Source organism: Enoplosus armatus, chromosome 8 (genome assembly GCF_043641665.1).
Source record: "Enoplosus armatus isolate fEnoArm2 chromosome 8, fEnoArm2.hap1, whole genome shotgun sequence".
NCBI classification, from domain to species: Eukaryota; Metazoa; Chordata; class Actinopteri; order Centrarchiformes; family Enoplosidae; genus Enoplosus; species Enoplosus armatus.
In genome coordinates this window covers 21,041,509-21,288,842 of record NC_092187.1, presented here as the reverse complement: position 1 = coordinate 21,288,842, position 247,334 = coordinate 21,041,509, and the positions used below count along the sequence as shown (strand labels likewise).

At 40.7% G+C, this 247,334-nt stretch overlaps 21 protein-coding genes across 25 annotated transcripts; 11 read left to right on the top strand and 10 right to left on the bottom strand.

Annotated features, from left to right (window-relative positions):
- Positions 1 to 25,825: 25,825 nt before the first annotated feature.
- Positions 25,826 to 29,330, bottom strand: csrnp2 (cysteine-serine-rich nuclear protein 2). Its single transcript, XM_070911064.1, has 4 exons — positions 29,141 to 29,330; positions 28,776 to 29,038; positions 27,807 to 28,103; positions 25,826 to 26,791 (listed from the first exon to the last, which is right to left on the bottom strand). Exons 1-4 carry the CDS (start codon positions 29,328 to 29,330, stop codon positions 25,826 to 25,828), a joined length of 1,716 nt encoding a protein of 571 aa, XP_070767165.1.
- Positions 29,331 to 32,216: 2,886 nt separating this feature from the next.
- tfcp2 (transcription factor CP2) lies at positions 32,217 to 41,056 on the bottom strand. The gene is made up of 16 exons (XM_070910035.1): positions 40,901 to 41,056; positions 40,354 to 40,557; positions 39,116 to 39,267; positions 38,863 to 38,939; positions 38,639 to 38,744; positions 38,267 to 38,373; positions 37,811 to 37,963; positions 37,584 to 37,694; positions 36,867 to 36,955; positions 36,682 to 36,730; positions 36,132 to 36,225; positions 35,061 to 35,151; positions 34,835 to 34,941; positions 33,785 to 33,927; positions 33,610 to 33,661; positions 32,217 to 33,481 (listed from the first exon to the last, which is right to left on the bottom strand). The coding sequence occupies exons 2-16, from the start codon at positions 40,473 to 40,475 to the stop codon at positions 33,444 to 33,446; spliced, it is 1,491 nt and encodes a 496-aa protein (XP_070766136.1). The 5' UTR covers positions 40,476 to 40,557; positions 40,901 to 41,056; the 3' UTR covers positions 32,217 to 33,443.
- Positions 41,057 to 43,531: 2,475 nt separating this feature from the next.
- Positions 43,532 to 49,430, bottom strand: pou6f1 (POU class 6 homeobox 1). Its single transcript, XM_070911065.1, is given in 12 exon segments — positions 43,532 to 43,877; positions 44,568 to 44,736; positions 44,820 to 44,955; positions 45,137 to 45,367; positions 46,078 to 46,206; positions 46,324 to 46,568; positions 47,007 to 47,232; positions 47,902 to 48,038; positions 48,187 to 48,376; positions 48,758 to 48,793; positions 48,796 to 48,804; positions 49,377 to 49,430. Coding segments are annotated over 12 exon segments (1,908 nt in total).
- A 2,225-nt stretch (positions 49,431 to 51,655) lies between these two features.
- dazap2 (DAZ associated protein 2) lies at positions 51,656 to 57,152 on the top strand. The gene is made up of 4 exons (XM_070910161.1): positions 51,656 to 51,783; positions 53,305 to 53,423; positions 53,524 to 53,772; positions 53,920 to 57,152. Exons 1-4 carry the CDS (start codon positions 51,771 to 51,773, stop codon positions 54,046 to 54,048), a joined length of 510 nt encoding a protein of 169 aa, XP_070766262.1. The 5' UTR covers positions 51,656 to 51,770; the 3' UTR covers positions 54,049 to 57,152.
- Positions 57,153 to 57,517: 365 nt separating this feature from the next.
- Positions 57,518 to 60,776, bottom strand: LOC139288757 (small cell adhesion glycoprotein-like). The gene is made up of 6 exons (XM_070910160.1): positions 60,595 to 60,776; positions 60,218 to 60,244; positions 58,894 to 58,953; positions 58,688 to 58,747; positions 58,484 to 58,531; positions 57,518 to 58,399 (listed from the first exon to the last, which is right to left on the bottom strand). The coding sequence occupies exons 2-6, from the start codon at positions 60,222 to 60,224 to the stop codon at positions 58,227 to 58,229; spliced, it is 348 nt and encodes a 115-aa protein (XP_070766261.1). The 5' UTR covers positions 60,225 to 60,244; positions 60,595 to 60,776; the 3' UTR covers positions 57,518 to 58,226.
- Positions 60,777 to 63,481: 2,705 nt separating this feature from the next.
- Positions 63,482 to 66,329, bottom strand: bin2a (bridging integrator 2a). The gene is made up of 11 exons (XM_070911101.1): positions 66,246 to 66,329; positions 66,077 to 66,157; positions 65,777 to 65,831; positions 65,595 to 65,689; positions 65,346 to 65,441; positions 65,089 to 65,196; positions 64,884 to 64,969; positions 64,720 to 64,795; positions 64,537 to 64,619; positions 63,653 to 64,247; positions 63,482 to 63,535 (listed from the first exon to the last, which is right to left on the bottom strand). The coding sequence occupies exons 1-11, from the start codon at positions 66,327 to 66,329 to the stop codon at positions 63,482 to 63,484; spliced, it is 1,413 nt and encodes a 470-aa protein (XP_070767202.1).
- Positions 66,330 to 67,946: 1,617 nt separating this feature from the next.
- On the top strand, positions 67,947 to 70,874 carry LOC139289521 (uncharacterized). Its single transcript, XM_070911137.1, has 5 exons — positions 67,947 to 68,145; positions 69,469 to 69,574; positions 69,794 to 69,900; positions 70,131 to 70,303; positions 70,401 to 70,874. The coding sequence occupies exons 1-5, from the start codon at positions 67,989 to 67,991 to the stop codon at positions 70,677 to 70,679; spliced, it is 822 nt and encodes a 273-aa protein (XP_070767238.1). The 5' UTR covers positions 67,947 to 67,988; the 3' UTR covers positions 70,680 to 70,874.
- Positions 70,875 to 72,523: 1,649 nt separating this feature from the next.
- Positions 72,524 to 79,305, bottom strand: racgap1 (Rac GTPase activating protein 1). The gene is made up of 16 exons (XM_070910648.1): positions 79,221 to 79,305; positions 78,927 to 79,129; positions 78,665 to 78,807; positions 78,113 to 78,182; positions 77,949 to 78,002; positions 77,764 to 77,841; positions 77,453 to 77,570; positions 76,789 to 76,931; positions 76,399 to 76,563; positions 76,179 to 76,274; positions 75,140 to 75,338; positions 74,610 to 74,715; positions 74,105 to 74,237; positions 73,167 to 73,293; positions 72,963 to 73,062; positions 72,524 to 72,669 (listed from the first exon to the last, which is right to left on the bottom strand). Exons 1-16 carry the CDS (start codon positions 79,303 to 79,305, stop codon positions 72,594 to 72,596), a joined length of 1,896 nt encoding a protein of 631 aa, XP_070766749.1. The 3' UTR covers positions 72,524 to 72,593.
- A 2,215-nt stretch (positions 79,306 to 81,520) lies between these two features.
- On the top strand, positions 81,521 to 102,431 carry LOC139288665 (inactive dipeptidyl peptidase 10). The gene is made up of 25 exons (XM_070910031.1): positions 81,521 to 81,559; positions 86,937 to 87,051; positions 87,965 to 88,060; positions 88,250 to 88,344; positions 89,455 to 89,526; positions 93,372 to 93,424; positions 94,039 to 94,120; positions 94,579 to 94,699; positions 94,851 to 95,005; positions 95,654 to 95,751; positions 95,928 to 96,051; positions 96,451 to 96,492; positions 96,579 to 96,683; positions 97,360 to 97,451; positions 98,290 to 98,337; positions 99,640 to 99,758; positions 99,853 to 99,900; positions 100,170 to 100,268; positions 100,717 to 100,783; positions 100,933 to 101,127; positions 101,227 to 101,281; positions 101,384 to 101,483; positions 101,595 to 101,653; positions 102,051 to 102,123; positions 102,214 to 102,431. Exons 1-25 carry the CDS (start codon positions 81,521 to 81,523, stop codon positions 102,429 to 102,431), a joined length of 2,370 nt encoding a protein of 789 aa, XP_070766132.1.
- A 2,040-nt stretch (positions 102,432 to 104,471) lies between these two features.
- On the top strand, positions 104,472 to 115,943 carry cs (citrate synthase). Its single transcript, XM_070909896.1, has 11 exons — positions 104,472 to 104,605; positions 107,910 to 107,960; positions 108,230 to 108,337; positions 109,152 to 109,217; positions 109,562 to 109,693; positions 110,468 to 110,656; positions 110,853 to 111,052; positions 111,885 to 112,014; positions 113,000 to 113,101; positions 113,494 to 113,703; positions 113,802 to 115,943. Exons 1-11 carry the CDS (start codon positions 104,555 to 104,557, stop codon positions 113,970 to 113,972), a joined length of 1,410 nt encoding a protein of 469 aa, XP_070765997.1. The 5' UTR covers positions 104,472 to 104,554; the 3' UTR covers positions 113,973 to 115,943.
- A 2,558-nt stretch (positions 115,944 to 118,501) lies between these two features.
- coq10a (coenzyme Q10A) lies at positions 118,502 to 122,702 on the bottom strand. Of its 2 annotated transcripts, XM_070909898.1 has the most exons (6): positions 122,523 to 122,702; positions 122,413 to 122,430; positions 121,086 to 121,257; positions 120,799 to 120,991; positions 120,447 to 120,548; positions 118,502 to 119,305 (listed from the first exon to the last, which is right to left on the bottom strand). In XM_070909898.1, the coding sequence occupies exons 1-6, from the start codon at positions 122,614 to 122,616 to the stop codon at positions 119,138 to 119,140; spliced, it is 747 nt and encodes a 248-aa protein (XP_070765999.1). In that variant the 5' UTR covers positions 122,617 to 122,702; the 3' UTR covers positions 118,502 to 119,137. The 2 variants fall into 2 exon arrangements, with proteins under 2 accessions (XP_070765999.1, XP_070765998.1); XM_070909897.1 differs by lacking the exon at positions 122,413 to 122,430 and having other exon boundaries at positions 121,086 to 121,235; positions 122,480 to 122,702.
- A 1,393-nt stretch (positions 122,703 to 124,095) lies between these two features.
- Positions 124,096 to 134,565, top strand: ankrd52a (ankyrin repeat domain 52a). Of its 2 annotated transcripts, XM_070909776.1 has the most exons (28): positions 124,096 to 124,169; positions 124,759 to 124,842; positions 124,966 to 125,044; positions 125,230 to 125,300; positions 125,509 to 125,709; positions 125,807 to 125,894; positions 126,161 to 126,303; positions 126,513 to 126,725; positions 127,339 to 127,417; positions 127,520 to 127,634; positions 127,816 to 127,898; positions 128,016 to 128,133; positions 128,234 to 128,302; positions 128,424 to 128,564; positions 128,970 to 129,032; positions 129,209 to 129,320; positions 129,682 to 129,753; positions 129,845 to 130,046; positions 130,206 to 130,293; positions 130,430 to 130,547; positions 131,152 to 131,371; positions 131,464 to 131,551; positions 131,681 to 131,764; positions 132,002 to 132,147; positions 132,321 to 132,403; positions 132,578 to 132,660; positions 132,790 to 132,881; positions 133,913 to 134,565. In XM_070909776.1, the coding sequence occupies exons 1-28, from the start codon at positions 124,143 to 124,145 to the stop codon at positions 134,182 to 134,184; spliced, it is 3,234 nt and encodes a 1,077-aa protein (XP_070765877.1). In that variant the 5' UTR covers positions 124,096 to 124,142; the 3' UTR covers positions 134,185 to 134,565. The 2 variants fall into 2 exon arrangements, with proteins under 2 accessions (XP_070765877.1, XP_070765876.1); XM_070909775.1 differs by lacking the exon at positions 129,682 to 129,753 and having other exon boundaries at positions 127,816 to 128,133.
- Positions 134,566 to 144,845: 10,280 nt separating this feature from the next.
- On the top strand, positions 144,846 to 148,715 carry rnf41 (ring finger protein 41). Its single transcript, XM_070910940.1, has 7 exons — positions 144,846 to 144,941; positions 145,839 to 145,944; positions 146,038 to 146,153; positions 146,244 to 146,515; positions 146,736 to 146,871; positions 147,866 to 147,969; positions 148,068 to 148,715. The coding sequence occupies exons 3-7, from the start codon at positions 146,064 to 146,066 to the stop codon at positions 148,420 to 148,422; spliced, it is 957 nt and encodes a 318-aa protein (XP_070767041.1). The 5' UTR covers positions 144,846 to 144,941; positions 145,839 to 145,944; positions 146,038 to 146,063; the 3' UTR covers positions 148,423 to 148,715.
- Positions 148,716 to 151,698: 2,983 nt separating this feature from the next.
- On the top strand, positions 151,699 to 168,577 carry dgkaa (diacylglycerol kinase, alpha a). Of its 3 annotated transcripts, none has more exons than XM_070911222.1 (24): positions 151,699 to 151,804; positions 158,668 to 158,771; positions 159,129 to 159,205; positions 160,387 to 160,516; positions 160,717 to 160,791; positions 160,884 to 160,933; positions 161,099 to 161,173; positions 161,454 to 161,570; positions 162,650 to 162,767; positions 162,956 to 163,044; positions 163,159 to 163,278; positions 163,553 to 163,651; positions 163,854 to 163,940; positions 164,103 to 164,176; positions 164,258 to 164,332; positions 164,503 to 164,588; positions 164,698 to 164,787; positions 164,944 to 165,104; positions 165,195 to 165,259; positions 165,644 to 165,734; positions 165,855 to 166,041; positions 167,082 to 167,199; positions 167,403 to 167,463; positions 167,612 to 168,577. In XM_070911222.1, the coding sequence occupies exons 2-24, from the start codon at positions 158,696 to 158,698 to the stop codon at positions 167,690 to 167,692; spliced, it is 2,202 nt and encodes a 733-aa protein (XP_070767323.1). In that variant the 5' UTR covers positions 151,699 to 151,804; positions 158,668 to 158,695; the 3' UTR covers positions 167,693 to 168,577. The 3 variants fall into 3 exon arrangements, with proteins under 3 accessions (XP_070767323.1, XP_070767324.1, XP_070767325.1); XM_070911223.1 differs by having other exon boundaries at positions 151,709 to 151,804; positions 158,672 to 158,771; XM_070911224.1 differs by lacking the exons at positions 151,699 to 151,804; positions 158,668 to 158,771; positions 159,129 to 159,205; positions 160,387 to 160,516 and having other exon boundaries at positions 163,553 to 163,695; positions 163,904 to 163,940.
- A 1,339-nt stretch (positions 168,578 to 169,916) lies between these two features.
- tamalin (trafficking regulator and scaffold protein tamalin) lies at positions 169,917 to 179,992 on the top strand. Its single transcript, XM_070910516.1, has 8 exons — positions 169,917 to 170,208; positions 172,337 to 172,389; positions 172,869 to 172,923; positions 174,961 to 175,063; positions 176,229 to 176,322; positions 177,628 to 177,694; positions 178,633 to 178,699; positions 179,049 to 179,992. The coding sequence occupies exons 1-8, from the start codon at positions 170,011 to 170,013 to the stop codon at positions 179,522 to 179,524; spliced, it is 1,113 nt and encodes a 370-aa protein (XP_070766617.1). The 5' UTR covers positions 169,917 to 170,010; the 3' UTR covers positions 179,525 to 179,992.
- Positions 179,993 to 197,946: 17,954 nt separating this feature from the next.
- Positions 197,947 to 202,667, top strand: nr4a1 (nuclear receptor subfamily 4, group A, member 1). The gene is made up of 7 exons (XM_070910327.1): positions 197,947 to 198,033; positions 198,887 to 199,685; positions 199,825 to 199,954; positions 200,045 to 200,208; positions 200,307 to 200,509; positions 200,647 to 200,825; positions 201,429 to 202,667. The coding sequence occupies exons 2-7, from the start codon at positions 198,897 to 198,899 to the stop codon at positions 201,683 to 201,685; spliced, it is 1,722 nt and encodes a 573-aa protein (XP_070766428.1). The 5' UTR covers positions 197,947 to 198,033; positions 198,887 to 198,896; the 3' UTR covers positions 201,686 to 202,667.
- A 6,913-nt stretch (positions 202,668 to 209,580) lies between these two features.
- gtsf1 (gametocyte specific factor 1) lies at positions 209,581 to 211,297 on the bottom strand. The gene is made up of 6 exons (XM_070911104.1): positions 211,210 to 211,297; positions 210,999 to 211,105; positions 210,234 to 210,360; positions 210,063 to 210,140; positions 209,744 to 209,801; positions 209,581 to 209,659 (listed from the first exon to the last, which is right to left on the bottom strand). Exons 1-6 carry the CDS (start codon positions 211,295 to 211,297, stop codon positions 209,581 to 209,583), a joined length of 537 nt encoding a protein of 178 aa, XP_070767205.1.
- A 1,246-nt stretch (positions 211,298 to 212,543) lies between these two features.
- On the top strand, positions 212,544 to 218,928 carry letmd1 (LETM1 domain containing 1). The gene is made up of 9 exons (XM_070910315.1): positions 212,544 to 212,659; positions 213,030 to 213,184; positions 213,663 to 213,778; positions 214,684 to 214,766; positions 214,995 to 215,181; positions 216,166 to 216,267; positions 216,367 to 216,519; positions 216,594 to 216,690; positions 217,474 to 218,928. The coding sequence occupies exons 1-9, from the start codon at positions 212,544 to 212,546 to the stop codon at positions 217,548 to 217,550; spliced, it is 1,086 nt and encodes a 361-aa protein (XP_070766416.1). The 3' UTR covers positions 217,551 to 218,928.
- Positions 218,929 to 218,970: 42 nt separating this feature from the next.
- cd63 (CD63 molecule) lies at positions 218,971 to 227,112 on the bottom strand. Its single transcript, XM_070910316.1, has 8 exons — positions 227,020 to 227,112; positions 226,142 to 226,227; positions 221,780 to 221,968; positions 221,566 to 221,640; positions 221,375 to 221,473; positions 220,997 to 221,140; positions 219,692 to 219,775; positions 218,971 to 219,387 (listed from the first exon to the last, which is right to left on the bottom strand). The coding sequence occupies exons 2-8, from the start codon at positions 226,205 to 226,207 to the stop codon at positions 219,322 to 219,324; spliced, it is 723 nt and encodes a 240-aa protein (XP_070766417.1). The 5' UTR covers positions 226,208 to 226,227; positions 227,020 to 227,112; the 3' UTR covers positions 218,971 to 219,321.
- A 4,166-nt stretch (positions 227,113 to 231,278) lies between these two features.
- Positions 231,279 to 236,408, top strand: nemp1 (nuclear envelope integral membrane protein 1). Its single transcript, XM_070910903.1, has 9 exons — positions 231,279 to 231,387; positions 232,347 to 232,468; positions 232,801 to 233,017; positions 233,103 to 233,175; positions 233,260 to 233,353; positions 233,456 to 233,570; positions 233,925 to 234,150; positions 234,498 to 234,674; positions 235,839 to 236,408. The coding sequence occupies exons 1-9, from the start codon at positions 231,279 to 231,281 to the stop codon at positions 235,993 to 235,995; spliced, it is 1,290 nt and encodes a 429-aa protein (XP_070767004.1). The 3' UTR covers positions 235,996 to 236,408.
- A 2,579-nt stretch (positions 236,409 to 238,987) lies between these two features.
- On the bottom strand, positions 238,988 to 243,403 carry ormdl2 (ORMDL sphingolipid biosynthesis regulator 2). Its single transcript, XM_070910321.1, has 4 exons — positions 243,318 to 243,403; positions 241,833 to 242,006; positions 240,423 to 240,574; positions 238,988 to 239,549 (listed from the first exon to the last, which is right to left on the bottom strand). Exons 2-4 carry the CDS (start codon positions 242,004 to 242,006, stop codon positions 239,414 to 239,416), a joined length of 462 nt encoding a protein of 153 aa, XP_070766422.1. The 5' UTR covers positions 243,318 to 243,403; the 3' UTR covers positions 238,988 to 239,413.
- Positions 243,404 to 247,334: the final 3,931 nt, after the last annotated feature.

Below are 247,334 nucleotides of genomic sequence, written 5' to 3'. Positions count from 1 at the left end.
TAACCAAAAGAACAATGGGCAAAAAATCCTCCTTTCGATTTTATCTCACGGTTATCTTGAGCTTTTGAGGCTGAAGTTGGTGTCAGAGAAGGCAGCCTGGTGGGTGATAGGGGGGGTCAATGAAACTTCACATTTCCAGCTAATATATGATCGGCTATTTAAATTCCTCTGCAGTCCATGACATGATAATCCTGTGGATCTTTATCTCTTGAGGTTTTCACTGATAAGTCAGGAATTCAAACTGTTCTGAAGCACTGTTTATTTCCCCCTTGTGAGCATTATTAGCCGTAACCCCAACTTTTTCAATAACAATAGTTCTGTATTCATAGTTTTGATATTTTGCACCACCTTTTTTCTTTGCTAAAACCGGGGACATAAACTGCCACTCCTTCACTGGTCAAAACAAACGTCCCAAATGTACAACTCTCATAATAAAACACAGATATATTTGCACAACTTGCATACTAATTATACCTTTTTCACACACCCTTGCAGCTCAATGTGTGACCCATATGTATTTCTACCTAATTACAGTGTTGATCTGATTTGGGCATAAGATGTCCTCTGGTGCTCTTGGTGGGGGGGTGTGGGAAGATTTTGTATTCCTGCCTCTGAGTCACACGAGACCGAGGAAAGTGGTTAGGCTGCGAAAAGCAGCTACTCACTGAAATGAGACCTTTAATAAACCCATCCTGGCCGGCTGGAATTAGTGACTGTTGGTTTAGCTGATTCACTTAAAGCCTCTGGGATTGAACACAGGGGCCAAATTTGGCTGTGTGGCAGTAGCAACATGAACCCTCTGTCAAGTGTCGCTCGTATTTATAACTGGTCTGAAGCGTCCCGACACTGACTGTAGACTGATGGGAGTAATCCAGAGTGTCTGGGGTTGGGCCAGTCCACAGCTGTTGGGGGGCACTTGTTGGTTCAAAGCCCTAATCCTGGAGGGGTCTCATTCTCTCACTCTGTTTTTAGTGTCCACAGGATGAGATTGCAGATGAAGGAGGGCCAGAGTTCAAGACGTGGTTGACAGAAAGACAGATTATATGTAGCCATCGAAATTATTTGGAGTCCAAACTTTCCCTCTGAAGTCACGGTTTGGTTTTCAGAGATCTCATCATTAGGAAAACTCTGATATGAGAACATGTTTGTGCCTCTGCCACAAACATACCGATGGATTAAAATGATTGGTATGTTAACTCATGCCACTTTGATTTGTGTTTCTGGATATTTTCTGAAAGTCTGAAGCCGTTGGAGGACGTCATAGTCATCACACAGTCCCATGACCTCATGTCTGAGGTTGGTCAGAGAGGACAGGCAAATACTTTGGAAATAGATTATAATGGTATCAGCTCTTGGTCACTGTCCTCTCTAGTGTCGACGACATATATTTCTTTCAAGTGTTTTGTCCCCTCTTTCTCCGGTAGCAACTCACCCAACAAGCCAGTGTATACAAGTGTGTTCCATTAAGCATATTTTGTGTGTGAAGCCAGAGCTCTTGAGTTCTGCTTTCGGTGATGTGTAATTGGGTCTGGCTAACTGAACACTATTTTCCATCTCGCTCCAACTGTGATTTCCGTTGAAAAAGGGGGTGTGGTTTTTATTCCAATGCCTCTGCTTTGACATCATCACTTGGCGCTATGGCAACAGATCTGAAGTGCAGCAAAACACTTAAAAGAACATTTCACAGGACTCTACACAGCTGGCCAACTTTTTTAAATATAGACCTGACACATTGGCACTTCTGCAACGCCAAGCATATATATATATATATGTACAAGCGCATGCACACACATACATTGACCCTCTTCCTCCCCGGTAACTGAGCATGTGTTTTCCGATCTAGTGGGACAAAGTATTAATAGCAGTACCAGAAGGCCACTTAGTGCCATTATCTTCACACAGTTATATCAAGATATGAAGGTGTTCTCATGCAACTGTTTCTCATTTGCTTCACACATTACTGCTCTTTATGAGGCAGTTAAACAGAGTTGGCTGCATGAAGGGAAGCATCACTATCACCTGTCTGCCGTCTCCAATACTCTTTAAAGGAACAGTTCAACATTTTGGGAAATATCCTTGTTCGCTTTCTTGCAGAAAGTTAGATGAGAGGATCAATACTACTCTCATATGTGTCTATTAACTATGAAGCTTGAGCAAGGCGATGTTAGCTTAGCTTAGCATCCATAAAGCTTATGTCTTGTTTGTTTAATCCCTACAAAAACCGATTTTAGGAGAATTATGTGCCAGACTATTTCTTAATTAGTGAGCTTTAAAGGTGCTGATGGGCAGATTATCACAATATCACTGTAGTTATGTGTGTAAAATGGAAGAAAAAAGAATTGAAGCCTAAACATAGGCTTCGGTTTGCAATCATGTATAGCACAAGTGAAAAGCAGGCCAACATGCGGCCTGTGTAGACAGCTGTATTGATTAGAATAAAAGTGTATGTGTTCCCTTGACTAAGAAACGCCTCTTGTGCAGACAAGAGAATAAACTCATTTCCCAAAATGTCATACTCAAATTCAGCAAACAATTACTACATCTATCTGTCGCTCACCAGCCTCCACCCCACCTTTATTTCTCTTTGTAAAACAAAACAGTGAGCTGATGCTGATGGGCTCCATGGGGGCAGGGTGGGGAGACACCCTGATGGCTGCCATTAGGCAACTGTTAGCGTTTTAAGTCACAGTGTAAACATCATTTTACCACATGGGAAGAGACATCACATAAAGGCCACAACAGGCAACTTGATAGTTTGTGCACACACAAGTCAACAGTCACAACAGTCAGGAGGATCTAACTTCTGTTTGTTCCTTTAAGCAGTCTGCCAATTCCTCTCGGATGTATTGGATTTGTGATTCATTTCGCTGTGGATAAAAAGTCTTGTTGAGCAAGGAAATTGAAGGTAATGATGGAAAATGTGGTTTGTGAACAGAGGGCTATACTGTGTTGGAATACGGAGGTCAGCTCTCAATCATATGTCTTTGAGAAGAATGGGCTACTGTGGCTTAGATTCAAACCTACTCTTGATCTAAACGGTAAGCCTGAAACCTGTCTTGAAATGCCTCTCAAACACACAGAGCGATCGTTCCTTCCTCCTCCTCCTCCTCCTCCTCCTCCTTCCCCTCTCTCCGTCTCCTTAACTGTAGAACAGTGATACACATCTTACAGGCAGGAAATTCCTCCAATGTAAAAGCCTGCCTGGGCTTCCTGTTTCAGCGAGTTCCTACTCTTTGCTTCTTCATTACACTCACACACAAACACACACCATACATACACGCACACTCGATTTCTATCCACTTTGCTGTCCCTCAGCTCTGTAACATTCCCCATGTACAAGGAGGAAGGGCGTTGAGGTGTTGCTGATTGCTCCAGCCAGTCTGAGACATTGCACACTGGATGACAGATTTGTCATGAAGGGGTGGAAGTCCTGAGCTGGCCCGTGTTGCTGAGTGGACTGTCCATTGTTTTCAACACAAGCTCTTAGCAACGTAGTGGCTGAGTGAATCATATGATTGTTTTAGACGAGAAATCATCCCTCAGGCTCCTTACAAGGCAAAGTTCACCCGCCCTTCTGCATTATGGTTTCCTCTTGTGAGCTTTCACTGTCAATCCAGACAAATTGAGACAACGTGTGTGGGAAGCAAGATGATCCAAACAGTGTCCATTGTTTAGTTGCCTTGTTAAAACACCCACAAAACGCCCGAAAATGAGCAGTTGTGTTTTTATGTACATCTGCTAATCAGTCCAAGGGAGCAGAGTAGTAAAGCAGCAGCAGCATGCAAGCTGCTGGGGGGGAAAAACTCCACTACCAGCTCCAGCAGCCTCGTTCTACACTCCATAACACACACAAGTGTCCCCAAACAGCAACTCTGACCCCCCTGCATTTACAGCCAGCACTGCACTTCATGCAGTGTTTAGTCTCTGCCCTACCTCACTGAACTTGTTTGCTTGAAAACACAACTCTTTAAGAGGCGGCATAAAATGCTTGACATCATTTAATGGGAGGTCACTGAGGTGGAGTGGCCGGGGTGACAAACCAAGACAAGATGCAAGCACTCGGCTACAAAAAAAAATTTAGTTAGGCTTATGAGAAAATTCCTGTAATACCAGAATCAACAGTGAAACGTAGAACTGGTATCACTCTGAGCTATATCCCAGCAGGCAATTTTTGCAGGTCATCATAATGAAAGAACAACAAATAAAGCGCAGAGGGTATGATTCCAAAACCAGGTCAAAACTCTTTGACTGTGGAAACTTGTGAACAGGAATGTTTGAGCTGAAAGATGACATTGAACAAGACATGTGGGCACAGCCAGTCGTCCCGTTTTGCATTCAGGTCCCGTGTTCAGGGTGTCATGTTTTATTTGGATGGCCTATTTGTCTCTCAGAGTAATGGTGTGCCCCCTGACCCCCTCTTGTGTTTTGCTATTGGGGCGGGCGTGCTGATGGGGCTCGGAGTGAAGGAATGCGGCTGTAAAAAGTGTGTATCAGGGGGTACAGCAGGAGAGGGCAGTGAATCAGTGTGATCGCTGGAGAGCCTCAGGGTATTGTTTCACACGCAAATATACACACACACACACGTATAACCATTCACACATTCCCTCCAATTTGCTGCCGTTGCTTTCCCACACCCACTCGCTTGGCCAAACATGTTTGACACAATGCATATGGAAACAGTCGCACCAGGCTTCCCATGACAAAAACAAACTGCACTTAAAGGGAAAATAGATAAGTATAGATACAGTTTCTACTTATATTCATAGACATAAACACAAACATTTTCTTTTATTTTTTTATTTTTACAGCCTTGTGTTATTGTTGCAAAAACAGCGTGGCAGAGAATCAACCACTGCCGCTTTAAGCACATACAAATTTGTATTAGACGTATGATTGAAGAGGGCACGCCATCCTTAAAAAGGCCGCTGTGAGAAATCTCACAGTAGTGAATGGTTGAAGGCACCAGTAGACACAACACCATCACAGAGACTTTCAGCACTTCATCAGCTGAATGGCAACATGTACTTCCTCCACTGACGGAGACTTTCTAGATGAGATTGATGGAGAAACAATGACGGCTGACAAAGCAGAAACAAAGGCTTCCCATAAGGTCTCCTCTACGTGTTTGCAATAAGACAGGTGAACAATAGAGCAAGAAGGGGGAGTTTACATATGCTATCATCATTATGGGTGTAACACATTACTATAGTTTCCTGAATGTTTCTGGTTAATATGTTCAAGTTGTCTCTTCCTTCCTTCCTGTGGTGGAAGTTCAGTATTTTTTTTCTCACAGTCATGCAGTGCAGGATTATTCAACACAGCCTGCCAAATGCTTGTATACCTTGATTCATATAGCAACAAGACCAAGAGTCTGCGGCCATTAGCAGCTCTGTGAGACTGCACTGAGGCGCAGCGGTGCTTTGAGCCAAATGTTGACATCAGCATGTTAGCATGCTCTCAAAGGCTAACGCTAACATGCTGATGTTCAGCAGGCATAATGTTAACCACGTTCACCATCTTAGTTTAGAGTGTTCATTTTGACCTGATGATAGTGCTATATGGAGAGTGAAGCCAAAGTTATTACAATTTATCCTCATGGTGGCACTAGAGGAAAGGTTAGGGGACCACCGAAGTCATTAGGATTCATCATCTGGGGACCATAAACATCTGTACAAAATGTCATGGCACTCCATTCAATAGTTGTTGAGATGTTTCACTAAAATCGACTCGCTGGTGGCGCAAGAGAGAAACCTTTAACATGTTGTGTTGACTCACACTTTAAATATCACTATTATTCCCACTCTATCTCTCATCTGACTACTTCCTGATGTATTGTGTGTTATGTCCTGTCCAGACTGTGCTTAGCAAAGGCTGATGAACAATATAGTGGGTTTCGAACGATGTGGAGGTCTCAAAAGAATGTACCATACTTCAGCTGTGTCACCTTCTGTAAACATTAAAAACAATGTTTGGGACGGTGAGTCACAATGCCCATTAAAATGTTACACCCACCCCCCCCCCCCCGACTCTCTTTAATCTGCCCTGCTCCTCCTTATAAGTCAATGTTGATGTTAATGCTGTCCAGACCACCGAGGTGTCTCGCACACTTGCACAGCCTTATATAGAAGCCATCAGAGGGTTATGATGAGTGCATTAGCGGTATCAGCCGGTGTGGACCAACATGCAGAGGGTATTCTGTCATCTTGCTAATGTACAAGTCATAGCCAGGTCAAAGCCTGTGGTGGTCTGCTGCAGTTGTTTAGTAATAACTCATATACTCCCCATACAAGATTGAGGGTCTCTCCCTGTGCAGGCACGGGATGAGGCGTTCTGGGGAATGATTGGCATGGTAATATCAGTATTTTGGTGGGGGGTCGAGATTGACGAAGGCATGAGAGAGGACTTGGCACGTAGCATGTCCTCTGTCTGGATAGGGTTACATCCCAAACAAACCAAAGCATGCGCAGAAGCAAACAGCGCGGAGGGGAAGTGAAGTGTCTTCCCTAATGAAACGGTGCGAGGTCGACAGTACTATTATGGTTCAAATGCAGGTTTTTTCCTCCTCTTGAAATCTGACACATCACAGGTTCATGTGTTAAATATCCACCAAATCTCCGCCTGTTCTCTGAATGTAGTTGTGAATTGATATCATATGAGCCTTTAAATATATAAGCAGGTGTTGTAAGTAGCAGATAATTGCATGACATGAACATGTAGTTTGAAATTCAAACAATAACCAATAGGGGGAAAAAAATCGAGGCTGGTATTTTTATTGCCGCTGCATCTAGCTCTGGGACATCTCCATGGAAAATCTTTTTAGTAGGCCTTTTTGCTTTTGGGACAGTCGTTAATACTGAAGCTGTTACAGCTTGTACAACTACTCTCCAGTCTGTAAGGAATCCATAATTCAAACAGCCTGCTCTGTACTAAAAATAGCTTTTCCATCTTGCCTTTTAGCTCAGAAAAGGTAGGTTTATCCAAACCCACATCCCAGGCACAAGGCAGGGTGTTTCTCACCTCTGCATAACCCTAATTTGTGGATATCACATTGATTGGGCGATCTTGGCGTGTTTTATCGGGGGAGCACATGCTGCGTTATTAGGAGAGTGCCATGTTGCCACAGCCATGTAACTGAGGTCAAACAATCCCAGTCTTCCTGCGTTTGTGTTGAGGAATGTTGTGTTTTGGTGGTGCTGATGAATCGCCTCCTCTTCAAAGGAAAACAGACTAATTTCACAACTTCTTTAACGTCACAAGCTGTTGAGCTTAATGTGTTTCCATTTGTGAATGCTCTGTCTGAGGCCATAATAATGCTGCATTCTTTCTGTCATTGGAAAAACATGACAATCACACCCACTTCACTTTAATCTGACATTTACGTAAGACTGCTGTAATTGCATTAAATGCATTGACAAAATGTATTTTCCTGACCACACATAACAGGCATAACGGGTAATGTAATATAACACAGCTTAGGGCTTAGGGTAGGACCACCTACACACTGGAGCAGCGGTGGTGTCTTCCCTGTGAGGAAAATGACAAAATAAACATCTTTAACAACAGAGCTTGACCTCTTATTTCACTAAAAACTAATTTTCAATAGTGGAACACCCAGGTGGAAAACAACAGGAAAACATTATCTTTCCAGTAGCTTCCTATAAAACTACCACAGGAGATGGAAGGTTTGTGTCAGATATATATAACCAAGCAAAAAAGACTGATAAGCCAAAAAAGCATCTAGATTCTTATTTTACCCGAGGTTTCCACAGCATTTTTCATAAAGGAAAACTAATGAGTACAGGTCCAAAAACATTCCCCACTTCTGATTTAAATACATTAAGGACAGACTTGGGAATACTTTTTTGGACATTTGTGGGCAGTGAAAGCAAGTGAACGCACCGTTGACATATCTTCGCCTTATAAATTGATACAGCGAACTAGTTAGCAAACAGTTTAACAGTGTTGGAGAGCAACATTATCATTCACTGAGAGAGTTTCTGGCCACCTGATGAATGCAGGTCCAATTATTCACTCTCTTATATCTCAGTTTTTGGTCTCTACCAACTCATGAAGGAAATATCTGCCTATGTATCTGCTAAATGCTCCACTGTGTTCACCAGCTACTGTGTACAGTGAAAACGAGGGGAGCTGCTGATTCGGGTGATAATTATCTGTCAGTTCATGACTATGAGCGATGCCTTCACATTGTTTTCACATTGTCATTATAGACATATAGATTATAGCTGCTTTAAAGTTCAGTGACTGAAGCCTCTCTTCTGTCAAGTATACTCTATAATTAAAAATAAATCATAATTGTCTGTATTTAATGTTAGATAAACACTTTTGGCTGACTTTCTGGCAGTTATAATCAATTTTCAAATTAAGTAAATAAATAAAGGATTCAAACGTTTTTTCATAGTGATAGAGAAATCTGTTTGACACAATTTGATTTTCAGGCGAAAAGATGACAACAAATTAGATATTTGTGTTGAATTGTTGAATTGACACAATAAAGCATTAATGAGCAGCTCAGTCAGATCTAGGTCTGCATTCGGCTCTCCATGTTTTTATTCAAAGCATCGTCTACATGAAAGTAAAATACGTAAAATAAAATATTACCATTTTGTTTTCAGTTTCTAAGATTCATTCAGGAAGTGACAGCACTGTTCTGAAAGCTGAGTCATCTCCACCACCTGGAGACTAAATGTCTCACTCCAAGGAGGAATTGACCATTCATGGTAATACCTAATCTGCTGAGCATAAACACCAACACCTAATGTTTGTGCTAAAAAGCTGATTCATTCTCCCTAATGAATTCCCTTGGGAGAGACTGTGCTGCTGCTGCTGCCTTGTGACTCAAACCCTCGTCCAACCATGATTCTAAATAAGGCAGTGAACTTCTCAGTAGTGTTTATCTGTGAGTTCCCCACTCACTAGTACTCACTGTCCCTGCTTATGACCTGACATACAGCACAAGCAGGCAGAAAAAGACTCAAGTGGAGCCTCTGTTCTTACTCGCCGGATGGCTCACACATGACCAGCATGGAGCCTCTCCAGGCAAATAGAGGGAGATTAATAGAAAATGTGATGCGAAGGCAAGCTTTATATAAAACTGAGAGGAGAGGAGAGGAGAGGAGAGGAGAGGAGAGGAGAGGCAACTGTAAGGAGGTCTGGTGATCTTGAGAAAACATCTGATTCACAAAAGGATGATGATGAATCATATGATCTGAAGTCCCAATGTCCCAAATTACACATGTACTCCAATTCTTCCCCCTCTTTTCCCATTTCAGACATAGTTTGTAAAGAAAGAAAAAAAATAACACTATTACACCATACTCATACTTTTCACATTTTCTCTGTCCATGTTTATCTTCTAACTGGCTCCATTTCAGTGAACTGTCAGCGAGTTCAGAGTTGAAGCTGGGTGGTTGTCAGTGCGTGTGCATGTGGTTGTAGTTAGGTACTTTATCCGTTAAGCCAAAAAAAGATGTCAAGCAGCACAGTATTTTCTCACATATACAGCAGGCTCAGTTTTAAAGAATTATCTCAGTTAAGTGCTATGCTGGCTTCCCCCTTATCAGTCAGTAGTACTCATCTTTAGAGTGGATGGAGAAATTTCAGATACAAATAGGGAGTTAACGCTGCCGTATCAGGCAGCCTCTGAGGGCAAATAAAGGCTAAAAGTTTGTTATCTACCCGATTCTTTCTTTCTTTCTTTCTTTCTTTCTTTGCCTACTTGACTTCTCCCTCCCTCCCCACCTCCTCTCCTCCGTCACTCCTCCAGTGGTTCCCTCTGGAGCTGTGCAGTGAAAGCCTCACTCCTCATGCTCCATGTGTCTGGTTTCTATTAGTGATTTGGAACAGGCCTCTGCGTGCGTTCTGCCTAGGTACAGGAGCTGTTAAGGCAGAAATTTCCCTTTTTACAACACAGCCCCCATCCCTCAGTCTGTCCCTCTCGCTTTGACTCACACACATATGCACATACGGGATATATAATGTATAAATCCACAGCTGCCCCCCCCCCCCCTCCCCCTGCAACCAGGGGACATGGACAACCCGGAACATTTGAGTAAACTTGTGTGCGTTAATACATTGGTTTCCATGGGTAACAAGGAGGGGTTGAGTCCCTGAGGAGCTGCTGTCATGGGCGCGTCCACTTTTTTGGACGGACCCACCTCAGCTCGTCAGGATCTGGCCGAACCACAGCCACTGAGGAATTGGGTTGGAAGAAATACCTTGTTGTCTTGTAATACCCCATGTGATGTGAACGATAATGACCTCTGCCTGGGTGGAAGGCCAGAGGAAGGGGGAAAAAATAGTACTGGTATGATGGGAGGATCAGAGAAAATGTTGGATGATAAGTAAGTGGCGAGAAAAAATGATCATCTGGATTCAGAAATAATTACATGGATCTTGTGAGAATCGAAGCCGCTGGTGTGGATCCAGAAACAAAAAGTGATTTCAAGGACCATATCACTGGCCTTGCATATTCAACATTGCTGCTGACCATTTTTAAAGCATACCATAAGTTCTTAGACTGATATGCTTTTTTATTGGCAGCTTCTGTACAGTATGAATGAGACTTACAATCTGTTTTTGGATAGACATTTAATCACAGTTGAATTTGTTGACAAAAAATATGATATTTGTTGGAAGAAACTGCTTTGAAAAGTCTTCTTTTTTGGCTGCTCTGACATCCACATTTGAGAATCAGCTGCTGAAAACCATTGTACATGTTATATTGGGAAACTAAGCACCAGAGAAAGTTAGGTTTTTAAGAGTTCTGTCTTTGTTGGCTGATGCATATATACTGTACAAGAATGAACTGAAGTCAATCTAAAAATGAATGACATGCTTTGGAAAAGCACAGAAGGTAAAGCATAAGTAGTTTGTAGTTAAAGGATAGGTTCCCATTTGATTACTTAATACATAACTAGTTAATACCGTAATTTTTGTTTTTGTTTCAAATATCAAACGGGTGTCTTCCAAATTTACAGTGTTTTTAGGACAAAATGTTTGTGTTTCCCTGGACATTGCTTCCTTGTTGAGCCATGGTGGTGGATAGTAACAAAAAGAGGGAATTTCATACTAAAAAAGGTTGTAACTGTGGAAGATATTCACTTGATTTTCACTGCTGAAGCCAGCAGTCTGGATTAGACAAATCAAGTGAATATCACGATGAATATGACACAAAAACACCACATATATTGATTTTAGAGGGGTACAATTTAGTATTGCACTTCCATAAAGTTGGGAAATTTGCAAGAAACAGATTTAAATAAAAAATGTTCAACATCAATACAGCTGAAGCTGAACTGTCCTGACATTTAGTCTGTAAACGAAGTCAAGCTCCAAAAATCTGGATCCTAAGCCTCCCATAATCCACCTTGATAGCATCTCTCGTTACACCCTCTCTGCTTGGTAAACACCCACGTCTTTCAAAGTCTATGTCCACAGTTTGTAATGCAGGTTTTCCGTTGAAAATGTGATGGCTCCTAGCCCAAGTTGAGATAACCCCCATGACATCATCTGGGTTATTTTTATCATTTTGACTTTAGAAAGCTTCTCAGAGGACACTATACAGCTGTTTTCATAGGCTGAATAGTAAACTGATCTTCATGTGTAAAACCGGTGCCCCTTTAACCAACATATGCTCAAATCCCCTCATTTTCTGGTGCAAGACATTCATAAGAAGTTAAGAATCTTTCTTTTCATAACACCACTCTTCCTGAACCAGTGATCAGTGCCCTGTCATGCTAACAAGGAGGCAGAGCTTTGATTTTCTTAGGTTGCTCAGATTCGACTTCACCCTGTATGTTCCCGTGCCTGCTGCTATAATTGCTTCCATGTCTCTCAGTTGTGGTGCAGGCCATGCTGATGATGTTAGTGAGAGGTGGAGAGAGGAGGATTTTTGGATGAGAACAGCAGAGACCAGCTGGGTGGGGTCATTTACTGGCTGTGGAGGGCCCATTCTCTCAGCTGAGAGTCCTGCACGTAGATGACACAGCTATGGAGACCTCTCTGTGTACGCTGTATGAGTAAGGCTTTCCTTTGCTCATAACCTGCTATTTCCATAGCAGTCATGTCGGGCGTCCTTACGCCTTGAACCGCAACCTCCTACAGCCAATTAAAGCCACCACACGCTTAGTAAAAGAGGAGCGAGGTAAATTCAGCGCATGTAAACCTCTTACAGCTTGTTGAATTGTGAAAGGCCCTCAGATATGAAATGGAGATATATTAATTTGAAACACATTGAAAATAATTTATAAAGAATTATGCTTCAAGTTCAAGAGATTCTTTTTGATCCGTGGCTCTGCTGGAAATCGTCAGAAGCTTCTCAAGATATGATTTTTTTTTTTTTCATTTGTCAACACATGTCAGTCTGATAAACTCCCAGACAGACAGTCAAAGCCAGATATTTTTGGGCAAACAGAAAGCACTCAATGTCCAGACTATATCCAGGTGTTTGGATCCTCCACACCCCGGCAGCAGGTGAGGAGGCTGAATTCCACAGGTGCCATCTGGTTCCTCTCACCTCGCTCTGCCAGGTGTTCCCATCTCTCTGAAGATACCTTTTGATAAGAGCACATCTGAGGTGATACCAGGACAAACATGTGTGTCTCTCTTGAGCAAAAAAGACAAAATGTGCTGACAACTGAAATGATTAACCTCTTTCTCACCCCACATCACAGAAAACTCAAGCGAGACAAGCTGTAACAGTAACTTCATGAAGAACAACAGCCAATTGTTCCACACTCCTGGGATCTGGAGGGTCTTTATTCAGCACATTACCACTGATCTGAGGGTGGCCTGCTGATATTTACCACATAAAAAGTGTAACACTCAGATCATCTGTTGATAACACAATTGAATGCATTGTTAAATGGGGTTTGGTCATAAGACCAAAGGAAATGTTATAGTACAAAGATGCAGAACTTCGTCTGTGCTGTCAATCTGTGACTGCGCTCCTACTCACTTCCACTGTCTCCAAGAGACGTCTGTTCATTGGGGAGACGCTGCTGAGTCACACACTTCAGTGATGCAACACAAACAACGTATGGTGTTACAGGGAGTTACGTGCTGTAACAATGTCTTGACCGAAGGCAGTGACCAGTGTCACCAGTGTGAGGTTTCTGACTCTTTCTGTGGTTTCCTTTCACACATACTTAACAAGAGTGAATAACATAACAACTATAAAACGTTCTCATTTGTTTGTTCATTGAAACATGTTAGAGAAAACTAAACGTCTGTCTCAAAGGAAAATGTTCTCCTTGGTGAAACACGGGAGAGCCACAGAACATCTGTGACCTGACTGTGAGAAAAGGGAAAGCATCTCATCAGACTAGTTGGAGGAATAATTTGACATATTGGGAAATATGCATATTCACTTCCTTTCCAAGATTTGATGAGATAACCAGCAGCTGGTTAGCTTAGCTTAGCACAAAGACTGGATCCAGGGGGGAAACAGCTAGCCTGGCTACGGCTCCATCAACCAGCACCTCTGAACAAATGAGATATCGCGTTACTGACTGAGGTTTAGTTGTATTGTGATGTTTTGTAAACTGAAGCCAGGCACCTAGACTGGTTCCAGTCTTGATGCTAAGCTAAGCTAGTTTTTGCTCCATACTTAATGACAGACATGAGAATGTTATCGATCTTCTCATCAAATCCAAACAAGAATGGCAATATGCCCATTTCCCCCAAAAACGTTGAAAATGTGAAAACTATTCCTTTATAACTGTGAGGGGAAGGTGAAAGGAAAAGTTCCCTATTTCACAAAGAACATTTAATGTGTTTTATGATGCAACATCATTGCAAAATATTTCAGTTCAGTTGAGCACTGCTCAGTGTATGACATTATATTTGCGCCTCAATGAGCACAAGATGGAACATTTTGAGCACAAGCACTCAATTAATTTACATGATTGAAGCAAACAAAAAGTATTCTTCCTTAATAAATGTATTTCCGTGTTATTATTGCTATTGTCAAAATAAGCCCACAGTGTTAATTGCTCACTTTTACTCATTTGCCTCTGAACACTTGCTAAAAAGAGTTAAAAGCAACGTGTTAAAACACCATATCTGTGGTTTGAACACAAACAGCAAAGCAAAGCTAAAATTCAGGGTGTGTTTCTTCCTGTGTTTCCTGTGTGAGAAGAAGTCCCTTCAAGGTGATATCTTTCTCACATCGTGTTTAGACCATGGTGACTAATTTTTGGGTCACTCATCGAGGTAAATACGGAAGCTTTTTGGTGTCATTTGGCTGGTAACTGCAACAACACGCTGAGCATCATATATTTAAATTAATAATTTTTGTTCAAAGCAACAACTTTATTAAAGCAGACGGGTATTAGATTATCCTGCCATAGTTACTCAAAACACATCTGAAGGCAAAAAGAGAAAGTGCAGTGGTTAATGTGAGTCTCTGATTTTATTTTCCTTTTGAGGGATAAAAGAGACTTAGACAGATTTAATGTGCTGTACTAAAGGTTATGTAAGCAATAAGGCTTATCTTAAGAGTACTACTGTAAAAACACAAACTAAGATATGATTCTTCTTTCCCACAGGTCTTCTTTACATTTACATATACTGCTGAAGAAATGAAGAGTCAAAGCATCCCAAAATGACAAACACAGAGACTAATCTAAAGGAACAGCTCAACATTTTGGGATCTATGCCTCATTTTCTTGCCAAGAGTTAGATGCGAAGACCGATACCAATCTCATGTCTGCACGCTAAATATGAAGCTATTAGAAGCCAGTTAGCTTAGCTTAGCATAAAGGATGGAAACAAGTGGAAACAGCTAGCCTGGCTCTGTCCATTTAAGGTAACAGAATCTGCCTACGGATCAAACAAACACGATAAAACGCGTTAATTTGTGAGCTTTTTGTTACCTTCTGAGAGGGTCAGGCTAACCCTTTCTCCCTGGTTCCAGTCTTTCTGACAATCTATGCTAACCGGGTTCTGGCGGTAGCTTCATATAGCTCCATAGCTACAAATTATTATTCCTTTAAAAAATACGGTTTACAATGAACATGCACACTGTTTGATGACTCAACTATCCAGATGAAAGACACATATTTTATGACTTCCCTCGAATCCAACTCAAAGTTTCCTCGCTCGAACTTTCTGTGGAGAAAGACTGTGGAACATTTTTCTCACTGCTGCTGTTAAAGAAACGATCTCTACCATGATCCTGTGGACTTCCTCCCTCTGCAGCTCAATTTTCCCGCATCCGTCTCTACATGCAAGAGCGCCCATGCTGGGTTAAGGCACCGGGCACCCTCATTAGCACAGCATGGAGCTTTAACTTCCCTTACTCTCTAATAGGGACACACCCTGCACCGACAGTGATTTAAAGCCAAGCATTAACAGCAAGGGTTCGTAAACCTTCCACATTCATATATCACCTGTCACAATCCTGCACTCATCATTCTCCTCCCTCCTGCTTCCCCTCCCTCTCCATTCTTCCTTTATCCCTCTCTTTTATGTGAACTAATTCATTATTTTCTCATCTTCCCCAACTTTTCTTCCATACCCGATTTGCGAGGCATAAATTTAGGATCACACAGACAGAGGGAAATTGGAGGATTGCTCGGACTGATTCTAAACATGAAGAGAAAAGTATACATCACTACATAAATAGAAGACCGTGCCTAACAAGAGTCCTCCATGATGACAAAGAAAGAAAGAAAACATTAAGGTAATGAATGAGGAGCAGCTGTTAGTTCAAACCCAACAGCAGTACTTCTCTGACTCACTGGCTTTTACCCCGTAATCAGAAACAAAAAAAGATCCAGGGGGAGAAAACAGACCTCAGGTGATTCGACAAAGGGTGCGTTGATTCACCTGCCAGCTGCTGGTGAGGGGGTCTGGCAGTTCAGGAGGGGCGGCTGTGATTAGTAGAAGGCTGGGAGATGACCTCCCCTCCCTGGGTGAGTGGCCACACTCTGCAGGAGTCTAATGAAGGGGCCTGAATGCAAAGAAAGGCCTGCAGGGTCAGAGTCTGATGTCGGTGAGAAACTACAGAACCCTCTAATCTAGTGACACCCAACACAGGGTGCAGAGAACTGTACGTGTGTGTGTGTGTGTGTGTGTGTGTGTGTGTGTGTGTGTGTGTGTGTGCGTAAATGTATGATTTTGCTGAAGTGCTCTTTAAAGGGTCGCTTCACCAAAGAAACACATTCTCTCACTTATCTGCAGTGACATCTAGGCATGTTCAGGTCTTCTGTCTCAGACGTTTGCCTCCAGCTCAATACAATAGATACAACATTCATTCATTTTAACAGCAGCGTGTCTTTTAAGAAACAGAATACCCATTACTGGATAATCTGCAGGACATACTGTTAAAAGAACAGTATTATAGTAATATTTAAAAAATATATATATATATATTTAACCTTTATTTAAACAGGTAATCTCTTTGAGACACGGGGTCTCATTCTCAAGAGACGTCTGGTCAACAATACAACACAAAGACAGACAGGACATTCAATAAAGAGACAGAAATGAAACACAGTGCACAAGTGCCACGTTTTGTAAGAGTTAGGTAATAAAATCGATACCACTCTCATCTGTAGGCTAAATATGAAGCTAGAGCCAGCAGGAGGTTAGCTTAGATTATCACAAAGACTGGGAGCAGGAGGAAAGTACGTTTCCCAAAAAGTTATTTTCTTTCAGTTTTTATAGGGACTATTTCTTTGGTAGATAGCAGTTCCGATGTAAGTAAGTAACGGTGACACTGTTTCTGGAGAAACTATGAACACCAAAAATGTGTATTCTAATCGCCTCTGTTGCGTTGAGGTGGAGGCATCTCAGAGACTCATATCTCAAAACCTGGACAAATAAAACCAAAATGACTGTTGGCAAAACAATCTCACTTCAAGGTCCTCCTTTTGATCATGTCACATGATCTTCATCAGCAGATGGAGTTTGCTCAGTCAATCTGTCTGCATGGGTTTATGCACAGAGGTGCGGGAGTAAACATAGTTTTTCATAATTAGGGTAAACCGACCCTTTAAAGCGCAGTTTGGTTTAATTCATAAGCCAATCTAACCAGTTAGAGAGGAAAAGAGCTTCAATAGTGGAACAGTTGGGAAAAAACATTTCAGCCAAGGATATGAAATATGGGGATTACCCATCACTCACTGGGATATATGCCATGGCATCTGCCCAGAAAAAGAGTTAGCATAAAATAAGTGTATCCATTCACATATCCAAAACATCCCAGTCTGTAGTCTGTACAAGTCCTCCAACACCAAATAAACACAGGCAAAGATCTAATTTTAGTGTTTCATCAGGCCAGGAAGAGGAGACTAATTGCATCTAATTGAAGCCATTGTGAACGTACCAAGCAGTGACTTTTCAGTGCTACGACCTCCAGGAAAAAGTGGTGGCCTGTGGGAAACAGCACCAGAGGGTGAAATGAGGCGGAACAAGACATTTTCTAATCATTAACCATCTAGCTGCTCTCCAGTTCGCGTTACTTCACCAAGAATTTATGGCAGTTTGAACGCCTCATCTCTCTCTCTCTCTCTCTCTCTCCCCCCTGGAGCTTAATCTCACGGAGGACGTTTTGGGTTTCTATTGAAATATATTATCAGCTCCCAGGATGCTGTCTGACACGGGGGTGGAGTAAATCTGTACCAAGATCACAGCAGGAGTCCTCTGATGTTTTTCAGGAACGCCTCGTCACTCTCTGTTAACTCTTAAGAACCCAGACAAATGAAGATCCCCATTAACCAGATTTCTTTGTGAAATCCCCTTGAAGGGTCGGTGAGAAAGCCATCACATCTCACGGAAGTGCTGAACCATAACATTTTCTCTGGGAGCAGCTGGAAGTGTCTGGTTATTAAAGGAAGAAGACGGAGATCAAATTGACATTGAGCAGTGTTTGACCTTCTTGCGGCTGCATAAGCTCCCCTCTTTACCAGTTTACCAGACACTGCATGCGAGAACTGATATCTTTTAAATCCTGCAGACACAATAAACAGAATAAGCCATCTATTCTGTTGGCTTTGTTTTGCACCTGGTTTGCTTTTTAGTGATTTATCTGAAACATGAACTTTAAAAAATGACCCAGAAGGAAGGAAGAACAGAGTAAAGAGAAACCAAATCAGCATTCCAGAGCATGAACTGAGCTTAACCTTGCGCTCATTTGGTTGAATTGATCTGTTATGTGTTACTGATTGTGTTACTGACATCAGCAGATATTTAAAAAGCCAAACTCCGAATGACCTCACATTACTTTGTTGGGTCCACAAGTTGCTCAGTGTCCAGACGAGCAGCTTATTCTTGGAGAAAGGCCTCGGATACTTTCATTCTCTCCGAGGGGATCCTCTTTCCACTAATACTCTACAGAGAGGCTATAAATAATCTTCTGAAGTCATCCCTGATGCGTAATTAATTTTCAGCAGTAGTTCCCCGGTGATGAAGCGCTGCAGTGTTATGACAAGCCCCTCCATCAAGCCCATCACCTGTTGGACTCACGCTACGCTTGTTTTCCCAGCAGTAACCCGAGACCAGGCCCTGATTCCCAGCACACAAAGGCACCAATGAGACAGCAGGTAAAAAATAGCATTTGTGTATACAAAATTATCTCACATTTAGGACAGGGGAAATATATTTTATGTATTTTATAACAGCAGTTAGGATCTAATATGTGATCTTAGAATTTCTAGTACTTGTGAATTTGGACCCACTTCAAAATTGAAGCACAGATGGAACTTTTTCCTCAAAAACCTGATCTTTCCATGTGGCAACACGCTACAAAAAAAGCTAGTGTGTAACAAGGATAAACTGTGATCGTAAAGGGTTAACAAAACATCAGTGATGAAAGTTTATATTTTATCTCATTACTTTAGTCACTCCAATCACTGCTTTTACAAGGAAGATTCCTTATCAGCTTCAAACTAAACTGCACCAGTAACCTTAAGCGGCACGTTTCCTGAAGTCCACTCCACCCTTTCAGATTATTCCACAAATGGAAAGCGCCCTCCGCCCTTCAACATCCCTTCCCTAAACACACACACACACACTTCTGCTTCTGCATACATGTTTCCACGACACCCAGCGCACTGTATGGAAACTGTTACCCACAGAGACGACAGGGCAAAGCATTGTTTTTACAGGTAGACCAGCGAACCCCTTTGTTACAGGAAATGAGGTCATTTGGATAAAACAATCAATATAGGCTACAAGAGCGCTACTGAAAACTGAACTACTATAAATGTCAGCACAGCCTGGCTCCTGCTGGGAATGACTACCACTGCCAGTTTTGTGCAAGCAGGAGAGAAACACAAAAAGTACTGTAGGAATATGGTATTAATTAAGGTTGAGGAGTAACTTGCCTGCCGTGATGGGGGTTAGACGTTTGCCACAAGCAGGGACTTTTGCATGATTCACTTAATTGTCCATTAGGGAATAGGGCACATGGACAGGAAGTGAATCTACATCCTTTCCCAGATTTGCAAAAACACATATCCCTCTTATTCCCACCACTTCTACAACACAAAGTCTGACCTCCACAAACATGTGATTGATCATATGAGCCCGAGGCGACAGCAGCATCAGGATCAAGACACAGGTTAAACACTTTGATTTCCTTCTTTCTTTCTTCTTTACTCTCAGGCTTTGATGCTGTTTCGAAAGATGGAAAAACAAGATTAAGGCTGTATATTCACACCAAATCAGGCATTGTTACTAGTTGTTTTTCTAGAAAAGCGAAAACTTTGAACTGTACCAAATGTCACGGCAATTCAACTAAAGGTTATTGAGACATTTCAGTCTTGACCAGAACAGTGGACCAACTGCCCGACATTGCCATCCCTAGAGCCTGTGGTTTGGGGAGTGAGAGCATGAACTGCATTGTCATGTAATATTGCAACAACATTATTTTAATGACATAATATCACCACACCAGAGGGATATCATCATTCATCCATCACTCCCTGAACCTTGGCACCTTTTGTCCCGTTAACGTCATCCACTGTAACTATTCTGTTGCCCGAGACCTTTAAAAAAAGAAGAGACGTAATCATGAAGAAAAAATCAAACAAGTAAAGACAGTCAACAGCATATATTACTCACCATTTTCACCAAATTTAGTTTGTACAGACTGTCTACTTGTTTGCATGAATCAAAACTATCCTCAAAGCTTTAAGGGTCAGGCCAGAGATGCAGATTTCTCTTTCTCCAGATACCTCTGACATGAAGTCACCTCTTTTCTCTCCACGGGAAAGATAGAAAACATTCACATGAGGTTACCCACTGGTTGTTGTTAAGAGACTATGTAAGTATATAGATATTCAAGCTTCCACCTAGAGGAAAGCTGGGCACTCAGCCAGTTGCTTAGCTAATGGGATGGTTTTTATTACAGGACTGAAAGGAAGCAAGAACATGTAACATAAAAAGAAACCCACAAGGAAACATGAACAGAAACAACATGCTGTTTTTTTTCAGCATCTTCCATAGTATATGATGTTTTAGAGTTGTTGTTAGGGAACTTGGATCTAGGGATGACGGACATGTCCTTGGGGACCAGCAGGAAAAGCGAAACACACCGTATTTCACACAGCTGTGGACACACAGCTGTTTTTCTGGTTCTGCTGGGAGTCACTCGGCTGCGCTGCCATGCTTTGCTGCCGTTCAGTTTCTTGCTTGTTCAGCTTGTTCTGCCAGTGCCATCTTATGCCTGCGGCTTGGTGACATAATATAAATCTTCTGGTTTCGCCTTCAGTGTGTTTTTGCTGCAAATCTGGGCTGCATTCAATGCTACAGAGTCAACTGTCATAAACGAATCATATGCAACCTTTTGTTCTGTTAAACATACACAAAACAAGATTGTAGTGGTGTTAATGAGGATTTATTGCCTTTTGTCCTCTAGTAATACCTTAATGAGATCAGTTTTCATTGGAAATAGTTTTCTATGTTATATTTTCTATGATGCTTTCTGTTATTTCTTCCTTATTCTTTGCATCCAGTAAGAGGTTTTGTTTTTGTCTGGATATTCCTTGCATCAATGCATTGAAGAGCTCAGCATTTACTTTGCACAAACAACGGCTGCTATACACTCAGTTTATTCAGTACAGCTAGAACTAGCGCAGTCAAATACAACAGCCCTGCAATAAAGCATACCTCCATGAAGGTTGTACTGTGAAGGCTGTAGTTTGTGGTGTCAGTTGATTATTTTTCTCTTGCTTTTTACTTGTGAAATACTGAATTATTTCACCTTTTTGGGCCTAAAAATCTCTCCAATGAAACAATCTGAGATTGGCACCAAATACATAGACAAGCTTTGAGAGATATATTGCCATTTCACTGATGGGCTCAAAGAGAAAGTTTGAGCGGCTACAGCTTTGTGTTGACTTTTGCTGCCATCATTGTTTCCTTCTTCCTGCTTTCCGGACGATATTTGGATCCTCTTTCCTGAGCACACAGAATGAACTTTGTGTCGGAGGGTCTGGATTTCCCTCCTCAGTTCAGCCAGCATGCGAAGAGCAGGGCAGACTAGTGAAAATACCAGGAGCCAGTTTTATGAATAGTGCCATTTAAAAGGGATTGGTTTCGGTGAGGGCCTAATGATGCCATAGCGCTGGCGTCACAGAGTGAGAGGGAAAGAGGGAGCATTCTTTCCACGCGCTGGAGCAGCACTTTCAGACTGGTAGACTGGAGTGAGGTGGTGTGGCAACTTTCCATTACACATACGTCACTGCTAATGCCCAGTTGCTCTCCATGGCTCTGTCCAGTCACAACAGTAAAATTAAAGCCCAGATAAAGCTGGTGATTTTGCACATCTGTCAACACACTCTGAGATGACTGTGGGAGCCATTCTCTCTTCTGATTATGATGTTTTTTTAATGTCCTCTTGAAATCTTTCCACAGGCTGGTGATGGGCTCCATCATCAGCCCTGAAACTATCAGGCCCGGCTGAGTCCTTCCAGCCATTGCAGAGGTAAAACAATAGAAAGCCAGAGGCCGGAAAGGTTAAACAGATGAGGCATAGTTCTCAGAGCTGTGGACCGCTGCCACAATTGTTCCAGGGGTTCCAGAGGTAATTTGTTTCTGCATGTTTGTGGTGTATGTTTGCGTGTGTGTGGGCCCATGCCTCTCAGACTGTTGGCTAACTGAATAATGGCACACATACAAACACAAACACACGGTGACTGGCACAGAAGAGTAGGGGAATTTTAATCAGGTAACTTCAAGTGAAGAGACACACGCTTAAAGGGGTACACCAGTGATTTAGTATTCACTTTCAAAGTCAGGAAACTCGCAAGAGACACATTAAAAACATTAAAAAGACTATCGCCGAAGCAGCAGAGACTGAGAAGCTCCAAAAACATGGATCCGACACTTCCCATAATGTAAGTCAACAGCATCTTTCATTCCTGATAAATGCCTCCCTGCCTGATAAATGCCCACGTCTTTAAAACTCCATACATCACAGTTTGTAATGGAGCCACAGAAAACATTATACAGCTGTTTTCACAGGCTGAATAGGACTCCTCAAGTAAAGCAAGTAAACTGAATTTCATGTGTAAAATAGATAATAGCAATGTTAAAGGAATTCTAACAATCTCTGACGTGACTGTTATTTGTACCAGGGTTATCACTTTTTGGTTTGCAAGGCCAGTTGAGGGGAAGTAAATGTCAGAGCAGCGAGTCTGCATCCTGCAGCCCAGAGCAGAGACCTCAGAGCTGTGTGGGTTACCCTGGCAAAAAGCCCCAAATGAGAAGCCACTTCTGGCTCAGGCCAATGGGGAATAGAGGGGAGACATTGTGTCACTTAACCCAGCTAGCGACTTCCTGCTATTGAGGAGAAAATAGTGCAAATATTTTGGCTTCCACAATCAGCTGTTGTACCCAGTGAAAAGTGAGAGGCCTTATATGAACTGTAAGATAACATAAGCGATTCTGCCACTGATCATTCTGAGGGAACAAAGCAAGGTCATGTAAAAGTTTGCATCACATAGGTAAAAGAAACCACTCTACAGACGACATATAACTAGCTGTTAATATCTCCAGTGGTGCTATAATTCTGTGGTATGGATAAGATGTAGAGCCTCAGATTTCAGAGTAACAACTGCAGTGAGTGAACCATACGTGTGACACAGACTGAGTTTATGCTGCCATCTGATGGCCAATGATTGTACTGCACCCAGCAGACTGTGTCCTGACCTCCAGTGTCTGAATGAGGACAAAGGATTCACATTTTCTCCTTTAAGAGTGACTAGATTTCACAGATTCTCAGGTCAGCCACATCAGTTTGCAGTGAATTACTGTGATGACAGAACAAACAGATAAACATGAACTAAAATGATTCTTTAATCATTATTTTGTAAATTAGAAACAATGAAGTATCTGAAGCATAATTGCCTTAGAAATCATTTCTCCTCAAACTGTTATCAGTTAGCTTCAAAGCTTCCCCTGTACCGAGAACCGCTTTTGTGAATGAATGATACATATCATATCCATATGTTGCCAAATCAAGGTCATGGCTAAAGGTCATCAATGGCAGCATAACCTGTCATTTTTGAAATCATGTGAAATAACACGTATTACCTACTAAAAAAATAACACAACACACATAACACTTAATCCTTTTTAAAATGTGTTTTATTGTTTTTATTTTTGTATAAAAAACCTTTTTGTCCACTTTAGGCGACAGTTAGCATGAGAGTAGTTCTCACAGCTTTCAGGTGAAGTCTTTTTCAACAATCACACACACCCCTTTCACACAGAGAAACACACACAATCACATAGTGTAGTGGAGTTGATTTGATGCAGTGGTCCCAAACCTAAGTCTATTAGTAGAAAGCCAAAGACAAAAGCTCAACAATAGGCAGCTTGTAATCATCATCACTTCAAAAGATGGTGCTATGTCAAGGCAAGTCACGCGAACACAAAGGGCCACAATAAATCTACAGCCTCACAATAACTACAGGAGACTGCTTTGTTAAAATCTGATGGATGAAAGCGTCATTTAATTAGGTTTGGAGCCACTGCCTTGGTGCAACTCTTAAGCAGATTTATATTAAGACAATAAAAAAAAAGGCAAAGAAATACATCAGACATCTCATACACAGCAGCACATCCTGTGTTACCCAAAAGCAACAGCTGTAATTTTAGGCAACAAAACAAAGGACTGATTTTGTGTAAGAAGAGTCGGCACACTTACGCAGATCAGTATTAATCAGACACAGCTTAAAAAAGACATTTAAAGACTGGAAATGTTATACGATTGCATTTACATACTCTATGACAAAACACTTCATTCCAGAATCGGCACATGAATGATTTGCAGTGCATTAGCTATTGCGTTCCTTACGAGAGGCTCTCCGACACTTTTACATCATCAGTAAGACGTAACAGAGACACATCTCCTTGAAATCATATTTCTCATGATAGTTGGGAGAAAAATCAGTGAATTGTAAATCTGTAACATCAGCACCTTTCAGGAATAAAATATGTATCCTCACTAATATGCCCCCCCACCCCCACCCTTTTTCATAATACAGTACATACACAGATGCACACACAACTTTCTTCCTCACATAGACACAAATGTAAAATAGGCCTACACACACACACACACACACATCCATACTGTACAGATTGAACATAAAATATACAAATTCAGGTTGTTGTCAATCTGTTTCATAAATTAGTAACATCATTTTATATAACTACTTTCAATCTCATTTTCTTTGACTCATTAAATGCTATTTTTCTTCACATGAAATTTGACTGGATTCAGATTCATCTCTTCCTTAAAGTGTAACTCATTAAAAGAGGGAGATGACTGGGAAGATCTATTCTGAGAACATGACGTGACCGACTACATGGTATTACAGTGTAGCAGTTATGAAAGAAATAACATTTCCTTTCACTCGAAAAAACAACAAAGACTGCGAGGACTTCAAAACCAACTGTATCTAATCCACAAAAGACACATTACTCAAAAGAAATAATAAGTAATATCATAGGCATCGTAACTACAGGTAAACTAGGTTTTTGTTGACAAATCGACTGCATTTGCACGAGCAGCCCAAGGTGAGCAAGAGCAACAACTAAGGCCAGTGCTAGTCTGCTGCTCAGCGTTGGTTTACCTTCATAACAGCAGAGCCCCAACACTCGCTGCCCTCAGTTCACAATGTGCGTACAGATCAAAAAAAGCAGCAACCTCGGCTCCGTCTTGCACTTTGCAAATGCATATACAGTACACAAAAACAAGTATTTCCAGGATTATTAGGTCTATTTTCAGCGGAGGATACTATCAGAGGCCTTCATTTGGCTTGACTACAGCACGTTTGCTGTAATGGAAAGTGAGCCGGTAAGTATCTAAATACACCAGCTTCTTGCACACTGCAAAACAATTTGTGTTTAGTGTTGATAGCTTAATACATCACCAAACAAAAGGCTTATGTCAGCATTCACACATTGTGTTTTCTGTTTGCTGCGTTGGAAATTAACAAAGCACTACTTGCTGTACTCTCTCATCGACAAATGACTCCTACACACAAGTGTTTTTATGTTTTTCCATTAAGGCCGCATTCATCACCCCCAACAGAATTACATACAATGTTGCCTTGTAACTGCATCCATATTACTTCTGGGGAGTGATCTGTATGTGCTTTCAGCACTCCCCCCCCCTTCCTCATGTATTGTAATACTCAAGCTCCTTCTCCACATAATTCGATGACAGTCACTACAAGAGATTGCAACCTGTAATCATTCTTGATGATAGCAGTGATAAATGTGAAATGTGTAATTTTTCTCATCTTAGATGAAGCTATTGTGCAAAATATCTGCAGAGAAGCCAGAACTAAACTTCAGGAGGCGGTGGGTCGACTTCTCCCTCCAAGCAGGACGCACGTTGGCAGTGCCCCTCGGGGACGCTCTGCTGGGGACTCGAGGGCGTCTCCTTCACTACGTCCACGCGCTCCTCTGAGCTCAGAATCACATTGGTCAAAGACTTGCCCAAACTCTGCCTGCGGGTGATCTCTTCACGCTTATCATCCTTCGACTCCTCTCCTCCTTCTTGTTTCCTCTCCACACACCCTCCTCCTCCTGAAACTTGTTCTCTCACCAAGCGCTCCTCCTGTTCAGCCTCCTCCGCTCTGGACATGGTCTCAAAGGCTCCAGGCTCTATGGGACTGAGCTGATAGTAGAGCAGAGAACTGGAGTCTTTGAGGAGGTCAGAGGGGCTCTCCTCCTGGTTGTCAGTGATGCACAGCACCGTGGCCCCCGTGGGGAACGGCCCCTGCAGGAGGACCTGCTCCACACCTGGCACCTCTGCCTGCTCGGGTAGCTCCCCTCCCAAGGCACTGGGCATGAGGCAGAGAGGCTGCTCTGTTAGACCTCCGGCGTCCATCTCCTGTTGCACCGCTTCCCCTTCTGCCTCCTCCCTCTCCCTCCTCTCCTGCTCCTCTGCGCTCTGCAGATGCAACACAGCTGTCTCGTTCTCTCGCTCCAGGATGTCCTGCTCTGCCAGGAGATCCTGGACCTCCACCACTGTCTGCACCTCGCTCTCCTCCAGCTCGGAGTCCAGGCCAGCGACTGACGATAGGTCCGGAGAAGTGGGGCAGGTGGAGGAGGGGGAGGACAACTGGTCAGATTCGGCATACTGGTCCCCGGTCCCTTGTATCAGCATCCTCCTCTTCTCCAGGTCCAGCTTCATGATGGTGTGCAGGTAGTGAGTTCTGACACGTAGAGGGTTGAACTCGATGCGGCCCGCACCGTTGCCGCAGCCATCCCTAGAGCAGCCACATGGGAAAGACATTCGATCCACCTGGAGATGAAAGCAGAGGTAATCTCAACAGGAAAGGGTAGAGAAAACACTTTCAGAATTCACTGACTCATTTACATGAGTATTAAGCTGTGAGTTATATAAGCATTGTTGTGCAAAAGACAAAGACAGATGACCCAGTACATGTCGGAAAAAATAATGTCTACCAAGAGAATATCTGATTACTGTGTAATAAGTCAAGTAGAGATGGAGCAGCACTTCCTCCTATAGGAATATAAGTTGATCACTCCAATTTCTAACCTCTAATAAACTGAAATAGTCATAATTGTCAAAACCACTGGACACATGCACAGAGGGTCTTTTAGGTTGTTCTCTTCCAAGATTTTCTTGGTCCCCATTCAGATACTGGATTTCAACAAATGGAAGACAAAGACAGTGACCATTTTCAAGTGCCAGCAAGCAGAATAAAACAGCAGGAGTGCTGCAGGAACATCATTTATCTAAGCAATCATAATTTATGCAATAAGGATAGTCTCGCTGGAATCACTGCGCATGTTTATTTCATGGATACACAATGCTGGCTTAGATACTGAATTGAACTGTGGTTGACAGTAAAATCAAATCACTCCACAGTCCAAAAAATATTTGCTTAAAATGAAATGAAAAGGTCTTTTTCACAGCAGACATTTTGATTCGTCATAGTAGGGAAAGCTGATAACATTAACGATGGCTCCGTTCTGTTCAAGTGTCCCAGTAAGCCATGACAGTGTGACTGTGTGCCAGCAAGCACAATACCAGTACACCGAAACTGAAGCAGCTAAATGGAATTCGGCCATCATTAATTGTATTATTTACACCTGTTTTTTTTCCTACTGTGACACGTCAAAAGATTTTCCCCAAAAAGGCCTATGGGAAAATAAATTGCAAAATTTATTCAAATATGGCAAACAGCACACATTTTACTGAGCAGTGAAGACTGACTCATTCGAGTCTCAGCAAACTGCACAGTGGCTCTCTTCTTTCTGCACAAGCACACAGAGAAGCCAACAACCCTCACCTGGCACTTGATACCAGCCTGGCTGCAGCCGCAGTGGCGGGGGTCGCAGTACAAGCGGCAGTCGCAGCCACATTCCTCCCGCGAGAGGCGGATGGCTCTGAGCTCAGCTTTCTCACGCGCATCTATGCGGGCGATGCCAGATGCTCGCAGGAGGGCTCGACGGCGCTTGGTGGGCAGCGGCTGAAGGAAGAAACAGTCGTCCACCTCCACCCCATCCACGTCCAGGTCCTCATCTGATACATCCTCCAGAGTCAGCAGGTCTGCCTGAGCGCACGCCACCGTGCCGTTCCTCGTCAGCTGTGGACGACAGTTAGTGTAGAACTGTGAGCTGTCGACAATAAGGGGGGGGGCATTTGTGATATTAGTTCTTGGGGTGGGGTTGAGACTGATTCCCTATTAAAACTCAAGTGCATAATAATTAACCTAAAGACTGATACTTCAAAAACAGCTTTATCTGTAACTGACATATTATTAACGCATGTATTTTACATTATATAATAATAATAATTTTCTTGACTTTTTACTGATGAATATTGGAGTCTTACCTCTTTGGGGCTCAAACAATTATTTAAATAAAACCACTTTTATGGAGGTTTTATAGGGGAAATCTCTCTTTGGTGGATGTGGGAACAACTCGTGAAGTGGCCCCAACTACACGCAGTTTCACAAGCCAAAAAGTACAATATTTCCCCTTTGGAAAGTAGATGTATAAAGTAGCATAACATGAAAATAATCAAGTACAAGTACCTCAAAATTGTACTTATGTACAGTATCTGAGTAAATGTACTTTGCACTTTGTAAATTTTACCTTTCACCATCTTTTATTTATTCTACATGTCAAGTCAAATCAATCAAGGGTGCATAACATTTTTTATACCCAAAACAAGGCACCTTGGAACACAAGGTGATATGCTTCAGCTCATCCCTTCGTGATCAGTCCCACGCTCTCAGATAAAAAGTCAACCCTACCTTCATCTTGCGGGCATTGAGCTTCTCTTGGCGCAGGTGCTGGCGTAAAGTGTGCCGGTGGCTCGTCTCCTGTTCGCGGGCGAACTCGCCCAGCGTGTAGTGTCTGATGGAGGAGTGGTGACGTGCCATGCCCAGGGAGCTGCCCCCTTGGCTGGGCACGCTGGTGAATCCCTGCCGCCGGGGGAAGTAATACACTGTCACCACGTCGAAACGTACCCGCTTCCCCCCCGGTGACGGCTTGTGCTGTCGGAGGATGGAGGTGGCTGGAGTGGGACAAAGGGGAGAGATTTGGGATGCGATGTTATACGTGAGTTATTAAGTACTTTTGCTTATTAACTGTTTGAGTGGGGTTTAGAGTGTATTGCCTTTAACGTGTGTCTCCTGTTGTTCCTTACGGGTAAATGCAGTGCTGGAGGGGGGGTTGAGGCTGTCACAGCTGTCAGCGCTGTCACTGCTGGAGATGTCATCGTCGGAGTCTTTGGGTGTAGAGAATGGAGAGCTGTTGTCCACCTCTTCATATCTTCGTTTGAGGCTGAGGGACGAACTTGCCTCCATGGAAACTCGGTGTCTGGGGGGCACAAAGGAGCACACGTCGAGCCACGGACAACACACAGAGTGGATAATGTGTGTGGCACTGTGCAATATTTGTTTCCTAATCAAACACCCTAGAGACAAAACGTTCTTGTTGCCACTCAGAAACTGAACTGGGTCATTTGTATCAAACTGTTCCTGTGTCAGTTCTCAACAGCGACACAGAAACAAAAAGGTGACATCAGCTGTTTGCAACTGTCTCCTTTCATCTGTATTCTAGCTCCATCATTTCCTCTCTCTGTGCACCCCCGCCCACCCCCCCCCCCCATCTCACATGAAATCCTACTTTGAAATCATCAAGTCTAGAAACGTCACCATGGCAACTAGGCAAGCACGGTTTAATGTGAACAGCCTTGAAGCAAATGATCTCTGTGGCTTCTCACTCTTTTATTATCTTAATTCTGCTACAAACAGAGCTGGGGGGGGGCGGGGGGGCGGTCGATACGAGTAAATCTGAAAGCTAAAGGTGATCAATCAAATCAGCAGGAGGGGTCAAACAAGGTGAATGAAAGCAGCTGAATATACGTCTTATGATATATTATGTTACGCCCTATAGGGCCCTATATGTGGTCAAACTGCATCTCACAAAGTTTTATATTTTCAAGACACAATCCAAATAAATGAATACTCATGATGATATCACACAAAGACAGTGTGTCCATGTACAAAACTGTACCTTAAGCTTATCATATCAGTATTCCCTATGAATAAGGTACTTCCAAAGGTAATCAATAGTTTACTATGCATCTGTACGAGGCAGATTTGTAACTGGGCCTGGGTTAACATGTCACATGCTACTGACAGCAACATGCTGTTTCTTTGTCCCAAAATAGGACAGCTTCAAATGAGCCATTATGAAAGTTCTCAAAGGGAAAATCCAGCCTTAAATAGGACTAATATGTAACATTTCTATGATGATTGCACAGCGTAGCTTGTCCTTAAGCTAAATCGAGAGATGATGTCATGTAGAGACAAATCCTGGAGCTGCTCTGTCGATATTGAATAATGAAACAACTGCTGCAGCTGTGGTGATTTTACTGCGATGTGACGACACTTTCTGTCAAAAAAAGTCCTAAAAATTGGATGTAATATCTCAAACATAACTGATGAGCCCAGAGTGTGAAACTAATCAGTTTATGTCTTGATGCTGCAGCTGTCTGTGCAGCACACAAATTCAGTCCTAATGTGGATTTTCGCTTTATGTTCCCCTTTGGCATGAGGTTTTAACCCAATTTAACTTAATTTAATCCTGATGAAGCCGTGACTAACAAGTGCAGGTCTTACTTGTCCAGTAAAGATGCTAGACTAGGTTATCGCATCAATGTGAACTGGACTTTCCACCTGGGACTCCATTATAAATAGGGCAAATAGAGCAGAGGCTGAAATGTTGATAGTCGGCTCATTTCCCTTATGAAAACCAGACTCACCCTCCTGTTCCTTTAAGGACTTAGTTGGACTGTGGCAGGCTACAGTGTGCTTACAGACCATTGTGACTTCATGGTATTTACCTTTAGGGACATGCAGTGTTGGTGATGTATTTGTTTAACTGTGCACATGCATGCAACTGACCAGACTGTGTGTTGGGGGAGGTTGGATATGATCAGACTGACAGGCAAAGACTCCACCGCCCTGTCTCTCCAGTATACCAGCTCTCCCCATTTTTTTACACACATACACACACATACAAATGGCAAACCGCCCGGTTAATGAAATACTAAACCCTCTTACCTGGAGCAGAAACAGGGACCCTTATTCCAACCAACTCGTAGGTCGTTTCCCTTTGCCAATGTGAGCTGCACATCAATCTTTCAACGCCCTATGAGATGCTTTTTTTGGGCCAAAACCGGTATCCCTGAACCGAGTATCCAGACTGCAACCGTGGAGCAATGGTAACCCGGAGTGATCTGGCTGAAAGCTTGCGTGACTGTCAATTTGCAACACCCGATATCTGACTATATGAAGCTACTTAGGCTCCATGCTCATTGTTCTGCACACTGAGAGATCACGAAGGAAGCAGGAGCTGACTGTTGGACCTGCGGGTTTTGGTTAAATGTTGCATGCCTATCTATTTAAAGGACAGACCGCAGAAAAGGAGGGACGTCATATGATTAGCTGCGATTTATTCGCCAACATTTTCGGTGCAACATGAATAATGTAAACAGCAGAAATGTCTTATCTCCCTGATGTGAGCCTTGAAATGCCTGCGATGGAGAAATCCGCTGACATCTGTGTTGGTTTATCCTTTTCCTCACCGGGGCGGGTTCAGTCGGCGGTGCTTAGTCCGCCGTCTTCTCGCTTTAACGCGGTTCGGCTTCTTGTTTCCGGATCGGTGTCAAAATGCTGCAGATGTCCCAACGAGAAGACGCCTTTTCTCCCCGTTTCGCCCCGGCCCCGTTTGTTACAATGTAACAATGGAGGAAGAAATTCTTCCCTGTAGCCGTATATATACTTATTGTGACATCACCGGCGTGTCCTGCACCGGAGCATGCTGGGAAATGAAGTGATTTTTTTTTTTTTTTTGCTTCTTTGTTCACTTATGTGCAGAATCAGACGTGCAAAAATGTAGACAGCATCATGACACGGATGATATTTTAACATGAACTTGCATCTTGACTCCGTGTGATTTACGGTATGTGACAGTATCATTGTCAAAGCTAGTTTCCATGGCAACAAAACGACTGTGCATGTCTGTAGTAAGCCTCCACATCTGTCCAGCAAAGATGGGAAAGCTGTGCATTTAGTGTTGTGAATAAAATCATTTGGAGCTTAAGAACATTTAGGATATCTTTAAGAAAAAAAAGAAACACTTCCTTTATTTTTGATTATAAAGAAGACAGACAACAGATGGCAGCCAGTACATGGGTAAGTATTTTTAATAATGCTGATGAGATGGCAAAGATGGATATCTAAAATGTCAAGCTATCAGTTTCATGTAAGCAGTACAATGGACTGAACACAAACTAATCATATCTTTTCACATGCAGCTCTGGTGTGCCCAACAGCCCATTACATGTAATAGTATTTGGAAGTGGTAACATCCAAAAACAATGATGAAGAGAGTATGTTAAAAAGATTATTTAAAAAAAAAAAAACTGCCAAAGTAACACACAATTCCTCCTGAAAACATTTTAAAATAATCTATTTACAAATAATGCTGGAAAATGACCAAAAAGAAACACAATGAAAAGCAAAATAAGCTGACAGGGAAAGGCAGAACATGGACCAGGGACAGTTTGCTGGTGTTGCCGCTGTGATCACGAACATAGACAGTGTTTCATCATTCAAGACTCATAAGTAACAACCACGAGTGCCAGTATGCGCTCTACACTAACTATAAAAAGGACCAAACATTGCTTGGGAGTCTGGAAAAAGTTAAAAGTAACAGTTCAAACCAGCGAGACCAAGACTGACATTGTTAGCTTTCGAAGGAAATACAGATGTTTTGGAGAGCAGCTGGATTCCAACACTTTCCCTTAATGTCCTGATTGCTGATTTAGATGCCTCTTGTGGTTCTTTGATGTGACTGCGTGATTGTGTTTGCTATACCATGTGCCTTGCAGACTGGCTTAAGTGGATCCCGGTAAGGCAACCTAGCATGAAGACGAGAAATCATGCTGCATTGCAGGCCGAAAGTCAAGTAATGTCAGAGTGACTGTCCCCCTTTTTTGTTGCTTGGATTTTTTTCCTCCTTTTTTGAGGAGACAACGAGCTGTTTCTGAAGCAGAGAGCCTTGGAACACCAGATGCTCAGCTAACAAATAAACGGCGATAGCGGCTGTAGTGCCACTAACCTCATCCATGAGACATAAGCGACAGAGTTAAAAGCAACCATTTAAGGGAGACAATGGCGGGGTAAGAAGGAGATTGTTACCTCACGGTGGTAACAGTCACTCCCTCAAAAGTAAGACAGTAAGGTAAAGTGTGGAGAGGCCCGGGTGCTTCAGTCCCATATTCCTCCTAGCAGCCTCAAGAGGTTTCTTGGGGCATCTCCACATATTCCAGGAACAGCGAGGAGCTCTAGAGGGGCTGACTGGATCGGGTCTAAAGAAGACAGCAACGCTATTCTCTTGCCCAGTATTCACTTCAAGATGATGTGGTAGCCGTCATTAGTGTCATCTGGTAAAACAGGGGAAGCAGGGGAGGGTGTTATAAATAAACCTGCAATGATGAAGTTCGTCAAGGCTCTAATGTTAAATATAGAAACAGATAAATCACCATCATCTATTAGTGCCACACTCAAATACCTTTCATTGTGTCCAAAACAAAACATACTTCATCCTGGAAGTTCTGAATCATCTGTTAAAAAGAGAGTAAGTGTTTAATGCAGGAGGGAAACAAGCTAAAGCAACTAGTTCCATCATCTGCGACTGTGATTTGAAAGTGTAGCCTTGGTAAAGGCAGAGAGCAGGTGGATCTTACCTCATCACTGACCAGTACATGGATGCCAGTTGGACCTTGTTTAAAGATCTGATTTATCTGTCTGGGTGAGATGTTGAAGAGCTGAGCGATCTTCTCTGTCAGCTCAGCAGATGTGAGCTCCTCCAGGTAAATGGCATGATATACTGCAGGGGGAAAAAAACTGGTATAAACACACATTTTTCACCTGCCATTTCTTTACAGTAACATATAACTTAACGTGTAAGTATATGCTAGGATTACAATATGGTTTTAGGGAGCTTTTAACTATTGTCAATACTGTACGCCTGTATTTTGTGTATTCAAATTTACTTTGTTTAAAAATACAACACAAGCCAGAGTCCTCTTGTGCACAGCAGGGAACACATTTAACTTTAAAAGCTAAACCAACAGCAACTTGTTTGACATAAATTCAAGAACAGGGTAGAAGGCCTGAGCAGCAGCAGCAGAACAAAAAGAATAGTGCCAAGAGATTAGACACTTAAACTCAAAGAAATTGTTTGACATTTTGGAAAATATACTTATTCATTTCTTGCCAAGAGAAAGACGAGAAGATTGATACCATTGTCATGCCTGTACGGTAAATGTGAAGCTACAGCCAGCAGTTGTTTAGCTTAGCATAAAGGCTGGAAAAGGGGGGAAACAGTTAGCCTGTCTCTCTCAGAAGGTAACAAAACGTGACCACCAGCACCTCAGTGTTCACTAATTGACACGTTATATCTTGTTTGTTTAACTCGTACAAAAACGCCAAGTTGCAGTTTTGAAGGAGGTTGCTGAACTATTCCTGAGCCAGGTGCAGTCAGCCGCAGTGACTTCCTGGATTCTCTGCCGGTTACCTGGCAACCTCAGAGTGACAACAGGACTACAGGAATCATCATTACAATTTAAAGTTTACCGTACAGACATGAGAATGGTATCAATGTTTGATATCACGATGTGATGTGCCTGGCAATGCCTCCTCGCTGCTCAACTCTCAGGCATGCTGTCCTGAATTCAGTTTCATTTATGCATTCTGCTATAACAAACATTCATGGATCACCAACACGCACTGACCAAAGAAGGTGTTGGCGGCAGGATCTCCGTTTTCATGTTTCGGTTGCTGTTCCCGTGCCTGCTGAGACTCCTGGCAAACGTATATGGTCAGCCTCGGTCGTACCACCCTGTAAACAGCAGCCACAGAGAGGAAAACCACAAAATGTGCATCAGTGGATGAAGTGTCTCTTGATACATTAGGTAAATGACATATTGTGTGATGGGATTCACTCAAAAGAAGACTTACCGTCCCTTCAGTGCATTGAAGAGTCTTATACCATCAGCTGGCCCACAGATCTGAATAACATCCTCCCTTGTCAGCTTCAACAGGTCTCCCCCTGGGACGCAAAAACAAGACCTTGCTTAAAAGCGTGAAACCCTTCACTCTACATGTGAACCTGAATTATACAACAAGAAGCTTGTTTTAAAGGGTCCAACATGTACAGCAAAATTCTAAACATTAAGCTGTCAGTTGTCACTTATCCTGTCACAAGGGGGGCCACCATACAGGACCGGCTACAGACCACAGTCCTAGGGGCTGGCAGGGATTCAGTGTCTCGCTAGGGGAAACTTAACCAGAGTGGAAGCTTTGTGCGATGCAGGGTTGAAGAGAATAAGAGCCTTTTTTGTATTTTTTCTCACCCTGCATACTCTAAATAATGCCAGTTATCTAATCATCATTCACCATTATCTAAGTAATGGTAAAGCATTTGGCTGGATATTTGTCTATTCATCCAAGCAGTCAGAGTGAAAATCTAAAAGGGGGGGGGGTGCAGGTCTTATTATTAATGTAATTGTACAACACTTCTATTGCCCATAGAAAGAGGGGAAAAATTATTTTTATGGACTGATCTGACATGAGAAGAATACCCAAAGTAACTTAACATTGACTCTGTTTTGTTAAACAGATGATAATTAAGTGATATTTTCACAGTGCTCTGCACAGAAAGGGCATTTCATTTCAATCTGCATGTTTTACCTCGTGCTGCTGAGGCCTTTTCTGACGGTACTGAATTCAGTCCTGTGCCGTGTTGAAAGTGATACAGAAATGTTTCTAGGTCCAATTGCTGCTGTGATTTTAATGTAAAAGTGACTCAGGCGCCGATTCAAACATGAGACCCACGTGAAATTGCCATCACATTTACATAACAAGGTCTAGAAGGGGCTTATTTCCACTCACATTACTGGCTCTTCACTCTAACATGTTACAAATGACCAGAGATGTGAACAAGGGCTTCAGTCGAGCCGTTTTGTGACACTATACAAAAATGAATGGGTGTTTAATTTGCAACAATTCTCTATTCAAGAGCCACTTTACCTGAGAAGTTGGTGAAGAGCCGACAGAAGGGCGAGAAGCGGTTTCTTAAAAGCCACTGTTGTGCATCTTGCGGAGTTGCTGTGGGTAACAAATTCTGAGAAGAAAAAAACCCCAGAATGAAACACTTAGTTGCAACAATCTGGAAGAGTAGCTCAGAGCTCATAGACACATGTGAAATTACTTGGCTTTTTTTTTTTTTTTTTTTTTTTTTTTACAGCTACCCCATGCCATGACAAGTATACTATAAATATCGACAAGAAACCTGTAAACACACAAAGAAAATTGGCCAATTTGACTGCGACTGCCTTCTGTGACTTCAAAATTAATTAGGCAAAAACAAACAATAAAAAAAAAAAAGTCTATGTCTGGTTTATTTATTAAATGCGTTTCACATCTTGAGACAAGTTAGGGTTATTTTTGTTTATTTTATGTTTTCAAAGTGCCGTAGAAAACCTACTGGAAGGCAGATTTGCATTAGTGAATATTAATATGCAGTGGTTCAGTGAGGCAGGACGTAACCAGGAAGTGAATCCAGAAAGCTTGTACTTACATCTGCTACCGGAACAACGGGCTCAGGCTGGTGGTTTGGTGATCCATTTCTAAAAAGGATGAAAAATTGACCACGTCAGAATGACTGAAATCCACATTAAGAAGAACATCCTGTGTGTTCCTCACTAACCAGAACCACACAGCATTAATCATGAAGTATTGGCAGAAATCGTGAAACACTCATACCCTTCCAAAACTGGGAAGCTGTTGTGTGTGCTGTTGAAGCCAGGAGACGGGGAGTTGTTGACGTACGTGACCTCAGGCCAGGGACAACACTGCAAAAGACCAAAGCTTTTGTTATTGTGGCATCTAAATAACCTCTGCTGCCACCAGTTATCAGCTGCAGCTTTTACATTTAATTTATCCACAGTTTGTGTGTCATCCACAATTTAATTTCCTATAGATTAGACGATAAAGCAAAAATCAATCAGCAACTAATTTCATAATCGACTAATTGTTGTTGTTTCTCAAGCAAACACACCAAACATTGTCTGGCTACAGCTTCTCAATGTGAGAATTTGCTGTGAATCTGTTGATATTTAGACTGTTGGTCAGACAAAACAAGGAACTTGCAGAAGTCTGTCACCTTGGATTCTGGGAAATTGTGATGAGCTTTTTTTCCCACTATTTTTTGACATTTCACAAAAATAAGTGACAGACTAATCGAAAATGAAAATAATCGTGAGTTGCAGCTCTAGCTGGAAAGGATGTAAACATTTTAAGGTTGACCCACAGCCCACTACACAATTGGTTTTGTTCTTTTCCAGGCCATATATGGAAATAAGAGTATATTCTTCACTTCATTGACCTTTTTCTTTTGGTAAAATAAAGTTGCGTTTCATTTCGATGACCTAGTCATTTAACTAGTCATTCATCCCTTAAACATGTTATTAATATGCTAACCTCTGTCAGGATTGTGGTTTCATAGGATGGCTGATACTTTTCCTTTTCCTGCGGTGCCCTCTTCTCCATCTTTTCCCTGTCCGTCTTCTGCTTTCTGTCCGCACCTTTAGGCTGAAACAGGTCATGTGGGAGTCATTTAGGTGGTGGTTATAAATACTAATAATGTTTGCAATGTAGTACATCAACGTTTCTTCTTGTATTTTTGACCTTTTTCTCATTCCCCTCACCTTGAAAACTTTGACCTGGCAAGAGGCAGAGTGGAGGTGTTCTGTGTACTCCTCATTCTCATTCTCTTTAAACGTGTCGATCTGGATGCGGAAAGGCACGCCCTTTTCTCCTCCATGCTTGCGCATGGTGAATTCTGTGCTGATGCAGTGTACCTAAAAAAGAAAAAACAACAACTTAAATCTATACGGCAATGATGACATAACATAACACTCAACTCAATCAATTCAAATCAATAAATAAACAGATCATGGCAAAACTGTTGTATTAGTACTTACTGCCTGCACAATGGCATTCAGTTTATTTGCCATTTTGACAAACAGAATAGATGAGTACACTAAATGTTAACAAGCTTAGCTCCATGATGCCAACGCACTCAAAATTCCCTCCAATTACTGCTGATTCTTTAAATGAATGAAAGTAATTCAGGAAAACAACAGTGTTGTCCATCATGCTACCTGGATAAAAACTGAGGTTCTTTTTGATGGGTCCCAAAGGAACTCCACAGTGTTAAGCTGAGTAGGGTTAGCCCTGGGGTCGATTATGCCGACGGACATGGGGATATCTGCAATGGATCAATGTAAAACAGGCTGTTATCAAAAGAGTTCTTAATACACACCGTGTCCATAATATCACCACTGTCATCTAAACCTTGTACATACAGTTCAGGTTAACAGTCAATATCCTTGAATATATTGAAAACTATTGGATGGTTAATATACATACAACGCTGCACAGCAACATTCTTTCCACACACAAATCCAATACATGAGAATCAGAACCTTCTGGAGCCATCAAAGTAGACCAGCCATTTTTCATTCAGTGCTCACCCAGGTCGAGGATGCGATCTCCAGGTCTGTTCCAGCGCCAGCCTTCCAGCTGCTGGTGCTCTGTGTACTGAAGTCGTCGGTCATGAAACACCACACGGATGATGCTCTGTAAATCAGAGAAATTGCTATTGAAGCAAACACATTTATTCTGGTTTGCCCCGGCAGACACTCACCTGTGCAAATATATTGTAATGCATGTGTGAACCGGCATGTCAGAATCTTACCTTCACCATTTTATCAGTGATTTCCGGAAGTTCCCCTATTTTCCGATTGTCAAGCATTCTAATTTCATAGGACTGGCCTGCAATGACGAGACCGCAGAGTGAATAAAAAATATCACTTCCTACAAGGCTGTATCAAAAACATACCCCCACAGATCATATTGTAATATATTTCCATATTGGTTTTCCCCCCGCCCCTATTTTCTACTATCATTCAATTTGAAAAGTACACTGTGGCTGGGATCCTGATGCTGACCTTGGTTGAGGTAGGTGAGTGTTTCGTCGTGCAGTTTAACAGCTGGCGAGGTAGCTGCACACAGAACATACTGAAAGGGAAGGATCTTGTTGTCTGTGTCTGGAGGCAGGTTGGACTCCTCCTGCTTGAAAATGGGGAGGGCAAGTACATCGCTGGAGAACATAGATAAAAGAACAACGCTGTTAGTGGTCTGCCTAAGCCTGATTACCTCACAGTGAGACATAACCATTATGTCATTTTCCGAAAACAAGTCTACAGAAAATGTACCTTGATATTTAATTATTAGTACTGATTACTTTCAACCTCATGATAAAATGAATGCTGAGTGAAATGGACAGTCTAACACGACCTGCCATCACCAGACAACAGTGAATTTGCTTTGCAGTTCATTAATTATAATGGAGGCAACTAGGGCAACACTACTAAATACCAAGGTATCCAGTTAGGCTCTAATTGCTCCCCTCAACAGAAGAATTTCAGGAACAAACGGGCACTTTGCAGCTTGTACAATATCATTTAACCAGCCAGAAAACCACACAAAAGAGAGGAATCTTTCTCCAGCAAGTGCTTGATTCAGCAGAACCTAAATGGATTTCACACAAATTCCATTGTGAAAAACTGAGTACAAGCATCATAAATATCTATTTGGACTTCACACTCTTGAACACAGATATTATATGTGTGCAGATACATTTACTCTATTGTATCAGGGATATGTTGCATAGAGATAGGATAAGTCTAATGCCCTAATCAAATTACATCATCAAGCAGACTACTGATTGGCAATTCATCTGCATGTGCTGATTAATTTGCCCTTCTGCTATCTCTCAGTGCAGGACTTCACATATTCATGTACAGATTCAAAGTGTGAAGAGATGTCTCAAACTGCACACTGATGTGGACACAAAGCCTAGCTGAGAGAAAATGTGAAACTCTGCACATTAATAAAATGGATTGGATTAGACAGAACAGTCTGATCACTTACCATAAAAAGACACTAAATGTTTTCATATAGAATCCCAAGACTATTCCACATACAACAGCTTACACTCCAAAAACATGTTCTGCAAATGCCTTTGAGAAAAGATTTTGAAAACAACTGTGTGGAAATAAGAAATCTGAGAAATAAACTGCAAAGCATGTTCAACAGTCAAGTTCAACAGTCATATTAAAAAAAAAGTCACAAATCAGATTACATATTTTGGTATATATCCATGTGTAGCAAACTCATACAGTACCTCATGCTATATGCCCCAGCACCAAGCTCCTGGCCAATGCCCGAGAGACTGGCATCAAAGTCCTGGACCAGTCCGGACTCAATCACTTCGTCCGTGAGAGGCAACTTCAGAGCCCACGCCATGGTGACGATGTGAAGATCTTACGGAGAGCAGTTCCGGTTAAAACTTAAACCAAGTTTTACCTGTTTCCCACAACTTTCCAATCTTTAGTGGAGAAAGTGAAATAAGAAGTTTAGTATCATCGAATGTGGCTCCAACTTTAAGATCGTGGAAGTAAGGCATGTAGATGTTTTATTGAGGGACATACCCTCATAAACAAGACAACAGGATCAAATTAGCAATTTCTGTAATTGTCAATAACAGGTTATCATTCCGAACAATGCTGAGCTTCTGAGGTTAACGGTAGTCTATACACACGTTTTATGCATGCGTGTATTACTGATGCACTGTTAAGATGAAAAGAACTTGTGTTAAGCCATATTATTTCTAGTCATTACTCTTTTTATTTAGTTGGATAACGTGATCCAATTGAAAATACAAATCATACCTTTAAGTGAAAGTGTAGCTACTTGCTTGCACTGCGACAGTGTCATGCCATCATGTCGGGCTCCTTCGCCCCAGCACTAAAATAAACATGTCGAGCTAACCACTACAAGCTACATAGCCTGCCAGCTAACTTAGCAAGTAGGATGCTAGCCCTTTTTTGCCTCTGTTAATGGGGATTCACGGACATGTATTATTCCTGGTAGACATATCTATACACAGAAAGACGTCACAACTAACTCAGACTCCTGAATATATTTAAAATAATATATTGCTTTCGTTTGTTTATCTAGCTTCGTCAGGAAAAGGAGCCACCGTAATTTCCGTTTTGTCCTCTTCTTCGTGTTGTAATTTAACAGTACTAGCAAAGCACGTTGGGGCTCATTACCGCCACCCATCGCTTTTGGCCGAAAAGACATGAGGTTGAGGAGGGAGTTCACTGCTTTTAAAAGTGATATTTTACTGGTAAAAAGAGCCAATGTTTTCAATCTCTCTTTTTATGGAGCTCATTGGTCACTATCAACTACAGCCCATGCAACGTATGTAAATATATCAACACACAACAAGAAGGAAGTGATTCATAAAGACAGGGTTTATTTGATTTATCTGACAGAAAAGGACAAAAAGCATCCAACCTTTGTTTTTTCCTTGTCCTGCAAAGACCTGAACTTTTTATGTGCTTTGCAGAGTCAAATGACTAATAGCTGATATCTTATAATTATAATTTAGCTCTTCTTTTCTCTATTGATAACTTAGTACATTAAACAATATGATATATTGTCTTCCCATATCCTACATGAGGGTAAAACAAATGTTAAAGCAAGACCTTTGCAATATGAATTATTTTTGTGGTTAGGTATACAGTTATTCAAAAGGCAAATATGAGGTGGACCATAAAATGCACCATATAATTCACAAAATAATGTAATTAATGCATATTAGAGTTTATATCTAATCTGCAGTATTTTACATTTCATCTGCATAAAAAGGACATTAATCTTAATAGATGTTGCATGTCAAGTTGATGATTGCAATTTTGCCAGTACTGCTACATTTTGCAAAGCTTCTTGCTGTTCAAGAACATTATAATGCAGAAATTAAATGATCTCATACACATAACTGAAACCTTGCACTGCACATGAACCATTTGCCCTTTTACTTTCCCTGCTGTCACTAAAGTGCACAGAATTCTTAAAGAATTGGCAAAGATAAAGAAAACCGCCATAGTATTGTTTCTACAGAAGATAACTTCATACTGCACATGCACTCTTCCAACTCGTTCCGATTGAAAGTCATAACATATTAGACCACAAAACCCCTTCCTTGGCTGAACATTTAAATACATATTTTTTAATTCAATAAATCAATTTGATTGATATTAGGCTTAGTAAGAGTATCAAAAAAATCTGGCACTAGCGTTTCTAGGCAATGTGAGACTATTTCAAATTGACTTCATAATAGGCCAATTAAGCTCCTATTTTGCAAATATACTTTACCTAACTTGATTTACCTAACCTAAAATGCAGGAGAAGCATTGTCAAGCCATTAAGGGAACGGTCACAACAGTGAATAGAAAGGAAACACAAAATACTCTCAGAGTATTATAAGCACATTAAACAAAGTGTAAAAACAGGACAGACTGTGGTGAATTCACACATATATCACCCACACATACAGTACGTGTATTTGCACGATCAGTAACTCATAAATGAAACAAACGTTATAAAAAAAATCTAAAATAAATGTACAGTTGTGGCATAGCAGGCAACAGCCGAACTTTATTTTGATAAGAAACTGTTGTCCGTGGAACATCAGAAATGACTCTCTATGGACACCCAACAGTGTGACACATTTCACACAACTGAATAAAATTATCAAAGCCAAACAAGAGCAAATTACTACAGATGTTAAGCTCATCTTTGTGATTATCAACAAGAAATATCAAAATGATGATTGTCACAAAAATTGTTGCAGAGTCAGAGTCCATAGATAGCAAAGTCATTTTGGTGTTCCTTAGACAGCTAACTCTGATAAAAAATAAGGTTATAAGCACTGTTAGCTTACACTTTTAGTCTACATAATCTTATGTCTGTCAGAATTTTATTTATGTTTGCAAAGCTTCTCATGCAGTACAAATACTGCGTGAATATAAAATTAATGAGCAGATAGCATTTTGAAAACATCCATGGTGGCAAAAACATGTTATTCAAATATCAGCCATTGTGCCAAAGTGACAATTATGTGACTAAAATCAATGTGACTCAATGCACTGCCACTCAATATAATTCAGAGGGATATCTTATAAAACCACTTGTATAAAAGTTCATCAAATGTTTTTAAATATGACATGTTGTTATCACTGTACATGATAAAAGGACCATGCAGTTTGACTTAGTTCCCACCACACAGAAGTAGTGTACACACATACAGCCTTAAAATACAGTAACAACTCATTTTAGTACTCTTTCATAACATTTGAATTATGTGAAATTTCCTTCATTTTCTCAAAAAGCTCATATTCTTTCAACCTTAATGGAGTTTCGCTTGTATTTACAACACAATCTACAACTGTGCTGCTGTCTTAAATGTTCAGCTTCCCAAAGAAACAAAAGATCAGTGGCGAACCCTCCCAAAACTACTGAACCTGGAAGACGTTGATCTTGCTCGTGTTTTTTAGCGTCTGTCGCCGGTTGCAGAACCAAACTCGCACAACCTCTCGGTCATAGTTTAGCTCTCTTGCAATTTCTGTAATCTCTTGGCCTGTTGGCAATGCATTCTTCTCAAAGTAGGAGTTGAGAACTTCTATTGCCTGTGGTGTGAAACTAGTACGTCGCTTGCGTTTTTTGGATGGTTCACCACCAACAAACTCCATCAGATTCTGTTGGCCTTTCTGGTTCCAGTGCTCGGCTTCAGCCAGCCACTTCTCCAACACCGGCTTCAGCTTCTGAGCACTCTTTGGGGTAATATCCAGCTTTTCAAACCTGCGGTACAAAAGAAAGTTCAGTCTGAACTATTTCATGAGAACACACTGTATCTCAATTTCATCCCTATGAATTCACATAGACCCAATTTGCAGGAAAGTAACTTTTTAACTATTTTGGGTGCTAGTCCACCGCTTTAAACAACCTATTGACAATGTCTCATTATTTTACTTTTATTATTATTAACTCTATTTAAGGATGACTCCATTGCTGTTTATATTAAAATGCCACTTTAAGATCATGAACCATTTGGACAATTCTTAAAATTATACTCACAGACATCTGTAGAATGTAAGCAACGGAAATGTTTTTGAATGCTATCGTTTAGTTGCCTAAACACATTCGCATTGATAAATCAATTACAGGCTTTTAGAGATGTCACACACATGTCACTGTGATACACTCACTCCACTAAGCATGACTCTAACATAATGAGAGTAGATGAGTAGATGTCTGCATGGATGCCTTAACTACATGAATGTTTTAATAGTATTAGAATTGTAATTTGTGTGCATGCAAATTAGGCCAGTGTATGCACATATCAAATGTGCTGTATACGCCCTGTTATGGATGAATCACTGATGCTTTATAAAGAGAAATAAACATGGAGGTTTGTTTGTTGTTTTTTTACAATGCATTGCTGAAGAAAGCTTCCATATGCAAGGCAACGTGAACAGAGGAGTCATTTACCTGCAGATGGCAGACTGGCTGTAGGCCGGACCCTCAGTCGCAGTTAGAGCCTGCCCTACTTGCGTCTGCGTAAGCCCCAAGGACAGCCGTCGGATCTTGAAATTCTTGGCAAACTCTCGAATTTCCTCCAGATTAATGCCTTCCTCGCTGCTGACTACCTGCTGGGGTTCTACAATTGTGAAGAATCTGGTTAAAAATATCTACCTACTTAAAATGGATCTATGTTTGGATAGGAGAAGCAGGTGTACATACTGCTGACAAGCTGGCCCACTTTTGCTATGTCTCCACAGGTGATGGGTAATGTGGAGGAGAGATTGGTGGCGGTCTTCAGCACAGAGGGCTGCGGGGCGATGACAACTGGTGACTGATTGACAGTTGTTACCGAAGCCTGGGAGGGAACACATGAAAAATATTCTTAGAAAGTGAAGTGAGCAAAGTGAATCATATTTCAGTACCTTCAGGAATTGTTAATGATCTGCCAATGAACTAGTCTATTCAAAGATCAAAAGGTAATTTTCAAGTGTAAATGCAGAAATTACTTAGTCCTTTCCAAGATTTTTGTGGTCTACCTGTGTGTTAGGTTTGGTAAGAGTTGGAGGAGCCGCAGCTTTGGGCAGAACTGCAGCAGAAGTTGCAACAGCTGCAGGTCCATTCCCTACTGTGGCAATGATCTGGCCCTGGGTGTTGAGAAGCAGCTGTGGGACAGTCTGGACGTGGAGACCCTGGAGAGGGAGAGTGGGTGTCGCAGCCCCTCCAGCCAGCGAGGCTGGGTTAAACAACAGCGGGAGGGTTCCTATGACCTGTAAATATTGTTTGAATTGAAGAGAAATACATACGAATAATTGATAGTAACCCTCTGTGATAGTTTCAGCAACCTGTCACGGCAATGTTTTTGTTTCTGGGAAATAAGTATGTCCTATTAGCAGTTCACTTGGAATAAAATCATGTCTTTCAAGATTAAACACTGTAATACAAACTCCAATGCGCTGAAACAATGGTGAGATTGAGTAATGGAACTGTTTCAGAGGACAAATCAGTTTTCACAGAAATTGTCTTATGCTCCACTGACTTGAAATAGCACTGCTAATTGATGTTAACTGAAGGCTGAACTTTTATTCCCACACAACACAAAAACATTTTGATTGTCCTTGGAGAGGGTGTGATTACCAATCAATATGCATCAATATCAGAATGTTAATGTATTGTGTCAGGGAGCACACTGTCTGCAAATTACTTCTTCTAAGACCTTTCTCATTTTGATATGATGTCTGTTATGTCTTCTAGTGAGTCAAAGTCTAGACTTTATTTTGGCTAATGATACACTACTGCAAAGACAAAGATAATGTTATTTTCTTCTAACAGATCCTCATATTTAAGGTATCTTTCCTTTAGCTGGAAGTACAAAGTAGACGGAGCGAGTGGGGGCTGCACAAGGCGGAGATCATAAGTTAAACACAATCTCACAAATATAATATTATATAATATTTGTTGCAGTATTTATGGTACCCACCTGTCCCTGGGCATTTGTGATGATCTGGCTGGTGATGCCAGCCATGTTGGACATGGCACTGGTGATGATGGGGGTGGAGGTGAGGGAACTGAGGAACTGTGGCTGAGCTCCCAAGGAAGCAGCATTGATCTGAGCAGAAAATCACAACAAGTGTAAACAGCATTGGAAATGAAATCGCGTGACTCACATGATATGAAGAGTACTGAAAGTATGAACAGGCATAAATACTTGAAGCAGCATTCTTACAATGGCAGGATTGATGGAGAGTCCTGCAGTCTGGAGTGCTGCTACAGATATGTTGGACTGAGAGACAGTAGTGGTGGCCGAGGTCGCCTGGGCTGCCGCCACCTGAGCAGCGGTAACCTGTGCATTGGTCACATGTGTTGGCTGAGACGTCACCTGCACGGGCTGTATGGAAGCTGCTTGAGGCTGGAACATCGTCTGTGCATTTGTCTGCAGTTGGGGTTGGACCGAGTTCAGGACTGTCGCAGCTGAGCACAAATTCAAGAGTATGCAACCTGTTAGTGTTCTGTAATGAAGTTATTCATTGCGAGAAAACAGACATTTTAACAAGACTCAGAGTCTACAGCCACAGTAGCAGCACTGTGAGGCTGTACTTAGGCACAGCGGTGCTTTGAGCTAAGGGTTATGCTGTTGAAAATTTCATCACAATCTATCAAATAGTTGTTGAGATATTTCAGTGTGGACCAAAGTGGTGGACTGACCAACCGTCTGACTTTGCCATTCCTAGGACTGGTAGCGTTGCTAATTTAAAAAAGCTAGGTTATTGTCAATGTTAAAAAAATTGTGTTTCTATGGCAATTTTGAAGTCAGGTGTCAACTGTGATCTAACCAAAATAAATCTGGACAAAATCTGGATATGAAAAGCTAAATGGGGAGCACATATACACAGACAGTTTGTGTTTTACCTTGGAGGCCAGCAAAGGGTAGTTTGAGGAGGTTTCCGGCCGCATTAGCGGCTGTGAACCCAGGGAGAGTAGCTACATTGGTGGTAGGCAAGGTGAGAACAGCCAGACCACCCTGGCCACCGATGGAGCCCGCCATACTGAGGGGGATGAGCAGGGGCTGCCCCAGGGACCCTGTCTGGGCCATCATACCAGTCATCAGAGTGGCCAAACTTTCCTGGGTCAGCACCTGATGTAGTATAATAAAAGATTTTCTTTCCATTAACATTTGTGACTGGGATGAACAAAGTGATGTTTTTTCAGATAACATGTTTACTACATTTATCTGTTTCACATGGGCAATTCTACTGAACTCAATGCATTTGTACTCAAATACTCCATATTTCTTCACTCCACTATTAAGTTGTTTTTTGTTGTTTTTTTACCATATTGGGTATTTTGGGATATTTTTTGTTGTTGCAGTATTATGGTCTGAAGTTTCTCCAATTTCTGGAAATGTTGTGCCAACAATTTCTACAGCCTCAGGCTATGTATTCAGGTGTTTGGGATATAATTTGCTCCATTTTTCACATTCATAATGCACAAGAGACAATTGCCTCAGTCAGCGACTAGAGTAAATCACGTACAGTAGCCTGTGGGTGACAATAGTGACATTAATCCCTCTGACGCATGAATATTGGACAAGAAATTATATGGGAACAGGGTGAAATGCAAATAGGGTTCTTCTAAATCCTCATTTTCTGCACTTTCAAGGCCAATGCACCCCAAGCTCGTTAATTTCTGTCCCTGGTTTTAAGTCAAGAAAAATCAATGAGACAACCAAACGACTGACTACAACAGTCTTTCTCTGCTGAATGTGGACAGTATAGTCATTGTGTCAAAATGTAAACAATCATACCTGTGGACATCCTTGTACAGTGATGGGCATGGCGGCCTGGGCCTGCGGCAGGGACAAACTGACGGGAACAGCAGGAGTCAGCGTTTGGACAGCAGAGGCCGAAGCCTCTACAGACACCACCTGCTGCTCACCCAACACTGCAGGAGCACAGCCAGGGTTGGTTCTTACTGACATTTGAAGTGGTTTTCACAGCTGTTATTAACATCTCAGTACAACTGTGTCATGTACGTATGAATACTAAGTCATTTGCTATCAATCATAATCTAGAGTATGACCATGATTTACCTATTCCCCCGGTGCTCTGGGGCACATTGGGGCCATCCTGTGTGCTGCCAGCTTCAAGCTGCTCTGCAGGCCGAGCCACTCCCTCCTCAGCTTTGCCTTCACACTTCCCATCAGGTACGGATGATGGCAGAGACGCATCAACTTCTACCTCTAGCACACGAATAGTCTCATGGCCAGACATCACAATGACCTGCGCAGTGAAGGAGTAAAAGCCGAGATGACTCAATGCAATAGGAAGTGCAGACTCTATTCCGCTTTTTAGGGTCTATTATTTCATAGTAGATAAATGAGTTATAATTGTGTTATTAGTTTGTGAAACACTCAAGTAAATTTAATAGACCAAAAGCCTCACTTCATCTAGCACCTGAAGGGTCACAAAAAAGCCAATAACTGAGTTTAGTATTTCTCCACTTTATCAATTCCCCTTTAACTACATGTAGTAAATCTGATTTTGACTTAACCGATGACTCGTGGTATGCAATAGTGTAAGACTTAGAGGAGAGGCAGCGAGACCTGGGCTGGAGGACAAGGTGCAGAGAGACAATGCAGGAAGAGAGAGGAGGATGCATACCTGGTTGTCTTTGCCTGGGAATTTCAAAGTGCAGGAGATTTAAATGGCTGAAAAAAGACTTCTGCTGTCAGACAGTGAATGGCTAAGGAGAACAGAGAAGCCAAGCACGTTAGGACACAATGACACAAAATAAAACAACACCAAAATAAAATTAAGAAAAGAGACACAAATGAAAAGAGCATGAGTACACCAAAACAATGATAAGATCATCAGCCAACAAGCAGCTCAAGCAATGCTTTCTTCAAGCCCCCCTCTGTACATCTCTGAAGAGCATTGTTTATGTTTGCTGACTATGTTTACACAGAGTTACTAGAGAGAGGAAAATCATGATTAATTATTAAGCATGGCAGTTTAAAGGCCAGTAACCCTAACAAGCATAGAGCAGCAGGTATTATTAGGTGACAGCACACGAAAGTGGATCCAGATCTTGATGAACTTCTGCGTGGAAGTCAATCATTCCATTATGATATGGTATGTAGGCACATGGAGGGTGACAGGAGCAAACAGCAGCAAAGAACTTGAAGACAACATAAGTTATGGGGGTTTGGCTAAGCTCAGTGTGGTTATAGTGGGAGGAGAAAAGCCCCTCACTGGGCTTTAACAGACAGGTGAGTGTTACCTGCTCATTGACAGTAAGTGGGGCATCTTTGGCAGGGAGATCCCGAGAGTTCATGGCTCGCTGCACCACCACCGTCTCTGTCTTCCTGGCATTCTGGGTAAACAAACATTGATTAAACAAACTCTGAAAGATTCCTCTGATTGATTTAGTGCCTGACTACTTAATCCACTTGCGTTGTTCAGCCTTTTCAGCAATAACAATATGAATTGAGTGTCATGATGGTGGCCCCCTTTAGCCCATAGTATCCGCACTTTAGGGGCAAATGCTAGTTAAACAGACCCACATGCAGAGGGCTGTTTTTTATTCATGGCTATTTCTGTCATTGCAGGACCACACTATTTGGAGAGGCCTATAAACAGGCCACACTGTGTTGCACTAAAGCTGCAGAAAACGTGATGAAACACGCCGATCGTGAACATGAAGTGGTTACAAATTCATCACAGATCCCAAAAAGATTCAAGATGGTGCATTTCCTACTGCTATGCCCCGTTAGAAATGAGGATCTGTCAAAACTTCAGCGGGTGTTGATGGGCTCCCCACCCCCATCCTGGCCAATAAAAGTCTCGCCGCGTCGGCCACTTTTGAAGACAAGCACTAACCACCAAGTACAGGCGACAGAAATCATCTCGACCCGTGCCTAGAGACCGAATATTATGTATTTCCCTCTCTTTATCATAAATATATAAATTATGCTAATTACGAACATTGCATATTAACCAAAACTCATTTCCTCTCGCCATTTCGCTGCTATGCGCGAAGAGCAGGCTAGAATAGACTCCGGTTATTATATTCAACTTACCGCGTAAATGCAGCTTATTTTCTGTAATCCCCCGCTCTTATAAAGGTCCTTGTCACAGTTTGTTTCAGTCACACATAATTAAAAATTCATCTCAGCTCCCAGACAGGCGCTGTGACTGCACACAAAAGAGGTATTTGCATTGATAAGGAGGGTTGCAATGTTAGGATCTCCTCCCTCTTAATATTTAATGACGATGCCCTTTCTGCAACAGTTCAGACAATCAAAAATCCTTCAGGGGTCTCACAAAATCCTATTTGAGCTGTAAAGTCAGACAAAATTGCCACAAAATTGGCCTTTTGCACTACGTCATGAACATAATTTATGCAAGAAAAAATCTTGCATTGAAAAATGTCTGCCTCGTCTTGAGAGGTGCCATGGTTCTCTTAAAGGGGACGTACCTCGAATAACAGCTGAGCAGAGTGAAGCACCGACACAGTGAAATAGTAAAAAAACAAACTGCTGCTACACGAACAGTTGCCTAATACTGCTCTTTGTTTAACTTATAGTATTTTTGAAAGACAAACAAGCTGCTTACTTATGGATTAGTACACGTTCCCCAAAGTTTGCTATATTTGTGTGTACTATGGAGAGGGCATCCTTTGGTTTTTATAGGCTGTTTTTGTTCATTGAAAGCTGAATAAAACAGCCCTATTCACGGACCCCTTTGGGCAGGACTTCCTTCTGCCCAGCTAACAATTTTACCGTGTGACCGTGTACCTGCTGTGTTTTTGTGTGTGTTTTGTTAAGTTGGTTAAGTGGAAATTAATGTATTTCTGACTGGATCGAAACATTACTACACATATTAGAAAATCTGATTCATATTAATTTATCATGGCCATTATTTATAAATGTGCAAATAAATGACCGTACAGCTTTACTATTTTGAAAACTGTAGATATTTGTAAGCCGAAAAATATATAGCCCCCATTGTTAAAAAAAATATTTGTTGTATGTAAGTCTGAATCCCGACATAATGAATGAATGAATCAAATACTATCCATGTTACACGAACACGTATTGTATATCTCAGAGTAAATAGTAATAGTCAACTTTTGAGTTCAGGGATGGTGATCACCATTGTTAATGTTATTATTAACACTTTTCCTTCTATGACAAGTCAAAATGTCTGCTGTGACAAAGGCCTGTTGTGAAATATTTACGGTGAGCAAGACATCTGTCTATCTGGCTGTAGGTCTAGCTAGTTTGCTAGCTAGCTAACTATCCAGCTATGTTTTTTGGATTTCAGCTTGTATTCTGCCAGTGAACACAGCCTTGTCTCGTCCCGTGTATATTTAACTGTTACTTTTCATGAACATGTCCTGGACTATGCTGTCTTTTGAAGAAGTCAACAGTTCACCTTCATTCACTCTTGAACTCCCCTCCGTTTCTACCTATAGGGGGCGCGCGCACGCAAAACAGAGAGTGCGTCGAACCACAGATAGAGAACGACTGACGTCACCACTTCCACAACAACAAGAAGCTGAAAAACAAGGAAGTGAATGATTGTGAAGCCGTAACCTGTTATAAGGCCGTGAAAAGATACGCAGAGCTCCGTTTAATCTGATATTCCTCAGTCTCCGGATCAGTCCAGAACAATGAACAACAAAGGTATTTCTCCAGACCTTTTTTAGGTAATTAGTCAGCTGTTCGTTTTACGACGCTGACATTATAACTAGAGATGAAGAGCTGTCGTTATGGCTATCTGTAGCGGACTTCACGTTTAGCTACGTACATGACAATAAGCGGACGTTTTCTGGATAGCAGTGTAGCACACACGTTAAGCTTTTGCATCTAGTTTATTATCAAATAACTATAGCTGTTAATAAAGAACGTCTAAATTTACTGCCATCGTATATCAACATACCATTTGTGGCCAGGTCACATATTTTTACCGTTAGCTAGCATCGCTCAATACAGGCAGATTTTAAAGGTAAAACGGACATGGTGTTACTGTTCTGGTTTACATGCATGGGCATCTAAATCTGTATAAATAATTTGAACAATAGTCAATTTATATTGTTACTTCGGACGTACAATATATGTATGAGTATATTTATATGTACGTAATGTGTCTTGTTTTATCTATTTTCTCACACGCACATGCACCGTCTTTGAACATACTCAGATCTTTTGTTGCTACCAGGTTTTGATGCTACCAGGTTTTGATGCAGCCATACTCTTAGGATGCAACGTTAAGGCTGCAACTAGCGATTATTTTCATTATCGATTAAACTACCGATTATTTTCTCGACAAAATTACTCGGTCTCGCGAATGTCAGCAAATAGCACAAAATGCCCATCACAAGTTCCCGGAGGCCGTGGCGATGTCTTTTAGTCTTGTTTTGTCCGGCGAGAATACAAAGAAAACCCGAAAATATTCACATTTGCTGGAACCTGAGCATTTTTGCTTTAATAAATACTTAAATGATTAATCTATTGTCAAAATTCATTTTCTGTTGATTGGTTGATTGATAATTGACTAATTGTTTCAACTCTATTCATGTGTTGTATGTTTGTCTTGATGCTTTTATGGGTTTTTTTCTGACATTTTTAAATTTTTAAACCCTGGTCCTAAAAAAAAAAAAAAAAAAAAAAAAAAAAATCCTAGAATTTCAACTGGATTTTTTGATAGTTGGAATGAACTTAAACTTAAAATTGTTTACAGTTTTGTCATGTCATTATAGGAATTATTGGCCTTGAAAGAAAATTTCTCAAGGTCCTTTTTATCGTCGTAAATAAAATAATTTTACCTGTGGTCTCTCTTCATCGTGGGGCACTGGAATTGACACTACCTTTCACCCTACATGCAATACTGTATGGGCTAAATTTCTCTGCTGTCCATATTTTAATATTAATATTCTCCTATACTAATTTTAATATATTACAGCTGAAAATGTGGTATTTTTGCTGTATCCTGACAGTTAACATCTTTGTCTTGTCCTCTGTCACATGTTTTGATGTGCCTTTTGATAAACGCTTCTAAATTCTTGTTGTTTACTGCTGAAATGTTGACATCATTTCACAACACTGTGCAGTTACAGTCACTCACTCAGCCTGGGAGATTTCTGTGTCAATCACTGTTAAAACTAAGGGATGGCTATTTGCTTAAGGTAAAATGTTGTTTTTCAGGTTCATATCCACAGCAGGCTGTGTACCCTCAGCAGAGCACTGCACCTGTATACCCTCCTGCTATGCAAATGTCTCCTCAGGCACCTCCTTACACAGACACACCACCTGCATATTCTGAGGTAACTATTGCATTAATATGTCATATGATGATACAATCAATACTCACAGTGAACAGATCTTAACAGTTTTAAACCTGTCTTTTCATCTCTGTGTCTGCAGATATACCAGCCCAGATATGTGCTTCCACCTCAGGTGCCTGGTCAGGTGCCTCAGATGTCCTCTCCCTACCCTGGTACTCAGGTGTTTATGCCCATGCAGCCACACATGCCTGTTGGGCCAGTGGGCCAGAATGTGCCCATGGCTTACTATCACATGGGAGCTGTGTACCCCGCTGGTTCAACAATGATGGTGGAGGGCGGCTATGATGCTGGTGCTCGCTTCACAGCAGGCAGTGGTGTTTCCATCCCAGTGAGTATCCACCTAGTTCAATGATTTAAAAGGAGGCAGAATTGTCGCAGTTAGGATTTTGTTGAGATGCAGTGTCCTCTCAGAATATACCAAATCCAAAGTTGATCGGCTCCACCAATGTTTGTGCTCGTTTCTCCCCTTCTCCAGCCCCCACCTCCTGGACACCCCCCCAACGCAGCTCAGCTGGCTGCCATGCAGGGTGCCAATGTTGTAATGACACAGCGCAAGAATAACTTCTTCCTGGGTGGATCCAATGGAGGTTATACCATCTGGTAACAGCAACTCCTCAACTCCTCCTCCATGCCTAAACCGCATCCCCGTCCCAAATGATGCCCCAGTTCTTTCCCATCCCATACGCCTCCCCTCTTCAGGCTGCTTGGCCATGCCACAATACTGATATCACCTAACGGAATGTAATATTTTAGAGCCCTCGTGAAAGGTACAGTACTCCACTTCTGACCTAGAGATCAAATGATGAATGCCACTGCCTGGAGAGGACGAATGCAAATTTTTAATGTCGTAGAATTCATTCCATAATTCTTCATTGGGTCAAACCTCTTTGGTCATTCCAGATTGGACCTCTTTCAGGCATCTGTATTTGTTCAAGAGACCTGGTCTTTGATCGAATGGATCACAAATTACATTGAGATGTTCTTGTATACCTGTAAAGCTACGTAAATGAAATGTTTAAATATCAGACCCGTATTATATAGTTTAGCTGCTTTATGGTGAAAGTGAAATGCAGTTACAAAGTTGCAGTGAAAGCGCAAAAAAAAAAAATTAATCCCCACTTGTCTTTTTTGAAAACTTTTAGTGTAGTTAAATTAATAGATGTGTAATAGTTCCATGTAAATACCAGTATGATGATCATGAGAAATTACATCTCAACTATACAAAAAAAAAGAATAAGCATCTTGAATGCTTTTAGCTAGCATTGTCTTGTCCTTTGCACAGTATCCAAAACACCACGGCAAATTTGTTGCACAGTGAACTGTCTTATCTGTCAGATGGTTACATTTAAAATCACTTGTAAATTGATTAAATTAAAGCAAATAATTCAACAAAAGATTTCATGCAATATCCAAAGTGGTTTACTGTACCTTGTTGGGCAACTTGTAGATGAACATAGTCAAGTGCCAAAGAGCACTGGGGATAGCCCTAATTTAAAGCAAATTAACTTCAGTAAACTTAAAGGAAAGAAATTTAAAGTAAATCCAAATAGTAAGTTGAACGGGAAGGGGTGGTTGGTGTAACATTTTAGCTTTTTTGTCTCCTGTTTCTATTCCACAGTCGGATACCCAGTGTTTATACACTAAATGTTTTATTGTACTGATTTCAAGAACTACCCTCCATTGTTTCTCTTTGTCTTTTCACACAGTATAATTTGGTATCATCAAGTATTTATTCACCCTGGAATAATGTCACCTTTGTGATAGAATTAGTTTCTAGTCAACATTTTCAAAGGTTTAGGAGGATGTTTTGGTGTTTCTTTTTTTTCCCCATCATTACTTTTCCACAATTAAGTGATTTACATGAGTAGTTAGTCTAATACATTTTTTTAGTATAACCAATGAGCTGGTTGTACCAAAGATTTGGTCTACAATACACTTATGTTTGGTTGTGACTTGAATTTGAAAACGTCACAATTTAAAAGCAAACATCATCGAATAAGCCGTTTGTTGGTACCTCGACCTTCAGTCTGGCATGACTGCAATTGTTAATGTGTTAATGTCACTTTATGTGGGTTAATTGCATCTTTAAGTCGTTGCATACTTTTGCACCTTTGCTATGTAAAAATTTGATTAAATACTTTTTATCTGAGATGCACTGCTAAGCAAATCTGAGTGGTTGCAGACAAGGGGCTACTCTGTTTTTTGAAATTCTGTTTTCATGACTTTTTAAAGAAAGCTGTGAGATTTTGGAGCATTTTTAAATTCATCAAGTCTGGTCCATTTGAAAGTAATGTCAAGGTGTGTCGTGTTGTTCAGTAGCCTGAAAGTGTATGCAAACTTTTGCAATGAGGCTATATCACTGTCAGCATAATTGTTCATTTCCAAGACATTTTTTGTGCTGCTAATTAAACTTCTTTAGAATCTTTACATGTAGACGTTATTTACATGTTATCTTGCAAACGTAAATGAGGTATCTGAAACTAGGTAAGTCAGTACGGATACCATAAACGTATATTTGTAGATGTTCTTCATTTTGGTGTCTGGTAGCGTCCAATGTGTCCCTGGGTATCCGACATACCATATCAAGTTTTAACAGCTGTGGCCACCAGAAAACATGCTGTCGCTGTCTACCAACATTTAGGGATTTCAGTGTTATTGAAGGCAGAAAGACCAGCTGTCTGGAAACGTGCTCCACTCATCGGATGAACTTCCTCTCAGCAGCTCATACACGAAGTTACTACAGCAGACTTGACTGACGTGTCACTCGTGTTTTTAAAATGGCTCAATATTAGTTTATTCTCACCCGCGCTGTTGTTTCACAGCTTCATTGGGGGGGAAAGGCCACAGCTATTAAAACTTTTAAACTATGATTGAAACAAATGTTTTCCTTGTTTCCATCTTTGCTCTGATTGTTTGTAAAGCAGCATAATGGTGGCTTTGTCCCAGCAATATGAAGTACTGTAAACTACAGCTGACCAGTAGATGCTATGCCAACCACAGCCAGCAAATGGATTACCCTTTGTTGAAGGATTATGGACATTTATAGTTCAGGGATTCTCTTTACAATATTTTGTAAAAATAGATGTATGTACTAAAGTGATGTGATAGACTTTGGTACACATTCTATCTTTTAAGATTACTAAAGGAGATGAGTGTCAAAGATGGAATACTTTGGAAAAAAAAGAACTTAGGTGCACTTAACTTTTTTATACTAAACTTAAAATTTAAAATGTAAGTTTAGAATAAAGGTTATTTTGGAAATTTGAAATGCTGCATGTTTGTTTAATTTTATTCACATATACGATGTATTGGAACAGGGCAGGTATTTATTTCAAGATTGTGATCTATCATCTTTGGTTGTTAAGTTGTGATTATATAGCTTAAATGTTGTCTTTTCCTGGCCAGACTGCATCACAGGTAATTGATAGTTTTATCAACTTGTTTGTTTGAGTGGATGCTTCTACATGCTTGGCCTTCATACCAATATCACTAAAGATTTTTTTGTCAGACGTACCTTAGTTTAGTATACATACTGTATGAAAGAACCAATAGTCACAATCAAAATATTGTCACTTTGATATAAAAGGTATTGAGTCAAATATGGATCTGTATTTTTGTCTAAATCACCTCAGTCTTACCTAGCCACGTCCATCGCCTTTCAATCCAACAGCCCACAATAAATCACCTTGATGGCGCTTATCAAATTCAGTTTTTGTTGACACTTGATTCACTTCTTTGGTAATTGCTTGCAGTCGTGGTTTGTTGTCTTGTGTTGAAATGCATTATATTGAGAGGTGTGTAATATTTTATCAGCTAATTGACTCCATCAACAAAAACTGAACATAAGCTCCACAGTAGTGGGATTTTGAGCTGGACTGTTGTATGGGATCATATTGGGAGTAGCTATGTGTATCTAAAACTCAGTGTAATGTGCAGTATGTTCTCTAACACACTTCAATTCTTTGGGCATTGATCATCGATTCAAAGTCAGATTGTGGGCAGCAATGCTGATGAATATGACTGGAATGCATTTTCAAAATACATTAAACATCACTGTAAACTGTCACACTGTATAATGACACTAGTCCAAAAACAAGTTTTATTGCCTTCCATATTTATCTCAAATAGGGAAGTCGTCAGTAACCATGTCTGGCAAGGACTTAAAACAACACAAAACCAGGTACAACAAAATCAAATGCAACAAATAATGTTTAGCTGTCCTTTTTAAAAGGATGCCATTGTTTTTGACTAGCTTATAAAAAAACTGCATAGAAAAACTATCATTTTAAAAGCAAATCAATATAAAAGTGACTGCCCCCAATAGCCCCAGAACACGTCTAGTACAAGTTTGTTTGGGGAATAATACAGTATTGTCTGAATGAAACAACATATTGCAAATGCTACAGAGAAACTGAAATATGGCTGATAAATAATATGGCTGACAAGCTAATCTTACATTTTGATTGTTACTGAGTGTTTACTGATCGTGTAACTGAGACATTTTAAAGTCCAACCACCTGTTTCATGGCTAGCTCTGCTAATCTGACCACACCTGTTGTCTGTCACCTGCTGCTTGTCCATTACTATAACAATCTTATCTTTGGTATTGCTTGTGCGACTCTTTCATAACAAAATCCTAAACAAGGTTTTTCTCTGCCCCGTGTGCAGCAAATAGCAGCCTTCCCTCAAAACAGACACAAAAAAAAACAGTTCTTCTCAGTCTTCCACAGACCCTTTTTTCCTTCGTAAGTCACACTCACTCCCTCTAAGCTTTCACCACGTTCATATGAAGTATTCCTTCTTTTCGCTCACAGCCTGGTTACTGTACTCCTCATCAGGGTCCTCTCCTGGAGCCAGCTCCCCTGTCGTCCTGTAGTCTCCTTTGTTGTGGCAGAGATACCGGTAAAGCAGGAAGCCCAAACCAGCTACCGTCAGCAGGATGAGAGCAATAACCACTGGAAAAATAAGGCGAAATATCTTTTGTTTTGAGACATCATTACTTCATAATGAAGTGAGAAGGATAAAGTGCAAACAGTTACCTGCAATAACTGCAGAGTCTGGACCTGTGGGGGCTGCTGTTGTCACCACTGAGGGAAAGAAATTAAAAACAAGTAGACTGTTTTTTAAACTACTGGTGACTGACAACAGGCGAGGTAGAAAGGTCATGAGATTGTTCCGACTGTACAGGATACAGGAAGTAAACGTTGCTGTGCCAGTAATAGAAAAGAAAGTGTAGGAGTTACCCTGAATCATGGTGGTGTCTGCTTGTGTGGGAAGAGATGTTAAAGGCCCCATATCTGATGCTGAACAAAACACAAGCATGACATGTGTTGATAGAGCAGCACAAACTGTAAGGTTATCATATCAGGATACTTCTTGGCTGCAACTTAGCTTTTGAAGCCAAGTGAGTAAGTTCAGAACAGATCAAACACACACACAGTGTACTCACCCTCTGTCACAGTTGTGTTCGTATATGTGGAGAGTGTTGTCGAAGGCACCATGTCTGAATCTGGAAGATAAAAAAGCGTGTACAAAAATGTCACAGTGCTCTATCTCCAGCACACAGTCTGCTAAAAGCGACTTGTGTAACTACATAGCTGCCAGCTGAGGCGGGAATATGAAGTGTTGGGACACACACACGTAATCTGATTATTAAGGGCTGGGACTGAAACAAAACCTATCAACCTCTTTATTCCTGAATCCTCTGTGATGCAACCACTTAATCCGAGAACACCCCAGTGGTAGAAGAAGTACTGAGATGTTTTACTTGAGTAAACACAAATACCGCGCTATAAAACACTCCATTACAAGTAAAAGTCCTGAGTATTAAAGTATTATTAGCAATAGAGCTGCACAGCTGATCAACAGAACATTAATCACAAAAAAAACATTCTTTGGTTCAAGGCTCTCAAATGTGAGAATTTCCAGCTTTTCTTACTATAAATTCAATATTTTGGGGGTTTGGGGACTGTTGGTCCCACAAAACAAGACATTTGATGGATATTGTAATGGACATTTTTCACTGTTTTATAGACCAAATGATTAATTAAGAAAATAATCTGCAGATGTAATCGATAATGACTAATCTTTAGATGTAGCCCTGATCAGCAAGATGTACTTTAAAGTAGCAAAAGTAAAACTACTCATTAGGCGGCATAATGAGTAGAGTGTTATATTATATCATTGATTATGATCACTGACGCATATATTGTTGTATCTGGTGGAGGTGGGGCTAGTTTTAACTACTTTAGTTACAACTGTTTTGTACGTAAAATCTAGTAACTAGTTACTATAGCTTCAAATAAATGTAGTCCAGGGCTACATGTAATGATTATTTTCTCAATTAGTTGATTAATCTGCAGATTATTTTCTCAATTTGTCATTTGGTCTCTAAAACGTCCAAAAAAAACAAACAAACAGTGAAAAATGCCCATATCAAAAGTTGGGGTCAACAAATGTTCAAAATGTGAGACAAAGAAAAGCAAATTTTCACATTTGAGAGACTTGAACCAATCAAATAATCCATTATATAAAATAGTTGCCCATTAATTTAATTTCGATCAACTAATCTTTGCAGCTCTAATGTAGTCAAATGGAAGTTTAGAGCAGCATGAAATGAAGTACTACAGATACATATCACTTCTCACCACTGTAACACACAGCACACACTTTCCTTTCATTTAAAAATGACCTACAAGAATCAAATGCATCACAGCAGTGCCAACCATAGAAAGAAAGACGAGGCTACATGTAGGCACTTAAGGTGGACTTACTATTCATGGTTACTGTTGATTGGCTACCTGTGAGAAACACACAAAAACAAACAAACACACACACCTCGCTGTTATTTCCGCAATATCAAGTGAGCCATCAATGTTGGACATGAATAATTAAACTTAACCGGTCAACACATTTCCCACCATTGTTACCGACACACTTCATTACTCGGCTGACTTTCTTTGTCTTCTAAGTAAACTGGTCAGACTAACCCTGTTAAGGAAAACGCAACTTCTTCTTCTTCGTCGTCGTCGTCGTCCTCATTAAGTTAGCTAGCTTGTCACAAAGTCACTACGAAACTACGCCTGAGCTACATTTTACACACAACAATGAACAATCAGACATTCATCACATCTGTTGAGTGAGAGCTTACCTGGGCGCAGCGGAGCGTGACACAAACACAGCTGTGCTAATCAACTTCTCCCCGAGCTAGCTAACTGCTAAAGGTGGAGAAAACGAACGCACGCTGCTGACTAAAAGTTTGAAATTGAAGCTGTGTGCGAGGCTGTTCAGGCGTGTGAAACGGCGTCTGTGAAATACAGTAAGTAGCTATACTTTTTCTCCCTGCACTCGTGAGTCACGCAGCGCACGCTCTCGATTTCCGCCCCTCCTTTTCCTCCCCCATCTGCCTGTCTGCATGTCAAAGATCGTCTATCGACGAGACGCATCACTCCGACGTTACAAATGTGTAACAGAGCAGAGAAGTGCATTTGATCATTTCTTATTTTGACTGTCCATACAACAGTAAGGACACACATTATTTTTTATTGTTTTAATACAATACAAAAATATCACTTACACGCATACAAAGAAAAAAAACATAAAAAGATCTGGATTGACTGTCCCTGACTTTCTATTCCTGTGGCATATAACTTAGTCCAGTCTCTTATCTTGTTGTTGACACATAAACATTGTCCTTTTTACCCATTTCTCTTGACATCGCACCTCTTGAGCTCTTACCCTGAGTCAACTGTTCCATATCATATATTTCATCCACAATTTTCAGCCAAATTAATTACTTATCAAAAAAGAAGAACTAATTGCCAAAGCCCAAATAGCTTGTTTTATCCAACCAACAATCCGAAATCCTAAAGATCTTTTGTTTAATATCATAGAAGACTGAGAAATCCAGCAAATATTCACATTTAAGAAGCTGAAACCACTGCATTTTAGATTAAAAAAAATTGACTTAAAATAATTAAGCAATTATCAAAATAGTTGCCAATTAATTCAACTAATCATTTGGCTCACTTGGATTTTGTGAGAGGAAAAAAGTATATGTCTTGATAAGCACAATTTCAAAAAATGATCATGTTGTATTCAAATTGAACTGAATGATTTAGTGTTGCACATACATGGTAGTAGAGATACTATGGTAAACTTTTATTTAATATTTAGCAGAGACAGTGCACTACCTTTTCTATTTGGATTCAGCCACAACAAGCTAATACCTCCATTATTCTGAGGGTAGTCTGCAGAAGCCTTCTCTGTAGTGTTGATTTACACAACAAAGTTATGCACAACTATCCATAAATTAGAAAAATACCCCAATAAGATGATGCATGGATATATATTGATATTGTCCAGTCATAACACAACGCGGCTCTCCTTCCTTTGTGTTTTTGTAAACAACAAAAACATATTTTAAAGTCCACCCACTCTCTGTCACACAAGTATGTTGCCTCTCAAGTTGACGGTGTGACAGCTGCAGCTGAGTTCATGTCAGAGGGGAATAATCATCCAAATCACTTGACAGTTAAAATAAAGGGTTCATCACATTCAAATTTGCTTAAACCAGCTAAATTTGCTTGAAGAAAAATCTAAAATCTAAAAAGAAGTGGTTTCTGTCATCATCCTTGTTGTTAACAATTCAAGAAGTGAGAGACATTGTGGTCAATTAACCACAGCAAATATCTGGAAGCTCACATTTAATGTCTTCCTTTTATGAAACACATTTTCTGTCATTGACCTAATCTGGTAAAGACTGGCCTCTCATAGACTATTCCCAACATTTTAGCTCTGAAATACAACTTGTGTTTTGTTTTTTGGGGGAATTTGGTCTAAATAAACTTTGTTTTTAAATGTTTTTAATGAATGACTCTCAAAGCAGAAAGCCATATCTCACAGCTTTTGTTGGGTTCTTGGTGAAGTTAGCTGAGAAATCCAGGCAGAGTGAGAGCTCGTTGTTGTTTGTCCCTATCATTTTAAACCATTGGCAGAGAAGCAACCACAGCTATTGACACAATATTTTAAATTAAAGGCATTTTTATTATTTATCTTTCTGTGTGGAGTTTGCATGCTCTCCCCAACAATTTTGGGTGATTCTAGATCCATGTAGGTGTGAATAACTTGTCTGTCTATATGTGTCAACCCTGTGATTGACTGTCGACATGTCAGTTAGGGATTTATTGTGTACATATTTCATAATCATGTATCTACCAAATAATTAGAATAAGACAAATTAACGTGATACAAAAAAAGATAATTGTTCAGAATTACACAATGATTTATCTTCACAGTGCACACATGATTGACAGATTGCACTTTTGTGAGTCAAAAAGATCAAACATACTTACATTTAATTCAAACTAAAATGGAAAATTAAGTTCAAAAAATGAATCCCAGCTGAATCCCTGCCAACAAAGCTGTTTTAAAAAGTAAAAATAATTGAAATGTCGTTTTAGTTCAGTCTTTTGGTCAATGGCAACATGAGAGTGAAACTGAGACCACAGCACAGTACATCTGCATACATACTGCACCTTTCTGACAATGTAAACCTATTAGTGCATTTATGTTTGCTAACATTGGACACATAAAATAACTACTCTGATTTTAAAATGTACCTGTTTTGCGTAGAATATAATGGAATCTGTGAGAAGTCTGGTCCAAAAATGACAAAATCACCCTGTATCTCTACTTTTAAAAGGATAGTTAAGCTGTCACAAAAATACAACAGATGAAGCTTTACCCAAACTGTAAACTGTATGTACAACAGATTTCAATAAAAGATATATAAGAAAACTAACAGCAACAAGTCAATGCACAGTACATCATTCATGACACCACAGTTGGACACTTCAGTGCGGCTGTCTCCACATTTTTTCTCTTGTGCAGCTGTTGACTTCAATCTCGTCTGTGCCTCTCTGTTCAACACAGGGCAGACAGGGAGTTATGAACAGCTCAGTCAAATACAGACACAAGATAGAAGACAGACTGTGTGCATGAAAAACATACAAACCTTGATTTAAAATCTGAATACTTTAAACCTCTGTGGTTTTTGAGTCCACTGATGCCTGTTTTTCTGCCGCGACATCCTAGATGGGACATAAAGAAAAGCAATGGTAAAACAGGTCATGACAGAAAACAATAGTATTTACATAGAGGAGGTCTGCGTCACCACTCCTCAGCTGTGTGCTAATCAAATGACAAACCTTGTGAGGAATGTTCAGGTCCTTAGTGTCAGAGTTAAACCCAGAAACGTCACCATTCTTCAGTCCATTTGGTTTAGGAGTGTCGAGGTCTTCCAGGCTGCCTTCTTCAATGTGCAGCGGGCCGCAGTCTGCTGCAGACAGCTGGAGCTCCAAGCTCTCTGAATCACAGGAGTTGTTCAGTTCAGAGCTGCTCTCACTCGGTGAAGCTTTCTCACCGTCTCCCTTAGTATCAGACTCTGCAGGAGGCTTAGGCTCGGACTCCTCTTCCTTCATGTCCTTCTCCTCTTCCACCTGATTGCTGTCTTCTCCCGACTTCAGCTCGTTTCCAGACGTCCCGGCTGCAGGGTCGTCCTGACTGTGGCTCGATCCTGCATCCAGGTCCCTGGACTCGGAGGTGGGGCTCTCCAGAAGAGGTGGTTGCGGGGAGACTGCAAGGGTGCTGCTCTCTCTGGACGAAGTGCTGTGGCGAGGTTTGTCTGGGGACCTGAAACTAAACCTCTGGCCAGGTTTGGGACTATAGCTCTTGTGAAACTCAGAAAAGCTGGCTTTCCAGGCCTTAGGGGACATCAGAGTTCGTCTCCTCAGGGAGCCATACCTGAAATATATAAGAGTGACATCAGACTAAAATCAAGGAAATGTTTGAATATTTTGCTCCAAACCCCAAATAGACTCAACTTATTAAAATGATTAATCCAAAGAGAAAAGTTCATTGGAAATACTGGGGGATGTACAGAATCCAAGGAATCGCCAGAGAAGAAAATATAACAAATAATATAGTAAATATTTGGACGCACAGTGCATCTGTTTGACCACATTTCCATTTTGTGAACTGGTCCTTTGAATAGCTGACCATTAAAACAAAATGTCTAAAAAGAAAAACTTACCGTTGTATTCCCTTCACAGCAAACACTTTGTCTGGATGCTGAGCTTGCAGCTCCTTTATCACATTGTGCAGATCAAGGTTGAGCTAAACAAGGAGAGGGCAGGTCAAAACTATTTTATAACAGTGAATATTGTGTGCCAACCGACTTTAGATGCTCGGCAGCTCAACACAGAGCAAAACCTACCGTGCTCATTTCCTTATGGAAGATGTCTCGTAAATTTGACACCGCTGAGAAGACTGAAACGTAGCATCCAATACGGCTAAAAGGGGGAAAATATTAAAAAGATAATGTAAAAACACGTGTACACCCTCAGATATCATATAATAATACAAAATATTCTATCAGACCTCTCATAGAGCACAGGCAGCTCTTCTTTTAACTCCGTGTTGATGCCTTCATAGACAAATTTGGCAGCATTCATCTCTTCTTCCGCCTGCAGAGTGAAACATTGAATTTATGTTAAAGAATGTTTTTCAACAAATAAAGGTTGAAATACACTGTAAAAAACAAAACAAAAAAACAGGGAGAGATATGAACATCATTATGAATCACCTTGTTTATCTTGACATCATCCCTCTTCTTAGCAGTCTGCAGTGCCTCCAGGTGGTGGAGGGAAGAGTCGTAGTCAACCAGTTTTCTTCCCCTCTTGGCTATTTTCTCCTACAGATTGAAGAAGATCCAGATATATTATGTGTGTGTGTATGTGTGTGTGTGTGTGTTTGTTGGTTTTCGTGTCTTTGCTTTGAGGCCTTTTGTCTGTCTGTGTATTCTCCTCTGTTTGCTTGCATACTTGCTTCCTCTCGTCTTACCCTGACATCCGGGAATTGGCTCACATAGGACTCCATGGTGCGTACGGCCTGGTCTAATAGCTTCACCTCGTAGTCATTCCACAGGAGGTCCTCCCCCTTATTAAAAGGCGCAGCATAAATATTGCATTAATTATGTATAACGCGAGGGAGAAAGGAGGGGTTTCGGTCCCCTGGCGATTGTGTGAATCTTGCTGCTTTTGTACTTGCTGCAGCTCTGGGTTTTGTACCATCACTGATGATCATACTGACCTCTACAATGGCTCCTAAATCTTCCTCTCCATCCCAGTCAGTCTCATAAGCGTCAAACAGAGACTGGGAAAGGCGTCTTGAAGCTTCACGCATGTCTGTAAAAAGCAGAATCGTCTATATGAGGCCTGCAGAGGACGCAAATCTACAGGTCTGCAGCATCTACGAGCAAAAAGCATTATCACCTCTAACTGCATTAATGTAGTTCCTCAGGTCCTTGTACATCCGGCTCCCATCAGTCTGCAGACAGACAAGAGGTTTGCATTATTGTCAGTCTTTAGATTTACTTTACTTTTATGGCCAATAAATCATCCCAGTGTTTACAAACAAAGCAAAACATGGTGAGACAGCAGTGGGAATTTATTTGTTTTGAACTGAAAGTAATTGTTTTTCAGTTATTCAAACATTTACATTTACTTTACTGTCCAAAATAAACACAAAAATTCCATACTTCTTATTTTGCCATCGAGCAGAAGAAGGATTACCTGCTGGTCATTGAACTGTTGGAGAGAATGTTCAAATCGGTCGTCTCTGCTCTCCACCGTCTTTCCCAGCCTTTGCAGGACCTGCAGAAACAACACATATCTCAAAGCAACTAAATGGCAGTTAAGTTCTTTCACTTGTTATGGGAAACAAAAACTTGCAGACTGTTACCTTTTCTTTGCCTCTGCTCAGCTGCCTTTGGACTTTTTTAGCAAAGTCACCAGAGCTGCCTTTTGGACTCGTGCTCTCGGCCATATTATGTCTGTGTTTATTCCTGATGATGAAGGGAAACAGAGATGAAGAATGCATTACTTAACAGCGCCCTTTAACATCGGAAGAATTTATAGAACAAGTACAGTTTTTCTTTTTATGGAAGTAATTTCAACATTTGGATTATAGCTAATTATTCTAACAACATTAAGATTAGTCACCCTCTCCAACGTCTAGAGCTCTCTATAGTGACTTCTGCATATAAACAACAAAACCTCTAGATCAGTTTTTGGCTTTAAAATTGCACATTGCTTTACACACCCAGATTAGATGTCAATTATTAGTAGTATTACTTTGATTATACTATAATAGTACAAGTAGTAGTAACGTAACTAACACTACATTAAATTGCCTTATTTTAGTCATATCACTACGTTAGTGCAATACATATATAGTCACACACTTTAGTGCAACACATACATACATATACATTGTTATTGTATATATTTTTACCTCATTTCACTTAAATACTGTAAATGTGTATATTTTGTATTTTCATTTCATTTTTCATTTCACCTCATTTCACTTAAATACTGTAAATGTGTATATTTGTATTTTGTATTTCTTATTTTTATATTTTGTACAAACTTTTAGTTCTAAATTATGCTACTTTCTACTATTGAATGGGAGCACCGGTACTGTACAATTTCCCCCCGGGGATCAATAAAGTATTTCTGATTCTGATTCTGATTCTGATACGACTATTGTACTTTTATATCATATATTATTGTATTATTTTCTATTTCTAATAAAGATATTTCATAGTATTGTATTATTATTGTATGTGTATATTACTTTTACTGCACATATATTGTATATAACACTATAGACATAATGTATATGTATTGTACTACTACTGGATTTAGCAATGTCCAAATTATTGTGTATAATGTATATAGCTTTTTAATGTTAATATCTCTACTTTCCTTAACTTATCATTTTATTTTTGTTTATTTCATTCAAATAGTTCTTCATCTGTTTTCTTACCTCTCAGTCGTTCTCTGTGCTGCTGTAACATGCTACTCTTGTGAGTTTTTATAAGAGTATTTAAATGTACAGCTGTGAATACTTCCTCCACTACTGAGTAGAAGTATAAAGTAGTAGTAAATTAAAATACTCAAGTAAAGTACAAGAAGCACCACTCGAGTAAACACACTTTTACATATAATAAATAAAAAACATATACAAACATATCATATTTAATGTATATTATACTATATGTATTACTATGCTCATACTATACTTTATTACATTGTATATTCTATGCTATATGCTGGATAATTTTAGATATTTTACATTTACATAATGTACTACATCATCTTTATACAAACAAACTATTGGAGTACAATTACTTATCATATTATATATTATCCTGGTATACGTTGTTAGAACCAAACTACTATGTCACTATCTTTATTTTTGTTTTCTTATTTTTTTATTACAATTTTTCTATATTATTATCTTACATCCCACCTCTGCCTCTCACAGTGACCCATGGACTCTCCCTGCGCCAACTTAATCTGATCCTCTGATAACTACAATACCCAGAGTGCTCTGCGGTCAAGCACCTCCCAGTAGCAGAATGGCCGCGGCGAACTTTAACCAGAGTGTTTATATTTCTTTTGGTGTCGGAGGAGTGGCCCTATGACAGACCGTCAGATTCCCGTTCTGCTCGCCGACCTGCAGGACGTGATCATGGGGAGCACTCTGGTCAAATGTGCCGCCACCGACCTGGGCATCCAGTGGGCCGGCTGGGCCCTGGCCGCAGCCTTCAGGACCGAGAAGTTTTATGATTTGGCAGGTATTGTGGAGGGGGGGCTGGGGAAACATTTCCCTTCCTGGGTGTTGATTTGCGGCCATGTGAGGACCCGTTTCACAGCCTGACTTGTTATTCAGCACAAGTCATTACTGCAAAACTGGACTCGACAGAAAAGCGAATTAAGCGATTAAACAGAAAAACTACTTGAGCAGAAGTCAGCTGTGGGCTTCATTAATGTAATTTAGGTTGTTTTTTGGGGGGGGTGTTGCGCTGCACTCGGATGTTGAACTGTCACTATTATAAAACGCGTGTTATCTAAAACAGATTTGTTGTGAAACAGCAGGAGACCTCCTCCTTCATTTTAAGACGCGGCACATTGATCCAATCCGCTTAACATCATGGTCCTGTGGCAGCAGGGGCGTACAGAGGGATCCTGGGACCCTCTTTTTAAACCAGAGAGGGGCCCTCTTCTGTGGGCCCCAAGCAAGAATTGACACAGCGAGACTGCCCACTTGTGATTTGTCTCACTTTGCGTTTGTAAAATCTGGTTAAAAAAAAACAAAAAACTGCCTGAACTACATTTAAAACAGCAGTAAAAGTTTAGTAATGTCATTTTAACAACATTAATCAAATAGGAATTCCTCAATGTTCTGATTCAATTCTTAATTTATTAGTGTTCTCTAGAGCTGAAACAATTAGACGGTAGGCGGTCAATAATTGAGTATATTTTATGTCATTGATAAATGAGCTAACATTCCCTAGTTCCAGCTGTTCTTGTCTTATGTGATAGTGAACTGCATATCTTTTGGGGGGGGTTTGTGCTTTTGGCAAGCAAAGGGAAGGTGTCACCCTGGAACCATTCATTTATCAGATTGGCAGATTAACCGATAATGAAAGTAATCACCAGTATAAACTTTAGTTGCAGCTGTTGTATCGTCACATTTTACCCAATTCGATTTTTAATGAGGTGATTGACAAGTTCTGTGCATAAAAAGTGAAGTATACGACCAATGACGAAGTAAGAGACTGAAGTCAGGCTGTCAGGTGCCTGTAGGCTCAAATACAGTTATCAAATCATTTGTTACATGTGGAACAGTGCAGCTTACCTGTCGACACCTACGACTTGATTTCTTTGTAATTTCACAAGTGAATCACCTTGACACGTCTCTTTTTACTCGTCCTCTTCTGGTTCTCCCCTTTCGCGCTGTGCTCCTGGATATTTTACCCTTGAACTTTGGAACCAATTGTCTGCAGTATCCTGGGTAAAAGATTTATTGAACACGCCTTACTCTGCAACAAGTAGAGCCATTCGCCATGCCCACGGCCCAACTCTCTCTCTCTCTCTCTCTTTCCCCCCACCCCCAGGATCTGGCACATTTATACTGCTTGCCCACCTGAGTCGTATCTGGGGAGGAGCCAGTCACGTCCGTCAGAAGGTGCAGACTGGGTTGGTGACAGCATGGGGACTCAGGTAAGTAAGCCATCGATATACACCCAGTGACACCCCTGCACAGTTGAATAAATGCAGAGCATATCCTCTTGCATTTAAAACCCCGCAGAGTTTTGTGTAAGCTATGGAGGGTCCTTGGCGAGGTCAGAGGAGGAACTAATGAATGTGGAACCTTAAAGTCAGGTTAATGAATAATGCCTTGGTTAATATGAATGGACGTTAACCGTGTCCTTTCTGCAGGCTGGGAACATTCCTCTTCATGCGGATCTTGAAGGACGGTCATGATCGCAGGTTCAACAATGTCAGAGACAGCCCAGGGACTTTCTTTGTATATTGGACTATTCAAGGTACTTGGAAGTACTTGGAAATGCCTTCCTCTCATTGCTATAGTCCTTGACCAACTCAGCGCCCAACTGAAGGGAGGGTTGCTTTGTATAAATCACTGTCTAGTTGAATGTTTTGGCTCTTTATAGATGCATTTATTCTACGTAGGCGCTCTTACAGTATTAAATGCATTTAGATCATGGAAGTATTAAAGCTGGTTGAAGATGATTCATTTTCCCCCGGTTTCTCTCAGCCATGTGGGTATTTATGACCCTCCTACCCACCCTCATGCTGAACACTGAGAAGCGAGATGTGCCTCTGGGAACGAGGGACTATATTGGCTGGACTGTATGGGGCCTTGGCTTCATGACTGAGGCGATTGCTGACCAGCAGAAATGGCTTTTCAAGCGTGACCCAGATAATGCTGTAAGTTAACAGACCTCGGGTTGTGCAACCCTAAACTGCATTACTGCCTCATTCGACTGCAACAATTGTATTGTCCAATTTGCTTTTGTGCCTCCAGGGGAAGTTCATCCAGAGTGGACTGTGGGCCTACAGCAGACACCCAAACTATTTCGGAGAGATCCTGCAGTGGTCGGGTCTCTGGCTCTCGGCCTCATCAGTGATGCAGGGATCCCAGTACCTGAGTGTGGCGTCCCCTCTCTTCGTCTGGTTCCTGCTGCGTTACGTCAGCGGCATCCCCATCCTGGAGAAGCAGGCCATGAAGAAGTGGGGATCTGACCTATCCTTCCAGGACTACATCAAGAACACTCCTCTCCTCTGGCCATGGCCTAAATTTTGATGTTACATACTTTGTTTGAACATTATCTCAACTATTGTACCAATAATTACCTCACACAAAAGGTTTTTCTGTAAAATAAATTCCAGTTTATCATTCCTAGTCTTTACATAATAGCCTTCTGTTTAAGATCTCTTTGTGGCAAGTCGTGATTGAGAGGTAAAGAAGTGCATTGTAGTCAAGACAATAAAGCTACCCTTTGAGCGAAGGAGGCCATCAATGTCAAACTGGAGGCACCACGAAAGCTGCCAGTGCGTCATCAGAATCTGTAATTTTCTGAAACCAACAATCTGATATTTACACCCATTTCACTCAGTGACGGAAGGGAAGTCAGGGTTTAAACGTCTTTTTTCATCTGGTTACACGAAGAGAGCAACACTACAAATGCATTTAAGGAGAGATGCCCCCCCTCCCCTCTGTTACTACCAGCTTTTCACCCCACTTCCAGTGTTGACTGCTCAGAGCAGTTATTAACACTTCAGTTTTGCTCTCCAATGGTCAGGCGACACGTTACCCTTACAACGCTGCCCTAACAACCCTTCCCAGGCAGTTTAAGTCCCATTCACACCTTTACTCGTGCAACACATTTCATGACAGCGAGGTGCGCTGGTGACCCACATGTGACCTCAACCACTCTCAAGGTGTTAACTAACCTACAGAGGTTAAATGCAGAGGACTCCCCACATCAGCCAGAACTGAAGCCTCTTCAAGAATCTAAAGTGTAGTTGCCTTTGACTTCTTATATAAAAATGACTACAACAGGACATTTAAATGTATCAACCTGGATCGCAAAATCTTCTTTTACACCCTCCATTTCAGGTTAAGGTTCAGAAAGCTAGGAAACAGCACTGACCATTTAACAGAAGGCACACGAGACATTTTTTTTGTAAATGTTAGAAATGTATTTTATAAGTTACATGAATTTTAAAGCGTGTATTTGTGTACAAAATTTGTGCTATAGTATAGTTAATCACATAATGCCACAGTAAATGAACTGGCTAATCTTACAAAGTAATTGCCTTTTGCATGGGATTGCTTAAGCAGCCTCCCACAGTACAAACATTACACAGAGCAATAAACATTAGAGGAGCAAAAGGATCTGACAGAGATCACGGCCTGTCACATAAACCAGTGAACAATGTTCCTGATGATCACTGGCAGTGCAGGATATACTGGAAGACACAATGGCAGTGACGATTTCTAAATTTTGTCCCCTTTTTTTTTCAAGAGAGTAATGCCAATCACCAATAACATCCCACCTGGTCAAGATGAAAGATGATGACCGAGGAAGATTGTGCCGATGAGAAAGGTCTGCCTTGAGGTCCGAGAACTACTGTTTGTAGTTACAGCAAGAAAAGGACGGGCCATGTGCGACCTTTACAGCACAATTAACTGGTGGATGAAGACAATTAAAACTTAAAACTCAAACATAAACAAACTAAAAAATGTTACTAGCAGTCACACACTCAAATACAACCTAGAATGAAATGCCTAAGAATCAGTTTTTCAACTTCTGAGTGACACATGAGCTGAAAAACTTAGAAGCAGGTCACAATAAAACATATACAGTACATATTTTCACCTATGCGCACATCTTTCAAAAAGAGTAATATGCAGTACATTCTCATGTGTTACGAGGTGAAATGAGAATGTCTTGTTAAACATTTAGCAAAAGCATCAGCTCTAAAGACACACGGGTGTGCATAGATGGGAAAACCTATTTTGTAAAAAATAATAATAATCCTTTCACACGTAAAATCAGCAAATTCTTACCATTGTGAAATATTAGAACGATTATAAGTAAGACGATTTATAGCTATTATCAAAACAGTACCACGTTATGTGTTATGCATGAATACAAAAATGTATTGGTTGTTATTGCAGTATCAATGCAGGGTTAAGTGTAGCTGCTTTGGATTATTTGAGGAGTGGAGACGCAAAGAATTTTCCTTGGCGAGAAAATCCGACTGCTGATTTGCTCTTGCTCCCAAATCTGCAACAAAGAGTGCACATAATGACATTTAATGGAATTAGGAGTCAGAGTCAATAAAGCAGAGTCAATGAAGGATAATGAGATATTGTACAGTAGATTAACTTCTATGAAAGACGTTCAAAGGAGTCAGCTTTTCTCTAAAGCTGAAAAAAGAAAAACATGCTCTGTAGCTTTCCTGAACATTTGAATCAGCAGTACACAACAGTCATTCTGGAGGCCATTAATCATGAGATTATTGATTGGAAAACAATGTCAAAGCAGGGCAGTAGAGGGGACTGGGCATGTGTGTTTACCTGGGTGTCAGAGTGGACTTCATGCGCTGAGACAAGGAGCTGGAGGAGGGGGTTTTATTTAGCTGGTGCTCTGGAGTGGTCAGAGGTCCCAGCATGCTCACTGCAACGGCACAAACATTACAATGAAACGTCAACCGGCAAACAGCTGTGCTCAGACTCACACAAGCGCTGCAGAGCGACACACAAAGCTTAGCCAGCTCGTACTTCTCTCAGGGGTGGCATAGCAGTTTGCATTCTCAATGATCAGGTGATCCAAGTTCGGCTGCTCGTTTTCTGCCATCACAAACTGGCCCCAGTAACCCACCGGCAGAGCCAACAGACGCTCCACGACCTGAACAGAAAGTAAAAATGTAAAAGATAGCGAGTTATTTCAGCGAGTTGCCTCATTCTCTTCCAACAGTGGCAGGCTGTTATGTATATGCCAGAGGGGAACTACAAAAAAAAGTCTATGGCATTGTGATGGTGTTCTGAAGTGTTGTATTATATAGTATATAGCTTTTTGGTGATTTCTATATGTAGTGGCATGTCAGTCTCTGGATTACAAAATTAAAATTGCTGTAATGATGATTATTCATCACAATAATTCGTTTTTTTTAATGTAAAACAATCCTTTAATACTTTCTTAAAAACATTAAAATCTCATCTAGACTTTTAGACCATTTTTGATGCTCATTTTTGCTTATGGTTGGCATTTTTACAGCAGTAGCCATTCAATATATTTACATTCTGTAATTACCTCTCTATAGTAGTTTTCTGGATTCAAACTGCCTCATTACACACGAACGATTCACAGGAACCAAAACACGCATGCACTCCACCGTTATGGCTTTTTAATCTTATCTCGTTAATATCTGCCTCACTGTTTACATTACATAGTTAGTTCACATTAAAAGCATTCAACTGGCAAAACACGGGCTTTTATTGTGAAGCAGACACGGGAAACAGGACATGGTAGTTTTAAATAGTGTAGGGTGTAATGGAACAAGGAGGAGCAGCCACGGTGAGCTGTTAGAGGAAGAGCTGCAGGCGATAAGCTGCACCTACAACTTCTCAGACCTTTTATTTTCTATGTAGGGAAATGATGTGACTTATTACTGAAGAAACATGATATACAATAGACAAGATGGATCATTCAGGCCTACCTTAGGCTGCCGCTTGGTATCCTGCAGGATTGTCATAGGGTCAGGGTTGGGAACTGCATGACCCACAATGGTTGGACCAAACACTCGAGCCAAGTTACTGATGTTCATCTTAGTATCCAAACTGTCAGCAACTCTGAAAGATTTGATTAGATTCAATTATGTCTCTTTGATGTATATGAAATACAATACACACCACTTAAAGTGCGTTTTAGGTTATATAAACTGAAGTTCTTCAGGAAATGAGATACAGTTGAGGTGTTTATTAAATTCTTAGCATATTTTTGCCTTCAGCCATTTAACCCAATTCAACTTACATGATACAACAAATTAAAAAAAGTTAGAGAGACTTGAGACTTCTGTGAATATCAAATCCCAACACTGAATTTGTAGCAGGAATATGCAAGGCATCAAAGCAGAGTGAATGCTTTTTCAATCAGCAGCATTGGGAGATGCATTAACAGGTATATATTAGAATTATAGTATTAGGAAGAGAGTAGCTGCTAACCTCTGAAGGTGAAGGACTAAGAAAGCCAGTGTGTCTCTGTTGGGCTGTGGCAGGTCACTGATGGTTTGGTACATCAGAGCTATGCTGTTGTCGTCGTCTGAAACCTCTGAGGGAGAAGAAAGAAAAACAATTTTGTCAGCAGAGACCAAGAAATAGGAGGTTGCATTGATGTATTAACAACTTGAGAGAAAATGCATCTGACTCCAGTTACATAAATACTACAAGGGCTAACATAGTGAAAGATCAATCTCTTTTTTGTTCCAGGCAACTTCCCGCCTGAGGTTTCCGTCACTGCTCAGAACAAATTGCAAAAACAAAGTAGAGCTCACTCATGAAACTTGCATTTAATGGGTAAATGTCTGCTGTCCATTACAAAGATACACACATTTTCAGCCATTTCAATATCTACTATAAATTGCTTTTATTTAGTGTGCCATTACGTTTTTTCTATGGAGCCCTCTGTATCAGAAACTGCTGCCAAAAACACAAGCATCTTTTTTTAAACACCAGTCTCACACACACACACACACCAGCTGCGTCCATGAAAGGACGGTTGAGGCGGAAGGTGAGAAGAGGTTCCTTGAGGTTCCTCAGGAAGTCCTTGAGGAGGCCAGTGATGGCATTGACATCATCCACCTTGCTGAGCACAGGGACAGTTTTGCTGCGGAGAAACTTCTCCTTCAGCTCCTTCACTGTGCGTTCAGCACCGGACAGACGGTACAGTCCAGCCTGAGAGGGAGGAAATACAATTAGCCACCATTTACAGTTGAATTTGCTTCAGTGAACAGAAGTAACTGTGCCCAGCCATTGGTAGCCAAGAAATGGTTCCAGCACAAAACTTGTACACGTAAAACCACAACTTTTGTTTGTGTACAAATTAAACTAACAAGATACGAGTAAATTACTGAGCTGTAGTGGTACTGGTAGGTGTAATTTTGAACAGAGCCAGGCTAGCTGGTTCCCCCTGCTTCCAGTCTTTATGCTAAGCTAAGCTAATTGTCTCCTGGCTCTAGCTTTGTACTTGGCGCACAAAAGGTGAGTGGTATTAATCTTTTTTTCTCTATCTGGGCAGTTAATCAAATATGCATTATTTTATGTGTTTCTTAATATCAAACCATTCTTTAAAGTCTGACCTTTCCCACTATCCGAGTAGAAGACATTTTCTTTGCAAACAGCTGACATAACATTGTCAGGTCTAGGGCCATGAAGATAAAAGGAACCATTTACAAGAGCGACAGAAGAAGTGGCACATTTGTTTCAGATGGAAAAATGCCAACAGTTCAAGGCCATCTCAAAACAAATGCCATACAAGGCAAGTGAGAAAGTAAGGCAGGCGCAAAACAAAACAACAGAAGGAAGAGACAGCAGCAGTCATACAGAAATCAAAAAGATCTGGAGCCCTTCCACAGTCCAATTACAGATTTAATCTCCCAGGAACAGATTGTAAAATATTAGTTACAGCTCTCTTTCTCAGTTTAAGGGAAAGACATTAAAGATGACTACTGGTGTGCGAGGTGTTATTGTCTTTCACATTTCTCCATATTATTAAGACAAGAAAACACCACTCACCTCATGCAGGCCTCTTTGCTCGATCTCACTGATACAGTGGACTACGAGTGAAGGAATCATGGGCGATGAGTCGGGGACGTAGTCGGCAAGCACACCCTGGAAACACATGAGAAACGGGGTGGATTGTAAACACTGTAATAACATTTTAGAGTGGAAACAAACTTGTGCGTGTACCTGCACATCGAGGGAGAAATCAGTTTCGAAAATGTTTCTAACACACCTCCCCGATTTTGACCGGTGTAGCACCCAGGTTGGGGATGCATGGCAGAGGGCAGCGATCGCGACACTCGGGGTGTGAGACCACCCTGCAGTCACGACACTTCAGTGAAATCTTGCCAAACTTGATCCTCTTGCCACATGGAACGCATGATTCAGGCTTAATGACCTATAAAAAAGACATTCAACAGGATTTAGGAGGCTGGTAAAGATTGTTATGTAGATGTTCAGCCAAACCACAAAATTACACTTTATTTTGGCAAATAAACTGAAGTACATCTTAATGAAAAGATATTTAAAATAACCAGTATTGCCCTTACATCTAAAAAGAAAATGTGCTTTTCTTGTCAGATTAATTCGCTCTGCATTTCTCTCACGCAAATGGCATTCTTACAGTTTTGGAGACAAACTCGTGAAGACGGACACCCCCCTGGCTCTGCGGAGTGCTGGGCTGTGCTTTTATCTCTCCCCCAGGGTTGCCAGGCAGCTTGAAGACATCTTCAGACTTGACAGATTCAGAGTCCCATTCCATGGCAGCTGAACGGGAGATAGAAAATGAATGCCAATGCGTTGAATCACTGCTGCCGCATATTCAGACTCAAGACATCCATACAAAGAAGATATTTTTGTAAATAATATACAGATGAGCGGTCTCCCTCAATCAAAGTATGTTTTGATTTTATTTTGGCTGTATCACAACAGAGAAAAGAGTTATTATCTTGATAACAGAGTTACTGCAGATTGATTTGGTAGGTGATGATTTAACATGAGCTTAGATTTGTCAGTTCTTCATGCTTAAAATGTATTATGTTGCCTTTCCTTCAAAATAAAAGCATGCTTTTTAAAGACTTCTAGAGCAGAGTGATGACAACATTCTCACTCCAATTTTCACAGCAAAAAAAGTACAATATAAAATTGTATCCAACAAGAAGAAAAGAAACTAATCACTAAATCAAGGTTTAACTTGTGTTTGAAGAACCAAGTTAGCTGGCTGAGAATTAACATAATTTAAACATAATATTAGCCTGGCTTAGGCTGCATCATAACAAAAATCTTACCAGTCTTTCTCCTGCTGCGAGTCCAGTAAGGAACACTCTCGATGGTAGAAACTGCCTCCACAGGTCCTCCATCCGCAGGGACAGTAACTGTGGTCTTTGTCACAAGAGTCTCATTACCCTGTCACAAACAAATAAAAAAAAACAGTCAGAATAACCACATACAACCAAACTATGTCAGGGTCCAATAGTGAGTTTTAAGCAAACCATCAGCTTCTGGTTGCCATATTTTAATTGTTTAGATTTGAAGAGATCACGCGTAATAATACCACATATTTCAGCAATGAAAAAGGAGATAACGATAAAATCCCTACCCTGCCTGAGGTTCTGCCTGTTGATCGAGACCGTTTGGAGGCAACTGGAGGACCATCAACATGATTTCTCGAGGAGCGCTGAAATCAAGACAACAGACAAGACATCTTGACCTCCAGTGAATGTGAAGCCATTCTTCCCAAAACAAATGTTTAAAAGAGAAAAGGTACACACGTGCTTAACATACCCTTTTTTCTCGTTTCTTGAGTCGCACTGTCCTCACATTAGAGGAGTCCCAATCCTGTCAAAGATCCAACACATCAGAATCAGATTTCAAAAAGTAAAGGAGACAATTTTATTGTATATAATGTTAATTTAACTCTATACAATACTGAAAAGAGAAGTACTTACAAGGGAGTCATCTGTTTTGTCATAGCTGATATCCGACAAGATGGAGGCGGACTCATCTATAGTCATCAGTCTATCAGGAGCAAAAGAAAATATGTGTTAAGCCAGTCACCAGTATTTACCACATACATTTACACTTGCCTTCATCCAAAGCAAATTGTTTTATTTGTCATTTTATCCTAAAACTTTAAATGGAAATGCATTTGAAAGTTCAGAATGGTTTGAAAGTGTGTTGGAATGGTGCATTCATGTGATAAATAGATGGAGATGGGAATTGACAGGGAAAATGAGTTCCCCAGTTTAAAGTTAGCTTGTGAATTCAATTCTGGATTGCATCCAAGTCTAAAGAGTAAATGTTCCTGCATGCAAATAAACCCCCCCACAAGGTAAACCACCAGGAACACTGTACTGTACAATATATAGCTCCAACAACAGCTACTGTAGCAGACGCAGCACTGATATGGCAAGTTTCAAAAATCTAATCTCAGCATGCATGGCCAAAGACAGGAACTATATACTATACTATATATATTGCTGTATGCATGAGTTTATTACCTTCGGCTGGTATTCAGGCTGGCTGCTGCTTGGCAGTTCGAGTTCAGGAAGGCCAGAGCTGAGCGCTGCTCTGCACTCAGCTTGATGCTGTTCGTGGATCCCTCACTGGTCAGGAGGTCCCGGATCAACTGAATTTGACGGTCCTGTATTACAGAAATGCAAGCACAGCACAAATGAAAAACTCCTTGAAACATTTCAAATAACAAAGTAGACTAAAGCAACACATATCAACAAACAATGGTCTGTATTTGATCCAACATACCAACTTCTCGCAATCAGCCTCAGCCTTTTGTCTGCGCCGGATCTCTACATCTACTTGGTTGCGGGCATGTTTCAGTTTGACCTCCAAGGATCCCCTCTCCGTCTCTGTTTTGGTGAGCGTCTCTTTGCAAGATCCCAGTTCATGCTGACTCCTCAGCCATTTGCGACGGCAGTCTTCAAAGTTTTGTGCCATCTGGATGAAGTCTGGGAAAGAAGATGCACAGTAGTAATGTGGCAGGCATCGGTCTTAAATGATAGGAAGTAAAGATATAACCAAGAATCGTAGACTACTCACTGGGTTCAATGTTCTCATTGAGAAGGTCAACTTGGGTCCTCAGCTTATCATATAAGCTCTGGAGGCTCAGCACAGCCGTCTCCATGATGTTCTATAACTGAAGCGCCTTGAAAGAGATACATTAACTACATTTAATTATAGGACAAACATAGTTATGGATCCATATATTTTGGGCTAGTGTATGGCTGCTTTTCAGCGTAGGTAATTAAGACATCTGGAAAAAGTTAAGTGGGAATGTAAATCATCCTCAAACCTAATGATAACGGAAAGAGACAGCTTTTAATTCGTATAATAACTAGGGTGGTGGTTCTATATAGATTGGGCTGGTGTTTGGCTGCTTGTCCATGCAAGTTAGCTAGTTAAATTAAGACATCTGGAAAACGATGAGCGGAAATCCTCATATCCTCAAACTTAAAGGCAATGAAAACAATGCATCAAAATATCCATTGCTATAGCCCCGTTGTAACCACAGGTTATGTTATTGTTTTAGCTAACTAACATAGCTACATCTCCAGGGAATTTCGTTACACACACTTAAGTTAAGCTAACTCAGTTGAAATAACACGGCGGTTATTACACGTTACATTCTGCTTTAACGTTAGCTGCCATATTAGCAAATATTAGCTACCAACAGTTACCTACCGTTCCGGTACAGGAGAATAGTTGGACAGCAAAACCCTTTCGGCGATGTTTAGCGCACTGCTTCTTTCCTTTTCTTTTTTTTTTAGCGACCAGCTTGCTGTACCTTTGTCCTCATCCTTCAGCAGCTACAGCTTCAATGAGCGCGTTGCATTTCAAATTTCGCCGCTAGCCAATGAGTGAAGAACACTGCGCCGGTGTCACGCCTGATTGAAGAAAATGACTTCCGAGTGCTTATTTTCAAAATAAAACCACCGTAACGGTCACTCGTTGCAGCAGTGCTACCACAAAGGCACAAACTGACCCAAACGAGTACAAAAAATGTCCGTTTGAATATCATTTTAATTTTAAGATAATGTTATTTATAACATAAAGTTATCAGCCAAAAATTAAAGAAACAAACAAATAGATAATCAAAAAGCAGGAATCAAGGAGAAGAAAAACGTTATACTTCCGGTCACAGCTTTCAAAATTGAGTCCACACTAGCGAAGAAACGTTTTCTTGTAGTGTGATGTGGAAAAATAACGGCCACACTCTTGTTTAATTGCCACCATATAGCCAGTGGTGGAAGTTGCAATACCACAGTGTAGAAATACTTTATTACAAGTGACAAGTGGCAGTTTTCTGGAAACATACTTGTGGAGAATGGCCCATTTCTGAATTATAATGTATAATCTGGGATTGTAATTATTTTTAATTACTTTATACACTGCTAGCGTGTGAATTTCCCCCTTTATCTTATATAATGATAGTGTTTTTGACTTTGAAAAAGACACTGACCCCAGTGATCCTCTTTTGAAGAATTTCCTTCATAATTCATAATAATCTTTCATCAATCTTTCAACACTTACTGTGCCCATCTGCGGGTATAATATACTTATAATTTGACATGTGCAGGGCGATATATGGCGTGTTAAAATGTCTCCAGCATCTCTTTGAAGGTTCTTAAGAAATAAAGGCACTGCAGATGACTGATGAGTTTATTATTATTATATTAATGACTAGACTTAGACTTAGACTAGACTTAGACTTTATTAATCCCACAGTTTGGGATGCAGAAACACACAGCAGACAAGCACTGTGTCACTAAGAATTAGAAGTATTTTTTTAAAAAGAAAAACAATATACAAATAATAAATACAGATATAAAAAATATGGGGGACAAAAATAAATATATACACGGAAAATATAAAGTATGTACAAATTGTGCAGATTTATGTGCAGTTAAACAGCAGTAATGGAGTTAAATATTGTTTATCAGTATTCAGTCATAACACGTACACGTATAACAAGCACTTACAGATACAATTTGCTGTTAATCTGTCACTAAATATTTTGTTTATTAAAAATTACTCCATTTTGACTGTCTGTAAGAATGCTGAAACAGCTGAAATCGCCTAGTATAGCTATACACCCAACCTCCTGTCATGATTAATTTCTGAGCCAATCAATAGCCTTAACAGATTGGAAATAGGCGAATGAGTGAGCGAGCAGAGAGAGAGCGACAGAGAGAGAGAGAGAGAGAGAGAGAGAGACCACCAGCCCAGTGAGGACAAACTTGCAAGAAGCAGAGCATGCAGAAAAAGCTCCGCAAGACAACAGTGTAGCTGCTCGGCGGGTTTTGAGACTACAGAGGCAGCAGAGCTTGTTGAGGATTACAATGATTGCCACAACTCAACAAAACATGACCACGGAGCTGGTATGTGTGTTTGTATTATTGTTGTCTACTTCAGAGCAGTGTGTGTGTGTGTGTGTGTGTGTGTGTGTGTGTGTGTGTGTGTGTGCGCGCGTGCGTGCGTGCATGTGTGTCTGGTCTGTGAGTGGACATGCTGTGATGTGCAGTGGGGAATTCCTCATGCATGCAAACAATACGATGACTATCGATCAGTGGTTTGGCCATTTCGCCCATTCAGACTTTCCCGTCAATATTCATATCTCCGGGACAGGCACTCTGTGCACTGCGGTGCAGGCTGGTGTGGGAACTCGACGTCCAGTGCCTCTCATTCTTATTGTCTTCCTGTCCCATGCAGACTTTTACAGCGTGATATCTTCTGTCTGATATTCAAATATAAAAAAAAATGTCCCCGCAGACTGTCCCCTCCAGCCTGGACCTGCACAGTGACAAACGGGCTCAAACCCACAGCCTGCACTGTGTGATTGATTATCCCTCTGCTGTGTAGGTGTTTGTCAATGAACATTGACTATGAACCAATATGCTGTGTTTTTTCTCACACTACTAACACTCCTGACTGGTGATGACACATTCTAAATTTAGTAAAATATCCTTAATGCTCCATAAATGAGTATTTAATGCCGCTCTCCCATTCAATATCACTGTTTTCTGGTTTATTTAAAAGACAGTCCATCTCTTTGTATGTGTCAGAGGCAACTTGTGAGCAAACAGTCAATTTCAGAGATTACACATATTATACACTAAGTGGATTTTACACAAGATGCTTATGCTTTTAGCGGCTTAAAGTGTACAGAATTCTGGTCTAGTTGTCAATGGTCTATTGTAATATAACTGATGGTGATAAATGCTTCCATCAGATCAGTCCTCACACTGGTTTTACACTTTGATTTTAATGGTATTTGCATGACTGATATCTAAGCCTAGCTACTATGCATGGCTTCCTCCTTTGAATAAAACTTTCTTGAGCTGAATCAGTTATTGTCCAGATGTTTTACTCTGGTGTTTCTGTTTCTCCACAGTGCTGTGCAACAATTTAAACCCTTGCCGGGTCAACCAATTAACATATCTCATCAAACAGTCACCCTTCTTGGGAAAGAGTTTCAATCATGAGATCATTAGTGCACAGCTGTCCCTGGTGGAGAAAGTGTTTGAGAGCCTATAGAGGAGCAGTTAAATTATTGGTAAAATTATGTCTTACTGATGTGCGATATGAGCATAGCAATGTTTGACATTAACCTTTAGTTCTTTCACTCACATGATGATGTGATAAAATCTTGGTGGAAGCTGTCTGGCTGTGATAATCCTGCAGCATTATTGTCTCCTTAAGAGGGCCACACAACGCTGCAGGGTTTATAGACAATCTATTACCGGCAAATGACGCAACATGTCATGCCACAGTCTTCAATCAATATGCTTTACACAGAAAATAAATTAATGTGGCAAACCTGGGTTACAGTTTGTCATGTCTGTCTCTGTTGGTGAGAAGATGCATTGGTTTAGGGGTTCCTATTTGTGTGTCATGATATTAGACATGCCATGATACAGTAGGAGCAAAGAGAATTGCAGAGTCGACATAAAGGACTTGTGATACCGCTCTTTGTCATTTCCAAATAAAACACCAATATCATAATTCAATGCCAGAAAAAAACATAATGCTTTGGTTCTGGTTCAGTTAATCCCTGGCATTAAGGAGGAAAATGAATAAGTGATTTAATTAATTTTTTCAAAGGCAATATTGTTTCAGTATTCATCCTCATCACTGGTGTTGAGATGATATGACACAGTGAATTCTTATGCCGTGAGCATACTATAAGCGTATTACTTTCTGTGAAAAATGACTGTAACTCTATATCATGCCACCCGCAGCTCTCCCACGTGTGTTTTACTGATGCTGCTTGTTTCCTGAGGCTGGAACTCGGTCACTGTGAGTGGCCGGACATGCTGAGGAAAAGCTCCCTCACACAGGATGCTTTTGTACAGTACTTTTCGTATGCGTGATGGGGAGCATGAAAAGAATGAGACAGTAGGGTAGCCTTGCAGCAGTGGAGGCTAAAGCGGCAGGTCTTTCATTTCACAAAGGCTTGTGCTGCATTGCCTCGAGGGCAAAAAAAATCTGCCCAGTTAGTTAGTCCCATATGGTGTCTATACCACCTACCCACCTACTGCTTTTTCTTTTTTAAGATAAGAAACACAAAGGGAGAGATGGTGGCGCAGTGAGCACAGAAAATGTGATGAAATATAGCCTAGATATGAATCAATATTGAGCTGTAGTATCTCATTACTACAGCTGGTTGGTTACCATTTATTCCAGCCACACTAAATATACAGCCTGCTCTAATGATGACCTTCACTTTAAATGAGGCAGTGAGAGATATTGACAAGGTAATACATACATGGTTACTTACTAATCTATAGCTTTCCCTTGTGAGCAATTACAGTGAATCATTAGAATCAGGAGCATATAGGATATTTTGAAGGCTGTGTGTGTCTGCCAATAGATATCCCCCTTTTTATGGTGGTGGTTATTTCTTTGATGCCTCTGCCAATGTCATGTGTGTAATAAACATCATTTCCTGATGCTAAAGGGGAGTTTAGGGGTATGCAAATCCAGAACCAAAATCCCCAAACAGCCTGCATTGGTTCCCTCATTCCTCTGCATGTGATTTATTGTCGGATTCTCCATGCCTCAAAGACACACAAGATGGAGTTAAGGAGGTCTCCTGAGCCTAATTTATAAATTCTTTCCCTGCCTGCATTCTGCGCAACCTAGTTGTGTTGCATGCTGTGCAGATTGAGTAATTGTGTTTAGTGTGGCTTGCTTTTTTAGTGTGCGAACTCAATCAATACAGTTGGAATTGTTTGATTTTGTGTACAGTGCTCTGAGGAAAAGCAGCCAGTTAGATGGAATCTGTTTATGTGCAGTTTAATAAACAGTTCCAGTCCAATATATGATTTTCACATTGAAATGGTAGAAAGGTCAGTACAGGTCTTGGTGTTCCACGTGGAGGTGTCATACTTTGCAAGAAACAGTGCTTAACAGACCTAAACGTCTTCTTTATGGCTGTATTCCCTCTATTAATTGTTTCCCTCTGGACCTTGTACAGCTGTACACCTTATTGATTCTTTCATTTGGATGAGTGAAAATCCCCGAGCTCTGCTCAGAGGCGTAAGAGCTCTCTCTTCTTTAATGCAGTACTGCACGGTTTGCCAAAAAAAAAATCCTCTCAAGGGGATTCCTTCAGGAGAGTTATCCATAAACATAAAGACCTTTGATTTGCATTCTCACTACCTTTGTCGTTTGACTGACACCTCATCTAGGCTTCTACTCCAACTCCTGTGGGAGGTCTATGTGTGTTTTGGATCTGGCTCAGCAGAAAACCTGCTCTGAGATGTATTCGCTTGTCCGTCAGGGTGCTGAGATAAGCCTGGTCCGTCGTACAGCGCAGCTCGTCATCTGTGCCAGCAGTTTGTGCTGCATTAGATTCCCTCATGCATTGTGACCGCAAGTCGGCACCGGCAGCTTCGCCGATGCTCACTCTGGGGATTCTGCTCAGCGCATCTGTACCTCATTTGCAAGTGTGACAAAACTCCTCATTCGCCCCAAATGTGGGATTCTCTCGGTCTGTCTTAACAACAACGCAACCTTAATTGGAAGTATGGTCCAATGTCCGGGCTCCGGGGAATGACAGGAGCTGTGCATCCCATTAGGAGGATGTTTCAGCTCTCACATTGCACACAGTAATTAGTGGGAGGACTTGGAAATGAATACACTGTATGATGGAATCAGCCAAGTGGAGGAATTTAATTTAAAATGTCCCTTTCTACTATGAGATACTGGAACCATGATGTAATTCTTCATAATATGTTTTATGATATGTAACCACAATACTTAACCATTGTTATTCATGAATTGCAATGTTATACAACACATATCCAGTTTGTTATGTTAATGACTCAAACAGAGAGTGCTGAAGATGCGGTATGATTCAATATTGACTGTGTACTCCCAAAGCCTTTATAGACTGCTGTAGGTTTCTTTATCTGTTAGAAGTGTAATAGTGGTTCGCTGAGATATTGTGTGCAGAGAGGGCAGGAGAATGAGATAAAACAGAGTGTTAGAAAGGCCAGTAGATACACAGCCTTGGACATCAATCTCCCAGCTCTGGCCCGCACTGAGAGTTCAAACATCACTTAAAAGTTGTCCCTGCAGGTGCAACTGGTAGCGCTTTTAATTTGAACATGTTATGATACTGCAGCCAAGGATATCTATTAAAGATGAGACCTTGGCAGGAGTTCTGCGCTGGCAACCATTGGAAATAGAGCAGACCTTGTGTGTCTTCTATTCATCTCGAGGTATAAAGTAAACCTGCTTCCTTACAATAAAAAAAAAATGTGTATCAAGGATGTTTTTTCCCAACGAGAAACCCCCTCGCAGAGCGCAGACTCGTGGACAGCTGGTGTCACCCAGGGAGCACTGGGGAGCAGCAATCTGTTGACCGGTGACCCATGTAGATGCCCTCCTTCCGCTGCCCGCCTACCCAAGGCCTGGAGGAAGGTGATCGGGACAGGCGAGGCTGTGAGGGTTTAGCCAAAGGAGTGGGCCATAATGCCATAATGAAGGCAGAATTTTATAGCCGCTGTGTGATTGAACTCTCTCACTCCAGCAGCCATGTGGCTCCAGCAGCACCAGCCACTCATTATGAGGGAGTGGAGCGCAGCATGGGAACAGCACACAATTGTGTTTAATTGTGACTGATACTGATGCCGGCTCATTCCATCAGTTCCCCCTGATCGCATACAGAGGATATACAAGGACTTGAGCCTTAACGTGCAGTTTTGCTCTCTTCGTAACTGAAGCTTTGTCTATAAGTCATTGTATAGTTATACAGTCCCATCTACTCCTTATTTTCATTGCCTCGTTAACAACTTCATCCAGAGCTGTTTAATAGATCCTGATCCCCCAATGCAGATGGAGCAGTAACATTTTTTCTGTAAAAGCACACTGTGAATTTAGGCACCACACACTTCACGATAACTCCACCCATCCCCCTCTGTTTTAGCAAACCACATGGCCCATCAGTCACGTAACAGGTGAAATGAGGCGTTGGTAAAGAAAAATGATGGTGGAGCCAAAATTGCTGCTGCAATTAAAGTCTGTTTTCTCATATGCAACAATTTTATGCAATTCTCATATGGAAAATTAGTGTAATTCAGCGAGGTGTCTGTGATGCTAGAGACTGGTCTCAATTCCCCTGAGGCTCACTGTACTAATATGCCTGTCGGGGAGACATTTCTGTGCGACCGTGGAAATGAAGCAGCACTAATGTCCTCCACATCGGCAGTGCACGCATTCGTCACCGTGTTTGTGTGTGTGTTCTTTCAGGACCTGGGGAGTTCAGATGGTCCTCCGCGGAACTGGAAGGGTATAGGAATTGCCATGGTGGTGATCGTGGCTGTTATGTCTCTGGTCATTCTCTCTGTCATCCTCCTCACGCCTGGTAAGAGGAGCTGCTTGGATGATTAAAAGCAGCAAAGTGGAGAAGACTTGTAATGTGGAGAATTGAAGGAAGAGTTCGGCTTTTTGGGAAATACGCTTATTCACTTTCTGGTGGAGAGTTAGATGAGAAGATTGATACCACTTTTATGTCTGTAGGATATATATGAACCCACAGCCAGCAGCTGGTTAGCTTAGCATAGCACAAAGAGTGGAAACAGGGGGAAACAGCTAGCCTGGCTCTGTCCAAAGGTAACAAAAAAATCCTTCTACCAACTCTAAAAGCTTTCTAATTAACATGTTACATTTGTACAAAAACCGCAGTGTAAAAACGACAAATCACCATTTTATGGAGAGTTATAATCTCTCCGTGACTATTTCTTGGCTCTGAGCAGTTGCCTGGCAACCAAGAGAGATTTCAAGAAGTTACTGCTCCCAGCCAGGAAATAGTCTCTTGAGACATTAAAACCGTGAATTGTCGTTCTTACAGAAGTTTTTGTGTGGATTAAAAAAACAAGATGTTGATTACTGAACTTTAGAGTGTGCTGGTAGGTGGATTTTGTTATCATTGGATAGAGCCAGGCTAGCTGTTTCCCTCTGTTTCCACTCTTTATGCTAAGCTAAGCTAACCAACTGCTGGCTGTAGCCTTATATTCAATGAACCGATATGAGGTATCCATCTTGTCATCCAACTCTCTGGCAGACAGGGAATAAGCGTATTTCCCAAAATTTCAAACTTTTGCTTTAAAGGGAGGCATAATGTGGGGAAATGTTTCAAATATATGAGCAGTAACAATAAATCGAAGACTGAAGCAGAAATAATAATAATAAGCCAGGTTCAAACATGCTCAAGCTCTGCTTTTCTGTAAACACTGCATACTTTTTGATGAACTAATTAACCCTCTTTGCTTCTGAAGATGAATCTCACTTGTTACTCCGTTCCCATCTCACTATGGAGGATCTGGAGAGTGAAGAGTTCAAAGTTCATGACCCCTGTGTGGCATGGTTGAACGGTAAGGATCCCTGTTCCGACTGACGAATTACCCCTGAAGTGCCCATGACAGCTTAAAGCCACTTAAATTATCTCACCTCAAACTGAGCCACTGGTTTGCAGACCAAGCAACCGTCTCTGCCTCTGTGGATTTAAGTCGCCACTCTAATAACACAGGACCCTCTTCCCTGAACTGTCTTAACCCTGTTAGAAAACGAAGTGGCTCTCCGCACCAGAGAAGGACACGTCCTGTCGTTCAGCCTCAACAGCAACCTTACTGCGACTCTGCTGGACAACAGCTCCCTGGTGAGTAACAGCAACTCAACTTATAAGGACAGAGGACAGATTTCAGTATTGATGGACTTATATCCACAGACAGCTCGACAGATTGATCAATAGAAAGGGAATGCTTCCCGATCGAGAGAGAGGGAAGCTGAAGAGTCCCACTGTTCCACATCCCACAGCTGCGACAAAAAAAGATTTGGCGGAGTGACAGTATCAGATCATTTCCCCCCAACCTTGCTGCTCTGTGAGCCCTCAACATGCCTTCAAAGAGAATTTTCTAAGCAAGGGCATCTTTTTGAACACCGCCTCTGCACGACACTGACAGACTTATATGGGTCATCGCCGAGGAGCTTAAAGCAGGGTTGTGTTGTCAGGTTGAGAACGAGTCTCTCCTCTGTGATATGGTTTGGTATCTCTGCTGCTGTTGCTAATTCCAGAAAAAGACATTTTCTTGCATGAATGCCAAGACGCACATGGGGTTTCCCTGAATATATGAATTGCAGAGACAATTTTAGCTATATATAGTGTCAAACTCTGAGATTAAAATTCACAGTAAGTCAAACTTTTTTTATGATGCACTTTTCATAACCAGGGTTAGAAAGTGTTTCACAGTTACAAAAAAAGATGATAAGCATCTGTAGAGATATTTAAAGAAAGAATTGTTAAATAATAGGGTAAGTGAGTGCCAGATGAATGACTATGTTGCTTCGTGTCCACTGGATGTGCAAATAGGCAACTGTTTGCGCAACTTCAGAGGTGATGATATGTCAATGTTGTGTTCACAACGTATTTCCACTGCCCACAAATGGCCAAAAAATTAATTATTGCAGGTTTAAGACAGTTATGTAACATAGCCTGGTTATACAAATACACAAAGCTGCAGATCATCAGCATAGAAATGATAAGAGATGCAGCCAAACTGACGGATAATGTGCCCTAAAGGCAGCGTGTAAAGGGAGAATAAGCCAGGTCCCAGAATTGACCCTTGAGGAATTCCACATGTCAGATTACACTGTTAGTTAGCAATGGATGCAAAGAGGTTATGAAGAAAAACATTCAAGTGCTATACCCCAACCCACTTTCTCCACAGGTTGCTGATGATATGTTGTCTATGATATGTTTCCCCTACAGGACCTGACCACTACTAAGTTCCAAGTGTCTGCAGACAAGAGGTTTGTCCTCTTGGCATATAACATTCGACCGGTGAGTTTTTTTCTAAATGCCAAGTTGACTCAGATTTATTCCACAAAGCTTTTTACCCCCAGAAAACATACAGGGTCATAAATTATCCTCCAATATCAAAGACAAGCTGTTACCGCTCACACACCTCCACATGTCTGACAGGCCACTAGTGGCTGCGAAACAACGGTGACATGCATCCTAATCAGAGCTCCAAAGAAACAACAGAGACAAGGAGCGAGAACATGAAGGAGGAGGTTCAGGAGACGGAGTGTGTGTGCTGATTCTGCTACTGCAGCAGTCTTTAGCTCTATAACACCGCCCGCCAAATGACTGGAATAACATATGGGGAGTTGAATATTTAAACTGGCTGGTGGTGGAAGGTGCAGGGGGGTTAGAGTGAGTGATCAGTGTGAAGTGGATAGCGGGGGGAGGGGAGGGGGAGATCAAGCAGATGAAGCGGTAAAGTTGGAGCTGCAGTAATGAAATCGCCCTGCTAGTTCGCTGGGGAATTATAATGAGAAGCTGAGGGGAATCACAATCGCAGGTGGTTTCGTATAAGTGTTGGAGTAGACACAAAACAAAGATCTTTTGCTCCCTTTACTTTAACACCACATAGCTCAGTTCCTCCACCCCCCACCAGCCGTCTCACTCTGTACATACCCGCACCATTAATAAATAGTTGAGTCTCTCCTCAAAGGGCAGGCAAGTTGTCTAATATGCAAGTAATCTGAGAGGGAAGAAAACAGAATTAGGAGGAAATAAAAGCCCTCAGCACATTTTCCCCACGTTTTTATTAAAAAATCTGAATACAGACTTTGCTGTTCTCATTTGTTTAGTTTCCTTCAGAGATCTGCTTTTGCTCTAGTCACTGCGTATCATATCTTCTGTGTGTGTGTGTGTGTGTGTGTGTGTGGGGGGGGGGGGGGGGGGTGAATGAGCCTGTTGCTGTGTTACAGTATTCGTCGCAAACACAGTGCATCCACTGCAACTGAATTATTGAGCTGTTAACATACATTCAATCAGTTTTCAGATATCTCTGCAGAGAGAGGGCTCAGATCTTTGCCCGATATGTGGGTTGCTTTGGTTGGTTTATGTCATGTCATTAGCATACTTCCTTTGATGTCAGCGGGAATTGTCTATTCTCATTTGCACGCTCAGTGTGTATTCACACTCGAAGAAATCAAAGACAAAGAGCGTGCCACCTGGAATCATTTGTATACCTAGAAATGGATATGTGCGTGTGAGCATGGTTGGTGTTTTGTGTGCATGGGGGCCATTCCTCCATTCTCCCCTTCCTTCTTGCGCCCTCCTTCTCTCTCTCCGGCTTCATCGTCCTCACTCTCACTCACTTTCTTCTGTCTATCTCTGGGGGGATTTGTGCTGACTGAAGCAGTTTGCGCCAGGCACCAGCTTTGCTGTTTGGAAGAGGAGCGGCACGCTGCTGAGAGTGGCACAGAACGAGAGAGAAAAACAGAGACAGCAGTGGGGAAAGCCACTTGCGATAGAGGGTGGGGGGGAAAGAAAAATGGGTTATGCACCATTTGCCCTTAGATACACTGCCCAGTTGAAATCGATCAGAATGGTTATCAAAGAATGACAAAGATGCTAAAAGGAGAGAGCTGCAGTGGAAAGAAATGGATGAGCAGGCTGTGGGTAAAGTTAAAAGGCTTCTCTGGATTTCGTATTAGCTCTGGAGGCTTTAGGGAGGGTTTTGTGCCTGGTGGGTGAAAATAAATGGATTTTGATAAGAGGGTATACAAGGAAGTGAGTTAGGGATTTGGCACATAGGAACAAGAGAAAGCAGATTTCCTACAGGAAAATGTCTTTCCTCAAAGCCTGTGTGAGTTTTACAGGTTTGTGTGCGAGAGGAGCAAAGGAGAAAGAGGAGACCTACATATTTTTTGAAAGAGTGATGGCTTAGAGGAGATGGAGGTTTCTGGGATTGATGAGCAGAGGCAAACGGACAAGAACCTGCCAAGAGAGCGCAGTTTAGGGACAAACAAAATGTCATGTGAGTCGTGTCTGCACTCTGCAGCAAACGCTGATGGGTGCTAGTATCAAAGGCAGCGCAGAGTGGGGCTGCTGAGAAATGCTTGTGAGGTAATATTGAGGAATATCTCTGTATTGTGTGTCTTGCGGTGTACCATAGATCACAATATCTGTGCTCACGCAAAGGGTGCTGTAATCTCTATACGTTTCCTTTGTCATGTTATCCCACGCTATCTTTTGAGTGTTTAATCTGTGCGTTGTGCCCCAACCCCCCTTTTGGCGACATGGATAGGGGAGGGAATGGGGAGTAAAGGGGGGGGCGATCTTGAGGATTTATGACATGTTACTGGCAGCCACATTAGAATTCACTCTGCCTCTCCAAGACGGATGCTCTCACTCTCTCTGTCTGTTTATCACGCAAACACACAATAACGTACAGTCTCTGCCACCAGCTCCATGATGTTGAATCATGACCACAATCTCTGGGTTCCTTAACAAATCACAGACAGCTGATTGAACATGGTGCTCACGGCAATGCTGCCCCCTTTGGTCTTGAGGAGTGACACTTCCTCTAACTCGAAATCGGACCTTGTTGTGTGCCGAGTACCAGTCAACTCTGGCTGTCAGCCAGTGCCTCTGCCCTCTCTGCATCCTTTCCTCCCTTATTGTTTTTGTTTCTCTCTCTCTATCTCCCTCCCTCCCTTTTTCCTTCAGTGTTTCCTTCAGTGTTCAATCCTTCCCCTTCCTGTTCTCGCAGTTATTTTCTGTTGTAACATGGCTCTTTTCCTGTACACCCTGTTGCCCCACATGCTTAGACTTTACACCGCAATCCGATTTCAGTTTCATTTAGATAGCCTTGGAATTTATTTCCCCGCCTTTATCCCTGCGGCTTTACCCTTTGCGTCACCGCCACTCCATCCATGCATTTTCTAACAACAGACAAACAACACAGGGGAGAAATCCAATTTCACTGTTAAGTGTGCTGTATAGAGGATGTGACATTTAATTTCTTTAGGGACTGGTTTTCCTGGAGGCACAGGCCTTCAGAGGTCAGTGGGCAAATAGCCTGCTTCCAACTCTTTGCTTGACAAAAAAAAAAGAAAGAATGGTACAAATCAATATATTACCTAGAATTCATCAGGTAATGCTGTGATCAATTGCAGTTAACACACATGCACGCATTCATTGATTCTGGTCCCTTAGTCTTCTTCAGCATGTTAATTTAATTCATCATCGAGCTGCTGATGCTTGTGTCGGGGGTTGCAACAGAGTTACCAGCCACAATAGATCTCAATGGGAAGGATATTAACTGTAATGATGCTATTTAATAAGAATGTCTGTCTGAGTTTCTGTACTTTCCTCTCACATGCCTTTTATGTTGCTTGTTCTGCTCTGGTCTTAAAGGTCCCCAAATTTCTGTTATTCAGATGTGATCACAATAATAATGTAATATGGATGAAATGGCTGTCAGTGGTTTAATGAAGTATAATAATGGTTTACTAAATGCAGTGTATAGTAATAAGCTGTGCTTGGCTCAGTAACAATCAAAGCAATATTAAAATACTGTCTGTTGAAAATGACCACACATACAAATACTTACAGTATGAGACACTGCTGCCCTTCTCAAGAAAGCAATAAGCCACTTTTTGTGGTGCTTTGCAGTGATTTCAGAAGGAATTAGAGAATGCAAACACAGCTTTATGTTGCTTATTGCTTTATTGTAAGGTTGGTTTCAGCAGTGTCCTTCACAGCCTTTGTTTCATTTGCATTTAACTTTCTTTATACATGTGTATGAGCATGTTTGAGCACTAAAATATATCTGTGTTGTCATTTAAGTGCGGCACACCTGTGTGCATGATATCCTCTACCTCTTTCAGGTGTACTCTCAGTCCTTCACAGCCTCCTATGCTATCTACACTGTGGCTAATGGGTAGGTGGAATCATGAATGCTAATGCATGGGCTGCACTGGGCATGAGTGTTACCAATGCAAGCAGACCTGCGGATTGAAAAGCGCCCCCCCCCCAGAGTGTGTCTCATCGAATCAGAACCTCATGTTCCTGCCAGACATGCATTCATTCGTCGGTGTTCTTTCCAGGTTCCATTTCCCAACGTAAGGTTCGTACTGTACTTCAGATTTCACTGCCTGAGATTCATATTTCGCATTATATCAGTGGAAAAACTCTGTATTAGCTGTGGATGATTCCTGGAAATTCTGAGGAATTCTTCTGAAAAGGGTTTCAGGAGGACCTGCAGTATTGATCATTGCCTGAGTGTGCCTTGGAGTGAAATGTTTGCCTGTCCTGACGAGGAAAATAAGCGCGGCTAGAAATATGGAAAAAGAAAATGTTGCACTCTTGCATGAACCAACCCCGTTCGCTGTTTAGTTTTCCCTCTCTGCATCTTGCTCTTTTTGTCCTCACAGTACAGTATCTCTCTCAAGCAAAGCTCAAGGCCAGGGCATGGATGGACCTCAGAGGGTTTTAAACAGGACACTCATCCCTAATGGTGGAGGGCTTATGTCTGAGTTTTTGTGTGTGTTCCAGGGATCTGCTGGAGCTTAACCCTCCGGAGACGGAGAAGGCAGTGCTACAATATGCTTCCTGGGGGCCGCAGGGGAACCAGCTGGTAAGCCCGGCGCTCTCTCATTTACCTGATCAACGTGTTGTCTTTGTCATCTGCATCAACTATACCTGCCAATGTTATAAGAAGATTTTCTAAACCTTTACAAACATTCTGTGTATGAATGGAGCCTCCATTTGACATATTTTTCATAATTTTTGTCATTATGAGATGAACTCCCTTTTAGAGGTTATTGCAGTGACTGTGTTGCTATCATGGGGTTGTTTTACACTCATAATATAATTAATCTACCTTCCCTGTAATGTAATTGGCTTTTGCTGCTATGTCGTTGCTCATCTGCAGCCTATTAACTGGCAAGTAAAGATGTATTGGTTCTCACTTGTGTGTGTGCTGGCCGATGATTAATTCACTCTTGGACAGCGTCCGATTCAGGCAGCCAGTGATGAAGCCTGTACTGTCTTTGATAATGGATTAACACTGTCCGTCTGTGCTGCTCATGCCAGGCGTATGTGTTTGACGGAGATATCTACTACAAGCCGAGTGTGACCAACAAACCCTTGCGTCTCACAACCACTGATCAGGAGCTGAATGTGGTGAACGGGCTCTCTGATTGGACTTACGAAGGTGGGACGTATTCCAGAAATTCACCAGAAATGTTTCACACTGAGACCATAGAGTGAAAAAATCTGCTAAACCAAGTTGACAGTAATAATCATGAATGGCAGGTGTATGCTTTAAGTTTGACAGTTACAACCTACACAATCTTTTAAAACAGAGGAAGTGCTCTTGACATATGTTGCCCACTGGTGGTCTATGGACGGGGCCCGGCTGGCGTACCTCACCATCAACAACTCGGCCACACCTGTGATGGAAATACCTCACTTCTTGGGTGGTCTCTACCCGTCCAATGTTCTCTTCCCCTACCCCAAGGTAAAAATAGATGAAAACAAGAGTAAAATCTACAGCCACACGCTAGACTCTAGATACTCTGTGAGGCTGTTCTTAACCACAGTGGTCCTCTGAGCTGAATGCTAATGTCAATGCTAACATTCTACTGTTTAGCAGGTGTAATGTTTATCATTTCCGCTATTAGTTTATTAGTTTAGCTTAGTGTGTTAGCATGCTAACATTTGTTAAGTAACACTAAACATAAAGCGGTAGGGATCACCAAAGTTATTGCAGTTCATCCTGAGGGGAACACAAATGTCTGTACCAAATGTCATGGCAATCCATCCAATAGTTGTTGAGACATTCCCCTCAAACCTACAAGTCAACCTCATGGTGGTACTGGATGAAAAGTCAGGGGATCTCCAAAGTCACCAGGATTCATCCTTTGGGCCCCATGAATGTCTGTTCTAAATCTTGTGCCATTCCATGTAGCAGATGTTGAGATATTTCACTCTATGAGTGAAATCTTTGACCTGCTAGTGGAGCTAGGGGTAAAGTCTCTAGGCACCATGAATATCTGTACCAAAATGGACCAAAGTGGTGGATTGACCCTGCCACAGCATGGCTAAAAAGATTTGCCAAAGCTTACACATTTTATCTTTTTTTTTTTTTTTTTTCTTGTGCTCACAGGCTGGCTCAAGTATCCCATCAGTCAGTCTGTTTGTGGTGAATCTGTATGGTCCAGCTCACACTCTGGAGATGATGCCTCCTGACTCTCTCAGGGCCAGGTAGTACATCTTTGTGAATGTAAAATCAGAATAAACCTTGAGACACCACCTGTCAGAACTGATTAAAGATGTCCAAATTCTCTCTGCCTTTCACTGCTTCTTTTTCTCTCTCTCCGTTCCTTGGCGCCACTTTCCAATTCTTTCCCCGTGTATCATTTTCTGCATCGCCTCTTCAGAGACAGCTACGTCTCCATGGTGACTTGGATCAGCAGCACCCGCCTCGCGGTTCGTTGGCTGAATCGTGCCCAGAACCAATCAGTGCTCTGCGTGTGCGAGGCCACCACAGGAGCATGTTCAGAGGTGAGTGGTCGTCAGTCGTTCCACATTAGTAATCCAAATGGCACCCGCTGCAATATACAGCTTTAATAGAATTTTTGCTTCTTTTACACTGTGTTGGGAGTTACGATTGATTTCCTTAAGCTCAAATATCTACTGGCTGGATTAATATTGAAGGTCATTTGCTGCATGAGAAGAATTTTCAGTGATGTATTGCAGGATTTTATTGCTTATTCCCTTTCTGTAAATCCTCACAGATTTCATGGCTAATGTTTTATTATTGCTATGTTTGATAATGAAGAAAACATAATAAGCTTTATTTATTCTATGCTACTTAAATCAGCTTTAGATGTTGATGTTGTAAGCGCCGTGTAAATGGCGTGACTAATCCATGTTCTATATTGTGTGATTTGAAATCAATAGAAACACAAAATGGCCATGGACATAATGCAAAACCGACGTCAGGTATGTATTGCTCATGTTTCATAAAGTCTGTTTGCACCTGTTTATCACTTCTGTCTTTCTTTTGACTCAATACTTGTCTTCAACAGGACGTGCCGTTGTTTTCAGCAGATGGCTCTGTGTTTTATACAATCATGCCAGCAAAACAGGGCGCTCGTGGAGAGTTTCACCACATCACCGGCCTCTCAGCCCAGGTCAGTTTGAGGGCAGTGAACTCCCTCGTGTCATCCTTGAATCATTCCTGACAAAACTGGTCATTAACGTTTCAACAGGGGTCATGTTAAACAGTGTGATTACAGATCTCAGCAGCACAGACCCTAAAGTCTGGTTTGCTTACAGTGTCCTGCTCCTCTTCTCTTATTATTGAAGCAATTTGTTTGCATTTCTTTTCTTCATGGTTACTTAAACAGCACTTTCATCTTAGGAGCCATTTCACTCATTAAGACTTTAATGGTGGTTTGCTCTTTACATTATTAAAGGAATGCATTTCAGTTAATTTCAGTTTAACAACTTATTCATCCTCACCGGGGCAATTATAAAAATAGTTAATGATGCTTTTTTTTTATTGAAACATATTCTATACAGAGGGGAATAACAAAATGCTTCTCTTTTCTCAATTCTCATTAAAGAATTAAGCGAATTTGGCAATAAAATGTGCTTTGTAGTTGCTCTCCTGTGTCTCTTTGACTTCAGTCCCAACGTCAAAATAAACAATAATTACAAAAAGTACTGTTTCTGAACTCGTGTGGTTTAACTTTATGAGCCTATCTTTACGTTTTTCTGTCTTTCTGTATGGCTGTACCTATTTTTATTCTGTGTATCTGCCTGCCTCTACACTCCTCTTCGTCTCTGTTTCTCTGTGTAACGCAGCCTGCCATCCCCTCCGTCCCTCCTCGCTTCTTGACATCAGGGAGCTGGGACGTCTCCGTGCTCTGTGCCCTGGACGAGAAGGCAGGAAAAATGTATGTGTGAGCCAGAGTGCGTGGGGCCGGGTTGAATCACCCTTCAGCGCCTTAAACAGCTCACAGCTCCTTACTATGAATGCACAAGTGACAGGGAGGAGTAGAGTAGAATAGTGGCCATCATTAAACTGATCATCTCTTACTGTAAGCTTAGAGCAAATTCTAGACGTGCCGGCTACTGAAGAGCATTCGCTAGGTCAGACTCTGGGAGAATGGTACACATAAGACGGCTTATTAAAAAGGAACTAAAAGGGCCATTTCAACATGAAGCACTGATCTCGGTTAACAGGCAAAAGGAAATGACTATGCTTGTGGCAATGCATTTCCATTGATGAGGACAAAGGATTACTTACACTTGACCAGAGTAGATTATTGCTTAAATCTGTCTTTATCCTGCCGGGGGAAGAAAACCCCTCATGAAGTGATTGACTGAGGTTTGAGCATCACAGAGAATCAAGGAAAGTCAATTGTTGATCTAGCCAGTTGTTTGCAGTTCCAATGCCCACGGGGTTGATACTGCTGTTTGCCTCCAAACAAGTCATTCTGTCTCACAACACTCTACTTACATTCATATAGAAGTGGATAGTCAACATATGATACTTTGATGTGCATCCATTCCTCTAATGTTTTAAATCACCATCACTAATGGTGCTTTACAAATTAAATGTGATGTGATAAACTGATTTTATTATTGCTGAGGTATGCAAACCTGTGTATTCTTGTCGTGAATAATTGAGATCCTGAGTAATTATGATGAAGGGAAGATACCCAAAGGTGATCCACAGTTCCTGAATAGTGCTGAGTAACTTGTCTGTGGTTCATTTTTCCTCATCATCAGCTATTTCCTGAGCGCAGAGGAGTCCAGACAGAGCAGGCACCTGTACAGGTAAGCATGCTCCCCTGTGAAGCACGGCCTAACCTTGACCAAATACAGATTCTCTTTGCTACAAACAGATATAATATTGAAATTATCCCTTAGATACAATGTCTTGTGGACTAAAACAGACTCTAGATTCGTTTTTGAGAGCTGCCTTTTCATTCAGTCCAACTTAAATCCCCAGATTTTTACGTATGTGTTATTGCTAGCATGTAGCTATGCTAGCATGTCTTGTTCTAACTTAAAACAAGACAAATAATCTACAGTCAAGGCACAGTGGTGCTTTGAGTTCAATGCTAGCATGCTAACATACTCACAATGACAATGCCAACATGCTTATGTTTAACATTTACCATGTTCACCATCTTAGTCTAGCATGTTAGCATGCTAACATTTGCTTATTTGTAGCTAAGTACAGCAGAGTGATGGGAATGTTCTTCATTTTGCAGGTAAACCAACATAAACCAAAGTATAGGACAAATGAACTGTTACTGCAATTCATCCGGAGGGGGACATGAATATCTGAATCAAATTTCATAGCAATCCATCCCATAGCTGGCGAGACATTTCACTTAAAACCAAAAATGCAAACCTCATGGTGGCGCTAGATGAGAAGTTGGTCGATCACCAAAGTCAGTTGGATTTATCATCTGGGGACCATAAATGTCTATAGAAAATGGCCAATGAAATCCAATAGTTGTTGAGATAATTCAGTCTTGACCAAAGTGGTGGATTGACTGACGGGCTGACGGACCTAACGACCCACTGACATCGCCAGAGACACGCCGCTTGTGTGCCTAAAAAAGCAATCTGAAGAGTAACTGCAAACTAATGTGTTTATATGTGGATTTTTATTGTTGTGTGCTGTAGATGCACCAGATTAGCAGCTGAACTGACACATTTATAACAGAAAAAAACCCACTCAATGGACAAGGACCCTCTGTGCCACAAAACCTCGTAGGTTTTATATATTTTTATTAGCTTACATAGCTTTGGGCTACAGATGATAGCACAATATTATAGAGGAGGGATAATAGCTTCTTTAAACTTGGTCTGTGATTAATCCAGTATGAAATTTGTAAGCAGTTGAGTGGAGTCAGGCATTTAGGGACTTGACACCGCCTAACAGAGCAATCTGTATAACGGCTTTTATGTCTAGCCTTATTGAACCCCATTTGTTTCTGAAAAGTCAACTGCCTGAATAGTTTGTCTCAGGAATTCAATTGACCCTCTCCTGGAGCAAATCAAACTGTTTTAGACTGTCCTATTCTTCTAAAGTGTGGTCAATAACCCTCCTCTCTTATTTCAAAGTGTGGACCTGGATGGAGTGTTTCAGCGCCGCTGCATCTCCTGTAACCTCATAGATGGATGTCGCTTCTTTAAAGCTGCATTCAGCCCCAATCAAACCCACTTCATCCTCTACTGCTTAGGTAAATCACACACACACACTTGCAAGGAATATGAAAGCTTCAAGTTGCTCAGACTGTTGGTTTTATAATGTTGACTTTTTGAAAAATTCCCCAGGCCCAGGAATTCCTAAAGTGACAGTTCACAGTACAAAGGACCCCTCCAGTGAGTGTTACGTCTGCTTGTCTGACTAATGGTATAATCACACACAAACAAAAACACACAGAGGCTGTCTGCAGTTCCCTGTGACAGCCTGCAGAGGGCAGGATATATTCAAGCACACCAGAATGTGGGTTAATTCATTGCATGCTTGTGAACACTGCCCTCTGTCTGTGGCTCTCAGTTGGAGCTGTTTCCTCTGGGATAATTGAGGATTTGGCTCACAACCTGAAGGGCTACTGTTTAGGATTAAAAATCTGTTTTAACTCCTGTAGGATACGTTGTCTTAGAGGATAACAGCCCTCTATCTGAAGCTCTGGAGGACAAGAGGCTCCCTGAGACCCTGTTCAGGACACTCCCAGCAGACAACCACGGTACAAGTAGTAAAAAAACCATTGGCTATATTTTATGCTTTGACATTTAGGATATCGGATATATATAGGATATATTACAGTCACAAGGCAGTATTCTTCTAAAGCAGTCAGACTATATTAAGCAGAGAGAGTGTATCTCAGCCTGGAAGGGACAGATATAGTTAAGTACCAACCAAAGCAGTCATTTCTTCTATTTGGTGCTTAGGTCATTAGTGTGAATCAATACCTGCCCTCAAGGACCAGCGCCAAGTGGAGTGTGGTTGTGCAAGTTTGTTCATGTTTTGTTCAGATTACGGATTAACTATTTTTTTTAAAGATCTTTTAAAGATGTGCTGTAGAGGTTCAAATGTATTTCAGGCAGAGGCTCTAAATGTAGTTTAGTTTGTAGTGTAATCCTAACTTGTCTATGGAGAGGTGACCTTGTTCCTTCCCTGTTTGCTTTTCTTAGATCTACACCTGAAACTATCTCTACCTCAGGGTTACGAGGCCAACCTGCACCCTCTCCTCATCATTGTGTAAGTGTCACTGAACAACCACGCTGAACGACAGCTAAGGGCTTTTTAATGTCACCTGTTTTGCAACCTATGATCCCTAGCATTTTTTCACTCTTCCACGCCTAACAGCTGTCTCCATACTAGCTGGTCCTGTATGTCTTGTTGCTCAGGGATGGTGTTCCTGGCAGTCAGTCGGTGACAGAGGAATTTGCCCTCGACTGGCCTCAGGTCCTCTCCGGCACGCACAATGTGGCCTTGGCCTGGGTGGACGGCAGGAGCGGGGTTGGCCGTGGACAGAAGACCACCGCTGTGGATCCACGCAAGCTTGGCTCACTTAGAGTCAAAGATTATCTGGGAGTTGTCGAGTCAGTACAGTTATGCAACAACATAAGGCTAAATAACTGACATGTGAGAACAATGCCTGTGAATTGGTAAACTAACAGGATTTTGGGATATTTCCTCAGGTTGTTGATGCAACTGCCTTACATTGATGATCGTCGGATGATCCTCTATGGCAAGGTTACAGCATTTTTTTAATGTGGGAACTCAATACTCCTGTGGAAGCCATCAAAGCTATCACATGCTTTGTTTGTTTTACCACTTTTCTGTGTCTCCGTACAGGCATTTGGTGGTTATTTAACTCTCAAGATGTTAGCTGCAACAGATAAGCTCTTCCAATGCACGGCCGTTGTGGCGCCAATAACTGACTTCAGGCTTTATAGTGAGTTGAGATCATGCCATTAACTATTCAAACACTGAGGCCTTGGAAATAGTGATTAAACAGAGACACAGTTCATGTGTTAGAGTACAAGTTATTCAACTTTTTCCTCAGGTGCTGCATTTTCAGAGAGGTATCTAGGCCTTCCAGCAAAGGAGGAGCACGCTTACTCGGTGAGGCTCTAAAGCTAATGCACTGAACTCAACTATTCAAGTGTACAAGTTAACTATGATAATGGTTGTGGATATATACTCAGTTGCAAGTTTATTAACCAACACTAATGCAGTCCAATACAACAGTCTGTCTTGACAGTAATTTTGGCAGTTTTAGTTTGTGGTGCAATTGTATTGAGGTTTTTTTTAAATATTTTATCCACCTCATTCACGTCAATGAGGGCAGACTAAATTACAGAAACACCTCTCAGTATGGTGCATAACTTTCCAGCCTCAAAGATGAGAATAAAGTAATTTTATGAAGGTGGAATTTATTTCAGGGCTGTTGTGTTGGGCTGCATTAGCTGGGTAGGTGTACCTACTACAGCACTCATATTGTGGTGGTATATCTTTTCAGACTGCCTCATTGCTGGAGGAGGTTAACAAGCTGAAAGATGAGAACTTCCTCATTCTACATGGAACTGCAGATGGTGAGATTTTGTTCAAGTTTTGTACTTCATTCTTGCATGAATTTTTTTCACCCCTAATTTCAATATATGTGTGTGTGTGTTTGGCCAAAGCGAGGGTACACTTCCAGCACAGCGCTGAGCTCCTGAGCCGACTGGTGAAGGTGGATGCCAACTACTCACTGCAGCTGTACCCAGACGAGGGCCACATCCTCAGAGAGCCGCGCAGCGTCCAGCACTTCCAGCGGACAGTGGTGAACTACCTCCAAACCTGCTTGAAGAACAGCGTACTCCTAGATCCCATAGAGGATGAAGAGGAAGAAGATGACTGAGCCCAGAGCTCCTTTCTTTCATCTGGAAGGACTCTCTTAGGACTGTACGCCATCTTATGCATTACCTTGGGTCGGATTACCAGGCACAAGAGCACAGGAGTGGGGACCAAGCACATCAGATCACCTCCTACAACATCTGGAAAGATTTATGTACTGAATACCTTGTTGCACACAAATATTTCTGCTGTTATACTGTATGTTTGAGGCATTGTTTGTTTACAAAATTCACTTGAGACGATGTGGACTAGAAGGCTACTGATTCTGCCAAAAGTTTACAAAGATTTTAAAACATGCATGTCATAATGGCTGCATGATGTGGATTAGTTTACATTGCATTTTCTGTGTTTTGCAGGTCTAAATCTCACCCATCAGGGTTAAAAGTGCAAAATCTGCCAACAGCCAGGAACACACTAGAAGACTTAAAAAATCTTTATTGATGCTATGAGAAGACTCAGTCTTACACATTTAATGACGGCATTAAATGCCTGAATTTCACCAAACAGATTTCTGAATTTAACAGCTCACACTACGGGATACTACGGATTCAGATTAATGGAGATTCCAGTCATACAAAATCAAACCACTATCTATGATACAAGAGATTTGAATCCTAAACTCTAAGATAACATGTAAACTGGCCCAAATGGCCTGGGCAGACTGTCCACGATCTTTAAGATGTCATTGTGAAATCTGAGTGAATTTTAGGTCTTTTGTACAGCGTGTTCCTGGCTTAAATAAAGTTAAATGAAGCTTATCGATCATTCTAAATGTGCCAAATACATTTTGTGGACTTTATCCACTGGTTTTATTAGCATCACTTGCGATTTCACAAGCTCTGATTCAAGAATGATTATAAGAGCGTCTATGTAGGTCTGTCTATGTAAGTCTGTCTGTACTGTATTTGGAAGTACAGTATGTTTCTTTTTTTTGATACATCTTGGCATTTTAATCATTTCTTGTGTATTGCAGAATTACATGATTTCTTTGGACAAACTGTTTAGCCATTATATTATAGTCCACAAAGGTAGTGGACAGTGGGCTTGACCACCAAACTATCAATCAAACCATACTGGTAAACTGCATGCAGTTGGTTTGAAAAATGAATGCCCTTGACTCTAGACAGCCGGCTAGTCCTTTTTTCCAGCAATCCTTGACAATAAAGTTTGGACTTCTTGTTTTACAGCAAAAATCTACTTTGGTTCCTTCACTAATCATCATGGCTGTAGTCCAACAGAGCCATTTGGAGGAATAATTATGATTATGGAAGAAAAATTGCTAATCATGTGCTAACACATATAAATGCTGACTTTGATCTCTGCAAAAGTGCCGCTTTGGCATTCACAGCAAATATTATCTGCTATTACAGCTCTAAAGCTCTAAGCAGGTGAGTATTGAGTAACATATGCTGATACTGAATGGCAAAAATATCACACTACATGTATAAATGATATATAGATGCAGCTTAGGATCACCTGTAAAGAATTGAAGGTATAACACTATTTTTCTATCAGAGATGAAGCTAAAATTCAATTAATGTAATGCAATTTTCATTTTAATGTTCCTCATTGATCTTGATACCACCGTTTGATATTGTGGAGACTTTCATGGGTAAGCCTCAGAGTCCATTGTACTGGAGCCATATGTAAGATGCCCTTTAAGTGCACCTGTGCAGAGGGAACACTTGTACTTAAACCTGATAAATGAAGATTAGTGTAGAGGAGAATCCTTATTAGATTATCCAGACAAGGGTCGTTGGAACGGGTGCTTCATCAACTGTAATCAGCATCACAGTAGTTTTGCTTCAATTGAATAGAAAAGTTTAGATACTTTAGATAGTAAGCTTGTTCTTGAACAGACCCTGATCTCCAGCCTACGCCACAGGCAGAGGGAGGGCCTCTATCCAATCAGCGTACACCCAATGGCCTTCTAGCCAATCAGATCCATATACGCTATTGTTCCGACCCAGCCCATCGTCCAATCAACAATGCTGCTACTTGCGGGCCTGAATCCCTCTTCAACCTTCTGCTTTCTGGAGGGGCACCTTCAACCAGCTCCGCGGTGCACTGGCAGCGGCTTCCTTAGTTGTAAAGAACAAGTGGAAATAACACTTTTATACAGACACAATGTCCTTTCTAACTGTCAGCAGGCTAGCACCTAAACTCCTCAATTCAAAGGTAAGAGGACTTGAACCGGCCTCGATGCCACTTTATAAGTCAAAGTTGTGGACGTTGCCTTGGAAGCTAACAGAAGGTTAGCCGGCTAACGACGTACCCACAAGCTAGTTAATGTAAGCTAGCTTAGCCTTGTCAACCACATTGTGAAATGCTGTTGACCAAGAGCGTGGCTACAAATCGCTAAAATGGTGTAAAGGGGTTTAAGAGTACGCATTATGTCTTGCTGTTTTATACATGGATGTTAAAACATTTGACTTGTACTGTTTGTGAACTTGTGTCTCGTTAGCTAACGTTAGCACAGGAACCGTTGCTCTCTATGCTGGCCTGGTATTGCCACCGCCTGGACAGGTTTTTTTTAACCAGCAGTGACTAGACCGTGTTAACTTGGTGTCATGGTACGACTTCTTCTGTCCTATTTCTTTGTTATTAATGACTATTAATCAATTCTCACCGGTCACAGGCACTGATTGCTTTTAAAATCAGCTTTAACTTTGTGTTTCTTCACTACCCCCGTTGACCTTCACGTTAAGATTTCAACAAATTGTCTAATGTCACATCATTTAATGAGGTCCTCAAAAGATGTTGTATGTTCTCCAAAATTTTAAAGTTACATAAGTCTGGATTTTAGGGTGGATTCAGACATCTAACATCAGCTTAAAATATGTAATATTAGTTGTCAGATCGTACCATGTAGTGTGTGATTATGAAATGGGAATTGCTTTAATAGTTAACTGAGTATTTCATAATTATGCCGCCTGAGGGCTTAGTATGCTTTGGCCAGCCTGCTGAAACACTGCCAGTGATGAAGTAAGTTGCCTTCCATGCTGACTGTAACCTTCCAGTGACTGTAACCTACTGTCTTACTCCACTGACCTCTCAGCCGAGACTACTTACACTTACTGACCCTCATATCAACTTCTGTCATCCACTCCTGAGGAATTTCTAGTAACTTACTAGATGTTCCTCCTCTCAAACAAGTAATCAGTGACTAAGTGGTGTCCTTCCTTGAACTCTGTACAGACTAGGGGGCATCGTGCCCCTGTTATCAGTCTTGTAATTAGAATTATGTAGAGATAACCTGTGTCACACTCACCCTTTCTCTCTTATCAGGTGTAGTCTTTGCTCAGGAGAGTTAGTAGTAAGCTGCTTTTTGTAGTTTCATATCATTCTTTGACCATAAAACCTTTTGTCTCTGAACTATGACTGAAAATCATGTGATTCACAGGGTTGAGAGCAAGGACAGTAAACATGTGGTGTGGTCTCCTAATAGCTTCTTTCTTCAGATAAGAAGAGAAAGTTGACATTCAGGTATCTCTAGATTTTTATGTGGTCAAAACTTGCTTCATAAAAAGTGCAGTAGTTTTCTGAGGTTTTAATGATTGATTTTAAAACAATTGCATAGTTTCTTACATGTAGCAGTTAAGGGGTCAGTAATGGACACAAAACATGTGCGTTTGCTATCAGCAAAGTTTCTTCCTCAAGCCAGGTTATGTTTAGTTTTGTTAACCGAAGAGAAAGTTTTAATGTGTGTGTGTGTGTGTGTGTGTGTTTAGTCACATCCTCTGGTTTGACTCATATACCCTTAAGTGTAGTGTTGTTGCTCTAACTTTTCTCCCTGGCAGGGAGTGACTGGGAGAAACTGGCGCTCTATATTTAAGACCCTGAGCTGTTACATAATCTCTCTCAGCTGTGTAGAGTGTGTGTGGTGACATGAGATCCTACCTTTTGTTTCGGTGAACCTTGTCAGTCCTTTATACACTCTCACCAGTTGTGGTTACGGGGAAGGGATCCCATTGGAACAGAGCCAGCTGTCCCCCAGACTCCGCACTCTCCCATTGATAATTCTAATAAGCTGACAGGGGAGTCCTGTTTCAGTGGTGAGCAGAACAGACTCAACTTCTCACTACTGTCACTGAGCTTCCAACAAGATTACTAGCCTCCAAACACTTTCATAACCAGGGGCCATCCCCTAGTCTTGTCCCAATTCCAGCAACAGTCCAAGGCTTAAGAACCCAAACACCATTAATTATAGAGAAATGTTTGGTTCCTCAGTGTGATTTATTTTCTTCTTTTTCACATAGCATAAATACCTGCTAACCTTTTACAAATGCCAAACTAACTAGCTAATTAGCTTTAAAAAATGCACTTCATTTACCTTTAGTCTATGTTTTTTGGTGTGTCACATTGCACCATGTTAATACTAGGTGTGTCCATTACAAGGCCCTCTAATTACAATACGTAAGTGTGTCCTTTGATGTCCTGAAGTGAAGGAGTTGAGCAGCAGACAACATTTCACACTATCAAATTTTTCATCAACTAGCATGAAATTTGCAATAAATTGTGGCTGGTTAGGCAAAGAGTTCAATCTGAAACAATAAGGTGTATAAAGTGTATTTATAGCTGTGTCCTGCAATGGCAAGTATTCCTGTTTGTGATTGTTTGACACCAGTGTCAGAATTCGGGAAAACTGGAGACCATGTGAACGCATAAATCAATTGTACATATTGACATTGTAGACTGGTGATTGTGTGGTGTTTTGTTTTATTGGCCCACACTGTGCTTTTTGATAGAAGTGTGGCAATGATTGTATGACTAGAACATCTTCACCTCATTGGCAATGGGTTTCAAGTTTGTGAATAGATTTCTTTGGCAGGGTAATCCTCCATGCATCAGGTGAGGAATGTCTAGGAATAGTCCTCACCAGTAGATACTTGTTGCAGCTGTTTGTGGTGATCTGCATAGCCACCTCATCTCAGTTTATTTCAACACTTGGTATATTTTGTTGAGAGGATGCCCAGAGGAACTGAGGCTATGCAGAGGGCAGAAATTAACTGCTTGTTAATGTAAGGAAGGATGGATTGATAATTTAGATCCTTGAGTAATTGCTGGCTTAAACGCAAATCATGTACTGCGGGGTAAACTGTCACAGCTCAATGTGACATGGTGAGAAAGAACCTGTGGGCTAATTATAATGGTGTTTTGGTCTTTACATGTTTCTCAGTTTCTGCCTACTCATAAACTACCTAAGGATGACTGATATAAAGTCTGTCTTGGTTTACTCAGTTCATAGATGTTGTTACCTGGGAACAACAGTTTGCCGTGTATGATGTGGTCCAAAGCCGTCATTTCATTTGCAATCTAATAGGAAATCTGTTACTGTCCAAAATATTTTGACCTTGTGTTGTCTCAGTTCATATGTAAGGAGCTTTAGTAACCTATAAATGCTGCTGTGCCCTTTCATTTTTTTATTGGGGTTCGTGGTTGTGCTACTACTCAAAACCTTGTTTCTTTGTCTATTCTGCAGAATGCCACCTACTTCCTTGTGGCTGCCAGAAATGCCAGCGCATCAACAACAGTAAGTGCACTCGATCGTCTGCTTGTTTCAAATTTTCCCACATTGTTATTCTGTAGTTAGTGATAATCTGTGTGCAGCATTTGGAAAAGGCACTGGTTTTAGTTTTGTGTTCTCTTAAGTAATAATAGAACATGCTGACCTTTGAGGAGCTACAGATTTAATTCCTGAAATGTTTACAGAAAATCTGTTTAATTAACCCCAGTTCAAATTGAAAGAATGTGTTATTTTAATAATGGGCATGACTGATTTTAAATGCTGTGTTTTTACAGAATCTGAAGGATGTTCTGGCAGACCTCATCCCTAAAGAACAGACCAGGATCAAGAACTTTAAACAACAGCATGGCAAAACCAACATAGGACAAGTTACTGTTGATATGGTGAGTGACTCTTGAGGTGTTGGACAAAATAAACAGGATGTGTCAAGGAGTCAGAATAAAATGAGAACCACACAGCACAATAGTCATTTTGGAAAGAGCATGTCGGCCATCGACCGTGACGTAGATTAGACGTGGCATATTGGCTTCACCTAATCCGTCTAGGCCTGCCCAGCCTTATTTACTGTGTCAGGTATCACTGTTAGGTCATCTCCCTCAGAGGTCACTATATGAAGGTGCACTGCCTCCTGCCAACAGAAGCATTTTGAGTTGACTCACTCAAAACTCTACTGTACACTCACCAACTCACACTACTCCCATATATATATATATATATATATATATATATATATATATATAATCTCACACACACACACACACATACCAGTGCAACAACCTCTTCAGTTTATCACTCACTGCACCTCTGACCGCTGGCAAGTTGCCATGTGGATTTTAGAAGACATTTTTGGGTCCTGATTTGGGTTTGTTTCACTTTCAACAAGTAAGCGTTCAGCTGTGGTCGGTCTATGTTATGTTAATCCATTTATTATTAGTATTCCAGTGCATTTTCTTATTCCATTGCCTGGTATTACATACTTAAAGTTAAATAGAACTCAGGTTATTTCTTCCTGTCTCTGTAAAAGACTTTTGCCATTGATAACCAAAATAGGCAATTGAGCTTCAAAGCGGTCAGTAGATTTCAGGTTTAAAGGTCCAGTGTTACATAATGGTTGTTACTGCAAACACACAACCGTAGTGTTACAAGACAGTTTTCAATATGTGATGTATTTCTGTATGCTTGTGTTTTCATCCACAGGTCTATGGAGGTATGAGGGGAATGAAGGGTCTGGTGTATGAGACCTCTGTGTTGGATCCTGATGAGGTCAGTATGTCTCAAAAGTGGCACAAAGTATTAAGATTCTTACAGTGGTTTTATAATTTGAACACCCATGGCCTTTTGGAGATGAGCCTGCCTCATAGGCACTTACCTTGATTGCTTTCTTACTGAAGCTGAGAGCTTTCAGTGGCAGAGTGCCATTGTTGTAATATATCTTGTTAGCAGGTCACCACATGGAATGAGATATTGAATTATCCAAATTCATTGGTAGAGCTACAGCTTATGTTGGCAGCTCGCCAACACTCACTTGATGGTGCATATCAGGATAACTTGAGTATGTACAGTATATTCACTTTTGCGTCCCTTCCTCTCTCTCCATTGATACACAGGGAATCCGTTTCCGGGGCTACAGCATTCCTGAGTGTCAGAAGCTGCTGCCTAAAGCTCCAGGAGGTGAGGAGCCGCTGCCTGAGGGCCTCTTCTGGCTGCTGGTCACAGGACAGGTGCCCACCGAGGAGCAGGTGAGTGGGGGAGGAGCGCTGGAGCTGCAAAGATTATTGTACAATAGAGCTATAATGAGGGAAGGCTGCGCAGCTGTTCATTCTCTCCTTCCATCTGTCTGTGCTGGGATCTCTGACACTGCTTGTCAGAATTATACAGAATGTCCCCACACTGTTTCAGCGTTTTCAAAGTTAAATATTCCTGCAGAATAATAAATGTAGATGAAGGTTGCCTCTGATCAGTTCAAAGAGGAATATGTGAGTCATAACATGATTACTGTTGCCTTGTTATGAACGTGGGAATTTGGATCACAAGATGTGTGGCAGCAGAAGTATTACATATGACTTGTAAAGTATATATGACTCCAGAAAACCATCTTGTATAACCTAGAGATTGTTTTATAACTGGGAAACAAGTCGCAGTCTGTACCTTAAATAGGCATTTTATTGCTGCCTACGATCTCCTTGAAGAATGATATGAGGACAACCTGACCAGTCCACACTGAAAGAATAGCTTTCACCTCTTTACCCTTTGTTCTTTGATGTTATGAATTTTAATGCACCTGCTATTGACTCAAAGAAGTCAACTATGGATAAGTTAGATTGATCTTTTTCCTCCCTAACAAAAAACTTTGTGGCTGTACATAGTATTTGGTAGGAAAGTAAACCTACAACTTAATCTGTGTACATGTTTCTATAGCACGCGTTGTCAACAACTTGTCACCTGCTGTAGAAAGAGCAGAAAAATGAATATTTCAGGTCACCCACTTATATTTTGTGCTCCTGTTCCTCCAGGTGAGCTGGGTGTCCAAAGAGTGGGCGAAGAGAGCAGCACTTCCCTCTCACGTTGTCACCATGTTGGATAACTTCCCCACAAACCTACACCCCATGTCTCAGTTCAGTGCTGCCATCACAGCACTGAACAGCGAGAGCAGCTTTGCACGGGCCTACTCTGAGGGCGTCCACAAGTCCAAGTACTGGGAGGTGAGTTTACATCGACACAAACCTATCTCATCCTAAACCAGACTGGTGGTTCGGCACTAGGGTGGACATTCATGGTCCTAAGATGATGAATCCATTTTACAATCCAACAGTGTTGGTTTCTGTTGTGTAAAGAGCATTACGGCCTCACAGAGGTTTCATGTACTCATTCCAAATCATTTTACATTGGTTCTCTTAGTTTGTCTATGAAGACTCCATGGACTTGATTGCCAAGCTGCCCTGCATTGCTGCCAAGATCTACCGCAACCTGTATCGCGAAGGCAGCAGCATCGGCGCCATCGACTCCAACCTGGACTGGTCCCACAACTTCACCAACATGCTGGGCTACAGCGATGCCCAGTTCACTGAGCTTATGAGGCTCTACCTCACCATCCACAGGTGCAACTTGAAACCTTCCTATCAGATTATAAACTAGCTTTGATTTTTGAAATGGATTTCTCAGCGTTTTCTGTGGATTTATGCTCAGTTTCTGTTTCTAGTCACGCTTTGATCAGTCATGCAATTTTAATGTAAATTAAATGTCGAGCTTGAAGCAAAACTCTGATGAAGTGTTAAAATAATTGGATACCACTTCAAACTGTGGATCTTTTTCTGTGCCCAAGGACTTATTCATGGATTTTCACATAAAAAGGAATCTTAAGGTATAACATGTTGAAATGAGAACACGTATTTGTAGCATGTTCCTAAGATATCAAACAGCATATAATATCCAGAATTCAACGAGGAATCAAGGGTATGATGAAAACATTTTATCTAAAATGATTATATATTGTGCTTGCATAGCACTTGATTCTAAAATAATGTGACTCAAAGAACCCTCCTGTTGCTGAAGTCTTTCATCTCTAGAGACATCTGGATTTAGACCATTAAACATTTAATGTGAGATTGCTCTCTGTACATTATTAATTCAAGGCACCTTACATGAAGGTAAGTTGGTCTTGATTCTTTAGCTATGTATGGGCATGTCAGTCAAAGTTCACAGGAACATCCTCACTAATGCAGTCGTGTGTGGTGCAACTTCTGCTGTTTACTCCTGCAATTCTCAATTGGCTGCTGCCCATAAACAGACCTATAGTTTGTTTAGGCATCAAACCAAGCAGAACGGGCAAAGGCACAAGATAATTTCAGACAATTTTAATTTCAGGCTGCTTTAGTAACATGAGATAACATGTTTTGATTTGCAATTTTTTTTTTTTTTGCAATGTTACAGTGACCATGAAGGAGGCAATGTCAGTGCTCACACCAGCCACTTGGTGGGTAGTGCCCTGTCTGACCCCTACCTGTCCTTCAGCGCTGCTATGAATGGTCTGGCTGGTCCTCTGCATGGCCTGGCCAATCAGGTTTGTACCAAGCAAATCATTATTTTCACATGGAAGTTGCCCACTTCAAGGGTTGGTGTAAGGCAGTGTTCATTTCTCATCCCTCGAGAAGTCTCCTAATAGGCCTTTTTTCAGAAAAAGAAGACATTTTGGCAGGGTCCTGGTATTGTGCATACTGGCTCACTGTCACACTGCCATGGCTAACTGGGACACTTGAAAAGAATGGAGCCATCGTTGATGTTATTAGTTCCACCTGTGCTTTTTATTACTGTGGCAAGTCACAATGTCTGCTGTGAAAAAGGCCTATTGGAATAATTTCACGTCGACTCTTTTCACACGTGACTGTTCAGGATTGGGTTTTTAATCCTCCCTGCTGTGGCACATGTCAGCGCGGCAGGTGAACAGCTCTGAGGAAGAAAATAATGAAGAAGAGTTTTCAGTTCTCAGACAGGCTGCCTCAGTGTTGAATTGTAAAACTTATTTTGGAGTTGAATGACCGTTCATCTCCACAGCTTGTTTGCCAGAGCTTGGGCGAAGCTCAGTGCTTCAGTAAGCCCAGGAGTTGTCAAAGTCCCCTGTACTGCCTTGAATACATTTTGCCATCAATTTTATCATTAGCTAATTGCTATAGTATGATTCAGCTGCCTATTTTAGACAGTCTGACAGCCTCTCCAGTTAATAAGCTTTCCTTTAATTCCTAGCTTGCTCACATAGTGATGGTTTTGACATATTGCCAGAGTTTTATAGTAAAACGACTTGGGGATTTTCTTTCAAACATGATGCCAACATTACAAATTCTAGGCAAGAGCGCGTGTATGAACCTGTTCACTAGTTTCTATACTTCCCTGCTGTAGTATTTTTACCGTAAGGCAGCACAAGTTTAGATAATATCAAGGAAAGTTGTCATAATCGTGCACTTTGTGTTATTGAGAATGAATGATAATTGTGTCTAACAATAGTTTAGAAATTCAGTTATAACTCGTGTATTTTCTTCTGCATCTGACAGGAGGTGCTGGTGTGGCTGACGGCCCTGCAGAAGGAGTTGGGCGGAGAGGTGTCTGATGAGAGGATGAGGGATTACATCTGGAACACACTTAAGTCTGGAAGGGTAAAGACAATTGTAGTCATCATTATAAAGTAATTTTGCTCTCACATGTACTAATTTCAAGATAAAGGGATGTCAGGGGTCGTATCTGACACACTGCCATTGTTTTTTTAAAGGATGGCCTTACTCCTCAATTTAGAAAGAATTTTCCAAAAACAAAGGCGGTTGGGCCTAGTCACAAGGGCTCTTTGCCTTTTGACAGCCTGAGACTGCACTATTTAAAACCCAAAACAAATTTTACAGACTTATATCTGTTCTTTCTAACTTGACATAGCTATTGTGTTTTCTTTTTTAGTCAACATTTAATAACTCTTGCACAAAGATTGCAGTAGGAGGAGTAGCAACATCTTGGCACAGTCCAAAAGTTGAGGAAAATGTGTCCTCTCTCTTCGTAGGTTGTGCCAGGCTATGGCCATGCTGTCCTGAGGAAGACTGACCCACGTTACACCTGCCAGCGTGAGTTTGCCCTGAAGCACCTGCCCAACGACCCCATGTTCAAGATGGTTGCCCAGCTTTACAAGATTGTGCCCAATGTGCTCCTGGAGCAGGGTAAGGCCAAGAACCCCTGGCCCAATGTGGACGCCCACAGTGGAGTGCTGCTGCAGGTAAGACACACATGGTGGCAGTTAATCAGACATTTGTCATCCTATGGTAGCAAATACATCTCCTGACATGTCTCTCTTCCCTCTGTCTCTGTCTGCAGTACTACGGCATGACTGAGATGAATTACTACACTGTGCTGTTCGGTGTGTCCCGAGCCCTTGGCGTTCTGGCTCAGCTGGTGTGGAGTAGAGCCCTGGGCTTCCCATTGGAGCGCCCCAAGTCCATGAGCACAGATGGACTGATGACACTGGTGGGAGCCAAGTCAGGCTGAACAACCACCTGAAAGGAGCTGGGGGTTAGTGTGAAGGGTGGGAGGAGGTGGTAATATCAAAAGGCAGACATAAGTTGACCCCCTGTCATTTCCAACCCCAGGGATTCAATGGGATTCAAAGAGACAGTACACTTTTAATGTCATTTCACAAAAGAAGGGCCTTTTAAATCATCACACCATTAGTGTTTAAGTGTGTTTAGTTAACCACTGACAAGTTTTCCCATCACGTCTCCATATTTGGAACACGAGAGGTGAAAACCTCAGACACGCATACATGTAACCCATAGTAGGCTCAAACTATGTACCATTAGAAGTCCGCTAGCATCGCTAAGATTTTCCCCTGTGCAGTGCTTGCGTGTTTGTCATTGGGCACTGGGTCTGAACTATGAATAGGCAGTGGCATTCAAAGGGAATTGTGGGAGTGAATTACACTTCCTCTCTATGTGTTTAAAGATCTAAAGTTAAATTGTAATCTGAATTCAACCTTTGCTGCTTTTGGCTACTGCAGTGATTTGTTTTTTAGAGGACATCTCCAAGCAAAAGACCTTTCCCCCCCAATTAAGATTCTCAACTTAGTTTCTTCTATGCAATGTTCCCAGATGTCATCCCACCCAGTCTATCCATGCGTTTCACTCCCATTTATGAACACTCCAGTGTAGAAAAGAGGTCCTCACAAGTACAGTTAACAAGCTGTTTGAGATATATATTCAAAAACATTCAAATCAGTTAAAAGATACTGCCCCTTTAAATCTTTGGTCTCCCCTTTTCCCCCAACTTGTAGTTTTTTGTTATTTTTTTTCGTTTTAATGACCTGTATCCCCTCTATGATCAAAATAACCATCATGTCTATATAGAAATTTATTTTCCTCTGCTCTTTTTCATTAAAAATGCTTTCCTTGTTTTTAATGGGTCTCTCTGCTCAAAGGGTCTTCTGAATGGTAGATAATCAAGAATAATGTACAGTAACAGTAATAATAAAGATAAAAGGCAAAGGGTGTTGTAATTGGCAGCCTGTTGTTAATCCTTAAGAGCAAGCTTGAATAAAAAGTGGGATAGGGGGGCTTTGTATTTGTTGAGGTCCCGTCTTATTTGAGTGTATGTTTGTTACTTTATCCCCACAGGAGAGCGCTTTAAACATCAACTACTCCAAAATGAGCACTTGCTTGATTGGATTTGCTAATTTGTAGCAGTAGAACCCCCCCCCCCCCCCCCCCCAGGTTGATTGTGTCCCTTTTGACAGAGTTTTTTTGGTGTTGAATATGTATAAAACTATAATCTTTGGGTTCTCATTTTGTGGTTTTATTTATACTTTGTGTACATAGGTATATATATGTATAGCTTGAATGTATGAGCTCTGTGCGATCACTTGCTTGTAATAACCACAATGATTACCATAGTTTACCAACATTGTAGTAGTGTTCAGTCTCACTGGTCACTGTAAAATTAAGACAACGAACAAAAAGAAAAAAAACGCAGCTATCTTGTATATACATGATTTCTTGCCTAGCTCTGTGGGCTTAGCCGGTGCTGTTTTTCAGGTGTTTCACTTGAATGTTTCAAGCTTGCTCTTAAGTTCTGGGTTTGTCAACACTCCATTTTTGTGTAGTTAAAGCTCTTGCATCTTCTTTTTCAAAACTGCTTTTGCCGTGTTAGTCAGTAGGTCACTCAGATGTTTGAATCTCTCCGCTCTGCTACCAGCTGCTATCTTCCTTCCGGCTTTGTCAGGCGTGTTTGTATTTTATTGTAGTGCTCTTCCATGTGGTGGGTTGTTCAAGAGTCGTGGTTATTTTGATCGTAGAGGAGCATAAAGGGTTGTACATGGTAACTGGGAGAATTCACTGCAGGTGGATTCATCAGAGAAACACTTGGGGGATGGGGATGGATGGGTCAAATGGGCAAGAAAAGCTTGGAGAGGGAATACTGGAAAACCTAACAAAAAAAGAAAAATAATAAAGGTTTTTATTAACACTTTCTTGGTCTCTTTTTTGTTAATGGTATAGAAAAGTGCCTGTAAAACAAAGCAGGTCATCTGCTCTCACTGTAAGGATCTAATTCAACTTACTGAATTGGTATTTCTAAATGATGAAAGCTGAATACACAACAACTGAAGAGCGAGGTCAGTGTCATGTCTGCCCGGATGATGGATTATTTCTTCCTGTCATGTCTGTAATGTGAGAACAACAGAACAAACTAGAAGAACACTTCAGCTGTCTCATTCCATACACCTCGAGTCACTTTTGTTACGACGTTCAACATCAAACAATTTAATTGGAAACATGTTTTTGAATGTGATACACAGTGACACCATCAGAATTTCAGGTGACACCATTATCACTCCAGGCTCCTGTTGCTGTCCTTAAATGTGTCATTATCCAGTTGTCTTCATCTGTGGCAAGATCAGTTTGATGAGGCCTGACTTATGTAATAAATTCAATTGACATGATCAAGAAAGAAGATCCAAATCCATCTCTCTCCTATGTTATTAATAACTGGCCCACATACCATCACCCCACTCTGGTTACTTGCTGGCCAGCTGCCTTCTGGAGAGCTGCGTCCACCCTCCGTCACTGTCCCCATACTGACTCTGTCCCCTCGGGATTTTCGGCGGCAAAGCTTCATCTAAATGTATTTGACGATAACCTTAAATGATGCAATTGAGAAAAAAAAAAGCTTTGCATCAAATCACTGAAAATGTACAGAAAGGAATCAGATTATTCTGAGCAATTTGCAAATGACTTAAAAACTGCACACAAAGAAATAAATTCCACCTGCTTTTTTATTTAAATAAAGCTCTGAAATACACCCACAGTATTTACAAAGATACATTTTAGCTTGCAACACAAAAAGTGATTGGACTGCAAAATGATGTCAATATATTCTATTGTAGCAACTCTTATAGTCTCCATCCTTAAATACATACTGGGCTACCACTATTAGACCAAGCCTCGTTCATACGTGATCATATAATACTCTTTAGATATTTCTTGGGTTTATATTGCCGTCTCTGTAAATCAAAAACACTGAAAAACTATTTTAAGTATTGGCACCTACAATAATAAAACTTGGCATGAAATTAAATCTGTAAGCTGAAAATAAAACATCTCAAGCAAAAAAAACAAATTTGGGGTGGAGGTGCATGATGCAACATTACTAACAATGTGAACAACATGCCTGATTAGAAATCCAAAATGGTATAAAATAGAAGACAAACTATTTTATTGCCTATTAAAATATATATTAAGGATATGACACTTGAAAATGGCATTTAACAACCTTTAAATAAGTAACAGTGACTTTTTAATTAACATTCTTCATGCATTGGTGATTAACTAACCCTTCATTTCCAATCACCTTACCAACAGAGAAAATAAACCACATCAACTTTGAAGCCAAAATCCAGCTTTAAAAATACTTTTGTTTTATTGGAGTATGAGACTTGGGAGCATGTGGACATAATGAACTGCCTATTTTGAGGAGGGTCACATGCTAGTGACTTCTTCCACTGAACTTTGGCAACCTGAACACATCAGTCACCTCTAAAAATGGCAAATACAATTGCTTAACTTTATGAACCCTTTAACATGGAATAAAGCCACAGGCTACTCCGATATGAAATATAAATCACAGCTAAATGTAGGCATGCTCTAACATACAACACATAAACACTTGAAAATGTTGTAACTATATTTGCCTTTTTGTTACTTACATTCATGCATCATAATGTATATAAATAAAAGCTAAAACATCCAGAAAAATAAGCATGAAACCCAAAGACAATGATAAATGATTGATAATGTTTTATTCTACAGCCCACCAGCATATTTATACTCATAATGTACATGAAAGAGGAGTGCCATTCTCCTGATGACCTCCAGAAGACGGACCATAAATAACAAAAAGCGTAGGAAAACTCAATCAATTGGATTACCATAACTGTGACCTAATCGGATGACTATAAATACAATTCCCATGATTTAAAGCAGATCATTTATCAGAAATGCCATCTTTAATTTGTAATCTTTGACTTTTAGTCAAATAAAATCAAACCATATATTTATGAAATATAAAGTTGTAGTTATCCTATATAATCCCATTTACAGTATTTCACAGTACTCTCCAGCCTGTTCATGGATTGATTCAGGCGCTCTTGTTTATGCAAAGTTAGATTCCCCCACCTCTGTTAATCGTGTGATAGTTAATAGTGCTGGGCTGTAAAATAAGGCATTATTACAAGTTGGCAGGCCAAGTCCCAAAAACACAATTCGCACAGCACAACAGCAGCCAAGTTAAAGCTAAATTTCCCAAACCTCAAAGTCAATCGAGGGCACAGCTAACTAATGATGAAATGACCTTTTTCCCCTTTGCAAAATGTTGCAGTTCAATGATACTGTCACAACACAAACACGCTCTCAACATCGCAAACATGGCACATTTTATTTGAACTCAAATAAAACAGAAAAAAGTGCATATAACCACTGATGGATAAATTAAAAAGGGTGAAATTAATTATTGTTTTCCACCAAGTTCACTACTATATGTCAAACAATATATTAAAACTTCAATTTGAAATAAATGGTAAAAGTAAAGGCAAAGAATGTGTTTTCTTAATACAGTATAATCAGCTGATCCAAGTGCTAACAACTAGAAACACTTTGACTTGATAACAAGTCAGTGTGGCAAGTAACTTTGAGGTCACAGTGAACTATAAGACCCCAGTTGAGAGCAAAGGTTTGTGCCTTTCATAAAAAAAAAAAAAAGGTGTTTTGTTCAGTGTCACTGTGCAGTTTGTTTAAAATAATGGTCGACTCTCTACCATTGGTAACATGATGTTGCAATGATTTACTGTTTTGTTTATGTACAGCTTGTAACTGCCATGGAGCAAGAGCAATGGTGGGTTTCTCCTGCTAAACAAAGATCCTTTAGTGGAGGTAGACAGAAAGTGGACAGACATAACACAAGGAGGAGGAGATAAGCAAGACTTTGTTGAGGCAGGAATTCCAACACAATGCTTACAAGAGTTGGATGTCTAACATCTTCAGGAGCCATGATGTCTATGTAGCGCTTGAAGTGGTGGGAGACTAAGCATCATCATGCAGGTTCGTGTGGATAAAGGGAATAAAGGTTGGTATGGTTTAAGGCCAGATGAGGATATACAGCTGCTGAGATCACGTCTGATGCACCTCGTGAAACATCAGCTCTCGTGGGATACGAGTCTCTGGGCCGTAGAGCTTACAGGCTCGCCGCTCAAACGCAGCGACATTCTGCTTTACAACCTCATCGAAGAACATGGTGGCTAACTGGGAGTGCAGCAAAGAGCGGAACTCAAAGGATATCTGTTAAAAGGCACAAAAATAATAATCTCTTTAGTATATGAGAGAAGGTGAGTCATAAAATGTGGCAACAATAGAAGGTGGATACAATTGTTTGAATAGGAACAGTTCGACACTTTCTTGTTAAGGGTTAGATGAGAAGATTGATATCACTCATGTTTGTGAGATGAATATGAAGCTACACCTAGCAGACAGTTAGCTTAGCTTAGCTTAGAGTGGAGTGGAAACAGTTAGCCTGAAGGTAACAAAGGTTATGTATGGAACTATTTCTTGTCTAGGTGCAGTGACTTCCTGGTGTGTTGTCGATATGGAGCGGAGACTCCAGGAAGTCACTGCTAGTCCCACACATAAACACCTGTAAAACTTTGTAAAACACTCTGTAAAACACTTTGTTTTTTGTATGGATAAAACAAACCAGATATAGCCTGTTAACTAGCCTAATTTCGTCAGAGCCAGGCTAGCTGTTTCCCCCTGCTTCCAGACTTGACAGTGGTATTGAGCTTCTCTCAAAACTCTCTGCAAAAAAGCAAATAAGCGTCCCTAGCACGTTCGAAATTGTCTCACAGAAAAGTTCAGGGAAGCGGCTGTGTGCTGCTCTTTAACAAAGGGGAGACTGTCAAACCACCTCTTAGAGTTCAACCTTGAAGTCTTTTCTCTTGTAAAACTGAAAAATACTGTTTGAAAGCACTTCCGACAAAGCATACATCTCACCCTTGTGTTGCTTGTCGAGGTTTGTTTTCGAGTGTGAAATGGGCTCCTAGTTGCCCCTTGTACCAGTGGGTCTGTTTCGCGATTTGGCCTCAGGGGCAGTAGAGGGGCTTACTTGGACAAGTGACACAAAGGCTGTATTTGTCAGTTTCACAAGAACAAAAAAAGACTTCAAGGCTACAGACTAACTGGTTGGTTTGGCAAATGTATGTCCAGTTAACCGCCCCACCTCCATTAAAGAGCTGCGCACAGTCGCTTCCCTGAGCTTTTCAATGGGACCTTCCAGGAATGTCTCATCCATTGTTGCGTGGGGCTACGTCTTCCCCAAAATGTTGAACTATTCCACAAGGTAAATACATAAAATGCATCAATAGGGACAGAGGGTCTGTTACACAGTTGATAAATCACCACAGGAAGCAAACTGCAGGTTACTTACAGAAAAGTCTACCGTGCAGGTGCGAGGGTAACCAGGAATGCCAGGACTAAAGCGCCATATTGTCTCCAGGTGATTGAACAGCTTTCCATCTGTACACACTGCCTAAAATCACCCAAAGAGAAACTCAGTGATTAGAACAGGGAATTTTGAGCAATGGGTGCTTGTTGACATCATAAACATTATTCGCTTCAACTAAAATTTATGTTGGTGTCTCAGTAGGCTTTCAGGTAGTTGCTGACATTTAAACTGCAGCAAAATCTGATGCAATTTTCGTCCATAGATGTTAAATCAAAAAGATCAGATATATTTAATTCACAGGACTGACAGACTCAGTGAAGCTACTGGCACTTACTTTGACTAGATGAGGCCGGACACTAGTGATCATAGATGTGTATCTCTCCACCACTGGAGGGAATCCCACTTCAAGTTGGGCTTTGGAGTGGCCTGCTCTTTTCATGATGGTCTGGGACTTCTTACACCAGGGCACAAAGTTCTTGTACTCGTCAACATTGGCCACCACATCATACATTTCCTGCATAGAAAACCTATGACAGCAAGCATTACAAGGTTAACCTACTATTTACTTTTTAAAAAACCCTTAAGACATAAAGCTATTACTAGCTTCTACTGGAAAATTACCCAAGTATCCTACGCTCGGAGTACTCCTTCCTTTTGTTGGTGAGACTGATGAAGTTTCTGCTTTGAGGAACGGTGGTCATTGTGTCCCAGTCTTGAAGGCAAAGCACTCTGGGAGTTCTCGTCATCAAAATGCCACATGATGACAAGTGTCTAAAAGGTGAGAGAAAATATCCTGTAAGCCCCATTCTGGAAAGAGTGCAAACTGCCACAGGTACAAACAAAAAAGGCCCACTACATTCCAGTTTCTAGGTATTAAAGTCAACGAGTACACAAAGAACACTGAACCAGGAGGTAATGGAAGGTCTCTATGTTGTGAGTGTTCTAGTATTTTCTGAGTTGGGCCTCTCTTTGCGAATAGCAAAAAAAACATGTAATGTAATACCCACTCACACTTGTTACACCACTTAGCAATGTGTTTTCCGGTAGGTAACCTGTAGAATCTGGGCAGACGCATCACCACTTACTGGGGATAGGAATGGCCGATATTGCTTTAAAACAATATCACAATATTGCAGGGTAGCTTTAAATATTTATGACAATGTGATAAAATCACAAAAAATGCTGCCATAGACAAAGTCTGTTTTGTTGTTTGGACTTCCTCGCGTGATTTCTGGCTCTATCTTTACACTCAACTTGATGAAATATGGTGAAAATGTGTTGTGTTGTCCCCTTTGCTTACATATTACCATGGTCACCTGCCCTTTTATATCCAAAACTCTTCCACACTTACTTATTGGGAGCCTTTCAGCAATGGTTGTTGCTGCTGTGTGTACAGACACTGCATGCTTGCCAATATGATATGGCACACCCCTAACTATGGATGATACAATACATCAATATACTGTCTATAACAGCTGATATAAGCTTTAACAAACATTTCAGTGTTGGTCCAACATGAATTAGTTATTTCTTATGACAACATCTTTGGCATTTTTTGTTTTTAGTAGGACCATGTCAGTTTTACATCTGTCAAATTACGACAAAACTGTTGGTCTTTTTATTTAGGAAAAACTATAAACCATCTGTAAATAGCCATGTCCGAAAAGCATCTGTATTTGGAGTCTTTCAAAGGCATTGCCACAATCAGCCAATATCGGTGAGAACCGGGTATTGGCAACTGGCTTTAGTAAGAGATATTGGTCCATCCCTGAGGTGTAGGTGTCTGCTACTTGAATCTGTCTTCATTATGAACAATCAAGTGTAGTCTGTGACACTAGCCACCAAGGTATCAAATTCACAAAGCTCCTACGGGAGAATCGCCACACTCATGAGATAAGAAAAACATAAATATAACTACCCTGATAAAGTTAGCTGGTAACCTTCCCACTGTATACTGAAGGACTTGCTGCGTGTCATTACAATAATAGACTACAGTGTCTCAATGACAGCCTTACCTGATGTTTTGTCGCAGGCATCCTCTTGGCACCGCTGTGCGACACGAGCGAGGGGAGCCCACAGCGGCAATCTGGAAGAAGTCACTAAATGTCCGTACACCCATGGGTAACCGCCGGGCACTGGCCGTGGCTGCCATCAAACCAGCCACTTAGTTCAAGGAAGGGAGATCCTGGGTCTGAGAGGCTGAGCCCGGGTCTGGTACAAGACCGTGGCAGTGGGATTCAAGGCTCCAGTCCAAATACCCTGCTTCCGTGCGGGTATATATTAATTCACACGTAGTATTAGCTAACTATGAATTCTAAGATAACTAGCATTCGCTCTCTAGTTGGCTACCTTCACTTCAAAGACGTCTCCTGCAGCTTTTAGTACTGTCCGCGTAACTAACGTTAGTGACGTTAGTCAACTGCTAACGTTAGCTAGGGTTAGCTAGCAAGGTTTCATAACGACCCCGACCAAACGCGACGTACAGCCGCGTTCCTCTATTTTTCAGCAATACTCACATCACTCCACGTCTCGAGAACCAAGCTTTCAACAAAGTTAAATTATTTAAGCAAAATTTGGTTTTAAGTTACGTTATTGTCAAATACCGCACAGCTGCGGACGACCTTCTTCTGCTAAAAAAACGCCGGTGAGACAAACTGCTCCTTTCTTCGGGCCGTTGGTCTTCGGTTTAGCCAAACGGCTCTTTGGGGAAATGCTGCCCCCCATTGTGTTGGAGGTTAACGGCTGTAAAATAATGTTTTTTTTTTTATTTCTATTTTATTATTTCATTTTGAAAACAAAACAAAATCATCATTATATTTATTTATTGCAAAATGTTCCGTTTTAACATTAACAAGTATGACTTGTAGGCCTAACGTTACATACAAAAGATGACTCATCATTGTTATGTCTCTCCGTATGTATTTTCAAGCAATATTTTAAAAATGCGTGTGTTCATGTTACCTGTTCACCGTTTAATCATGATCTGGAAAAGGATGCCTTAATTTGTGTCACCACTTCATTGGCGTAATTTACACGTCATCAATGGCTATTGTGGTCAGTGATGACAACTGATCCATCTCCATGACAACGGAGCAAAGTCCATCTGCTGATGAAAACCATGACAGCTAATACATAGACCTTAAGGCTACAACAGCCTTGTACGAATAAATGTATAGGAAAATATTTTAACTTTGTTATTTGGCAGCCTATGACGACTCATCCTCGTAGTGTAACGTTACGTTATACAACAGTACGTTTGTAGCCACCGCTGTACTTTATAGTCTATGTTCCTAAATTCTGCTCAATAACAACTAGTTTACATAACTTTTATTAAACCCTAAACGTTTAATTTGACCACGCAGGGGAGGAGTGACATTCATGTTGTCACCTCCACTCGGAATAAATGCAGAATGCTTTACAGTTTTCTTCCACACGATGGCGCCATTTCACCCGAGGAGGCGAAAACAGACCGCCACGCCTGTAGGCGGACCCGCACAGTCGTAGCCTGTATCGTCAGACCAGACATAGGATACAGACAACAACAGTGACAGATCAAGACCGCATTTCTGTTTGCAACCAGCTATGGGTGTAGTCTGAAAAGTGGATACAGTAGCGCACCGCAATATACCTCTAAGTTTTATCCTCATGAAGGAGCTCCGTCCTGGTTGAGTTTGGGAGATGGGAGTACACAACATTGCAGACCAGGTAGGCTGAAAGAAAGCGCTCCGTGTTTGTGCTGTGGCGCAGTCTATTTGCTGGGAAATACCTGCTCTTGTGCGCAACATACTACGTCTTATTTGCGAAACGACTTGTTTTCATTTTTAGGTTAATGGAGGTGCATGTTTACTTAGTGGATATCGTAATCATGCTGATGTGATCCGCTGTGATTAGCGATGCTCTGCATTCAGGCGTTAACATACGTTGTTGCCGCTCTTGTCGAGGCCCTATTCTGGGTCGAAGCCAGCTCTGTAGCAGACTTAGCGAGCTACAGCCGTTTGGCTAGCTGACGTAAGTAGCGAGACAAGGGCCTGTAGGCCTCAGCCAGGGCTCAGTGTATTTGCTGGAAGGGAACAAGAATTGCATTAGGGTACTTAACGCCACAGTAAACGCACTAAATACTACATTAAACATCATAATAGCATGATATTTAACCATTTGACGGACTAGTTCACTGCTGTAAATAAAATTTGACTTGTTCAGAGAAATCATAGTGTGGTGGATCAACGTTTATGTAATTTTATGCAACGTTATCGTAGTGATAACTCGGCAGGTAACGTTAATTTCTGTACTGCAGCCTCCTCTGGTCCAGGCCATCTTCAATCGTAATGCTGAAGAAGTTCAACTATTATTGCACAATAAGGAGGATGTCAATGCACTGGTATGTATTTTATACATAAAGTCACAATGCAAAACGGGTCCATGTCATGAACGACTAATATCCGGTAAACATGAAATTTAAACGTCATATTCCCCTCTGATTGATCACATGTTTGTCCCACAGGACCAAGAGCGCCGTACGCCACTTCATGCTGCTGCCTGTGTGGGGGACGTCCATATAATGGACCTCCTCATTGAATCAGGTGAGTGAGCTGAATGCATCACTGATCCTTGGCTGTGTTCAGGGTTTGGTATCTTGTGTGTTAGTGAAATGTGGTGCATACTTTATCCTTAGCCATTGTCAGTTCACTGTGCAGCTGTATTCACCTCCAACATCCTTGTGACCTCTTTAAAAAAATGTTTGATGTTTTTTCTTTCTGTCTGCCAGGTGCCACTGTAAATGCTAAAGACCATGTATGGTTGACCCCGTTGCACAGGGCGGCTGCTTCCAGGAATGAAGTAAGCAATAAACTAATTTCCTTTTCCCATTTCAAATTATCTCTCAGTCAGATGACTTCATTCTCTAATTCTATTATGTGTTCACCCACAGTGATTATAGAACTCATTTAGATTTATGCACCCAAATATTGTGCTGACTGAAGGAAGCGCAGCAAACTGCAGCTATGATATATGCCTTAAGCTCTTGTGATTGCTTCCTTGTCCCCAGAGGGCAGTGGGTCTGCTGCTGAGGCGCGGAGCAGAGGCAAACGCAAGAGACAAGTTCTGGCAGACGCCGCTGCATGTGGCTGCTGCCAACCGTGCCACGCGCTGTGCAGAGACCCTGCTGACCCAGCTGAGCAACCTGAACATGGCAGATCGAACTGGCAGAACTGCCCTGCACCACGCAGCTCAGAGTGGGTTCCAGGAGGTGAGACTTGAGATATTATCTTCCTTTTTTAGGATTTTTCTTAAATTATGAGAACCTAAGAGTGGTTATAAATACGCTTTATGTATTTGTCTTACAGATGGTGAAGCTGCTGCTGAACAAAGGGGCCAACCTGAGTGCCATCGATAAGAAGGAGAGGCAGCCTATCCATTGTGCTGCTTACTTGGGTAAGCAAGTTTCACTGTCTGGCCAGTGCTGCACAGCACAACTTTTCATTGTCAAATCACAGTGAAAGCACCTATGGCAAGTTTTACTCAACTGAGGAGCAATAACATGGCCAAGTCCTTGCGTCACAATCTGGGGGTAAAAGACACCACATTCACTGAATGACTGACTCAATGTCTCATCATTGCTTTGAATGTGTCAAATTAAATATAATTCATGTTAGAGATAATACAGAAATGTTTTCTCCTTTTCTGTGTGTTTCCCATAGGGCATGCAGAGATTGTGAAGTTGCTGGTGTCCCGCAGTGCAGACAAGAGCTGCAAGGATAAGCAGGGCTACACACCGCTCCATGCCGCTGCTGCAAGTGGTCACATCGAAATTGTAAAGTACCTACTGAGGATGGGGACAGAGGTGAGTGATTTTACATTAAATAATTTTTTTCAGGTATTGATTTGTTTGAGTTTAGCCAAATTAAGCTGCCTTGTCTGGTTTATTAGATGTCACAGCATATAGCCATTAGTCTTTTAACATCTGACACTTATTTTAAGATTTCAAGGAATCCTTCCTTTCAGGCTCTAGGCTCAGTCTGATCTTGTGTCACATTTGTGTATTACTGTCAGATTGATGAGCCCAATGGCTTTGGAAACACTCCGCTCCATGTGGCTTGCTACACGGGGCAAGAGGCTGTGGCTACCGAGCTGGTGAACCATGGAGCTAATGTTAACCAGCCCAACAAGTGCGGCTACACCCCTCTGCACCTGGCCGCCGTCTCCACCAACGGCGCCCTCTGTCTGGAGTTGCTGGTCAACAATGGGGCAGATGTCAACCAGCAGGTATGAAATGTGCTGAAGTGTCTCAAATGGAACTATGCAATTTACACGACTACACCTTATTTGTTCCTGTTATTAGTAATCATGTAATTTGGTGTTTATTATATTTTCAGTTCCCTTAATAGTACAGATGTGGGAGTGCAATAAGTTTTGTTTTTGTTTGGTTATTATCATTTAGACGTAGTTAAGTTTTAAATTATTACACCAGATTTCAAACTGGAGATACAAAGAAAATCATGTTGAGAAGAAAATGTCCTAATAAATCTAAGGATTCATATGTCATTGATCATTCCTCTATTTGTAGCTTATGAGACCTTAAAGAGTATGCTGTTGCCCAATTTCAATTACACTGTCACAGAAAAAACATTGGTCTGACTATGATAGACAGTGTAGTGTCTTTTTAGTTAAAATGTTAATTAATTTTTATTAATTTGAATTAATAGCTGGCAGAGCTAACTACTTGTTAGCTGCTGCTACCTTCAGAAACACTGCACAGAAATTGTAAAAACATGCATACTTGGCTTTAATTGTTGTCATTAATCAGTGAATTGTGATTCTGAAGAACTTAGAAGACAAAATAATACGATTTTTATATTCTGTTTTTTACCCTCCACAGAGCAAAGAAGGGAAGAGCCCCCTGCACATGGCAGCCATTCATGGACGCTTCACACGCTCTCAGATCCTCATCCAAAATGGTAACGATGACCGTGTTATCTGTGGGAAAATGTTAGCACAGGCTTCTCTCTCCTCTTAATGGGTTTCTTTGATTCACTTCCTCTTCCCTACTTGTCTACTAGGTGGGGAAATTGACTGTGTGGATAAGTATGGCAATACTCCTCTCCACGTTGCTGCTAAGTACGGCCATGAACTGCTGATCAGCACTCTGATGACCAACGGAGCAGACACAGCCAGGTATCTGAAAAGCCTTAAGTGGTATTACTGAGTATAATCGTGCATGTGTTGTAAAAACAGTGAAGCGCAGCCTGTAATACAAAGAAGCACTGATGTATATGTGTCATGCTATCAGACAGTTGGGTTTTAAACGGGGTTACATTTTTAACATTGAGTATTTGTGTATTTTTGGCATTTTCAGACGTGGGATCCATGGAATGTTCCCCTTGCACTTAGCTGTGCTGTACGGGTTTTCAGACTGTTGTCGCAAGTTACTCTCCTCAGGTTTGTCTTTGTTAATAAATAAATGTGTGCACCCTGATTCACTAAATCTTCTGTATCCATGTTTACATACACTTGGACGTAGCTGTTACCGCCAGCTGTTTGTTCGTTACCCTGCAGGTCAGCTGTATAGTATAGTTTCATCTATGAGTAAGGAGCACGTACTATCTGCTGGGTTTGACATAAACACCCCTGACAACTTTGGGAGGACCTGTCTACACGCTGCTGCCTCTGGAGGGTAAGATGCAGGATCTGCTTTGTCACTGGAATATTAAATTGACTTAAAATGTTCTGTAACTCGAACTTAATTTACATCCCATGATCATCTTTCTTTACAGAAATGTTGAATGTCTGAACTTACTCTTAAGTAGCGGTACCGACTTGAATAAGAGGGACATAATGGGAAGGTGAGTTTACCCTCATTTTTACTTCAAATTTTAACGGTGATTGAAGAGGCATTATCTGGATACCTAAAACATGCAGCTATTCTGAGTGACCGTATTCTCTCTCCTTGCATCCTGCCTATAGGACACCGTTGCACTATGCGGCTGCTAATGGGAGGTACCAGTGCACTGTGACCCTGGTGAGCGCTGGCGCTGAGGTCAACGAGCCTGACCAGACAGGCTGTACTCCCCTGCACTACTCTGCTGCCTCCCAAGCCTTCAGCAGGTTGGGAAACTGGTCTCTCTCATTCTGTGTTCTCTCTGAAACACTAGAAGCGGCACAAGCCACCAAATTCTGTTAAAGTCTGGATGGAAGTCAGTTGTTGTTACAGAACAGCGATTGACTGGTAAAGCTGTTAAATTGGCAGGTGGATTATGAAACACTTGGTGAACATTGTTGACCTTATCTGTCTCAGCTTTTTGAGTTTTCGCTTGTTTCTCATAGGTATTCAGTTCAAGCTGTTAACAGTTTATTTTTATGTAAATATACTGGGTTCATAGTCAAATGGCATTCACTTCTGAGCAACAACAATTCATAGATAGCAGTGTAACTATCTAAACAACACACCTTCTGCACGTTATACTGACCTCAAGAAAGTTCATGGAATTGAAGCATTTCTTGTTTTTTCAGAGTTGATCGTCATTTTTCTGGGAACCATCAGAATGATGAGGATGAGGCGAAGGAGTCTTACTTGTGAGTTTCTTTCCCTTGTCTTTTCTCTTCCGCATATGACCATGACTAATGTGATTCAAAGTCACTGTAATAAAACCGAGTTTGTTTGTGGAAAACGTTTGTGCCGAAATGTCCCTGAGTTAAATGCTGCTTTTCTTTATCACCTCTCTACATTTTGTGCCGTCTTTTAACAACAGCTGCTTGGAACATCTTTTGGACAATGGTGCTGATCCATCGATGGTCAACTCAAAGGGTTACAGTGCTGTTCACTATGCAGCTTACCATGGCAACAAACAGAATCTGGAGTTGGTGAGTTTTTCCCATTTTCCCATTTTATCCAAGTTATCAGTCATATGTCACAAATATCACACGTTACACACACTCATACACATATTCCACTCAAGCAAATGTCACAAATCTGGTCCATGGTAGATTACACTCACTTAGGTCAACACATTTATTAATTCTGTGCTTTATTTATTCAGTTTGTGTTTCCAGAAGTAATTAAATGTTGTTTAGCCAAAAGGATTAGTTGATAGGGTCGTTTTTGTAGGCTGTGCATGATGAAAAAATGTTCAGGTATAGATTTTGATTGACATTAATATGTCCAGCATGTTGTGTTTTTACTTCTTTCGTCAGTAAATTAAATCCACCATTGTTTATTTTTTAGCTCCTGGAGATGTCCTTTAATGCACTAGGAGACATAGAGAGCAGTATTCCAGTCAGTCCTCTGCATCTTGCTGTAAGTCTCACATTTAGCCAACTCTCTGGGTCACCAGCCTCTTAATGTTGACTAAATGCAAAGTTGTGACTGCCCTTCTCTGCTCCCTCAGGCTGATAAGGGTCACTGGCAGGCGCTGCGTGTGCTGACGGAGACTGCAGCCTATGTGGATATGCAGGATGCTGCGGGCCGTTCTGTGCTCTACTTGGCTGCCCAGAAAGGCTACGCCCGCTGCGTGGAGGTGCTGTTGGCTCAGGGGGCCTCCTGCCTCCTCAATGACAACCGCCTCATGTGGACTCCAATTCATGTCGCAGGTATACTGCTCACTGCTGGAAGATTTCATGGCATAGCATTGTTTCTTATGGTTACCACCCGGAACAGAGTTAATCTTACGTTATGTTATGTTATGAATATATATATATATTTTTTATATATTTTTAAAATTCTCCCTCTTGTACTTTGTTTCACACCAGCTGCCAATGGTCACTCGGACTGCCTGCGCATGATGATTGATTATGGGGAGGAGGGGGATCTCACCAACGTTGCAGACAAATTTGGCCAGTGAGTTGTTTGATTGAAAAGCGTGGCTTCAGTTTGTATATTCAGCTTTCAGAAACAGTTTAATGTCTAAAGCTGATTTGATCAATGAGCTCACAGTTCAAAAACACATCTTTGTTGTCACTGCTGTCCCCTTCAGGACCCCTCTGATGCTAGCTGTTCTGGGAGGTCACACTGACTGTGTCCACTTCCTGTTGGAGAGGGGTGCCTTGCCAGATGCCAAGGACAAAAGGGACAGCACGGCTTTGCACAGAGGGGTAGGTCAAAAACACTGCATGTGGCTACATACTTTATTAGAGCATCAGCTACTCCACAAATACGTACAAGACTAATTGGTGAGTTTAAGTGTTGGTTAATATAGTAGATGTCAACATTGACTACACAAATAACAATTACAATAGACAACTTAAGTGTACAGTAGTTTAGATAATATACTTAAACAGGGGACTTGTTTTAAAATCTGCCTGATAAAGTTGAGCTGCTTCCAGCAAAGGAGTAAAATATTAACTGAAAGGAATGATGTTTAAGCTTCTTTTTTAAAGCCCTTTTAGCACCATCCGTTAAGGAGTCTCAAGGGTCAAAGCAAGAGCGCCCAGGCATAGTAGATGGCCAGTTTCCCGGATAGGTATTTAGTTTAGTCATTTTCAAATGAGATACAATAACACTCTTAATCTCAGAATAAGAAATTCCTGTCCAGGAAAGTATCCTGGATCTAAATAATGCTGCTGTGATCCTGAAGGAGGAAAATGATTTCTATCTTTTAAAGTAAAGAAGTTATGGTCGTTATTTTTCTCACTGTGTTAAGTTGTTGTTTTTATCAGTGGAGATTGTGTCATCGCCCCTTACTGGTCTTTTGTTCAGGCGGTGTTGGGTCATGATGACTCGGTGACAGCCCTGCTGGAGCACAAAGCTTCTGCACTGTGTCGGGACGCCCAGGGTAGGACACCGCTGCACTACGCTGCATCCAGAGGCCACACAGAGATCCTGGCCAGTCTGGTGCAGGCCACTATGGCAACAGACCCACAAGATAAACTGCTGGACAACAAACAATACACCCCATTACACTGGGCTGCTTACAAAGGTTTGCTCAGTTTGATCGACTGGAAATCCCTGAACCTGCAATCAATCACTGTAACGTGTGTTGTCTGTAATGCTGAGTGTGTTTGTTCTCAGGGCATGAAGACTGTTTGGAGGTTTTACTTGAATTTAAAACATTTATCCATGAAGAGGGAAACCCTTTCACCCCCCTGCACTGTGCTCTGTGAGTATTAAGTTGGCATATGCTCTTGTGTCTTACTGTGTACTTCTGTATATTTCTTTAACTAAAAGAAAAACACAACCTGTAGGTTTAGATGAAATTATTTCATTAACTCTGCTGTCTTGCCTGTAGGATGAATGGCCACAGCGGTGCTGCAGAGAGGCTGCTGGAATCTGCTGGGGTCCACATGATTAACACCAGAGATGCCAAAGGAAGGTGAGCGGGACAAAAGACTTAACTAGTTTATTTGGGAACAGCTGAGATTCAGAGAGAAAGCATGTAACGTAGATCCTTAAGAAATTGCATTGTTAAGCTAATATCAAAGTTATTGGTGTTACCTAAACCTATTATTTCTTCTGGCTTATCAAATAATCGGTCTGCCTGCCACGGTCCCTGAAGCTGTAACACTGATCATACAGTAATTGGTTGGGCCGCCTGTGTCTGTGCCCGTAGGACCCCACTGCATGCTGCTGCATTTGCTGAGGATGTCGCGGGACTTCAGCTGGTGCTTCGCCACGGTGCAGAGATCAATACAGTGGACAAAAGCGGACGCTCTGCTCTGATGGTAGCTGCTGACAAGGGACACAGCGGCACCGTGGGTAAGTCTTTTACCTGTTATTCTTGTGGGATTCTTAAGATAGAGTTGTTTTCTTGAGAACAAATAGCTGTTAGTCACAGTCCAGGCTTGAACAGGTCTGTTGTGCATCTCCTCTGACTATAATTGTCAGATCAGGAAAGTAAGTAAATGTCTTTGCATCTTGGTGTCATCCAGCCATCCTCCTTCACCGGGCCAAGGCTGACCTCACACTACTGGATGAGAACAGGAACACTGCCCTGCACCTGGCCTGCAGCAAGGTACGCATCACAATTATTCACAAGATCCTAAAGCTCCGCTGAGGTGTGCTGAGCATTAACACCATGCCTCAGGTGTAAAAATATTGCTCATTTAAGAGGAAGTGCTCTGAGTGTAATGAGGTACAGCGTCTTTGAATGCATTTTATTCACAGTTGTTTTTGTTTTGTCCCCTAGGCTCATGAGATGTGTGCCCTGCTGATTCTGGGGGAGATCCACAGTCCCACACTCATAAATGCCACCAACAGTGCTCTGCAAATGTGAGCTAGTAACATTTTTAAGCTACCAACAAAAAGGATTTAGGATGTTCTAATGTCAGAATTACAAACTAGTTGATGAGTAGGAGGTCTGCCAGCTGTCTCTCACACTCCTCCGTCATTCTCCTCCAGGCCCCTCCATCTTGCAGCACGTAATGGCCTGGCTACGGTGGTGCAGGCACTGCTGAGTAGAGGAGCCACTGTGCTGGCTGTGGATGAGGAAGGTGAGGCCGTATGCTTTTCTTCTGACTGTTTTCCGCGACACGACATAGTTTTAGATTTATTTATTTCCTGTCTCTTCGTCATGAAAGTGTGTGCAGACCTGAAACTGGCTTGGGATAGACGATCCATCCAATATGAATCTATTTTTTGTCAAATGTATGTTAACATTGTGTGGAAGTAGGTGTTGGAGCTTGCTAGCGTTTTGGGGCCAACTAACCAGCTGTAAACACTACACTGACATTATCAATGTTTATAAAGGTATATGATGAATTTCTTAGAAAACAGTGACCTACACTAGTGCTGCCCCCTAAAAGTCGATCATTTGAAAAGAAGCAACATGATTTTGTTATCATTTTTTTTTATCTGCGTCATTGTGCACAGAGCAGTGCAGGAGCAACAGCATGGCAGGCTGTAAACTTTATCAACCGAGTCTTTTCTCAAAATGGCGTGGCCACAAAACAAGCTGAGCCGGAGCCGGCGCTGACTGTCAGTGAAGTCAGCTAAACTGCTTCTGACCCAGACGCTGGTGCATCCCTCCTCTGCTGCCAGCCGGTGTGACTGAGTGTTCGGCTGAGCAGAAAGCTTCATGGTGTGCTAGGGTTTTAGAGCTGAACTCTGACCGGGATGCACACATGATGACAAATTTGATGTTTTAACATCACAGATGATGAACAAAGGCATTAAAACGAGAGACTTAAGGTAAAACATGAGACTAGTGAAGGCTAAGATAGAGTTTAGTGTGGAGTGGCTGCTTTGCAGATGCACTGAACCACTCCACCAACTCCTGAGGGAAATATCTGACTCTTTAGCTGTTAAATCCTCCACAATGTTCACCAGCTAGTAGCTAATTGTGCCTGTCTGCTGTTTGGTGCTGAGCAGATGGTGTACAGTGGGTTTTTAGAGCTTTTTGCTGAAAGCAGCTGCCCACTGACAGTGAAACGAAAAACAAAACAATGAGTTGAAAGAGACTAAAACACTCTGTTGAACTGATGTAGTTTTGTGCACTAATGTGAATTTGTTGTCTGTCCATCAGGCCACACCCCAGCTCTGGCCTGTGCTCCCAACAAGGACGTGGCTGACTGCCTGGCTCTGATCCTCTCTACCATGAAGCCTTTCCCCCAGCGGGACCCTTCCTCCTGCTCCTGCTCCTCTCCCACAGTCTCCCCCTCCCCGGGTCTCAACTTGCTGAAACACTGCGGCATCACCGCCGCCTGCGCCCCGCTGCCCAGCAACGGTCTCCACAATGGCTACGTCAAAGATCGTCACGGTGCACCGGTTGGCCTGGACGGGTGTCTGTCTGAGTGAGGTCACGTGCCCCCCTCAGTCAGCTGCTATCACCATCATCACCACCAGGGGGGGGACTCCCTTTAACATGGCCCAGAGGACCAGGAGAGCACCCACCCACATGTCTGTTCTGTGTATGTATGTGTTTGTGTGTCTGTGTGTGCGTGAGTGTTTGGTCTTCTCTTGAGGTGCAGTCAAACCTAATATGCAATTAGATCCCATTCCTCCATCTCCTAGTAGTGCTTACTATGTAGAGGCGGATTGCTCTACAAGGTCACTCAGATGAAGTGTGGCATCCAAAACAAACACTAGCAATCTGGCCATCTCTAAATCATTTAACCCTTTAAAACCATGTCGACATAATTATATAACCGACATCTAAGAGCATGGAAATCTCTGTATCCTCGACTGTCTTACTCTTCATATCATTCAGTATAAAAGTCATATCATGTTTAATCAGTTGTGGTGACCTTGTAGAGGAACATACAGCCTTCCCAAAAGAGTGATCAAAGAGTTTCTTTGTTTGTTTTTTGATTTATTTTTTTTCTTTCTTTTTTTGTTTTCTTCTTTAATTGTCCGTTAGCCTAGATTTTTATGAAGGAACCACACAAGGGAAAATCTAAATTTTGCTTAAGAGTGCAATGCTTGTGTACTACAGTACAATCTGAAATTAGGAAAAGGGTCACAAAGATGTTAATTCCATAGTGTACTTAAAATGTACGGCCTAGAATCGTTTGGCATTTTAAGATAATTTGGTAACGCTGCTGAATACATTAGCATGTCTCCTTCCAAAGGAGAGCCATGTTCGGGTCAGCATCGTAACATTGATTTGTTCTTAATGCTGACTTCATGTTTTAAAGATGCTAAATAAGTGTTTGTTAAGCTAGAATGTTTCTAAGCATATAACTTATGACCAAAGTTGATCAACACTATTATGGCTATAAATTATTTATTTGAGATGAACTGTACTGTATAGAGAAAGACAATAGATCTTGATATACCTCGTCAACTCGTTTAGCAGCTGCTTCATCTTCACCCAGGGTCCGTAGGCCTAATGTTCTCTTTTTGTAGGACTAGAGAACTACTGTAGGATAGTGACTGACTGAGGCCTTGTTTATTTCTAGATGAAGGCTTTACTAGTAATATCTGCCAACAACACCTCATCAAAGCATCATATATCTGAGCACATAAACGAACAAGCCATTTCAATTTATTTCCCATCTCTTTAACAGTGTTTTTTGGAAAAAGATTTCAGAATTTGAATGGCCTAACTATCGAAAGAGAGCAATCAGTTTTGGTTTTTAGGCACTCATGACGTTTTGTTTTTTTGTTTTGTTTTGTCTTTCTGAAGTTGAACCTGCCATCAGCGTTGTGGTTTTTACAAGCTCTCACTAAAGGAGTATTTCTTGGAGCTGGTGAACTAGTCTTAAACATCTAATAGCTCATATCTCAACTTCTCGGTGGTCAACTCTGATCAATTTGAACAGATATAGAATATTTGTCTGCTATTTTTATTGGGCAGTTTTCAAGCAATATTTTCTTTTGGCCTTTTTGTTTAACGTTATTGAATAGACAATCACTGTCACAAGGGCTTTTGTTTCCCTGGAATGTGTTTTGGTTTTTTTTTTGTTTTGTTTTGTTTTTTTAATTATTTCATGAAAAATTTACCTAAAGACTAAACGAATGGCTCTGTGTGTGCCGGGCATTTTACTGTCAGTGTCAACACAAATGCACTGGATTGCCTTTATGGCATCTCATGAAATGCCTTTTGACCCATGCCTTCCGTAACACATAATTTCAGTTGGATTGCGTAATGGCAGAGTGTGATGAGCCCTGAGACTGATTATCTTTCCACCTATTTGATAGCAACAGCATTGAACCCCAGTTGCACCATAGTATCTAGTGGAAAATAAATTGCCCGGCGTATCTTCGTATGACCTGGCATTATCAATGACGGGAGTTGATATCCCTTATAAAAGAAAATAGGGCTAAGTAGAAAGGGAGAGGGATCTTTGCTTAGGCCAATACCTGTTTAGATTTCAGGAATAGCAGAAATCCAAATATGTGCTTTTTTGGTGTTCATTTTGTTGTCTCCTCATCCCATTTCTGGTACTAAGCATACTAAAGATGATTGTATCGGACCACTAGAGCTGTTTGTGACTTTTAGATGTTATATCTATGCTATTTTGTCGTGTTTTTTTAGACCATCTGCTGGTGGTTAAATTACACTGAGTCAGATTGTTTTCATTGGTGTGATAACTTCATATCCACTGGCAATGAAGTGGCACAATTGCACACATTAGTCGACTGGATGAGAGATGAGGACCTAGACTAGGCTATGTCGTTAAATACCCCTGCGAAAAGTCTTTTCACGTGTATTTTACTTGATTTACTAAAACTGACGAAGTCCATTTCAGAGCAGTGATTTCTCAGAGTTAGTGTCGTAGATTCATAGTTGGCATTTCAATTGACCTCCATAACTGACTGAAATGAAATGGAACTAATTAGTGACCCCAGCTTTTCTTCTCTTGATCAATATATAATTTTCAGGAGAACAGTTATATTATTATTATTATTAATATTAGGGATAGGTACATTTTTTTTGTAATCTCAGGATCTGTGCTGAAGCAGCAGGCAGAATTTATTAATCCAATCAGATCTCGGCAGGATGAGTATGTCTACATTGTTTGGTTTTTTTGGGATGTTCCATAATTTAATTCTTTTTTAACCCTAATCCCTCAGCACTTAATTAGATAGTCAAGCACGCACTTTAGTACATTCAGGTTCTAAGTGTGCAAAATAGAGCAGATGTAATGTATGTACTTATGTTTACATGCATGTGTGTTGCTGCTGAATACAGGAAGGTAGGGTTGCAAAAGACAAACAAAGGCTGCAACAAAATTGTACTCTAACAATGCATTATTTAAAAAAAAACAAAAAAACAGTGTCTCTAAGTACATCGGGACAGTGTCCACTGCCCACTGACTTTTTTTTGTGTTATCTATTTCTGGGCAACAGGCCCAAAAGAGTGACACGGTTACATTACCCAGCCTACTGTTAATAATACAGACTTTAGCCTAAGTCACTTAAAGTCAGTCCAGTGATTCAACAGACACCTCAGGCAGGCTCCTCAAAATACTCTACATACTCTCTCTGCCATTTGTAGGTGCTGTCTGTTTGGGCAGGGATTTTCTTCTCTTGTGATGTCCTTATTTGACCAGTAAATGGAGCCATTGCCCCTGCAACTATACAAGTTGCGACTGAATCCTTTTGTTGTATCACAGTATTCTTATACATGCTTTTTTTGTGTGTGTGTGTGTGTGTGTACCAGTGATAACTGAGTGATTGTGCATGGAGCTAGATCACAATTTTGATATAGTAACGGTTGAACAAGTGGAGCATAAAACACTATATCTGGTGTCAGAAACGGAAAGCAATGAAAGGTCCAATTGTAGCAATAGAGAGTGTGTGTAATAGTGTGCAGCACAAATATTGCACTGCCATCCATTTAGGCCAATTCAGTAAATCATAGCATAAATGCCAATGGAAGATTTTAAATGCGGGTTAGATGTTATAATCTTTGGTCACAAATAAGGCCTGTTTGCCAAAACGTGTCGAGAGGGGGAAACCTCTCAGTAAAGCAGCAATGGATTTATGCATATGTTCAAGCAGTTTACAGTCTGACCATCAAATCTGAGCCATGAATTCTCTGACTGAAATGAATGTAGGGTCAGTTTAGAGCAGGACAATTTGCTTTCTCCCGACTTTAAACTGTTGCTCTTCATTTGTCTTGCGTAGATATGATTATACAGGTAGCATGTAATAACCTAATTCTATACATATTATACAGTATGTGTAGTAGTCTTCCTGCATTAAGGGTCTGGATAGGTTTTCCTCTTTTTTTTTGGCATTATTTTTGGAGTATAGGCCTGCTGTTGTGTAATATCACTCTTCTTTCTCTATACATATATATATATATTTGTGTGGAGTGTAGCCTACAAGGTAAACGGAGGACAAGAGTTCAGATGAATTTAACATTCATGTTCATCCATTCCATTGAGATTGCCTTACAGTACAGTACAACAAGAGGGACAAAAAGGTCTACAGTAGACATGATCACGCATACTCATTAATAGCCTATATTTGACAGAAATGCACCTAAGCTACACCCATTTAGTGCCATAGAAACCTTTATTTGCCTTTAGTCATGAATCATACTTACTTGGTCAGTAACTTATTCAGAAGTAGGCAGGATTATTACAGTTTTGTGTTTTGGAGCTGCATGTCTTTTCACCAATTATATTAGTCAAGAAAAAACTATATAAATATTTGCATGGGATATTAATACTTAAATGCAAGTATTCTGTTAAAATTCGGTGTTGGTAGAAGTCTATTGTATAATTGGACATTTTCGAAGAATATAGTTAGTCCCTTTTGGTATTGGCAAAGCAATCCCTAGGTTGTGTGTTTGTTTAATGAGGTGGTTTTTAATGTGTGCGCGCGTGTGTGTGTGTGTGTTACCAGGAAAAAAAAACAAAAAACAGTTTTTGATGTCCAAAAAAATTATGGTATATACGGTATAGAATTGATTTGCCTCAATGGATGTCTCGGTTCTTACTTGAAGTAAATGGCAAATTTCAATTCAACTCTCTGATCCACTGTTGAGCCTTTTGCCTTAAAAGCTGAAAAAAGGAAATGATACCTGGTAGTACCTGATAAGTTGCATCACCTGTTGAGTTATGCTACTTGGTTGGATTGCTGGTTTTGGCTATTTTTGGTCTTGTAGACATCTTTGGGTGTCGAGAAGCACACAAATCAATTGAGGTAGCACATAGCTCAAGGTTGCCATGGTGCAGAGATTGTTCTGAGAGGTTAGGATATCGCCATATTTGCCACTGTGAATGAATGGATTCAGAATTCACTCGTAAACAATCAATTTTGGCTTTTCCGTCATCCAGAGCCAAATGACACTGGGGATAAAAGTGGTGTACCTCAAAAAATATTGATGGAAAGGAAATTCCTATGAAAAATGCTTGTACAGCTATGCTAACAAAGAGTTAAAATCTTGTGATCCATCTTGTTGTGGGTAGTGTAATTCTGCTTAAACCAGCCTAAATCAGAGATGTATCTATGCGGAAGTGTTAGATTAGTGTCGGCAGATGTCTCATGTTTCCTACCTTACAAAGGGGCAGCCAACTGCACCTTGTACTTTTTATTGGACCTGCAGTTTTACCTCATCAGTGATATTTTGTGTGACGACGCTGACATTTATCCTCTGTGATTTCTTCTCGTTTTACCTGATGCCAGTCGTGTAGATTTCTCTCTTACGGTGTGTGTGAGTGACTTTTCAATATATGCATGTCGAAACCTAAACATGCACAAGACCCCCTTTTTTTTTTTTAGAGCAGAAAAAAAGCATAGTTACCCTGTTTCAACACGTTTCTCTTCATTACAACCAACAGACGAGTCTGTTATCTGGTGCAGGTCAATATAGGATGAAGAGTACAGTCTAATTTTAAGGTGGGAAATGAAGGTAGCTATAAAACATTACCTCTGTAAGTCAAAACAATAAAATCTTACTGTATGACTAATGCTAGTTTGACCGCCTTCCCTGCCTGAACACTTGGTTATTAATTTCCCCCCCACCAATAAGACCTGTGTAATATCGAGCACAGTGGTGGCATGGTGCCTTTTATTTGTTACTACCGAAAGGTACGGTCTTCCATTTGTATTTCCCAGAAGCCTTATAATGGGAAAAGAAATTACACTGAACGTACACGACTACAGTAGATGGGCTCATATTCTCTCCGAGTATGTTTATTTCAACCCTATGTGATCTGAATTATAAGGAAAAAGCCTAAATAACTCCTCCTGTATTAGTCTGGATTTCATGATGCACTTCCAGTGACTGAGTGCTCCCTTTTGGGTGGCAGAACAAATTGCACATTACTGATGCGATTTAGGGCACATCAAACATTAAATGGATGGGGATCAATAGTACGAAAGCACAAATCCAAAGAAGGCACCTCGGGGCTCAGTTGGCTCTCCCAACACCAAGGAGTGAAAGAGCCTAATGACCAAATTTAGGCAAAGATGAGAGGAAAAAAACACCAGACTCCTCTGAGCGCAGAAAACATGAGGTTTGATTGTCAGTAACACATTAACTGTAGAAAGACCAAGAATTTCAGAGCTGCTTCTGATCATTCTTCTCAACTCTTTGGTATTCATCGACGATTAGTAACCTCACAATACAAACCAAGTTGTGAAACGATGCGGTACCTGCGTTCAAGATCAAGTTTAGGCAAACTGTTTGTTGTGACTGTGTTGCAAATTGATTGTAGAGATTGTTTTGTGTTATTTAGGGTAGAGTGACTACAAGTAGGGTTGAAGTAGTAGCTGTGTGCAGTGTTAATAATAACAGTGTGATCATACTATAGACGTGACATAACATTTGTTGTCTTACCACGACATTAAGGCATGAATCATCTTCTCTCAAGCTGACCTCGTTTGAAATAGACAAAAGATAAAAGTGCAATAACCTTTTGTTTATCATTGCTTCCTTAGTTGAAAATAAAAAAAAAATTATTTAATATGCCCTTTTTGTTAACACCAAAAGTCACTCATCTGTAGCAAATGAAGGATTTCAAGTGGTCCTCTTGTTTGTATTCAGAGAGGTGGCATTTGATAGTGGAGTGTTTGATATTCCATTCTTAAAACTGTGATCAATGTCCAACTTTAAAAGCTGCCTGCTCAGAGAAAGGACTGTGCACAAGTTGACTGATAGATTTGAGTAGGTGCATTTTTTTTTCTTCTTCTTATGGATGGACATGGTATTGTAGTTTGGACTTCTGGTTTTATAGCCGGTAGACATGTTCATTTGCATGTGTAGATGTGTATATGCATCCTCTTCCTCCTTGAATGAAATGTTTTCTCAAAAATATTTAGACCTGCTGTCAGTGATGTATGCGGATAAAAGGAAATATGAAATGCCTTATATTTGTTTTCAATGTTAAGCATTAAGGGTTCTTACGTGTCCCTCCCTTTTCAGCGTGTAGCCTAAAGCTTGTACAGTTAAGAAACTCATGAGATTTATATCTACTGTATAGCCTATGTGTTTTCAGAATTTGTTACTTGGAGGTCCTGTGATTGTGGTTCTAGAGAAACATTCCCCTTGGAAGTGCCGCTTGTTTTCACCAGCAGAGGATGTGTCTTGGGGGTGGGGGGGGAGAAATGTATTTACACGAAGGAAAACAAATGTTCAAAACACTTTCCAGTGTTTACTGTTGAACTGAATGACAGTATTTGTGCAGGTGAATTAAGGCAGCAATCTTCTGATCGAGCACCTTATCGACGTGCTCCTTCTGTGAGCCCACAAAGCTTGATACTCTAAAGCAGAGCCATATCAGAGAATTTGCCCATTAGGAGCCCCCTTGAATGTGCTATTAGGAATAGCCTACTGTAGGAAAGGATGTATACTGCATGTTCTGTGACATTTTAGTCGTGGTTGTCCCTTTTTCATGTTTTTATTTTTAGTCCGCTTCACTGTAGATGTTGCCACCTCATTGCAACTCACAAGCTATTAACAATCCTCTCACAACTGGACTTAAAGCAGGCATTGATCTGCTGCTGAGGCAGCCTTAATTCATTGCAAATTTAAGAAAAAAGATGATAGATAATGGCTGCCTGTTTTACTTTGAGTGGCTTATCTGGGGAAATACAAAGGAGCCCTTGTCATGAGGGGAAGGACTCTGAATCAGGGCATGTGATGAGTTACAATCAAATAGTTTCATAGTGCACCTTCACAAAAAAGAAAAAAAGAAAAAAAAGTTGGCTCGTCTGCCCGACATTCCAAAGTTGATGATTTCATTTTCCACAGTCCTGTCCCACTGATTGAGGAAATCTTTTTGCTTTGCTGGTGAATGAAGTGGGCATGTGTGTCAATGACAGGGTTCCCTATTTAGCCTAACGCTGATTACCTCATTTACAAATCTGCAAATATACTATTCTACTGTGTGTAAAGGAGTCAATGCCATCACCAGCAGCGTGGTCTCTAGACCTGTGATGACAACAGGACCAATGAAGTTACTCTGTTGAAATTAGCCAATTTAGAAACATGACCAGTCTGGATATATAGGGTTAAGACACGATTAAAACATCTTTGTAAGGCAGATTGGGCCTCTAAGATTTCTTCAGTTAGTAAATCACCACAGCTGCTACACCGGTCTGCTTCTGGAGCTATGAGGAGATTTTTGCGTGATGTCCTAATTTGTTGGTCAAATCGATATTGCACATTATTTTACAAAATCAAAGTGAAAGTGGTAACATTACAGTTGTTACACGCCGCTCCTTAAACGCGACTGGAATAGCAACTGTTGGCACTAGCGTGGTTCAAGAAGTCGAGCCGAAGCCTGGTGTCTCTCACGATTATTTAAGTGAACTATCATGTTAGCATCACTTGCTGTTTTTCAGTAGCATTTCTCCTACCTCCTTGTTTTGCAGCCTTGAGTATTGTTTGTCTCTCCACCTGTTCTGACTTCAACAAAAAACAAAAAAAAAAAGTCTATTCACAGTACGGGAATACAGATTTATCATAAGCAATGGTAGTTATACATAAAAAGTGTGCTTGGTTGTGCTGTATGTGTATATGTCTATTTGACGTTGAAAAAAAATATTTATGAGAAGCATTTATACGACAAAATACCACTGGAATGTGAAGCCAGACAATGTTATGATGCAGATTATGATGATAGTCTATCCCCTTTAACATTCAGTGGCGAATGGTCAGAGGATTCATCTTTTTGAAAATAAGCAACCATTGCATTGGCTTTTTGTTGACACCATCTATTTCTTTGGTTTCCTGTTGTGCGTATAGTTTCCTGTCTAGCCGTATAGTACACATTATTTCAACGTTTACAGCTTCATTCTGGGTCAGCCATCGATTGCCCTGCAGTTGTTATGATACCACAGGTTGTCACAAGGAAGATAGTAAGGTGGATTTGTAATTCTGTATGAGGGCGAGTTTGAGCCCCTCGAGCCGTATGCCTTCGAATCCATCTGTCCACTCAAAACCAAATTCTGCTACATAGGCGTCTGTCTCCACACTGCCCTGATATTTTACATTCAGTTTGACTTCAAGGGGTACATGACAAGGTGAAAGGTTTGAGGTTTTCTGACCAGGTACCCCCACCCACCCACCCATGCCTATCCCAGGACAGGACCAGCCCCACTTCCCGTCACCCACCCACTGTCTCACCTAAACCTCAAGCCATTCATTTTTCTGTTTTTGTTTTTTCGATTCAATGCAATCCTGAAAGCACTTTGCCTTGTTATTCCTTTGTGTGAACATGTGAATGATAATTTGTTACAAAAATGTTAAATATGTAAAAGATCATTCACTGTTTTGGAAAAACCTGCATCTGTCTTTCTGACGTTAAAAGAAAAAAAAAAAAAAAACAATTTAGTGACATTAAACCTGAATCTATTTTATAAAATGTTTGCTGCAGCCAATTGGTCTTGTCATTCAGTATTGTGGCTTAGGGTTGTTTGTGTTCAATAAAGTGCTATTGCTAAATATTTCCTGAGTCTGGCGTTATTTGTTGACGATCAGTGTTTCAGGTCTCATATTCACATGTTTTATCCAGAATTAGTTATGCTGAATCCACTGAAATGTCTAGGAGTTATAGGAAGCTGAATACAGAAAAAGTTTCTACGTCTTTCTCTAAAAAAGTTTTAATTTAATTTTAATTTCAGTGTGAAAATGTCACAACTGAAAGAGGTTTGTGTTTCATCGACTCAAATGAGGAAGATATGATGAAGCAAAGAAAATAACTGGATTGGATTTACCAAAGGAGTGTGTTTTTTGCAGCACCTCATGTAGTAGTGCTGCAGGGCGTGTTTCTGAGAATTACACATTTTAATCAGTAGGATTATTTATCAACATGCGTATAGGATAGGATTACAAAAACACTAGTTGCATTACATACTGAGGCAATGGAAAACATCAACAAAAGGTCAGAATGAGTTATACAAGAAAGAAATGTAAATATTACAGTAACTAGTTGGACGTTAGCTGTACTAACATTACCACTGCCTGGGGCTGGATTTTAGTTTAAACACAACCACATGGTCATACAATGTGAAGACGTTGGTTTTTGGCGGTGTTGGAACATGCAATCACACTGGTAGTGAGTGATGACTCATGTTTTCAATGTGCTCCTCCTCCTGTTAAACCATATTCCCACACACTCTGCATGCTAGCTGCTGTTCATTTCCTTCCTGTTTACCTTCTGACACATACAGAGCATTGGAAGAATGCATGGCTGAGAGAGAGACATTTCATACATTTACATTTTGGGGCAGGCCAAATCTGATGTATTGGAAATAATTAAATCATTGGGAAATATATACATTATTTCCACATTTCATTCAGATACCCACATGGAGTCATACTTGTATTCATCTACTGATACATGACAGTCGGATTTAATAATCGAATCTTTTATTTTCAAAATAAGTTTTATGTCATGAATACAACAAATTGTAATTTCAATTTGTTTATCATTGTTTAATGTTTGGAGTAAAACAGATAGATAGATAGATTTTACGGACCAATCAAAAGCTGTTGTACGTCATGACGTCCTCACCCGCCTGCGTAGCGACGAAACAGAAGTGTAGGATGTATCGTTAGCACAGGACGTGGCTAGCGAGCTACTAGTTACAGTAGGACGTCCGAAAATACACAAACATCGTGATTAGGGTCTGTGTTACTTCATGTTCAAGTAAGTATATCATCCCGTTATAATGTTTTCCTTTAATGTGACTGATTGTAAATATTCATATGTCGGTGTAGTTTGTCCAGACTGAGGTCTGTCTGGTTAGCTTGATGGCTAATATCCAAAGGAAACCAACGGTACCGTAGTCGCTACCAGTGCTATATAGTTAGCAAGCGTTAGCCACATTTAATTAATGACGAGCAGGCAGTACTGAAATATGAACTCAAGCATTGTGTTACTTATTCAAGATGACACCCGTTTAGCTCATTATAAACGCGAAGGCACTGCGATTTAGCGCATTGTTAACAGCGACAAACATCATACACGTAGCTAGCGTTAGCATGGAGCGTTAGCTTGCTTGCAAGGCATGCTGAGTGCGATTGGAGGAAAAGGATCTGTAAATCGCCTCCAGACCGGTATGTGCTGCTTTCACTGAAATTAGGTCAGCCACCAGTCAGCTGGGACAACAGGATGCTCTCCTCAGATGTTGGAGCACGTCTGTTGCAGCTTCGCATGTCGAGGATAACGTCAGAAAACCTGACTACGTTACGGATCAAGGATATCAGTTTAGGGCGATCTGTATAAATATGGCTGTGTGCTCCAATTTCTTGAGTCATTGTGCCTTTACATTGATCTAAGAATAAGACTAAAGACTAATTTTTTAAACTTTTATAGAGTAATCCTAGTAAAAGTATAGTTTGTGTCTGAACATGACGAGAAAGCTTGAACATCACTGATCTACTCTCGACCATTTAAATATGTCTGTAGATGAGATTTATTCATTTTGTATTTATTATGTAAGGTTTGATTACATAGCATAACTCTATTTGATCTAACCACCAGCTCCCCAAGAGTCTTTTGATAACTTCATAACTGTGTGAATAATATCATAATTTTTTGCAGGGAGTGTTTCTGTCTCTTTCGCCAGACAGACTATTCCTGCCAGATATGACGTGTCAGCACTACATCAAGAGCTGAATGGAAGCATTTGAGGCCTTTTGTGAGTGAGGTAGGCTGAAAGTATGTGTGAAATATCTACAGTCATATATTGATGCAGTTAAGTTGTCCGAAAACCTAATTTCCTTGGTTGTGTGTTGCTCAGGAGGTTGTGGATCCCAGTGATGTACCATGGGGTACGACGTTACGAGGTTCCAAGGGGAGGTGGATGAAGACCTGCTGTGCCCTATATGTAGTGGAGTGCTCGAAGAACCAGTGCAGGCAAGTCCATGTCTGAAAGATTAACCACCCTTAATTGTATCAGCATTTTTCACATTTCTAATGTTTTGGTCTCTGTGTACTTCATTCCAGGCTCCACACTGTGAGCATGCCTTCTGCAATGCCTGTATTACACAGTGGTTTGCCCAGCAGCAGATCTGTCCAGTTGACCGCACGGTAGTGACGTTAGCTCACCTCCGGCCTGTGCCCCGCATCATGCGCAACATGCTGTCCAAGCTTCAGATCAGCTGTGACAATGCGGGCTTTGGCTGTACAGCCACACTGCGACTGGACCAGCTGCAGTCACACCTCAAGGACTGTGAGCACAACCCCAAAAGGCCTGTCAACTGTGAGGAGGGATGTGGGTGAGTGGCTTTCATTTGGCAGAAAATGTACACTGAATTCAGAGCTTCGCAAAGTGTAGCTAATCAGAACAGTTGCTCGACCAAAATGATTAATAATAATAATAATCATCATTTAATATACTATGGTTATGGTTTTGCAAAAATGTATATCCTGTCCTCTGTATGGTATGGTAAATCCTCTATTTTCTCTTCTGTTATTCTATCTCCCCGACTCTTGCAGGCTTGAGATGCCCAAAGATGAGGTGCCCAACCACAACTGCATCAAACACTTGCGGACCGTCGTCCAGCAGCAACAGACTAAGATTTCAGAGCTGGAGAAAACTGTGGCAGAGCATAAACACCAGTTGGGGGAACAAGTAAGAATATTTTCCTGCTCATTGAGTCTACTTTACAAGTCTAGTCCTGAAAAATATTGTTTACAAATGTCTGTGGAACCAGTTTAGATATAGCCAAGAGCATATTTCTTTTGCATAACAAACACTTTATCGCAATACTGCCGTAAAGAAGACCCATCATTGCGCCAGCTTTGCTTTTTTACACTGAACCAAACAACACCGGCATAATGCCCCAGTGTGTGCCCTGGACTTCCGAAAGCAAAAGAAGCGTGACATGTGACACAACAGCGTCGGCGTCCAGTGTAAAGTTATAACATATGCGTCGGGTTAGGTTGATCTCGTCCTGTGCTCGGAGGGTAAGGATCTGCTGGACCTCGTTGTCCCCCCAATTCGAAAACATTTTGGTTGCTGTGGGTTAGCTGCTAACTTCTTCTTCTTTTGAGTTAGCTGCTAACTGCTGCTAGCTGCTTTTTAAATCTCAAATTACGCGTCATCAAAACGTCACGCCCCTGTCCGGTCCTGCTGGCTCTGTTACTGTTACTACCCCTGCTGCTGGCTTAACTACGGAACAATAATGCCCCCCTGAAAAGGGGTTTATAATTCACTCTATATATCAGATGTTTAAGGTCTAATGCTGTTTGTCTGTTGTCATTCGGACGTGAGACCACACTACCCTGATATGAGAGTTTTGTCATGATACAGGTATATAAAGAAGGAGAATATTTTTAGAATTATCACCTGCCTATAAGGCACTGCTATTACGATATATATATTCTTAATAGCTAGATTGGAATCTGACAAAGCTGAAATGATCAGTATTTGTCAAAAGTCCAATAAACGTGACTTAAGGGCAGACTACTGGATCCAAAGAAATCGATAGAAACCTTTTATATTCTAATATGTGCAGCTTTTCAAGGCAGCCACCAGACTTGTTAATTGGAAAGTTATTACTTCCTGTATAACTTCAGGAGATTTTGTGAAATCCATTACTGAAGATGACGCTATTAATTTCCAGAAACGGGACATTCAGCTGCTAAAAGCCTACATGAGAGCAATCCGCAGTGCTAACCCTAACCTGCAAAATCTTGAGGAGAGCATCGAGTACAATGAGATCTTGGAGTAAGTGAAATTTCTTCTTCTTGCCTGCTTGCTATTCTATCATCAACTTGGTCTGCAGCTCAGTCCCTTATTTTCTGGTGGTTTTATCTCATCTTCAGGTGGGTGAACTCCATGCAGCCTGCCAGAGTGACACGCTGGGGTGGCATGATCTCCACTCCTGATGCGGTGCTCCAGGCGGTCATCAAACGCTCCCTCATCGACAGCGGCTGTCCTCTCTCAATTGTGAACGACCTGATCGAGAACGCCCACGAGCGTAACTGGCCGCAGGGACTGGCCACGCTCGAGACACGGCAGATGAACAGGCGCTACTATGAGAACTACGTTGCCAAGCGTATCCCTGGCAAGCAGGCAGTGGTGGTGATGGCCTGTGAGAATCAGCATATGGGGGAGGATATGATCCTGGAGCCCGGCCTGGTCATGATCTTTGCGCACGGAGTGGAGGAGATCTTATAACTGTACAGCTAGCTGAACTGATCCAGAGACAAGTGGGGACGTTTTGCTTGGGGGTTTGCTGTGACGAGTAGGTTTTTCCTCACTGGAGTGAAACCTCCTGAGTAAATCCGGCTTATTTAAAATAAAATCTTAAAAGAGGCTCACTCCTAAGCTTGATACCTATGCCTTAAAGTAAGGACAAATATAGTAATGAACCTATCAAATAGAAACTTAATCTGACTGATTTCTGAGATAAAAGGTGAGATGTGATGTTTACAAGGTTTATATTTGGTGCATTAAATGATCTGATTGTTCTGCTCCATGTCCTAATATAGTAATAAGCTTGAACCCCTGTTTAATGTCCTCAGTTGTATAAATGCTTGTAAATACAAATACTATATTGAATTATAAATGTCCTCCTCTTATTCCTCTCACTGTAATTAGATTGTGATTTTTGTTTATCTCAGTTCTGTTTTGTCAGCCTGTGTTACTGTCTGCAGGGACGTTGACTCAGAAGATTTTTCACGTGCTTGCTTTAGTATTTAGTTTCCTGTGAATATTTCACAAGACATTGTGCTTCTCAGTTTAGATTGTCGAAACCTTCTGTGCCATTTGTTTTATTTATTGTGTTGCCTTTTACACAAACATGCTTGAAGATGTTACAATTTGATGTATGGAAATCTGCCTTTTTCGGTGCATTTGAAGTTCATCGCAGGAAGAAAATTGATTTTGTGTTTTCTTTGTTGCCTCAGTTGTGTACATATATATATATATATATATATATATGTATAGTCTGAATGTTGGGTCCAGTTGAAGTGTTAAATTTGAAGTTTAACATTTGGGATTTAACTATGTATAATGAGTTTTATTTGACAAATCATATTGGTCCACATAATATCCTTCTGAGATCCATATGTCTTTTTCTGATTGAAATATAGACATAGATCTCATTCTTCACAGTTAGCATCTGTTCACTGACATGTCACTAAAAACCATGGCTTGGAGATTGTAAAAATATTTTTAAAGTCACTCTTATGGTTTTTTAGTGGTAAAATGCTTTACCATTAGTCACTTATTGCTGTAGTAAGACAAACAAGACTTCAGATGTCCGATATAAAAGCCCACACAAGTGCAGTAAACAGATACGTTTGGATTGTGCCCATTATTATTTTCCCTGGTAATGTTTTTATTTGTTTTGTGTCTGTTATGTACCGTGCTGTACAGACGAGGAAGTAATAAAAAAATGTCAAACTTCATCCCAAAAGAATGTGTTTTCTCAGTGGGATAAGGATTTCATATTTAGCATCTTAATTAGGAAAAAATGCAGTTCCTTCGTTTACCACACCATGTCGTCAGAGATCTGCAGGGGGTACATTTCTTAAGTTCACACCAGCTGAATATATAATGTAAAAACCTCAGTCTAGAAAAAATGATTGGTGCTTTTAAGAAATCAGGGCAGTGAGGAGATGTGGGATGTGAAATGCAGTTGATCCAGGTTAAGAAAATGAACAGGAAAGTTTAACCACAAAACTCAGAGGGAGGAAGGTCTGACTGTCCTGACCTGACTCACTCTCCTTTTCTCTGTCTAACCCAGACGCCCACGTTTTCCATGTCTGTTATCCCCTCTTGCCAGCCTCGTCCTCATTGTGGAGCCTAATCCCTCACCATTGTAGTCAATGGAATGTGAAATCATGTGCTTTACCAAGTACTGTGGCTATGTTATTGTCTACACATTATTATGTGATGTAGTTGGTTTCTAGAAGGCGTACAGCAGTCCCCATGCTAAACAACATGTCACCTACACCTCAGAATATCTTTGAAAATATGTGTCAATGACCTTAAAATATTTCTAAAAGCAACACATTCATATAAAATGCACAGCACATCGACTTGAGGCCTGTATGCAGTGGTGGAGGAAGTATTCAGATCCTTTACAAGTAAAAGTAGCAATACCACACTGTAGAAATACTTCATTGCAAGTAAAACTCCTACTTTGAAAATATTTCTTAAGCAAACATATTTTTAGCATACTTAAAATATCAAAACTAAAACTATTAAATGGACGAAAAATGGTCCATATGGGTGTTACACTATTATGTATTATATAGTTAGACCATTAATACCGATGCATTAACGTGCAATTACCATTTTACTCTTGTCAAGGTGGAACTTATTTAAAAAGAAATCTTGTTGGATAGTAATCCATAAAAGTGTATTACATTTTATAAACCCATCATGATTTTTATGTAAAGTCTCAATTGGCGAAGTAACTAGTAGCTATTTCAGTGCAGTATTTTAGTAAGTGTACTTTGTTACATTCCTCCAGTGCCACTGATAGGACAGTAAAAATGTTTGTTTCTGATTGGCTGCAGGTGACCCTGAAACACGTCCTCAAATATAGTTCCCATCAATAGTTTAATCGCCTTCTAAATCAATGCGCAATGCAAGTTAAAACTGGTTAAAACTGTAAGTAACCATAGCAACAGTAGCCTACCGGTTGACTCCTGGTGAAAAACATCCAAACCATTAAGTTAACAAACTAACTTTACTAAGTGGACAACTACTCCTTCATCTGTTATCAATGTCTATTTCTTTTGGTCAGCAATTATGACAGCTAGCTATAAACTAGCAAGCTACATTTCGAGAGCTCTACAATAAGTAAAAGCTAACTAACCTTCTTCGTCTTTGTGAGGCTTATTGTTTTTATTTCTTAAAACCATCGGAGAGAAATTGCAGCAGTCTACTTGTGAGTTCTACGTGTAGATTTTATTACGTTAAAGTTTATTTTTCAATACATTGTACGGTATCAAGCGTTTATATTTTACGAACTTCGCTTGTAGCATGTTATCACAAAATTATATAGCCTAGCTTAGCATATAGGACATACATAATACCACAAAGAAAGTTATGTTTTGTCGCTGAGTTAGGTTTAACTTCGTGTAGCTAGTACTGCATACATTTCTTAAGTTACTTGCACCAAATACACTTGTTAATGTTAATATTATTAGTTTGTTAAAAGCGTCACTATTAAATTCACCTTTAGTAGCGCGTATATTGCATTGATTTCTTTTGAGAGAGCGAGTGATAATGGCACTGTTGCAGGTTACAGCTGTAGAATTTTAATGAGCATTACTTTACAACTTTGCAGATGGATGCACGCCGGGGTAACGGGTGTGTGTTGGTTAGCAGAGAGGGCGCAGAGCAGCTGAGGCGGCGCTTGACAGGAGGGATCCGCTCGTCTCTGCTCTGCATTAGTTCACTGCTTCCACTCCGCCGACCTGCATCCTCCGTTTAAAGTTAACGGCCACTTTGCTTCGCATCTGAAAGCAGGATTTCTGAGCGGTTGCTGAGCTGCGACCACGACGATTTCATTAAAGACTGACAACGGAGTGGCGATAGAAAGGTAATGTACTCTCAAAACGAACCGTGAGAGGTCCGGACTCTCCGTATTGATTGAAGTTTCAGTGCAGCTCTGAACGCCTTTTAGCTGCAGATAAACGACAAATACGGGGCGATCGTTTTAGCCTGTTGTTTTTGCTCTCCTGTCGAGAATTGAATGTAAAATCCCAAGAGGTGCATTTGGTAATTGACTGCTTTCAATTCTGTGTATGTGATTTTTTTTAAAGAGAGAGTTTGGCAGATAGTCGTTGGTTCATAATTCACACAGCCGAACAACAACCAGCATGTTAATGCACAATCCGCTGCCTTCTTTTCAAACCTCATAAAAATACATAATTTTAGTTCCCTTTGCAGCGTGTCATGACAGTTAATGTCAGCCTGCTTAAGTTAACTGCGGAGAAACCCTTCTCTCAGGCTATTTAGAGAATTGAGCAATCCATCTGTCACAGTGGAGACTGGTGAGCATTCAGGGGTATTTGAAGTATTTGGGGTGTCATGTCTGAAGATACTCTGGTGTGAAGAACTATATTATATACTACTATATGTTTTATTTAAACTTCCAGCATATGCTACAACTTCATATGTCCCTAGTACATTCAGCAAACAAGCTTATAGTGTTATTGCCCCCTGTTTGACAGGATCTTATCTGAGTGACCCCCATCAGAGGTTATGTTTGTTGCAGGATAAGGTGCGATACCAGCGGGGACAGTGAAACCCCACTCAAAACAGAAACGCCACAGAGGGTTTTCACTGTGTTTTGTTTGTTCTGGGATAGCAAAATCCTCCACAGTGTGGAGTAGATGATGGTGGGCGATGGTGGGCACTTTCACTGCTTTGTGGTCATTGTTTACTTAAAGCTCCCCTTTCACTGTCATTTGACTGCAAATGGTGAACGTGACTTTCAGCCCCCATGCTAACTGCTAAAACCAAACAAACAGGAACGTCTTGATACTTAGTCAGGTCTGTGTTTGTCCCTTTTTTTTTGCTTGGTCTCTCAGTGTCAGAGCCACTGTATTTCCAGGTGACACTTTCATTGTAAGCAAGTTATTTCAAAGCTGGGGAGTCTCAGTAGTATTCATCTGTTTTTAGCTGCAGGAGAGTTTTCAGGCACAGACAATCAATACTGTAGTCAGGTCAATTGTCCCACTGTTAATGTTTACATCAGAGGCTAGAGGCTGTAAATGAACTAGAAGTTAGCCCATGTGATCTGTGGTTTAGTTTAGAATGGTTAGCTGTTTTTAGATGGCGTAGCTAACGTGATCAGAGAAATGGCATCAATGCCTTTTGTTTACAGACTATTTCACTTCTCTAAATAGTTGTATCTTTCATTTAGCCTTCACTTCCTTCATTATATCATCGCCCAGAGCCTGTCTGAATCCTGTATTAATGAGTATGATTTTAACCCCTTTGGTTTTCATAAATAAACTGTCAATACTTTATTATCACATCATAGCTGGGATTAGAATCTGCCTTAGTGCAGCTCAAGTCTCAAATGCTGTAACTTATAATGTATTCTCCCCGAGTTCGGTTCATTTAGAAATTAATGCACATGAGCAAATATAATCAGATATATTATATTTCTTTCTGAAGACCTTGGGTCCCTGAATTATTGACATGATAGTAGAGAATACTGTGTGATTGCATTTCAGATTGGATCATCATCATTGAAAAATGTGACATTCAATGTTGTTCCATTTTCAGTTGTGGGCGAATTAGGTGAGAGTCCCTGATATGTGCAAACACTTACTCTATAAAAGCAATGTGGCTGTTGTATGACAGCATGTACCCTCACAAGTCTGGGCAGGTTTGAGGGTTTTTTTTTTCTGAAGGCAGCAGGGTGTTCTACAAGGCTGCCTCCACAAGAAAGCTATTACATAAGTCACATTCAAGTCTGAACTCAGAGTGATGGGCAGTCCTCACTTTGAAGCTGGGGAGTGAGCAAAGCCTCGCCTACATTTCCAAGGAATCTGTGATTCATGCTGTGGTGAATCTTTTGGTTTTTTTCTTTCGTGTCTTTGTCAGATTTACAATCCATGTTGTGTTCAAGTTCTCTAGTGTCCCTGCTAACCAGAGCCTGCTGTAGTTTGCATACCACTCAATTCTTGAAAATGTTACCATATCATAGTAGACAAGGGGAAGCCCCTTTTCAACAGAGCGTGCTCAGCTGTGATCCTGCCATCATTTTCGACCCTGCTTTTTGTTATTATTTCTGTCATATTCAGTTGATAAATCTTACGCCAGCCAGATCTTTATTTTTTCAACAAAATCCACCTATCCAAAATACATAACATCATATATCATAAACATCCACTATATCTCAGCCTGGGTGCTTTCAGTAGAGTCAACAACACATGCCATTGCACAGTACAGTGATATGTACTATACTGAAGTAAAGTGAAGATGTAAAACAACCAGAGGAAGTAGTGGCTACGGACTGTACCTCTAGGGATACACAAATGTGAAGAAGTGGTATTTTTTTCTCTCATAGTTCCACTAAGTAAGTCACATATTACTGCTGGTTTGTAACTTCTGGCTCGTCCTGCAAAGTGACCCCTTGAGCAAACAGTCCCTTTATAGGAAGAGAGTATTCCCCTGTTCATGCAATGAGTCACAGTAGCATCTGCATGTAGAATGCAATTTAGAGCGTGGCCTCTGGTTTGAAGGCCAAACTAGGCTCATGGCGTGGGAGGAGGTGGAGCTGCAGGGGGAAGACTCACAGCTACTGACTGGGCTCCCCCTTCCCTGAGCTGGCTGCCTCCCTCTCTAGCTGTGCCTCCTCCTACCTGATAGTCACCCGTGGCAGTGCTCTGACGGAGAGCAGCTGATGGAGGGAAACACTTTCCATAGCAACCAAGCATGTCTGTCCTCCCCCTCCTAACCTGATGCAATCTGTACACACTTCAGTGAAGAGAATTGTTGTAGTTTCAGGAGAAAAACAAATGCCCAACATTAGATGTAGACTTCTCTCTCTGTTCGAGGAACCTACGCAGTGTTTTCCAACCACAGAATGACGGAGTCAATGGCTTGCACCCTGCAAGTATTGCAAAACAGCAGATTTCCTTGACACAAGGCGTGGGCGTTATGACAGCTTGCACAAACATTAGCCTGCATGGAAAAAGGTCATCCCCAAGTGTACCTTGAAAGGGTTCTTGTAAAGAGAGCACTTTATGGTTGTTGACAGTTTTACATCGATACATTGAGGGAAAATGCCAACTGAACTGTCTATTCCAATTCTCCAATTATTTCATTGTGTGAATTTGTACAAAGCAGCTGCTTGGGTGTTTTTCAGTTGAGTGGTCAGAAGTAAAGCCAAATGTCAGGCTCTAAACCGATGGTTTTTCAGAGGTTTATGGGGGAGTAGATGTTGCTTTCACAAGCTGTTGCAACTTGAAGAACCAATTCAACATTTAAGTTGTTATTTACTGCTATTTGGAGAACCACTAGTGGCCCCGCCAGGAGGCTGTAGCAGAACATTTATTCTGTACTGATTATATGGAGCGACATTTTGTTCAAACAGAATTATACCTCAGACTGTCTGTCAGTAGAGCGAACTAAAGTAAATCACACTGAATGGTCGCTATATGACTCCTGTTTAAATCTTTCTTATGTCTACACAACAGAGTCTCTGCCACATAAATGTTTCTGTAAAGCAACATAAACAGTTCCCTCATAAAGCATCTGCCATTCAACTTTAGCCTTGCAGTTTAACCTTATAGAGAGCCAGCCCAGAGGTAGTTAGTCAAATGGTCTTAATACGTCTTAACAAGCTTCAGACATTCCTCCAACCTCCTGAAATATTTATGCTTGCTCCAGTAAGCTCATTTAGATGATGCCATTGATTTTCAAAAACCCATCCTATGTTTGAAAGTGGAGACTGGCTCGGTATGTATTATCCTATCTTTTCTCCTCTAAGTGCAGGGAATGTCTCTTCCTGTGCTCCATGTTCTGACTGCTTCAGATTCCCACTCTGCATCATGCATGCAAATCATTATCTAATCAGGAAGTGAGGAATCAGATCACTCAGATAGGCTTGAGGTCTTGTTGAAACAGACAATAATGATGATGATGATACTCAGTTGGTGAGGAGACAAAATAGACATGATGCTGTTGGTGACATCACGCTCCTCTGGAAAGCATATAAACAGGAAAGAAAAAACAACAGTTGTCTAAAATAAACGGTGTGTTTTATGTGCCAATAAACCTTAGAAGCCTATTTTTAGGTCATTTATAAGACAGTGTTTGAAGATGGAGTCAGGAGCATATTTTTAGGCTGTAATGAGGTGATCAGTAGCAGATGGCTTTTCATGATTCCTTGATGTGTCACCTTGCTGTCGATGCAGACTTGGCCCACCTGATCGGCAGCATAAAAAGAACTGCCAGGCAAAGCTGCTGACCTTTTGAGGGAATTAAGTGAGGACAGTGTGGACCTTTCAGAGTCTAAAGACAGCAAATGGATCCAAATCACATGTAAAGAGTGGGTGTTATTTCAGATGATTTCATTTATTTTTCTCAGTACGTTCTTTGTCCTTTAAGTACTCTGATTTTCTGTTCAGTGCAGGCAGCCGTCACTGATACCTTCACTGGCTGCACTTTAATGTGTGATAACACCTGCGGACAACAGTGTGAATACCACATTTACAGTGAGGTCCTATTCATCAGCCTGGACTGAAATCCACCACACAGTCTTTTATTCGCTTTAGTTTTGTATTTGTGTTGTTGATAGAATAGTCTTTATATCAGACATGATGTGTACGTCTAACTCTTCACAAATTTTACACCAGGTTTAGTATATTTATTATATTCTACTTTAAACTCTTTCCCCTTGTAATTCTCTTAATAAAAATCCCATTGTCAGGTGTTGAAATACTGGAATTGCTACTGGATACTTGGTTTTAAGCCAACAGGCTGCTCTTAAAGGACCATAACAGTGTTTGTTTGTTTCTAGTTTTAGCTCCTTAAGTACGCATCATTACTACTGACCATTTTCCAAAGCATGCTATTAAGTTTATCATTCTGAATCCAGCTTTCCTACTTTACGTTCCAGTCTTCCGTTGCCATTATTTCCATTCAGCATTAGAATCAATTAGCAGACTATTTAAACTTTCTTGACTTGTGTACTCCAACAACATAGTGAAAAGACTGTATTTATTGTTTCCAATGGTCCATTATCGTTGCATGGTAATGCAGGTGAAGTGCAGATTGATTTAGAAAGTCTCCACTGTATTACCTCATAATGGTAGTGTAAATTAGACAAAAGCTAATGCAGTTTGCTGTGAAAGAATTTCAAGATGAATACAATTAAAAAATCTTAAACTCTATAACATGGACTGCAAAATCTTCTGCAGTCATGTGAAGTATTTATGGGCTGAACTGTTGTGGTCCTTTAAAGGTCCTTTTGCTTAACAAGTGATGATGGCGGGATAATGGTAAAGGGCAAAACATAGTGATAAAAGGTAGCGGTGAAACAAGTAGAGAACATTCATAAAGTCAGTAAACTTACTAACTCAGTGATGTCAGTTACACAGCAATATCTATCCAAAGTTAGCTAACAGCCACCATAAGCTAATGGTCATACCAGACCAAGTAAGACTGTAACAACAAATCTCTGTGTATTAAATAGAGCATGTCGTTGCTTAATAACTTAACATTTTGTTTGTAAATGGAAGAATGTGTTATTTTATCTTAAAAAATATTACATGGTCTTGTTTTAACATAAATATTAGCTCTTAGATGCTCCTCATACCAAGAAAGGAATGCATCAGTAAATCAGAAAAGCATGTGTGCTATTTCTTGGTGCATATTTTGCCAGACAGAAAGATCACATTTCTTGGCTAACATAATTGCTTTACATATTGATTATCAACTGCATTAGGCGCTCTATAAATTCTGCATTGATCTAGCCCTATATTTCTTATTGCAACATTTTATCGGCATACGTCTGCAACAGCAACGTTAAACAGGATGTCAACTTTCTCTCCTCCATTAACTAGTTTCTCCTCTTCCTTCAATGATTAATGAACCATACATGTGTCTGTTCGTTTTCCTATCATTAGGGAATGTCCTTCCATTATGTTTTAACAGCATGTTTGCTTCTGATGAAAGTATCCATAAATGAACCTACCAAATGCTCATCCAGACTTCATGCTTCTGACTTCAGAACGACATGCTAGGCCCATTTTCATTGCGATCACAACCTCCTTTTTCTGTGTCATATTCAAATTTCATGCTTCACTTTCAACCTTTAACATGACATTTAAGTCTCTTCCTTTTGTTTGGCGGGGGCGTCCCTTGACAAGCCAATTTGTTTTTTTTTACCTCTTTGTTTACGTCTGCATTTTAACACTCGTACGTGCTACACTAAACCAAAACATATATCTGGTATTTTATAAATCAAATGTGGGCCAGTGAGTACATGGAAAGAGATTTTGGGTGCAGAGAATCCCTAGAGGTGAAGTACCATGGGTACCTTTAGCCTGACATAATTTCTACCAGACTTTTGGCCCAGTTTTGGGTGGCTAGTCACATGTTACTGATGGTGAGAGATGAACATGGACCACAGCGACATGTAATGGGGGTTAGTCATAAATACTTATTATAATAATTCATTGTCACATGTGTACAAGGTTGACTGCAGGTGTTTTGCCCCTGTTCTCTTGCGGTTACTGACTTGTTTCTGCTTCACTCAAACTCTGGATGTTGAGCGTGATTCTCCCTGTCTACAGTCATGGATTTTTACAGTACGAGATGGAAGATGCTATCTTTTGCTTGCAGCCATGCTTTCATGTTTTACAAAGAGGCAGGCTACTGTGCACCCACCTTCTCTATTCTCTCCGTCTGTATCTCACTGTTTCTCTCGCCTGTGCACAGGCAGGCAGTTAGTGCAGAAGCAGGCACCATGTCCACCCCCACAAACCCAGAGGTGAAGGAACTGAGCCCTGTCGACTTTATCCAGCTACAGCAGTACATTGAATGTGAGTACAGACAGACAGGCAGCTTTCTCAGCGCTTAACAGCCCCCCCCACCCCACTTCCACTTCCACCCACACACACACTCATTTACACTCGCTCATGGTTTCTCATATCTAGAGGAGGTAGCAGTCTGCCACGTTCAGTTATTTGCAAATAAAGCATGCACATCTTGTTTTCACGTTTTTTTCCAGATAAATCTATACTCATTGTGTAATCATATGTGTACATGATACTTCAGAAAAGTGAAAATGGTTACATACATTAGAGTACTATGTAAAAAACAAAAAATCAATGTTTGAGAGCCTACTCTCACAGAAGTACATATGTATCCCTGTGTGACCTGTGTGTCTTTGCTTCCAGACTGCAGCTTGAAGGTGAAAGACGTGCTGAGGGAATTTGATGCAGATGGCAGTCTGGCCCGGCACAGACATGGAGAGGTGAGGGGACGATGTGTCCTGCTGTTCACCATCAGGCCCACCCCTCCAAAACTCACTCACAGTGATGTCAGCTATGAGGCACATAACTGAACTGAATTATAGCTCTCAGTGGAGCAGTTTATTGAGAAATGAGCGTGAGATTTATGTATATTGGGCAGTTATTAATTGTCCTACACTGATTAATTAGATTCAAACCCATCGATCATGTTGACTAAGCTAAGAAATATCTTCAGCGCGTTCGAGCGAGGTTGCAAATGTAAATTACCTCCTTAGTTTTGCCCACGCAGCAAGGCCTTGCAGAACAGTGTGCTGGCTGCCCTCATGCAGTGTAAGCTCAAATGTGATTGAAAAAGAGATCTTTCCAATACTGTGCAGCAGTGGCTGACACTGCCAACTAATTTGTGCAGGTAGCAAATGCAGTAATTTCTGATGGATAATTTGGCTACATACAGTTTAATTAGATAAATGGAAGGAAATGGGTTTTTTTTAATGGGATAAAACACCAATACTGCCTTAAAGTACTAGTTAATAGCTTTTAAAATACACAGAACAATGAAGTTACTTTTAAATGTTAGGGTGCAAAATAATGATGCAGTTTCCTTGGCTGCACTCTCATTTGCCGTTTTTTTTCTCTTTTCTTCATGTAACCGGGCTGCCTTGTGGTGACATTTATTACTGGGGCAGCTCTGCAGGGTATCAACCAGGGAAATGGAATAATGTCAACAAGAAATGGGTTTGTGGTTCACCATTATCGAGGGACTATTGCTTGTTAGCCCTGCAGCATATTATCATGTGAGAAAGACAGATACCAGGCCAACCAGATGGACGGAAATCTTGAATCAGGAGCTTGTATTTTTGTTTTATGTCATTGTCACGAGAAAACCCTGCAACCATAGGTCACAATTTTACCTAAAAATTATGGATTAAATGTTTTGGAGAAACATCTTCAACCCCCACTGGATGCACTTACATGACTCTCAAGCTCTAAACAAGGTTGTGACACGTCAGATACAAGATTTTCACTCGATGGCAACAATGTGATTGTCTTCTTCCCTTATTTTCAGAAGAGATTAATTTGAAAATGCAGAAGTTAACATGCACAGCACACACACGGACGGTCAAACATTTCATTTTACATTTCACCAGCGTAAACATGGCTCTCCCATTCATTTTTTTCCCAGTGCATCAATGAAGAAGGCTTTCGTCTGTTCCTGAAGACTTATTTAGAAGTGGAGGACTTCCCTGTGGATCTCTGCCAGCGGCTCTTCCGCTCCTTCCAAAACTCTGAACCCACCCAGGAAGACAGTGCCAGTGAGATTATACACAATGTATTAACACAACTCACTGCCTCCATGCTACTTTGCAGCATGCCCTTATCAATTTACACCATGGCCTATTTGGCATACATTCATTTATCACCACATGCCTGAGAGGTACTGTTTGTGCAGATATGGTAACCAGAGTATTCACAGCCGTCCCTCTCTCTCTCCTCCGTCTCGTCTCTCCCGTAGAGGAGGTCTTTCTGAAGGATGTTTCATGTTACTTTTCTCTGCTGGAGGATGGCCAGCCCAGGGACAAGCTTGAGTGTAAGTCCTTTGTTTCTTTTATGCCCAAAATAATTTGAGTGATGATGACTTGGTCCAGCACTTCCACTCTCATTTCCCCTCTCTCTCTGTAGTTGCTTTTAAGCTCTATGACAGAGACGGCAACGGAGTCCTCGACAGCTCTGTAAGTTGTTGAGACAATCTTTTAGGTGTGATTGTCAAGATCAAGTGGCTTAGTTGTGGATCCTACTGATTCAATTCAAGGTTGAATACCGTCTTGATCACCATTTAATTTAAAGCACGTAGCAGCCCCACTACTAAAACAAGTATTTTGCTACTTTTTAAACAGGAAGTGGATAGGATTATTGCTCAGATGATGCATGCTGCAGAATACCTCGGATGGGATGTGTCAGAGCTGAGGCCGGTAAGTCCCACGCCTGTACAAACTGAACTTTCAGCCGGGACAATATAGTATGTATAGATACACACATTTGTTTGCACAAGATATCTTTTACATCATTAGGTGCAGTATATGGCAGTACTTGTTACTCATTTGCTAGGGTTGGTCAAATGATAAGCTTCTCTGCACCTATAAAATCAACAAATTCCCACGCATGACTTGTTTCAGAAAACATATGGCCTTTTTAAAGTAATAGAAATGTGTGTGCTGATTGGATAATAACAATCAAATGTCATTTCATCAGGTTCTGAAGGACATGATGACAGCAATTGATGCTGACAGCAGTGGCACAGTGTCTCTGGAGGAGTGGGTGGAAGGAGGCATGAACAACGTTCCCTTGCTGGTCTTGCTGGGCCTGAAGGTGCTTTAAAAGCAGCATATCTCTCTTTTCATTAAGTGTTGGCCAGATTAGCCCAGATGTATTTCATATTTACAGCCGGTGTCTCACAAAGTGGTAAAGCTCTTGTGAAACCCTGGCCTTGCGTGCCTCTCCCCTGTCCTTTCGCCTCCTCTCCGTCTATAAGGGCCTTTTTGCCGACTCAGTGTTACAGGGTGTGGTAATGTCATCTCCTCTCATGCAAGCTCTGCACCATCAGAGTGCTTTAGTGTTTTCCATTTACTCTGCACAATCTGTGCCCACATTTAACAAAGTGCTTGCATAAAATAGCAATCTTAAGGCTGATGGACTATACTTGACTAAAGAAATGAATCATTTTAATATTGGGTGTATACACAAAAATGGGTACTGTTTAATGTGTTTCCAGGAATGTAAAAGCCACTTACTGTTAGCCTGCGTGTCGGTCTAAAGCCATGAGCTGGACTCTGTCTCTGGGTTTGGCCTCTACAACAATGCCTGGGACTTCCCCTCTGGCTATTCCTAGCCACCAATGGACATTTGAAGCCTGGGTGCATGAATTCAGCCCCCTCACAGTTGCTCTGTGGTCCTTCGCGGGCTGCCCGCTATGCCTCATGCAGCAAATGATAGGCTGATGCATCATGTTGGAGAAAAAGCACTTCAGCGTGTAATCTGGATAAGAGCGATGGTCGCTCTCTAAACAGATTGAAAGTATTCTTATAATCTCGCGTTGAGAATTTGAGATTACAGTCAGTGCTGATCTGAATATCCATGGTGCCACACTGTATGCCGTGATATGTTGAGCTACTACATACTGCAAAATCAGCAATCTCATTAAGGCAAGGTTAGCGTATGAGTGGGTGTGAAAAACAACTGTGAAATGCAGGCCTTGCACACAGTGTGTTTATGAAAGGGTTTGTGTAGTTTGGTCCAACAAATTAACAAAGGAAACAAAGATATACGCTTTGTTTGTTACAAACATTTATTGTTCTATTCAAAATGTAAATAACAAAGATCTTAAACCATGATGTTCTTCTTTTTTTTGTTGCATTGCCTTCTTCCATGATTGCTTCTTCAACAACCAGATGACCCAGAAGGACGGGCAGCACCTTTGGAGGATGAAGCATTTCAATAAGCCTGTTTACTGCAACGTGTGCCAGAGCATGCTACTGGGTCTGAGGAAGCAGGGACTGTGCTGCACCTGTGAGTACCTGAACTCACCAGAAGAGGGCGACACTGCAGTGACATTTATCACTGAACTGTTTTGTCAAAACCGAGGATTGCAGGATCCCTTTTAGCTTAATACTCATCTGTCAGCCTTAAATTTGACAGGGTCATTTATATTAATGTAAACATCATATGACAGCTGGGTTATGTGTCGTGTTGTGCAGGCTGCAAATACACCGTCCACGGACGCTGTGCTAACAGGAACCCGGCCCCCTGCACCAGGACGTATGTGAAGTCAAAGAAAGAAACAGGGGTATGCCAGTGTCTCCATGACAACATTCACAGTGACACTCTCCGTGTAAATTAGACGTTGTCCTGTGTCTGAGTGCTCTTACGTGGACGTTAAAACATTCATCCCACATTTCAGGTTCCAGCGCACGACTGGGTGAGTGGGAACTGTGACGCTAGGAAGTGTGATAAATGCCAGAAGAAGATCAAGAGCTACCAAGGCTTAACGGGCAAACACTGTGTGTGGTGCCACACGATGGTGAGGGAGCATCTTAGTGTGCATCTTGTGGTTTTCAGGAATATACAGTTATACAGTTCATGAGCAATGAGGAGAAAATTTCAGGCACTCAAATGGCTTAATTGTAGGCCATGTACTCGTGATGCTTTAGATTCAAACTCAGTCTGGGGAGGCAAACTTTCCTGTGTCTTTCCACTGTAAGCAGTAAATGCCACAGAAATGCAGAAAGAAACCTCTCAGCTGTCATCACCCTTGTGCTGTTTATGTAATGTGTCTGTTTTTGTGTTTTTTACAGCGTCATGATGAATGTGCAGACCAAGAGCCAACAGAGTGTACCTGTGGGCTGCTCAGAGACCATATCCTGCCTCCATGGGCAATATATCCTGTTATAAAGGTACAGAATTATCCTCGAGCACATGTACAGTACAAACACTGCCTGTCACACCAACGCAGAACATAACATCGGCCCTGGGCTGTTTCCTGTTGTTTGTAAACCCCTCTCACCTGTGTGGCATTTTGACAGGATTTTTTTTTTGTTCTACAAATTTCTCTTTCTCTTATTTATTCACTCTGTGCCTTTGTTTTGGTCCCAAAAGGAGAGACCAAACAATGTAAAGAATGGCTGCTCAGGCTCAACAGATGACAGCGAGCTCAATATCACTCCTGATGGACAAGTGCTTCAGGTATTATTCTCCCCAACGAAGGCTTTAATCAATGCTGAATATTTGCAACCTGGCATCTGAGTAGGCTAAATTTGATTTGGCCCAGTAGATCAGTATGTATGTTTTTTTCCATCTGTAACAATATCTATATAATAACTATAACATTTGTTTATCATTCAACAGATCAGCGCTGTGCCAAACACCCATCCTCTTCTAGTGTTTGTCAATCCTAAAAGCGGTGGCAAGCAGGGAGAACGGTGAGTCTAAAAAAGAATACACTCATGAAGAATTAGATATTAATACATGCACATTGTTTAGCTGGGTTTTATGTGTTTCAGAGTCCTGCATAAATTTCAGTATTTACTGAATCCACGGCAGGTGTACAACCTTTCGAATGGCGGACCTGGACCAGGGTGAGTAACTGGTACAACAGATTATGGTCAGCATGAAATGGAAATACATTTCATTTTAAAATACACAAACCTAAATATTGGGTTAATTATTTCAGACTACACTGCCTTGAACACTTCTTTAAGCTCTGTATCATACGCTGCTGTTATAGTTTCTATCATCTTTCTTTCAGACTGAGTTTCTTCAGAAACCTTCAGGATTACAGGATCCTGGTTTGCGGGGGAGACGGAACAGTTGGCTGGATTCTAGACGCAATAGGTGAGATCATCAGATCGAGCACTGTAAAAGGCGTGCGTTAGCTTCCACACCATGAGCTTCTGGTGAAAGTCGTTGAGACGCACTTCCTTTTTCCTTTTCTTGAAATCAGACAAAGCCAACCTGCTGGTGCGGCCACCTGTCGCTGTGCTTCCTCTGGGCACAGGAAATGACCTTGCACGATGTCTGCGATGGGGAGGAGGTGAGAGTTTCCTTATTGTGAAAATAATGAAACCGTTTGCTCCATATGCTCTGTTGTTGTGTTTGTTTGAATGTGTTTAAGTTCTCCAAAAGCTTTATTCTATATTTGTGCACATGAAGGCACTGAATCATGTTAGCGTGTGTTGCCTTTTTGAAGGATATGACGGCGAGGATCTGAGTCGTATTCTTAAAGACATCGAGGGGAGCTCTCAGGTGCTGATGGACCGCTGGAGCGTGCAGGTCATCACTGATGAGAATCAGGAGAAGGGCGACCCAGTGCCATATGAAATCATCAACAACTACTTCTCTATTGGCGTTGTGAGTTTCTCAGAAATACATCACAGAAGAGGAAGTGTTTATTTTTCACTTTTGTGTTGGGATAATTTCTGTGTTGCATTGTGTTGACAGGATGCCTCCATTGCCCACCGGTTTCACACAATGAGGGAGAAACATCCCCAGAAATTCAACAGCAGGTAAACTCTTTGGTGGAACATGTTCAGCCTCCAGGGCACTTCCTCAGGAACAGCAAACAAACAGCAACACCCCACACACAGTAATAACATACAACACAGTTTTAAAACTACACCTGTACTGTTCAACAACAGAGCAGACCCGGGGAACGCTGTTGGCATTTCTTGTTGTCAGTTTTACTTTCATATTTCCTGTTTGCAGTAACTGATTTTTTGAAGCTGAAAAACTGAATGCAGGTGGCGACAGCAGATGTCTGTGGCAGCATGCACTGCAGCTCGACTCCTCCTCCTCGTGAAGAGCTGTGTGTGCTAAAAACAGAGACTGTTCTGTGAAAATGAAATATCACTTGAACCTGAAAAAAAACACTCACTTTTTCATGACTGCAGAATGAAGAACAAGCTGTGGTATTTCGAATTTGCCACTTCAGAAACCATCTCTGCTTCCTGTAAGAAACTGAACGAAAGTCTAACAATCGAGGTGAGAACCCGGCATCATTTGGTATTTCTGAAGTGTGAGAAAAGAAAAAGGTTTCCACAACCAAACAGTGTACTGATGCTTTACATTGTCTCCTGTCACCTGCTGCTGTTTCTTCTTCAGTGCTCTGGTACTCCGCTGGATCTCAGTGGCCTGTCTCTAGAAGGGGTTGCTGTCCTAAACATTCCCAGCATGCACGGTGGCTCCAACCTATGGGGTGAGACCAAAAAGGGGGACACTAAGGGACTGACGAGTCAGGAAGAGCCTGAGGTTATCATTGACCCAGAAATCCTGAAAGTGACCTCCCAAGGTATTTTGTCTTTGACCTCAACTACACTGGATGGTGAAATTAGATCAGAGTGCATTTGAGATTATCAGAAATCTTATTTAAAGCTGCCCCGATCAATATTTTTCATATTAACATTGGATTAAGTTATTGTGTGTAATTTAAAACCCAATACTCTGCAGTTCCCCTCAGCTACATGAAGCCTTTTAACTTCTTTCAGCTCATTGTTTTGGTTTTACAGCCCACAAACTTCACTCTCATCAACCCTGTTTGTTTTTATCAGAAAGGTCCTGATAAACTCAATGCACGCTACCTGCCCAGAACCAAAGCAGAGCTAAAATGAGAGTGAATGTTGGACATTTGTCAAGTGGACACAAACAGGACCCAAAATAAATGATGATGTTGCTATGTATCTACTGGGTGTGTAAATAGATCAACTGTTTGCTAAAAGCTTGCCTGAACAACTTAATAAGGTGATAATATGTCAGATGTTGTGTTTTCCCATGTGGTCAAAATAATAATGCAGCTTTAAGAAGGTAATTTGCACAAATCATTAAATGCATTAAATTAAAGCGGCTCCCATGTGATGAAACCATTGGTCTGATTTGATGATGTATTTTCATGCCATTCTGCTTATTTAAACCTGCATTCACTGATTTTTGTGGCCACTTGGGGGCAGCAGAAACGAGTTGTAAACACAACAAGTTTATATGGCAACTTCTCAGCAAACAAAACACCATTAGCATTCATCCAGAGTCATGTTTGTGTCCAATTGTCCAATATTCACTCTCCTATTAGGTCTGATTTTGGTGTCTACCAAGTCCTGAGGGAAATATCTGGCTCTTTATCTGATAAACGTTATAGATTTGTTACAGATGTAGTTTTAGTATTACCATTAATGTATCCAGTAATGGATCCAGTTTATGCACAGCATGATTTTAATAGATTTTCACTCTGTATCCTGATGCAGGATAAATATGATGACTGATGTTTGTCTCAGACTGAATGACGGCCCCCCTCCCTCTGTGCACTGGATGTTCATTATGTCCATGTGTTCTTGTCAGATCTCAGTGACCGTCGATTAGAGGTGGTCGGCCTCGAAGGAGCCATGGAGATGGGTCGAATATACACGGGCTTCAAGAGCGCCGTGAGGCTCGCGAAAACGTCACAGATCACCATCAGGTGAGAAACAGCCGCCCAGACATGTTCAGACTAGTCAGGCTTGTAGTTGACTTTGATCACCAGCTGAGGATGATACTTAGCTGGTTCTTTACATAACAATAATTAACTATGCTGGCTTTCCTTTTGGTATTTTAATTACACATGAGGGTCATTGATTTTGTTACCTGATGCACTTTGTTGATCCCTCGCTACTTTACCTCCAGGACGAAGAAAGCATTACCGATGCAGATAGATGGAGAGCCGTGGATGCAGCCTCCCTGCACGGTAAATACCACACAGACACCATTTCTTCTTTAGGGCACCCCATAAATTATTCATATTAAAGCTAATTTTCCTATTAGCAATACAATGTGTAGAAATGTTTTACTTGATTATGTTGCAATTTACTGGACATTTTATATTTCCTTTTCAGATTCACATCACACACAAGAATCAAGCCAGTATGTTGATGGCTCCACAGTCCAAATCATCTGGTTTTTTCAACTACAAGTAAAACTGACTGCTACTCGTTTATTGTAAATAGAGGACTGACACTTTCTGCATGTCTGTAACACATAACCGAAGCATAGCACTGTATGAATACAAACTGTATGGTAAGGTATGTTTGCATCGTGGCAAAAAGATTTTGACCAAACTTACTCTGTGTTTTATCAATACTCGACACTCCGTCTCAATGCTTCACAGTTAGTGGAAATGCTGCTCTGTAGGAACTTAAAGTAAGGTTAAAGTAAAGTGAATATCATGCTAAAAGAAGAATATTCAGCTTCATGTGCCTTTAAAATCTGTTCTACTATGGTTATGGCTTAGGTAGAGGACATACAGAGCATTGTGTAGGCATGCACTTTGGACATAAACCATGTAGTATTGCTGTTTCTTTGTTGTGTGTTGTGATATGCAGTATGTTCCCGTCAATTTGGAGCCAAAAGCGAAGAATAGATGAGATCACATATACAATTGTGGCTGAAGTAATGTTCCTTCTTTTTTCATTAATTTCAGAGGATACTTGAAAGTGTGGAACAGTAATATAGGACAATTATTGCCAAAAGGGCTGTATGTTGTACCAATGCAGCCAGCGGCCTACTCTGCTGTTCCTGTGTGTGTGTGTGTGTGTGTGTGTGTGTGTGTGTGTGTGTGTGTGTGCGTGTGTGTGTGTGTCTGTGTGTGTGTGTGTTGGGACAGGGAGCCTTTTGCTGTACTTGTTTAGCGCAGAAAGCTGAGATATGTTCACTTCAAACTTGGTTCAGACCAGTTCAAATATATGTAGTTCTTATTTAAATGCTTTATCAGTCATATCATTTCAGTGTATGTGGAAGATGTTAATGTAATATGCCTGAAATAACACACTGTGTAAAGATTTTAATAAATCATGTAGACTTCAGTGTTTGGCAGACTTTTTTTAATGTATATTTAGATAAACTAATGCTGTTTCATTATGTGGTGGATTATTTTTTCTACCACAAGGGGGCGTCATCCACTGTTTAGTCTGTGGCCGCTGCAACATGATCTGGTCCTCTGACTCAAAATAATAGTTTTCTCTGCTTCTTTTAAACTCTACTTGTCATTGTACAACTTAATCTCTTTGTTGTCAAAGCGAGGATCTGTGTTTAGAATAAATATGAGTTTGTTCTGAGTAATATTACTTCTAACTTGTAGCCAGAGGTTGGTCTGCTGGCAACAAATGCTGCCTTCAAATGCTGTTGGACAAATTAAGACTAGAGACTAGGCTGCATACTGTACGTTTGGAAATTTTGCCAACAGCTGCTGGTCAGAGTAATTTAAACAGCTGTTGGCGTATTAAATAAACTACCAATTTAAAGAATTGTGTCACACATGTGGCTGAGGACAGCTCAGTTTCAGTGAGGTAAATATAGAAAAGCCTTAAAGATTAACTCAGGACATGTTATAAGACATACATGTCTTTCCTTTGAATAATGATTTGTCTTTTTGTCTTTTCAACAAATAAAGTTAAATAAACTATAAATTCTGTCCTGAAATAATGACCAGGCAAATTATTTTAATTTCCCAGTTTTGATTGTTTGATGTCTCCTACTTCACTGAAAAGTGTTTTCTCAGTGTATGTGTCCAGGTAGATTCAGCTTTTGTGAGTTGCATATTGGACATATTCATTGAAAAGAAAAATCTTCCAAGTCAATAAAGTCACTGGCATTTCTACTATTCACTGAGCCAGGGCAAGTTAATTCTTGCCTTTCTGTAATCATTCGGTCTATAAAAGGTCAGAAAACTGTGTCCATTCCTTCAAATGTCTTGTTTTGTCCAACCAACAGTCCAAAACCCAAAGATATTCAGGTTACAATGATATAAATCAGAGGAAAAGCAGAAAATCCAGTGAATGTTTGGCAATTTGCTTGAAAAATGATGACAAACAACCAATCAATAGCCGAAATAGTTGAATTAATTATCCAATAGACTGCCTAATCGATTAATCAACTAATGCATTCATAACACACCTTGTGTTCAAAACTAATTTTTGCTGCATCATTTATGACCCCTACTTCCACTTCGTGTTCAGTTTCAGAAACGTGAAGCGGAAACTTCCGAGGTGCACTTGAAGGCGTCATAGAGGATGCACGTCAACATCGCTATTGGCACTCATTTGTGTCCTTCACAACAAAGTCCCCGCCCTCCCCCTCAGCCTGCTCAGGAGAAGTGACATTGTAGTTGGCTCCACGTTGAGGCTCACAACTCGGTCAGCATCCTCCTCGGCTGGTTTCTCTCTCCGCCGGAGGACAACAAGACGGTTTATTGTTGTTTTTACTTCCAGCAACTTTTCGCCTCGTTTATGAGCTCAACATGACGTTCAGGAGGCTGAAGAAGGTGAACTCCAGCGGGCCGGAGAGTGGACCCGCATCTCAAGACAACGACATTTATTTCCCCTCGTCCAAGTCCGACAGCTGCAGGACTGTGGACGTACCGACGAACTCCTCGGAGGTTTACAACTACAAGACTCTGGCTTACTCTGGTGGGACGCTGCCCAGAAACTTCAAGAAGGTGAGAAGTCCATTTAACACTTCGGGTCAGTAAAGTTTATAAACTGAGTGCGCCTTATTTCCACCTTGTGTCCTCATTCATTGGGTGTTTTAGGCTGAAGTTATCAATATTTCCCGTCAAATCTCTGAAACTAGACAGCTGAACTTATTAACTGCACTCTAAAAGCTCATCTTTGTACAAGATTCAGCTTTTTTTAAATTATAATTGTTCATACTAGACATTTAAACTTGCTTAAAATCAAGGTTGAATTATTTACTTATTTGCCTCATTAGCATCAAGTAATGGTCAGAGCCAGTTCTGGTTTTGTGTTGTTGATTTTCAGCAAAATGAAAACATTTTGGAGGAGATGATTTATAATTATGAGCAGACAACACGTGAACTTTACCTAAAGGTCTTCAGGTCTGTGGGATGCAGTCTTCTCAGATGTGTAGTGTGTCGTGATTCTTGATCTGGGAATGTTTGCTGGAAGCTGTCCACAGTATCTACAGAGGGCATCTCACTGAGGGCCAACAGTAGCCCATCCAGGGGCAAGTTGGGGCCACCCAAACACTGAGTCCGATTTATGCTGTGTCAGGTACACCAAGGCCCTGTGCGTCACTATGTGAAGTCCAAAAATTCATTTTCAGATACAAAAGACTCCTTATCTGAGAGGGATGATGGAAAATGTTGACATTATTATGATTTTAGTGATGATTTATATGTAGATTTTTTAAATTTAATTTCACAATAAAGTGGTACCTACACATGCTAAAATAAAACAGGCAAGAGCAAAAAGACATAAACTCATAAGACCAACATCTTCACTTTTAACTTATGATGGGAAATTTGTCATTTCAACATTGAAATTTATGAAATCATCATAAGTACTGTTTGAGATAACTAATTAATTTAAAACTGGAGTATTTTTTTAAATCATTGGTAAAACATTTAAATCAGATTTACTACAATTAAACTTCTATATATTCTGCTTTATGGTTGTCGCTCTGACTTTATTTCAAAATAAGAGCGCACTGAAGATAACTTAATCTAAGACAAACAAATCAAACGTTTAAACCTGATAACAACATGTTTGCCTGGAGTAGTTAAACCATAATTGAAGAACAGGGCCCGGGACTGACAGCAGACCCCCTTCTCTGGTGCTTTAACCGGTGTTTCATAACACCGCCCTCACAGTTGGCACGGCTGTTGTGTCTGTCATATCTGTCACTTTACTTCCTTTGGAGTTTCTGACGAGAGAGGACATCCCAGTTGGAAACCAGTTTAGAGCAGACATGTGTAACAGCGTACTGTAAAGAGAGGCACAGTTATCCACAAGCCTACATACATGCGAAGTGTGCAGGAGCTGGAGTGAAGGTCTACAACAGTGCATTGTGAGATCCTGCTCCAGCCGCCCCCGTTGGTCTCTGTGGGCACTTGGGGAATAAATGCACTCATTGAGTCGGGCGCGGGACAATTCTGTAAGTGTTTTGTATCATAAAGAAAGCAACATTTTACTACCAAGAGGGACTGTAGCACAAAGCAGCCTTTCATAGGAGCGGCATTTGAACATGATTGAGTTGGAACAGACGAGGATTGATTGTAAGGGATTCAATGGAGCCTTCTGGGCCGATGCCTTCCTTATTTACACAGTCAGGTAGGGCAGAGTCCTGTCCTACTGTTGACTCTGGTTTTCATTCAATGCATTTATTGTGGCAGCTATTCCAGACCAGTGTTCACCACTGTGTCTTATTTGTTTCTTTAATAGGCTGGGATCTGCACTAACTGCTCAAAGTGATCTAAAGTTTCACGTAGGTCAACAGTTTGAGTGCCTGAAGGCAGCTGATTTGGTGTGAAATTTAAGGCTAAATTTAGGTGCTCTGAGGTTTTCCTTCTGATGTTGTGACTGCCTGAAGTAAACAAAGAGCAGCCAGACACGCATTTCTGGTTTCAGTGATGATGTTTCCGTACCGGCATAATGTTTCAGTAGCTTAAAAATACAAACACTCCGCTGGACTGGTCGATGATGTGTACAGTAGGTGTGTCCGGGAACTGTTGGAGGGGGGGGGGGGGAACCCTCATGAGTAATCCTGCGTTAACGTCACGCAGGTGTCTGACACGCTCCATATCTTGTTTCGTTTTCTCCTCGCAGGGTGGCGGCCTGCAGAAGTGGAAACCCCTAACACAGTCACCAGAACCACAAAGGTACCTCACCTTCACTGACACTTACCCTTATATAACCTCTAACCTTTTCTCTTCTTCTTCTTCTATCTTTATATTTATCTTCCTCCTAAAAAAAAAAAACACTACAAGTGAGCAGCCTTAAGGCCCTCATTCAAACAGTGATCTGCGATGATGGCAGCCATCGTTATTCATGATATTCTTGAGGGTTGTCATGAATCTTTCATGTGTTCTGCTGGGCCTGCGTGAGAGATGCCGTGTTGACGTCCCTCGGCCCAACAGACCCTCGCACTGTACTTTTAGCGGTGACGTCCAGATGCTGCTGGACAACAGAAGAAGTCCTGTGTAGCCTGTAGAAATATCTTGTTATGCAATTTAGATAAGGACGCGCATGGAAGAGAGGAATCAAGTTGCGTCTGGGAAGTCTGAGGATATAAAAGAAGTTGTGATAGCCGCAGCGTATACAGAAAAGGTGACATAAAAATCTCTGTCTTTTTTTCCAGGAAGGTGGTGGTCCTGGAGAAAAAGGAAGAGGAGTCGTTTGGTTTCGAGATCCAGGTAAGAGGATTAACAGCGATATCTTAACCTCCCCACTGCCATTTAACAGGATTTCCCTGATCGTCCCTGTCGACAGATGATGATACTGGAGTGACTGAAGCATGTACATCTTATCCTGTAAATCTCTTAATCCGAGCCTGCGCCGGCGGGGTTGAAAGGTCACGCATCAGTCGAATAACGCGTTGATGTTAGTCCCATGACTGGAGAGAAGAGGAGATGCTTCTTTTTTTTTCTCTCCCTCTCTCTCTCCCAGCGTCTGTATATTGTAAGCCATGTGGTTTGCTCACACGCTTCCCATGTAATACCTGCTTCACTCTTCGCCCGCTCAGCAGGCAGACGCTTCACACATTTGACCTCAATATCTCTCTCATCTTTCTCGTCATGTCGCCCCGAAGCGCTGCCTCACAATGCCGCCTCTGTCGGCTCTCAGACCCCATTCTTTAAATAGTTTTCTGTAATTATTAAATGTTGGTTTTAGGCTTTTTTACTCTAATGTGGACAATGTAATACTTTGTTGGCCAGTTGAAGTTTATGGAAGTGGAGTACTCTGCATTGAGAAAAAGACATATTGTTCTATTTATGGTTTTTGATGGAGGCTCCCGCCCTTCCTGCCGGCCTGTGGCCAGAAGGAAGTGAGATCATGAGGGCCAGTTTGTCGTTCACCAGGGAGACAGATGAGTTTTGTAGCCTTGTGGTCCCTGCAGGTTTCTCTCCTAGTACGCATGTGGAGCTGATCGAGCATGGAAATGTGATATATGCATTTCAACGATCTTTGCATGCTTACGTGTTTATCCTTCAGGCTGCGGAGAGGGAAGCTCACGTTGAGCCAGCAGCAAACACAGGCAGGCAGATCTGAATCATTGCATATTTCCATAAGAGACACTCGTCCAAGTCGGATTCATGTTTTAATAGTTTCAACGCTCAACTGTAACAGATGGAAAGCTTGATATGTTTTTACGAGACACACTAATCGTTTTTCTAGTGTCTCGAACCTGTTTGTTGAGGGGAAAGGCCCTGAGTTTCAGGCTCCCTCAGCAGCAGCGTGTTGACTGACGGATAGCTGTGTGACAAGGGGAAGTCTATCAGTTGCCTGCAGTTCTCTGACGTTCTGCAGAGGGACTGCAGTGACTGAAACAAGGAAGAGCATGCAAATACATGTGGAAGTAACAAGAACAGTTTCCAAGACAACAAAATAATGTTAGATACATAATAGAGATTAGCTTACAACAATGTTCTGCATTTATTAAGCTGACCTTCGGTGAGTTTTATGGAAGCAGCAAGTTTAAAGTTTATCTGACATGCCCCCCCTTAAGTACATTAAAAGTAGTCGGTTTAATCTTTCCTCCTGTCCATACCGGCCACAAAGACATCTGTAACTGTAACTGATGGAGGACAAAATCCACAGTCCTCTTTTCTGTAGAAAAGTTACAGATTTCTTTGGTATGAAATTCCCTGTAGGTGTTTCCCTGGACGGTGTTTTCTTGCTGGGTTGCGGTGGAGGGCTAGTAAGACAAAGAGGGAATTTTGTACTAAAAAGACAGAAAGATTTTGGAATAAATCCTCTTGACTTTTAATGTAATTTGGTAATAAAATAGTGTAAATTCTAGTATCCTGGTGTGTGCTGAAATATATTGTAAATTTTGTGATATCCACTTGTCCAGCTCAGTCTGCTGAACTTCAGTAATCATTAACGCAACTTTGGAGCATATTTTTTGCACAGAATAGAGGCCTTTTGTCCCCCATCCCTTACACACACGTCAGAAATGTTTCAAGATAGACTTGAAATGGATGTTGAGAAAGTCCACCGGCAGTTTCTGTTTAATTTCTTACTTGTTTGCGCCACGTCGCTGCGTGTTCAGTGATACAATCGGCTTCCTGCGTTGTCCGTCATGGCTTCCTCGGCTCGTCATTCAGTGGTATATCAGTGTTGCATCGTAAAACTAACTGATTTCAAAACTGCTGACATCAATCACATTGTGTAAGATAATTCCCATACATAAAGGAAGTATTTCAGTCTGTTCATTCTGTCTCTTTCAGACTTACGGCCTGCACCACCAAGACCAAAACTCTGTGGAGATGTGCACGTTTGTGTGTAAAGTGCACGACGACAGCCCGGCCCAGCAAGCAGGACTTAAAGTTGGTAAGTTTGTGTTTGTATTTTATATTTTAACTGTATTGATGCCTGAAATAACCGTGGAAAACGCTCATAATAGACATGAGGGGAAGTCAGCGTGTCCGGAGGTTTTGATTCAGCTCGTCCTCTTTTTTTGTGTGTGTTTGCCAGCTGACACTCGCCGTACCGTACGTCAACAAAAGCCCTCGTGTGTTTCAACCGGCTGTTTAGGGAAGTACAAATATGACTGTGTGCCCACTCATTTTCCAGTCAACAAACAACTAAGTGAGCGGCTATTTCAGCCAAGGCGTATTTGCCAGCTCCTCTCACCAACGTGCCAGATAGAGAAAGGCAAAGACAACCTCTCAAATGCCAGTTTGAAAGGAAGTGTTGTTTGTTTGTTTTTTTATTTGGGAAACATGGCTTGTTTCCTTTTTCCTCAAAGATAGAAATGCTGTGCTATAAGACCAGCACATGCAATTATACTTTTTATCAGTGAAGAAGAAGAAGAAGAAGCTAAAGAGCACCGCAGTCGTTCACTTTACTTCTGTAAATTGTCTCTGGTTTTCAAACTTGTGACCTCTCAGCCACAAGCCGGCCTGCTGTCAGCGTTACGTGTCTGTCAGTGTGTCAAACTAAAATAAGAAGTAAGGTGATTCTCCACTGTTGCCCCCTCCTTCCTCCATCCAACCTGCGTATGTCACTTCAGTTTCACTTCCTACATTCTTCGCATGCTCGCTCTATTGTTCCCCGCGTCTTGCTGCGAACACGGTGACTTCATCGCATGAAGCAGATTAGGCGGTGGTTTTTGAAAGAGGAAAACAGGCTATTGTGCTGAAGCCTCACAAAGGCCGCTGTCACGCATGAGAGTTCACACCAGCTCTAATAAACTCAGAGCCTGAGGTAGAAATCTGTGACTCTCACAGATAAATACACGTGTGGCTTTAACATGTTGAAATAAGTGAGGTGACTTCAGTTCACTGACGACCCGTTTGCCACGACTGCACATGCACGGCCCTCTACATTTGTGTTGCACATGTGTCGAGGTTCTTCTTTTAGAATCAAACCAGCCTCAGTTGGCTGCAGCTTTCAGTAATTAAAGCCACAGTGGATTGAAGTGTATCCTGACCTGAAGCCTGCTGGTTAACACGTGTGTGTGTGTGTGTGTGTGTGTGTGTGTGTGTGTGTGCAGGGGACACAATCGCAAGTGTGAACGAGGCCACCGTGGAAGGATTTAGGCACAAGGAGATCGTTCAGCTCATCAGGGCCTGCGGCAACACACTCAGGTACACAGACTCACAGAAAACAACAAAAGCTGTGGATGTTTAGAAACATCTAAATCAAAAATGTGCTAGTAATGCTTCTCGGGTTTTTACAATCATTAATAAACATATTCCATTTGTTCTAGTGCTGAAATGGTTGTAAGCAAGCTTGATATTGAGAGTTATTCAGAGGGCATCATCACATGTGAATTACAAGAGTGACGTGTGTTAACAGGAAAGAATAGAAGAACAGGCGATGCTTATTGAGCAAATTCAACATATGATGAAGTCTGCCCTCGACTGCACTGACAGCATAGCAGGAGAGCCTGGTGTCTCCTGAGTAATATGCAGGTCATGTTCTAGATATTATTATTTCAGTCAAATTCAGGTTTGTGTTTCCCCAAATCTATTAATGGTCAATAACACACAGGAATTATTTTGACAGAAAAGTTTGAGCTATAAAAGTTATTCGCAGGTTCCAGCTTCTGAAATGTGAGGACTTGCTGCTTTTCTTAATTTTATCTCACGGTCAATTGTATATATTTGTGTTTTGGGCTGTTGGTTGGACAAAACTAGCAACTGGAAATTAAAATGGGCATTTTCTCAGTTTCAACATTTAATAGACTAAGGACTTGGTAATGCTTATAAAGAATTGGTTGGTACAACGTGTGTCTCGGAAGGGAAAAGTCAGACACAGCCCCCCCTAATCTGACATCGGAAAGGTGTCGGACCTAATAACCTAATAATCCAGACATTTCATTTCGTTTTTTTTACACCATCTTACTGAGTTCAAATAGTTTCTTGAACATCACTGTCAGGATTCGATATCTGGCCGTTGAGTCCCTGAGTGGGTGTTTTAATCTGAACCACACGCTCTTCCTCATCGTTCTCCCCTGCTTGTGAAAGATTAAAAGCACAATTAGCGTGGCTCGGCCTGTAAACTTTTGAGAGCTGCTGCGAAAGAGGTGAGGTGAACCGCATCAGAGAGCACCGATTTTATAGACTGGCATCATCAAATTATGCTCACAAGTCGAGTCTGTGTAAATTGTTAAATAAAGTGAAAACGAGCTCTACAAGTTGGTCACCCACTCATGTGATTCAAAGGATTTGCCACACTGAAGTGTCTTGAGTGGAAACTGTATATGTTTCTAATCCTTCCCCCTCTCTTGTAAACCATTTGACACCAGACCCCCTTCCTGCCACCGTCTCATGAAAAGACCCTTTCATATGGCCAGACTTTTTTTTTGTAATTGCTGTTTTCTGCCCTTTTTTATAAGTGCTTCCTGTTACGCTTATTAATTCTGTTGCCTTCTGGTTTTACACTTAAAGGCTGGAGACGGTCTTCAGTGACTCAATCCGAAAAGCGGAGCTGGAAGCCCGGCTGCAGTATCTGAAGGTGAGCTGTTCTTCTCGGTGTTGCTGCAGCAGTTTTTCACTGTTTGTTAGCAGTGATTGTGTGTCCACCAGCCCCCCCCCCCCCCCCGCCCCCCCCCCCCCCCCACACACACACATTATGTTACATGCTAGATATAGACACCACCTCCCACTCCCTCCACACCTGTCTCCCCAGCAGCACCACCTGTTGCATCAGCAGTTTCTCCAGCAGCCTCACTGATCACTGCGGACATTCTTGACTCGTGGCTGTTTTTAAAGAGAGCTGCCTGTGAAGTGGCTCGAGTGAGCCCCCCCCCCCAAGATTACAGCAGCTGTCCCACTCTAATCCACGAGTGTGTGAGAGCTGCAACAGAGCTGCTTTCTGAGATACTAATCCAACGTTTTAAAGATTAACATGCTGCTTAACACACCGCATTTGACTTGCTGGAGATGAAAGTGTTTGTAGGTGCTGATCTCTCACTAAATACGATGTTGTTGTGGACTCGAGGGACAAAAACACTGACTGAAAAGGCACCATGACGAAAACTCAGAATCATACTCGTATGAAGTTGAATGTCAGTTACTGGCATCCGGGGATGCCCTGTAATATGTCATCTTCCTGTTAGCTTTAGCCTGTACCTCCTTTTATTTGTCAATGCGGTTTCACATGTGCTGTCAGGATTTTTGAGAATATTTCCCATGACGCAATAAGTACATTAATTTAGCCTTTATTTGGCCATTGCACCTGCAGTGTGAGCACAGATCATTTGGTTTTTTTAGTCTTTTGTTGCTTTAAAAAGTTACATATCAAAGCGTAAGATCATTCTGTTGTGCATGAGCTGACAACTGTTGACACATTTTGCACTGTAGCAAGTCCTTTTTCATGAGTTGTTCTGCAGCCTGTATGTTGTGCTTTTCTTGTCACAATCAGTTAACATATCTCTTGTCTTCCCTTTGTAGCAAACTCTTCACGAGAAATGGGATGAATATCGGTCGTTGATGGTGCAGGAGCAGAGGCTTGTTCATGGTAGGTTGTCTCGTTAATTCAACTTCAATTTACTTTTGTTTCACCAGGATAACCCCCTCAGCGTCAACTCTGCTTCTACATGCCTTGTGTGTAAATCAAATTTAGATTTAAAACATATCAAAGTGTCCAGATTTCCAATCATCCATTTTGAATATTTTTTCTCGTGTGTATCTTTAGAGAAGGAGGAGAATAAGACTTATTATTATACAATAATAATTATACAAACAAAAACATAAAAATGCACATGTTCTCCAAGAAATGCCCTGTACTCCCAGTTTCAGTAGTGTGTTCAGCAATACAACTGAATTTAGTTCGTCCACCATCCTAACTCTGCCCTTCTTTCCTGTAGGCATAGTGATGAGTGATGCTGCGGTGTACGAGTCCCTGGAGTCAGCAGGCGTCTACGGCAGCCTCGGCACTCCCAGCCCCGCCGCTCAGAGAGCCCTTCGCTGCACTGGCAGCACCAGCAGCAGCGCCAGCTTTCTCAGCACGGCCACCGAGGACGACCCTCTCTACCAGACCTGCCTGTACCAGGCGGACGGCAGCGTGGAGTCGGACAACACCGGCGCAGAGAAAAAAGAGCAGCAGAGGCCGCAGCGTCTCCGACCGGCCAGCGAGCTCTTCACGGCGGCCAAGACGCATCTGACCCGCAGCGCCAGCACACGCAGCTACATGAGGGGATCTTCGTCGTCCACCTCAGGGGAGAAACAGGGAGGATTCAACTCGCTGCAGAGAAAGCCCAAACAGAAAAGCTTCCGCAGGCGCCTCCTCAAGTTCATCCCGGGCTTGAACCGACCGCTGGAGGAGGAGGAGAGCAAACTGTGAGCCTAAACTTCACAGAGGACAGACCCAAAGAATTAAAGCACCAGCGACTGTCAAACTAAACTGCCAAAGAAAACCGTGCAAGCAGCCCCAAAGAGTGAAGAGGCTGAGACCAAAGTGTAATGGCTCTGCAGTTGCACCTCTCCATGTTCGGATGGGTAGACCAATGAACATTTGGCTGCGTCCTGTAGCTTCACAGCTGTACATAACTTTTGTTTCCATTTGTTCTTTAAGTTATTTATTTATTTTTAACATGTTTATGTACAGAATGAAGGATTTTTCAGTTTTTACTGCATGCACCAACGTTTATTTTGCCAGCTGCATAATTGACCTGTTATGACTGTGATTGTGCAAACACAACATTTTCTAAGAGACACGTTTGATATCTACTTTAGATGATTCCAATTGATCCTGTTTTATTTTTTTCCACCTAAGTCACGGTTCCTAAAAATAAAATATGTGGCAATTTCAGATTATATGCTCATTATTTTGTGCAGAACTTGCAAGACAAGCTATTTTGTTCCACAAACCACAACTGTTTGTGGCAATTGTAGCTGCCAAAGTTAAATTAGTGCTGAGAACTTGAGTGAACACACAATCTGTTTGTAATTTCCCAAGTGGAGAAGTGTCCTGCTCCATGTGATGCTTTTAAATATAGTAAGTCTTCATAGCTCCACAACTCTTCCACCGTTTAAGAATGTTATCACCCGAGTTTCAGAGGTTAGTGTGAGGTTTGAGGATGGTTTGAGGCTTTTTGTGGTGCAAGGTATCCAGAATGGAGGCTGTTGTGTCGGCTATGACACAGTTTATTGTTGGGAGAAAAGTGAGGAATGTGCAGAGAAAGGCATGACCCGGAATTCCAAACACAACCGCTTTCTTTCAGCTCCTGCAGACGAATGCCGATTCCTCCTCTTCCACGCTCCCATATTCCCATGGCGGCCTCAGTTGTCCGAGAGCTCACTTGGGGGGGGGGGGGGGTGTGTGTGCGTGTGCGCGTGTGTGTGTTGGGCGGGGGTTGCTTGGAGTCTTTTCATTCCTGGCTCCCAGCTGACCCATGAGGTCATGATGGTCACTCTCTCTGCGGCGTTGATCCCTTTTGTCCTCTGCCGCTCATTCACAGATGCGTCGGGAGTGTTGATGATGGTGAGCGATGGTATGTGGCCATGTGTTGGAGCCGGGCTCTCTAACTGTTGTAAGCACATTAAGGAGGGAGAAAAGTGGGGGGGGGGGGGGGGGGGTTGGAAAGGACGCTGACATAAAGGATTGTTATGCAAGCTTGACGGTGCTTGAAACATGGGTTTAGAGCGAATGGGCTGAATGCATAACGAGGGGATAATTATTCAAGATGAATGTACACTAAAACAATGTGTGAAAGGGCCATTTAACAGAGACAGGGGGCCCAAACAAGGAGAGTCCAGTCGGTGCTCAGCAATTAACCCAGTGGGAGGTTAGTATAGGGGGATGGCTGGTCAATAATACTGTTGCAAATGTTTGGATGACGCCCCACTGCTAAAACACCACTGTTGATTCAAAGACTATGTGGTGAATTTGTTTTGTCTGTGCAGCAGTAAGTTTGAGCCCAAACTGCAGAGGTCAGTTTCTGCTTCTTGTGCCGTTTTTCCACTATTTTAATAAGAATTACTATTATCAACTTCATACATTTGACTTTGTTACTATCTTTACATTGTCACTAGAATGTATGAAAACTCTTATTATGATGAGAAAGGCTGGATTACAGTTTTCTTCGATGTCTTGATGACAGGCCCGATTCCAAAAGGTGTTGCACTCTCGTAGCTCTTCATACAATCAATGTTTTCTACACAAATCTTAAATTCAAACCGCATCATTTAGTGAAGATCAGGGCTGCAAATGATTATTTTTTTATGGATTCATCTGCAGATTATTTTCTAGATTAATTGATGAATCGTTTTGTCTATAAAACATCAGAAAACTGTTTGGAAAAAAAGCCCAAATCACAAAATCCTCAAGTCATAAAGTCATCACACGTGTGTCCAAAACCCTGAAATATTTAGTTAACCATAATGTAAGACCAAGCAAATTCTCAAATTTAAGAACTTGCAACCAATAAATGTTTGACATTTTTGCTTTTGCTCAATTCATTTCATTTTTGCAGCTCTAGTGGAGATGAGCAAAACTGAAAATAAATCCATCAGGTCACATCACATCTACTATAATATTCTCCCTGGTCAGACAAATCCAGCCTTGGCATGACATGAAGTCCAAACTGAAAGAAGAAAATATCACTTTCTTTAAGAAATAGAATATCTCTTGTTCTGCTGCAGCGATTTAAAAACTGTCCACCGTTGAGTCTCACCATGTGAGGAGGAGTACAATGCTAAATCTGTGGAGTACTTTTCCTTAATAGTTCATGACTCGTATCGAGATCAGGAGCGAAAAAACGTGATCAAGTCATCCATATTTTTTACCAAACTCTTGGACTTTGCAACGAGAAATGTCACTTTATAAATACACTTTGGCCTAGAGGCCCCTTGACCTTGGAAATCCATGCCTACATCACAGCTGTGTTTCTCTCCTAATGCCTGCATTAAGTGCTGTACAAACCATCCATGTGATAGTCGTGTTAAGGAAAAAAAACTCTTAAAGACACAGTTACCAAAAACTTGTACCCACTGCTCCAGTCCTGTTACTGTCTGTCAGTGATAAGAAATTAGCTTTGAGAAGAGGAAGCAGAAGGGCCTGGAGGACCAAGTTGAGCCTCTGTGGTGAAACAGCTCAGACCAGAGTGCTATTTCCCAAGCATGGCGTGCGTCACAGCTTCTGATGGGCCGTTAGTGCCTCTGGTCGAATCAATGGAGATGTTCTTGTTGGTTAGAAATAAGGAAGCGGTTGGGTGTTTGTATACTTGTGCACTAGCAGCGATCAGACACCAGACAAAACCACAAATTTTAGTCTCACGCAAGAAATAAACCCATTTGAAGCAGAAATATTGCTCAAAAAGGGAAGCTTTTGGTGTCATAACGCGTGGGTGGCCTGTGTGGCATTTTGGAGTTTTGTCTGTTGTGTCTGATAGAGGGATAGGAACGTGAGTGGGCCGTCAAAGGCGCAGGTTGTGGGTGACAAATGTGCCGGAAATCCACCATAAAGATAAGGGAATGCAACTGACTGCAAGGTTATAAAAGGACGGCATCATATGCATGTGATCATCTCCATGTTTGCCTCTCAGTGTGTTTGTGTTTAACAAAGAGAGAGAACAGGTAACGTGCGATAAAATAAGCAGCTAGACTGGACACCTGCCTCTGGAGACAACAGGTGTGACTTAACGAAGAGTTCAGGGTCAAAGGTTACAAGTAAAAACGATCCTTTACTTCTAAAATGTTTAGCATATGTGGCCAAAAAGAGGAACCAAAACTGTCCAACGTGACTTCAATCATCTTTTCTGCAAAAAGCCATCACCCTCAACAACTACAATAACACTTGAATAAATGCAAATTGAAGAACGCGCTTTGTAATCTGCATCTGAGATAAGGACTCTGCATTTGGTTTCCCAGCAGCAGCAGCAGCAGCAGCGAGCTGGTACCTTAGAGGTTATTTTGTCTCTTTGTGGCTTTAACAGCCTCTTTCCTGAAACTGCTGCTCATAATTTCCACACAGCAGCTTGTTAATGGACAGCTCAGTTATACAGTCAGAACTGGACAGCTGTGTGTTTTATCAACCCCTAGATACAGTCCATAAAAAGTTTTCCAGTAGCTGCACACACATGTCAACATGCAGTGGTGCTTGATTGTAAGAGATTCATTAAGATGTAAAAATAGCAGCGTACATGTGAGAGCTTAAAGGCCCTGAAAACACATTTTCTCAATCAGCTTCTTATAATGAGCGATGGGGTCCAACATGAACACACAATCTTCTGCCAATGTTTTTTTTTTGGTTCCTTTACATGAAAGATTTCCGAGCTTTTCTCGCTGGTTTAAAGTTGGAGGTCCTCAGTTGGAAAAAGAAACAAAAAACAAAAAACGGGGATGTCCCGTACTGTATTTCCATGCACCAATCAAAGTTAAGAAATGTTTCAAAGTCTCAATCAAAGTCTGATGACAGTTGTGTGGTTGTATTGCAAATGTTGCCAGGCACTATCACTGAAATCTGATCAAACGACGCCCACACAGTCCTGATGAAGCAGATGAGCTGAGTTTTTGAGCGTTAAACTTTGAATAAATGATAACGAAGGATGTTGCTAATTTAGTTATAAATATTATATAGCAATTTTTCAGGCGCTTTAACATACATCAATTTGCCCAAAAAAAAAAAAAAAGCTGTTATAGTAGACCACTGGATCAGTTGGACTTTGTTGTTGGAAAATTGTTATTTTTCTGGCTTGCATCAAAGGGCAGCTGAGGGACATGAAGTTTGTCAAATCCACCAGAATGATAAATAAAACATTCAACATTCAAGAAGTTCATTCAACAAAAGTCTGCACTGAAAATGAATTGTAGTATGTTGGACTCTTGTACTGGAAACTAGTGGTAGAGTTACATCATTAAATGTAAACCTCTGATGTTCCTTTTTAGCTCCAGTAAAAAATAACTGATCTTTGAACCAGTTTAAAGGGACACCACCCTTTTACACAAGAAGATAAGTTTACTGTCATGAAGTGTACTAGTACTGAAAACAGTTATGAATTGTCTTCTGTGACTCTGAAGGGTTCTTTTTAACTGTGGTCAAAACTCCAGCAACACTTGTAGTATAAAGAACAACTGACACAACAGCTGTTGTATGATGACCCCGATGAAGGCCACACCCAAAACACCTTGATCCTGCACTGAGTTTTTAAGTGTTGCTGAAGACCTCTTCAGACTTTTTATCTTCTCCATGCACCTTGGAAGTGGGTGAAGTTGTGCCAGAAATCCCAGGCTGTTTACCAGACAGGGAGGGTCTTATAGACCCCACCGGCATCGCGTCATCAAGCGCCAAGGCCACGTCCCGTTTTGGGGGGAAAGAATTGCACTTCTAAACAACTATTAATAACCAAAGCTTTCACACTAAGATTTTAAGCGCGTAAGATATATAAATATTGACTGTCAGCGTGGTAAATAGCTAAATGATGCTGTCGACAGTTACCACTGATGGATCGCTAGCTTGAGACATACAGTGTAGCAGCATCAGTAAACATGGCTGTCATCTCCAACTAAATCTCAACGCTACCTGGTGATTCAATCAAATACGTATAGATGTCCGGACATGACGGCTGACCGATCAACCTGTGAGTCACGCCAGTTTGGGCCACTGCAGGACACTTCCTATTCATCATCTCGTCATGTGGCTATCTACAATTACAAAGTAAGACCTGAAATTACTTCACACACCCACCCATCACACACACACACACACGCACGTATACGTATTTCCTGTTTAAGCGAGTGACAGGTGTGAAAGTCATTGAATATGCTTTTACTTCCAATTGCTGCTCATATGTCAGACAGTCATGACCACTTTGCTTTAATTCCGCCACAGGAAACACAACAGCTGCATGTGGCTAATCTCAGTGTAAACGTAGGGGCGAATGAATGAAACTTTCTTTTTCATATATTAGTAGGTAGTAAAAACATGCTGAAGTGGTGCCTCATAAGCTTAGTCTTAATACAACACACATGTGACTGTGTTTGGCTTAAACTCTGCATCTCTCTGTCTTTTCTGTCCACAGATACAGCAGATCTGGAATAAATCTGAAGATCTGGAAGGTTAAATCTGTATTAATCCTAATCATGTGCAGGTTATTTTCTTGATTTGGGGTATGTGAGATGGTTTTCTTCAGGATATGAAACTGTGTGTGTGTGTGTACACAGATGGTGTACGATAGGCCTCAGACTGAACGTTCAGTTAAACAGGTTCCTCTTTTTCATGATGGTTTTACGGTGTTTGAGGACACAAAGTCCAGGAACCACCGACCAATGCTCTGTTGCTTCCACTCTCTGACCCACCCTGACACACACACACAAGGAAGAGAGAAAAAACAGTACTGAAAATATTATCACTACTTTGTTCAGCTCTTAGACTTATAGGTCCGTGTTCAGATTTCCAACGAGCTGCTGTTGAATTAATCAATGTCAAAAAATACATTGTCTTTGTTAATGATAAAGCTAGATATTGTAATTTCTCAAATTAATCATTTAAATTCCACATCAGATTTATTAAAAGTTTGTAATGTTTATCTGACATTCATTGTTAAATCATCAAACTAGCAAGTAGGCTATCTCTCCAAGTTATGCTACTTAGCTAACCTACTTTATTCTGTATTTTATTTTATGCCTGACATTTGGCCTGTGTAATTTTATGGTTCTGCGTTGAATTTCCCTCAGGATTAATAAAGTATCTCTATCTATCTATTTATCTATCTATCTATCTGTCTATCTGATATTAGGAATAGTTTAGGTGTAGCTAGCCTAGTAGTTTAGCTAATTAATGCTAAACGCTAGCTAGCATTATAAACTATTAAGCTACTCGTTATGGCAGTTACATACACAACTAGTAACTAGTAGGGTTAGCTAGCTAATGTTAGCTAATGTTAATCTAATTAGCCTTCTTTTTTTAGCTAGCTAGCTAATGTTAGCTAAACGAAGGCTAATTTGATTATAATAGCAGTCACTTTCACATACTTTTAATCAAAGTGTAAATGTTATGTAATGCAATCAGTTTTGTAATTCTGAGGTTGAAAATATTGATAATACATGTAACATGTAAAATAATGTGTGAGTGTTAATGTAAATGCTAAAGACAGTTGACAGTTGCGATGTGATCCACAGAAAATACTGTATATACCTGACAGAAATAACTGATAAGGATTAAAGAGGAAATGCATATGGGTAATTCTTGACACACTTATGGAAAGTTTGGGTAAAAATAGCTTACAAAAACTTCTTTTTTTTAAGTAAAAGAGGTACAAAAAAAAAATTTGAAAGGGGGAAATCCAAAACAATAATTTTGAGGGAAAAATGTATTTGTCGCAAAAATATTTCCCAAAAAAACTTGACCAGCCTGTTTGTTATTGACCCAGGACGCATCTCAGAGTTAAGGACTGAGCCTCTGTTATATAAAACCCCTGACAGCTGTGAGTGTGAGGGCAGAGCTTGCACACAAAGACAGAGAAAGTCCTCAAATACAATGGCAGGAAATGTCATGGGGTTATATCTTTAATCACAGTGTGGCCTCAGTTTGAAACCGTTTCCCAGAAATTTTAACAGCTAAATATTTCAGTTAGATTATTTGCCAAAACCATCACTTCTTTCCACAAAAATGAAGCCCCAAAACTATAGATTAGTTTGACCACTAGTGTCTAGAGCTACGTGCCGACCTGAAGACATCCATACTTGGATTGAAAGAAAGAGAACGGCGACAGTAACTTCTTCCTGTCTCCAAAGGCAGGAAGTGGTGGGGATCAGCATGTTCTGACGTCTTTTGTTTTTTTTCCAGGGGATGCTGAACAAATACAACCACCACGTCCACACTGACTGAACAGTACAGCAGACGAGAGTACAGCATATTGTCCTCATCTCCCACCATGCCAGAGCAAATGAAATCAGCATGCCCGCCTGAAAGCTCAGGCTGCAGAGCAGAAGTGTCTGGGCTTCAGGAATGCTGTAAACTGTGGTGTTTGTCCAAAAGGAGAGAGGAAGTTGACTCACCGGGAATTTTTTTTCAAGAGCCAGCTTCAGGAAAACAGAGAGGATGGAGCCCAGAGATACTGTACCATGTTCCCAGAAAACATTATGATTGTAATTAGCTGGGATTCTCTGTTCTTAGGAAGATGACGGTACGTTATTGTTTGATCTACGGTCCCAAACAGCCCCTCTTCCATGTTAAAACGATCTGAAACTGATACATCACCTTGAGTGTCCATAAATCTCAATAACATATATTATTTATGTAATGTGGGGGTACATAGTATACAGTTGGGTGCTTTTATCTGACGCTGTTCAAAATATTCTCACTTTCTGCCCACACACACTCTACCTCAAAGTCACTCTCAATCCAAGAAGGTAGAACTGAGTCATCTGCGGTGATGACGACCCACACACACACACACACACACACACACAGTGCGATAATTATTTTTTGAGGGGGAAGGTGACATGTGAATGATGACTATGAAAGGAGACACTCCTGATTGTGATATCATATCTAAAACTACTGTAACTGAACATATTTTTAAACACATTATTGGGAAAGGAGGAAGTTTGCAAGTATAGTCTAGTCACTTTGTGACTTTGTGACTCTGTGGTTTCTCGGCTGTTGCTTCTTCTTCTTAAATTTTTTCCATTTGGTTTTAGATCCCATGATTACTAGAATACATCTCACGGTTTCCTTGTTTTCTCAGCAAGTCCAATAATTTTAGAGCTAAGGTCATTTCGGTGTTACATTCAAAAAATCTCCTTTTGTGTTTATTCTTTATCACCTATAGACCCGAGTTTGAGAGCAGTTTGTTGGGCTGAATTCACCACCAAAACAGACAGTGACTGTACTCTGCATGCTGATGAGACCGGGGAATTCACTGTGATTTGAAAAGAGACCAAACATAAGCACATTGGGGTAAAGCTATTATCCTTTTCCAGCTGAATGGCAGCTGTGGTTGTAACAGCTGACATTTCTCTTCCACCCTCTACAAGTGTCTTCAAATCCTTTCTAATACTGACAAGCCAGGCTTTGTATTGTTTGGGGATTTCACTTGCATCAGTGCAATCAACCCCAATGCACACACAAACTCTTTATAAAGTCCTCCTGCTTACTCTTAAACAACTGGCTCCTGACCTTGAACAGGTCCAGGAAACTTTGAGACAATAACACCGCTATTTCATCCACGGACTGTATCTGGAAAAACAAGAGGAAATTCATTGAAGAAAAAAAAAAAAGTTTAAGATGAAAAGGGGCCAAAGTCAGCCAAGAGCCAATATGTGTGAGTCACTGATGGCGACTGTCCCAGGCCTGGAGAGGAATCAAAACAAAAGCACCAGCAGCCCACCGCGACGGCCATGCAGGCCTGTGAGGAGATGTTGGTTATGGGGAGTTCCTGGAGGTACTTAGCGCTGACCAAGTGTTTGGGCCTCATGTAATGCTTCCTGACTGTTTTCCTGTGGGACCTAGGAAAACATTCCCCACCCTCATGCTCAGAGACAGCAGCGATGACCACAACCACGATGACATTCCCTGAAAACCAGAAGGAAAGAGACACAAACCTGAGGTGTGAATAAAAGCTGAGGTGTTTCCTATGACCTTGTTGAACTCTTGGAGGAAAGTAACTGAGTACATTTACTCAAGTATACTGTATTTGAGTACAATTATGAGGTAGGCTACATGCACTTTACTTAGTATTCCAATTATGCTACTTTATAGGTAAATATTGTACTTTTTATTCCACTACATTTATTTGACAGCTATTGTTACTAGTTACGTTTCAGATTTTACATAAAAAAAGCATATAATACATTCATAAAATACAATATAGACTCATGGTAAAGGCACCAACGTATTTGACTTGTGTGACCCCATTCAAGAAAGCAGTGCCCATAGGTATTGGAGATATCTATGGTATTTACTTGGTTTCAGATGTTAATGAGTTATGAAGATCCACCAAATACACTAAACTAAAACAAACTCTATCTTGACCAGTTACAACAATAACATGATAAGAATTGATGCATTAGTATTAATAACCGTCTAAACCTGTTATATATCACTGAGGGCAGAATGAGACTACTTTTGACACTTGAAGCACATTTTGCTCTGTTAACGTTAACGTTAATCCTTACTGTTGTGTTGGTACTTTTTAACTATTTTGTTGGTAGCCGACTGCTTTCTGGAAGAATTAGCTAGCTAGGTAGAGCGATACCACTCTCTTGTTTGTACATTAAATATAATGTTACAGCTAGCAGCCAGTTATCTTAGCTTAGCACAAAGACTGGAAACAGGGGGAAACAGCTAGCCTGGGTCTGTCCAACAATGACAAAATCTGCCCACCTGCACCTCTGAAGCTCACTAATTAACACGTTATATGTTTGTTTTAATTCATACAAAAACTAGTAAAAGTGTGAAAACGACAATTCGCCATGTTACGGGGGTCAGCGCTATGTGTTGGACTACTTTTTGGCTCTGGGCAGTTGCCAGGCAACCGGCAGATATGGAGAGGAAGTTGGCTTGCTAAGAAATAGTCTGCACATAGATAACCCATACACTGTCTATGAGATAACCCCAGTAAAACTGTGAATTACTGTTTTTACATTTCCTTTCGAGGTGCTGGTAGGACAGAGCCATGCTTGGTGTATCCCTGGGGTTCATGTATTTGTGATAATAAACTAGGCTAATCGTCTGCTAGCTGTAGCTTCATATTTAGCTAGCTTAACTAATTTACTACTCTCCACCAGCTAATTCCCAAAATGTCAAACTACTCTTTTAAGTAAAGAATGTGAGTACTTGTCAGTATCAACTGTCGCTCCATAATCCACACCAAAATAATTTATTGTGTCCACAGTCCACAATGTCTGGGGCTCAGTCATTGACAGATCTGTCTCATAGACATTATATGGTCTGTCCCTGTGACTGAACCAGTGCTGGTCCAGCTCAGTGTGTGTGTGTGTGGCCCAGTGTATGTGGGCAGTATATGAGGGAGGAATGTGAGAGTGGGAAGGCTCAAAGGGGGACATTCTTGTGACCTACAAACGGACAACAGAAAAGATTTTGTCCTCCCGGGTGACAATGACAAGCATGAAGACAGAGCTCATTATTCAAAACGGGCTGTGATGAAATGTCTCTGATGACAGCGCAGCTGGGCCTTGCGTCATTTTCACTTAATGTAATCTGGATGGAAAGTTATTGTTCAACGCTGACACAGTTTATCATGAGTCTGTGGAGTATTAGTTACATGTAGGCCCATTGATTCCCTCACATTATCTGTATAATGTTTAATAGATTGTAAGTAATAACATCAGATGTGAACACCATTTACATCTTCCAAGATTTCAAAGAACTCTTTCAATTCAGCTGAATAAATAACTTATTGCAACATAATCCTCTCACATAAAGTTTACATTTTAGGCCTAACAGCAGCAACTGACATATATGTATCTCATGTTTATTCTATTTTTGGCACAAATATTCTGTAATGTTCTGTATTTTTGTATTGTGTTATAGTTTTTTCCTTTTTTATTGACTAATCCTGATTTTAGTTGCCATTATTTTATTTTTCATTTATGTGAGATGTCTTTATAAGTGCTCATAGCCCTTTTATATCATTTAATGTGTTATGTTTTTTGTCTTTTCTCATCTGCGCAAATAGGTACACTCATTAACTAACCAAAACTAGTATTGCTTAATATATTGCTAAAATTGCTGCTGTTGATTATCTATTAGCCAAAACCAAATGAATCATTTACTTCTATAATCTTTCTTATAAAGATAGAGCAGCACTGACCTGTGAGTCCAGTAAATATGAAATTTGCTGAGATGCAGTTACTCAGTGGTGTCAGGATGCTGCCCTCCAGTGGCAAACCAGATCACAGACAGTGGTTTCTATGCGCAGTGTTGACACTGGTGGTGAATCATGCAAAGTGGAACACATCAGGTTGTGAACTTTGATTTCAGAAGATATAAACCAATCTTTTTTTTATTTAGAAAAACAAAAATTCAGTAAAAGTATTAAGTTTTATTCGTCACATGCTCACACAATATGTGCAATGAAAGGCAGGGTGGCATACTCTTGAGGATGTGCTAAAAAGGCAAGTGTGCAATAAAGAATATGTATTAGAATAGGTATGAAAAAGAGATATAAACAATAAAAACAGAATGGTCATGGGGCACTCAAACATGTACTGTACATGACATTCCATATTTAAATAATTAAGCTTCTGTTCAGCATCTTGATTCATGTAAATGGTCCACTTTTCCCAATTTCAGTCTAAAATACTTCTTTGACTCTCAAGAAGTAGACAGAGAGTGCATTTCCCAAACAATACTAGGCCATTGCTCTTTCTTTGGAGGATCAGCTTAATGTCTTGTTGGACACAAGCTAAATTTAGGGCTTTTTCACAGGACAAATTTCGCACAGGTGTTACTTAACTATGGCTTTGTTATACTCAAGTGTCCGAGTGTGACAGTGAGTCAGCGGGCACAATGCCAGGACCCTGAAACCGAAGCAGGTAAATGGAATTCAGCCATCATTCATGATATTATTTACACGTGTGGCCATGACATGTCAAAATGTCTTCTGTGAAAAAGAGTTGTTAGTCAGGTATCTGTCTCCTTGTATACTCTCTACAATGTTAAAACCAACATTTTACCCATCATCATAAAGCAATTAAAAATATTCCCCTTGAACTGGCTACAAGTTTTTAATAACTTTGTGTCCAAAACCAATGGGAATAAATGAATTTAAGGGTTTGATGGTCAGATATGTTTGTCTATTTCCTGACATACAAATGCTTTCTACATCTTTAACAGACATAAAGCTGTGAACTGTGAGAGGGGACTTGCAGTCAGCAGCATTGACGTGTAACATGTCAATTACCTTCAACAGATTCTCACGATCCTTCAGCTGAATTTCAGCCCCGACCTGAAAGTCAACACAAGCCGAGCTAGTTAGTAAACATGCTGTCAAACTGTTAGCAGCTGCTAAATGTGGAGTCTAAGTCTGTCCACTATCCTAGATAAATGGTTTATTTATATCTTATTATGTCTGATTCATAGTTGATATCTTATCTGATTGTTTTGGCCAGTTTCGTGTTGCTGAGAGAATCTGCTCAGGAGCATTTCAGCCACTGCTTTTTTTTTTTTTTTTACCAGATCAATAATTAGAGAACATTATAATTAAATTAAATCTAATGAAAGGAGAAGCTTCAAGCCCTCTTAGAGTCAGCTGGTCAGGGCAGTGCTGAGTCCAGGCCCTCAGGCGTTGAAGACATCCTGCTCACAGAATGAGTTTCAGCCTCGCAGTTTAAGATCATTACTTTGTTTCCAGAAAAGTCTCAAATAAGGTTTTAGTGGCTCTTTGCTGGCGTGACTTCTGCAATAGCTTCATTCTTTACAAGCCAGAATTTAAAAAAATGTGTCCAGCTGGTGCCTCTTGTGACATTTCACATGTCCATGGTTTGTTAGCAGCACCAAAGAGAAATTTCCCCTCTAAAACTTCTCAAATGGTTTCATTTAAATTATACAATATTTTGCAACAAAGCTCAGATAAGGGAAACAATTTCTGTAGCATAACTTTATTTTATTTTTTTTCCTCTCATGACCCCTTAGGGTGGGAACCACTGGACTAAACTAGCTAACTGTGGTTAAAAACCAGCTCCATCTCAGTTATATGCACTTTACCACTGCAGAATAAAAGATTAAAAGCATCTGGATCAGATTTCTTCGTCTCATCTTTCCATCCCTTTGGTGCACTGCACTGCTATTGATGCATCAGCATTAACAATCTAATAATGTAATTTATATATCAGTCACAGGGGCTATTTTTCTGCAGAATTAGTACTTTTACTTTTAATAAATGCATTTCGTTGACAATACTTTATTATACTATACTTCTACTTGAGTAGAATTTTCAATGCAGGACTTTTACATGTAGCGGAGTATTTTCAAGTTGTTGTATTGTCTTCTTCCACCACTGAAAACAGCAGTTCACAAAACACATCTCCCCACAAAGTCCATTAGTAGCTGTTCTGGAGCTTTCGATAGTATCCCACAGACTTCCTCAGCAGATAGAGTTGATGAAGAATTAACTTTGAATCTCATGTATTGTTTGCTCCTCAGCACATGATTTAACATTCCCTCTGGTCTTGCTTTCTTCCAAATTATTCCAAGTGTGACTTCTCATTATATCACCAGCTCTATTTTAGTAACAAGTGTGCAGCCATGACCCAAAAAAACTATATTAACCTTCTGAGAGTTACACTTGAATGTCATGCTCTCATGTTGTACCACCAGATGGAGCATGAACAGAATGTGTTACATCCTCCCATTGGTGCAAACATCAGCAAAAGTTGAGAGCTCCAAAGTGTCTGATAATAAATGTCTCGCAGTACACGGTCATATAACTTTTCAGGACCAATCAGTGACTCTGCTATAATACACAATCATGAGATAAATATAGGACATTAAAGGAGAGGAGGAGGACGTCATGATTTATGCAACCTACATGTAAAATATGAGATGTCTTTTATGTGTGATCCTCTTCTCATTTGAGACTGGAAAGTGGAACCTGATAAGGACAGTGGTGACTTAAGCCTTGTGGAGGAATGTGGGAGTGATAGAAAACTGTCTCACGTGTTTGGTAAAAAAAAGAAAAAAAGAAAGAGTCACAAGGAGGCCTGGTCATGTTTTCGTCATGGGCAAAGGAGCTTCTCCAATATTCATGGTCTGTGAAATCTGTTTTTTTTGCAACATATTCCATATTGTGGTATTGAAGGAGGCAAACAGATTATCCCTGACAATGCATGCCAACTTTATTTCACTTTCACATGTCTGTTTCATAAAAGAAACATAATTGATGGAGTTATTTTTGTTTTATGATGTAGTTTCTATCAATTCAACAGTGTGATTGGGTTAGGGTTAGGGTAATTTCCTGAGAATACGTTTAAACTGAAGCGTTATAACTTTCCTGTGTTAGAGGCATTAACAAACATATATCTTCTTACTTATTGTTGTATTTTGACCAGGTCATATCAAACTGTCCAAGAGGACAGGATGAATCCCAATGACTTTGGTGATCCTCTGACTTTTATGATACTTGTGGTTCTAAGTGAAATAGCTCAACAACTATTGGATGGATTGCCATGAAATTTAGTTTAGAAATGTGTGTCCCCTTTCGGATAAATTTGAATGACTTTGGTGATCTCTTAACTTTTCTTCTTGCGCCATCATCAGGTCAAAATTTTAATTCGTCCTATAATTTGATTTATGACCAAACACCTGCAAAACTTTGTGTTCAGTGCTAATTAGCAGATGTTACCATTCTAACACACTAATCTACGATAGTGAACATGGTAAACATTATACCATTATAACATCTGATGCCATAATTCTTCTGTGGACTTACCTGCCCAGGGACTGCTGATGAAATTGAACTATCTAGCTAACTCTGGGGAAGTTGAATAAACAAATAAAATAAAATAAACAAATACCTGCTAAACATCAGCATGTTTGTCATTGTGAGCAAGTGTGCTGATGTTGGCATTCAGCTCAAAGCACCGCTGTGCCTAAGGACAGCCTCACAGAGCAGCTAGCATGACTTGAACTCGGCTGTATGTCATTGATATCCATCCATGCTGCTTGTTAATATATACTGAGTCACTAGAAACTCAGTGACCTTTGTGTTGTTGCTGAAACAGTCCTGTAGCGGCTAACTTTGTGAAACTTGGCACTTTTAATTACATTCATTTAACTTTATGGTCATTTTTGAGGCTGTTGTTTGACATATTGATGTATTGTTCCAATCACATGCCAATGTCATTATGTAAATTAAGTGTGCAAAATATGAGTATATTAGTAAATATTATTAGAAATACCTCTAAGGTAGGATTTATTACAGGGTTGTTGCATTGCATTGTATTACATCACACAGGTGTTTCTATATTTCAGGACACACACCCAGTGTATAAGAAAAACTCTATAAACAATGAATATTACATCAAGTGCACATATAAATAAAACACACAGCAAAACACATACAGATCCACAAACATGACTTCATGTCCTGTTGCAGGGATCCAAACAATCCACACCCTGTACACCCCATAAAACCATAAATGTGACTGCTTAGCATGAAGAAGCCAGTGGGCACAAAGGCATGTTTGAACCTGATCACGTTGTACTGGAGTTCTCGATGTTCTACCCGCTGGGAGAAGCTTGATATTTTGGGTGCAGAATACGAGCTGTGCCAGACACAAATGTATCTGCAAGTCCGAAAACAGACTGCTCGTAGATCGAGTAAAGAGGCAGGTGCTGCTGAACTCCCGTCATGTTCTCACAGTGTCTTTTCAGTCAGTGTAAATGCCGAGGTACGCGATAATCTTTATTGCCTCATATCTGATATATCAGAGCATGTAATGACATAACTATCAGAGTTTATGTTATTACATTCATTATTATGCAATCTAAATAGAACAGGAGGTATGAATGATATCACTTAACAACAAAGGAACTGATCTTAATCTCAGTTAACTTCCTAATCAGGGAATGAGGCTGTAAAGTCTTAAACACAGGGCTAAAATCAACAATTAATGCTTGTGAATAAGCAGTGGAATTCTCTAAAGTTTGGAAAAAGATGCAAAGCACAACTGATAGCATCATCTTTGCCTCATTTACATCTGAATGCAAACTACCAGGGATGTAATAGACAACTGACATCAACAGCTGTAACTGCAAATCGGCCTATCTGATGAAAACACTTTGTTATCAGTGTCTTTACAACGCTGACATGGATCCCCCCCCCCCCGCCAGCGGAATCTCCCCAGAACCGAACACAGACGTATTTTCATGAAGAACTTCTCAACTCAAAAATAGCACTCTGGAGAAGCAACAGGTGGTGGTGGTGGGTGGAGCTCTGGCTATGCACATGTGGTAATACATAACAAGTATGTGTGCGTGAGAACAGTTGCACATAAAAGGCCACATTTCTCGCATATCACATTATAAGGTCCAAACTCTCACAACTTCTACACACACAGACAACTTTATTTTCTTTCATCTGTGTCAGCGCCCAAATGAGATCCAAAGATAAGATGTGCCCTGGGTTGAATAACCTAGATCAGATAACCAGTGACATCAGTTTCTGTGCAGCAGTGGGGATGCCTAGCCAGTGCTGGCATGACATCATAGATGCCCAGTCATTCACAGAAAAAAACAAACCTGTCAATGGGACAGTGATTAGTTTCCACTGCAGACAGCAACCTTTTTGGCTCAGGAGCCAAGAATTTTGTCCTGAAGCTGATGGCAGCCATGTAACTTTTGATCTTCTTGCAAGAATGACCTTGAACAGACAGTGCCAACAGACAGTTGTATTATAAATATTCAGCATATCTTTTTTGTAATCACAATTTCAGCTTGACGTGTGTGACCTGCTTCCTCTGTGGCACCAGACTGTAAAAAAAAGCTCTTCCTCCCACGAGGCCACCGTGGTGTTATGAATGACATGCAGGGGCAGTGATCATCAGTGAGCCTCCATGTGGACTCCAGGTGGAAAGAAAGGAGAAGGTGTGTGATCTTACAGAAGGCCTGCAAGGAGTGTGTGTGTGTGCAAATAAATGTAGTTTTCTGAGTGATAGTTGTCAAAATGTCAAAATGTTTCTGACTGGAACTCATCTACTTTAGGAACATACAGGAGGTAGACACAATAATAGGATACAACAACTCCACAAAATATTACCCTTAAAATTACTTAGCACGACAGTCTCAAACATATATTGTACACATGATAATAATAAGCTTTCTAAAGCTTATCATTATTATCATGTGTACAATCATTGGATTGGATTGCACTGCGTTGTGCAGGTAGCAGTGTGTCTAACCCCTGTACAACCCCTGCTAAGTTACCTGTTGGACCCCTTTTAACCCCCTGTTCTTCCCACTCTCTGTGCAATGTGTACAGTTTTTGGACTACTCCCTGGCCCCAGATTTGCTGTGTGGTAAATTGGAAATAATCAAAATAGAAGCTAGATTTTGACAGAGGGTCCCTTTGTCAGAATTCAACACCTTAAGGCCCTCATGTCAGAGGATATTGTTGATGCATATTCCCAAATATATTTTCAATTACATTACCAACAAACCAGTTCACACATAGTAAACCTGGAGCCCTGGGACAGTTAACTGCTTTACCCAGCCCTGTCCCTGTGGACAGCAGGTACAGGTGTTTTTGTCATGTATTGTATGGAACACACCAGAAAAGATAACTCTCTTCACTTTTACCATAAGACAACAGGCATTACAAAATATCTTCTCCCATGAATAGAAAAAAAAACTTCTAATGTACTGTGACTTCCTGTTTAAAATTCATAAAATCACATTTTTTTCCATTTTATCAGCAAAAATACTACGACACAACAAAGAGACACTCGGGGAATTATCTAATTCAGTAGTGACTGCGCATGTGGAGGCGCACCAGCCTCTTCCTGCTCAAAACATCAAGTTATATTCAGCTGCATCGAGTTTTATTAAGCCATGTGTCTGTGAGTGTGTGCGTGTGACTGTGTTTCAGGAGGACAATGCTGCGGTTCTTCGCTGTACGCGCGTCAACGGAATCCCGAAGTGCGTCATCGATCGTCTATTCTCTCCGAACGCGCGCTGTGATTGGCCGGAGGCTGGAAATCTCCCCGCCCACCGCCCAGCCTTGTATGGAAACCTTTCTCTCGCGTCATGGGTACAATGAAGCTAACAGTATAAATGCGTTGCAGAGATGTGAGCGGAGGGACTGCTCCTCAGCCGGGAAACACTGAGGATGACCGACGGTCGTTTGTGGAGTACAGACAGTTCAAAACACTTGTAGACGGGCCTAACAGGTAAGACATATTTATGGTTTTTAATACAGCGGACTTGAATGCGGAAACTCCTTATTTCTAAATGTTCATATTATATTCATAAATGATGACATCGAACAGAAATCAGCCGCCTCTTCTCCCTTTATTGAGCAGAAAGCAAAGCGTTTTGCACAAATAAATTATATGTCGCCGTCTATTTACATCTCTACCAAAACGAGCTTAAGTTGTAGAATAAAGTTTGGAAGTGAAAGTGCACCAGGGAAGTCGCACCGGCACTGTGCCCCTGTCTGAAAGTCAACCCCACTTACAGTATGTCCCAGGCATGTGCAGCTGACTACATTTACTACACAGTCATATATGATGAGTTACTGTTGCTATGATGAAGAGCAGAGCACTTTATAGGTGTTCTCATTAAGTGAAGGATGCTTATTAATTTCTATGCAGTTTGTCTTGCTTGAGGCAAGGATGGATTACCAACTGGGCAACTGCACCAGGGCCCTACACACCCCCCCCAAGGGCCTCCACCATGTGGCATTGGTTTATGGTAGCCTAACTTAGGTTAAAAATTGAATTAAATTTACCTTTTAAAATGTAACTTTGTGCACAAGGATTTGCTACTAAAGTACAATATCAACTGACATCATAAGGGCCTTAAGGAGGGTCCTGCATTGTCTTGATGCTTGAACTACCACACAGCAACACCTGGGCCTATATAATATTCCAGCACATGAATACTGTAGTGAATACAGCGCACAGAGAGGGGGTAAACGAGGGACCCTTAGCAGGTTAATTCAGCCATGGTTTGAAGGTTTCAGAAAAAGATCAGAAAAAGAAGCTTTTAATAATCTGACATTTGTGATTACGTCTTTTTCAGTCTTGCAGTCATGACTTGCATACACCCCCAGCATGGATCACAGCCCCATGAGAACAACCTTGGCAGCCCCGAGCTTCAAACCACAGACTTCATCTCCAGGCTGGCTGTCGATATGAGCAGCCCACGGGACCACCTCTCTGCTCCATCCCTGCCAAGCATCAGCTCCCTGGTGGGCACTCAGCTGGCCGACTTCGACGCGTATTCTTGTCAGTTCACCGCCGCCCCTGCCCACGTCACTCCGTCGTCGGGCCAGGAGACCCCCTTCAAGCTGGATGACCTCCAGGTTTACGGCTGCTACCCTGGAGCGTTCACGCTGAGTTACCCAGACGAGGCCGTGTCCCCTGCTGGGTCAGATTATTTTGGCAGCCCAGCATCGGCCTCGTCTCCTTCAACCCCCGGGTTCCAGAGTCAGCATGCGTCAAACTGGGATTCCGCCTTCGGCCCATACTCGCCAAGTCCAGGGTACTGGGGGACAGAGGAGACCACAGTGCCACACGCGCCCTCTTTCTTCACTTTCGGCTCAGGGTCTGTGGAGGATATGTCTCATATGGGTCAATCACACTTACGAGAGCAGGATCCTTTCACTTTGGCCCACCCTCGCCCATCTGCCCTGACCTTCCCCGCCTTGGTGATGGAGCAAGCACGTAGCCTCGATGGCACTGACCAGCTGGATGGAAGCTTATCACCCAAGTTAAAAAGTCCAAGTGGAAATGAGGGCTGCTGTGCTGTGTGTGGGGACAACGCCTCCTGTCAGCACTATGGGGTTCGCACCTGTGAGGGATGCAAAGGGTTTTTCAAGGTAAAGAAATCTGACTTGTCTATGCAGCCAATTAATCTGTTTCTTTACAAAGACTGAACAAAATCATGTGTCATCTAACTGAATGTTTTGTGCCTGTCTTTGAGACGAGTTTAGAGTAACTCTTCTTTCTTTTTCACAGCGCACAGTACAAAAAAATTCAAAGTATGTTTGCCTTGCCAACAAGGACTGTCCAGTGGATAAGAGGAGGCGGAATCGATGCCAGTTCTGCCGTTTCCAGAAGTGTCTAGTCGTAGGCATGGTGAGGGAAGGTGAGTTCGGTACAAACCCAGATGAATGGCGGTAGAATGAGGACGGTAACGCTGAGCTTAAAGTAACAGCTGATGTCACCATTTTTCCAGTTGTGAGAACAGATAGCCTGAAAGGACGAAGAGGTCGCCTGCCCTCCAAGCCTAAAGTCGCCCAGGACATGACAACCACTGTGTCCCCAGTGAGCATGATCGCTTCACTTGTGAGGGCCCACATTGACTCAAATCCAGGAGTTGGGAAACTGGATTATTCCAAGGTAAAAACTAAATAAAATTTAAAAAAACAACTCATAAATGAATATTTGATTACCCTCTGAGGCATCAGTTTGAACTTTTCTGCCTTCTGCAATTTCAGTATGAAGAGACAGAAGTCAGTCCGAACAAGAAAGAGGATGCAAGTGACATCAAACGGTTTTACGACTTACTCACTGCCTCCATGGAGGTCATCAGGAAGTGGGCGATCAGCATCCCAGGCTTCTCTGAGTTCTGCTCAGAAGACCAGGAGCTGCTGCTTGAATCTGCGTTCGTTGAGCTCTTCATCTTGCGACTTGCGTATCGGTGAGCGCAGCTTCCTAGCAAAAACACTGGCATGTAACACAGATGAATTTAATCATGTTTATTGTACAACTTACATGTAATATTCCTGAAGCTTGGTATAAAATCAACAAACTATGTTGTTTTTTTTCTTTTTGAAGTTCCAATCCTGAAATGGCCAAGCTCATCTTCTGCAATGGGGCCGTGCTTCACAAAACGCAGTGTGTGCGAGGCTTTGGGGACTGGATTGACTCCATCTTGGAGTTTTCTCAAACCCTCCATCGCATGAAGCTAGACGTTTCCTCCTTCTCCTGTCTCACAGCCCTGGTCATAATCACTGGTAAGAGCTTCACTCAACCTTTAACACTATTTAACACGTCTAACTTTAGATGTTTTGGGCTTATACCCACCCTTCCACCTCCAACTTAAATCACAATCAGAGTTATTTTTATTCAGCAAGGACAACCGTTTGCTCAAGGAATCTGGTTACATTGGTGTGACAATACAAGGCAGTTACACAACACAGGATTGACACGACAGGTGTTCGACAAAATGTAACACAACCTCACGTATAGTGCAGAGATGATGTATAATATATCACAGCAGACTAAACATAACCACAATGCAGGTTTACATTTAAGGCAAAGGAATTGTTCCAAGCTTAGTTTAGTACTGTAGTATGCCACTTAATATAGTTGTTATATAATATATTTTGTATACACATATTATACAATCCAGAGTTGTGGTGTTTTTTAAAGCTGATTAAAATCAAATGAGCAAAGAGGAAATTAATAGATTAAAAAATGAATCCTATCAATCAGATTTGTCCCCGCACGGTTTCTCTATTATCAGTGTGTGTTATGTATATGTATATGCATATGGTCAAAATAATGAAGCATAAGGCTCACTCTGACTCTGACATGTATCTTATTTTCTTCTGCAGACCGACATGGTCTTAAAGAGCCAGCACGTGTGGAGGATTTGCAGAACCAGCTCATCACCTGCCTGAAAGATCACGTCTCTGGCTGCGGCTCAGACTCGTTGCGGCCCAATTATTTGTCCAGACTTCTCGGGAAGCTGCCTGAGCTCAGGACTCTGTGCACTCAAGGCCTCCAGCGTATCTTTTACCTTAAATTAGAAGATCTTGTTCCTCCACCACCGATTGTGGACAAAATCTTCATGGACACGCTTCCGTTTTGAGTGAGTGAGATGGGAGATTGACCATCTGTGATATAAAATCTGGAGTTCATATGAGAGCCAAAGAGAAGAGACTCATAAATCAGGTAGTAGTAAGTGAAACTGCAAGAAGAACAGTAATTCCGAGGGATTGTTCAGCTCCAGAGGAAAAAGGGCTACTTCTGAATAACAAAGTGAATGAGTTATAAAACTTTCGACATGTATGTGGAGCCATCGCAAAATGCTCTTCCTAGTTTGTGTTTCCAGGATATTGTGTTCTCTGCAGATGGAATTAGACAGGCCAGCTCATGGACCAAATGGTGACTGTTTACATACAACAAGGTGCCATGAATGGAAACATTTCTGATGGAGGGAAGATGATTGCACTTTCCAAACAGTTACAAATTAAATATGAATAATATCTGCGCCAAAATTTCGAGGATGTAATGAGCACAATAATCTTGCTTTTTTTTTGTAACAATGTTGTTTTGATTTTGACTGTAAATTGCACATAAAATATCAGACAAAGCACTATTGTGATATCTTCAGTATTAGAAGTGGTCGTCATTATATTTCTGTTTAGATTAAATACTTCAGGAGCTCCAGCATTTCACAGAAGCACTTTGTCATTCAAACACACTTTCTAGCCCCCAAAACGAAGGTTTGGCGAGTCCACTGGCATCAACGTCCAAAGCATCAGTCACTCAACCTCCAGTTTGCTTTGTATTTAATAAAGTAGGTTAAACCTACAGAATTATTCAGTAGTATCATTCATGTATCATGAATAGACATTGAGCAGCTAATATACTGTGTATCATCCAGTACAGTCTTATACACTGGTCTTGTATGTAAATTATTTTGAATCTCTTTTAAACCTGCTGGTGTAAATGCCACATGAACTGTATTCTGCTGTCTGGGGAAAATGTACTTTTGGGCCTGTTATTTTTACATAGTAAGAAGTTATATTTTACTGCAGCTAAACATGAAATAAAAATTTAAAACTGCATATTCCAACTGCTTTTGTCATCTTTTCTCTGAATATTTAGAGAAGTATATTGAATTATGTAGTAACTGTAGTTGAGGTTGTGTGTGTGTCTAAATTATAAACATTATAAACACTGAATTAACAATTTTTCTACTTTAGTCTACTGTTTAATCTTCCATTGTGTGGCAGCGCTGAGTAACCTGCTGTACCAGCCCGAGTCAAGTGTAACTTCTTCTTGTGGCAATAGATCAGAACATACTGCTGAAAAATGTCCCCCCGTCCACCTCCCTCCCAGTTATGTGCTGCTCTCTTTTTAGAAGCTGGTGGAATTCCCATTCCAGTCTCAAGTGACCCAGACTACTTCATCATTGTATAGTGCCACACTCTCACATGCATGTGTGCCTGTGTCAAAACATGAATGTACACCTTTTACAGCTTGAAGTAAATACGTTATGGAAAAACTGCTACAAGTCAGGGCGATAAAAGATCATTTATAGAAGATATAGATTACACTGGGGAACAATTTGAAAAAAAAATTCTGTTGAGTTAGATTTTTATGCTGATTAAAACTAAAATTGGCATGCTGATTCCAAAATTGCAGTCAGTTTTTTTCTAGCACGTCAAGTTTTTTCTCCACAGCTTACCCTCCAGATAAGCAAAATTCCACTGATTAGCTGTAGTAAGACTTGCCAGCTGATTACGATTGGACTCATCTACAGCTACGTGGCAACTTGTTTGTGCAGTCACAATTGAGACAGTGCGGTGAGAGGTGTGTGCAGCTCCCAATAGGTCAGTACTATCACACACATATCTGTTAAGTACAGTATTTTTCATATTTTTTAAGAAAACGGGGATCCTATAGTTCAAAAACTTGACGTGATAGAGAAAAACTGAGATCAGTTTTGGATTCCGCACCCAAAAATTAGTTAAAACAGCTGTCAGACCTAACTCAACAAAAATTGTGTTCCCCAGTGTTACTCATGTGCACCTGTTAATAGCATGTGGGCCTCTATGGTCCACTATAATGGTCCAAAACAGGCAAAGTCAGCAGAAATACAGAGGCTCAGGATCACAAATGATTATGGAAAGTCATAAGATTACCAAAGTTAAAGCAAATCATCGTGAGGGGGACATAAAGGTCTCTACCAAATTTCATGGCAATCCATCCAATAGTTGTTGAGACATTTCACTCAAAACCAAAAAGGTCAACCTCATTGTGGTGCGAGAGGGAAAGGCAGGGGATCACTGAAGTCATAGAGTTTCTCTTCTTCTGGAGACCACGAATGTCTTCAGAAAGTTTCACTGTAATCAATCCAAAAATGTTTTTCATATTTCAGTCTGGACCCAAATGGAGCTGTTCTCTCCAGCCGTACAGCTAGCATGGTTAAAAACATGAGGAGGACATGAGAAACACAAGGAAACAGACTGCGTCCACTGTAGAGCTGGACTGATAAATAGGCCAGTATATCAGGCAATATTAACTTATTGCCAGTATGTCAATATTGGCGTATATGCTGGTGATAAGTACCAGGAACTACAGAAATGTTAAAGTTGTGTTTGAGGTCATCTTTTCCATTAAAGAGTTCGTCCACCAAAAAAAATCCAGTATGAGACTCCAATCCAGTCCAAATTCGTCAGTATGCAAAAGTTTGTATGAAGCTTATAACAGGAGCCTGATAATCAGACTCAATTGCCACTCTGTCTCACTTCATTCGTTCAGCCTGACTTCAGGAAAAACCCTGAGTAAAAGCCATTTGTTACAACTTGTAAAGCTTTCATAAAGGATGCTGAAAATCTTTTGGACTCTGATCACACAGTGTCTTATTATAAACTGATGTGGGCACTTGCAGTATTCAGTGCATTGTATTTTTTAAACGGTTCTCGGGTGTTTATTTGACTTCACTCAGTGCACATCCATCTTCAGCGGCACATTGTAATGTACACTGTGGTGTAGCCTTCATGTGGGTCTATCAATATGCTTCAGTGTCACCAAGATGAATTCCTGACAATTTACTGCACTTGGACTGAAGCGATTCTGATCTGATCCTGAGAATAGACTTTGCTCCTGAATTCAGAGCTAACTTTCAGCTAAATTATCTGAAGCAGCAGCAACCAGCTGGTCTCATGCCGGTCTCTTGAGTTACAGATTCTGTATTCTCTGTCTGGTGTCGGAGCGTAACTTAATATACAAGTTGAAGGACTTGATAACCTTGCGAATGTAGGACTTATGCAACAAGAGCAGTTGGATAAAGTCAGCATCACTCTGATTACAGAGCGTATGTGGGTATGTGATGGTACACTGATAACGATAAGGTGGGTGGGGCAGGTCTCTCAGGATCTACCCATCATGCCTCAGTGGAAACTGAGAGCAACTTTAATGTGGCTTGTCTGAGTGGAGTATGAAATGCCAGTGATAATAGAGGATCACAAGCTTCAGACAGAGTTACAGGATTAGAGGCCAGCTCCAGAGCACAGACTGTCCACTACACATTGTGCAGGACTCTTATGTCTGTGAGAATATGAGAATGTCAGATTTATAAAACAAGATCTACACAGACAGGCTTCAGTTTCACTGTGTGCCTGAAACCTGTTTGCAGAGTGTCCAGCAGCCAGCGTGAGCGTGATGAGTTTCATAAGAGTCCCATCTCAATGAGGCCAGCCATGTTGAGCAGCATCTTAAAAAGAGCGTGCTGTGACATCTCCCCCAAATTTAGAGCTGTTCGAATTGTCACATTACAATAATTCTTTAAAACCAGTGAAAAGGGTCAAGAGTGTCTGAAACACAGCCAGCACGTGATTCTGTTATTTATCACTTAAGATTGATCTAATTTCATGATTATCATTTTTGTGATGTTTATCTGGTTGTATTTACTGTATCTGTTTTAACTAAGAGCCATGCTGTGAGGCTGTGTTAAGGGACAGCCGTGCTTTGAGTTAAATGCTAACACTAACATGGCAACATGCTCACAATAACAATGCTAATGTAATAATTTTTCCCACCTCTGTTGCGGCATGGTGGCACAGTGGTTAGCACGGGAGGTAAAGCTGGTTAGAGTGAGTTGGAGGTTCGATCCCCGACTCCCCCCCCGCCATGTTAAAGTGTCCTCCAGATGGAGACCAGCACCTTGCATGGCAGCTTGGTTGCTGTGAATGGGTGAATGAGACTTTGGGAACTGTGAAGGTAGAAAAGTGCTATGTAAGTGAGATAACTTACTATTTACTTTGCATCTTGCTTCTACTCTGTCTCTGATTGGCTAACCCTAACACTAATGAGTACTAGCCAATCAGAGGCAGAGGAGGCAGGAAAAAAATAATGCGGGATGTTTACTATCTTGGTTTGGCGTGTTAGCATGCTAACATTTGCCAATTAGCTGTCTGTCTGATGGGAATGTCATTAGTTTTGCAGGTAGTTTGGTCATAAACTAAAGTACTGGACAATAATAATTGTGACCTGATGATGGCGCTAGATGAAAAGTGAAGGGTTCAGCAAACTGATTATAATTCATCCTAAGGGAGGCATGAATGGCTGAACTAAATTTTGTGGCAATCCATCGAATAGCTGTTGAGACATTTCACTCAAAAACACAAATGTGAACCTCATGGTGGCGCTAGAGGGAAAGTCAGGTGATCACAAAAGTCAGATGGATTCATCCTCTGGGAACCATGAATGTCACAGTTTCATGGCAATCCAACCAACAGTTGTTATAATAGTTGTTATATTTCAGTCGTGGACCGACCAACAAAATGACTGTGTGTGATGTGGAGGATTTTAAACAAACTTGAAGTGAAACATATTCGCTGAAGGAGAAGATAAACTCTGAACCAGTGTAGACAAAATATATCTCTGTCTTAAAGGTTGATCTAAGAAATGTACTCTAATCAAGCCATTTAAATGGGAGAAGGGAAGAAGCTTCTCTTGTGACAGACTCTGACAATTTACAGTTTTTAAAGTTATTTTCGCTCCAGTAGACTTACCGTACTTCTCCCACTGGCAGTGTTTTGTACTGGACACTCAGTCTGGAACCGGGTGTACCAAGGCTATTTAGTTTCCTTTTATGTGGCTGGTTGACAGGAGTGTAAATATGGGTTTGGCATTAGATTCCTAGCCAAAAGGGGGGAAATGGTTTTAATCAATGATATTTTATTCTTGATCAATAGCCAAAATTACATTATTTTAGGGGGAAATGGTTTGGTCTTGCATCTTGATAGGAAATACAGTATATTACAATAGACAAAACATTTTCATTATAGATGAGACATCTTAATTAAATGTATAATATATAATATGGACATTGCCAGTAGTGGAAAGTACATTTACTTAACTGTACTTAAATACAGTTTTGAAGTACTTGTACTTTACTTAAGTTTTTCCATTTTATGGTACTTTATGCTCACCACATTTCAGAGGTCAATACTGTACTACACTCCACGACATTTATTTAACAGTCATAGGTACTTTTCAGATTAAGAGTTTTGACACAAAACATGCGATGATTTATCCAAAGCACTTTACACTTCCATGTAAATCAGTAAATCATCTTCTGAAATAGATTCTCGTGAGGAAATATAAGAGATAAACACCCACAGTATTTAGGGGTCAGAGAACATCTGAAGAGCTATTTATATATCTGGGCTTAGCGCAGATTTGTTCTCTTGTCACAGATCGAGGCACATTCAGTTGGCAGCATCAGTTCCTACTGGCAGTTTCTCGCAGGTATGACACACAATGACATGGAGGTGTGAGTTCTGCTGAGCACCAATTAACATCACGAACTTGGGTTTTAAAGGGGGCAATATGACATTTAAGCCTAGTCAGTGACAAGTTCAAAAGTTCAAAACTAACCTAATACTAAATACTAAATGAGCCTCCCCATGTCACTCCAGTAAAGACTCCTGTGTATAGATAGTAACACGCATGTAGTACGCAAGTATGTAAGAGGAGGCGGTGGTTCTTCGACAGACACAAGGAGTCCTGTATAGACCAGAGGTCCTGTACAGACCAGAGGTCCTGCACGTACTCTGTTCTGAGGAGTCATATCTCATCCATACAGATGGTGACAGGGTAGCACAGAGCCCGTTTAAACACTTCCAATAATAGCCACAACTAAAATAGACCGTCATCACATGAAATCAATAATGCCACTTAGATATGACAGAGTGGGCTGGCTGGACGCCCACACACCGGGATTATCTTGACAGCTTGCTCCGATGGCTTTCACCTTTTCTCAACATGAAAACTAATGTCAGCTGCCCTATTGTCAGGTACCTTATGCAGGACAAGTGGTTATATTAAAAATGTTTGATGAACAGAGACAGAGGAGCTACTTGAATCAAAAGGAGATGACCAAATCAAAGGAGTTAAGTTTTAAAAGGACTTGACAGAGGCAGGCAGAGATAGTGATTATGTCAGTGCTTGGGTCACTTCTTGAGTAAGAAAGCAAAGAAGAGTACTGCCATCTGGTGGCCGTGCAATGACACGTTTACACACAACTGCTTCCACGTTTGTGAAGAGCGTCCTAAAGATGGACTCTCCTATAATTCACTGTACAAGATTAAAGTCTGAGTTTTAAATTAACTAGATATTGCCAAAAATAATCCCAGTCTTGCAATGCATGTAAATATTTCTATTGTACAGATGTGCAGTGTCTGTACCTGCTTTTGTTTTTTTCGTATTTAATATACATTTTCATTTATTTTTATCAGCGTAAGTTTTATGTTATTTCTTATTATTTATTTTCACAATTACTAGTGTGCTGTTCCATGGTATTGTTGTACGTTGCATTTGATGACATTGGCACTGATTACTGTTGATTGTCTGAAGCATGTGCCATTACAAATGGATTTTAAGCCACTGATATGGTATCAGTCTAAATAAAAGGTGCTTGGTCATATATGTGCAGTCACTACCACAAACATTTACATACCACTTCATCTGTTTACATTTCTATGTTCATGTAACATTCCTCATTGACCTGTAAATCAAATCACTTGTGCCTTTGTGTCTACACACCGAAAAGGAAGTAAATACTGTTTTCTTCCACTTCAGCCATGTTTGTTCTTATAAAGACCAAAGTCTACCAATCACATGTTCACGCACACATGATTTTCATATTTTCAGTCCAGTTTGAAAATAGTCAATTTTAACACTTGTTGACCCTTTTTGAGAAGATAACAAATGCTGTTCCACAGGACAAACCTTACACACCACAGTACTACAAGCGTCTGTACCACTGACTAAAGCAACATCAGCTGCTGCTGTATGCTGTGCTTGTATACTTATTACAACCATTTAGGATGCATTATCCAACCACTTTGGTGCTTTGATCCAAAAGGCAATAAACAAAACAACCATTTTCAGATAAAATACATCATTTTGCAAGAGTGGCCAAGGTAATTCCATGGGCAAATCGATGTGAAAGCCTGAACTTAACTAATGTATGTTATTCACAAGTAATGATGATCTTCAAAATTCCCTGTTTCCCTTTTCAAATGTAAAAATATTGTTATAGCCACTGGGAGAGGAAAACCCATTGCCAAACCGTGCACATAACATGTGATTAATTGTATTAACAACCACTCAAATTATTTTGAAAAAAAACCCAAAAACACCTTTAATATAAAAAGTACACAATAGTCAACCAATGCCATTTGTAACAGGTGGGCATGAAAGACACAAAAAACAGAAACAAAAAAGGAGGCACTACTGTGTATATGCCACTTGACCGTCACGATCTTCTGCATTTAGGGTACTTGCAACATCAATTGACTACAAATAAGATCACTGCAACTTAGATCCAATATGGGAAAATTTAGATTGTTGTGCAAATTAAAACATTTTATTGGGCAAAGACTTAAGAACAAATTTAAAAAGAAATATATACAATATGCCTACATTATGCTTCTATTTAGATGTACATTAGGCACAAGTTACGGCTTATATCCCGGACCATGGCAGGGTATTAGGCGTTCTAAAACTTGAACCAAGATTGTTGGTGGGCGTCCTCGTCTCCAGTCTGCAGAGAAACAAGACAAAAGTTCATGAACAAAGAAAATACGCACAAACGAGCGCTAAGAGACTGGTGGAGCAGACCACTTACTTCTGATTCAAGACTGTGCTTACACCCCACACAAATGTAGCAGCATTATTATCAGCCTCTGCAAGACAAAACACTGTTAACTTTACAGACACTGCATTGAAATGAGAAGATCAATACCAATCTAATGTCTGTATGCTAAATATGCAGCAGGCGATGCTGGGCTTAGCATAAACACTGGAAAACAGTGGAAACAGCTAGCCTTGCTCTTTTCCCAAAGGCAACAAAATCCACCTGCCAGCACCTCTAAAAAGTTACATCTCTTTTGTTCAATCCACGCAAAAATGTGCAGAAAATAACAACTTGTGGTTATTAAAAATACCTTCGTCCCAATCCTCCGTCATGTTTGGGTTTACCCAAGTACTGACTGGGACCTGCCAATGTCCATTTGAGCTTCCACCTGTAAACGGAGCATAATCCAACTCAGAAAACACTCTTAAGCACATGTTGACTCTGCAGGGTAAAGAAAGAGACGATCAGGGGATAATCTTACCGTCTTCAGGGTTCACAGATTTTCTGTCCTCACAGGTTTCAGTGTGGTACATCAGCTCATGCTTGGGGACCAGGTGGCGAGCATTAAAAGGGCAGGTTTTTAGCTCACTGGCCAGTTTTGGATGATTCTATATCAGTGACAGGTAAGTTAAGTGACAGTCAAAGTTACAGTGTGATGACGGCAAATAACCAGACTGTGAAAACTCAGCAACAGGGACAAGAATGAACCTACAACTGAAAAAACCTAGTGGTGATAAGTCAACAATGGTTTTCAAGGGCAAGAATGAACTTTCTCAACATGATAAACAGCAGTGATGACAAAGGCTGAAAATATACCAGACATGCACTCAGTTGCCAGTTTATCAGGTACACTTAACAAACAAATGCAGTCTAATACAACAGTCCTGCAATAAATCCTACTTTCATGAAGGTTATAATGTTCCGTCTTTTTTTTTTTTTTTTTTTAAAGGAGGTGTTGATTCAACTTTGTGGTCATTTTGAGGCCGTAGTTTGTTGTGTTGTTGAAGTGTATTATTATTATATTGGGGTGTTTGTTATTTAGCCCAACTTCATTGATATGCATGATGTGGACAAAATATTAGGAAGGTAGGATTTATCCCAGTGCTGCTGTATTAAACTGTAATAGTTTGAACTAGGTGTACATAATAAACAGTGTAAAAACTATACATGATACACACGTTCCCACGCTCTAATTCAATGTAAATCTACACACTGCCATACCTACCATAACACATGCTCGTCTCACCTTCCTGCACTTTATAAGATGGTAAGGGAAGCGGCAGGCCCGGATCTGGTGGTTCTTGTCAAAGGGGCACTGCAGAAGTTTGTCCGGGTCACAGTTTCCTTTTTCATCTTTATAGTCAGAGAAGAACAAATTAATACACTTCACCCATTAATATTTACTTAAACAGAGGACAACTTAAGCTGCTGATGTGGATGAATATCTTAAGTAATACCAGTTTCCTCTGCCAACTGTGGTCGATCGGCAGCAACAGCAGTCTTGCATGGACCGCTAGTGGTTCCAAATTTAATGGTGGTCGCCATCTCATCTCAAACTGGGATTTACTGAAGACACACAAACAGGCCAACTAGGAAGGTCAAAGATACAAGTAAAGGTAGTCTGGAATGCCAAAAAAACAAAAACAAATGTAGGAAAAAGAAATATGGACAGGTTACTAGATGCACATGATGCATTCAAAAGCTGCAGAATCATGACAACCCATCAGGATTCTGTCCACCTCTGCAGGAAACCCAACAGGTGTGCCTAATTATTCGCTTCCTGGTGTAGGTTTGTTTTGAAAGTTACACCAAAAACACCTGCGCACACCTAATTCTAGTCTTCAATGACTTCAATGCAAAAAAAAAGAAGTATTAACCGCCTGGAAACCATAACATCATTTATGGTTTTATATCCCATTTATGTCCTGTCATCTAGAGGCCAAAGATCTCTTACAGTAAGAGTGTCGACGCCACTGGCTTATATTGATTGTACACTTGCTACAAGCCGCTTGGAGCAGCACAGCCAGGGTTCACCCGGATGGCATTAAGACCGACAGTTGCGTTTAAATTGCAGCTATATTTAAAGGCTATTTACGTGTAGCAAAAAGGGGCACATTTTCTATTAACCTCTGCTGAACTATACCTATCTTATCGTCAAACAATGGCCTAAAACCGAAAGTGCAGGAAAAAGTTGGCTCGCGGCCAAGTTTGCTAGCAAAAATTTGGCAAGTCGCCTAGCTAATAAAACGATTATATTTCAGATCACCTGGGCGAACAAAGCTAAATTACACATGTAAAAAGACTTAACTTTTATGAATTGCTTAACAAGTGCTTTAAATACAGTCTCTAAAAAAAAAAAAGTAGTGTTACCACGAAAAATAACATTCTATGGACCTTCGCTCTTGTCTGCTTCCTGCTCGTTACTACAGAAAAAGTCCGTTGACTCCGCCCCTCAGTTGTTTTAGTTAACTTCACGCGAAATCACGTGACTTCCCGTTCAAACAAAAATAACAATCAAAATCTGTGAAATAACCAGATGAAACTAGATTAAAATTAACCCGAGAGTCGCTACTGCTAGCTCACATTTCGCTTTGAATTAGTTATATATGGTTGCTGTTTTCAGATTTTGAATTTCGTAGTTTAATTGATTACCTCTTTTCTATTTATTGTCTTTATTTTTAATCTGTATATTGCGTATATTGATGGGTCATTACGGTAACTGAACGGCTTTTTGGCTTTGCTGTATACGAGCGTCATTACGGTAACTACGGGGAACATCACGGTGTCAAACATGGCGCTGTCCTGCTCCAGCCTGTGTAGCCATTTGTCTTTGATCCGACTACGTGGTCTCAGGACAAACAGGATAACAAATGGCCCTTATTCTCCCTATGTGTCCTGTCAGTCCAGGTATGTCTGAAACTCTGTAAAGCTAATTTGTCCACGAGTTGTCACTTTGTTTTGCTCGCATCTCACTTGAGCCCTTGCTAAGCTAGCTGCATGTCTGCATATGCTCAACCGTTTGTTATGTTTGATAAGAGACATTTACACAGATATGCCATGATGTAAAGGGAGTTTTCCACCTCAGGTTTAAATTATGGCACTTGGTTCTGTCATTGATACACGTCTAAGATACAAGTTATTTTTGTCTTACATATATCCAAACACCAGGACATGGTGGTGTAAAGGTGATTTCCGGCGTTTTAATTCATTTTAATTCCTGATAGGTGCTCTTTTAGGAGGAGTTAAGTTATTCATATTTACCTCTTCGTCTTTACAGGTTGCCCCTGTGTAGACACTACTCATCCTCCAAAGTTAGACGAGGTTTTGGACGATATGTCACCTCCAGGCTCCAGAGGGTAAATAGTAAATATGAAGATTTCCTCAAAAGGCGATTTCCTCGCTTTTTTCAGCTCTACCACACTTTTGTGGAAGGTAAGCCCACTGTTGGCTCGTTACACACTATAGATACTTTTTGTAAATGGTTGTGTTAGAGATTTTTATTTCTTTAAAAAATGTTTTTCTGCTTATGCAGGTTTTTTTAACAGTAATTATTATTAAGTTCAAAATTGTTGCAGTGAATCCTTAAATGGACTTCAGTTTAGAAACATGAGCGCAATGTCAAATTCCAAGTTCACTCAAGTTTATATAACATAAAATAAGTTATCATGTTCTGCAAACTATTTCCAAATATACTGTACATATGGAGCACTTGTGGAGTGTAGTTTATTTCCTCAGTTACTGCACACCATAATTACTTTACTATTATTAGAGTGTGTATGTTGAATGAGAGCCATATTGTGAAGTGTTTTGTCCCATGGTTAAAAAGTGTTACATAAATGCAGCCCATTTCTATCCACATATTTATCTCTATCAACTTTTTTAAAATCGTTTAATCATTGAATCATTCCAGGATTCAAGCTGCTGTTCCGAGATGCCAAAGATGTGCAGAGGATAAAAACAAGGATGCTCTCTGGTGGAGTAAAGTTCCAGGATTTGCCCTACAGGGAGATGGACAAACTCAGACAGGTGGGGTTGTCATACTGAATGTGGCTCACAACACTTGAACACAGAGCGAGAGAGAGAGCTGACACACATCAGAGTGGGAGTTTATCTTCTTAACTTGTTTGTGTGGCTGAAGCTGAGTGAAATATGTCCTCTGCCATCTAGTGTAGCTGCAAGACACCACCATTAGTCATATCCAAAATATTGTTACATTTATAACCAGATATTGAGTCAAAAATTGTGATATTAAATTTTTTCAAGACACAGTGAGATGACTGGTGGGTAGAAACTTCAAGGGAGACCGGCAGCATCTCCTAGATAGATCCTGAGGGAAATTTAGGCTTCCAGGAGCTTAAGCGACACGTACCAAAACACGAGAATATAAGAAAACACAGCAGTGAAATGATAGTAGTACGTAGTGCAAATGTAAGGTGATTCAGAACTAAGAACAGTGCAAGAATAATGATACAGCAGATAATATAAAATACAACTGAATATAAACAAATACAGATGTAGAATGTGCACTTTGGAATACATTTCTGTATGAAACGAGGACTCTGGATTTTGAGATTAAGTCTTAAATACTTATTGTGGTTTTATTTCTTCATGGCAGTTATACTACAGTATAATAATGCATTTCACAATGGTGTTTTGATGATATAACTACTATATATTTTATATATATTTATATATTTTTTAGAATGGGAACATAATCTAGACAACTCTCTATAGATTTGTTCATTTTTGGTTGAACCAGATTAAATCAGATGCAGATTTCATTATAAGTATAAGGAGTATAAGAACTATGTTTTGTAAGTGATATCTTTTGTGAGTGAGCAGTATTTCTATTTAATACCCTGCCATTGTTTAATTTCAGGTCTGTAATATTTATTATCTCATTGTAGCTTAACTTTACATTTGTTTCGCAGTTCCGCAGAGACATGATCAAGGCCCTTCCACTGGTGGTGATATCAATCCCTCCCTTTGCCAACTACCTGGTTTTTGTCTTGATGTGAGTTACTTCGAAATAACCATCCTTTCATCTCAGTTTGCACCCTTTGATTCACAATGAGCAAAGCAAACTGAAATGATGGATAGCATTCATGTCCCTCTTAATACTACATTGTGTCCTACATTGTATTGGATCTTCCTTCCTGTCCGGTCCTTGTTGATTCACATTTTCCCATTACTCCATGTGTCTCTCCTCTCTCTGCTACCATCCCCTCCTGTTCACTGCCAGGTACTTTTTCCCCCGCCAGCTCCTGATCCCTCATTTCTGGACTCCCAGGCAGCAGGTAGAGTTTCGGGAAGTGTACCATTCCCTCAGGGCCCGGCACCACTGGCCTGTGCTCAAAGGGCTCGAGCACACGAGCCGCCAGGTCAAAAACAATCAGCTACAGAGTTGCCTCAAGGACCTGTGTGCTAAAGTAAGTGAATGCATCAGAAATGTTTGGTGATAGGAATACTGAATTATGATGAGGAAATATGCAAAATATGTGACAGGGTGCAGAACATATCTGTTCTAGTTCAACCAGCTGTAAAATACACTCTTCTATTGCAAATATACTTGAATATAATTATAGAGCATAAATTGATGCTTGCACTCTTCATGAAGTGACTGAACAACAATATAAATAACACAAATGTAAGAATTACCCGACAGACACCAGAGGTCTCATTCATTTATCCTTTATGTGTTGAATCAAATTTATAAATTTCTTCTTGTGCTTAAAAAATGTGCGCACATTAGAACATGACCAGGTGTACCAACAAACGCCTAGTGGTAGACGGGTGTAATCGCGGGCAAACCAATTCCAAAATTACAGATTCACAAACCTAAAAGAGGAGAAGTCAAAAATGTCAGGAACTGCTGGTTTAATCTTGCACAATTAATTATATTTTATAAGCTCATCATATGTATTTTATGTTGAATCTTAATCTAGTAACTTAAACTAATAACTTTCGCTGCCCATAAACTGTAGTGGAGTAAAAAGTGCAATATTTGCCTCTAAATTGTAGTGGAGTTGAATATAGAGTACACCGGTGATTGCTTTTGATTGGATGGTGCTACAGATGTTTCCTAGCAACTGTTTCTACACATTACTAAAGTCCTTATTAGCTTAAATGTTCTGCAGACTAGTTTGAAACTAGCAAGTAGTTAGTAAGAACTTCATGCACAAACTTTTACAAATAGCTGGTGCAAATCTGATTGTCTGCTCTCTCCACCATGTTGAATCTCAACTGGAAAGATTGTAGAGGCCACTTTTAATGACGATTAAATGCCACAACATTTCAGCTATGAACTGTATGATTGTTTTTACCCGTGACCAATAGTCTGGCATAAATGCAGGTTGAACCTATATCCATTATTCCATAAAAGTGGGATAAACTGATTTTCTGTGCATTTTCAGGTGCAAAGCGGAGAAACCCCTAATGTGTCTGAAATCCTTGCCGTTCGGCGCCTGTTTTCTGGACCCCCTCTGGGCATAAGGAGGATGAGCGTGGATCAAATGGTCAGTAAAACCCACTCATTCAATTCAAATGAAATGTAAAAGGCTTGTTGAACCTGAACACAACTAGAATCTCTTCTGTCTGTCTTCATGTCCAATCAGAGACGCATCAGCCCCCTGCTCTTCCTGACGCCTCGCCTTCCGGGTTTCCTGATTGGCCAGCGGCTGAGCAGCCATGCCCTGGAGCTGCTCCACATGGACCGGGCCCTGATCAGGCTGGGCCCTAACCAGCTGAGTGACTCTGAACTCAGACAGGTCAGTCACTCTGCACGATGAACACTGTGTATTCCTCGGCAAGCTCCGTTATAAATACATTTTTCTCTTTTCAGGCTTGTTATGTAAGGGGGCTCAATTCTAATAGTCTTGGCATTAACCAGTGCCGTGAGTGGTTATCCCAGTGGCTTCAGGTGTCCTCTTCTTTGAAAGGTATTTGCATTTGGATGTGATAGTATTTTTATAATTTTGTCCCTTCAACCTTACCCTGTAGACATATCTGTTTTGTCTAATATTTAAAGGAATAGTTCAAAATCTTGGGAAATATGCTTATTTGCTTTCTTTCCAAGAGTTAGAGGAGAAGATTGATACCACTCTCATGTCTGTATGGTAAATATAAAGCTACAGCCAGTGGCTTCTTAGCTTAGCGTAAAGAAACAGCTAGCCTGGTTTTAGCCCACCAGCTCCTCTAAAACACACAAATTAACATGTTATATCTTATTTGTTTAATTAGTACAAAAAACTGTAAAATATGTTTTGGCTGGGCTCAGTTACCTACTGACAGAGCTAGGCTAGCTGCTTCCCTCTGTTTCCAGTCTTCATGCTAAGCTAAGCCTACACCTCACAATGGACAGTTTAACTGATGCAGTAGAACCATGCATTCTTCTTCTTTGTCAAAACCTGGCACAATGCACTTGTAGTCTTCAGACCCATCCAACACAATTTAATGAAATTTATCAGACTTCCCCCTGTGGAGCCACAAAATACTTTATATAACTTGTTCCACATGTGCAGTAGTACTCCCAAAGACTTGTAAACAGACTGTAAAATCGGTGGAATTCCCCTTTTAATGCACAGATATGCCAGCGGTACCTTCTCATTTAACTCTGTGCCAAAATGTTGAACTATTCCTTTAACCCTTGGCATTGGCATGTCTGTCTAGTCTAAAATCTTATGCTATTTTCCATGCCTCTTTTGTTTGATTTTTTTTTGCAGACTCAGAGGTGTCACTGCTTTTGCACAGCATTGTATTTCTCTCTGCAAACTACCCGACTGGTTCCAGCCGACACTGACAGGAAGCCTGAAGCAATCTGCTTTTGAGATTATGTTCTTTCGTGCACTGGCCAGCACAACTTCCTGAGAGTTGTCAACGTCTCCTTTTTTGCCAAGGAAAAAAAACAAAACAAAAAAACTGTATTGGCAAGATTTTGAGGTTTAAGAATAAAAATCTCCACTCATCTGAAGTGACAAATACCCCTCAGCACATACCCAGTAAATAAATACCCAGGAATTATTTTGGAAAAATAGGGTGTCTTTATCAGGGGAGTGGTATGAGATTCTACTTTACAAATTAGCACGATAACACAGGTATATTTAGATTAAAAAATCATGTTAGAGGAGTTCTCATGTAATTCAGACCCTCACGAGGGACTTAAATTGATTGTGATGCACTGAACTATATTAAGTTGAGGTAATATCACGATTACATGTCGTATTTCAATCTTGTTACTGTAAAGCGCAGACTTGTCAGTTGTTTACTTCTAAGCTAATATCATTACACAGCTACAGAGACAAAGAGAGGACATTAATTCATATTTTGCTTGTGGAATGGTAACATTGTTCAGAGACATTCCATTCATGAAAATACAGAGAAGATAGACTTTTATGTGGGCGTGTTAAATACTTCTACATGTTCTCATTAAACACGTACTTTATCTTCTCATACATTTACCTCACTTTGTGGTCTGCTCTTACGTCTTTACAACAAATGATGCAGGCCATGGCGAAATTGTTGAAAAAGGGGAATTTTGTGGCAACAGTCTTGAGGGAAGGAAATCGTTTTGTCAAATATGAAACTGGCCAACCTCAGAAATCAGTAGATTACACAATGGCACCTTCTAAAAGGAAAAGATCTTGATGGATCCTAAATAAAGATTTTTTAAAAAGCCCAATTATTACTTTTTCCATTGTGAAGACATTCAAGCTTGTTTGTGTGATGAGGCGCTGAACTGATTATTGTAGATTAATATCCTTTTGGGGTGCAACACAGCATTTACAAGCTGTCTGAAAAGAGTTGTGATGGCACTTTACTTTGTTTACTTGACGTTTTCTTGCTTTGGAGGCTTAAAATGACATTAAATTATCCTGCTCAGACCACACTTGAGCACAGAACTTAATTCAAGCTTTTTGCCAACGTTGTGTCAACAGCCAGAGGAAGTGCACGTCCCTTATGCTGGTGTTGTAAAGTGTAAAATAGGAAATGTCATTTGCTTCCTGTGCCTTTCACAAGGACTGGCACAACACATCTAAAACAGGGGTTGCAAAAGGTCTAAGATTTGTTTTAAAATGTGATATTATTTGCTGAACAGCTTTTGAATGTTGTGTTGCTGTGCCAACATTATATACATTGTAATGGAACTGTGTCTGAAATAAAGACCTTCGTGGTGCATTTATTTTCCATGTTTGTCGTTACCCTTAAAGCAAATCCAGATGTAATTTAAAGGGTCTTTAATAAAAACAGAAACTGGGAACCAGCAAAACATACAAATTCTGCACCAACAACAGATCTCAAGCAAAGGAAAAGATGTCAGAACTCCTCGCAACCAACATAACATACACTGACAATAACATGGATATTTTTTCTATCACTGTAGAATTCCTAAACACAGTATCGACCGAGAGATATTGTTAACCTATGAAAATATAATCCAAAATCAATACAAGGAAAAAATATTGTGTGCATTATGTCTTAAGTATATGATGAACGTGTTAAAAGTTTCCAAATGAAGCTCCCGATAAAAAGCGTGACGCAACCACAGACTCCTACTCAGGCGTGAAGCTGAATCACATGACTTCGTAGCCGCTGCGGATGCCTCTCATCAACACGCAGGCGAACACGATGCCCATTATCTGGAAGGAAAACAATCACACAAGATTCGTTTTGAAGTTTATGAGACATTATGAGATGTTTTGTGACAGACATATAATAAAATCTTTATTTATATCCTGTAGCACTTTTCAAAAGCCAAGTTGAGAAGTCTTTACAGGGCAAATTTAAAAAGAAATCAGTTAAAATGACGAATTAATACAAAAACACATTTTTCATATGAAATCATTTTAGCAGGTCTACATGTTTGAGGGTTAAGTAAAAAGGATCTGGTTAGGAATTCTGGAAGTGATGTCTGTTCAGATTATGTTTATTGATGTTACATACCTGCAAGAAAGCAATAACCAGCGCTGCAACTATCACCCACTGGATGTTTTTCTTCAGTAAAGCCTCCACGGCATCATGACAACCCTAGAACAGAAAAGCAAGAGAAAAGTTAGTTTCAATATGGACACATCACTGGTTGAGTTGTTGCTTGAGAGACACGTTGCATTGACTTGTTACTGGACTTGCACATTTGATGAAGGTAACAAAATAAAGAAATGACCATAAGGATTGTTATTACACCAAATAGTAAAATATTTTATGTTTTATTTGTTATCTGGGCTATGTATGAACAAACACAGACCTTTTGTTTACCAATACTTTTACCACAGAGAGGTCTAATTTACATGAACCTGTGTGGGGACTATTTGGCACAATGTGACATTATCATCCTGTTGGAGTCATGTTTCTAATATTTACTTTCTGTCCCGCGCCAGTTTGGTGTCAACTAACTCTGTCTCTTTAGCTTTGTAGATGTTTGACCTTTTCCAGCAACACGTCGCTGAGTTTGTCAGCTGTTTGATGCTGAGCGTGTAGTTAACAGTCAGTTATTTGCTGAAATGCTGCTGCTGTTGGAGACAGGGCTGGTGACAGTGGTGAGACTGACAATGAGCTAAAAGATGATAAAAAGTAGACCTGCAGAGTTAGGTTGTAATTCTCTGCAGACCTCTTTCACTTAACACTCGAGTCCGACCAATAAATCAGCCAGGACGATATATCAGTCGATATTAGATGAGCAGGGACATATCTGTATCGGTGTATACGTCTGCCGATAGTTAAAAACAAACGTGTACAAAATGCCAAAGATAGGTTTGAAGGAATCTAGAAATAGTGTTGCTTTTACATTGTTTGTTATTTTTTAATCCGTAAAATGTCCTGCAAAGTACACAATTATTTAAAAAAAAAAACACAATTCAAAATGTTATGTGTTCATGTAAAAAAATAGATACTGATTTTTTTTTATTTTTTAAATATTGATATTGATATCAGGTGGGCTCTACTTCGACTACTGCTGCATCACATTAAAATCGTCCAGCTGTTTATTGTGAGGCAGAGTGGAAAACTCATGGCATGATGGGAAAATGCTGCTTATTGACTGACTTCTTTATTAAAATAACTTGAGTTTGTTTGGCTGCGTTGTTAACAGACACACCAGCTGTTCTTCTGTTGTATTTCTGAAATCACTCTTGCTGTTACCACCAGTAACCATGGGTGTCGCCAGATCAACCAGGACTGAAATCTTGAGAATTATAATAAAATCTCGTGTTCACAGACTTCACATCAACACATCAACCACTGGGGGTTTACCTTCTGGTGCACTTTGGCAGCGTCTGTCATGGCCCCGATCCCACAGTTTGTAGAGACGTTCACACAGCACGAGTCAGGCACGGAGTTTCCATCAGGTCTGAAGCCTCTCCAGTCAGAAGAACTGTTCACACCACAGCATTTCAACTGGAAGTGCAAATGAGTCAAATGAAAAACATTTAATATGGACATGCCAGGCATAAGATTTGGCAATGGCCACATGCCCAATGCACAGTAAAAGGATATAACTCGTGTCAACAGATGGTGCATAGAAAAACAATGTCATGTCATGCAGCACCGACCAACAGGATGCCGAAGTGTTATGTGAAGGTGTTGTCAGACCAAGTAAACAGTGAGTAAAAGAGTTTACACTGAACTCACATCCTCCTGCAGTTTATTCACAGTGTCTTTGAATTCAGCTGTACCGTTGTTGTAACTGGTGATCATTTCAGTGAGACTATCCTGGACGACAGCTGAGAGCTAGAGGGGAGACACAACATGGAAGCCAAGTTAAAACCACACCTTCTGCAGGGTCGTATTAAACACACAAAACAGAGAAATTCTACACTCACTTTGTTCCTGAAGATGTATCCAGCAATTGCTGCTGCAATCTCAACAATGATGATCAGTGAGAGAAGGATGGCAAACTGAGAAAAAAAGAGAAATTAAAGATGTTTAAGTGACTTACATGAAAGTAATTACTATTCAAAGCTACATTATACATACTTACACACAATATTCATGAAAATTCCACGCAGTAAACAGATACCACACTATATGATTTACCATGGTGACCATGCAGTAGTTCTCTTTCCAGGCTCCACAGCAGCCGAAGAAGGCGATGAAGAAAATCACCACGCCGACTCCAATGAGGACGATGGGAGCTCCTGAGGCTGTTGCATCATGGATCATGAAGGTTTTGTGCAAAGCCATCTGAACCAGGATTCCCACGACAATCAGTGCTAGGCCGCATAACTGCAGAATGGAGAGGGGGGTTAGTCTAAGGTGGAATTTGTGGGATAATTTCTACTCTTTTCATATAATATAAGCATGTTTCTTTGCTTGAGTCTACAACTAAATACTGAATTTTGAAGTGTAACCACCACTAAATACTTACTGTAATGCTGAAAAGTAAATAGCATCAAATCCATGACTTTAAAATATGACTATGACAAGAATTGATTCGCATTTTAATTCCCCTTTTTAAAATTTCCAGGGGGTCATTTCAAGTTTTTGAAATAGCAATTTAAAACCACATACATTTAGATAGATTATTCTCAGAGTAAAACATTCCAATTCTATAACAATCAGAATCAGAAATACTTTATTGATCCCCGGGGGGAAATTGTACAGTACCGGTGCTCCCATTCAAGAGTAGAAAGTAGCAAAAATTTAGAACTAAAAGTATGTACACTAGATATGTATTGCACTGAAAAGAATAAGTAAAGAATAAATAATAATGAGGTAGTATGTGTAGGAGCAGATCCAGATTTTCAGTCTGTTTCTTCTGAGTGACACTCAGAGGGAGGAGTTGAACAGTTTGATGGCCACAGGCAGGAATGATTTCCTGTGGCGCTCCGTTGTACATTTGAATTGAGTCTCCCACTGAAGGTGCTCTTTTGCCTGACCAGTACGTCATGGAGAGGATATGAGACATTGTCCAAGATGACCCGCAGCTTGGACAGCATCCTCCTCTCTGACACCACCTCAGAGAGTCCAGCTCCACCCCAACAACGTGACTGGCCTTGTGGATCAGTTTATTGAGTCTGTTGGAGTCCGCCACACTCAGCCTGCTGCCCCAGCATGCAACAGCATGGAGGATAGCACTGGCCACCACAGTGGCAAGTATTTAGTTGGGATTAAATCTAACAATTAGCTATTCACTCGGTTAGAAGATTGAAACCTTTCTTTGAAAAATGAGTAAGCACATATGCTAAACAGCTGGAAGGACGTTGCAAAAGACTTCACTTCCTGTATGTACATGACACAAATGATCAGATGATATAGATGTGAAATTCATGAGTCACGGCTTCGGGTGGGGCGACGAGAGCATTTCTTTAGATCTTTTACAAACATTGTGTGGGTGAAATGTTTGACCATGATCAGCTGGGATCAACGAGCTCTCACAGCAAACATTACAGTTAACTGCGTATCCTTCATCTAAAGAGGAGCAGGGAGTCAGCTCAGGGTAGATACAAGTGAGGGCGGACAGGAAGGAATTTAACCACTGGAGCTGAAACAGTTTGTTGATCAATCAATTAGTCAATCAGCAGAAAAAAAAAAAGTAATTTTTCAACCAAAAAAGCCAGACATTTGCTAGTTCCTTCTTCTCAAGTGTCAGGGTTTCCAGCTCTCTTTGTCCTACATTATGGCAGACTAAACATCTTTTTTGGTTTTGTTGGTCAGACAAAACAAAGAATTGATGGGAATTTTCTTTTGCTATTTTCTGACTTTTTAAGGGCTAAGATTAATCAGATTAATCCATAGGGAAAATAGTCCTTATCGCAGCCCTATCACCCACTCAACTTCACTGTGACTCCACTGTGTTACTGTGTAGTTTATTGGACATTAAACAGACCTTCATGGACTAACTCTGACTGCAGCAGGCAGACTAAAGTTCTCACAGTGTTAAAGTCTCCTCTGCTCAACAGGCAGAACTGTAACAAAGCAACGCTGACAGGCTATGAGCACGTCATAAAACAGCAACTTATATGATGATACACTGATGAGGGTGTTTGGAGGCGGGTGTCATTGGTCAGGTGATACCTGACAATAGAACAAGTTGTAGGAAAAAACTGACCGCTAGGCAAGAAGTACTGTAAACATATTAAAAACTCAGTGACTCAGATTTTGGTTATGTCATTGCTTATGACTTCACTATAATGTTGCAATGAGCCTAACATACTGTACTGATAAATATCTTCTGATTACTTGATTAATCGTTTATAAAATGTGAGAAACGTGTGAAAAATACCCTTCACAATTTTCAATCAACTTACTTGCTTTGTTTGACCAACAATATTTAATATTCTCTTGTTTGACTAATCAATTGTTTGAACTAGCTGATAAAACAATCTAACCTCATATTTTTTTGGTTTTGTGATCATTTGTGAGTCAGATATCAGCCATTAGCTTTCTTTTGTCACTCTTATTATAAACGAACACATGCTGACAGGAAGTAACACAGGATACAGACATAAATGCACCTCAGGGTTATTACAGACACGTCAGCTGGAACTGTTTGTCTTTACTTGAATCTAGCAGCTTCATTTTAACATCTATTAAAAAGCAGCATAGTAATGTCACTGTAAAACAGAAACCTCAGGAACAACTGCACCCAGTAAACTGGTCTTACTACTCAGCATATTGTTTTCATATTTCAAATGAACAGAAATGCAGGATAAAAACGCACATATTTACACTGGAAGTCTGTCAATAACCTTAATGTCAGACTACCCACTTTGTTATATGATCCATGTTAAGCTCTAGCTGTAGCTCTCCTTGTTGGCACCACCAGTGTAAATATTTGAGTTGAGTCAAATAGGTGGCTAATGATTGACGTAGGAAAACATAAAGGAGTGAATAGAGCAGGCAAACAGAGCAAAAATGGTCACATCAATTCCAGAATAGAAGACCATAAAAGAGAATACAACAGAATAGAGGGATACAAATACAAGTCTTTATCCAGGTTGCAATTATATTTTTTTCCTTTAGCTTAATTTCTCAATGAAGATGATGTGTACAGCTGAAACATTAGCGGATTAATTGAATAATTATTAATTGGAAACCATACCAATTGGATACTCAATTAATTGTTTTCAAGCAAAAGTTCAGTTTTTCTAGCTTCTCCAATGTGAATATTTGCTGTTTTTTTGTTCTATTGTGATAAACTCAATATCCTTGAACTGTTGATTGGACAAAACAAGACATTTGAAGATTATAGATTAGACTATAGACTAACCTAATTGAGAAAATAACAGAAAAATGACTCAATAAGGTAACATGTTATTTTACTAACCCAGCATTAGCATTTATAAGAAGTACATAATAATTTAATAAATGGTTTATATCACACTATAATGTAGTTGTGAGCAATGTTTATTAATGTAAAGTATTTAAATATAACAGTGTTTTACTATATTGTCATTCATTATCTGTTTATACACTAGCCTCCTCTTACAGATGCTTGTTTTAACAAACTTAACATAAGGAAAAATACACATTAATAAACACTTACATCTTCTTAGAACTACATTATAGTGTGCTATAAACATGTATTCAATTCTTACATACTGCTAATAAATGCTAACTAGGGGTGTTAAAGTACTTGAAAGTACTTGTTAGTTGCAGTCCTTAAAATGTGCACTGAGTAGAGAGAATAAATATATCTTTGTCATTCTGTACTTCCTCCTATCCTGGTGGTTATCAGATTTTAACTCAGTGCTGCATAGTTCGCTGTGCAAACACCGCTGCATAAGGCCTTAAGTGGCATTGTGTCAGTGACTGAAGGGGGGGGGGGGGGGAGAAAATTTGTTGATCTAGATGAGTCACATGATGCTGTTACACTTTGAAATCTGGTCATAAGATTCACATTCCTTCTTCCCCACCTCTCGCTATGACGCTCTCTCACATGCACAATGAAAAAACGCAAACAGGTTACATCCAGGAAACTTTCGTGTTAGTTAAGATATTTGAGACTTCCTCATGTTCACGTTGTTCCACGCTTTCATTCATTTGATATTAAACAAACATGTGAGCCAGTCTACAAGGAAGAATAAATCAAGAGGCGGATGTCATAGGTTGTGTGAGTGCCTTGGCTCATCAGCTGAATTTCACAGATGATTACATGCTGCTGATGTTAACCTTAAAGCAGGAGAACCAGAGTTCATGCTCAAAGTCACGGGGTTGGCAGAAAGGAGAAGTGTCACACAAAATATTTCAGACTACCTGCCAAAAACGATAAGCTCATTTATCTTGATAACACAAATCACACTGAGCAACATAACCTACGCTTCATTTTCTGTTTGCTTTCATTTTGGCCACCATAAGCTCCCTTCTCTTCTCAGTCACATTGTGAAACATTACTGCGTTTTGACAGTGAACAAGTAAACAAGTAAACAAGTAAACAAGTGGTGAGCTGCTACTCACCCAGAAAATAAAGTTGAAAAAGAAAACCAGGAACTTGACACATTTCATTCCCCCTTCTACGGCCATGACAGAAGAGGATCAGTTTCCTGGATTAAAAAAGAAAAAAGGCTTTGTTATAATCCATTCACTTTTTCAAGGCAGAGTCATTTGAACGTTACATCAACTGGAATATAAGCAGCCGCAGTGGAAGATCTGAGTCATTTCCAGGAGGAACGTGGTTCATACGAGCCTTTAACTTTAAAAGGCCTTGAAACTGGAGAGCTGTGACAAACCGCACATTTTATTTATCATTACATTCGTAGGCCCCACATTGTTTCTCTGAATTTACTCCCAGGCGATGGCACATATCCGTGTATCCGCCATGGACTTAACGTTAAAAGACAAATCAAAAGTTTAGAGCCACCAGCTACTTGTTGTTAACAGTAAACAAGCCACACAGAGGGCAGGGCTGTAGCTACTTCAAATTAATCAAAACACGGGGAAGTCTGAGTCGCATCGTCTGTAAAGTCCTGAGGAAGAAACAAGAGCCCGTGCAGCCCTGCCCCAGACGGACCGTTAATCACAACTAACAACAATACCAGCTTTGTCACGGGCCCAAATTACATCAACCAGAGCGCCTTCGCTTATTCAGTTTGTTAAGAATTCGACAACTGAATTAGTCTTAGATAAACACAAACAACTCAGCAGTTTCAGAAACGTTTCTCCCACGACTGTCGAGAAACATCCTCTCTTAGACAACTTTTCTTTCTTTTTTTGGGGGTGAAGAAGTAACGTTAACGTAAAAAGGTTCACGGCTAACAGTTAAAAGGTTCCAAAAATGTTAGCGTGTTAGCATAAAGACAAAAGTCCGCTATTTCGGCGTTTTATTTTAGGTCTACCTTTGTGGAGAAGCCTTTAAAATCCTGCGATGAGAGGCGAAGACGACGATGTGTTGAAACTTTTGGCAAACTGGTACTGTTTATAGTCCCTCCCTCGGCTCCGCTCAACTACTCCCCACCTCCTTCACGACTTGACCGTTTGTTGAGCCTAACCTCATATGCTGCCTTCATTGTCTCCTCGTTAAACCCCAAACTCTTGCTGGTCTTCATCAAAAGAAATTACGTACACTCATCCGTCTGCTGTTTATACTCAAAATCCACCGTTAATATTGAGAATGATTGAGATGTTTTTATCTTGTTGGTCAGACATCTTGAAATAATGAGCAACTGACAATATGCAAGCATACATACTGGATCTTATGTGTTAATGAATTGTTGAATGAAGTACTAACATGTTTTTCATTGCATCAGATTCCATATCAACACATTTGGCAGTGGTGGAAGAGGTATTCAGATCTTTTACTGAAGTAAAAGGAGGTTTACAAAAATGTAAATATACTCCATTAGATGGAATATTGGAGTACCATCAGGGCAAAGCGGGTAACTGCGTCCCAGTGTCAATTTGGGTCAGTTATCTATTTTTTTCAGTTGTAATTTTGTTTAGGAATATGGCTTTACAAATGGTTAAAAAAATAATAATTTACTGATGTCTCATAGATCAGTTGTAAGTTATTGATAAAAACACATTTTGGGTTGCCACACTGTGAAAAATCAATGAAAAAAACAACACATTTTAAAAAATAAAATAAAATCATCAAAAGTGTGTATTATCTGATAATTATTAGCAATATATTAACATGTATGCAGCATTTTGATGTTGTAGCTGGTCAAGGTAGAGCTATTTGTAACCACTTTACATACTGTGGATTTATTTACAACAATGATGGATATTGTGTAAGCAGATCTTAAGTAGTAACCAGGCAGAAAAGAAAAAAATAGTCAATTTAAGTACAAGTACCTCAAAATGTAAATGTGCTTATTTACATTCCAAATTAATCAACACTCTCAGTAATGTAATACTACATGTTTTTATATGACAAATGATTGATGCAGCTTAAAGTCACATAATAATAATAAAAATAATAGTGGATTGTACAACAGTACTGTGAAATGTAAAAATCGGATTCTCTGCACGTATTCACAGTGTCTCATCTCCTAAACAGAATCAGTACTTATGGAGATCAAAGTTCTGTTACAGTCATAGGAAATTAAACATTGTGTCAAATGTTTGCCTGTAAGAAACCCCAATTCCTCTAACATTTCCTCTTTTACAACATCCTCAGACCGATGAATAACCGTCTCCTTGAGCAATATTTTCAAATGACCACTCACATCATTACCCTCCAAATGTACATTATGGCCCAGAATGATTGGACAAAAAAGACTGAACAGAGTGAACTTGTTGCTCAAATGTATGGTCATGTGGTGAAAGTCACAAGTCTCTGTGAATGCTATGGAAGAATTCACTATTGAAGGCTCACATTTTTATGGTGTGAATACAACACTGTTCCATTTCCAACCAATGATCGATTGAAACAAGTTTATTTAGATTAAGATTGGAATTTTCTGTTTGCGGTGTTGTTGATGACATGCTCCTCTGACTCGCGCTACATATTTTCTGACATTAATGCTGTTAAGATGAACGCAGCGTACCAAATTGTTGACCTCAGCTGGTCTCACTGTAACCTGTACGCTTATTGTACCAAAAGCGTATCAAAAAACAAACATCTGAGTGATTCCTGAGACCATAATGGACCGATAATATCAGCATGATATGGTTCAGTGTCAGATTTCAGCGTGTACTTCAACTATTGCTCAGGAACTGAATTTGGTCACTTTATAAATGAAGAAATAATATTTTCACTGGATTGGTTTCTGAGTAAGTGTGGTTGGTTACTTATTTATCATGCATATTTAGCAGAAGCAGGTCCAGTTTAACTTCTACCACTCTCTGATCTGTAAAGTAACTCTAATCTGTCATACAGCACCTTTGACTCCATTACTGGTGCAGACAGACTTGACAATTTTCCCCATCTGTAAACTGTGGGCCCACAATGATAACGCAGCTGAAATGCATCGTCATGTGATTCAGCCATTTGGCCAAAGACAGTGCTGTGTGCCACATAGGCCTGTAGGTCAGGGCAGTATAACAAGAGTCTGCAGCCATGCTAGCAGCTCTGCAAGGCCGTGCTACACAGCGGTACTTTGAGCTACATGCTAATGTCAGCATGCTAACCTGATGAAAAGTTAGTGGAACACCAAAGTGATTACAATTCATCCTGAGGGGGACATGAACGCCTGAAAGAGGTTTCATGACAATCCATCCAATAGTTGTCAAGACATTTCACTAAAAAACAAAAAGCATGAACCTCATGCTTCATGGACATTTTGACCTCATGGTTCACAGAGGAAAAGTCAGGGGATCAACCAAAGTCATTAGGATTCATCCTCTGGGGACCATGAATGTCTGTACAAATAGTTGTTGAGATATTTCAGGCTGGACCAAAGTGGTGGACCAACCAACTGACATTACCATCCATAGAACCATGCGGCTGGAAATGAGGGATACAACATGAATTTGAGTTAAATGGGTGCGTAACAAGGATAAATTATTCTCATTGTACATCACTGGACTGTGTCAATGTGCAGACAGTTTCAGTGAAGATACAGCATCATCTGGGCAGGCATGGACAATTATTTGCTACTTTGGCAACCGTTTTTGTTTTTGTTTTGCTTTGTATGTCAGTGGGTGTTTTGGGGTGGGGCTTGCTTGTTTGTGTTTTTGTATATACATGTATGAAAAGTTCAACATTAAATTTAAAACGAGTAAGCTGGTTTGTCTGACAAAGCTCTTTATGTCCTCAAATTGATGGAATGTCTTCTGACTGTCCACAAGAGGTTGCCACAGGGTTCAGTCAGTCACTTTCCACTTATATGGATATATAAGAAACAGTTGGTAGCTGCCACCTAGCGGTATAAGATTATGGGGAAGTAATTACTCTCTCACTTCACTGTTCATTTTTCAAATTTACTATGGGCCCTAATGCTTACACCCATCACTGTGTTTTCATGGGACAGATCCAATGGTAAACCTTAATTTATAAGATTATCCTTCAGCAGCCCTCATATCTCTCTTCATATTTACTTACTCCACCTATGTCAAACTACAGGCGCCTTTGTTTGTACCAAAGGTACACAGTTTCGTAAAAGAGTTTCCATCTGGGCTGCACTATCTTAAAATGAGGACAAATGCAGAGGTTTTAATGTTTTAGATATAATTAGATGTTGGTTTTGGTTTTATTTGTGTTTTATAAACACATAACAGGCTAAACTATACACATTTTCATACTTTATCACAGGGCTGAGACCAGTATTGTAGAAATACTGGGGTCACAATTTCCCTAGCAGAACCCCACCCAGCTAAGAAATTCTATTACTATTTAAAGAAAGAAACATAAACTGTGTAGTTGACTTCAGGGGGAACACTACCCCACATCACCATACTCTGCTGATCCAGTTCTACACTGCAATCTTCCAGTCTGTTTTCTGCACATCCATCACAGTCTGGTTTGGATCGGCCACCAAACAAGACAAGAACAGACTACAACGGACAGTCAGGACTGCAGAAGACCTGGCAACCTGCCCTCCATTCAGGACTTACACCTGACTCCAGAGTCAGGAAATTGGCAGAAGACATGCAGACCCTTTACACCCTGGACACAAGTTGTTCTAATTTAAAATACACCCTGTTTTTACCACATGCATATCGTCCATCACTGTCAAATATAAATCCTGCATGCTGTATATACTGTATCAAGACGTATTTATATGCATATACTGTATATAACCACCTATTTCATGTATTTAAAGTAACCTATTACATTAACCTATTACACTCTGCCCCCTTGCAGTATCATACTCCTGTTCACAATTTACAGAAGCAGTTTGACTGATGTCCATAGACACTGTTTCTTGTTGCTTTTTATCTATCTATCTGCTTCTATTTTTTTGCCCACTTGTATGTATATAATAGTTCTATGTTTATATGTACCCATCTTTCTTCAGCTTAGTTGTCCTTGTTTTTAGCTGTAATTGGTTAAATTCAACATTCAACACTTGTAGAGACGTTGAACGCACTCTGAAGATGACGACATCTAGTCTGACTCTGTGATTAGCTGGACAGCCTGTAACTCAACCGAGCTTCCGGAAGAGAAAGGGGCGGGGCAAAACATAAGAGGGAGGGATATGGTGCTATCATCATGGCGGGATGCATGAAAATGATGAACGGGTTATTCTCTTCAAGTGCTAAATTAATGGTTTTTATTGTGCTGCTTATGTGTTTACCTCACACCTCACACCAGGATACTGGTAAGAAGCAGTGTTACGCAGCACTAACGTAGACCTTAATTGATATGATACGTATTTTAAACAAGGATCATTGCTCATGGCTAACTCATGTTAGCTTTTGTTTAGTCTTTGAAACTGTGCCGTTAAAGAAGTTATTTGATGCAAAGCCTTTGTGTCTCTTATTCTCATAGCCCGATCACTGCTGGCTGTTATCTGAGTCTGTCTCTGTGTAATAGAGAAAATTAATTTAACTTTATAATTTAGGTTGCTGTTGTAGATTTGCTGAGCACAAATCTGTAAAACCTTAACGTTGCTCGAGTTTAACGTTACAAGCCTGCCCCGCCCTCATCCTGCTACAGTGTTAAACATGATTTAACCAAGAGTAACTTAACATTATAGCATAAACATAAAACCAGGGTAGCATATTGTTGGGACTGTCAGAGAGGTGATGGATCAACTCAGCTTTAATGTTTTGAGTCCGTACTGTGAGTCAGACACAAACAGTTTGATATCCAAGTAGACATGTACTGACATGCAGATATAAACAAACATTCAGCTATTATGTACAAGGAAATATAAAACAATACAGACCAATCATGACCGACAATGCAGGCGTAAATACTCTCTAGTAGCACCAAATTTGCATTAAGTTGCAGCTGAAAATAGTCCCCTACAAATGAAAACTACAGTGCCCAGCTGAGTGCCACAGACAGGGTAGGGAAGTCTGGAAGTATTAAGGGACTGAGCAGTGTTGTTAGATTTGGTCTTTTTATGGGATTTATTGACAATACAAAATATATACAATAACAGTCAGCATTAGGCTATCCTTAAAATACTTGACTTAAGTGAGTGCCTTTCAAGACAGCAGCAGACATCTTTTAAATTTGTTGTTCACGTCACAGGTTTCACTTACAGTAAACAGGCCAACTTATGTGATGCAATCGTAGTATTACATACATGCCGCTGCTTATCACACTCAGGTAACAAACATCCAATAATTGATCTCCGGGATGGACAGGCGTATGACATGTCAGGGTCCAACAGGTTCTGCTACAAGAACGCCGTCGTGCCAACCTGGAGGCAAACGTGGACAAGAATTCAGGTAAGTTACATGAATGGTTGCCAAATCCAGAACTGTTCATATTTACTGCACTTTCTCAATCATAAATAATAAAATTATTAGATGTTTAAGAAAGAGTGCTATTATCAGCTTTCTCTCCCTCAGTCTGGGTACCTTGGGGCGAAATACTAACAAATCTGCAAATGTGGTTTAAAGCTTGCATATATTGTGACAAAGATCAAGGAAAAATAGAAGCCTTTGTCTGGAATATTGTGTCAACTGTTATTGTTAACACAGGTTATATCTTAATGCACTTCATTCCTCATGGCTTGCCTCAGTTGATTAGGTCCAAAATAACTGAGGATTTCCGACAGGTCAAAGTGTGGAGTTCAAACGTGTTTAAGGTGGACACTGTGGAAGGTGAGGAGGAGCTGCAGGAGCTGGAGCGCTTCAGTTTCTGGGGCTGGTTCCAGAGCTTCTTACGTGAGCGGCACAATGAAACCACCATTAACATCAGTCTGTTCAGCAAGAAGACCTGCTTCAAGATCGACCCTGCTGACAAAACTCAGTACACCGTCAAGCCCCTTCGTAGTAAGTGGAAAACGGATAAACACAATTAATGTTCTGGTTATTGACGGATATCACAGGCCAACACAGTGTTCTCTTTTCCTCGCAGAGTTTGATATCTATCTGTTTATGGTATTCCTCGCTGGAGTGTTTTTGTTCGTCTGTGCAGACTCACTCAGCAGGTACTTTTTCTTACTTATGTTCCTCTGTTAGGATTTAACTGCATCATGATATGTTACTGACCATTTTTTCTCCCGTACACAAAGGAGTCAAGTTTTCTTCTACTCTGCCGGGATGAGCACTGGTTTGATCGCCTCTCTCATCATCCTCTTTTTCATTTTGGCACGCTTTTTGCCAAAGGTAAGGTATTTCATTGTCCTCAAATATCCACGATTTTATCGGTTAAATCGCCTTAAGTTTCATACTTAATTATTGTACCCTTTGTGTTTGCTGTTTCCACAGAAAAGCCCTTTTTATGTGTTGATCGTTGGCGGCTGGTCGTTTTCTGTGTACGCCATCCAGCTTGTCTGCAGGAACCTCAACATAATTCTGAAAGAACACTGGCACGTGGCAATAGGTACAAACCCTTCATTTCATCACCTTTTTAAATGAACGTGTCTATGAAAGTTCTCCACACAGATTAGTCTTCTGACTTGACAACCTCAAGGCACACAATCAGGAGTTGGCTTTCTGTAGTATGTAATGCTAAAGTATACACCATCTGCCTCACTGCCATCACTTTGTGATTTGAATCACCAAGTTCCAAATACAATATGTGTGATGGGCTGCAGGCCAGAAAACATGTGTAAAACAAATATGTAACTTTTACAGAGGTTGTAAATAATTTAGCATGCAGGCTTTATATTGCACTGAGTTAGTTCTTCTCAAACACTGTATAAGTCAATGAATTCTGTTTTTGTGTTTTTGTCAGGTTATGTAGCAGTGGTGGGATTCATCAGTTTTGCTGTGTGTTACCGTTACGGCCCTTTGGTGGACAAGAAGAGCATTAACATCTTGTCGTGGACGCTGCAGCTATTTGGCCTGCTCCTGGTTTATTTAGGGATTCAAATTCAGCAAGTTGCCTTTGCCATCATCGTGGCAGCTTTGTTCTCCAAGAATCTGGAGTACCCAGTTTCCCTGGCAGTAGTTGCATGGAGGTGGGTGTTTACAATTCTGTCAGAAGGTGGCGTAAGAGTACTGTACTATATTAAACTGAAAATCAACTTTAAAATGTTTCACATGGTGGTTGTAAACAAGAATGTCACACAATTATTACCCAGAACACCCTTTGTTATTGTATGTACAAGGGTTTTTGATACTGACACAAAGTGATTTGATAATCTCTATTATAATTAGAGTAATTTGTTCTTTGGAAAATATTGCACGGTATCTGCTTCTTTCTGACTTTTACATTTATCCAAGTTGACATTGCTGGCTGATGTGTTATATATGCTATATGTCATATTCATTTCCTATCATTTCTATTGATTACTGTGTTGTGCAGGAAAATCAGACGGTGTGTTCACTGGAAGCCGGAGCCACGTCGCCTGTTGACTGAGGAGGAGTATCAGAAGCAGGGGGAGGAAGAGACTCGGCGTGCACTGGAGGAACTGAGGAAGTACTGCAACAGCCCAGAGTTCAGCCCGTGGAAGGCAGTAACCAGGCTTCAGTCCCCGAAAAGGTGGCTGTTGTGATGTTCTGTCATTTGTTAAAACACATGATGTCTTGAATGCATGCTTTAAGCTCAGTCCAGACTTGCGCGTAAACTTACATTTTGGACTACAACTCAGTAGAGTATTACCATGAAGAGTTAATGTTATTATCGTTCATTACAGGGCCTATAAAAAGTATTCACCCCCCCCCCCCCTGGAAGTTTCCATGTTTAATTACCTCAAAACATTGAATCAAAGCTCTGCTTGACAATGAGCAGCAGAAAAAGATGAAACCACAGGCTTTGCCACAATACTGACTCACCAATAGTTGGACCTTCCAGGCACAGTACAGGTGTATTTATGCTACAGTCCATTGAAACCACTGGACTACCACACACAGGTGACATCCAACCATGTGACTTCTGCACCTCAGAGGTGTGTCCTTTTAAAGTGGGTAAATACGTGTTCAGACAAGTATTTTGTAATTAATTTAAATGACTTTGTAGAGATCCAGAGTCAATGTTGTAAAACAGTAAATGAAACAGTTATAAATATATACGTCTTCAGATATCACAATAATCTAAAACAAACAAACAAAAATCATACATTTATATTACTGTCAGTGCTGTGAATTTTCATTTATTATTAACCCTCGTGCAATTTTGCATATTTTGCCGACATTATGAATCATTATAGAAATCATTTCTAATAATCATCATCAATCATCCCCCAGCACTGTGTTGGACATCCTCTGTGAATTCCACACTTGGAAGTTTGTTGTGTTGCTAGTCTGTCACAAGGTTTAAAAATGATGACGCCTTGGTTTAGAATTGCTTGATAATTGCTTGATAATTAAAGCATTAATTCTTTATTGATGCTATTTACAGTAGTGTGACTGACTTGTGGGGGATAAGGTAAGGTCATTTTATAATATGATTTTTTTTTTACCTTATTTGAGTAATTTATAAAAGGGTAATATTTAATTTTATTCGAAACAATGATTGATTAACTATCTCTAGCAAGGCTTCTGCACAGCTGATATCTTTCCACCGAAGTGTGGCCAAATGTCCCCCTTATGTTGTGATTATAAGTGTTATGTGTAGTTTGTAGGTACTCCTAAATACCAGTACATGGTTTAGCATACTGTATAACACTGATATTGTTGCTGATATTTCTCTTTTCTCTCTCAACAGGTTTGCTGATTTCGTTGAAGGGTCCCCTCACTTGTTGTCAAATGAGGCGTCTGTCCACGCGCAGGAATATGGCTTTGGAGGATCTTTTTTTGAGGATGAATTTTTTGACACAGATGACGAGGAAGACTATATTAAGCCTATAATGAAACCAGAGTGAGACGGCACACTGTGGGATACGTATGAAAAAGAAACAATTATTATTGCCTTTCAGAAAGGTTGCCGGAGAAAACGCTCTCCACGGCTCCTGTGCAAACGTCCAGATTGACTTTGAGTGTTTTCTGTGGAGGCTGGATTAAGAAAAGCCTGGATTGTCATTTCAGTCGGAGGGGCTACCTCGTGTCCACAAAACAAAACACTGACAATCAAAGGCAGCATGATGTGGCGGTAGTTATTCTAGCTTTCTGCTTGGGGAGGAAAAGTTCGGTCAAGTTTGTATTTTACTGTTTTCATTTTAATGGACAGAAATCAGTGGAGGTGTATTTTGAATAAAAGATATATTTGAGCTGACATGCATACATTAGCATCATTGTATAAGATCATCAGCACTGAAAGGTTGTCCACGTGGCTTTGGTTAATTATGTGATGCATTTGAGTTCTTAAAACCTTTTTAATAAAGGCTTTCTTCAGTGGTGGAAAAGCTTAAGTACTGTACATAAGTACACTTTTGTGATACTTGAGTACTTCCATTTTACGCTACTTTCTACTTCTACTCCACTACAATTTGGAGGGAAATATTGTAATTTTACAATAGTTATAGCTACTAGTTACTTTGCAGTTCAAGGTTTTATGTACAAATATACGATTGAAGTAGTTAAAAATAGCTGTACTTCAACCAGCTACAACATAAAATGCTACACTGTCATGTATCTGCTGTATAATAATCCAAAAATATCACTGACAAGGGCCATTCTGCTGCCTAATGACTACTTTTACATTTGATACTTGAGGTACGATCCCCGGCTGCCCCCGTCATGTCGAAGTGTCCTTGAGCAAGACACTGAACCCTAAGTTGCTCCCGATGGAGACCAGCACCTTGCATGGCAGCTCGGTCGCCATCAGTGTGTGAATGTGTGAGTGAATGGGTGAATGAGACTTAGCTGTAAAGCGCTTTGGGAACCGTGAAGGTTGAAAAGCGCCATATAAGTGAGATCATTCATCATTTACTTGTGTACTTTTCAATGCAGGACTTTTTCATTAACGCACTGAATATTTCTTCCACAAGACTTCTTTATATATTTTCTGTTGTATTTTTAAAATATTTGGAGTTGGTTTTACTGTATTCCTATTTATATCTATGGCTGACACTAATGATTATTTCCATTTTCTATTAATCATTTAGTCTATAAAAGGGGGAGAAAAAGTGAAAAATGAACATCATAAGTTCCCAAAGATGATGTCTTCAAATAGTTTGTTTTGTCCAAACAATCTCCACAAAACTGGACATTGGACCGTTAATCCAACACCCTGAGATATTCAATGAAACGTGGTATTTAAAAACAAATCCTTGCAATTGACAATCTAACATTTGTTTGATTAATGACCCAATCCATTATCAATATTGCTTTTGATCAACGTCCAATAATTTGACCTAGCAAATAGCCGTTTCAGCACTATTTCTGAGAGTCGAGCATTACAGACACTGTGTTATTAATGAATGACCAGTGGGAGGAAGATGGAAAGACACTTGTGGAATTTCCACTTTCCAAACAGCAGAGGGCTGAACTGTGTCAAGCACGGCACTTGCAGAAGCTGCACTTGATTTTAACTGCCACAGTAAACATTTTGGGAAATGAATCACTCAAAGTCGGTGTTATGAATGACATCTTTTGTTTTTCTTGTTATCTAGAATCCCAAATGAAACAGCAGTTTACTTAAAAAAAAAAAAAACCCGGTCCCCTAAGTGATTTTTCTTGGTTTTCCTATCGTTTGGGCCTGTTACGTCTTTAAATCTTCTGTGAAAATATGACCTTGTTTTCTAAGAAGTCTCGGGAAGTTCTACCATCTGTGGCAACGTAGAAATTTCTGACCTTTCTCATATCTGCACTTTACCTCTGACATCTCCTTTTGGTATATCTAAATCTGTGTTTCAAACGTTCAAATCAAAACAGAGTAATGACTGGCATACACTTGAGCTGCATGTGCCACACTGTGCCCTGGGTGCCCTCAGCTTTACATACACAGCATGTATCTAGCACCTCTCATCAAGGTTTACAGAGTTCACATGAAATTAAAAGTGGAAGCAGAACTGGGGGAAAAAACTGCAGCTGATGACCAAATCTGCTGTTCAAGCGAGATAGCGTTATCTTAAATCATCTAGCTTTCAGTATATGTTGGAGGAAAAAAATATTTTATTGTATTCACCCCCTCTCCCCACACTCTTCGGTTTCAGTGAGCCATATCTGATGACATTTAGCCCAACTGCCCTCTGCATCCCACCTCTGGCTCCTTTACATTAACGTGACTGTCATCCTCGCATTTGAAATCAGGGAACACCCCAGTAACACCGTTGCAAATGATTACACACGATTACACAACATGTATGAAATAGCTGATACAGCTAGCATTATTTGCATGTTTCCCAGACTCAGGTTGGTATAATCAACAGTGTAATCACATTCGCATGCTGCTGCATTTCCTAAAAATGACTTCCTCAAAACACGTGAAACCTCACTGTAATGCAAACGCGACCACATCAACACTTGAGGCGGGGGAATCCCTTGGATATATGAATATATGAGCATATTGAATACACTGTGACAGGCCCCCTCCCCTCCTGTGGCTTCATGTAAAGTGTCTGGAGTTCCCCGCAGCTTACAAACCGGCCCACATTCGATCAATTGATTCTTACAAACCTCCACAGAAGTTGATTTAGCCTTTTTTCTTGACCATGTGGAATAAAGAGGATAAGACAACCATGTGTGCACACCATGTAGCTCTCACTGCTCATTTTATATACGGGAAAGACATCCAGCAGTTAAAGCAAACTGTAAATTACATGATTATGTGTATTATAGCAAAACAAAGTGCAGTGTTTATTGTAGGCGTGTAAATGTATGCTGCATGTAAATCCTTCATAGTAAATCAAGAACAAAAAGCATGAGAGAAAATGGAAACTTGGGTGTTAAGTGTCATCAAAACATGAACCACAATGAATTCATTCACATTTATGGCAACAACCAAGACAGTTTTACAGCCAGTGTAGTTTGTAACAGGAAAGCTACATCTGAGACAGAGGATGACATTTTCAAAATAATGAATGAACATTATGTTCGAAAGCAGTGCAGTTCAAATTTGCTCTTTCTTGATGCCGAGAGCAAAGTGGCTGGCTTTTGACAAACATACATCAGGAATGTCAGTAAAGAAAAACATTACTTTCATGAAACAGCAGCAGTGCATTTTTTTTTTCAGGCTGCAAGAGGCAGCACAAACTGCAACTTCCATATATTACTCCACACAGTCTGTACAGTTAAGACAAATCCAACTGGTTCTCTCCTCCTCAACCTCTAAACATAAAATAGTTCAGCAGAAACAGAAAACTAGAAGTCCAGTGTTGGTGGTTAAAATCCAGTGTTCAGTCAATATTTGTTGATCCCAAATATCCGTACTCCATGAAATTGAGGCAACTTTGGGAGGAGGACACTAAGGAGGGAGCTCGTGTTGATTAGGAAATGCGTGGGATCGTATTTTGTGTAGAAACTGGCAAGAATATACCTGCAGAGAGAGGAGAATAGTGTCAATGTAGCATCTACACGTCACGATCAACATTTATATTGGAGTTTTTAACACAAACACAGTCTCAGATGTGTAATTAAAAGTGAAAATACACTCAACGACTAACCAAGCGACAGGTTTAGCACTGTTTCAGTTTCTGTGACAGTTCTCTGAATGTACTTTGTGTTCCTTTAAAAAGGATGCCCTGAAGAGTTTTCTTGTAAACAAACAAAAGTTGTTTACATTCAGTGTTACCCACCACAACGTATTGTGTGTATACTTGAGGTCTAACAAATGCAATGAATGTGTCCTCATAACAAACTTGCCAAGCAGATTTTTCTCAAAGGTTTGAAACCTGCATTGTTTACATCCATGTTAACAATATTCTTCTTTCCTGCCTTTGTTGGTGCATTGCTGCATATCTTGGCATTGACCATCACCTGTAGATCAGTGGAATAGTGTGAAACCATTAGTTGGACTGTGTATCTCGTCACCTGCATGCACGTGGCGCACATTTGCATCCTAGTGCGTGTGCATTTATAGGAAAACTGCTCCACAGCGCTACTAGAGGTTAAAAATCATTTTAACCCTGGCCAGAAATGAGAAGCCGACTTTTGTCATCTGCTGTCTGAAATCCAGGACCCGTTGTTTTGAAAATGACAAAGAATTTCTAGTGTTAAATCCCCAGATGGATGAAGATGATAGAAAGAAAAGCCAGAAGATTCCCAACAGCCTGAACCAGTGTGTCAGAAACAGACCCATTCCAGTTAACTCATCATATATTAAGCTACATGCTGATTTAGCCATCGTAATGAAACAGAAACTGTCCAGCACTGCAGATGACTTTTAAATATGAGCAGCGGACAGACTTACAGAACAATTGGTGAGATGGTGAGGAATTTGCGCGAAGATGTGAACTGGACACCGTAGTCCATCTGTTCCCAGTGTGTGAGCAGACGAGCTTTGCCTTGGTCTGGTGTCTCAAAGGGAGTGCCCTTCACCGTGTGCAGAAACAGGTACATCACCTGCAGAGGACAAGGAGAGACACGCAACTACTATGAGCCACAAAGACAGACAGGTTTCCAATTAGTTTATACTTTTCAAGAGGTAATGTTCGGATGTACAGCTGGAGGATATTTACCCACACTCTCATTATCAAAAACTGCAAACATGCCGAATTTATATGCAGGCTTGCCACATACTTTATCATTTACACATGCGTTTCACATAATTTTTCAGAATCAGAAATACTTTATTGATCCCCGCGGGGAAATTGTTCTTCACTCAGTAAAATAGAACTTACTATACTTTTTTTTGCTGATCTGCAGAGCTGATCAGATTGCAATACTGATAAATTGATACTTTATATATTTTGAATTAAAAAAAAAATAGGGGTGAGCAATATGGATAAAATCCTCTTTTACGGTATATGTAATCTTAAAATCGTGACATCAATATATATGTGATACAGTTGATTTTCTGGAAAAATCAATCAAGAAATTGTTGATGCATAAAAAAAGCAAACAGGAATGTGAATTAAATACCCGATAAATCACATTGATGTAAAAATCATACATAAATGTGAAATTAAAGGAATAGTTTGACATTTGGGAAATATGCTCATTTGCTTTCTTGCTGAGAGTTGAGAGGATCAATACCACTCTCATATCTGTCCATTAAATATAGCTCTGGACTCAAGACACGGTCAGCTTAGCCTGGCTGTCTGTCCAAAGGTAAAAAAGTTTAAGTACTCCAGGAAGTTACTGGCACATAACCCCCAGTATGTAAAACTGCAACTTATTATTTTTACACTTCGGGGTCTTGTGCAGATTAAACAAATAAGATATAACGTGTTAATTAATGTGCTTTAGAGGTGCTGGTAGGCAGATTTCTTTTTAACCTTTGAACATCCAGGTCCAGGATCCAGGATAGCTGTTTCCTGTCTTTGTGTTAAATTAAGCTAAGCAAAGCATCTCATGGCTGTAACTTCATATTTCAATTTCTCACTTTGAGAATGCACGCACAGTGAAGTGCCAACCAGTGTGAAGTCCATCAAAATTAAAACACCACATCAGGCTGATAATGTCTGAGGAAACTGGAGACAGCCTCAGACGCCACCATGATGAGGGCAAGATAGACAAAAACATCTCTCGGGAAGAAAGTGAATGAGCACGTTTCCCTATATGTTGAACTAACCTTTAACATGAGGCAGTCCTGCTCATTGATTTTCAACATTGCACACTAATACACCCAGATATATTACAGAGGATCATCTTAACTGACCAGGTTGTGGATGACATTGGTCAGGGTCCAGACAAGCGGCACAGTGAAGAAAGGAATGCTGAGCAGGACGATGTGCAGCACGACGGTCAGCAGCAGGTAGGTGAGCCATATTCCTCTGCTGTTCATCACCCTCGTGTTGGGGTTCACCTCGCTGTGAGCTACGCCCACATTCATCTTGAACACAGAGAGACAAAAAATGTAGGACTTCAGGATGCTGAAAACAAGGCTCTGTTGTTTCAAGAGGCACCCACAGACCTTTTAATCCCCTGTGACTTAAGACATTGAGCTTCTCAAACACGATATTAGCAGGCAGGCTAAATCTGGGAGTTCGAGTACCTTAGACATATTGTAAAATTGCTAGTAGTGATGAGGCTGATCTGCTGAAATTAAGTTTATAAAATCAACATTTCCTATATCATTTCAACGATGCACAACTCTGCTTATGGGATGCAAGTTTTATACTATCACCAAACAATACAGATGTGGTAGAGGAACATTTACAATAGCTACAGTCATCACTGTGTTTATATTAGTTACTTCTATGCAACAATTTAAAGGCCATCTGTCACATTAATTAGGAGTAACCAACTAGGGCTGCAACTAACAATTGGTTATTATCAATTTAACTGATCACAATATTCTTAAAAGTTGAAGTCATCAAATGTCTTGTTTTGTCCAAAACAAAAAGATATTAAATCAAAGGCAAGCAGCACATCCTCAATTAATTTTCTGGTGATTGACTAATCGATGAATCTTTGACAACTTTGACAAAGATTAATCAACTAATGCTATACACAAATGTACACACATTTAATATATTTTTTTAGTTTCTTGTTGAACTAGTTTACACTATGAATTAAATTGTTATTTAACTAATCTGCTTTATTTTAAGGCTAATTGATTAGATCTACTGTGCAACTGTTTTTGCAGAGAACTATGAAGAAGTACTCAGTCAATTTACTCTCTTGAACCTTTTTACTAGTGCATAGTGGAAACGATTAATCGAAAAGAAAGATCGCATCTCTGGAGAAAAGACTCCGCCCGGCTGAATTGTTCTGAGTGCCTGAAACATGCGCTTCCTCTCACAGGACTCCACACACATCACTCAGCTACATCTAGCCGCAACATTCAGGCACTAACCGGAGCACAAAAAAAATCTATCATAAAGTAGCAATAACGTTCAGATGTGAAGTATTGTACAAGAACATGACAGTAACTGTTCACACAATGCCCAAATTCTCTTACTCCAGCTTAACAGTTGACGTTAAATAGCATAACGTTCGCCAGCTAGCTAACAGTTGAGCTGCTATCTACAGGTTAACATGCTAACGTTAGCTCAAAGTTACGTTAATCATGATGTAACTGCTGCACACTATGAGTTACGTCTGCGGGGGTTAAAAGCTTCTGTTAAATTCTGATAATTAAGCCTCGCCCATGCGGCATTTCGAGGTTTAAAACTTTACATTTCAACGGAGCAAACTTTACCTTCCTGTGTTGTCGTAGCTCACCAGGAAATTCCTTGTTTTTTCTTTAACCCCGCCTTCGTTAGCTTTGGGCTGGTTCCTTCGCTGCGGCGGACATCTGTCAAATCTCCAGCCTGTGTCCTGTCCCGGTGAACGGCGGGTAAACAGGTGAGAGGAGGGGAGTTAGGAAGGGGGGGGGGGGGACTTTTTTTAGCAGTTTTAGCAAAGAGCAATTGCCCTCCAAGAAATTCCCTGCCCACCCCAGTGCATATGAGCAAGAGTTAAATATCTATGTTAATTCCCTTATAACTATTAAATGTCAGCATAATAACAGGGTAGGTATGAACTTTCGTAGTTTCACCTCGAGCTTCCGGCTTTCACTTTCAGTGCAGCTTGCACGCATATTTGCCTCTCAGGTGGAGTTTAATTGGACACAAACTTAAATGCTGTTAAGTGTAGGTGGGTTATTAATGCATCTATAAAGACAATAACAACCAAATCTTTTTTTTTTTTTTTTTTTTAGAAATTTTAAATTTTAAACATTCATAAAAGACACAATTTACTATTAAAAATAAATGCACCACCAAAATACCAAAGGTCGGCAAACAGTTTGGCATATAGTGGTTGGTACAAAAGTGATTTCATACCTGTGGGGGAAATTACTTGTGGCGTCTGGTGATATTCTGTAGTTTTTACTAGTAGTATTGTCTGAGTTGGCAAAGCCTGATGTAGCTTCCCTATGTGCCACAGAGCTCCATTGTTGTCCAAAAACTATTAAAAACACATCAATGAACCACTCTGTTGTATTGTGTGACATGTTCCTTTATTACAGGGAACATGGGCACTATTGTTTATTTTGAGTCCATCTCACATGCACTGTCCTGCTGCCGTAAAAACCCACTAAAGTACCAAAACATGTGAAAATAGCCCCTATTAAATCTACTATTTACCCTGGATTGAGTAGCGTTTGCTAAACAATACCCAGCTGTTTTAGGCCTTAGTACAATAGAATCAGAATCAGAAACTGTTTATTGCCAAGTAACATACATTACAAGGAATTTGCCGTGGTCTGATGGTGCTGACAACAAACATGTAAAAATATAAAGGTAAAAGAATAAGGTAAGATAAATAACAAATAGACAATAAGACAATAAGTACAGTTTTGAGGTACTTGTGTTTTACTTGAATATTTCCACGTTATGCAGCTTTATACATTATATTTTCACCACGAAAATGTAATATCAACTAATGTGAATCTGCATTATTAGCTAACTTTGTGACCCCGTGTTGTAGAGGGACCCGTGTCAAAATCTAGTTTAAGGAGCATCAATTTATCATTGTTTCGTTTATTGAATAACCACAAACTAACATATATATTCCAGCATAGGGGTACTGGTTACACTGGTCCGAATGGGACGTTGGAGGTGACAATACATACACATTGCTCATTAGAGAAGAAGGTGGGGGATCAGTGAGAGCATGTTTTTGCCCCAGGGCCCCCTAACAGGTTAATCCAGCCATGCCTGTACTCCAATTTCAGAAGCAAATATTGTAGTTTTTACTCCACTTTTATTTGACATCTGTAGATACTCCTTAGTTTGCAGATCCAGATTTTATATGTAAACATATCATCATTTCCTGATTTATAAAATAAGGCTGTTACCACTGAGAAGACTGCTTCCCTGTAGCATGAGCTGTGCGTAGAGAAATTAAATAAGGAAGTGATGTAAAACTCACATTACACATTACCCATGGATTACATGTGCGGGACGTTCTGAGGAACTTTGGCTTGCTGAGTCAGTCATTCATTGAAACACATTTTTATATAGACATTTTATGTTACTCAACCTGCTCATGAGGATTGTGTAATACTGTCAAAAGCTCCAGAACAGAACAGAACAGAACGTGTAAGTGGACCTTGAAGTCAGACTGTTTCCAAAGTCAAGAATGAACTTTCAAGCTCAACAGGTTGTAAAATAAGACAGATTTAACTATCCAACAGTATATGAAGTCATTAAAATGAGCTTTACCTCGACCACCTACAACATTTAAAAGTTGCTTACACATTAATACATCAGTAAATATAATCCAATTATATAACATACAGTCAATAATAAAATAACATTCTGAAAAGGGGCATTCTGCCAGACTAAGTCTTTTTTTTTTTTTTTTTTTTTTTACACATAGATAAGATAAGATAACTGTACATGCAAAAGGACTTTAACTTGTCCAGTGATGCTCACATTTCAGCCCTAACGTTTTTACATTATTTTATTTCACAATATTGATATGTCATGATCACTTTTTCTTGAAAACTCAATTGAGAAAATAAAGATGGGAATGTCTTCGGCTTATCTAGTGAAATGAATACCTGACGAATCAAGAAACTTCATCACGTTGATGCAAGAATCCTGTTAAACCAGTTTTGCCAGAAAGCAGAACTGTTCATTGATTTGTAACACTGCCCAAAGCGGCCTATGAGAAACCCTGATATTAATACTCAACACCGGAAACACCTGATCCCTGGAGTGAATGTTATGTTTGTGCCTCAAATCCACAAATCAAAGCAATCTACACTTGAACACCACACTTCATAGTCAATATGTGGAGCTCACAAACAAAATGATGTTGGTTGCTCTATTAGCCTTTGAGCAAACTCATCCTAAAGTATAACTCGATGGGTTTTTCTGGTGTAAAAGTGAAAATACAGTAAATAGCGAAGGTCTATAGACTCCTTAGATCCCCCCTGCAGCATCAGCTCAAATCTCTCAGACTAAACAGCACTGAGTCTTGACCCTTATCATAACGTGAGTTTACTGAAACAGTAGGTAAGGGTAACATAGCGTGGAGGAATATCTTGGACAGGGCAAATGACAAATGCTCAGGGAATGAAAACAAAAACAAACAGGCTGTTACTGGCACACTGAACAGATTGCTTCCCAGTAGCATGAGCGGTGTGTGTAGAGAAACAAAATAAGGAAGTGATGTAAAACTCACATTACACATTACCCATGGATTACATGTGCAGTACATCCTGAGGAACTTTGCCTTGCTGAGTCAGTCATTTATTAAACACATTTTTATGTGGACATTTTACGTTCATTTGTACATATTTATGGATCTTGAGTTGAGAGTGATTTGTCAACTGCTGTTTCTGTGGTCAAGAATTAACTGTCAAGCTCAACTTTTGAATCAAACATGGTCCCTAGAACAGCGGTTCCCAACCTTTTTGGCTGATGACCCCTCAAAATGAAGGTTTGCATTTGTTTACAGGTTGTGACCAGTTCATCCAAAGAGGGACCTTTTATCCCAAAAAAAAATATCTGATAATTCACAAGAAAAAAGCAAAAGTCTGAAAAGTGGTGTTGCAGAAATATTTATTTTCTGATTTCCTACCCTCTTAAATATCTTGTGACCCCCCAGGTTGTGAACCACTGCCCCAGAGGATGAATCCTAATGACTTAGGTGACGCCTGTCTGTTCATCTAGTGGCATCATCAAGTCAAAATGTCAAATTGTGCAATTTTTTGGTTTATGACCAAATCTTCAATCAATCCATGTCTAAATGATCAGAAAAAAATTTAAACAAATTGTTGACACAGTTGCTCACGCAACGCTATATATGATGTCATAAAATCTCACCAGTGACTTACTGTAAAACGTTGACCTTCCTGCTTGCATCATCCTCACACAAACAAGCTGAGTGTAGTAAAACCTTGTTTTCTTACTGGCCACCCTTCACAGAGTATCCTCATACTTATTACCTATTTTTTGTCACTGCACAGTAATAATATATCAATAATAATAATAATAATAATGTATCTTGGGTCAGAGTGACTGTCTCTAGTTGTGAGGGTCTCTAATTTTTGTTTGTTTTTATTTTTTTGTTTTATATATTATCTATGCATTTATTTCATTTTGTTTGTGCTTACTTCTGATCTTATCTTTCTTTCAAAGCACTTTAGATAAGAGCTTTTGCTCTGAGGGACGATGCAAACAGTCAACTTTGGGATTTTTCCCTTGAAAGACAGGATTGCTGT

Bases quoted from the DNA above. Each gene is read 5' to 3' on its own strand.
- bin2a (XM_070911101.1), bottom strand. From the start codon at position 66,329: ATGGCCGAGAGCACGAGTCCAAAAGGCAGCTCTGGTGACTTTGCTAAA. The intron at 65,690-65,776 runs GTGATAATGCTT...TGCTTTTTACAG, and splicing joins CTACATTAATGCAGTTAGAG to ACATGCGTGAAGCTTCAAGA. The intron at 63,536-63,652 runs GTTTGTCATTTG...TGTCCCATCTAG, and splicing joins ACCTGAACATTCCTCACAAG to GATGTCGCGGCAGAAAAACA.
- rnf41 (XM_070910940.1), top strand. From the start codon at position 146,064: ATGGGGTACGACGTTACGAGGTTCCAAGGGGAGGTGGATGAAGACCTG. The intron at 146,872-147,865 runs GTAAGAATATTT...ATTAATTTCCAG, and splicing joins AACACCAGTTGGGGGAACAA to AAACGGGACATTCAGCTGCT. The intron at 147,970-148,067 runs GTAAGTGAAATT...TCTCATCTTCAG, and splicing joins GAGTACAATGAGATCTTGGA to GTGGGTGAACTCCATGCAGC.
- ormdl2 (XM_070910321.1), bottom strand. From the start codon at position 242,006: ATGAATGTGGGCGTAGCTCACAGCGAGGTGAACCCCAACACGAGGGTG. The intron at 240,575-241,832 runs GTCAGTTAAGAT...TGTCCTCTGCAG, and splicing joins CCAATGTCATCCACAACCTG to GTGATGTACCTGTTTCTGCA. The intron at 239,550-240,422 runs GTAAGTCTGTCC...CTCTCTCTGCAG, and splicing joins ACCATCTCACCAATTGTTCT to GTATATTCTTGCCAGTTTCT.
- nr4a1 (XM_070910327.1), top strand. From the start codon at position 198,897: ATGACTTGCATACACCCCCAGCATGGATCACAGCCCCATGAGAACAAC. The intron at 199,686-199,824 runs GTAAAGAAATCT...TCTTTTTCACAG, and splicing joins GATGCAAAGGGTTTTTCAAG to CGCACAGTACAAAAAAATTC. The intron at 200,510-200,646 runs GTGAGCGCAGCT...TTCTTTTTGAAG, and splicing joins ATCTTGCGACTTGCGTATCG to TTCCAATCCTGAAATGGCCA.
- nemp1 (XM_070910903.1), top strand. From the start codon at position 231,279: ATGGCGGGATGCATGAAAATGATGAACGGGTTATTCTCTTCAAGTGCT. The intron at 231,388-232,346 runs GTAAGAAGCAGT...TATCACACTCAG, and splicing joins CACCTCACACCAGGATACTG to GTAACAAACATCCAATAATT. The intron at 233,571-233,924 runs GTACAAACCCTT...TGTTTTTGTCAG, and splicing joins ACACTGGCACGTGGCAATAG to GTTATGTAGCAGTGGTGGGA.
- tfcp2 (XM_070910035.1), bottom strand. From the start codon at position 40,475: ATGGCGTGGGCTCTGAAGTTGCCTCTCACGGACGAAGTGATTGAGTCC. The intron at 38,940-39,115 runs GTCAGCATCAGG...TCGTCATTGCAG, and splicing joins ACTCACCTACCTCAACCAAG to GCCAGTCCTATGAAATTAGA. The intron at 36,731-36,866 runs GTATGAGTGTTT...CATCCTTTTTAG, and splicing joins AGCTTCCCAGTTTTGGAAGG to AAATGGATCACCAAACCACC.
- LOC139288757 (XM_070910160.1), bottom strand. The intron at 58,748-58,893 runs GTGAGTACACTG...TGTTTTGTTCAG, and splicing joins GAACACAACTGTGACAGAGG to CATCAGATATGGGGCCTTTA. The intron at 58,400-58,483 runs GTAACTGTTTGC...TTATTTTTCCAG, and splicing joins AGACTCTGCAGTTATTGCAG to TGGTTATTGCTCTCATCCTG.
- cs (XM_070909896.1), top strand. From the start codon at position 104,555: ATGTCCTTTCTAACTGTCAGCAGGCTAGCACCTAAACTCCTCAATTCA. The intron at 112,015-112,999 runs GTTTGTACCAAG...TGCATCTGACAG, and splicing joins TGCATGGCCTGGCCAATCAG to GAGGTGCTGGTGTGGCTGAC. The intron at 113,102-113,493 runs GTAAAGACAATT...CTCTCTTCGTAG, and splicing joins ACACACTTAAGTCTGGAAGG to GTTGTGCCAGGCTATGGCCA.
- cd63 (XM_070910316.1), bottom strand. From the start codon at position 226,207: ATGGCCGTAGAAGGGGGAATGAAATGTGTCAAGTTCCTGGTTTTCTTT. The intron at 221,641-221,779 runs GTAAATCATATA...TTTTTTTCTCAG, and splicing joins ACTACTGCATGGTCACCATG to TTTGCCATCCTTCTCTCACT. The intron at 221,141-221,374 runs GTGAGTTCAGTG...TTGCACTTCCAG, and splicing joins TGAATAAACTGCAGGAGGAT to TTGAAATGCTGTGGTGTGAA.
- csrnp2 (XM_070911064.1), bottom strand. From the start codon at position 29,330: ATGGAGGCAAGTTCGTCCCTCAGCCTCAAACGAAGATATGAAGAGGTG. The intron at 29,039-29,140 runs GCAATACACTCT...GTCCCACTCCAG, and splicing joins ACAGGAGACACACGTTAAAG to CCACCTCCATCCTCCGACAG. The intron at 26,792-27,806 runs GTGAGGGTTGTT...TTTCATCTCCAG, and splicing joins AGGCTGGTATCAAGTGCCAG to GTGGATCGAATGTCTTTCCC.
- gtsf1 (XM_070911104.1), bottom strand. From the start codon at position 211,297: ATGGCGACCACCATTAAATTTGGAACCACTAGCGGTCCATGCAAGACT. The intron at 211,106-211,209 runs GTATTACTTAAG...CTGACTATAAAG, and splicing joins ACAGTTGGCAGAGGAAACTG to ATGAAAAAGGAAACTGTGAC. The intron at 209,660-209,743 runs GTAAGTGGTCTG...GTTTCTCTGCAG, and splicing joins AGCACAGTCTTGAATCAGAA to ACTGGAGACGAGGACGCCCA.
- ankrd52a (XM_070909775.1), top strand. From the start codon at position 124,143: ATGGGAGTACACAACATTGCAGACCAG. The intron at 131,552-131,680 runs GTGAGTATTAAG...TCTTGCCTGTAG, and splicing joins ACCCCCCTGCACTGTGCTCT to GATGAATGGCCACAGCGGTG. The intron at 132,882-133,912 runs GTGAGGCCGTAT...TCTGTCCATCAG, and splicing joins GCTGGCTGTGGATGAGGAAG to GCCACACCCCAGCTCTGGCC.
- dazap2 (XM_070910161.1), top strand. The intron at 53,424-53,523 runs GTAACTATTGCA...CTGTGTCTGCAG, and splicing joins CACCACCTGCATATTCTGAG to ATATACCAGCCCAGATATGT. The intron at 53,773-53,919 runs GTGAGTATCCAC...CCCCTTCTCCAG, and splicing joins GCAGTGGTGTTTCCATCCCA to CCCCCACCTCCTGGACACCC.
- letmd1 (XM_070910315.1), top strand. From the start codon at position 212,544: ATGGCGCTGTCCTGCTCCAGCCTGTGTAGCCATTTGTCTTTGATCCGA. The intron at 213,185-213,662 runs GTAAGCCCACTG...GAATCATTCCAG, and splicing joins CTACCACACTTTTGTGGAAG to GATTCAAGCTGCTGTTCCGA. The intron at 214,767-214,994 runs GTGAGTTACTTC...GTTCACTGCCAG, and splicing joins TACCTGGTTTTTGTCTTGAT to GTACTTTTTCCCCCGCCAGC.
- racgap1 (XM_070910648.1), bottom strand. From the start codon at position 79,305: ATGGAGACGGCTGTGCTGAGCCTCCAGAGCTTATATGATAAGCTGAGG. The intron at 79,130-79,220 runs GTGAGTAGTCTA...CTTCTTTCCCAG, and splicing joins CAATGAGAACATTGAACCCA to ACTTCATCCAGATGGCACAA. The intron at 78,808-78,926 runs GTATGTTGGATC...TCTGTAATACAG, and splicing joins AGGCTGATTGCGAGAAGTTG to GACCGTCAAATTCAGTTGAT.
- coq10a (XM_070909897.1), bottom strand. From the start codon at position 122,616: ATGGCAGCCACGGCCAGTGCCCGGCGGTTACCCATGGGTGTACGGACA. The intron at 121,236-122,479 runs GTAAGGCTGTCA...CTCACCTTTTAG, and splicing joins TGCCTGCGACAAAACATCAG to ACACTTGTCATCATGTGGCA. The intron at 120,992-121,085 runs GTAATTTTCCAG...TTGCTGTCATAG, and splicing joins TCCGAGCGTAGGATACTTGG to GTTTTCTATGCAGGAAATGT.
- LOC139289521 (XM_070911137.1), top strand. From the start codon at position 67,989: ATGACAGACCGTCAGATTCCCGTTCTGCTCGCCGACCTGCAGGACGTG. The intron at 69,901-70,130 runs GTACTTGGAAGT...GGTTTCTCTCAG, and splicing joins TGTATATTGGACTATTCAAG to CCATGTGGGTATTTATGACC. The intron at 70,304-70,400 runs GTAAGTTAACAG...TTGTGCCTCCAG, and splicing joins AGCGTGACCCAGATAATGCT to GGGAAGTTCATCCAGAGTGG.
- LOC139288665 (XM_070910031.1), top strand. From the start codon at position 81,521: ATGATTGCCACAACTCAACAAAACATGACCACGGAGCTG. The intron at 99,759-99,852 runs GTAAATCACACA...AAAATTCCCCAG, and splicing joins CTTCATCCTCTACTGCTTAG to GCCCAGGAATTCCTAAAGTG. The intron at 101,484-101,594 runs GTGAGTTGAGAT...CTTTTTCCTCAG, and splicing joins AACTGACTTCAGGCTTTATA to GTGCTGCATTTTCAGAGAGG.
- dgkaa (XM_070911222.1), top strand. From the start codon at position 158,696: ATGTCCACCCCCACAAACCCAGAGGTGAAGGAACTGAGCCCTGTCGAC. The intron at 166,042-167,081 runs GTATTTTGTCTT...TGTTCTTGTCAG, and splicing joins CCTGAAAGTGACCTCCCAAG to ATCTCAGTGACCGTCGATTA. The intron at 167,200-167,402 runs GTGAGAAACAGC...CTTTACCTCCAG, and splicing joins ACGTCACAGATCACCATCAG to GACGAAGAAAGCATTACCGA.
- tamalin (XM_070910516.1), top strand. From the start codon at position 170,011: ATGACGTTCAGGAGGCTGAAGAAGGTGAACTCCAGCGGGCCGGAGAGT. The intron at 172,924-174,960 runs GTAAGAGGATTA...TGTCTCTTTCAG, and splicing joins CGTTTGGTTTCGAGATCCAG to ACTTACGGCCTGCACCACCA. The intron at 175,064-176,228 runs GTAAGTTTGTGT...GTGTGTGTGCAG, and splicing joins GCAAGCAGGACTTAAAGTTG to GGGACACAATCGCAAGTGTG.